Source organism: Delphinus delphis, chromosome 17 (assembly GCF_949987515.2).
Source record: "Delphinus delphis chromosome 17, mDelDel1.2, whole genome shotgun sequence".
Lineage (NCBI taxonomy): Eukaryota > Metazoa > Chordata > Mammalia > Artiodactyla > Delphinidae > Delphinus > Delphinus delphis.
In genome coordinates, this window is record NC_082699.1 from 18,100,025 (window position 1) to 18,388,382 (window position 288,358).

General features: G+C 42.8%; 2 protein-coding genes and 1 long non-coding RNA gene across 5 annotated transcripts; 2 read left to right on the forward strand and 1 right to left on the reverse strand.

Moving 5' to 3' along the window:
• The first annotated feature begins 23,315 nt into the window (after positions 1 to 23,315).
• Positions 23,316 to 159,251, forward strand: LOC132413072 (uncharacterized). Its single transcript, XR_009516591.1, has 3 exons — positions 23,316 to 23,434; positions 157,860 to 158,011; positions 158,810 to 159,251. It is a non-coding gene; the product is annotated as an uncharacterized lncRNA (long non-coding RNA).
• Positions 159,252 to 159,981: 730 nt separating this feature from the next.
• Positions 159,982 to 237,722, reverse strand: JPH1 (junctophilin 1). Of its 2 annotated transcripts, none has more exons than XM_059994786.1 (6): positions 237,337 to 237,722; positions 231,995 to 232,754; positions 177,954 to 178,072; positions 167,473 to 168,113; positions 160,612 to 160,708; positions 159,982 to 160,169 (listed from the first exon to the last, which is right to left on the reverse strand). In XM_059994786.1, exons 1-5 carry the CDS (start codon positions 237,713 to 237,715, stop codon positions 160,628 to 160,630), a joined length of 1,980 nt encoding a protein of 659 aa, XP_059850769.1. In that variant the 5' UTR covers positions 237,716 to 237,722; the 3' UTR covers positions 159,982 to 160,169; positions 160,612 to 160,627. The 2 variants fall into 2 exon arrangements, with proteins under 2 accessions (XP_059850769.1, XP_059850770.1); XM_059994787.1 differs by having other exon boundaries at positions 159,982 to 160,172.
• A 29,479-nt stretch (positions 237,723 to 267,201) lies between these two features.
• On the forward strand, positions 267,202 to 283,379 carry GDAP1 (ganglioside induced differentiation associated protein 1). Of its 2 annotated transcripts, XM_060035180.1 has the most exons (6): positions 267,202 to 267,353; positions 268,032 to 268,224; positions 276,962 to 277,135; positions 279,091 to 279,185; positions 281,430 to 281,544; positions 282,519 to 283,379. In XM_060035180.1, exons 1-6 carry the CDS (start codon positions 267,237 to 267,239, stop codon positions 282,899 to 282,901), a joined length of 1,077 nt encoding a protein of 358 aa, XP_059891163.1. In that variant the 5' UTR covers positions 267,202 to 267,236; the 3' UTR covers positions 282,902 to 283,379. The 2 variants fall into 2 exon arrangements, with proteins under 2 accessions (XP_059891163.1, XP_059891164.1); XM_060035181.1 differs by lacking the exons at positions 279,091 to 279,185; positions 281,430 to 281,544.
• The last annotated feature ends 4,979 nt before the right edge of the window (positions 283,380 to 288,358 follow it).

Sequence of the window (288,358 nt, forward strand, 5' to 3'; positions counted from 1 at the left end):
AGGAACCCAGATGATTTCCATCATTCCATTCCACCTTCCTCAGCATGTTAGTTTTCATCTTCATGCTTGTTCCCAGATGATCCCTGGATATAGGTCAGTTGTTCCCATAATGTCCCTTGATTTGGGCTTTTGCAATGTTCTTCATGATGGAATTCCGGCAGGAACATATCTTTGTCCCCACCCCCCCTCCCACAAGAGGAAGGAAATACTTCTCAGAAGCTCCTCATGAGACTTGGCCTTATGTCTCCTTGGCAGAACTTGGTCACACATCCACTGCCAGGCCAGTCCTGACAAAGGGGAATGAAATCACTGTGACCTGCTTGCCACAGGTGTGCAGCCACATCTTCCCCTGGTGCTAAGCTCTCAGAGTCATCTCCACATTATGAATCAGATTCTCGTGCTCCTACCTTCAAGCCCTGCAATGCTTTTCCGTTCACCTAAGCCATTAATTTTGATCTGACATTTGCTGTTCCTGTAATCTCTTCCACCACTACTCTTCGTTCTCAGTGTTTAGTCATAATGAGCCTTTGAATGGTCTTCTGAAGAACCATCTCTCTCTACCTTCTGGTTCATACATGGCATTCCTATTGTCTATTGTCCTACTTGGACAATTCCTATTCCTATTGTCTGAAACATTTTTACCTCCTCTTTGCTTCTCTTTGTCTTTTCTCAGCCTTCAGGTCTTGGCTTAAAATTCACTACCTCTGGACATCCTGACCCTCAATTTGGTTGTTATATCACAACACTTTTCACTGTTAAACCATCTTTGCTGTTGAACACCTAGGGAGTAAGCTCTTTGAGAGGAGGAAACAGTGTTTCTTTTTGTTTTTATTTTGTTTGTTTGTTTTTTCTTCCCACTTTTGAATCACTGTTTCTTGCACTGAGGTGCTCCAAATAGTTGTTGCAAGACTGACCAAACTGGGGCTTCCCTGGTGGCGCAGTGGTTGAGAATCTGCCTGCTAATGCAGGGGACACGGGTTTGAGCCCTGGTCTGGGAGGATCCCATATGCCGCGGAGCAACTAGGCCAGTGAGCCACAACTACTGAGCCTGCGCGTCTGGAGCCTGTGCTCCGCAACAAGAGAGGCCGTGACAGTGAGAGGCCCGCGCACCGCGATGAAGAGTGGCCCCCGCTTGCTACAACTAGAGAAAGCCCTCGCACAGAAACGAAAACCCAACACAGCAAAAATAAGTAAATAAATTACTAAAACTCCTACCCCCAGCATCTTCTTTAAAAAAATAAAAGACCAAACTGAATGAATAAATCCGAATCCCTTGAGCACCTTCCAGGCTCACATCTGTCTTTACTTTGCGAACTTAGGGGTGGATGTTGGAACTTACAGCCAACTTTACTTCAGGTGACTCAAACAGATACTTGTACACCAATGTCGACGGCAGCATTATTCATGATAGCTAAAAGGTGGAAACAACTCAAGTGTCCACCAATAGATTAGTGGATAAACAAAATGTGGTATACACATACAATGAAATGTTATTCACCCACAAAGAGGGATGAAGTTCTGAGTGTGCCTTTGAGCACATGGATGAACCTTAGAAATAAAGTACTAAATGAAATAAGCTGGACCTAGAAAGACGAATATTGTATGATTCTACTTATATGAGGTACTTAGAGTAAGTAAATTCATAGAAACAGAAAGTAGAACAGAGGTTACTAGAGGGGAGTAAGGAGGAAGAGTTATTATTTAATGGCTATTGTTTTAGAGTTTCTGTTTGGAGTGATGAAAAATTTTGGAAACAGATAGTAGTGACGGTTGCACGACATTGCGAGTATACTTAATGCCACTGAACTGTATACTTAAAAAATGGTTAGAATGGCAAATTTTGTATTATATATATTTTACCACAATAGAAAAATTTTTTTTTAAGTACTGGATTACTTGTAAGACAATCCCCTCTCCCACTCTCTTTCCTACTCCTAATACAACTCATTCTTAATTCCTTTTCAGGTTTTGAGTCCTTCTGCTTTTTTTAAAAAAAAACCCTGATTACTGTTTATCTAGGAATTCTCCTTTTCAGAGGCACATAACAGAGTGCTCAGCATGCCAGGCATGTTTTACATGCTGTCCCTGAGGCTGGAAGCAGAGTGATCATTTCTCTCTGTTACGTTAGACTTCTTAAAAATATAAATGGGTCCAGGGTCACAGAATTTTATGACTGGGTTGAATGCTTCCCTTCTCCCCCACTTCGACATCTTAACAGGAACGAAAGTTTAAAGAAGATACAAAAAAATGGATAGTGAAAGTCTGTGTCCTATTACTCAGGTAAAACCTTACTTGTGAATTTTCAACTTTGCTAGTATTGCCAAATTGCTCTCTAAAATAGCTGTAACAAGTTATACTCTCACCAGCAAGATATGAGAGCTCTTGTGTTCCACATCTTTGCCGATATTTGATATTAACAGAGCATTTTCTGGGGGTAAGGGTAGAGTGAGGGTGAGGATTGGCTTTTTGTGGGTATTGTGTTATTTATTTATTTAAAGTTTTGAATTGAAGTATAACATGTTTGCAAAAAATGTCTCATATCAGAGACAGACATGTTGGTAAATTATCATGCAGTGAGGATGCCCATTTTAGCATCACTCAAGCTAAGAGTTTATGCTTTTTGCTGATTTTATGGGGAACAAATAAGTCTCATTGTGGTTTTATTTTGTTTCACTAATTTCTGGTGAGGTTGATCATCCAATTTACGTTCAGATTTACTCTTTTGTAAATTGATACCAGCAGCTAACACTTCCCGAATGCTTCCTGTGTGCCAGATATTCTTCTAAGTGCTTTACTGTATCAACTCACTTAATCCTCACAGTGCTCCTATGAGGAATGCTGTTACTATCTCCACTTTATAGATGAGTAAACTGAGGTCGTTACATGGCTAGTCACTTCCCATAGTCACATAGTTAGTTAATGGTGAAGCCAGAATTGGAATCTAGACAGTCAGACTTGGCAATTGGGTTTGTAGTCACTATGCTATTACTGTATAACTTCATGTACTAGTTATCTATTATTGCATAATTACTAGTTATCTATTATTGCATAATAATAGATAATTCCTAGACACAGCAGCTTAAAACAGGAAACATTTATTAACTCATAATCTCTGAGTGTCAGAAATCTGGGAGTGGCTTAGCTAGGTTGTTCTGTCAGGATCTCTCATGAAGTTGCAGTCAGGAAGTCAGCTGGGACTTTGGTCGTCTGAAGATTTGACTGGGGCTGGAGAATTTGCTTCCAAGATGGGTCATCCATATGGCTATTGGATGGAGACCTCCATTCCTTGCCACAAGGACCATTCCCTAGGGCTGCTTGAGTGTCCTCATAACATGGTGGTTAGCATCTTCCAGATCAAGTAATCCAAGAAAGAGCAAAGAGAAAGTCATGATGCCTTTTAGGACGTAAAAGTCACACATAGTCATGGAAATCACACACATGCTTCCCATCATTCCATCTTATTCTGTTTGTTGGAAGTGAGTTAGCAAACTCAACTCACACTCAAGGAGAAAGAAATTAGCTCTATCTTTTGAAGGGAGTATGGACAGAATTTGTGGACTTTTTTTTTTTTTTTGGCTGCTTTGGGTCTTCATTGCTGCGCATGGGCTCTCTCTTGTTGCAGAGAGTGGGAGCTACTCTTCATTGCAGTGTGCGGGCTTCTCACTGAGGTGGCTTCTCTTGTTGTGGAGCACGGGCTCTAGGCACGTGGGCTTCAGTAGTTGTGGCATGTGGGCTTCAGTAGTTGTGGCTCGTGGGCTCTAGAGCGCAGGCTCAGTAGTTGTGGCGCTTGGGCTTAGTTGCTCCACGGCATGTGGGATGTTCCCGGACCAGGGCTCGAACCCGTGTCCCCTGCATTGGCAGGCAGATTCTTAACCACTGTGCCACCAGAGAAGTGTGGACATATTTTTAAACCACCAAATATATTGCCTATATTCTTACGGTTTTATTTGTTTTTTTTTTTACTTTGTCTTTTGTGATTCTTTTTTTAATTAAAATTTCCCCCAATTTTATTGAGATATAATTGACATATAGCACTTTATAATACGTTCAGCATAATGATTTGACTCACATACATCATGAAATGATGACCACAAGAAGTTTAGTGAACATCCATCATTTCAAATAGATACAAATATTTCTTTGCTTGTGATGAGAACTCTACTCTCTTAACAACTTTCATATATAATATACAGCAGTGTTATATTTATCATGTTGTACATTACATCCCTAGCACTTATTTACCTTATACCTGGAAGTTTGTACCTTTTGATTGCCTTCATTCAATTCCCTCTCTTCCTGTCCCCTCACCTCTGATAACCACAAATCTGATCTCTTTTTCCTTGTTTATTTGATTTTAAAGTATAATTTACCTACAACACTATGTCCATCTTATATGATCCTTTATATATTCCAGATACACATTCTTTGTCGGATAAATGCATTGCAAATATTTTCTCCGAGATCTGTTGGGATTATGATTGGAATTGCAATGAATGTACACATTACTTTGAGGGAAACTAACATCCTTATATTACTGAGTCTTTCCATTCATGAATATAGTATATCTCTTTATTTGGGTCTATAATGCATCATATAATTTTTTATGATTTTCTTCACTAAAGGCCCTACACATCTTTTGTAAAATTTATTCCAAATTATTTTTAAAATTTATATTTCTAATTATTTTTGTCTATAGTATAAGAATATAACAGACTTGAAAACACTGAGTTAATATCTAGCCACTTTTGTTGAACTCTCTTATTACATTTTGGATTTTCTCCATAGTCAACTAGATTGACTGTACATACTGGCAGTTTAGTTTCTTCCTTTCTAACTCTTGTGCCTTTTCTTTTTCTTGTTTCACTCTGTTAGCTAGACTTCCAATATAATAATGCACATACTCACTCTTAAGAGAAATCCCTTTCTTAAGTTCTTACTGAAGAGAAATTCTTGCCTGAGGAGCCATCTATAACAAGTAGCTTTTGCTTCTAGCCAATAAAAAACAAAGCAAACAGAACCAACCAAACAAAAATAAATAAAAATAAAACATAAAATGAAAGCCAAAACAAGAGAAAAAATCCAGAATTGTCAACAATATCCATTAACAAGGAAATGAAGGAATAAGCTGTGACATAGTCATTCAATGAAGAGTTATACAGCAGTGAAAATGAATAAATAAGACTACATGTATCAACATAGATAAGTCTCAAAAATACAATAGGAGGGGAAAATGCAAATTGTTGATGAATACATACCATGTGATAATATGTTAAAAATATGGAATAATATTATACCTTGTATGCCACATATACACAAATTGGAAGGATCGGGACCAACTAAACATGGTGTTTACTAGGTGAAGGGAATGCTACTGGGGGTTTCAGCTTTATTTGTGTTGTATTTCTTGTGGATGGTGGTACATGAGTCTTGGTCATATTATCTTTTTCTAAGACATCACATGAGGGAAAGAAAAGAGAATTGCAAAGTACTATGCAGACAGAAGTAGCTGTCAAAATGCAAAGCTTAATCATGTGGGCTCTGCTGTGAGACTATTTAGCTTCAAATTCTGGTGCTCCCCCACTTATTATATTACCTTGGCCAAATTCTGTAACTTCTCTGTGCCTTAGTTTCCTTGTCTATAAAAATGAAATTTAATAACATTACCTAATTTTTTTCTTCTCTATTTTTAAAAAATTGAAGTATAGTTGATTTACAATGTTGTGCCCATCTCTGCTATATGGCAAAGTGACTCAGTTATACACATACATACATTTTTTTTTTATTCTTTTCCATTATGGTTTATCCCAGGAGATTGGGTATAGTTCCCTGTGCTATACAGTAGGACTTTGTTGTTTATCCATTCTATATGTAGTAGTTAGCCCCAAACTCCCAATCCATCCCTCCCCCCCTCCCCCTTGGCAACCACAAATCTGTTCTCTACATCTGTGAGTCTGTTTCTGTTTTGTAAGTAGGTTCATTTATGTCATATTTTAGATTCCACATATAAGTGATATCACATGGTATTTGTCTTTCTCTTTCTGACTTGCTTCACTTAGAATGACAATCTCTATTTGCATTCATGTGGCTGCAAATGGCATTATTTCATTCCTTTCTATGGCTGAGTAATATTCCATTGTATATATGTACAACATCTTCTTTATCCACTCATCTGTCAGTGGACATTTAGGTTGTTTCCATGTTTTGGCTATTGTCAACAGTGCTGTTATGAACATAGAGGTGCATGTATCTTTTTGAGTTATAGTTTTGTCCGGGTATATGCCCAGGAGTGGAATTGCCTGATCGTACGATAGCTCTATTTTTAGTTTTCTGAGTAACCTCCATACTATTTTCCATAGTGGCTGCACCAACTTACATTCCCACCAACAGTGTAGGAGGGTTGTCTTTTCTCCACACCCTCTCTAGCATTTGCTATTTGTAGACTTTTTTTTTTTAATTTATCTATTTATTTTTGGCTGCGTTGGGTCTTTGTTGCTGCATGTGGGCTTTCTCTAGTTGTAGCGAGCCGGGGCCACTCTTTGTTGTGGTGTGCGGGCTTCTCATTGCGGTGGCCTCTCTTGTTGTGGAGCATGGGCTCTAGGCATGCGGGCTTCAGCAGTTGTGGAGCATGGGCCTAGCTGCTCTGCGGCACGTGGGATCTTCCCTGATCAGGGCTTGAACCCGTGTCCCCTGCATTGGCAGGTGGATTCTTAACCACTGTGCCACCAGGGACATCCCTGTAGGCTTTTTAATGATGGCCATTCTGACCGGTGTGAGGTGGATAACATTACCTGTCTTATAGGAGAATTGAGATGATAAACAAGGCCATACGAACCACTTATGAAGCATTGAATAACAGTAGCTATTAAAACAATCTTCATAGCTGAGAGTGCATTTCTGCATTTCTTTGACATGCATTTCTGTGACGTTTAAAGCAAGAGGCCACATTCTGTGCTCTGGTGATGGAGAGATGCTCTTGAAGTTGAATGCCAGCCCTGAATTTTATTTGTGAGTACCAAGGTGAAATTGTTAACATGGTATACTTAGAAATATAGGACAATTCAAATCTATCCGGGCCGCCTATGTTTTTATTTGGTAAATCTGGCAAACCTGGATGTGAGGGAAGGGCGCCTGAGGCATGAAAGAGAAAGGTGACTATGGGAAGTATCACAGAGTTCAGTATGGCCTTGGCATAATATGGGCATGGGGAAAGTGGATGTGCATTTGTATTTCGTGTGCGGGTGCAGTGCGGAGAAAAGAAGCATGAAGCAAAGCTGAAAAATAGGGAGAATCCAGGGTTTTTTAAGCCTCATACCTTTTTTCAAAAATTAATTAATTTATTTTGGCTGCGCCGGATCTTACCTGCAGCACGCAGGATCTTCGTTGTGGCATGCATGTGGGATCTAGTTCCCCGAGCAGGGATCTAACCTGGGCCCCCTGCACTGGGAGCACGGAGCCCCACCCACTGGACCACCAGGGAAGTCCCAAAGCCTCATATCTTATACTATGGAATTCATACTTTAACCTGTTACCATTGGAGAAGCATTGAGAGATTCAAGGAAAGCAGGGAAGTAACATGAACAGATTATTGTGTTAAAAGATCCCCTGGAGTCAGAATGGGGTGAAGGTGAGAAACTGGGGGCGAGTGGGCCAGCAGCTACAGTTTAGGCAAGCTGTCTAGGTAACAGTCTGGGTAGGAGGTTGGAGGCTTAATGGAAACTGTGGGAGGTGAGGAGTGCCCAGATTTAGCTGATGCTCAGGGGCAGACTTGGCAGAATTTGACACCATTTGGATCTAGTGGTGGTGAGGGAGGTGGAGGCACTGGGTGGATTCTGAGGCCGGTGCCTTGGCACGCAGGTGAGCGATGATGACTTTTTTAACAAATAAATTTATTTATTTATTTTTGGCTGCGTTGGGTCTTCGTTGCTGCGTGCAGGCTTTCTCTGGTTACAGCGAGCCGGGGGCCACTCTTCCTTGCAGTACATGGCTTCTTATTGCGGTGACTTCTCTTGTTCGGAGCATGGGCTCTGGCATGCGGGCTTCAGTAGTTGTGGCGCACGGACTTTGCTCCGCGGCATGTGGAATCTTCCCGGACCAGGGCTCAAACCCGTGTCCCATGCATTGGCAGGCGGATTCCTAACCACTGCGCCACGAGGGAAGTTCCGAGCTATGATATTAACAATGGCGAGGCACAGGCTGAGGAAGGCGTTTGGTGAAAGAGGGACAGTACCTTCAGTTCTGGGCACGCTCAGGTGGCATTTCCTGGAGCAGAAGCAGGAGAAAGGTGGGGTTTGCGGGGGGGGCGGGGGGGAGCTATCATTGTCTAATGTGGCTGCAGCCATGGGGTCCCTGAGATCTCCTCTGGGAGAGAGGAGCCTGAGACGGGTATTTGAAGAAGCAGAGGGAGACCTGGGAAGATAAGTATCCCTAAGTGAGGTGAGGGGTAACAAAAGGGGTGTCAGCTATGAAATCAGCCAGAGGTTAAGCTGAAAAGAGGCCACGGGCTAGCTAGGGTGTCGCTGGTGACCTTACAGAGAGCAGTTTCCCCCAAGCGCTTCAGGGCAGAAGTCAGAAGGAAAGATGAATGCAAAATGCTCGGGGCCCAGTGTTCTTCTTTTTTTTAATTTAGATTTTATTTTATTTATTTACTTTTTAACTTTTTTTTAAAAACATCTTTATTGGAGTATAATTGCGTTACAATGGTGTGTTAGTTTCTGCTTTGTAACAAAGTGAATCAACAGAGAAGAGACTCAAAGCACAGAGACGCTGAGTGATTAACAATGTGATTATTCACAATGCACGGCAGCTGAAAATTTCCTTTAACTTGTTTTAGGTTGTGCTCTGGCATGAGAGGCTGACTCATGTTTAGCCCGTCTCCCCCCATTTTGTTGCAAAATCAACTTTGTTTCCCCCTTCCCAATATTTTTCTGAGAAAACAATTTTATGTGTCTGTATTAATAATGTATTTTATACCCTAAATCAGAAATTTTGCCCAGCCCTTAATGAACTGCTGAATTTTTCATGACACTGTGCATTGGGGAAAACCTATTCAATAATACAATTCTTGAATGATAAACATAAAATGTAGAGAATAAAAAATAATTAAGGAGACAATTTTACCTCTCCTGTATGACAAATTAAATCCCTAGACATGATTTCATTAAAAAAAAAAAAAGTCTCCTAACTCTCTCGTTCATTGTTGTATCTCAGATCCAATTTTGTGCCTTGCACTCAATAAATATTTGTCAATGAATTAAAGATATCACCCATTTGGTATTAATCATATGTTGCTTTGCATTTAAAATGAATATGTTTAGTAAGTCATGGGGATGTAATTGTGCAGCACAGGGAATATAGTCAATAATGTAATAACTGTGTGGTGACGGATGGTAACTAGACTTATCGTGGTGTCATTTTTAATGTATAAAAATATCAAATCACTATGTTGTACAATTAAACATATAATATTGTAAGTCAATATTACTTCAATTAAAAAAATCAAATGAATATGTTTAAATCTCACTCCAAATGAGGATGTTTCTTCAATGACTATGTTTAAAACTTTATCACCGGATTTTTTGTATCCCTGAAGTCAGGATCTATAACTTATATCTCCTTGCATCCCACATCTGGAATTTGGTAGGTTGAACAATGCTTCTTGAATTGTAGAGCAAATCACATTAGCTATAAAATGGTAGCACCTATATGTATATTTATAGCTAATACTAACTAAAAACTTCCTGCTGGCTTTTGTGGATTCCCTTTTGTCCTAGAGCACCAAACTTAAAAAAATTATGAATGATTGTTGGGAATTCCTTGGCATCCCAGTGGTTAGGACTCAGCGCTTTCACTGCCGGAGCCTGGGTTTGATCCCTGGTGGGGAAACCAAGATCCCAGAAGCTGTGCAGCGTGGCCAAAAAGAAAAAGAAATTATGAATGACTGTTGAATTTTACCAAATGACCAATCAGTAGATAATCATATATTTTTCTCTTTTAATTTGTTCATATGGTAAATGACATTAATTGTTCAATTAATGCTAAACTGATTTTTATTCACATACTACAACTAACTTGGCCATGAGAGTCTTTTTGTTTTGTTTTCAATGAGTTTTTGTTTTTTGCAGCGCTGGATTCAGTTTGCTAATATTTTTAAACCAACTTTATTGAAAAATAATTTGCATAAAATACACCCATTTTAAGTATATAGTTTGAGGAGTTTTAATTAAATCTATACATTTGTGTAACCAATACTGCAATCAAGATATAAAATATTTCCATTACCCCCCAGAAGTTTCCTTGTTTTCCTTCTGGTCAGTGTCCTGCAGCCTTGGGTCTGGCAATCCAGTGGTCTGAGATTTTCCTTTTCTAGATCTCATATAAATGGAATTATGTAGACTCTGCTCTTTTACTCAGTATAATTCTTTTAAGAGTCATCCATGTTGAGTGTATCAAGAGTTTGTTTCTTTTTTTGATGAGTAGTATTCCATCGTAAAGATATACAGGCATACCTCGTTCTATTGTACTTCACTTTATTGCACTTTGCAGATATTGCATTTTTCACAAATTGAAGCTTTGTAGCAACCTTGCATAAGGCAAGTCTATTTTCCCAACAGCATTTGCTCACTTTGTGTCTCTGTGACACATTTTGGTAATTCTTGCAGTATTTCTATCTTTTTTATTATGATTTATATTTGTTATGGTGATCTGTGATCAGTGGTCTTTGATGTTACCCTTGAATTGCTTGGAATGCCATGAACTGTGCGATATAAGACAGTGAACTTAACTGATAAATGTTGTATGTGTTCTGACTGCTCCACTGACCAGCTGTTCCCTCATCCCTCTCCCTCTCCTCAGGCCTCCCTATTCTTTGTGACATGGCAACATTGAAATGAGGCCAATTAATAACCCTACAGTGGCCTCTAAGTGTTCAAGTGAAAGGAATCGTTGCACGTCTCTCACTTTAAATCAAAAGCTAGAAGTGATTAAGCTTTAGTGAGGAAGGCATATTGCAAACCAAGATAGGCCCAAAGCTATGTTTCTTGCACCAAACAGTCAAGTTGTGAATGCAAAGGGAAAGTTCTTGAAGGAAATTAAAAGCGCTACTCCAGTGAACACACGAATGATAGGAAAGTGAAACAGCCTTATTGCTGATATGGAGAAAGTCTTAGCGGTCTGGAAAGAAGGCCAAGTCAGCTACAACATTCCCCTAAGCCAAAGCCTAATCCAGAGCAAGACCCTAACTCTCTTCATTTCTATGAAGGCTGAGAGAAGAGAGCAGGCTTCAGAAGAAGTTTGAAACTAGCAGAAGTTGGTTCATGAAGTTTAAGGAAGGAAGCCATCTCCATGACCTAAAAGTGCACGGTGAAGCAGCAGGTTATCCAGAAGATCTAGCTAAGATAACTAATGAAGGTGGCTAAATTAAACAACAGATTTTCAGTGTAGATGAAACAGCCTTATATTGGAAGAAGATGTCATTTAGGACTTTCATAGCTAGAGAGGAGAAGTCAGTGCCTGCCTTCAAAGCTTCAAAGGACAGGCTGACTCTCTTGTTAGGGGCTAACGCAGCTGGTGACTTTAAGGTGAAACCAATGCTCATTATCATTACGAAAATCCATAATCCTTAAGAATTATGCTCAATCTACTCTGCCTCTCTATATAAATGGAATAACAAAGCCTGGATGACAGCACACCTGTTTACAACATGGTTTACTTGAATATTTTAAGCTCAGAAAAGAAGATTCCTTTTAAAATATTACTGCTCATTGACAACGTACCTGGTCACCCAAGAGCTCTAATAGAAAAGTACAAGGTTCATGTTGTTTTCATGCCTGCTAACACAACATCCATTCTTCAGCCCATGGATCAAGGAGTAATTTTGACTTTCAACTCTTATTTAAGAAATCCATTTTGTAAATCTACAGCTGCTATATATACATAGTGACTCCTCTGGTGGATCTGGGCAAAGTAAATTGAAAACCTTCTGGAAAGAATTTGCCATTTTAGATACCATTAAGAATATTAGTGATTCATGGGAGGAGGCCAAAATATCAACACCAACAGGAGTTTGGAAGGAACTGGTTCTCACCTTCATGGATGACTTTGAGGGGCTCAAGACTTCAGCGGAGGAAGTAATTGCAGCTATCATAGAAATAGCAAGAGAACTAGAATTAGAGATGGAGTCTGAAGATGTGACTGAGTTGCTGCCATCTCATGATAAAAGTTTAACAGATGAGGAGTTGCTTCTTGTGGATGAGAAAGAAAATGGTTTCTTGATATGGAATCTACTCCTGGTAAAGACGCTGTGACAATTGTTGAAATGAAAACAAAAGGTTTAGAATATGACATAAACTTAGTTGATAAAGCAGTGGCAGGGTTTAAGAGAATTGACTGCAATTTTTAAAGAAGTTCTACTGTGGGTTAAATGCTTATCAAACAGCATTGCATGCTACAGAAAAGTTGTTAGTGAAAGGAACAGTCAATCTGTGAGATGTCAAGATGTGGCAAACTTCATTGTTGTCTTATTTTAAGAGATTGCCCCCGCTACCCTGCCAACCTTTAGCAACCACCATTCTAATCAGTCAGTAGCTGTCAACATTGAGGCCAGACACTTCCCCCACCAAAAGATTATGACTTGCTAAAGACTCAGAGGATGGTTAGCTCTTTTTAGCAATAAATCATTTTTAAATTAAGATGTACATTTCTTTTTTAGACATAATGCTATTGAATACTTACTAGACTACTTCTACTGTAGTGTAAACATAACTTTTATATAAGCTAGGAAACCAAAGAATTTGTGTGACTTGTTTTGTTGTGGTGGTCTGGAACTGAACCCATGATATCTCTGAGGCATGCCTGTACTACAAGTTTTTATTCATTGAAGGGGATCAGATTATGCCACTTCAGAATATGCCACTTTGGCATAAAGATTATTTTGATCTGAAGGCAATTGAGAAACAGCAGATGTGGAAAGAGTTTTCTGCCCTCCTATCTGCCTAAAAAGCAGGGCATAAATTTCCCTTTGTGAAGGTGTCTTCCCTGCTCTCTCCCGTATCAGGAAGGGAAAAACAACCCTTATTACTGGAGACAGAAAGTTGACATCAAGATGGGTCTTCACAATAAATATTACTAAAATAACTTTTCTGTTAGTTTCCCGTATGTTTACCTTCTCATAATTTACCTCCCCTAGAAGCCCAAAGCCCCTTTCCTATGTCTTGCCATTTCTTCACAATTTATCACTGTTTCTTAAGATGGTATATATAAACCTCAAATTCTAACCACCCCTTTGAGTTAGTCATCACTGAATTCTCCTGCACGTATATGCATTACACACATAAATAAACTGTTTTTTTCCCTCCTGCTAATCTGTTGTTTGTTAGTTTAATTTGCATGTCCCAGCCACCGAATCTAAGAAGATAGAGGAAAAGTGTGTTTCCTCCCCTATACCATTTACCTTTTGACAGACATTTGCATTGTTTTAGGCTTATGCTATTATGAATAAAGTTGCTATGAATATTCATGTACATGTCTTTATGTGAACAAATCATTTCTCTTGAGTAAATGTCCAGGAGTAGAGTTACTGGGTCATATGATTAGTATACGTTTAACTTAAAAAAAGAAAAAACTGTCAAAATGTTTTCTGAATTAGTTGTGCCTTACGTTCTCACCAGCAGTGTGTAAGAAGTCCAGTTACTTCACATCCTCTCTTTAATACTTGATATTGCCAGGCTTTGGTTTTAGCCATTACTGGGTGTGCAGTGGTTTCTCATTGTGGTTTTTTTGTTTTATTTTTTTGCGGTACGCGGGCCTCTCACTGTTGTGGCCTCTCCCGTTGCGGAGCACAGGCTCCGGACGCGCAGGCTCAGCGGCCATGGCTCATGGGCCCAGCCGCTCTGCGGCATGTGGGATCTTCCCACACCGGGGCACGAACCCGTGTCCCTTGCATCGGCAGGTGGACTCTCAACCCCTGCGCCACCAGGGAAGCCCTCTCATTGTGGTTTTAATTTGCAATGATGTTGAGCATCTTTTCATGTGCTCCTTGGTCATTCATATATCTTCTTTAATGCACAGTCTGTTCAAATCTTTTGCCTGTTTAAAAAATTGGGTGGTTTATTTTCTTGTTACTGATTTTTAAGAATTCTTTAGATATTCTGGATAGAAGTTCTTTGTCACCGAAGTATATTGTGAATATTTTTGCTATGTGATTTCTCTTTTCTTTCTTTTAATGATCTCCTCTGAAGAGCATAAAGTTTTAATTTTCATGAAGTCCAATTTATTATTTTAAAAACTAGTTTGTGGCTTTTGTCTTTCCCAAGGTCATGAAAATATTCTCCACTGTTTTCTTCTAGAAGTCTTATCATTTTAGGTTTTGGACTGGGATTTATCTCAGACTAAAGGTATGAAGTGGACATTTTTTGGCTCGCATGTGTCAGAAGTGTTGTTGTGAACTGCGTATCCATATCATCAGGGATTTGGCTGTTGGGGGGACAGCAACCTGATCAGCAGGGAGCATTGACATTCCTTGCTTGTGACCAAGAAGAGTCTATGTGGTGTTCCTTTAGCATCATATGAAGGTCCATTTCCTTATCAACCATTCTCCTAATGCTTTTAACGTCTGTCAGTCAACAGTCAATTCATTCATTTATTGAAAAACAAATCAATAATTTCATTAGGGGCTGTGAAATGAAAATTTTTAATTAATCCTGTTATTCCTTCTATATTTACTAGCTGGCATTCTTCTGTAAAATAGAGCCATTTGGCTCTCCTAAAATACATTTTATACTAGAAAGCCAAGGTAAATGCTTAATTTCTTCCCTTTACCAATTTTCTCAGTAAGAATTTGGTTTAACAGCTTCCTTAGAGAGCGACAAATGAGTTCCTCCTCCCCCACAGCTTTATTTTTTTCAATACAATGGAATTTTTGGTTTTAATATAGTCAATGTGTGTCATTCAACTATAATCATTCTTTTTGATGCTTATAAGCCCTTAAGATCCTCTTCAACTTACTCCTATGTCTTTTTATTTTAAAAAAAGAATTGGCTTTTTATTATTTTTTATTTTATTTATTTACTTTTGGCTGTGTCGGGTCTTCGTTGCTGCACATGGGCTTTCTCTAGCTGTGGTGAGCAGCGGCTACTCTTCATTGTGGTGCGAGTGCTTCTGATTGTGGTGGCTTCTCTTGTTGCAGACCACGGGCTGTAGGCGCACGGGCTTCAGTAGTTGCGGCACATGGGTTTAGTTGCTCCGCAGCATGTGGGATCTTCCTGGACCAGGGCTCGAACCTGTGTCCCCTGCATTGGCAGGCGGATTCTTAACCACTGTGCCACCAGGGAAGTTCCACTCCTGTGTCTTTTTGTTATGATCCCATTAATCTTTGCAAGTTTCCCTGGTTTCAAGAACTACAAAAATGTCACAGGCTCCCTTTGTATCCTTCCCGTCCTCCCTCTGAATCAATTCTTTCTCTAAGGAGTCCTCATTTCTCTTCATGGGAAATGGTACTAGAGACCAAAATCAGGATACAAGTTGTTTTTATTTTCTTGCCAGTTTATGGATGCATTTTAAAAAGTAAAAAATATTTTATATAAAATATTGTATATTGTTTTTGAGTTTGTTTTTGGCAGGAGTGTTGTTCTGGGTACTAGTGTACCATATTGCCAGAAATGAAAATTTTCTTACTGAATATCCAGTGTCAAGCATTTTACTACACAAACTATTCTCACATCAGTGAAATGTGGTGGAACTCTTATTATCATGCTCATTTTAAAGATGACAAAATGAGACTGAGAGACTAAGTGGCTTACCTCAGGTTAAGTGGCAGGGTGGTCTTTGGAGCCGGGCAGTTGGACTTGGGAACATGGGCTTGTTACCACCATGCTATGATGCTGTCCAGCTGCTCAGAAGTGTTACTCACAGGAGGCTTGGCAGGAAGTAATTTACATGGCATCGATTGACTTGCAAGAATTTTTTTTTTTTGAGAAACAAAGCTTACGAAATATGCAGAAACAGGGTTAGAGCAAACAGATAAAGATGTTTCTGTAGAATCGGAAAATCGTCCTAAATAGTCCTCCTTCTTTCAGTATTTTATACTGCCAACAGAGTTAACCCTTCTGTTGTGACACTCCAACCAATCCTCCTCTGGTCACTCTCAAAACTGAACACACCTGACTCCAGAATGTCATTATTTTTTAAAAATTGATATATACAGAAGATTACATGTAATTTGATGTTAGTTCTTAAGCATAACAATACAATGAATACTGTGTACCCACCACCCAATCCAAGAACTAGGATATTACCAGACACTTATATCAATGTTTCTCTATCCTAATCCCCTACCTCTCATCCCCAGGCCCACTTTTTTTTTTTTTACTGTTATTTATTTATTTTTTATTGAAGTATAGTTGATTTACAGCGTTGTGCCTATCTCTGCTGTACAGCAAAGTGACTCAGTTATACACATATAGACATTCTTTTTTATATTTTTCATTATGGTTTATCACAGGGTATTGAATCTAGTTCCCTGTGCTATACAATAGGGTCTTGTTGTTTATCCATTCTATATATAATAGTTTGCATCTGCTAACCTCAACCTGCTACTCCATCCCCACCCCCACCCCCTCTGCCTTGGCAACCACAAGTCTGTTCTCCAGGTCTGTGAGACTGTGTTTCACAGATAGGTTGATTGGTGTCATATTTTAGATTCCACATATAAGTGATATCATATGGTATTTGTCTTTCTCTTTCTGAGTTACTTCGCTTAGTATGATAATCTCTAGCTGCATGCATGTTGCTGCAAATGCCCAGGCCCACCTTTGAAAGTAAAATATGGTCTTAGCTGTCATGTATGCCTGTTTAAGAACCCTGTTGCTCACCTTTGCTTGTTTGGTGCACTGTATAAATGATACATAGTCTTCTGTCACTTGTCTTTCCCTCCTCAGCATTGTGTTTCTAATATTTATCCATATTGTGTAGCAGTGGTTCATTTTCTCTGCTATATCTATCATGTTGCATCGTGTGGATATACAATTTATTGATCTATTTTTCTGTTGGTGACCGGTTGGGTTGTTGCCAGTTTTTTTGCTATTGCAGACACTGCTCTGATCTTATATACGTCTCTGGTACACAAGTGCCGAGTGCAAGCATTTCTCTGGGATGTACAGCCGGGAATGCAATTACTGGGTTGGAAGGTATGTGAGTGTTCAGGTTGGCAAGATAATGCCAAACAATTTTCTGAATTGATTGTACCAGTTTACACCTTACCACCCATTGATCCACAATATCTCTAATAGGTGATCTTGTCAAACTTCTAAATTTTGCTAAACTCATAGGTATAAAATTGCATCTGATTGAAATCCTGGTTTGCTTTTCCATAAATCCTAATGAAATGAGCATTTTTTCATATTTTTATAGGCCGTATATGTTTCCTCTTCTGTGAAAAGCCTGCTTCTTGCAATTTTTTTGGACTATTTTTAATGGATACGTTATAATCCACCATATGGTTAAAATATAATTCAATCAGTCCTCTGATTGATATTTTCCCAATATTTTGCCATTATAAATTAAACTGACATGATGATCCTTTGTGTACATCCAAGATTATGTCTTCCAAATAAATCTTAAAAGTGGAGCAGGCTGTGGTGGCAGATATGCTCATTTTGAAAAGGTTTTGGTATACACTGACAAATTACCTTCTGAAATGGTGGCCCTCTACCTGGAGAGATTTGTCTTTTAAACCTGTGATAGAATTCACCTGTGAAGCCATCTGGTCCTGGACTTTGTTTATTGGAAGATTTTTAATCCCAGTTTCAATTTCATTACTTGTGATGGGTCTGTTCATATTTTCTATTTCTTCCTGGTTCAGTCTTGGAAGGTTGTACCTTTCTAAGAATTTGTCCATTTCTTCCAGGTTGTCCATTTTATTGGCATAGAGTTGCTTGTAGTAATCTCTCATGATCCTTTGTATTTCTGTGGTGTCAGTTGTAACTTCTTTTTCATTTCTAATTTTATAGATTTGAGTCCTCTCGCTTTTTTTCTTGATGAGTCTGGCTAAACGTTTATCAATTTTGTTTATCTTCTCAAGGAACCAGCTTTTAGTTTTATCGATCTTTGCTATTGTTTTTCTCATTTCTATTTCATTTATTTCTGCTCTGATCTTTATGATTTCTTTCCTTCTACTGACTTTGGGTTTTGTTTGTTCTTCTTCCTCTAGTAGCTTTAGGTATGAGGTTAGGTTGTTTCAGTTTTTTCTTGTTTCTTGAGGTAGGATTGAAAAATCTAAGCAGTTTTATGGCTTTTGACAAAGTTGCTGTCAGCTTAAAGATATAGGGAGGTCCTGGGAGAAGCTGAAAGGGAGTGAAGCCATTCTCTCAACGGCTCTTCTGAGGAAGGTGAGGAGTGAGCATGAGTTTGGAGGTGAGTGTGTGGGTGCATCAGACCCGATCCAGCCGGAGGAGAAGAACCAGTGGCAGACGTAGACAAAGAGACTTGGCCTTATGCAATCATGGGAGCTGATTACACGGTCTCTGTAAGGCTGTTGTCACTTGTCTCTCTGATGTAGGAGCTTGCAGTCCATGGGGCAGGTGGTCAGGAATTGAAGATGGATGGAAAGATGGGGAGAGTGAGGGAAGTGTGGGCCCCACAAGCATGAGTGAGAACTGAACCCACGTTAGTTCTTGTTGCCGCTCACCTCGATGGTGTGGGCATCCCTTGGAAGCCCAGGATCTTTGTCAAGGACCTAAACACGCACACCTGGCTCAGGCGTCAGAGACCCTGAAGGTGGGAAGGGGAAGGTGGAGTATTTGCAGGGCCAGCTGCTGTTCCCAACAACAAGGTGAGTCAGCAGATTAGCAACGTGTGTGCGTCTGTGCGTGTATGTGTGCGTGCGCAGGCAAGGATTTACAGCTGCAGGCATGTAACAGCATAAAAGACACTCTCATTCCTTACCCCATTCAGCCCTCACAACAGTCCTGTGAAGTTGGAAGTGTAATTGTTTCCAATTTACAGGTGAGTCAAATGAGATTCTGGAAGGAAGGTGGCTTGCTCATTTATCCAGGGAGAGACGGAGTTGAGGCTGCTTTAGGTCAGCCAGTTTTCCTTCATATGAACCCTGCAGTGGAAGTGCCGAGTCTTAACCGCAGGACTGCCAGGGAATTCCCTAGGACAGGTTTTGAATTCTAATTCCTGCAGTTTCCCTACAATCTGTGGTTGCTCAAGTTGGCTCTTGCTCTACTAGGGATAAGAAAGAGATCGATGAACATATAATTTACACATGACAATAGTTTTTAATAGAAATCTTGGCCTTTTCTTCTTTGTGGCTTATTTTGGTAACATCAGCAGTTCAGTAGACATGTATATGAAATAGGTTAGCTTTTTAAGAAAATGGAGTGGAAGTGTTAGGGTATATTGTATTTATCTTTGATTTCTTTTTTTAGTTGATCAGAAATTTCTTTTAGTGAAAATGAGAATCTTTGGCTTATTTCAACTCTTGAAAAATGAATGTGGGGATGCTGAAAAGAGTATTTTATTTATTTATGTAATTGACATAACATTAGTTTCAGGTGTACAACATACTGTTTCAATATTTGTATATGTTGCAAAATGATCACCACAGTAAGTCTAGTGAACAGTATTTTTAAATATAAGGTCAGTCCTAGTTTCTTCCAACTAGTCAGTGATATGGAAAAGGAAAAGAGCTATGCAAACTGCTTTCTCTAGAAGCACGTACTGGGACACAGTTTGTGTGCAAGGTGATTAATAAGGGTCGACACCTGTAAAGGAAGGGGCTGGGACGCAGCGGGCAGAGGGAGAGGGCCCACGTAGCAGGCCTAGCAAAGCCTTGGTCAATCCAGTGGGTCTCTCTGGAGCAAATGTTGTCCATCAGAGTTGTCTGTCCTGTGTCAGGCCAGGAAGTTGGGCCTTTCTACCCTGCCTTGACTGTGGGCTACTTGGGGAAGGTGTTTACCATGGGTGAAGAGGCTTTTGGAATCGACCTCATGCTCTGCAGCTGGGCTGCAGGTTCTCCTCGAGGGGATCTGGGTGGTGCACCTCCATGGCTGCTGCAAGACCTGTTACAGATTAAAAAAGACTTAAGGGGGCTTCCCTGGTGGCGCAGTGGTTGAGAGTGCGCCTGCCGATGCAGGGGACGCGGCTTCGTGCCCTGGTCTGGGAAGATCCCACATGCCGCGGAGCAGCTGGGCCCGTGAGCCATGGCCGCTGAGCCTGCGCTCTGGAGCCTGTGCTCCGCAACGGGAGAGGCCACAACAGTGAGAGGCCCGCGTACCGCAAAAAAAAAAAAAAAAAAAAAAAAAAAAAAAAAAAGACTTAAGGAACATTAACCAAAGGCAGGGGATTCCTGATTCCAAGAAGCAACCATAAGAAGACATTTTTGAGACAATTGGGGAATATCGACTGGGTATCAAATGATAGTTAGGATCTATTATTTTATTGGTTGTGATAATGATATTGTGGTTATGATAGAAAATGTCCTTATCTGTTAATGACATCTTGAAGTATTAATGGTGGTATAATAAGATGTCTAGAAAAACAGTACCAGCAACACAAGTGGAAGGGTTACTGGTGAAACAAGAATGCTAAATTGTTGATAACCATTAAAGCTAGAGATGGGCTCACACGGGTATTTTATAGCATTCTATGTATATATTTGAAATTTTAAGCATAATAAAATTCTTTTTCTCTTGGTAAAAGAATTATAATAAATAGAGTGGGCATATGTTATTGGGTGTCTCATATTCTAGAGCTAGACATGAATCCAGAAAGAAGTCAAATTGAGTACCATGTTCATCTACCCTGTTCAGGAAACAAAGCATCCTGCAATGTCAGCCCATAGCTTTCAGTGGAATTTGAGGATTTCCCTGAGTGAGGCCAAATGAATAACTGGGAAAGGAAAGATTGAAATAATAGGATGGCAGTAAGACAGGGAGAAAGAAAACTACTTAATTCTGAGAGCATCCAGCCACAGTACTAGGGGCGTTCCACACTTCATCTTATTTAATTCTCACAGTAATCACCCCATGCTATTGTTCAAGATTTCCCAGGATATGATTCTCATTTTGCAAATTAGAATATTAAGACTCAGAAATGTGGGAGCTCATCCAAGGGCTGGAGTTGGGATTCCTAGTCGGGTGGTGTCTGGTTTCTAGGCCCTTGCACTGGGCCACTGGGGCTCGGAATGGGTGACTTCTCAGGCTCCTGAGGCGTCTGGCAGATGCCACAGGAGTGCAAGCGAGAGAACCGTCATGTCTCAGGTCTCGCGTGAGCTCCCGTGATGGGCCGCCAGGTGAGGGGCCTTGGCTTTGCGCAGGAAAGAATTCAAGAGCCATAATGAAGTGGAAGCGAATTTATTTAGAGAGATACACAGGCCTGGGGTATGGGGGCGGTTAGTGTTTACGGGCGGGGTAATTTCATAGGCTAACGAGTGGGAGGATTATTCCGACAATTTGAGGGAAGGGGCAGGGGTTTCCAGGAATTGGACCATCACCCACTTTTTGGCCTTTTACCGGTCGGCCTCGGAACTGTTTTGGCGCTGGTGGGCGTGTAACTTAGCATATGCTAATATATTACAATGCGCATATAATGAGGCTCAAGGTCTACAGGAAGTCGAATCTTCTGCCATCTTGGGCCGAGTTGGTTCTAACTAGGTTTTGTTGTATCCTCAACAGCTGCGTCATTTGTTTAATGCTTGTGCCCTGCCCCCTTCCTTCCTGTCTCAGCAGGACCCCTGGGGCAGCAGATTCTCCCTTCTGGAAAATGCAGGAAGTACACAGCCTCCCTTGGCTACCAGGCACTTGCCCAGACCTTCCAAAGGCCGGGCATCACCCTCTCTGCTCATGACATTCCTCCTGCCTTATTTCCCGAAACTAGAAAAATTAGATGAGAAGAGAGATACTACTCTGAATCCTAATCAGAAGAAGTTGTGAGGTTTCCCTCTTCCCCCGGAGCTTTTTCTGTTTCTTGTTCTCTCATCTGCCCACCTTCAGGTAACGCCCTTTGTGATTTGTTGTCTGCCTGAAACCAATATCCTTTGGTCTTCCATGAAGATTGTCTTAACAACTCTGGGAGAGGGTCATGGGAGAGTTATTTTAGAGCTGGCAGTGGATTCTTAGGACAGAGCCTGGAAACTGTGTTACAGGTCAGGAGGAGGAGACGATCCTTCCCTACATCCAGGTGTGGGATATGCAGTAGGGCCAACGAGAAAGAAAACTCAAGGAGGGCAAAATCCTTCAAGTCCACGCCAACGCCATTTGCAATGAGAAGGGAGAAGGGATGGAGGCTGTGCAACTGAAATGAGGGGGAAAGTGCATTTCTCCAGATCACAGCGGAAGTGTGCAAACTGCCCGGGGTCTGTGTAAAAATAGGCTCTTCCCGAGTGGGCGAGGGGGCGGGGTGCCGGCTCTGGGTCGACCTCGGGCGCCAGGACTCTGAAGCAAGTTGGGAGCTCTGTGCCTAAGTGGCTCCGTGTTTAACCTGATCAAATCAACACGGTTTATTACCAAGGCCTCAGTGTCGTATCAGAAGTTTTTTTTTTTTTTTTTGCTTATGGCCTTGGTTGGAGAAAGCATCAAGGAATCCAGGGAGGAGACCTTCAGTAATAAACTGACACTTAAAAGTGCTTTCAGATGATTTTGCTGAGTCACTGTGGTGCTGGGCATTAGGCTTTGAAATGCTGTTACATGGTCATGCGCATGCGCTGAGAGGGAACCTGCAGAACGATTTGCAACTGAGGTTTCGCTAAGGGTCAGTTTTCAGGATGTTTATATGAAAAACTTTCTACGCGATACTCTACCTGATCTGCTCTCACTTGGTCACAGCAATGTTTATCCCTCCCACACTGCTACCGATTTTCTGCTTCCCAACATTCCTCCAAAAAAGCTCCTTTTTCTTGCCCAGGGAGAGAGGTAGGCACTGATGCCAAAGCTGGAAGTTCCCAGCAGGAAGTGCTGACGCCCCACCTTGCTGATGCGGTTTCCGCTTCTCTTAAGACATTAGCTCTTTGCTGCCCCCTGTGGGTGGAGGTTTCTTTCCCCTCCAGGCTCTTTAGTTCCCAGTCTCACCTGGGGATGCCGGACTCAACGGAGCAGAAGAGAGACCGAACCAGTTTAAAGTCACAAACCACGTCCTCTGGTTACTGACTTTCGTCCGTTTTTGGTCTGTGGTTTTCTTCAGGTAGATTGAGTAGAGTCTTGTCCCTTCGCTGTTCCCTGGGGCAAGTCCAAGCAGACTGGCCTCAGGTTCTTTCTCCCAGCTTTAGATGTCAGAATCCCTCTCTTACTCTGTGTTTCCACGTTTTCCTTTCCTCCTCATTTAGTGACGCTGCACGGGCCAGGCTTGGTAAGTGGACCCGGCAAGAGGAAGATGAATAAAACGTGGTTCCCTGGTTTCAGCAGCTCACAGTGAGCTGGGGGAGACAGAAATGCAACTCATGGTGAGTGACTCTTCTTTCTGTCGTTTGTTTGTTTGTTTGTTTTCAGGGCGATGGCATCAGTTTTCTGGCTGAGTATGTTCCTGGACTGGGTCTAGTCAAATTGTATAGGTTATCAAGAAATGTTAGTGGTCGTTATTATTATTATCGTGCCACATGTCAAAAGCTTTTAAATGCCTCTAACTCGCAGAGTCCTTGGTTACCAGTAAAATGTGTGTAGGGAACGGGAACCTTAAGGAAAATTGTAAAGTTATTTTTAGATATTTCTGATTTTATTTTAGTTTTTGTTATTTTTGTGTTATTAAAAAACAACCCCCCTCCTGGATTAATTTGAAGCAAATCTCAGATATTATATATATTTCACATGAAAATATATATTTATAAATATTTATAAATGTAGGTATATTTAAATATATATAAATATTTCAGTATGTATTTCTAAAAGCTAAGGACTTTTTTTTTTACATCTTTATTGGTGTATAATTGCTTTACAATGGTGTGTTAGTTTCTGCTTTATAACAAAATGAATCAGTTATACATATGTTCCCATATCTCTTCCCTCTGGCGTCTCTCTCCCTCCCACCCTCCCTATCCCACCCATCTAGGTGGTCCCAAAGCGCCGAGCTGATCTCCCTGATCTCCCTGTGCTATGCGGCTGTTTCCCACTAGCTATCTATTTTACGTTTGGTAGTGTATATATGTCCATGCCACTCTCTCGCTTTGTCACAAGCTAAGGACTCTTTAAAAAGTAACCACAATACCATTATTACACCGAAAACTGTAGCAGCAATTCCTTAATGTTGTCAAATATCCGGTCAGGTTTCACTGATTTTATCATCAGCTTTTAATTTCATGGTTGGTGTGTTTGACTCGGGATCTTTTGGTAAGTCCATATGTTGAGGTTCCTCTTAAATCTTTTTTTATCTACAGGTTTCCCCTCATGTTATTTTTCCCTGCAATTTACTTGTTGAAGAAACTGAGTAATTTATCCAAGAGGGTTTTTCATAGCCTGGATTTTGCCAGTTGCTTCCCCTTGATTTTTAATATGTTCCTCTGTTATGTGTAGTTACATAAAACCGATCGTTAGAGCTAAAGGTTTAGGCTTGAGTTTAGAGTAGAAATGCCTCATAAGTGGTGGTGTGTACGCTTCTATCTGGAGACACGGAATGCTCGCTTCTTTCTGTTTGTGATGTGAGTGGCCCTTCATGGTTATTACCTTGACCCAATTTAGCTTGTTAGAGGTCGCTAAATGGTAATATTTTAATTCTATCATCGTTTCTTATGGCTAAGCTGGAATACTTTTCATAAAGAGAAGCTTCTGTCATTTGGTTACCCTGAAATGCACTTTGTATGGGAAAGGAAAGTAAAGGCTTGATTCTTTTCCTTTATTAATAGGTTTTAATGAATTTAACTACTGTGAAGATTTCAGAGGCTATAGTCTTCCTCACCCCTCTCGTTTTTCCTTTCCTTTGGTTACTCTGAAATCTAGAATTTCTCTCATTCATATTCTCTCTCTCTCTTTCACCCAACTTTGTGGAGCTTTGGAGAAAGAATTGCAGACTCAGTCACACTAAAGTACAAATGACTAATAACAACTTATAGTATGACTATTTCAGAGAGATTTTCTGTTGAACTTGCATCAATGTCTTAAATTAGAGAAATGAAAAGAAACTTCCTGGATAAGAATAGCATTTGTATGCACTTACTGTTCTGTGTCAGCTGCTCTAGTAAATGACTTACAAATGTTGTAAGGTGTTCATGTTACCCCCGTTTTACAGATGTGAAGAACAAGGCTCAGGTTGTTTAGGCTCAGCTAAAAAGTGGCAGAGGTGAAACTAAAACCTGGGTTGTCTGGCTACAGAGCCGGAGTATTGAATCTGCCTTTTCGATACAATTTCAGGCATCTTGAACAGGAGGAGAAGGGGATGAGGGAGAGAAGGGCTTCCCAAGCTTGAAATCATCAACCTGACAGACCCAAGTTATTCGTTGTGTCAATGTGTAAGGCAGAGCCTGGCAGTCACCCACAAAACCGAAGATTTGCCCCCAGGAGTGTTAACTGTGGAATGGTTCTCTGCCTCTGCAGCAGTAGTGATGATACCTCTGCCCCGTCAGGATCCTGTCTTCTTTTCCAGCTTCTCCTCCATCTTGTTCACTTGGGCCAGCCCCAGTGGCCTTTCTCCTGTTCCTCAAACACGCCAACCTCCTTTCAGTCTCAGGGATTTGCATCTGCTGCTCTTTCCCTGGATCTTTACATGCCCGGCTTCTCCTTGACATTTAGGTCTCAGCTTAAATGTCAGTCTTGCAGAGACACTTTCCCTGACCATCCTCTCTAAAGAAGCCACTCCCTACCCCCCAATCACCCTCTCTTTCCCAGTTCTCAGTGTCTTTTCTAGCTCTTATTACCACTTGAAAGTATCTTCCATCTTTGGCTACCAGAATGTAGGGGGAACGTGGCCAGTTTTGTCCACGGCTGGGACTCTGGAGCCTGGCACATGGTAAGCACTCAGAAAGCCTTTGTTGAATACATGAATCGGTTCAGGCATCCTTTGCTCGTTGCCTTCTACGTGGAGGCCTCACCAGCCCAAATCCATCACCACTGGTTCCAATTAATCACCAGAACTGCCACAGCTGTTACGATCTACGCTTCCACCTAGAAAGTCAAAGGTTTCTGCCTTTTGTGTTTATACCCAAAGCTTAACAAAAATGGTCAGATTTAGTTCCAGTTATGAATTAGGCTGAGGTCCAAGATGATTCATATTTTAACTGAAACCTGTTTGCTCAAGCTAGTCTGTTTCCTCTGACATAGATTGTGCTGGGAAGAGGAAAGAGGTAGGGGAGCATGTTTTTAGGCCATGTTTCATAGCAGATCCATCTCACTCCTCAGTTTTGAAACGTGGCATCTGTCTTATTCGGCCTGGGTTGCTCTAACAAAATACCTAGACTGGTGGCTTAAATAACAGACATTTACTTCTCATAGTTCTGGAGGCTAGAAGTCCAAGATCAAGGTTCTGGCAGATTCAGTTCCTGGTGGGAGCTGTCTTCTTGAGGTGTCCTCACAAGGCAGAGAGTGAGAGAAGGAGCTCTGGACTCTCTTCCTCTTCTTACAAGGCAGGTAACCCCATCATGCGGGTCCCACCCTCATGACCTCATCTAAGCCTGATTACCCCTCAAAGACCTCACTTCCAAATACTATCACGTTCAACGTATGAATGTTGGGGGATACAAGCATTCAGCTCATGGTAGCATCTCTCGAATTCTCCCTTCTTGATGTGAACCTTGAATGCCTCTAGGCGAAAGAAAATGATGACAGAAATGGAAGCATCTCAGACATTCTTCCAAAGTTGGATGGCAAAAGCTCTTGATGGCCCATGAAAATAAATTGGAAGCTGATGGGTTTGCTCAGTTAACCGGTGGCTTAGGAGACAGTTCACAGGGCAGTGCAGATACACCTGTATCAGAATCACCTGGCGGGGGAGGGGGTGTTTAAATGCAAATTAGTAAACCACAGAGCTGCTGAATCAACATCTTGGGGGATGGGGCTTGCGGGCCCCATTTTGACAGGTACTCAGGTGTGTCTTATGTTCCCTAAAGTTTGAGAACCACTGTCGTTAGAAGTGAGATTGTACTTTATCACAACTTACTTATCCCGAGGAGCCTGAGGTAAGTCGCCTCGATCACGATGTCATTTCATGCTAGGGTTTTTGCTTCTGACCCGCTTACTTTCTATGTCACAGGGGTGTGAAAAGTGAGACTTCCTGACCAACAAAAGATGTCTCCAAACATTGCTAGAAGCCTCCCCTGTCAAGAACCTCCTTTGCTTTTTTAGATGCGGCCTTTATTTATTTATTATTATTATTATTATTATTATGTTGGCCATGCTGAGCCACTTGCAGGATCTTAGTTCCCTGACCAGGGATCGAACCCAGGCCCCCTGCAGTGGAAGCACAGAGTCCTAACCACTGGACCGCCAGGGAAGTCCCAAAATGCTGCCTTTCTCTTTCTTACCGGAGGAAAGGCATAGTTTATCCTCACCTAGATGTAAACATTGTTTAATATTCAAAGTAATAATTGGACTCAGACATCTCTCTCCTGTTTCTTCTTGTCTGTATGGGTCTTTCTCTGAAAGATTCTCCCCTGACCACTAATTTCTCTTTATTATTTTCCCCCTGCTGCTCTGAACCGTCTTGATCCTTCAAGAGCAAATTCAAGTCTGTCTTCGTCCACTAAACTCCCGTCTAAGTCAGGCTTTTTTCCTCCCTTGAATTCCCGAAGTTGTTGTACCATATTGCTTAGGACTTAATTGTGTTCTCCTGTGGTATAAATTTGAAGACAAAGAGCTTGAAGGTACCTTTGTTGAGTACTTGGTAAACACCTGATAAGGGCAGGTTGATTGGTTGGTTGATTGGATCCTTAGGTGAACATTGCAGAACAATGGGGTGGGACGCAGCTGAGTTGAGCTCATGAAGGAGGGAAATTCAAAAGGAAACATTACGAAGTTTCTGGTACATATTTATACTACTGATGGGAGGACTGATTTTTTGGCAGCTGTAGACTTATTAGTCTACCTAATATGTTTAAAAACAGGTCTTACCTAGAAACATAAATCTTTATGCCTTTATTTCCTCAAGTTTAGTAGTGAGGCAATACCAATGTGTATTTATAAAAGTATGTTTTTTAGGCATAAATGAAGCAGGGCTTTTTAGAAAACTTTAGAAAGGAACTGAAAATTAATTCCTGTTTCAGAAATAAGGTTATATACATTTTCTTGTTCCATCCTAAAAAGGTTTAAACAGTTCTCTGCAAAATTCTGTCCAGATATATTTCTTTGGATCTAATGAAAATGAGATCTAATTTTCACCTTATGTTTAATGTTGCTGAGGGCTGACTAGAGAAGTTACTGGTAACTACTTTTTTATAAATTAATTTTTATTGGAGTATAGTTGATTTACAATGTTGTATTGCTGGGAACTACTTTGAATGTAAGACGTGCCTTTTTGTCTGGCAATTTCTCATGACTGCCTTCAGTCAGGGAGGGAGGAGAGAAGGAGACTGAGAAACAAAGTAAGCATCTTAAAAGTTTGATGTTTTTCTGTTCTATGTTGCGGACTGCAGCCTTCCAGTCCGTACTTAAGTGTCTCAAAGAGATGACGCTATGATACCATTCTAGCCCCTCTCTAAAAACATGAGCTGCTCTCTTCCCCTTTCTGTTTCTACATGGATCACCAAGTAATTATCCTGTTAAGAGAACTAGGTTTGAAAGTGTTCCTTAGCCTTATCTTATCACCTCCCCCACTCCCAGGCATCTGGCTTGTTGTGTGGGCATCCATCACTCTGGAAAAACCCTTTGAGGCCTTGCCAGCCCTGCGCACAGACATTTTCTTCGAGAGCCAGCAGGGGTCAGCTGGAACATCGGCTGCTCTGGCCGCTGGTCTTGCCAACACCAGGACAGCACAAGGAGCCATTTGTTGGTTCCCTGAGCTGAGACAGAGCAGTTGCTGAGTCTTCAGAGATGTTTTGCGTGCCTTCCCTACCTTTTCGCACTGCCCCCTGCTTTGCACCACATCATACCCCTAAGCGTTCACTCCTTCCTGGGCTCAGTACCCTTTCTTCCCTCCCATCAACATCTAAGCAAACGCCACAAACCATCTCTTTTCCCCACTGGAGTGGAGCTTTTCTGTCTCTTTTAAATTTAAGCTCTGCAGTAGTTAATTTTACAGTTTTATCCATGTGAACGTGCTATGGCCTCTCTCTTGCCATTCGCTGACCTTGACCCCGGTGTGGGGGAATTCCAGCTTGTGGCCTAGAGGGAGGGAGACCTGGGGGAGAGAAAGGTGCAGAGGAGAGATCTGCTAGGAACCATCCCATGACCCACCAAAGGGTTTTGGTGTCCTAGTCTGAAGAGAGCGAAAATCCCATATGCCTCAGGGACCAAGCTCCCATCCTTGAATTAGTAGTGACAGAAAAGCTGGTGGCCGTGAACTGCCCAAAGGGTCATGCATTGTGAGAACTGTTCCTTGCAATATTTTTTTCAGTGGGCTATTTTACTGAGACATCTCTTACCTGAAATCCTCAAAACTGGGCCAGCTACATAATTTGTGGGATCCAGTGTAAGATGAAAATGTAGGTCCACTTGTTCAAAAACTATTAAGAACTTCAAGTCGTTGACTATAGAGGATTAAACCAAGCACAAGGCCCCTCTGAGGAGCCCGGAACCCGGTGTGACTGCAGGTCGTACACCTACGATTCCAGCTCTGCTCCAAACATACGTAGGAAAGCCCTTCCTTGTCCTGGACCAGGGGCTCAGTGTGAGGGCTCCACATCTGATTTCTCCCCTGTCCTTAGGAGCCAGTGTCCTGGAGAGGGAGAGAGATACACAGGGAGAGTATGTGAGACTTTACTCGACACATACAGGACATACACTGTTTTAAGCTCGAGATTCTGCAGTAAACAGAACAAAATCCTTGCCCTCATGGGGTCTGAAATCTAACTGGGAAGACAACAGCTAACAAACAGGCAAATTACCTGCAGGTAGTGTGTCAGATAGTGACAAGTACCACGGAGGGGTGCCAACGTGGAGGGGTGGCGTCTTGCGATTTTATGAGAGGTGGTCGAGAGGGGCTATTTGAGTAAAGGCCTGGAGGGAGTAAGGGAGTGAGTCATGCAGGTATCTGAGGGGTGAGCATTCAGGCAGAGGGTCTAGCAAGTGCAAAGGCCCTGGGGCCTCTCAAGTTTGAGGGAGAGTAGAACAGTGTGGCTGGCATGGTCGATGGGGGTTTGGAAGGGGTAGAAGTGGAGAGGGGAGGCGAGATCTCACGCAGCGAGGACTTTGGATTTTACTCCGGATCAGATGGAAGCTTTGGGTGTTTAGAGCAGAGCAGGGTCGTCATCTGACTTAGGTTAAAGGGCTCCCTCTGTACTCTGTTGAGAAGAGATTGTGGGTGCAGAAGAGTGAAAACTGGGTGACCAGTGAAGAGGCTCTTGCAGTAATCCAAATGGCTTTGACCAAGCTGCTCCTGGTGGAGGTGATGAGAAGTGGTCAGATTCTAGAAGTATTGTAATCTTAAAAGGACAAGGGTCCCAGTCTGTCTTGTTTATCATTGTAATACTGTTGCCAGACACATGGTCTGGCACATGTAGGTGCCCAATAAATATGTATTAATGAGCCAGGAGTGAATACAAATTAACACGATTTCTTATAAGATGTGAGAAATAACGTTAGAAGAATGAAATGAGGCAGAATACCTTGCCAGCGTTTTAGAATTTTTTATCCCCATTTTGCTTCAATGAAATCTGCAAAAATGTTAAAGGTCAGTTCAGCTGAAATAAATTACTCCTCTCAAGGCCATACAGCCCGTCAGCCTAAATACGCTAAAATGGACAGTAAGACTGTATTTTTAGTGTGTGATCCATAGGTGGCGCTGTCTCTCGTTAGGGCTTCCTCTCCACTAGGTCACGTGCATGAGGCCACTTACACAGTGTTAAATGCAGTTTTTCTTCCTTTTTTTTGAAAGAGTGTTTTATCGCTTTTTTTTTTCATTTACATTTTTTGGCTGCGTTGGGTCTTCGTTGCTGTGCGCAGGCTTTCTCTAGTTTTGGCGAGCGGGGGCTACTCTTCGTTGCAGTGGGCGGGCTTCTCACTGTGGTGTCTTCTCTTGTTGTGGAGCACGGGCTCTAGGCGTGCGGGCTTCAGTAGTTGTGGCTCACGGGCTCTAGAGCGCAGGCTTGGTAGTTGTGCCAGGGCTTAGTTGCTCCGCGGCACGTAGGATCTTCCCAGACCAGGGCTCAAACCCGTGTCCCCTGCATTGACAGGCGGATTCTTAACCACTGCGCCACCAGAAAAGTCCCTAAACGCAGCTTTAGCTGGAGTTTATACTTGGTCTGTAGAAAATTAGATTAGCTTCTTCAATGATATGGTAAGTCTCTCTCGGAATTATATGTACAAAACTAACATTTGAAAATGTCATTCTTCCTTAATGGAACACTTAGATTATTATTTAAATGATAGAAAATTCGTCTCAATATTGGAAATACAGCAGTGCCTACATGTTGTAGAGACCTTCACTGATCGATGACTGTTTAATTTTATTTCCTTCTCTGTGTGATTCTGGTATATGTATGTATGTATATATATGTGTGTATATATATATTTTTGAGGGATTTTTGTAAAAAGACTATTTGTGAAAAGACCACATAAGGTATGATAAGACTTATTTTCCTTACTGAATTTGTGCAGGGAGGTGGAAGTACGGGAAGGGGTGGCGTAGGGAGGGGGTATCAGGAGGAGATGAAGCTGCAGTAAAATTCAGGAGGCTGTGAGGTTTTGTGGGACAGCCTGTGCGCACTCTTCAGATGGTAAGCTTCCTCCAGCTGTGGCCCTTCTCCAGCCGCTAGGCCATCTTTCTCCACCCAGAAAGCTTGCTGAAGCTGCACCACCTGGCAAGGTTGCTTCCCCTGGAGCCGTGAAGCTGGCTAGTTCTGTCTTGTCCAATACCTACCTCCTTGCCATTGGAGTTGGTCATCCCAGATGAAACCTGGCCGAAGTCAGGCGTTCTGAGATTCCTGTCTTTTCAGTCTTGAAGAATCGGACGATGAAAGATTCCAGTGAATCCATGGCTTTTCTCTGCGCCAGGAGGAGTAAACATCCCCCTACAAGATGACTCGTGTCCCCTAGAGAGTCCCCAGGTGGTTGTAGAGCTGTGGGCCTCTGAGGATGAGACTCTGTTCTTCACAGGATTAGGATGCAGAGCTCCCAAAATGTAAGGCCTTCAGGACTGCCTCTGCCAGGACCTGTAAAAAGTGCTCAGGCCAAGAGAGTGGCTCAGGTTGCTTTCTCTCCCAGCAGTAGATTCAGCAGATGTGTGCTGTGAGCCTACCACATGCCAAGCATTGTGCTGGGGAAACAGCAGGACACAATTTCTATCCTTGACCTTCCCTTAGAATACATCTCCCTCCTCTTGGACTCATTTGTAGCCAGATTTTCCTTTCATAATACTGCTTGTCTTTGGTTCTTGCTGAAAAGTTTCCTGTAGTCCAGGGCTGGACAGTGTTGTATCTTTTCACCTCCCCATCATTAATGTTTTGTCTTTGTGCCATCTCCTGGGTGACAAGCTGGCTCCCAGAACCTCTAGGCATCATGTCCTCGTTCAAGGCAGATAGAAGGGGCTGCACCAGCTACGTCTGTTTCTTTGATCAGAGAAGTGTGTCTTCCCATAGGCGCTCAGCAGACTTCCTGTATCATTGCATCGCCATCTCTAGCTAAAAGCAACACCAGGGGGATGGGTACCTGGCTTTGGGAAGAAGAATTTTGGGAACGGCTCCTGATGTAGCCAGCTGCGAACATCTGCCCCAAAGGCCATTCTCTCCAGTCAGATCATGCTGTTCCGTACAAGTTGCCGTAACATGTCGACATCCGGGTCATTCTGTCACATCCATTTGCTCTTGGGCCACCGTTTCCTTCCTGTCTCTGTTGCCTGTTTTCATCCTGGCTGCCTCTCTCTGCCGCATCAGTGACTCCTGGCCTTAGAGTGGCTTGACCTTGACCACCTGTTCATCCCTCCCCCACCTCCAGCTCTCAGGCGGCCACTGGACACAGTGCTGAGCAGACGTCTTCCCCCAAGCTTGCTCTCCTCCTCCTGGCCTCCCGTGAGCGGGTCATGAAAGTCTGTCTCCTCTGTCGCTATCATTGCAATCACTGGATTCAGCCTGCATTCCTCCCTCTCTTTCGCCTCTGACACCCAGAGGTCCCTGAGTCCCGTGCATCTCATCTCGGGAATAGCTCTTGCCGCCTCCACTCCCTTTGCCTGGCCCCAGTTTCCCTTCAAGTCCTGATTGCCTCATCCTGCTTCAAGCCATCCTCCAGACTGCCATGATTATCTTTATGTAACTTGATTTGATCGTTCTCTCTTGACTAAAAGGCATTCACGGTTCCTTATTGTTTGAGTATGACATAGAAGCATAGCATTCAGATCCCATCCTGCCCAGCCCGTCACTCCAGCCCCACCTCCTCCGTGCTCTTTCCCTTGTCACTCGTCACTCAAGGTCTTCAGTTTCCCAGATCAGTCTCAGGGCTTTGCTGTCGGGAACACTTGTTCTGCCCTCCCCGCTCAGTGACCTCCTTCTCGGCCTTATGGACCCGGCTCAAATACAACCTCTCTAGGGTGGTTTCTCTCAAACCGAATCATGTAGCCTTCTTGTCTCCTATTGTACTGTTGGTATCACATTTGCGACGTGGTTTTTCACATCCATATCCATCTCCTTTGAGAGAATCAGTCTCTCTCTCTCTTTTTTTTGGGGGGCGGGTTGGCGTGCAGCATGCGGGATCTTAGTTTCCTGACCAGGGATCGGACCCATGCCCCCTGCAGTGGAAGCACGGAGTCTTAACCACTGGACCGCCAGGGAAGTCCCAAGAGAGAACCCATCTCTGATGCAGCTTCACATCTTCAATAACTGCCGCAGGGCCTGGTATCATAGCAGGTGCCCTGAAGATGTTTGTTGAACAGACATTTTTGAACTACTGTGGAGAGCAGTGGAGGAGATTTTCTGAATGTTGTGTGTTTGGTACATTCTTCACATGCGGTCGGTATGAATCCTGAAAGTTTAGTGAAGAAAACTTCAGAGAACAAATGTTTACTGCAGTGGAGAGCTCTTCAGTTTCCAGGATCGGAGGTGGTGTGTGTGGTTGGTGTTTTTAGAACAAGGCAGTGGCTCAGCCCCGTGGGAGCAGATTGCATGAGACAAGCACCCAGAATGGGGGAGATGATGCCAGCCAATCTGTCAGATTTCATCATCTGCTGGTCTTGGGCTGGGAAGATTCCTAATACACGCCTCTCAGACTTAACGTCTTGTGAGGGACCGCCTTCAGTTTTCATCTTCTGCAGGATACGTATACAACCCATCTAAAAATAATATTTTAAGAAAGTATATTATTTATTTCAGGTCTAGTAAATGAATCTTGGTGTATTGGATTTATTAAACATGGATTCGGATCATTTCTGCCCTGTGAGGAAATCTACAGGCATGGGGAAGAGGCAGATCTCTTTTATGGTTATAGACTTCTTAGTCAGCCAAGAAATAACATTTGTTTTCTTTTAATTTTACACTGCTAAAATTGCAATTATATAATTGTGAAAAAGCAGTTTGGGTAGTAGTCCATTTAAGACTCAGTGGTAGAGGGAGCTGTTACTGTGGACCAAAAAAAAAAGATCAGTGATTTTATTTATTTTTTTAATCTGGGAAACCTACTTGCTGGTGGGTGTGGGCATTGGCAGATAAAGTGTGTGGGTTGGTAAGTTGTTTGTATATACTTGCATGACTGTAGGTGAGTGTGAGTGTGTGTGTGTGTGTGTGTGTAGATCAGTAGTTACAATAAAACCTCTTAAGTTTAGAAAAACGGTGAGAATGACGTCGTGAACTCATGGACACGCATCCATCATGTGTAAACATATATACTGCCTTTCTGTACTAAAAGTACAGTGATTGCACTTGCCTTGTAACTGATCTCCAGGCTTCTGTCCACGTTCTCCTTAATCAGCTCAGAGAGCCTGTTAGGTTTTTCAATACACCAGTCAGGTGATGTCAATTCTCTGCTCCAAACCCTGAGCGACTCCCTATTTCCCTCAGAGTAAAAGGTCTCCTTTAACAAATAGATAATATTTGAAACATATTATAAATGGGTTAGATATCTTTCCTGCACAGTTTATGTTATTAATTTTCTTTTCAGTGCTCCCTTTCAAACATGCTACAAAAGTAACCTTCAATCAAGGTTTAATTACTGTTATTTTCAAAGCAATTGTGTCTGAAATAATGGGGTTTTACTGAAAGTTTTCTAATTTTTTAGTCATCGAAGTTGATGATAGTTCTTTCCATCAAGTCGAAACAAAGAAGAGGACAAAGCAGTATAAATATAATCTCTTAGGTACTTTCCTAGAAAAATATATCATCTTCTGGTTCAACTGGAAAAATAAGCAATTGGTAGTTGCTAATGAGCTGGTACTATTCAGGATTTTTTGAGGTGAACTTCCATTTTTAAAATAGAAAAGAAATTATTCTGATGGGTTTAAGTATATCATCTCTTCTGCATTCCACACATGGCTTTGTATGAAAAAGAAAGACACAGTTCTAAATGGGTGACTTGGCAGGAATACTGGTGATAGATGATTTTATGGGAGACGGAGTGTGTGTGATAGGAAGAGCAAGCTTGGCCTTGAATGTAGAACTCTGGCCCCTTTGGACCAAATACCGAGAAAGAACAGTGTGCGTTTCCCAGTATTGTTGCTCCAAAGGTGTGGCCACATATCAAAAGCAAAAATCCATTGCTGGAACAATGAACTTGAAGTTGAAGAAGAATGTTGTAAGGCTCCCTTTTATGTAATGAACTGAGTCCAGGTTTCATATGTGTGATGGCTTAATAGCTGGTAGGTGACCTTTTATTATTTTTTCTTCCATTTAAAAGATTAAGCTGTATTCAGAACAGAGTTGAAGAGAGAACAAAGAGTCAGTAAGCTAGTAGCATAATCTGTTGAGTCATGAGAACATAAAGGCTTCCACACACACAGAAGAGCTCTGCTTGGCTTACGCACAAGTCTGTCCCTTAAATGCCAAAGGCAGTGTCACGTCTTCTTCCCTCCCTAAAGGCTTAGTGCCAGGCACTTGAGCCCCTTTCCTCTTTTTATCATTGAGGTTTTCCTATCCTTTCTGTAGATAAAAAAAAAATTCTTCTCACTCCCCTGAAACTGCCCGTGAAGGTCGCCGTGGCCTCCACTTTGCTAAGTCTAAAGCTCAGCTCTCCGCCTTTGTCTAAATTGGCCTCTCAGCAGAGTTGACACCCTTGATGACTCTCTTCTGGCAAACACTTTCTTCTCTTGACTTCCAAGACCTCATACCTCCCCGGTTTTCCACTGACGACTCCTTCCCAGACACTTGCTGCTTCGTTCTCTCTCTGTGGACGTGGCCAGGGCTCAGACCCTACAGCGCTTGTTCTTCTCGACTTGACTCCCTCCCTTGGGAACCTCGTCTGGTCTCCTGGCTTTACAGGCTCACGACCACGCGGCCATCTCTGGCCCACATCCCTGAATTCCAGACTCATGCAGCCAACCATCTCTTCTGTGTCTCTACACTTCCATCGTCATGTGTCTAGACCCGAACCCTAGATCTGTCCTTCAAGTCAACGTCCCTTGGAGTCTGTTGCATATCAATGAAGGACAACTTCATTCTTCCAAGTGCAGGAAACATCCCTGACTCCTCTCTTTCCCTCACATTCTACATCTAAGCCTTCGAGAAATCATGAGATCCAGATCTTATTACACGTCTCACCACCTCATTGTTACCCCTTTTAGTCTGACCCACCAGAGCCCCTTGCGTGGGTGATTGCACTTGCCTTGTAACTGATCTCCAGGCTTCTGTCCACGTTCTCCTTAATCCGCTCAGAGAGCCTGTTAGGTTTTTCAATACACCAGTCAGGTGATGTCACTTCTCTGCTCCAAACCCTGAGCGACCCCCTATTTCTCTCAGAGTAAAGGCCACAGTCCTTCTCAAGGCCTGTAGGGCTCTCCTAGATCTGCCCTTTTCCCTACCCATTGCCTCTCTGGCTTCCTCTCCTAATAAATCATTCACTGCAGGTACAATGGCCTCTGATTTTCCTTGACTATTCCAGATGTGATCTGTTTCCATTTTAGGGCCTTTGCACCTGTGTTCCATCTGCCTGGAACGTCCTTCCCCAGACATGTGTGTACTTAACTCCTTCATTTCAAGCCCTTTCTCCAATGTCACCTTCCTGATGACCCTAAGGGCCACTGCAGTCTGCAACCCCCCAGCACTCCTCATCCCCCTTTTCTATCTTTTTCCATAACACTTATCCTCTATTAACATACTGTATAACATGCTTATTTATTACGCTTATTATTTTTCACTGTTAGCTTCTCCAACTAGAATGTAATCTTCACGAGAGCAGGGAATTTTGTCAATTGTATGTCCTAACATCTAGTATGGTACGTGGCACAAGTTCTCAGTAGATACGTGGTGAATGAATAAAAGAAAGTTGTGGATGCTGGGAGCCACGGGCTGGCTTTCTCCCAGGTACTATGACTTGTTCTCTCTCAAGCCTTTTTTTTCCCTCAAGACCCCACTTTCTGAAGTGTTTGTTGTACGGGCTGGGGCAGGAGTGAAGTCTCCCTTGGGATGGTTTCTGGGAGAGGGAGGAAAAAGAGAGAAGGGAGCGCCTCTTCTGCTCGTGCCGTAATGAGTTGGCTTGTATCAACTTGAGTGATGGAGCCAGGTGGTCAGAGGGCCTGGCCTGGTCTGATGTAGTTTGTATTCTGATGTTTTTACTTAACGTTATGTCATGAGCACTTCCCCACTTTTTTCTCTTCTGTTTTTTTACGAATGTTATTCGGATGGCTACATATTTAAAATACAGTCCTGATGACTCAGCCCCGAAAGCTGACATATGTAAGCATGGAGATGATCTTGGATTGCTTTTAAGAACCAACGGGTAAGGTAACAGTTAAGAGCACTGGTTCGAGTTTGGCTCTCTGGGTGGAATCCTGCCTCCGGCCCCTCCCAGCTGTGTGACATTAGGCGATTCACTGAACTCAGCCTTAGTTTCCTCCTCTGTCAGACGGCAATAGTAACAGTGCCTGTACAGTACCTGGATCTGTCACGGTAGCAGGATTGTTCTGGAGAATGAGAGTTCATGGTTATAAAGCACTTGGAACCTTGCTGCCCCGTGTCTTCTTCAGACCAGCATGATTAGCAAGCCCTGGGGTGGGGTGGGGGGGCTGGTCAGTAATGCAGACTCCTAGGCCCCAGCCCAGACCTGCCGAATCTGAATCTGTATTCTCACAAGCTCCCCAGGTCTTCCTGTATACACTAATGTCTGAGAAACAGTGACTTCAAATGGTGACTGGGACATATTGAAAACTACATGACGTTGGTTCAGTTTTGGAGCAGTTCCAATTTTGGACCAGTCAGACCTCTGAAACTTCTTTCTTGTCTGTGTCAAGCAAGCTTTTCTAATAAGTACCTGTGGGATCCCAGGCCCCTCACTGTACATCTCTGGCCTTCAGCTTTCTCATCTGTGATGTGAAAGTCAGAAATGAGTAATTTCAGAAGCATCCTGCCAGCTCTGGCCTTCTGGGATTCAGTACTCCTTATCAGTTCACATTTTACCGACCAGAGAGTTTAAAAAGACCAGGATTTCTTTTGGAAACTGGATAAGAGTAAGGCCTTGGAAAAATGTTCACAAATATTCTTGTGGTGCAAGCTAACCATGCCAGAGTTATTGGTCTTTTTTTTTTTTTTAATCTCCAAGTACATCTTATTCTGTCGTAATGTCTGTTTGACATCACTCTCTAAGAACCAGCAGGATCTTGGTGCTTTTGGTGGAAGCTACTCCATCATTAACCTTTTTAGAACAAAAAACAGTGCCTTTAAAAATTATCTATCTTTTGGTGACATAATTGCTTCATAGGCTATATATTAGAGAGAGCAACAAATTCTAAGAGATTAATCTTCTAAAATGTAGTCAGTAATCATGGTCTGTTAGTCTGGAAAGGCTCCTAGAAAATAGCTCTTATTTTATAGACCAGGAAAATGAAAAGGATGGTGCCTCTCTTGAAAACATTTCCATAACCACTTTCAAGATTTCCAGCATCTTTCCACCATCACCATTGACAGAATGGAGGTCAAACTCCTTGGGCTAGTTGGTAGTCTTGACTCATCTTGATTTGGCCTCAGATCATCTGTTGTGGACTGAATCGTGTTCTCCCAAATTCATATATTAAAGCCCTAGCCCTCAATGCATCTGTTTTTGGAGATAGGGCCTTTAGGGAGGTAATTAAGGTTAAATGAAGTCATAGGGGGTGGAGCCCTAATCCAATAGGACTCATGTCCTTATAAGAAGAGGAAGAGACACCGGAGAGCTCTCTCTCTGTGTACACACAGAAGATAGGCCACATCTGATACACAGTGAGGGGGTGGTGGTCTATAAACCAGGAAGAGAAATCTCACCAGAAACCAACCCTGATGACAGCTAATCTTCAGAACTATGAGAAAACAAATGTCTGTTTTTTGGTTTTTTTTTTTTTTTACAATTTAAAAGTTTTTTTTGTTTTATTATTTATTTTGGTTGTGCCAGGTCTTAGTTGTGACAGGCAGGCTCCTTAGTTGTGGCTCACAGGCTCCTTAGTTGTGACACATGTGCTCCTTAGTTGTGACTCACAGCCTCCTTAGTTGTGGCATGCGAACTCTTAGTTGTGGCATGCATGTGGGATCTAGTTCCCTGACCAGGGATTGATCCCGTGTCCCCTGCATTGGAAGGTGGATTCTTAACCACTGCACCACCAGGGAAGTCCCAAATGTCTGTTGTTTAAACCACTAGTTCATGGCAGTTTATTACAGCAGCCTGAGCAGACTGACACATCATCCTTTCAACTTTGTTATAGCTCCCCTTGGGTCCTCCTCTCCTCCTAGGTGTCCAGGACTTGCCTTCTTCCATGTCTTTGCTCCTGGATCCTCTTAGGGTAGCTTTCCTCTCTATTGATGGTGTCAAAATCTTAGTAGGGTCTTGGCAGATGTAATTCGTTAAATAGGGTCTCTGCAGATGTTATTACTTCAGGGTTTTGAAAGGAAATCACATAGGGGAAAAGGCCATGAAGATAGAGGCAGAGATTGGAGTGATGCTGCCACAAACCAAGGAATGCCAGGAGCCACCAGGAATTGGAACAGGCAAGGAAGGATACTCCTCTAGAGCCTTCAGAGGGGAACACAGCCCTGCTGATACCAATGTTAGCCTTTTGGCTTCCAGAACTGTGAGAGAGTAAATTTCGGTCCCCAAGTTTGTGGTAATTTGTTATGGCAGCCCAGGAAGCTAATATGCCTTTTTTTCTTTTATTCTTTTAATTTTGTTGAAGTATAGTTGATTTACAACGTTGTATTAATTTCTGCTGTACAGCAAAGTGACTCAATTATACATATATATTCTTTTTCATAGTCTTTTTCATGTTTTTTCCATTATGGTTTATCACAGGATATTGAATATAGTTTTCCCTGTGCTATACAGTAGGACCTTGTTGTTTATCCATCCTGTATATAATAGTTTGCATCTGCTAATCCCAAACTCCCAATCCTTCCCTCCTCCACTCCCCTCCCCCTTGGCAACCACAAGTCTGTTCTCTATATCTGTGAGTCTGTTTTTTTTTTTGTAGACATGTTGATTTGTGTCATATTTTAGATTCTACATATAAGTGATATCATATGGTATTTGTTTTTCTCTTTCTGACTTACGTCACTTAGTATTACTAACTTCACTTAATATTCCATGTTACTGCAAATGGAATTATTTCATTCTCTTTTTATGGCTGAGTAATATTCCATTGTATATATGTACCACATCTTCTTTATCCATTCATCTGTTGATGGACATTTAGGTTGTTTCATGTCTTGGCTATTGTAAATAGTGCTGCTGTGAACATAGGGGTGCATGTATCTTTTTGAATTATGGTTTTGTCTGGGTATAGGCCCAGGAGTGGGATGGTTGGATCTAATATGCCTTTTCTGACACTCCCAGGGTGAAGTTCCCAGAAACCCTGTACTTTTTCCCTAGACTTTCCACCTTCTGGAATAGGATATTTAAGTGCATCCTATTGTTTCACCAAGACTGGGTTCTGGAGGGGAGGATCTTTGAGCCAAGAAAATGCTCATCACAGAGTTTTGGATATTGCAGCCTTCATGGTCCACAAAAATGTCAGTGCTGGACTGTTATATTTCCTAAGGGAAGTACTATAATGTTAATTGCCGAGGACAAAAATCTCAGAATGATGAAACCTGCACGTGTTACTATCCAGATTAATTTACATGGAAGTATGTAGTAGAGAATGAGAGTTTTCTGTACAACTGATTTAGTGGTGGTTTATAGAAACTTTATGAGGAACATTATTATAGAGTAGAAAGGGCACCAGACTGGGAATTTAAAACTTTGGGTTGGGGTTTGAGTCAAGATCCTGCTTATTCATGGCCATGATGCATTGGACAAGTCACTCTCTGAGGCTCAGGGTCAGTATCAGCAAAATGAGGAAAAAATTGCCAATGCTGCCTGCCACATGGGGGTGTTATGAAAATTCTATGAGGTAGGTTATGAGAGAAGGCTCTGGAAGGTGCAAAGCCTCTAAGAGTGTGAGCTGGTTGACTGTTATCAAGGTGTCCCTGTGGAGTCATAGTCACAGAGATGCAGGATTTAGACCCATAAGGGAGTTAAAGGATCATGTAGTGAACTCCCTAATTTTATATGAAGAAATGATGCCTGAAGAAACTGTGACTTATCCATCTGGTTTGAATCAAGGGAACCCACAGTGGGAGCCTGTGCCCCTCCTCACTGAGCTGAGGTGCTATGTGTGCAGAACAAAGGGCCACAGTGAGCAGGAAACCTGCAAAGCTTCTGCTTTTGCACAAACTAAGCAAACTGAGTTCACCTGACAGAATGGACAATTAGAACAAGTACACAGTTTCCAGAAACACAATAAGAACTTCGTAGATAATGTTAAACTCATTTCATAAAATGATTCTTTGGAAGTCATTTTGAAGAATGTGATAAAAAATCTTAGCAATCACAGTCTGTTAAGGGCACAATTTACAATGGCATTTGTTCAGCGCTTAGGTTGCAGGGTAATATTATATCCTAGATTATCTGACGGGGGTGTGGGTTTTGAAGGCAAGTGGATTAGATGGAGATGCCCAGAGAAGACACTGACAAGTCAGCAGCTCTCAACGAAAGAGGAAGATGAATGATTGTGTCAATGATGTGATGTAGAGATTGACAGCCTAGTTCTTGGATCTGAAACTATTAAAATGCTAATTCTGGTAATCCCACATGCTTGCTGAGGAAGGAAGGATAGAAACATGTTATAAGGCACTGTAGTTGCAAGTGATCTGTTAACTTTATAATATCTTTTACTGTGGGAAGGAAATAACAAAGATCAGAGCAAAAATCAATGAAACAGGCTAAAAAGACAGTAGAAAAGATTAATAAAACTAAGAGCTGATCCTTTGAAAAGGTAAAATTAGCAAACCTTCAGCTAGACTCATCAAGAAAAAAAGAGAACACGCATAAAGTCAGAAATGAAAGAGGAAATGTTACACGAGATACTACAGAAATATAAGCAATCATAAGAGAATGCTGTGAACAATCACACACCAACAAACTTGACAACGTAGAAGAAATGGATACATTTCTAAAAACATACAACCTACTATGACCGAATCGTGAAGAAGTAGAAAATCAGAATAGACTGATGACTAGTAAGGAGATTGAATCAGTAGTCAAAATGTCTCATCAAACAAAAGTCCAGAACCAGATGGTTTCGCTGGTGAATTCTACCAAACATTCAAAATATATAAAATATAAAAGAGGAGGGAATGCTTCAAAACCAATTTTATGAGGGCAGCATCACCCTGATACCAAGAACAGACAAAGCTGCCATAAGAAAAGACTACTACAGTCTAATGTCCTGATGAACATAGCTTCAAAAATCTTCAACACAAAATTTGCGAACTGAATTCAACAATACATTAAAAGGATCATATACCACCATTAAGTGGGACTTATCCCAGGGATACAAGGATGGTTCAACATCTGCAAATCAGTCGATGTGATACACCACTTTAACAAAATGAAAGATAGAAATCATATTATCATCTCTATAGATGCAGAAAAAGCTTTTGACAAAATTCAACATCCATTTATGATAAAAACTCTCAACAAAGTGAGTATAGAGGGAAGGTACCCCAACATAATAAAGGCTGTATATGACAAGCCCACAGCTAACATCATACTCAATGGTGAAAACCTGAAACTTTTCCCTCTAAGGAACAAGACAAGGATGCCCACTCTCACCACTTTTATTCAATATTGTATTAGAAGCCCTAGCCAGAGCAGTCAGGCAAGAAAAAGAAATAAAAGGAATCCAAATTCAAAAGGAAGAAATAAAACTGTTATTATTTGCATATGACATGATATTATATATAAAAAACTCAAAAGATTCCACCAAAAAAACTGTTAGAACTAATAAACAAATTGAGTAAATTTTCAGGATAAAAGGCCAACATGCAAAAGTCTGTTGGGTTTCTATATGCTAATAATAAACTGTCAGAGAAATTCAGAACACAATCCAATTTACAACTGCATCAAAAAGAATAAGATATCCAGGAATAAATTTAACCAAGGAGGTGAAAGATCTGTTCACTGAACACTATGACATTGGTGAAAGAAATTGAAGGAGATACACATCAATGGAAACATATTCCATTCTTATGGATTGGAAAAATAAATATTGTTAAAATGTCCATACTACCCAAAGCAATCTACAGATTCAATGCAATCTCTATCAAACTTACAAAGGTGTTTTTCACAGAAATAGAAAAAGTAATCCTAAAAGTTGTACGGAGCCACAAAGACCCCAAATAGCCAAAACAGTCTTGAGAAAGAGCAAAGCTGGAGTCGTCATGCTTCCTGATTTCAAGCTATATTACATGGTATTGGCAAAAAAAACACAACAAAAAATCAGACACACAGATCAATGGAACAGAATAGGGAACCCAGAAATATACCCACGCATATATGGTCAGTTAGTTTACAAGAAAGGAGCCAAGAAAATACTGTGGGGAAAGGATAGTCTCTTCAATAAATGGTGTTAGAAAAATTGGACAGTAACATGCAAAAGAATGAAACTGGACCACTGTCTTATACCATACACAAAAATAAACTCAAAACGGATTAAAGACTTGGACATGAAACCTTAAATCATAAAATTCCTAGAATAAAACATAAGTGGTTGGCATGGACATATATACACTACCAAATGTAAAATAGATAGCTAGTGGGAAGCAGCTGCATGGCACAGGGAGATCAGCTCAGTGCTTTGTGACCACCTAGAGGGGTGGGATAGGGAGGGTGGGAGGGAGGGAGATGCAAGAGGGAAGAGGTATGGGAACATATGTCTATGTATAACTGATTCACTTTGTTATAAAGCAGAAACTAACACACCATTGTAAAGCAATTATACTCCAATAAAGATGTTAAAAAACAAACAAAAAAAACCCGTAAGTGGGAAGCTCCTTGACATTGGTTTCGGTGATGACTTTTTGGATTTCACACCAAAAGCAAAGGCAACAAAAACAAAAATAAGCGGGACTGCATCAAACTAAAAAAACTTCTGCACGTCAACGGAAACCATCAACAAAAGAAAAGGCAACGTAGGGAATGGGAGAAAACATTTGCAAATCATACATTAGATAAAGGGTTAATAATCAACATATATAAAGAACTCATGCAACCTAATTGCAAAAAACAAACAATTTGATTAAAAAATGGGCATCTTTTCCCCCCAAAAGACATACAGATGGCCAACAGGTACATGAAAAGATGCTCAACATCCCTAAGCATCAGGAAAATGCAAATCGAAATCACAATGAGATGTCACCTCACACCTGTTAGAATGGCTGTTATCAAAAAGACAAGAAATTACAAGTGTTGGTGAGAATGTGGAGAAAAGGGAACCCTTGTGCACTGCTGGTAGGAATGTAAATTGGTGCAGCCATTATGGAAAATATTGGAAGTTAATTAAAAAAATTAAAAATAGAACTACTATATTGATAGCAATACCACTTCTGGGTATTCACCCAAAGAAAATGAAAACACTCATTTGAAAAGATATATGCACCCCTATGTTCATTGCAGCGTTATTTACAATAGCCAAGATATAGAAATGACCTACAGGGAATTCCCTGGTGGCCTAGTGTTTAGGATTCCAGGCTTTTCAGCCCGGAAAAAAAGAGTGAAATCTCATTATTTGCAACAACATGGATGGACCTTAAGGGCATTATGCTGAGTTACATAAGGCAGACAGAAAAAGAGAATACCTTATGATCTCACTGTATGTGGAATCTAAAAAGACAATTAAAAAAACCCAACATAAACCTCGTCTCATGGATATAGAGAACAAATTGGTGGTTGCCTGAGGTGGTTTGTAGGTGGGGCTGTGGGCAAAAGGGGTGAAAGGTGCAAACTTCCAGTTATAAAATATATTAAGTCACAGGGATATAATGTACAACATGATGACTGTAGTTGATAACACTGTACTGCATGTTTGAGATTAGTTAGGAGAGTGAAGCTTGAAAATCCTCATCTCAAGAAAACAATTTTGTAACTATGGTGATGGATGTTAACTGGACTTAACTGTGGTGCTCTTTTTGTAGTATATACAAATACTGAATCGTTATGTTGTACAACTGAAACTAGATAACGTTATGCCAATTATTCCTCAAAAAACATCCTTTACCATTATTTTAAAAAAATTTATTTTTTACTTTATTTTTTGGCTGTGTTGGGTCTTTGCTGCTGTGCACAGGCTTTATCTAGTTGCGGCGAGCGGAGGGCTACTCTTTGTTGTGGTGGGTGGGCTTCTCATTGCAGTGCGTGGGCTCTAGGGTGCACGGGCTTCAGTAGCTGTGGCACGCAGGCTCAGTAGTTGTGGCTTGCGGGCTTTAGAGCGCAGGCTAAGTAGTTGTGGCCCACAGGCTCAGTTGCTCTGCGGCATGTGGGATCTTCCTGGACCAGGGCTTAAACCTGTGTCCCCTGCATCCGCAGGTGGAGTCTTAACCATTGTGCCACCAGGGAAGTCCCAACATCCTTTACTGTTGAGGAAGATTTCATGGTTCATTAGGTGAAAGAATGCTTTATCTTGCTAAGGAAATAAGAAATATGAAGATGAAACATGGCTAATAACGTTTTCGGATGGGAGCTTGTTTTATTTTCTAAAGAAAACATTTGGTGGAAAGGTTCTGTGATTGTGGCAAGGTGTATGTCTCAAATTAAGGTTCTGCTTTGCTAGATCTATGAAGAGCTATGTCTTTAAATGACTTAACAGGACATTTTCAAGCAACTCAGCACTTGGCAGATTTCATTTTGACAAGCAGGAGCAGGTGGGTGGCTCAGGCTTCTCAACCTTGAAGAGATGACCCCGAATGACTTTGTTTTTTCCTGATAGTTGCAAGATAAAATAAGATTTAATTAAGGAACTTGGGAAAGGTACCTCCATTGTTCAGGTGAAAGGGAGAGGAATTTGTGAGGAATAGAAACAGATGTAAGGAAAGCACAAGAAGACGTAAGCCCTGGGAAGCACACTGGCAAGGCGTCCCTGGGGGTGGTGGTAACTTGCAAGAACAGCTTCTTTAGACAAAGAAATGAAACCCAACCAGCAATAGCGCTCATACAAGCATGCGTACTTTTCTAATTTCTGAGTTTGAGATCTGTTTTTCTACAGTTGGGTGAGAGACCTCAGGGCTGGGGGAAAACATCTTCCTGCGGGCTTGTGCCTTTTCAGAGCTCTGAGAGGCTTTCAGTGCTTTGAAAAAGTATGTAACTTTTCTGAAATTGTTTCAGATTGTAACCATCTTGACCTCATTTTTCATTTTTTCCCTAATGATTCTATTTTCTTTCTTCATCCCCCTCCCTCTTCTGCTTCCTCTCCTTTCTTTCCCTCCCAGTCTGGGTAAAATTTCTGGCACCTGGCTTGTTTGCCAGGAAAAAGACAACTGCTTGCGCAGGAGAAAAGCCTTTTCTGCGTGCTGGGCTGCGCTGGGATCCGACCCTCTGGGCTGGGATGGATAGCTGGGCTGTGTAATGGCTCCTGGGCTCCTGCAGAGGGAAATGCCCCTCCTCGGACCCCTCTTCCCAGGATGTGGGCAAGTTCAGGGGTTTCCTGAAAGATTTTGAAATCCTTGAAGTCTGCCTATGTTTCCAAAAAATGCTTTGGTCGGTTAATCATTTACTTAACATTTTGTACTTGGGAGCCTATGATGATGGTGACAGAACATCCTCTGTTGTTTGGCTTCTCGGAGAAATCTCTGCGCCCTGCAGTCTGGGGACATACGCAAAGCTGCGGTCAGCGACTGCTGGGAGAATCCGTATGTTGGACTGAACAGGGTTAGAGTGAGGTGTTTGATTTGCTTTTGTTTGGTATAAAAATTCTATCAGTTTCTCTTGTATTCAGATCTCACACTGCATTCATAAAAGCTTTGTAAACCAGGATAAAGTTACATTAAACTTTAAAAATTATGACTCCTATTTGTACTGTTTCTTCTTTCACATCACTTTCTCTCACTGTTCTCTTCTTAGATGTTTCCATGAGTCTATCTACACCTATGAAATAGAAAATTAACACGAATTGTTTATAAAACGTGAATTCCCAGAAGACTTACACATGAAGCAGTCAGATAATGATTTAAAAATTGTTCCTTCAGTTCTTACATTTCATTTTGCTTCCTCCTCTCACTTTCCTCTCCCTCCTCCTCTTTTTTTTTTTTTTTTTTTTTTTTTTTTTTTTTTTTTGCGGTACGCGGGCCTCTATCTGTTGTGGTCTCTCCCGTTGCGGAGCACAGGCTCCGGACGCGCAGGCTCAGCGGCCATGGCTCACGGGCCCAGCCACTCCGCGGCACGTGGGATCTTCCCGGACCGGGGCACGAACCCGCGTCCCCTGCATCGGCAGGCGGACTCTCAACCACTGCGCCACCAGGGAAGCCCATATGTTTATTTATTTATTTATTAAATTTTTTTTTTTTTATTTTTTGGCTATGTTGGTTCTTCGTTGCTGCGCGTGAGCTTTTCTTTAGCTGCGGTGAGCGGGGGCTACTCTTTTTTTTTTTTTTTTTTTGCGGTACGCGGGCCTCTCACAGCTGTGGCCTCTCCCGTTGCGGAGCGCAGGCTCAGCGACCATGCCTCACGGGCCCAGCCGCTCCTCGGCATGTGGGATCTTCGCGGACCGGGTCACGAACCCGTGTTCCCTGCATCGGCAGGTGGACTCTCAACCACTGCGCCACCACGGAAGCCCCTGTGGTAATTTTCTTATTCCTCACCTGTTTGCTTTAGACTTCTCCTTTGTGTCTTACAGGTCTTGGACACATGAGACTTTTCTGTTTCCACAGATGCATAATGTGTTGATATGAGGGTTTGGAGAAGAACATCAAATAGCATGATCTACCCAACTGACCACTTTTTGGGGATGAATACAAAGGTTAATATTCCCTTCAGTAAGACCAGAAAGACAAGAGACATTTCCTGGAACTCAAACCACGGCTCTAAACATTCCACACACTTCTCCCTGTCAAATTTTGCAGGTGTCTTTAACTTCACTTTAAAAGTTTTTGCCCCTCAGTGTTCCTAAATGTAGATGAAAATCTGGAACAAGAATGTGATTAGACAACGGGGAAGGTCTGGTTTGGGAAGGCTGTCTTGCCACATTGAAACAAGAAGCATTATAAACAAGTGCTTGAGTGACCAGCAGTCCAATCATGGAGAACCAGCCTGTTGCTAATCTTCTAAGTAATCAAGGATGTTTTGACAAAAGAGGGCCTGCACCACCTGATTAATGAATCTGTTATAAACAATAATAATGTAAACTAGTGAAAGGAATCTTAAGGGGAATTCTGTTTGAGGGGTTTTTGTTGACCAAGTCTGGACAGACATATTAACAAGGACCTGCCGTGTCACTATTTGTCATCATTGGTGTAGTTGTTGAGTCAGTTTTCTCTATCTCTGTCTGCATCTTCCTCTTTTGCTTCTTCAGACCTCCCATAATTTGCTTTCTCTACTGCTTTCATGTTCCAACCTTTCAGACTTGATGAGTCTGATGTCTGCCTGAGCTGACCAAACGGTTTCATGACCTTCCTGCTCTAATGTCACATTTACACATTTTCATAGGTCAGCAGCAGGGAGAGACTGGCAGTGTCCACCAAGTGAAGATGGGGTACGTTAATTTTGTGGTCTTTTCGCTCTGTAGGGTTTTTTTCCCTTTGTTCTTTCAGATTGTTTTATGCAACCTTCCCTTATCGAGAATCTTTTTCCCCTAGGAGTGTCCTGGGTGCGTTGATCCAGGTCGTTACTGCTTGGGATTGCGGTAACATAAACTGGCGTGACAGGACACAAATGAGTTGATTATTTCAGCTGTGTTTGCTGGGAGTTTCATTCACAATAGGAGAGAGGCCGCGTGTGTAGAAAATGGGAACGCATAGCTCCTCGGTAACCTTTGTTGTATGATCCATTCAGCGAATGTTTACAGAAGTCCCTTTATGCTTCCTAGTAGGAGACCATGAATATGGTATAGGAGGCGGGGAGGTGCAAAGAATTCGGGGAGGCGTTGGATGGCTCGCCCTGCTGGTGCCCCCTCTTACCAGCTAACATGTCTGAACCTGAGGATCCTTAAAAAATTACCTGATTTGTCTACAGTCCAGTGTGATCGTGAAGGTCAAATGAAAGAAGAAAATTTCAAGTATGATTTAAAACATTTTTTTACAACAAGACACAAGGCAGCTTTTTGAGACTTGGGAGCTTGGGGAGTCTGGGGTACAAGGGTGCCAGCCAACCAGATGGTAGCTCTGCACCTCTCAGCGCTGCTGAGAGGACCACGCATGACAGAGGCACCCCTTTGAACGCGGGTGGAGTGGGCGAGGCAATGAGCTAGCTGTCCTGTTGTCTCTTCAGCCTCAAGATGTCAGCATTGAACTCATCACAACTCAACCTTGGCTTGAGGCCACTACCTGCCCTTCCCGGTCCTCTCTGGCCCTAATACCCCAGCCTTTTAAAGTTGATGGCCCGGAAGGCAGCCATGTCCTCCCCCAGTGTGATCCTTGGCTGCCCCAGCAGGGCCAGAGTGGACATGGCTTGGACAGCTTGTGATGGTCCCCACTGTAGGCTCACAATTCTGTTTACTGCATCTGCCAAGAATGGAGACCGTGGAGAGCAGGTTTTCACTGAATAATTCAGAGTGTGTTGAGCAAAATCAAACAGCAAATGATAAAACTGGAGAAAAAGAACTGAATTTAGGGTTAGACGATCCACGGTCGAGTCTGGGCTCTCTGCTTACCTCTTGTAAGGCTTTGGTAAAATGGCTTCACCTTTCTGCACCCCCGTTTCCCAATCTGCAGGAAGAGGCTAACGATGGGCGCCCCAATCCTGTTACAGAGCTATCGTTGAGAGTCAGGTGGAAGGGTGTATGGGGATGTTATCAGCTGAACTGTTCCCTGTGGCACAGTGAACACAAAGCAGATTTGGGTTGTTTCACTGTTATTAAAAAAAAAAAAAAAAAAAAGCAACTGGATTTTATTGAGCATTTATGATGAACCCGACAATGTTAGACATTTTATGTGTATAATCACATTAATCGTCATAACTGTCCTCTGAGGTAGGTACCGTTATCTCCATTTTTGTCAGAGAGGTTAAGTAACTTGCCGAAGATGACACATTGCCAAGTGTGTAATTCAAATCCAGGTTAGGCTGACTCTCACATGACACCCGCTTCCTCGTGGAACTAATATATACTTTGACCCTAGGCACTAAATTAGTGATTTCTGTGCTTGGATATACAGAGATAAACGAACAAACAACAAACCCTCATATCTAATCTTTGTATCTTAATCCAAAAAGGACTTCTGTATCTGAGAAAGGCCAGGCTAACCAAATGAATCAGGGAGATTAAAAACCGTGGGTTCTTCAAACACCACACCTAAATGGGCGTTTAATCTGGGAGTATTAGGAGGAGATGCCCATTGACGGGACTGCTGTGAGAGTCCATAGTGTGATTGCTTGGAGCCAAGACACATGCCGTCAGCAGGTGGTTGGATCCACAAATCCAGCTGAATCTGGCTGCTGGGAAGCATTTCACATCATCCTTTCTGGCCAGAGCGAAAACTTGCTAGATTTAAATGAAAACTACTGACAGGAAGTGCAGAGATTTCATGGAGAAATGTGTGAAGTGGAAACTCAAGTGTAAACCTCTAAATGGTTTGTTTCTAGGGATCTAGGGGAAGGTTTAAGAAGCTGGGTATTTTAGATTCATGGTCTTATCTTTAGAGTCACATTTTAAAACTTGTCCCTGGATTGCAGGGAGACAGAAAAAAAACAATACAGCCATTTGGTACGACTTGTTATAAAACTTAGCTGTGCTTTTTAAAAATAGTTGCAAACCAAATTAGCTCTGGGCACCTGCTGGAGCTTAGCGTGTTTTCAGATAGACTTGTTTGCTGTCAGCCAAAAAAAAAAAAAAAATCAACCCAACAAAACCCTCCACCCACATGGTTTCTTATAAAAGCTGACACTCCTAATGCTTTTCCAAGCCACTTCTCTTTGATCAAATCATTCAAATAAAGAAAAAAGACATTTGACATTTTGAAAGAATGGGGCAAATTATTTGTTGTTAGGTGTGTTCTCAGAAAGGGTCAGGGAAGAAGAAAGGTAGATATTAAACAATGTGATGTATTAATCACGTGGTAGAAGTTTTTCTAATTCCTTATGTGAAAAATTTCAACACCGATATTATATTATGGCTGGAATTTGGGGGTTTACGGTTTTACTGGGCAGGCCCCTTAAAGCACCTCTGTTATCATACTATTTATCCAAGATGTGTACGGACAGCTGTTTCAAGCGATTTGGACATTTTATTTATTTATTGGACTGAAGAGATATAGATGATGTCTAAATGAACAATGGCATCAATTATAGCAAACAAAAACGGCAAAAATCATTTCATGGAGATTTGATATTCTAGGCAATAGCACAAGCTGTTAATTGCTCACAGAGGATACTGAAATCTGGACCAACATTGACAAATGAGAAACTCATGAATTCTGAGTGCTCTGGGAGTGACCTAGGCTTTGCAGACCTTACCTAAATTTTCACCTCCACTGGTTCTCTGACTGCAGTTCAAAAACAATTCTATTTTGTGATACATATGTTTTATGTGGTAGAAATGCTCGGAGAAGCCTATCTTACCATCATTAGGTGCATGTCATTGAATAATACAACTGACTGACTAGTGATTCACCCTGCTTTCCTGAATAATTTTGAATAATTTCTTTCCTAAGCACTGCAGGCTCTTGAAATCAAATTGGTATCACAGAAGTCCTGATGGTGGAATTGTAATAATAATAATATGGTTAATGATACAGCTCCCGCTTATTGAATACCTGGTACTGAAATACTTTCTGTGCATTTTTGATGTACTTGATAACAACCCTGTAAGACAGTTATTCTTAGTCCAATTTTATAATGGGGGAAACAGCATCTTAGCATCCGGACAGTTAAAAACAAGGGAATGTTAGAATTTGAATCAAACAGCCTGACTTAAAACAATGTTGTTTCCATTATACAAGGGGCAAAAAACGGTCAAAGAGAAGGGAAAATGAGACATTTATTCCACAAAATGACACACAAAATGGCAAACTTGCTTTACTCCCTGCCGAGGGTTTTGAAACCCGAGACATAAATGTGATATAGAAGCACATTCTCGTTAACTCTAAATGAGGAGATGCGGGTCAAAACTTGTAGAAATTCCCTAGACACCCTTCTAAACAGGTGTGGTTTAAATTAACCCAGGGTAGCAGAGTAACAAAAGCTGTCTTATTTGTTTGCCAGTAGGACTGGTCAGATATAACCATTAAAATGTGTGCGTTCTCTGTTGAGAAATCCACTTTTGCCATGGAAATCTTAAAATAACTTCTTTTTCATGAAGGTGAAGGCTCGCCAATTCTCCTTTCACTGAACCCCAAACCCTGTAATTTTTACTAAGTACCCGAGAGGCTCACAAATGCTAATACTAGAGCATTTTAGTCTATCACATTTTGTTTAAATTATCATTGCAAAGTCGGATTCAGTATTTTCTACAACTATTTGAATTGAATCTAGATATACCAAATAAAGCAAAGTGTTTCAGTGGAGTTAGTCCCTGATCTGCCTTATGGGTAGCAATTGAGTTAAGCCTTTGGCTTTATTTCTCTGCACTGTTATTTAAGGTTATCGGATAGGGTTGAAGCATAGCATTGTTATTGATGTATTCAGTTATTCATCTCACAGTATTTAGATAATCGGCTTCGCAACCTGAAAAAAAATATTTATAGGTCTTGGACTCAGTTTCTTTTTTCTTCTTTGCGGAGAGAATTCAAGCTCTGTGTACATCCTTGTCTGTACACCTGTGACCAAATCAGAATGTATGAGAAATTTGTTCAGCCTCATTTGTCACCACTGTTTATACAGGTGAATCAGGGGTTAAGTATTTGGAAGCATCTCCCACTACCAAATTAGCCCTCAACTAATTGGACTAGACTTAAAAAAAAATCCTATCATGATTTGTCTGAGGTTATGTAGCCTTGGCTAAAAATACCCTGTCTCATCCTTATAGTCCATTAAAACATTGGAAATGTCATATAAACAAACAACTGAATGGCAATGCATTTATCTCATGGTAAATGTAATCATGAGATGTCCCCTAGTTGAAATCTTTCTTTACTGTCCCCAAGCTGTTACAAACCTTTTCTCTTACTACCCAAATTGCTTAGGTCAAATCTTTTTCTTATGCAAGACTACCTGCTGGGACATACCACTTCTTTGTGCATATTATCAAAAGGTACCTCCCTGGGTGGACTAATTCCATAAAGATAGCCCTTCCTGTGGATCAGGCTGAGGCAGCTGTGTGCCAGCTCTGTGTAGACTGGATCTCAGCCCCGCTTGTCTTTCTTTGCTGTGTATGGTGGCCTGTTCTTATGCTATGTATAGTCTGTCTTGTATTCCAGATATTTGCATTTTATCATTCATTCAGTCAACAGATGTTTAGTGAGCACCTCTTATAAACCAGGCACTGGTTAAGCTCTGGAGAATACAATAGTGAACAAGACCCTGCCCTCAAGGAACTCATAATTTAGTGGGTGAGAAAGATGCTTGTGTCAGTGTTACAGCAGCAAGCAGAGAGCATATCTATAGACTAAATTGAAGAGGATCTAATAAAGTGGTAAACCCAGGTCCAGGTGTAGGGCCCTCAGAAGGGACAGTGCAGGGTCTAGAAGCTAATTATGCAGGGCTTCAGAAGGGCCGATGGAAGGAAGCAGTTACTGGAAACTACAGAGAGAGAGAGCACGCGTGCTAGTGATTGCCAGGGTCCCTGGCTGGAGCTGAAATCTTAGATGGAGGGATATAGGTTGGGACTGGGGGGCTCTGCAGTTAGGGAAATGGGTGGAGGGAATAAACACCCCACCTCACTCTCCTTCTGTCCTCTGATCTTCTGATATTCCTCAATCAGAGGTCAGGAGGCAAGGAAGTTCACAGACATAGTCCTTAGTGGTCAGCTTTCTGGGAGCAGAGAACAGGGTGGAAGAGAGGGGAGAGTAGATCTGGAGGGGCACAGTTCACTCCTCTCCCCTTTCTAGATCCACTCTTGTCCTTCCCTCAGGTAAGTGTTTGTGTCCCAACACAGTGTCCCACCGATAATCCCGTCAGTTAATCATTGATAATGATGTCATCAATCTAGTTGTACTCCCAGCTGAAAATGTTAGCAATTACCAGCGTTCTTCACATAAAATCATGAGGATATGGGGGAGGAAGGGGAAAAAGAATATGAAGTATTGTTGCCGGTAACCACTGTAACCAGACTTAACTGGTAACACTTGTTGCCTTTGTTCAGCAGCCAATCCATGCTTCCTCTGCTAGCTTCTCACCGGATAGAGTGCTTTACTTAGTGAGGTGGTCCAAACCTTCATTCCCATGGGATATGCATCCTTGGATATCTGTCTTAATTGAGTCGCTGCAATTTTCCATTGACCAGGGCTATTGGGCAAGAGAGTACTAGGAGATGCTCTAGTGGGTCTCTGTGTTTCAAACACAGTCCTTCATACCTCCATTATGTAGCAGCAATTCAGTTGCCTCCTGGTAATTGGGATCAACCACCCTGGCCACTAGAGCAAACTTATTCCTCTATCTGTTGACTCAGCAGCATGAGAATTTCAAAAAGCTCAGAATTCATCAGAACAGTGACTGTGTTTCCCTTGGGCACTAAGATGTCTAAATCCACTGAGCTCAAAGTCACGTTGACAGGACCCAAAATTTCTTTGAGTTGCAGGGAAGATGAAAAAATTCACTAGATATAATAGCGAGAGGCAGGGCTTTTGCCTTCTCCCTTTGGTTCCTGGACCCATGAATTCTGGCTCCGGAGGACATAGAACCACCTAATGGAAACTGGTTTGGGGCATATACTGCGTCCTGTAGGATAGCGCACCAGCCTCACAGTGTCTGCCAGTGGTCTCCCAGCTGGTGCCGTAGATGATCTTTAAACAGGCCATTCTATCATTTTATCAAGCCAGTTACCTTTGGATGAAAAGCCCAATCAATTACATATATGCAAGGTCATTGCTATTCTTCCTTTGCCTTGAAATATTTCCTCTGGATGGAGCATGTGTGTGGAACACTAATGGCAATGATTAAAGCATTCTGTAAGTCCATATGGAGGTGCTGGAAAAAGCACTTCAGGCAGCGAAGACAAATCTGTACCCAGAATATGAGTCTAACATGTGAGGACAAATTTTCACTCCTTCCATCATGGAAGAAAACCAGCGTAACTCCAGGTGACTGGTTGGACGTCTGGGAAAATCATTTTATATCAGGGGTTTGGTGTCGGCTTCTACTGTTGGCAAGTTGGACACTCAGGAGAGGTGGTAGCTGGATGAGCTTTGGTGAGCCCATGCCTAGCCTTTATCCCTGTTACCGTGGCCTTTTTTTTTTTTTTGCAGTACGCGGGCCTCTCCCGTTGCGGAGCGCAGGCTCCTGACACGCAGGCCCAGTGGCCATGGCTCATGGGCCCAGCCGCTCCGTGGCATGTGGGATCTTCCCGGACCGGGGCACGAACATGTGTCCCCTGCATCGGCAGGTGGACTCTCAACCACTGCGCCACCAGGGAAGCCCACTGTGGCCATTTTTTACATGGGCCCATTGAACAAACACTGAAGATGCTAAGGAAAGAGTCTACTGTTAGAAATTGAATAGGTCATTTTGTCTACCTGATTGAGCAGACAGGATCACTCCTTCAAAGTGATCCTTCTGGTGAATATCTTCATACTTCATGTCCATTCTAAGAGTCCATCCACATATCTCTCCCCGACTCACCCTCACCACCAATTTCCCAATTTTATTTTCGAGTCTGACCAGCCAGCCACACTATTAGCCCCTGCCCATGAGTCAGTGTAGATCTAGATCTCAGTGGCTTTTCCCTTCTCGTGAAGCAGATAACCCAAAGTTCTGCTTGTGGGGAGGGCTTATACTAACCACTATCTTTCAGGGATGGCCTGAAAGGCATACAGTGCCGATGTGTCTGTTACCAGGACCAAGCATTTTCTTCCTCTTTTAACTAATTAAAAGAAACTCCCAATGACCCCCTAGGTGGATTGGGGGAGAGATGTCCCTTCCAAACATGCTGAGTCTGATCTGTATTGTACACTCTCTAGTGTATAATGGAATGCTGCTTTGAACAGTCAGTTTTGTGATTTGGTGGATCAGATAAACACCCAATTCATGATAGTTCAAATTGCAATGTCATTTGATGCCCCATGGTCTGGCTTTCACTCTCTACCAGGGATTGGGAGTAAGCCAGAAGTTGCCTTTCAAATGGAGAATCATTGTTAGCAAAAGAGGGCATGGCTTGTTGAAGGCACATTTGTGGCACCAACGGGTGGTATCTCTTGCAAATTCTCTTACAGAAGAGGAGCTGAGTCAGATTTTGAAGGATGACTAATACTTACTGGGTGGGTAGACAGGCTGTTGAACAGCATGTACATAGATAAGAAAAAGTGAAATAACAGAATACTAAGGTAGTTTAGTATTCCTGGATTATGGGGTGTAAGGAGGCATGCTTAGGGTCCTGGTCACAGAGGCCCATTGAACCCTGGCAGAGGAAACTATTGAATTCTTTTAAGCAGAGGAGTTATCTCTTTAAGGAAATGGACTATTCTTTGTACCTCTTCTGGTGTCTTGTACAGTTCCTTTCAATAATTGATTATACAAATTATTTTGTTAATTGGAGATATGGTTAGTTACATATCGTGTCACTTATTACCATTCACAACTTTTACTACTAGACCTCTCTCTCTCTTTCTCCCTCCCCGCCCCGCCCCCCCCCCCCCGCCACGCCCCATGTAAATGAGACTGCATGGGGACACTTAAATGAGAATTGCCTCCTATTCTGCTATTGGATTCTCATCATTATAATTTCTAAATCTATTTGCCAAGTTCTTTGACAGGTAACTTCCTAAGAACAAAAGGTTTCACCTCCTCACTCCTATGAGTAAGATTCTAATGCAAATATATCCCATCTGTTAACCTTTTTGTATTGCCTTACTGCATGTAAAAGTATTTTGCCTAAGCTACATGAAATATTCTATGGATAATGAGCCTTGTGTTTTTGTAAGTGCATAGTGTTTTTAAAACATGAGTGAATCCATTGCTAAAATATTTATGGTCTAGTCAACATACACAAACTTGAAGAGTGATCAGTTGTGGTAACAGACATCCAAATCTTAAAAATATTTCGAGAAGTATATTACCTTACATAGTAGAATGGCATCAACCCTGAAACATTGCTTCCATATTTGGAAATTAAACTTTTGTTGTTCTGTGACAGGAGTGGGGCATAGCATCAATGAAAAGTACCATCTGGACCAGGATCCTAGGAGAGAGGGAATAGAAAACAAATGGCGGATCAGAAGTTTGGATCAGAAACTCACGCAGCGTTTAGAGTAGATTTGAGTGTGGCATGCCTTTGATTTCAGAGATGGCTCCATGCATGGATAAGTTTTGTAGACCATGGAACACGACCATAACTGGCCCTAAGGAAACACACACAACACTGGGTGATAAAAGTGAAGGCAAAGATCAAGTTTGCAAAGGAAGCATTAACCAGTATACCAGGAGTTGAATTCCCTTCAGCAAACATTCTGAAAACATGCAGATGTCACTCAGCCATTGAGCAGGGCTTCCAATTTTGTGGCATTGGAGTTGAGTCTTTGGAGAGCTGGGGGTTGGTAATATTGTCTATCAATAAGAGGTGGAGAAGCTTTTTATTTATTCATTTGTTTTTATTGAGGCATAGTTGATTTACAATATTATATGAGTTTCAGGTGTATAATACAGTGCTTTACAATGTTTAAAGATTATACTCCGTTTATAGTTACTGTAAAGTATTGGCTATATTTCATGAGTTGTACAACAGGGGTCCCCAACCCCTGGGCCACAAACCAGTACTGGTCCGTGGCCTGTTAGGAACCAGGCCACACAGCAGGAGGTGAGCGGCTGGCAAGCAAGCGACGCTTCATCTGTATTTACAGCCGCTCCCCATTGCTCGCATTACCACCTGAGCTCCGCCTCTTGTCAGATCAGTGGCCATTAGATTCTCATAGGAGCGCGAACCCTACTGTGAACTGCGCATGTGAGGGATCTAGGTTGCAAGCTCCTTATGAGAATCTAATGCCTGATGATCTGAGGTGGAGCTGAGGCGGTGATGCTAATTCTGGGGAGCGGCTGCAAATACAGATTATCATTAGCAGAGAGGTCTGACTGCACAGAGACCATAATAAATCAATTGCTTGCAGACTCATATCAAAACCCTAACAGTGAGTGGCAAGTGAAAACAAGCTCAGGGTTCCCACTGATTCTGCATTATGGTGAGTTGTATAATTATTTCATTATATATTACAATGAAATAATTATAGAAATAAAGTGCACAATAAATGTAATGTACTTGAATCATCCCCAAACCATCCCCCTGCCCAGTCTGTGGAAAAATTGTCTTTCATGAAACCGGTCCCTGGTGCCAAAAAGGTTGGGGACTGCTGTTGTACAATATATCCTTGTAGCTTATTTTATACCTAATAGTTTGTGCCTCTTAATCCCATACCCCTCTATTGCCCCTCCCCCCTTCCCTGTCCCCACTGGTAACCACTAATTCTCTATATCTGTGAGCTGCTGGATGTTTGTTGAGGATTTTTATCTTTCCTGGAAATCTTTTTTTATGTTATTTCTATCAGTATTTCTTCTCTGTGTTCTCTCTTTTTGGAATTCCTATTAGGTGGATGTTGAAACTTTTGAATCTTTTTTTTTTTTTCCCCATATTCACCTTTTTGTTGTTGTTCTTTTTTTTTGGGCCGTGTTTCATGGCTTGTGGGATCTTAGTTCCCTGACCAGGGATCGAACCTGGGCCCCCAGCAGTGGAAGTGCAGAGTCCTAACCACTGGCCCGCCAGGGAAGTCCCTCCATATTCACCTTTTATTTGACCTTTTTGAGCTGTGTTCTAGGATCCTTAGTTGTATATTCTAGCTAAGTGTTCATCCTTCAGTTATGTCTTTTGTGTTACTCAGCACATTTATTGAGTTTTAATTTTTTTTAATAAATTTATTTATTAACTTTTTGGCTGTGGTGGGTCTTCGTTGCCGTGTGCGGGCTTTCTCTAGTTGCGGGAGTGGGGGCTACTCTTGGTTGCAGTGCGTGGGCTTCTTATTGTGATGGCTTCTCGTTGCGGAGCACGGGCTTCAGTAGTTGCAGCACGTGGGCTCAGTAGTTGTGGCACACGGGTTTAGTTGCTCCGTGGCATGTGGGATCTTCCCGGATCAGGGCTCGAACCCATGTCTCCTGCATTAGCAGGCGGATTCTTAACCACTGTGCCACCAGGGAAGTCCAAAATTTGTTTCAATAGTTACAGTCTTCCTTTTGAAGGTCCCTAGTTGTTGTTTATAATGTGTTTCTGCTAAAAGAAGAATTCTTCCTATTCCTCTGAGGATGTTAACTATATGTTCCATACATACTTCTTTTAAAGTCTCATTTGTTATCTTTGTTTCTTTGGATATTAGTTTATCCATATGATGACTGCGGTCCCTTTCATTCAGAGGATTACTTTCCCTTAAGTATTTGCTAGATTTGCATTCTCATAGGGGATCTGAGCTCCTAGGTCTGTCTGTCTCTGCTGTATCTGATTACCTGGCCTGTTTCCAGGATTCCAGGCGAGATGTAGCCTATGGCCTCCTCCTTCCTTCTGGGGGGCAGTGAATCCTGTACCAAGTCCTGACTACCAGGAGGGACATCTTCCTGGCTGTGCATTGCTCCTTTCTGGGGACAGAAGCCTCTACTGAACCTGCATGGCACAAGGAGAAAGGTCAAAGGGTTCGAACTTCCTGGATGACTCTGCCTCAAGCAGTCACCCTTCTGGTTGACTCTGGATCCTCTTTTGTTCTTTTTTATTATTATTTTATTGAGGTATAGTTGTTTTACAGTGTTGTGTTAGTTTCTACTGTAAAGCGAAGTGAATGAGCTATATGTATACATATATCCCCTCTTTTTTGTATTCTTCCCATTTAGGTCACCAGAGAGCATTGAGTAGAGTTCCTTGTGCTATACAGCAGGTTCTCATTAGTTATCTGTTTTATACGTATTGGTGTATATATGTCAATCCCAGTCTCCCGATTCATCCCACCCCCGCTTCCCCTTGGTGTCCGTATGTTTGTTCTGTACGTCTGTGTGTCTATTTCTGCCTTGCAAACAGGTTCATCTGTACCATTTTTCTAGATTCCACGTATATGTGTTAATATACAATTTTTTTTCCTCTTTCCGACCTACATCACTCTGTATGACAGTCTCTAGGTCCATCCACGTCTCTACAAATGACCCAATTTCATTCCTTTTTATGGCTGAGTAATATTCCATTGTGTATATGTACCACATCTTCTTTATCCATTCATTTGTCAATGGGCATTTAGGTTGCTTCCATGAAATAGAATTACCATATGACCCAGCCATCCCACTACTGGGCGTATACCCTGAGAAAACCATAATTCAAAAAGACATATGCACCCCAGTGTTCATTGCAGCACTGTTTACAATGGCCAGGACGTGGAAGCAACCCTCTTGTTCTTTTCATCTGTAGTCTCTCAGCTTGGAGCCCAAAGATACTCTCACACTCTTCATCAGTTCTGTCTTTTGGCTATTTATTCTTCCTTCAATATAAACTCATCTGCCTTTAATTTTTTAGGAACTTTTATAATTTCTGGTCATTGAGGACACCAGGTCTTCTTTTCTAGTGCTGTTTTCAATTAAAATTCTTTTCAATTCCCATTTATGGGAATTGAGATGAGAGAAAGGTTTTAACATGTTCTTAGTTTGCAATCTTGATCTGATCTCCTCCTTGTCTATTATAAAGCATGTGAGCCCAGTTAAAAGGAAGTACATCAGTGTATCAGGCAAGTAGTATTAATTCTACCACTGAATTCTACTGGAAATTTTTGTTAAATATATTAACATTTATTAATTTCCTGCTTGTTAATGCCTTTAGTTCGGCCTTCTCAAAAAATCCTTAGATATATCAGTTCTAAGATAGGAAAATAGAGGCTTATAAGGAGAGGTGAAATAATTTACCCAAAGTCTAATAGATAGAAAGAGACAGAGCTAGGATTCATACCTGTGTCTTGCCATGACAACAGCTTCCTTCCTTTAAAGACAAAAGGTAACAATTATGAACCATGTCCTCGCTGTGGGATATCAATAAAATAAAGTTAGCACTCACTAGAGTGGGTTCTGTTAGAAATCCTGAAATCAGCAGTTACTGATTATCAAGGATAATTTGTCAATAAACCACTGAGCTGACAGCATTTTTCAGTTTCATTTTGTTGCCTTGTCAATAAGATTTATTCTTAGAGAAATCTGTGAACTGTTAGTGCTATTTCAGTGGGCAGTGCACATAAATGGTGTGTACATATTGGTAAACATCTCTGCGGTGTTGGCAAGTTAGAGGTGTTATTTTGCGCTGATTTTTCTCATTGCTTTCAGCTGAGGTTTATTTTCATATAAGCAGTAATTACAGAAAACGAGTGCCTGTGAGGGTAAATGTAGTTATGCTGGTTAAAGAGCATTATAATGTATTATGTGGCATGCTATAATTATTGAAGTTATTTCACAGGAAGCAAAAAAGCTTTCTCAGCAATTGTGATACATAGGGTTCAGGTCAATAAAGGCAGAGATTGTAGATGATTTAAACATTTGTAAAGTCTATGCTGTGTTCAAGAAGCATTTTTGGAGAATCTGCCGTAGTAAACATTTGGGAAATGATGGATGCAGAAATAAAAATACTTCTGTATTTTAGCTGAGAAGTTTTAAATACACAAGTGCAAGAAGACTTGAAAATGTTGTTAGAGTGCAATGGGGTCCATCAGACAAGGTGGGTGGCATGGAGCTGGGTTGGCAGTGGTATTGAATCCCAGTTGAACAGCCTTCTTTGCTGTTCTATTTCCTTGATGTGGAGTGAAGTAAAATACAACCTACCTCCCAAGGTTGTGAGTTAATGGATGGGAATTCCACAGCATTCACTTTCGACCAATCATTTGAGACAAGTTTCGTAAACCAAATTCACACACCTTTCTCAGTCCCTTTCTGGTTTCCTCCCTGCCCCAGGGTCAGCCTAGGGGCTGATGTCAGAGCAGACACCAGAGGAGACCGCCTGAAGAGCCACCTCTGAGGGACCTGGAATCAGTGGTTGCCTCCTTAGGGGCTTTGGTCCAGATGATATAGGTGGGACTCATGCAGATGACTTTGTGCCTAAAATTCTAAGTCCGAAGTAGTGAGCGTGTGTTACATTCATGACTGTTCATCATCTTCTGTGTGGTCTTTCTATATTTAGGGAAACCTCTCTTATAGTGAATTTTTACCTCCTTAATATTAGAAGTAGATGCAAATTTCAAATCTTTTTGCCATGAGGATGCAAGTATGGGACCCAGACTGCAACCAGATACATCTGCGTGAGTCTGCAGTTCACACGTGAAGAACACGAGAAAACATGCTGGGATTGGAGCCTCCATTTTTGGTGGAACTGGTGACCACGGCAGCATTTCTGCCAGTGCTTAGTACGGTGCTGGTTTCCTCATCTGGCCAGTTCTGTGGGTTGAGATTGGGCTTTGTTTTTAAAAGGTAAGCCTTGCATCTGGTTCTCCAGACTGCCTAGCAATTTATGTGCTACCCAATATCTTTTTTTTTTTTTTTTTTTTTTTGCTGTACGCGGGCCTCTCACTGTTGTGGCCTCTCCCGTTGCGGAGCGCAGGCTCAGCGCCCATGGCTCACGGGCCCAGCCGCTCCGCGGCATGTGGGATCTTCCCAGACCGGGGCACGAACCCGTGTCCCCTGCATCGGCAGGCGGACGCTCATCCACTGCGCCACCAGGGAAGCCCTACCCAATATCTTTTAAATAAACTTCTTTTCTGATTAATCAGCCAGAGTTTTCTTCTGCTTCTTGCAACTAAGAGCCGCTCCTGCTAGTTAAATAATCTGGTGTATTTGGATTCCCTGGCATGGCTCGTCTTTAAAGAACACACCTGCTTTCTCATATAAATTAAGGCAGACTTTGAGGTGGAATTCAGTCACCTATTCAATCAGCAAACATTATTAGATGCCTTCAGTGTATAAGATACTGCATTAGGTACCAAGTGTTCAACGAAGAAGACTCTTCCCAGTCTTGTGGGACTTGAGATCTTGTAGAGCAGACAAACATTAGTATATAAACCAAATGTGCTGTGACAGAGGACTGAACCAGATGTGACCTGTGAAAGTGATATAATTGATAAAATGCTGGGACCCACAGCCAGTTGGCAGTTGAGGATGAAACAGCTGGGGATAATTTATAGTAAAATGACCTAATACATGAAAAGAACTTTCTTTAGAGTAGAAAGGGAAGGAAGGAAATGTCCTATAAATTGACCACCTTGCTTCCTTTTTCTTCTAACTTGCTTTGGGGGCTGGTATGGGTGCTTGGATAGGTCTTATTTCAAGCTTATTGGGACATTTGAGATTAGGGAGGTGGAGGAAGTTGGAGAGTATTGGCATTTATTTAATGTTATTCTTGATGATGATGATTTGACTGAAGGGTAAAAGAGGTACAGAAAGCATAGATTTAGGTTCCACCGTTGTTATTGAGTGCCTACTGTGTGCCAGACACTCTGCTAGGGATTTTCCATGTTATCTCAGTTTTTTTTTCTCCCTTCCTACCTGTGTGTGTGTAGTGTTCTTTAAATTGCAAGTGGAGGAGATGCCACTCAAACTAGGAAGAGTGGAAAAGGAAGTGTTGTGGTTCACATAACTGAAAAATTTGGAGGTGACTTCATGGAAAACTGGATCTAGATGCTCAAATAATATCATCGGGAATTTTTGTCTGTCGCTAGGCCATGCTTCTCTCTCTGTTGACTTTATTTTCTATTTATTTATTTATTTATTTATTTGGCTGCATTGGGTCTTAGTTGCGGCACACGGGATCTTTCATTGAGGTGCATGCGCTCTTTGTTGCGGTGCATGGGCTTCTCTAGTGGTGGTGCACAGGCTCTTCTCTGTAGTTGTGGTGCATGGGCTCCAGAGCGCGTGGGCTCAGTAATTGCGGCACGTGGGCTCTCTAGTTGTGGTGCGTGGGCTCTAGAGTGTGAGGTCTCAGTAGTTGCGATACATGGGCTTAGTTGCCCCGCGGCATGTGGGATCTTAGTTCCCCGACCACAGATCGAACCCGCGCCCCCTGCGGATTCTTAGCCACTGGACCACCAGGGAAGTCCCAGTTTTAGGTTTATCAACATTTATACCCTGGGGCTAGGTATGAGCTCTTGGATATTGCTAAGGTTACACAATAACTAAAAAAAAAAATTAGAATTTAATTTGCAAGAAAGAAGGGGTGGGCTGTGTCAGTCCTCAGCGGTATCTGCCAGGGTCTCATTGGATTAACTCAGGTTGTGTATCCATTCCTGAACCAATCACAGGGACCATCCCTAGTCATACACCCACCTGTGGCACTGTGGAGGTGGTGGGCATGGTGGTGGGTGGAGGTATTCTGCCAGTCTGCTCAGCTCACATGAACTGAGTGGAAGAAGTTGGGTCCTTATTATTCAAACTATGACTCCTAAGCTAACTCTCCTGCCCAGAGGAGCAGGAAAACCCTTTGTTAGGTTCTTGACCCAACTGTTCATTAGGAAAAAAGGAATCCCTGTTCCCGTCATTCGTTCATAACCCAAGATTTGGGGGTGGCTCATGAATATTTCAGAGTCACCGCAGAAAGTGACCCTGGTGGTCAAAGATGAAGGAAAGCCTGTGTTAGACAGGATTTCTCAGACAGAAGGCATGTTATAAGCTGCCCAGCAGAACACTGTTACTGTGGACCATCTGCAGAATATTGAAATGTTTGTTAGGCAGAGTAATTTATTGTCATGCTACTTGGCATTGTGAAATTTCACTGTTCGTCTGCTTCTTCACCTTCTATATATAACTTTGTATTGGGCACCAACATGAATACCCATGGGATGAATCTTATAGACCACATTTGGATTTAGTGGTTAAACATTTCCATCGTGATGTTCTCTTCAAAAATGTGTAACAGCTTCTTGTTCTCTATTGTGATAAGGCTTCATTCTTCTTCCTGATTTCTGGACCCCTAGTAATCTGCTCCTCCCTTGCTTTTCAGTCATCAGGCCTGTACTCTTTAACCTAAGCTTCCACTTCCACCTTCTGACTTGGCGTGTGCATGTTCTGACCATTGAAATGCCCTTCCTCTGCTTGTCCAAATTCCACTTATCCCTCAAGGCCAAGCTTCCTTTCTCCTACTCTGCTAGCTGGCATGATTCTCCCTCCTCTTTGAACTCTGAACCCGTGATTACCCCCTTTAAGGAATTTAGCATCTAAAACACTCTACATTTCTTTGTTCATTAATTGTTTCCATGTATACATCCTCTCTTGTCTCCTTAGTTACATCTCTTGAAGATAGAACAGGTACCTCTGGCTCAGCTATTTCTCTGCTCCAAATGGCTACTAGAGATCTGAACTTGGATGTCTCAGAGACATCTTAACTTTAACGAGACTGAAGCGAAACCTGTTACCTGCCCCTTCTTCCAGCTCCAACTCACTCCTGTTGTTGTAATCAATTTCTATAAAAAGCTCCTATGCCGCTGCCCAAGCCACTCTTGATTTTGCCCTTTCTTTCAGGAACTCGTCATCCAGCCCCTGAGTTCTGTCAGTTCTATTCCTAAACATGTCTTGGGATCCTTTTCTCCATCCCTGGCACCACTGGCTTAGTTCAAGCCTTTGTCATCATACACTGGGACCATTATACTTCCAACAGATCTCCCTGGCTCCAGACTCACCGCTTTAGTTATTTATTTTTATGAAGTATAGTACATTTACAGTGTTGTGTTAGTTTCTGATGTGCAGCAAAGTGATCTGTGTGTGTGTGTATATATATACCTTTTCACATTCTTTTCCATTATAGTCTATTACAGATATTAAAAATAGTTCCCTGTGCCATACAGTAGGACCTTGTTGTTTATCTCTTTTATATATAGTAGTTTGTATATGCTAATCCCAAACTCCTAATTTATCCCTTCCCCTGCCCCTTTCCCCTTTGGTAACCATAAGTTTGTTTTCTGTGTCTGTGAGTCTGTTTCTGTTTTGTAAATAAGTTCATTTGTATCATTTTTTTAAGATTCCACATGTAAGTGATATCATAGGGTATTTGTCCTTCTCTGACTTACTTCACTTACTATGATAATCTGTAGGTCCACCCATGTTGCTGCAAATGGCATTATTTCATTCTTTTTATGGCTGAGTAATATTTCATTATATATGTAATGGAATATATATACACACCGCATCTTCTTTAACCGTTCATCTTTCAGTGGACATTTAAGTTGCTTCAATGTCTTGGCTATTGTAAATAGTGCTGCTATTAACTTTGGGGTGCATGTATCTTTTTGAATTAGAGTTTTCTTCAGATATATGCTGAGGAATGGCACTGCTGGATCATATGGTAACTCTATTTTTAGTTTTTTAAAGAACCTCCTCCGTATTATTTTCTATAGTGCCTGCACCCATTTACCTTCCCACCAGCAGTGTAGGAGAGTTGCCTTTTCTCTACACCTTCTCCAGCATTTACTGTTTGTAAACTTTTTGATCATGGCCATTCTCACTAGTGTGAGGTGATACCTCATTGTATTTTTGATTTGCATTTCTCTAATAGTGATGTTGAACATCTTTTCATGCACCTATTGGCCATGTGTATCAGACTCACCTCTTTTAATCAGTCATCTTCACCGTTGCCCACAGAGCGTAGATTATGCCACTCCTCTACTTAAAACCCTTCGGTCGTTCCCACTGCCAGAAAAAAATTCAGACCTCTCGACATAGCTTATTACAAAGCCATTCATAATTTAGTTCCCTGCCTAGCTTTCCAGCTTCGTGTTCTGTATTTCCTGATGATGAGTCCTTTGCTCCAGCCAAATTGAGCTTCTAGTGGCCACGTGAACACTTGTGCACCTTCAGGTCAGCAAACATGGATTTGGCATATGGAATTACCAGGTGCTGTGCTAAATTCCTCATAGTACCAATTATATGTTTTTGTGTTTCTTTCCTACACTGGACTGTGAGATTTTGTCTGTTAATACCTGGTATAAAGTAGCATCTCAATAAATGATAGATGAATATATATCATCATTATCTCATTCATAATTTAAGTGTCTCACAGGTGAACCACAGTATTAGGCCCAACACAGGCATTCGATACATGCTCTTCATTTGATGGAATGTTCGCCAGTGCTCAAGTCAAAGAGTCTGGAATGTTTGCTAATTTAACCTCACGATCCATCTATATTTTTACTCCTATTAAATGCATTATTGACTACGTTTTTTTTTTTTTTTTTTGGCGGTACGCGGGCCTCTCACTGTTGTGGCCTCTCCCGTTGCGGAGCACAGGCTGTGGATGCGCAGGTTCAGCGACCATGGCTCACGAGCCCAGCTGCTCCGCGGCATGTGGGATCTTCCTGGACCGGGGCACGAACCCGTGTCCCCTGCATCGGCAGGCGGACTCTCAACCACTGCGCCACCAGGGAAGCCCTGACTACGTTTTTGAAACTGGTACTGGGTTTGCATATCCTCGGGTTCCTTTACGGGTAGAATTCTGAGTATTTCAGGAAGTCGTTTGCTGACGTGCTCTGAGTGTGGTAGGGAGTTCCCTTGGGCTGAGCCTATGCTAGATCATCTACAGACTAGTTTATTCAAAGGAATAAGAGATACCTGAATTAGAACATGATTTAGAGATGGAAACCTACTGTGAACTCTCTGTTGGATTAATCATTAATATATTTTAAACTCCATACTTTGGGTGGAGGAAGGGTGTAAGTGTGTTAAGTGTAAATATGTAAGGCAAACGCAGTAAAATGTTTCCGGGTAAAGTCTAAGGGGGGAGTTCTATTTTCTAGTGATGACTAACATCACAGGAGAGATTACATCTATCTAGAAACAAAGCTGTCACATTGACACAAGCATAGTAAAGCCTGCTCTACTGGTTTTATCAACAGTTCCTCAAAGGGGAAATCTTCTGTATGACTCAATCTTAACCCTGTAAGCCTCAAAGCTTTTTTTTTTTTTAAAGAAGATGTTGGGGGTAGGAGTTTATTAATTTATTTATTTTTGCTGTGTTGGGTCTTCGTTTCTGTGCGAGGGCTTTCGCTAGTTGTGGCAAGCGGGGGCCACTCTTCATCGCGGTGCGCGGGCCTCTCACTATCGCGGCCTCTCTTGTTGCGGAGCACAGGCTCCAGACGCGCAGGCTCAGTAGTTGTGGCTCACGGGCCTAGTTGCTCCGTGGCATGTGGAATCCTCCCAGACCAGGGCTCGAACCCGTGTCCCCTGCATTAGCAGGCAGATTCTCAACCCCTGCGCCACCAGGGAAGCCCCTCCACTGTCACTTTTTGCTGCTGGTAATTTTTGTGGTCTTGGCTGCTTCTAAGCTCTAATGTCATGTCTTCCATCCACCACCTCTGCAGCTTGCCATCCTTTTTCTTCTGTGTTTCACTTTTTATTTTAGTTTTGTGATATCTCTGTCTTCTCCCTGACTCTGCTGCCAATGGTGCTTAGCTTTTCAGCTATTTCTAGCCAAGTGCACGTCTCCTTCCGTGTGTTTATTACTTCTAAAAGTCCAGTTGCTTCTTAGCTGGAAACAGCAATATTTTCCGTGGGTTTCTGAGGTATGAGGTCTGGTGTATGGAGAGGTGAGGCTCTAGAGTATAACAAAAGTGAGGCCCCTCATCCGTTAGAAAGTTTGCATGTTCTCTCCCTATTCTATTAGGAATAGAGCCATTTTATTTAAGGAAAAGTTATTGCATCCATGGTCTAGTGAGGGAGACAGAAATTGTAATCACTAATCACTAATTTACCTACCTCTTCTGTACTAGAGTGTAAGCTCCTTGAGGGTAGGAAACATGCCATATTAATGTCTACTATGTATCACACACACACACACACACATGCACACACACACACACATTATACAGCATCTACAGTTCATTAAGTGTTCAAAACATGCTTCTTGAACAAATGAAAGAATGGCTGAATAATAAGATATATGGCAAAGGTATCAGAGCACTGGTTCTTATTAGACTCACTTAAGTCTCACTTAAAACACACGGATGCCTAGGTCCGCAGACTAGGCCAACTACTGTTCTTAGCTGATTCTTAGATGAAAATTTCCCCCACATTCCACATTTCAGAATTCAACACTTCCTACAGATGCTTCTTATAATTGATGTGATGGAAAGGAATTGTGCTATCATTTTATTTGAGGCATTTTTCTTTCTTAGTTGTACATAAAATACACTTCGGATAGCCAGTGACATCTTAGATTTGATGAAACACAGTAAATCAGAATTTCTACAGAGTGTAGCCTGGGCAGAAATATAAAGTGCTCCAAGTGAGGCTGCTACATGCTGAGAGTTCTAAGGCTCTGGATGGTTCTAAGGCTCTAAGGCTTATAGGAGGGTATCAGGGTATCACAAGGTATTAACAAGGTATCACTTTTACATCTACCTTTGAAGCCCGAGCACAGCATCTGGTCCGTTGTAAATAACCAGTCCCCGTTAGCTGAACCAAATGGAATTATTCAGGGCATTGGAGAAGCCATTGAAACTATATGTCTCTATAGTCTATACTATATACACCACATTTGCTCTCTATATGCCTGTATCTATATTTATGCCTATATCAATACTATAGATGATATAGTAACTGTCCTAAAAGACAATCAGGCATTTCCCACGTGAGTAAGGAGACGTCTAAGAGAACTCAGCAAAGGTAGACAAGTCTGACAACCTACGGTGTGTCTGGGTGGGTGTTATTGGAGGGGAGGCATGTTGGGGATATCTATGGAGGAGGCTGGGAAGGGAGTCATTTCACTCTTTAACCCAAAGTAAATCCTGTTGGGATTGATTTGAGAGGAGGTCAGTGAAATTCAGGGCGGTTAGAAATTCAAAACACATCTGAGTGCTAATCCAATCTGTGGGAGTTCTGAGCAGCCCCAAAATTTCTTCAGTCATCTCCCAGCTCCCTTTTTTTTTTTTTTTTTTTTTGCGGTACGCGGGCCTCTCACCGTTGTGGCCTCTCCCGCTGCAGAGCACAGGCTCCGGACGCGCAGGCCCAGCGGCCATGGCTCACTGGCCCAGCTGCTCCGCGGCATGTGGGATCCTCCCGGACCGGGGCACGAACCCGTGTCCCCTGCATCGGCAGGCGGACTCTCAACCACTGCGCCACCAGGGAAGCCCCCCCAGCTCCCATTTTGTTGAGGTTTTTCCTTTGTATCAAGTGTCAGCAGCCTTCACGCCACTGGATGGCTGGCCTAGAAGTCCCCCCAGGCTTCCCTCCTTTTCTCTCCACCTTACTCTCATCCAAAACATCTCCAGTGCTTCACTGACTCCATCACTTTGCTTCTGCTTCAGGTTTGCCCACCTCAAAGGGCGCCGCTCGCACTGTCGTCTCTGGGAGTGGTGCCCATCCGTACAGCTCAGCGGTGCTAGGGTCACTGGGCACTAGGTGTTGCCTTTCTCTCCTCTGCATGTTCACAGAGGCCTTCTGAGGCCCTGGCCTTTCCATGGAATTAGTCCTCGGAAGGAAGTTTAGGTTTCCTGGTTGATTGTGGAGGAGGTTTTTTTGTTTTTGTTTTTTTTTGATCAGACCAGGCTTCTGTCAGAGGCAGCCTGACTTCATAGTTGGTAAGAGTAGAGACTTTGGAGTCAAACTGTGAGTTTGAATCCTGACCTCTACTTAAAACTGTGTAACAAGGACAAATGGGCTGCCCTTTGTGCCTTCATTTTCTCTTCTGGGAAATGGGGAAAATAATAGTACTTATCTTGCTGAGTTGCTGTGAGGATTAAATTGTTTAATGTGATAAAGCTTCTAAAAGAGTGTCTGTGGGCTCCCCTGGTGGCGCAGTGGTTGAGTCCGCCTGCCGATGCAGGGGACATGGGTTCGTGCCCCGGTCTGGGAAGATCCCACATGCCGCGGAGCAGCTGGCCCCGTGAGCCATGGCCGCTGAGCCTGCGCATCCGGAGCCTGTGCTCCGCAACGGGAGAGGCCACAACAGTGAGAGGCCCGCGTACTGCACAAAAAAAAAAAAAAAAAAAAAGAGTGTCTGTTACATGATAAGCACTCAAAAAGCTTAGCTAATATTATTTGCTCAGCCCTTTCTGTACCATGTGTAATCTTCTTTCCACACCACATGTAATTTCCTGCTTTCCAAGAGTTGTTTGCCGTTTCTGGTCCAGGTATTACTCATTTGGCGACGAAGAGGAGAATAACAGTAGAAATGTGCTAGTAATTTAGTAGCAATGCTTGTCTCAGATTTAATTGTGGTCCTGAATTTCAAAATGACCCACAACTTTGGTAATAGTTCTTTGCTTTACTATGTTCTGTTTGGTAGAAGATGATGAAATTCACAAGAGGATGAAAATTAATTTGATGGAATCTCTTTCATGATCTCATTAAGTGCCACCATTCTTTGGAACATCTTCACTTAGAGGCTTTGAAATGATCTACCTAAAGTCAGTCTAGAGTATTGGTAGAAAGACAAGCATCAATCCTCCCCGCCCCCCCCCCCCCCCCCCCCGGCAAACCTGGGACTCTAGATTTCTAGACTGACATTATGGCTAATCTTTTATTTTATGGTAAATGATTTAACTTATTCTTGGCTTTGCGATACCATGGCGCTTCCTAATGCACCGTGTAAGCAGCATTGATTTGAAGAAGAAATTAGCCCAGTATCAGGAGCTTCTTTTATCATAGTAAACTTTAAAACCAATCGGAAGCAAACCTACTCAGGTCTCTGCAGACCACATTTGATTGACAGTTTGTTGCAAAGAGGGCTGACTCCGATTTTTTAAGTTAATGTTAATTATGGAACAATGTCAGATGTCAGGGGGAGCACACACAACGTCTTTAACCCATTTTCAAAAAGCAGGTCAAATACAGCATCTGGAGGATAACTTGCAATTTGGTTGAAAATAATTGAACAGGTTTAACGTGAAATTCAATAAAGGGGTCAGGGGTATTCTAAGTTTCAAATTCTGAGATAAATGGCCCAAGGCTCTTGTCAGCCATCTATTATTGCCAAGTCCAAGAGGGTTCCTGGGTTCCCAGTTTTTCCAGAGTGTATCTGTCTTGTTAAAAGAAAATTGTGCTGAATCACTCTTGTTGGTATTTCTTTAGAAAAACATTAAAAAAAAAAGTCAGTGGTCTCTCTTTATAAGAAGTGAGATTTGCTAAACTGTGGTAGAACGAATGTAGACTACAGAAGGGGTTTGAGCTCACCGCTTCTAGGAAGAAGAAAGAAGAGAGGGGGAGAGACTTAGTAATATACCCCTGAAGCAGACCCGAAGAGAAGGTTCACATACAAGTGATGTGTTCAAGACAGTAGCCAGGGAGACCGGGGAGGAAGTGGGGCCTCAGTGCATGGAAGGAGAGCCCGGAGAATAGCTCCCTGCCCCACTACCCTGCCAGGGAACTCTAGGGTACATCCCACCCCACATCAAGACTGCTGAGGCTCATATGTTCCTGCCCCATTAGCTGTTGGTCAAGGACCACGGGGGGGGGAAGGGGGTTGGGAATGGGGGACATATATTCGCAGACACGTCCAGTTTCCAGGCTTGCAGGTGAAGTGGGCTCTGGGAGCTCTTTCAGAAAAGACCCTTAGGTGCTGGCTGTTGAAGGTAAAATCCAGGGACCTGGTTTATGCACAAAGTGATAGAAAGGGACGCCAGGGGACCCGAGCAAAGTGCTGAGCCTGTCCACTACAGAGAAGAAAAGGAATGAAGCCGGGGCGTGTCGATTTTCTCCCTGCCTCCCTACTCCCCCGGCCAAGCTTTAATCTGGGTGGCTCTGGTAACATCTAGATACGAGGGAACCACGCAGGGCAGAGCCAGGTCAGGGTTCAGCCCTGAGTCTCCTTTGTCTTCCACAGGGCTGGGAGGACATCTGCACATTCCCACACGCAGGCGGATGGCACTGGGTTGAGGGCAGTGGGGAGGCGGCAGACCCCAGGGGACAGCAAGACCCCAGGGAGAACTGCGGTGAACGCGAGCCAGCGGGGAGGGCTGTAAGGTCACAAGACCAGGGGCGTGGAGGTGCAGGTGAAGTCGGGCTTTGCTGGAAGCCATCCACGGGGCATAGAGAAGGCCAGCTGGACGGGTCAGTGCCCTTTCTTCCTGGCGTTCTTGTTTGGGCTCCTGTTTGGACAGCTCCTCTCCGTCCTGGACAGTGAAAAGCGCCAGGGCAGGGCCTGGAGAAGGCGAGACAAGGCATCGAGTGCTTTGGCCTAGTTCTAGACTCGAAATTCAAGGGTGAAAGATAGGGGATTTCCCTGGTGGTCCAGTGGTTAAGACTCTGCGCTTCCACTGCAGGGGGCGGTCGGGGGTGGGGGCATGGGTTTGATCCCTGGTTGGGGAACTAAGATCCCACATGCTGTGCGGCCAAAAAAAAAGGAGTGAAAGATAAAGGGGACTTCATTCAGAAATCATCAGAGGAGGAAGGTAGGCAAGCAGACGCCCCCCCTCCCCGCATGAAGAGTGAAAGCGCGTCTAGCTGTAGGCTCCCTCTCCTGTGTGCCTTGGGGGCTGCCAGAGAGGGATGGATGACAGGAGGGTGAGGAATGAGATTAATGTAATATTTCCTGTGTCCATTTTTGCAAAACTTTCCTCCTCTGGTTGATCTTGGATGCCTTAATCATAAAACTGTGGCCCCTCACTGTGGCCAGCTTCATCTAACACAGAACTATTCCAGCATCTCATTTTCCTCAGTGCCCTGAGATCAGCAGGCTGGCTTTCCAACTTATTAACCGCGAGGTATTAACACCTTCCTCTCACGCTCATCGCTTAATGGGCTTCCTTTCCCAAAGTTATCCTTAGGGGAGAAGGGTACAGTCCTTTCATCTTTGAAAAATCATTTAAACATTTTCTTCCTTATTATCAAAACACCCCAGGCTGATTTTAGAAAATATGCATGTAGAAAAGGAACAGAAAGAAATGCCAACAATTCTACAACCCAGAGAAAAACGATTGTTTACGTTTTGGCTAAGTCCTTCTCATCTTTTTATCAATACGTAAATACTGAAGACATATGCATATATATACTAAGTTTATTTGCATTTTAACAGAGGATACTGAGGGAGGCAAGCAAAGTTCTCAGTCAAAGGAATGAATGTGTGCCAGTGAGATATGTGTTAACCCCTCTGCTTACATCTACTTGGTCGATGAATGGGGCAGGAGTGAGACTGGTCAACAGCCTGAGACTTTATGCCCTGTTGAACTCGCCTGGGGCTGGGCCTTAGACAGTTAGGTTGTAGGCTTGGAGACTTGGAAAGCAGGCATTCAAAAATAAAGATGTAGGGAAGGCAGATGGGAGCCAGGGTTGGAGCAACCCCAGACTGAGCTCCTAGTGGATTTTCTTGCCTGGAAAGTAATCCGAGTCAACTTTTGTTCAACTGACAGCTGAGGCCCTCTGCACTTGCTTTTGTTCATACACAAAGGCGTCTAAGTTTTAAAGATTCAGAAACTCTTAAGACAGTGCTTGAGCCTTTTGTAGGTGTCAGAATTCACTGTGTTCAAGGAATAGGCGGGTTTCTCCAGGAAGCAGACTCTGGGCTGGAGTTTAGTGAGCAAAATGTTGATTGGGAAGTGCCCTGGGGAATAACACCCATGGGAGGGAGGGAAAGGAAGCAGGATTGGGAAGATGGTGAGTTGTGATGCGTGCTGACAGCCTCATCCAGACTCACCAGGGCTCTGAAGTTGGAATGGCCCATCAGAGTCATCCTGTGTTGGGCCAAGATGGCCTGGCCTTTATCTCACCTCCATCAGTCATTGGATGTGGGCCGCCCTGGAAAAGATGTGATCTTGGGAGAGGCAGCTCTCTACAGCTGAGGCAAACCCTGAAGGAGCTGCCAGTTGCTTGTGACAAGTCCTTCCATGAAAGGGGAGCTGGGCAGTTCATCTCAGTGTCAATCAAGTTATGTAGGTGGGATTAGGACAAAATGGTATGCTCGGGAGGGTGGTGTACTTGTGGAGTGGGGTGCAGGCTATGGCCAAAGTCATTCAAATTTAACTTATGAAAGTGCTGTGCTAACCAAACAAAACGCATTTTGGGGTGGATTCTGGATGTGTCCTCTTGTTTAGAACTTCCCTGCTCCAGAGAGAAGGCAGTATCTCAGCTCCAGCCCTGGCTGGCTGTGAGACCTAGGACAAGACAATCTCTGTAGGTTTCAGTTGACCCATCTGAAAAAAATGGAGATAATAATTATATTTACTTCAAAGAGTTGTTCTGAGAATTCCATGTAATCCATATAAAACACTAGGCAGGGCATATTGTTATCAGTAACAATAAATGTTACTTGCTTTTATAGTAATTATGATACTGGTTATTCCCTTCAGATTATCCAAGAGCTGCTGGTGTTGATGACTCTGTGGCCCTCAAGTGTTAATCTTATCAGCCATGTCTCCTGGCCTCACAGCCTACTCTCTTTGCTTATTGGATTTTCCCTTCTGATTCCAACTAACCTGAAAAGTCAAAGTCCCCAAATAGAACTTATGACCTGTATCTCCTTCCTAACCCCAGGCTCATGCGCCATCTCTCCAGTCAGACTCTCCATGTATTTCAGAGTCACCCAAGCTGGAATCTTTAGAGCTATCCTTCTTGTTGTCTTCTCCTTTTCTTCCCAGATTCCACCAAGGTCTCCCTCCCACTTCCATATTCTCCTGAAGAGTGTCTGAAACCCTCCTCTTTTCCATGCCTGATTTTCGCTTTCATCCTTCTATCCACTCTTGATGAACTTGATTTCATTTTCCAGATGGCTGCCTAGGAGATGATTTCAATATACAAGTACAGTGACCTTCTCATTGCTTCCAGCAGAAGCGCTAAACTTCTCAGACTGCTTTTCGTGATCTAGATTTGACCTACACTCCAAACCTTGTCTTTTACCTCCTCCCCATATAAGTCCTTGCTGCAGTGCTGATCTATCTGCAGGTCCATGAATGTGCCTTTGCCTGGAAGGCTGCCTCCATCCTTGCCCATTCCTCCTGGAGAATTTTAATTTATCTGTGAATTCTTAGCTCATGTGTTGCCTCATCTGTGATGTCTCCCTTGAACCAGTTCAGGCTTAGGCATTGTCTTTTTTTACAACTCTCTATCATTCATCTATCTAAGATTTGTTTTTCAACAAGTACTCGTTGAGTTCCCATCAGATGTCAAGCACTCTGATCGCTGAAGCTCTTATATAGAGTTACTCGTTACATGTCTAGATAGTAAACTTTTGAGGTCTGGGGTCGTGACGTTCTTAATGTTGTATTCCTAGCATCTAACTTAGTTCCCTGCATGTAGTAGGTGCTCGATAAATGCTGTTTGTATAAATCAAGATCATATGGTAGTATTTCCAAAATAGAAAATCAGGGCAGGTGGTGGTCTGGCAAAGCATTTTTTTTCCTTATTAGTGGATGTATTTATATAGATTCTTATTAAAATTTTAATTTTTTCTGTCGGTCATGTTGAAAACAACAAAATGACATAGAATAGGACAAGTCCCCTAAGCAGGTATACTCTGATTATAGAGTCACTTTCTTTGGGCTGAATTGGGGTTTCCCTGGGACCTTGGTTTTCTATAGTTCGTGCGAATTAGACTCCTTCCTCATTAGCGCTGCCCTGTTCCATTAAGGACTCATGGTTCATCCTGGTCCAGAAGCAGAGGAGGTGCTGATTTCTCCTACGGCTTTCTAAGAATCCACGTTTATGTGACACCATTTTATTGTGGGCCATAACAAGAAAGCATTTCCTTCCCTCCTACTTCACCCTTTATTCCTTCTGTCCTTGAACTTGTCTTTAAATGTGCAGGCTATTTCGAGATCTACTTTCATCCTAGGTTTGCTGTGGTACCTGCAAACTGGGCAGCCCTTTGAGGCAGAATGGCTGGAAAGGAGCAGTGATGAGCCCTATTTATATTCAGAACCTCTCCCGCTCCAGCCTTAGGACACAGAGCCAGAGCAAAGTGGATCCGAGCTGTGATCACTTTCAAGACGCTGCCTCATTCTTCCTGGTGGTCACAGTCCCAAACTGAGGCATTGGGGCGGTTTATTTCAACTGTGAGCTCTTGCGTTTCTGGAATGGAGATATGGCGTGGAGCCATCACGTGGGGTAGAGGGTGGTGTTCAAGGGCCCGGAAATATCTGGTCTTTTATTTTTTTTCCAACAGAACTATGAGTATGGAAAGATACAGAATTTGGAAGTTGCTATTAATGTGGCATAACTAATCAGTGATCTAAGGAACTTTGAAAGCACAGCGAGTTCCGTAACAAGATGACATTTATATTAAAAATGATCTTGGGCTGGGGAAATGTACCAGACATGCAGTTTTATAAGGAAAGAACATCCTTCTGTCCCTGATACAGGCCCCTGCTGCTTTTAAAAAGTAGTTGGGCTTTCTTTGATGGACAGATGACCAGTTCATACCTTATCCATAATGCTGTAATCAAGAATCAGTTTCCCTCTAGTTGATTGTTATCAAATCATAATGTGGACTCGTCAGGGAGTTCACTCCTCACAAACTAATGCATTTATGATTCAGTTCTGGCTGAAAATGGGTAGCTGCATCGTGTGGGGATCTGGTCATCTTTTTCATAGACATTGATCACTATCAATTCATTTCAGAACAAGATCTGTTGACTCTGTTTCTGAGTTGAAAACGTGTCCCCCATTTGGAAATTTTATTTATAAGCCATGGTTACTAAGTCGTTATTAATTTAAGTAATTTAAAAAAGTCTCTTCTGGACTCACACATTCCTTCTGGGAAACGCTTACATCATTTTATTCAAAGGGATGCAAATCCACATAAATTTCTTATATTGCCCTTTATGTTTTAGGGTCAAAGGGCATGTCTTTTACTTTAGCTTGTTTTTAAATTCGTGTTTTTAGTAGATAATACATGTATCTGGTATAAAATGCATAAAATGCAAAATCATGTATAGTGAAAATTAAGCCTTCAAGAAAATTAAACCACCCAGTCTTTATATGCCTACCTAGAGCTATCTCCTTATTTTCAACATGGATTTCCAGAAATACTCAGTGCATATCAAGAATATACAGTATATGTAATATGTTTTTTTTTTTTTGCTGTACGCGGGCCTCTCACTGTTGTGGCCTCTCCTGTTGCAGAGCACAGGCTCCGGACGCGCAGGCTCAGCGGCCATGGCTCACGGGCCCAGCCGCTCTGCGGCATGTGGGATCTTCCCGGACCGGGGCACGAACCCGTGTCCCCTGCATCGGCAGGCGGACTCTCAACCACTGTGCCACCAGGGAAGCCCGTAATATGTTTTTTTTAACATGAAGAATAAAGCATGCTTTTTCCTTTCACTTAATAATGTCTCTAGGAGATGATAGTAAACATTGCTGCTCATTAATTGTTTCCAGTTCTCCTTTTGGCTCATCAGCAGGAATGCACTTCTCTGACCCTTTGCAGTTAGATGATCACATGACTTGCTTTAACCAATGAAACGTAATCAGAAGTGACAGGTGTCACTTCTGGGTAGAAGGGCTTTAGAGCAGGTTCATAATTCTCTTTTTCCCTCTTCCTTCTGCTGCTATGATTATGATGTTCTAGGTGATGAACCCAGGTCCTTGAGTACGGGTTATATGCAGCAGAACCTCCCGCCTGCTTCAAGGACACATGTTGTATACTGCAAAATAAAGTTTTGTTGTGTTTGTTATTGCATTATGACGTAGGCCATCCTGGCTGACGTAGAGTACTTCATTAGTATGTACAAGCTACTTCAATCTCTTCAACAGATGCACAGTAATCTATTGTTTGGAGATACTATATTTTATTTCACTAGTTGCCTGTGATGGACATTGGATGTGTTTCCAATATTTTGCCATTACAAACAATGTGGCAGTGAATACCTTTTCAGATTATGTCGTCTTAGGGCTGGATCCCTTTGGATTGTTATTTTTCCTTGAATGAGGTGAGATCTTGAAGCAGCTATTTGAGTCAGGTCATATTCAGGCTAGGAAGAATTTATCCTGTTTCATAGTAACATTTTTCATGAGATGGGTTATGTAGGCTAATATAGGCTTTACTTACTTTTAGCCAACAAGACTGAGCGACGGTATCTAACCTGCCTCATAGACAGATTGCTTCCTGCAACTATGGCATGATTATTGATTTCTCACTTAGCTCTGCCTCCCACTCTTCCCTTTGGTGCCATTCCTGATTCACAGAGCTTTGCAAAATCAGGAATTATGGGTTTTGCCCACCTGTATGTGTCACTCCCTTTACAGGGTCTGTGCTTTGCTACTTTTGCTGAGATTAGCAATCATGGGCATTCTCTTGCAGCATTTTCCTACTCCCCTGTTTGATGTTCCCTCATTTTGTATTCCGGGGCTACTTATATCTTCTAGTATCATCAAGGATGTAGTTTGATTTATATTTCCTGTTGTCTTTGTTTTGTGGTGATTTCCAGAAGAAGGGGCAGTGTCAGCTTTCTCACATCACTTTAAAACGAGAAGTATCCTCCAATTTTTAGAAATATTAATTTGACAGTTGTCGCTCATTCCTTTAAACCCATGCTGAATCCAGGAAAGCTCACTGTAGTGTAAGCACCTGACAATTAGCTTTTTTGATTGTAATGTAAGCGCCTGACATTAAGCTTCTGATTGGCCTGGCATCCACTTCAAATATACATTCATCGGAAATAACCACATTGCCAGCTATACAACCAGATGAAGATCCGGGCCGCCCCACCTATAAAGTTCCCTTTCTCTTAGAAAGCTCTGGTTGACTTAGATCACTGACCATTTGACCTCTTACTGAGCTTTAATTTCCACTCTTATGTTTTAAATTCACCAGTAAAGAGTGAGCCCGAGAAACCCCCTTCGCATTCTTCCCTGGACCCCGATAAATGCAGAACGCTGGTCCTCTCTCTGTCTCTCTCCAACCCTCAACCCCCAGCTGTGTGGCCCCAGGGGTGCCTTGTCCCTCCAGGACCTGTGAGTAATAAACTTGTTTTTTGTCAGAGTCCTCTGATGTTGCTGAGGTGCATCTTGCAATCATAATAAGAGCCACAGGGGCCGGTCCAGCCACAGCACTGGCTCTGAAAAGGGAAATCTCGATTGGTGGCTGACAGTGGCACAGAATATTCCTGCAACTCGGTTGGAGGGTTATACAGTATGAACTTGGCAGTCTTTGTAGTCAGAAAATCATAGAAGGGCTTTCCTGGTGGCGCAGGGGTTGAGAATCTGCCTGCCAATGCCGGGGACACGGGTTCGAGCCCTGGTCCGGGAAGATCCCACGTGCCGCAGAGCAACTAAGCCCGTGCGCCACAACTACTGAGCCTGTGCTCTAGAGCCCACGAGCCACAACTATTGAGACCGTGTGCCACAACTACTGAGCCCGTGCACCACAATGAAGAGTAGCTGCCGCTCGCCACAACTAGAGAAAGCCTGCGTGCAGCAATGAAGACCCCATGCAGCCAAAAATAAATAAATTAAAAAAACAATCATAGATGATCAGCAATCTTGTATAGCCTAACCTACCATATTGAGTTTATTCACTGCAAAAACCATAATGCTTTCTCTGCTAAACCCAAGGCAGGGTAAGTCCTGAGAGTCACTGGTGATCACTATACCCTCTGTCTGGCCACCAGGCGGACTGGCATGGTCATCCCTTATTTGTAATCCCAGCCTGGCTCTGTTTGGCACAATAGTTTATATTTTCTTTAGTTTCTTTCAAGACCAACAGTAACATTTTATAGAGAGCATGTAGATTATTTCTTTCCAAATGACAGCATTCCCTAAATTAGAGTGTAATTCTCACTAGAAATAGTTAAATAGCAAATGCTAGAAATCCCGCATTTGATCGTGGGGCTGATAGGTAGACTTTTTTCACGGTGTGACCCAAGCAATGACAATAGAGTAAATGACTTCCCTGTGCCATGTTTTGTTTGTGCTGGCTGGCATCCTGTCTAGAAGGTATCTTTCCCTAGGTCACGTCAAAGGAAAATTCTTTTAGTATTGTGGCAGTAGCAAGAAGACATTCTTGAGCCACTACAGCAAATAACTTCAGAGTCAGCACTGAACTCACGTAAGAAAAGCTCGCCTCCCTGTGTTCCAGCTTAGACTGTATATTCTGTCCAGCAGCTAGAAAAGGCTGGAATAACTTTAGTTGAATAAATAGTTCATGATTCTGTAGTTGAGCAAATGGCCTCTTAGCGTTCTTGGCCCTGAGTACTTAAGAATAGAAAAAAGGTTTACTTGTTAGGGGCGGTGACTAAGGAAAAGTGGCATCAGCTTTCTTCCTCCCCTCCCATTGCAGAGTTCGCCTCACCTCTGCCCCAACTCAAGTCCGCAAGGGCCGGGATGTGCTGTTCCACTGTCCCTGAGCGTGTTATGTTGGGAGTGTAGCAGTGTGGCCTGTATTCTGCCTCTATCCCCTCAGCATCAGTGTTCTTAAAAGGCAACTGCTGTTTCCAAGAGACCCGTAACTCTGTGTGAGCCTTTCTCTGGCCGCAGGAGCCTGCTTGGCCCATACATGGGGCAGACCAGAAGTGCTGGAAAGTTAACGCTCCCGGGAGCAGGTGGGAGCTGGTGTGTAGATACCCAGGCGTCCTTGCCCCTCCCTCAGGTGGGACACCCTGGGGTGAGATCTGTGCAGTTCCCAGACTCTCCAGTGGGGTTGAGCTCCACTTGCCCATTGTGATGACCGGCTCATAACATACCTGTCTCGGCTTCCTCCCCTTCTCTGTCTCATTTTTCTACACCCTTTTGGTACTTCCTGGGGTCACTTCCCAAACAAACTCCTTGTAATCAATCCTTATCTCAGGCTCTTCTTCTAGGAGATTCCAATCTAAGGCAGTTGATATAGGGAGGGGTCCTTAGGGAGCAGATTCTTAGGAGGAGATCCTGAAGTTGGATAATTCTCTGGCCAGATGACAACAGGGCCCCAATGCTGGGGTTTACGTGGTGGTGATAACTCCTGGTGTCCTGTAGCGTCACACTTACTCAAACTCTTACCAGGATTGGCTTGGGGTGGGGTGTAGGGGGAAGGAGGTGCATGGCTTGCATAATGGTCCTAGTGCTTGAAAAATTGGGGCAGTGGTTATTAGTTGACTGGTGTTCATGGCAAAGAAACCCTGAGGGAAGAAAATGACATATTCAAACCAGCCAACCATCAACTAAAGGCACAGTATGAAAGGTTGAAGGCCTTTATGGCAGCATTTAAACAGGCCCTGATCTTCTGGAGCTGGAAGGCAGCTTGTGCTGAGCCAGGCACAAGATTGGATTGTAAATGTGATAGAGTTACAACCCTAAAAAGTCTCCTGTCCTAAAATAGGGCTCTGGTAGGGAAGAAGTGGGACCCTGAGGCCTGGGATGAGGATATTAGGGTGTCAACTCCAGATCCCCTTGACTGCCATAGCTGGCTGGCCGAAGTGGGAAAGAGTGGCCTCTACTGACTGGTGCATTCGTTTCTCAGGGCTGCCAAGACAAGTTGCCACAAAGCGGGTGACTTAAGAAAACAGAAATGTGTTCTCTCACAGTTCTGGAGGCTAGAAGTCTGAAATCAAGTGTTGGTTCCTTCTCGCAGGCTCAAAGAAGTCGTTGCATGGCTCTCTCCTAAGCTTTTGATGGTTGCTGGCAATCCTGGGCATTCCTTGGCCCTTAGATGTATCATGCCGTTCTTCGTTTCCATCTTCACATGGCATTCTCCCGTCTGTGTCTGTGTGTCTTCTCTTCTTATAAAGACACCATTCATAGTGGATTCGGGCCCATCCGAATCCAGGAGGAGCTCGTCTTAACTTGATTACCTCTGCAAAGACCCTATTTCCAAATAAGATCACATTCTCAGGTAGTGGATGTTAGGACTTCTACATAGTTTTGAGGGGGCACGATTCAATCTGCACCATCTGGAGACCATATACAAGATTCACCTGAGATGGACGGTCCACAAGATCATCCTTGTCCTTCTCAAGATCTGCCCCTCCTTGTTGTTTCTAGACCAGCAACTAGGATGACATTTCAGCATTGACCAAGTAGGGGCACACTTCCTCTGTTATGAGAAGCAGAGGAGTATTCACCGAAAAATCTGGAGGACGGGCCTCATATGTACCAGCAAGAACAGGAAGACGAAGTCTGGGAATTGGTCTTGAGAGTTTGGACCGGGGAGGGCAGAATATAAGAGAGAGTGTTTGACATGGGGGCAACATTTAATATATTGGCAAGGGCACCGTGGAGCTGGTTGTCACATGCTGATGGGATGACCCCTCGAAGCTTGAAAACAACATTAGTGTCCAGTAAATGAGGTAGATATTCTCGACTGCCTTGGCATGTACTGAAGAAAGGAGTCAGAGGTTCATAAAGCTCGGTCTGTTAGCATGGAACTACAATGTGGATGTGGAACCAGGTAATTAAAGAATAAGACAGTCTGGGCAGAAGTGATCCAAGACATTTCTCTTGATTTCACTGACGTTTTCCTCAATTCATTATTGTGAAGGATGGGAATCAATACTCAAGGCACATTGTAATTAGACCTGTATATTACTGAAAACTCTATCTATGGAAGCTGGAAAACTGCCCGCATGCCCTTGCTGGCGGGGGGGGGGGGGGGGTCTATGTCACGACAGAGATCCTCCAACTCTTTTTAGAGGGTTTGGAGTCAGAGGCATTTTACAGAGTTCTTTAGCCGCTTACTTAAAGGAAATGGGAGGCGTTCTCTGTGAGCTACACTTGAAGTCAGGAGAGGTGTATTCATGCCTTCCCAGCGGATGCATCACGAATCCCAGCAGAGACTCGCAGGCAGGAACTGCCAGGTCAAGGAAGTGTCTAGCAACTTGGACTTATAACTGCAAAATCCACTTTGCATGCACGCATTTCCTAGCGTTTTCAAATGCCTTTCAGCTTTCCACCAAGCCCTGAGTTGAGAGCAGCAGCTTAGCTTTCACCACATATGCAGATGCATTTATTAAGAACTTCGTTCTATCTGACCTCTATTAAGTGTTGGATTTGGGATTTGCTGCAGAGTCCTGTTCTGCAGAAGACATGAACTGGAAGTCATATTCTTCCACGGTGACAGGGAGGCTTCAGTTACATCATGTGAGGGAGTGAAAATAAGCCCCTCCTGTGAGAGCAAGAAGGATGCTGCCTGTAACCCAGTGGAACCCCACCTGCCTGGGAAATGCAGCGACCACTTAATTGAACAACTGGTTCAGCAACTGGTGGAGTTTTACGTTTTCTGAACAAGACCATTCAATTACCATAAAAACAGAACACGTTGTGTTTCTCACATTTGAAGCAATACATAGCAATTAGGGGATGGGATCTGTGATGTGCAGAGCTCAAAGAAAAGATGAAACCTGAATTCTGATGGACTTTACGGGAATTCAGCCCATTTTCTTGCAAGTATCCTCTTTGAGGAAATTGATCACTGCTTACCTTGCTGCTTTTCTAGGCCTTTAGAGGATTTGAGGGACGCCTTTGACCCTGATACTCTCTTGCCCAGTTCCCTTTATTCCACTTGCCGCACTTATTTTTGGCTAGCCTATGTGATATCATCCCACGTGGACGGAGACTGCTACCCAATGCTGCTCCGGGCACGATGTTGCCTGCAGAGCTGGTATGACGGCTCAGCAGATTACACAGCGGGCGATGCTCTGAGACCAGTGATAACAGAAACCCCAGTGCTTTCTAGTTGCCTGGGGCAGCCAGCGCTCTCACACCTGTAGCTGGCAGCTCAGCTCTCGTTCACCGATCAACTAAAATGTATGTTAAATGTGCATAATTAATAAGATTAAAATGAAGGAGGCTGAGCACATAACTAACCTCAAAGAGTCCCGTTGAACTTTTTATGATGGGTGGAGCCACATTAGGCTGTTACGAGACAACTAGATGTTTCGCTGTTACCACCGATGACAAAATTGAATCTTACCCAATGCTTAAGCTTGTACGTACCATCATGTTCGAACTCAAATAATGATAGCCAATGTTTAGTGAATGTTAATTACACACTTGGCACTGTCTGAATGTTTTACAAGTGTTAATTTGTTTACTCCTGTATCAAACCTGAGAGATAGATGCTATTATTTTTTATTTTATTTTACTGGCCGCGCCACATGGCTTCGTAGGATTTTAGTTCCCCCAACCAGAGGTTGAACCCGTGCCCTCGGCGGTGAAATGGTGGAGTCATAGCCGGTGGAGTCCTAACCACTGCCAGGGAATTCCCAGTGGATGCTATTATATCCTCATTTCACAAATGAGAAGCAGAGTCAGAAAGGTAAAATTGCATACCTGAAACCAAGCAGCTAGTAAGTAGAGAAGCTGGGATCTGAACCTGAGCTGCCAGCTCCAGGGGTTTACGAACTCCACCACCACACCAGAGCTACCTCCTAGCTGATAGCCGTCTCTTTTGCTAACTGTTTTGCCTGAAATGATTTGCTCACGTTCTAGCACCAAGCTCGAGGCACCAGGGTTGTGAGGGTAAATCCTTCTGTGTGTTGGTCATGCTTTTCCGCAGCCTTTGTGTGCGCCGTTAGGGCTGGATCTCTGCTCACCACGAGAGCCAAAGGGGGAGGGTGAGAATGGTTCGTAGGACCCCATTTCCATTACCGGAAAAACAGCTCACATTGTTTGCTCAATGAGAGTAGGGAGGGTCAACTTTGTATAGATCTCCTAATTCCCAGACTGAACAGTCAAATGATAACCATTCAGCTCAGTTCCCTCCATTTAATGGGAAGAGGCTGAAATCATAAAGGGTACGGTGTGAGATAAGACAGGCATGTGAGCCAAATGACGACTTCTAATGGGCTCGGGTGGAGAAAAGAGTGAGAGTGGGTGAGAGTGACTGGGGGCTAATAAAATTCTAGGAATTTTTAAGAGATTACCATTTAAGATGGATGGATGCAAGAGAAAGGCAGAGCCCAAGAGCCACCCTTGCATTAGACAGGCATCCTCACCAGTCACTGGACCAGCAGGGCTATAGCTGGCCTCATCTGAATGTATAGGCTCCTTACCGTGCTCCCAGGAGAGCAGCCCCAGGTACCCTTGGCCAGGTTGGCTCCGCCTGAGAACCCCGAACGGGCTGAGTGGAGCACGCCTAGTTCATTTCTCCAAAGTCATCAGTGACACAGTTCACTTCTCCAGGGGGTGGGGTGGAGTGGGGTGGGTGAGGATGAGGGTGAAGGGCCAGCACTGTTAGTGTAGTTGATGTTCTTCTCATTGGGCACAAAAGGAGGTCTTTGCTAACCCCAGGCCAAGTTTTGTATATATGGTGACACAAACAGTCACATAGGGACTTGACCGCAGATACAATAAGACTGTAGCCGATGAATGAATGAATGACCGAGGAACAAACACTGACAGAACAGCCAGGCCTTTTGATGTCCTCCCCAGGGAGACCCAGCAGTGACCCTCAGTGTTAACATAAGAAGTTAGGAGAATAGATGGGAAGGTGCAATGGTCCAAAACTATTGCTTTGCTAGAGGAAAGTAATATCACATTTTTTTCTCCTTTCCAATTGTCAAAAACTGTGGAGGTACATGTGGAAGATTTAAAAGTAAGATCACATACCAAATATCGAGTGGAGGATAAGCTATAAAAAGAAGTTCCTGTGGGTTCCTAGATGGACTGTCCTGGCGATGAGGATCCAACTTAGATCCTGAGGAAGAGGCCCCAAGAAGATATTTGAATTCTTCTGCCTTGTACGTGAGGTAGAGGACAGACATGATTGGTTACCCGGAGTATTTGGGGTTCCTTGTAAAAATATTGACTGAGCTTTGTAATTGTTATTTCTAAATTCTTACTGCATTTATTTTCCAAAAACTCTATAGTTAGGTTGTCTGTAGATATTTTAGCTATTCCCAGAGGTGCTACAGAAGAGCTAGTGATGAGAATTGACATATTCCACAATGCCAGTTGTCTGGAAGATGCAGGTAAACTGAAATTGACAACATTCTGTACAGTTATGCTATTCACATGCTATTTTGTTGATTACACAGAGAAGGGCTTAGAACTACTGTGGTGACACTGCTAGGTGAAGAGAGGACTGTCATTGCCTAACCTCCCTGTGCTGAAGTTTCCCGTTAGCAAAATAAATGCTACATTTTTTTTTCCCCCCCAAAGAGAGACAAAAGCAATTATCTACAGATGTCTGATGTTGCTTGGAAGAAGGGAAATACTTTAACGGGAGGTTTTCATAAGGTAGCATATGAAAGACTTCGTAAATTCTTTTTATTTTTTTTGTACTTAAAAAAAATAAATTTATTTATTTTATTTTATTTTTGGCTGCGTTGGGCCTTCAGTTGCGGTGCGCGGGCTTCTCATCGCGCTGGCTGCTCTTGTTTCGGAGCATGGGCTCTAGGCACGTGGGCTTCAGTAGTTGTGGTGCACAGGCTTAGTTGCTCCGTGGCATGTGGGATCTTCCCGGACCAGGGCTCGAACCCGTGTCCCCTGCATTGGCAGGCGGATTCTTAACCACTGCGTCACCAGGGAAGTCCCAAGACTTTGTACTTCATCCCCCTGCCCCCAAAAGCACGGGGGCAGGGGGGTGAAGTCATTGTTTGAAAATGTCAAAGTGGTTAGCAGTTCCCCGGTGAGCTATGCTCACTATGCACTGTCAAGAGTGTTTCTTAGGGACTTTCCTGGTGGTCCAGTGGCTAAGACTCCACGCTTCCAATGCAGGGGGCCGGGGTTCGAGCCCTGGTCAGGGAACTAGATCACACACGCCGCAACTAAAAGATCCTGCATGCTGCAACTAAGACCCAGTGCAGCCAAATAAATAAATATTTTTAAAAAAACCAAAAAGAGTGTTTCTTAGAGGGAGATTGTCTACAATTTCATCTCTCGCTTCTGGCTTGGATTTGTGGGCATAGAAATGCATGTCACCCTCCACCCGCCTCCTACTCACCCTTTTCCATCTAGGGGAGTTGGCAGGAATACCGTGTATCATGAGAAGGGAACTCCCATGTTCAATGTCCACCGCAGCCATCCAGCCTGGTCCTGAGATGTGGAGCTCTCCAGCTAAGAACCTGGGCATTTTAGTTATGTTAGCCCCCAGTTTTGTGCAGATGATATGTTCTGAGTCTCATTTTGATTATTAATAATAATACTAATAAAGAATATTTGTTGGGTTTACAAAACATTTTTCCTTATTTTATTGGAGCATTTATTTAATGACTCTAGGATATTTTTATCATTGTTTTAGGGGTGGGAGAAAATAATTGAGATTCAAAGAAATTGAACAGTTCAGAACCATATAAGCCAATGAGTGAATCAGATTTTCGGATTCCAAACTCTGCTTTCTTTCTCTGAAAATCCCCCTCTCCCTTACCATGATAATTTTACGTGCACTGAAGTTTTAGGTCATGTTCAATTTCTGAGAATGGATAATGGATATGTTTTGAGCACATACTGTGTACCCGGCACTTTGTGGTTTACCTGAATTATTTCATGGAGTCCCCACACCAACCCCGTGAGTTATGCACCGTCGCCATCCCCGTTTTACAGACAGGACGTAAATAACTTGACCATAGTCACAAGGCTCGTACATGGCAGAGTTGGGATTTGGACCTGGGGCTTGTACTCCAAAGCTCAAGCTCTTAACTCCAGCATTATGTTGCCTCCCTGAGATCTGGTTTAATCTTGATGACATTGAGAGTGGCCTTTGAAACCAGTAAGTGAGAAATTGGGGGGCGGAGTCCCATAGGTGCCTGGAAAACACAGTAATGGATCCTTGAAGGGCCGGCAGGGCTCTTAGGCACGTGTAACCCGATCTGCTGATGCAGGAAAGTAAGCGATGTGCTGTCCTGGGGTGCAGCCCAGGGGCTTGGAAAGACTTCTGGCTTTTACTGTTGGTCCTTTTAAAGGGAATTAGAAGACAGAAAGGCTGCATAGGAAACTATAAACTTATGCGCTGATTTTGAAACGTCCAAGGACGAGCTGCCATGTCTGAAAGTAGACAAAATGTGATTCAACTGCTCTGATCAGCTTGTTTGTCTCATGTAGTTGTAATGCTAGAGAAAATGACACTTAGTATTTTTTCTTATTTTTTTTTTTTTTAGGATTTAAAAATTTTAAGTATTCTCTTGGATTATATTTTGTGTATGTGTGATTCTTAAAAAGTGAATGCTTCTTTTACTCCAAATTTAGTCTCATTATTATAGCAGCAGAGCTCCAGCAGCAAGATATTTTTTGCTGTCTCCTAGCAATGACATTGCTTTGAGAACATTTCTAGGGAGCTTTGACTACAGTGCACCTGGGAAAAAATATGATTTGCCGTTTTGTTCACCAACTTGAAAAGTATTGAGAAAGTGCAAATTCCACACGCAGTCTGGCCTCTGCCCTCGTGGGTTCCTGACGTTCATGTATCGTGATATACCTGTTTGATTAAAATCGGTGCTGCAGTTATGTTTTGGAGTGTCAAAGAGGGCGGGAGAAGCGTTTGGCTTTAGAACATTATGAAGTACAAATTTCTGTATGTAGGATGACTGTATGATTTATTGTGCAAGCCAGGATGCTTTTGAGAATAAAAGAGGGCACCATGCCTAGCTCTTCCAGGACAACAGCCTAGATTGCGACTGTCCCAGAGAAATGGGACACATGTTCACCCGGATTTCCTGAATCATGCTTTGCATGTAAGAGGTTTCTACAAGTCGAATGCCACGTGTTGTCAATTATTCTCCTCCCACCCCAGCTCCCTTCACCTCCCGCAAGATGAGCCGCTCAGTTATCTAGGGATCATCTAGATATAGAGATCTCACTCACTCACTGTTTTACTGCTCTGATATCCTCACCAGGCTGTCCTTGCTTTTCCTTCCTTGACAACACAATGCAGAAGAGTCATTCCCCTGAGCGTGCTGACTGTGGAGTCAGAGCCAGGGGGCAGCACAGCTGTTACCAGCTCAAGGAAGTCAGGTCACGAGCTCAGCCTTTCCAGATGTGCCAGCTTAGAGAATTTATTTTTCTTCTCTGAACCTCAGTTTTCCAGTCTGTGGTATGGGAATATGATAATACCCATTCAGTCTATCTTTGGGGTTTGTGGTGAGGCTCAGTGAGCAGAAGGGCATGATAAATAGTTCACGTTATACAAATGCTGGTTATTCATTACGTATTGCTTTGACTACTACCTAGCTGGGGAATTGGGCATGTTATTTCACCTCTCCGAGCCTCCCTTTTCCTGACCACGGAAAGAGGAGAATTTTATCTGCTTCTCCAAGGACCAAAGAAATATATAGAGCGTGAATTAGCTTCTCTTTAAGTTGGGCTGTTCCTGGAGCTTTGTAACTGTTGATAAACGGATTCTTTTTTCTCAGCACGGTTGTCAAGGGAATGAGGTCTTGCCGTCTTAAATGTCCCCGCTTCAGGCAAAGGAACCCCAGTAAGCTGCGCGGATGGCTTCATGGGCTCCAAGGCAGGAGTGCAGATGCTGACTGGTGCAGAAGACAGAGTGACAGGAGGATTCAGGGGACAGGCTCAGGAGTGGCAGACTGCAAGCCTGCCAAGAAGCGGCACAGGGAGTGCCTTCCCTCCCACTGCTAAAAATACTGCCGGGAAAGTCATTTCTCTGGTCCTATTTTAGAAATCAGAGACAGATCCACCATATTCATGTTTGGATCCTGGTCAGACTTCTCATTTGAGTTTTAAATTTCAAGAGAGATTTTTTTTTTCTGGGGAGAGTGAAAATAATCTGTATAGAGTTTGAACATCAAAATTGGAAAATCCTGTTAAATCCAAAATACGTGTTGGGCATTATTTATGTCATTACTAATGATTTTTAAGAAAGGCTTTATTAGAGATAATCAAGATGTCTTAGTGACAGAATACTTTCAGGTGTGTGCTTGCCCATGTATGTCAATGATTATACAGATATATATATATATATATATATATATATGCATTTTTTTTTACTTAAGTTAGATTTATGAAAGGATATTTTCCTTTCTCTTCCTTTTCTTCCTAATCTTCCCTTCCCTTCTTCTTTTCCTTCCTTTCTCTTCTTCTGAAACCTTCCTTCTATCCCTTTCCTGCCCCCTCCCCTTCCTTTCTCTCTCAGCGACTGTTTCACAGGCAGATAGAAACACTCTCTGTCCGTGTGTAACGGTTTGTATATCTCTGACGGATTCTGTCTGTCTTTGCTTCAGTATTTCACTGAATCTTCTTTCTTTTCATTCATTTTCTTTCACAAACATTTACGGAGTAGCTATTTGTGCAAAACACTGTATTGGGTCCTAGGAGAGGGCTGGGAAAAACACAAAGACGGGTAGCACATGATTCTCCTTCTGGGAGGATCCTACAGTGTAGTGGGAGAGACATTAAGTTTAAACCAAAACAGCAAGGAGTTGCACATGGGAGGCGCAGGCGTATTGAGTGTGGAAGTAAGTCACTATACCAAAAACCAACTTGCCAAAATCATCTTCAATATGCTGAAAGGCCAACTCTTTGAAAGTCAATTTGCCATTAGCTCTGAGCTGCCGGCTGTTGCTTGGCAGAAATAATTCACTCTGAGGTTCCACAAGAACAATGTTGGTATTAGGAGAGGGGCCCCTTTGAAGTTCAGGCCTAGGGATATAGCTGTGGTTGGTCCTCTTGAATCTGGCCGGCCATGGGAGAGTGTTTTGTATACGAAGTTGCAGTAATCAGAAGCTTGGTTTGCTTAAATAACCGAGACTGTTTTCTTCTCTTACTCCTGATATATCAGTCCCGGTTCCAGCAGGAAACAGATGGCACCTGCAGACTTGGAAATGTGAAGATAGTCTAGCAAAGGGACGTTTTTCAAGGCATGGGCAGGATTAGGGAAAACAACAGGGCCTAGTGTGGTGCTCTGGGGGTTAGCAAGAGCCGGAAGCCATGGCACCAGAAGCTGAGAAGGAGCTACATGGATGGGGCCACCCAACTGCAGAAGGGGTCTGTGGCAGTCACTTCTTACCTGTGACAGGTGCCCCTCCTTGGCCAAGCCCAACTGTGAACTGAGGAAAAGAATTTCCAGGCACAAAGAAGGGGGAGGGTGTATCTGGAGGGCACTTGGCATATCAGGTCACAATTCAAAAACATGGCACCAAACTACCATTTTGTTCAGTCAAGGAAGAATATGATCGTCACTTCAGACTTAAAGCTCAGTCTCCCTCCAGAAGTTCCCCAGTGGTACCAACTTTATTAATCAAGAGTTGAAATGCAAAACAGGGTGTCTGGTAAAATTAGTTTTAGCAAGAGAAATTCTCAGTAATTCACTCTGTAGGTGGCGACAGCAAACAATTTAGGAGTAGATCTTTGCTCAGAAAAGAGTCATTTGAGTGAAGCTCTCTGTTATGCTTAATGCAAGACCTTTTTGAAGAGTGTAACAGAATCTTTTGTTTGGCTTAACAAGGCAACTCTGTTGGTAGAGCTCTCGGGAGTCTGGTGGACCAGTTTGCATTAGGTGCCCTGGACTCATCACAGAGGCCCACAGGATTTTGGGAGAAGGCTGGGGCATGTGTGGGTGAGGCTGGAAGCCCACTGGCTTGACTCTGGCTCTGGAGGACAGTGCCTTAGCATGTGAGTCTGAAGTAAGAGAGCAGTCATAAAGTAAGGTTATAGGGAGCCCGTTCAGTCGGAGCATCGCTGCAGTGGGAAAGCGTTGTGGGCACCGGACTGTGCAGGACCAGTGTTCAACAGTGACACCTTGTGGTGGGCAGGAGCATGGGCCCAGCGGGGACTGCATTTCTCACTTTCTTTCTAGACTCACTCCCTTCCCGGTAAGTAAATTCCTGGATTCTTGGGAATCTCAGAGAAGAGGGAGTTCCTGGGGGGGTAAGATAGATGGGGCTTTGGGGGGTTAATTACAGTAATAAATGTGATGCGATTTCATTTGTATCTTAAGTTGATCAAGCAGATCATGCTGCAAGAGAATATTCCAATGAATAGAGGTCTATTCATTGCTGACTGGATATTCCAAGTGTCTTTTTTGTTTATTTTTAAAATTTTCTTACGATGGAGAACCCTATGGCTTTTATTGTGGTGATGGTTGCATGGGTGTATACTTACCTCCAAACTCATCAAACTGTACACATTAAATATAGACAGCTTTTGTATATCAATTATACCTCAATATAAAGTGATTTTAAAAAGGTGATAAATGCCATGGGAAAAAAAGAAGAGTAAGGAGTTCTGACTTAAGTCTTTGTAACTTTTTTTTTTTTTTTTTTTGGCGGTACGCGGGCCTCTCAGTGTTGCGGCCTCTCCTGGCCCCAGTCTTTGTAACTTTTACACATAAGTACATCATTAAATAAAAATCCTTTATTTAAAAAAATTCTGTGGCAGGGCTTCCCTGGTGGCGTAGTGGTTGAGAGTCCGCCTGCCGATGCAGGGGACATGGGTTTGTGTGCCAGTCTGGGAAGATCCCACATGCCACGGAGCGGCTGGGCCCGTGAGCCATGACAGCTGGGCCTGCGCGTCCGGAGCCTGTGCTCCGCAACGGGAGAGGCCACAACAGTGTGAGGCCCGCGTACCGCAAAAAAAAAAAAAAAATTCTGTGGCAAATGCTCTTTTATGTACAAATTTAGACTCAGAATCTCCCTAGATAGTAACCTAGGAAGATTGATGTGGTCACTGGTGATTATCAGGGTAACACTTTTTCCTTATGTCTAGGTAATCTTAGTAACTGGAAGGCTTTCTTCTTTCCAAGTGTGTTTTTGAGGCAGAGGCAGGAGCAGTGGTTAAAGTGGGAGGACGAAGGAACAAGAATACTTTGCACTATTTATATTTTCTCCATATGCATAGTTTTTATCCCAACACAGCCACAGCTTCTACGTAGAAGGTACAGAGATGATGGCAAGGGTGAAATACCATCTTGGGGGTAATTTGTGGATATAAAAGGTAGCCAAATCAATTTGAGACTTTTTGTTTGTTTTTGTTTTTATTTTTGGCTGTGTTGGGTCTTCGTTGCCGCGCGCAGGCTTTCTCTAGTTGCGGCGAGCGGGGGCTACTCTTCGTTGCGGTGCGCGGGCTTCTCATTGCGGTGGCTTCTCTTGTTGCGGAGCACGGGCTCTAGGCGCGGGGGCTTCAGTAGTTGTGGTGCATGGGCTTAGTTGCTCCACGGCATGTGGGATCCTCCCGGACCAGGGCTCGAACCCGTGTCCCCTGTATTGGCAGGTGGATTCTTAACCACTTCGTCACCAGGGAAGCCCCAAGTCGAGACTTTTTAAAAAATTCCTGAAAATTTTACTGTATTTCCTTCTAATCTCAGCCTTGTGCAACAACTTTAAGCCCTGGAAGGAAGATTCGAAGAAAGGTGTTAGATTTGAGGTGTGTTTAAGAGAGGGTATCGCACGTGTAGCTTGTTTATTGAGCACTGTGAACTGGGCGGGATGCAGTTGTCTTTTCTTCCAGTTACTGCCCCCACTGTGCAAGGTTGGATCTCTGCTTCTCCCTGGTACAGAACCCATAAATACGCCTTGGGCAGATTTGATAGCTTCCCAGTCATTTTCAGTTATTTAAACTCAGGACAGCCTAATCTAATTTAAAGCTGCATCTTATCAACAATGTGAATCTCTGCCCACCTCATCCAGGCTTTGGTTCAGGGGACTTGGAGAAGGGGGAGGGGTGGGTCTACCTTTCCATCTTTCCTCTGAATCCCGTACGTTGCAGGGGTATGTGTGCATGTATGTGTGTGTACACATGTGTGTGAGTGAGCCACGGGTCTGTTTCCAGGGCCTCCCCCTGCCCTTGCTGTTCCAGGCTCTAGCTACTCCCATATAGTGGGGAGGGGGCGTAGAGTGATGGCTGGGCTCACCTTCCACAGGAAGAGGCTGTGTGAGGAGGGAGGCAGCCCTGGTCTTGCTCTGGCTCAGCTGCCTTCCTGTGCTGCTGGTGCCTTCGGTCAACTAGGGTTGTCGCTGCCAAGTTCAGTTGCATCCCAACCCCCTCCGGTGCTGAGGGGCCAGCGGTGCCTCTCTTTGGTCCCTGACAGTGGTCCACAAACCTAAGCATCTTTCCAGATGGGACATCCCTTCATCCATGGCCTCGGGCACATTCCACGGCTTCTGTTCTCCCTCTTCCTCACCCTTTGAAGGCTGCAGGGATCCGGGGTGGGCTGGAGGGCCCTCCGTCCTTTTTCCAGGCTCACTAACTTCTCACGGTGATTCCATCTCATCCTATTGTCGCAGGTAACACCTCCAACCCTGTCAACTTCAGAAATTTCTGGATGGAAGCCAACTTGGCTGAGTTCGGGTGCGTTTCCAAATGCTGAGGACCTCATATGAAGCTCTTCCCCCAGTTTATCAGGTTCTGTTTCTCTCTGTGGGAAGAAGTAAGTGGTCCTGCTGCTAGTTCAGCTCAGCCAATGCCCACCCAGAGAATGAAAAATCACTTTCCCTTCTTATACGCACCTGCAAATTTGCACGTCATTTCCCTGGACCCCCTTCCCTTGTCTTGTGAATAAAGAAGGTTGGGAGGTACGGAGAGCAGCTTGAGATGAGCAGAATCTCTCCTCAGGTTTCAGAGATGTCAGGGAACGTGTCAGCCTGCGGAGCTGAACCTCTTTGGAAATAAATCATCTAGGGGAGGAGAGATTCAGGCAGGCCGCAGGCTGTGGTCAATTAGTTACACCTCAGGTGCCCCAAGAGAAGGGAAGCCCTTAATTCCTGGGTAGGGGGTGGGGAGAGATATTTGAATAACAAAGGAAGAGCTGTTTCTGCACAAACTCTCTTTGAAACATTGGGAGTTTGTACAAGGCAGCATTGTTTTGAGAGGCTGGCAGAATAGAGGCAACAGAATAACAAAGCCGGAGAGAGGCATCCGCACCTGCAGAGTGACTGGGGTGTCAGAGCTTTGGCATTTTGGGGGCTCCTGCATGCCCGTGGGTTCTCCAGTACCGATTTCTTCCACAGAGGCAGCAGGAGCAGGGAGAGGAGGAGAAGGCTTCGCCAGTGGCCAAGAGGGGCATCAAAAGCTTTGGAAGCAATGGGGAAAGGATGCCCTTGGTTCAGGTACCAGTGCCCTTGCCCTCAGATGGGGGCGGAAGTAGCATCCAGTGTCAGCTACGTTGGTTTCTGTCATAACACCGTGGCTTTGGTACGTGGGGAGGAAAGCTAATTTTCCCTCTATCCTTCTGAGTGCGTAGCTGAGACCCCTGTAATAAAAGATTAACAAGAGAAAACTACACAGAAGTTTGTTGACCTGTAAACCTCATGTATGCAAGGGAGTTACTTGGGAAAAAAATGAGTAATTTGTGAGGTGCCTTAGAATTCAGGATTCAACACCATCTTGAAAACTTAAAAAATTTTATTTTTTTTTAATTATTTTTTTCTTCCAGTTTTATTGGGATATAATTGATGTACAACACAGTACAAGTTTAAGGGGTGCAGTAATGATTTGACATACACATATTGTGAAATGATTACCGTAATATCAACACCATCTTAATGGGGGAAAGGGAGGAGGGATGTAGGTCTCTTAGGGGAGAGTAAATAAATTTTAGGAAAGGTGAATGGGCCCTTAGAAGGATACACGTGATGTATGACAGTGTGTGACAAAGTTTGAGTGTGGTGTCAACGTCTAGTCTCCTCCCCTGTGGTAAAGGTCAGTGCTCCCTGGTTGGTGAAACTCCTGTGAAGAGGATTTATGACATTCGAGTTCCTCTTAGAGGATCTGTCTTTAGGCAGATAAAGGGAATTCAGAGAAAGCTTTCCCCTGCATTTGCTGGTTTTCAAATGCCTACAGCACAAAATAATAGATATACAAAGGCAGTATATTTTGGGGGAGGCATGTCCTGAACTCCTACAGCCATACTTTGGGTGGCATATTCTGCTGTCCTTCAGGTCTGTCCCTTTGGCATTGATGCCAGGCCAGTGGGCACAACATGGAGGGACTCTCTTGAGTTTGAGTGGGACGCACACCTCAGAAGCAGAGGGCACCAGTGCTTCCTGAGCAGGGGAGGGGGCGATGGCTGTGAAGAGCTGTTCTTGGTCACTCCAAGACGCAAACTGTTACAGGGAAGAGGAAAACTTCGCAGGGAACTGGAGTTTCCAAAATGCAGAGTGGGGTTAAGAGGGTCATGTCTACAGGTAACAGTGATTGACAGCGGAGCTACCTGCACATAGGAAGACAGTAGTTATTCGTGTATACATCTATGCCTGTAATTTATCAGGAGAAGAGGAGAGGGGATAAGATAGACAAAAAAGAGTTTCTGAAAGGAGAAGTCCTGGGGATTTATCACCAGTAAATAGCCCAGTGGGCAAGGAAGTAACGGGGTGACAACTACTGGTAGAAAGTCAACAGCCAAAACATTTTCTGAGGTTATAGCAGCTGCTCCTAGATGAACCCATGGACAATGTGTCAGTGAGGCTTGCTTTCTTTAGGCAGGAAATCCATAAACGAACCTCTCTTTTCACTTGGCTTTGTGTATTTGGCTTGGTAAATGTTAACAACCAAAACAAAGCAACAAGTCCAGAATTCATAGCTTCTCTTAATTGCTACAGAGATACCAGCTGCCAGAGTTCTTAGCCTGGAGTTTCTTTTGGCCCTTAGTGAAAAAACAGGATTGATATGCATGAAAGCAAAAAAGAACAAGAAGTATTGAAGACTCTTATAAACATCACATAGTATCTGAGGAATTTGGGAGGAATAATGTGAGGCCAATGAAGAGGAAGAAGGCCCTCACCCACTTGGTGAGGGGAGCGAAAAGCATGCACATTTCAAATAGCTTGTAAACCTGAGGGGAGGAACAGACACCTGGAGATGATGAAAACTTCCCTCCCAAATACATTTTCTTTAGAAATACTGGGAAAACGTGGTAGATATTTTAAAAAGAAAGTTTAAACTTTAATAAGTGAAATAAGAAGGAAACACTGGTTTCGTCCTGTTGATTGAAAAAAAATGCACGACTTAAAAATTGAGAATTATATTTTATTTGGAGGACGTCCTGAGGACATAAGCCCGGAAGAGTCTCTCAGATAGCTCTTCCCTCCAAAGAGGGAAGTGGGGAGCCAGGATATATAGGAGTTTTTGCAACTGGGTAGTTGGAACATCAAAAGATTGTTGTTAATTAAAGAAAAGCCAGGGCTTCCCTGGTGGTGCAGTGGTTAAGAATCCGCCTGCCAATGGAGGGGACACGGGTTCGAGCCCTGGTCCGGGAAGGTCCCACATGCTGCAAAGGAACTAAGCCCGTGCGCCACAACTACTGAGCCTGCGCTCTAGAGTCCGCAAGCCACAGTGACTGAGCCCACGCTCCTAGAGCCCGTGCTCTGCAACAAAACCCATTGCAATGAGAAGCTCGCTCGCTGCAACTAGAGAAAGCCTGTGCGCAGCAGTGAGGACCCAACACAGCCAGAAATGAAATAAATAAAAGAAAAAAAGAAAAACCAGACATCTCAAGGAATTTAGCGTTTTTCTGTATATGGGAACATGCAAGAGTCTGGGCTCATTGAAATCATTCCTTTGATGTGCACCCCAGCTATCTTGGCCCAGTATCCTGTTTTGTTTTTTTTTTCCTATCCTGAATCCCCTCAGGGTGCACACTTGGGGGCGCTGCAGTGGCTGATGGCTTGATGGCCCATATCCTTTGTTTTCTGACATGGCAGGTGACTTTTCTTCATCCACAGACCTGTCCTGAAAACACATGGGAGTTGTCCATTGGTTTGGGCTGACAGGATGATAGAAAGAAAGGAGATCTGAAGATTAGTTTCAAATTTAAAGTTCCTCTCCCTTGGCAATAATATCAAAAAGGATGGTAACAGGCAAACTAGAAGTATACTTGGGTTAAGAAAAAATATTTTATTAAAAAAATACATGTTTTCTATATCCTTTCCTGGTTATAAGGGTCTTAGAAATATTTTAGAAAAGCCCGGAGTTGGTACTGTTCACTATACTCTCTTGAAATTATATTTCTGCTTGTCTCAGTGCAGTATCTGCTTCTCTGTTCCCTGATTTCCACTTGTGTTCAGTCTTGAAGTCAAGACACTACCCTAACTCCTGCATCCCAGCTCGGAGCCCCAGGGTGCTGTTTCTTCTTCCCCACCTTCAAGCAGAGCCAGACCTGGGGTTGCCATTCCTGCACACACTCCCTCATCCCACCACCAGTAGCATCTTAGCTATGTTCTGTGTCGACATTTTCCTCAAGCTGGTCCTTTCTGTTTCTTGCTGCTGGATTAATCTCTTCAGGATAAGTTCACGCCTCTGCTTATAAACCTAGAATGCCTCCTCCTTTCCCTGGAGGAAACCCACATTCCTTGATCAAGAATATAAGGTCCCCTGGGCTTCCCTGGTGGCGCAGTGGTTGAGGGTCTGCCTGCCGATGCAGGGGATGTGGGTTCATGCCCCGGTCTGGGAAGATCCCACATGCCGCGGAGCGGCTGGGCCCGTGAGCCATGGCCGCTGAGCCTGTGCGTCTGGAGCCTGTGCTCCGCAATGGGAGAGGCCACGACAGTGAGAGGCCCGCGTAGCGCAAAAAAAAAAAAAAAGAATGTAAGGTCCCCTAAGGCCCCTTTAGTAATTTAAAGTCCCATAAGGTGCCTTTTCAACCCCATCTCTCACTAATTCCCCTCACACCTGTCTAGCCCTGGCCCAGACCCAACTACGTCTGCGCTGTGCTGGCTTGAAACTTGTCCTGATTGTTGTGCCCATAGAAGAAAATTTCACCTCTTTAGAATTCTCACAGCACTCTCCTTGTGTCTCTCTTCTACGGCATTTACCACATTTTAGGTTGTTTTATAATTTGTCAGGAATGTATTTTGTCTCTCCACTAGACAGTATACTGAGTGTGTCTGTGCACCTGTCTCATCTTTGTATATACCTCCTTCATGTCTTGGACAGTGTAGCTCCTGAGTAAATATTTTAAATTGATTAATTCTGAGTTCAGCTGGGACTATTAGACCAAACTAAGTTCACTGGTCCAGCTCTGTTGGAATTAAATCTAGGGTTGGTCTTGAAACTAAGGTGTTCTTCAGATCTTTTATAAATCAGGCCAAATATGGGACCAGCCTTTAGCTTTTAGGACATTAACGATTCTGCACCTAAGTCCAACGTGGTGGTGATGGGTAGGGGGGTTCCTCGTACATCCAAGCAATTCTCTGATACCAGCTGGGTGTCTTACAATTCAGCTCAATCCTGACACTATCTACCTGGAAATAGCATCAGATCCCACAGGTTAAGGGCTCCATCCCAAAAGAGACGGCACCCCGCCGCCCCGCCTGCCCCTTCAGACAGAGATACCAGCTGCCAGAGTTCTTAGCCTGGAGTCACAAGTCCAGGTTGCCAACTGTGCTTCTGACCTACAGGCTATCGATCGGAGGTTTCCATGACCCCATCCTTAGGTTCAATTAATTTTCTAGAGTGGCTCAAAGAACTCGGAGAAACACCTTACTAGATTAATGGTGTATTATGAAGTGATATAACTCAGGAATAGCCAGATGGAAGAGTTGCATAGGGCAAGGCATAGAGAAAGGGCATGGAGCTTACATGCCCTCTGAGCCCACCACTCTTCTTCAAATCTCCACATGTTCACTAACCCAGAAGAACCCCATCCTTTTTTTTTTTTTTTTTTTTTTTTTGCGGTACGCGGGCCTCTCACTGTTGTGGCCTCTCCCGTTGCGGAGCACAGGCTCCGGACGCGCAGGCTCAGCGGCCATGGCTCACGGGCCCAGCCGCTCCACGGCATGTGGGATCCTCCCGGACCGGGGCACGAACCCGTGTCCCCTGCATCGGCAGGCGGACTCTCAACCACTGCGTCACCAGGGAAGCCCCCGTTTTTTTATGGAGGCTTCATTACATAGGCATGGTTGATTAAATCACTGGCCATTGGTGATTAAGCTCAATCTTTAGCCTCTTTCCTCTCCCTGGAGGTCAGTGGGATGGGATTGAAAGTTCCAACCTACGAATCATGTGGTTGGCTCCCCTGTCAATGCCCCCAACCTTAGGAGCTTTCCAAAAGTCACCTCATTGACATAACAAAAGACCAGTTTCAAGGGTTTCAGGAGTTCTGTGCCAGAAATGGGGATGAAGACCAAATATACATTTCTTATTATGAATCACAATCAGAGATATCCTTGAAGGACTGGACTCAGGTTTTTCTTGTCCAAGCCCCAGTTCAGAAAGGAGCATCAATGACTTGGGTCTCTACAGTGTGTACCCCTTTGGACTTGGCATGCATTTTCTGAGAGTGATGCCGGTTGCACACATGACAACCGTATTTGCGTATTTCCTTTTAGTGACTTTGCTATCCTGTTAGTCCGGGAGTGGGACAGAGAAGAGTCAGGAGGAGGAGTGAGTAGAGCAAATAGTAGAGTGGCCGATCAGATTTCTCAGATGAAATTAGAAGGGGTGGGAGACAAGCCCCAAACAGGAAAGACCAAGTCATTCTCTTCAAATGAGGAGCGGGTGTCATCCTCTCTGGGGTGACTGATGACTTGTGGCCAGTGTCACTGGAAACCTCTGGGTGCTGGGCTCGCGGCTCTGCTCACCTCTTCCATTGCTTGTCATCTCCACATTTCCGGGTTCTGCTGGTTCAATCAATGGTCAGATATTTATCAAGCACCCACTTAATGCAAGGTACTGGACCAGGTATTTTAGAGAAATAAAAAGAAGTTTATAAGCTCTGCCTATAATTGGGAGAAGATGCATGTTTCAGGTTAAAATAGGCCTGGGAAATGTCAGTAGTATAAAATAACGTCAAGCCCATAACAATCATAAGGGGAACCTGGCTAGAAAATATTGGTGATTCAGAGGATCAAATTCACACTGTAAAGAAACACTGTAAACATTGATTTAAGCTGCTTCTCTTCAAGACATGATTCAATTCCCAGAAGTTTTTTTTTTTTTTTTTTTTTTTGCGGTACACGGGCCTCTCACTGTTGTGGCCTCTCCCGTTGCGGAGCACAGACTCTGGACGCGCAGGCTCAGCGGCCATGGCTCACGGGCCCAGCCGCTCCGCGGCATGTGGGATCTTCCTGGACCGGGTCACGAACCCGTGTCCCCTGCATCAGCAGGCGGACTCTCAACCACTGCGCCACCAGGGAAGCCCATATGTTTGTTTATTTATTAAAAAATTTTTTTTTATTGTTTGGCTATGTTGGTTCTTCGTTGCTGCGCGTGAGCTTTTCTCTAGCTGCGGTGAGTGGGGGCAACTCTTTTTTTTTTTTTTTTTTGCGGTACGCGGGCCTCTCACTGTTGTGGCCTCTCCTGTTGTGGAGCCCAGGCTCCGGACGCGCAGGCTCAGCGGCCATGGCTCACGGGCCCAGCCGTTCCGCGGCATGTGGGATCTTCCCGGACCGGGGCAGGAACCCGTGTCCCCTGCATCGGCAGGCGGACTCTCAACCACTGCGCCACCAGGGAAGCCCTCCCAGAAGTTTTTAAGCTTCCCCCGAAGCACGACAAATAGCAAATCCTACTGCAAGTCAAAATATCTTTCATGTTAACTCATACTCTGATATCTCTAGCCATCTGGCAAATTTAGGGCCTCTTTTCTAGAGTCAGTAAAATTGTAATGAAACCTAAAGGCTAAGAAGTAGCAGGTCACTGGTGTTATTCAAAATTGTCTTATTTGGGTGAAAGTTTGAGACATAAAAAACTTAAAATATTTTAGTTTCCAGATGAACGGGTACCCATCTCTGCATATTGCAAATTAAACTTGGAACGTTTACTTGCTTTTGGCCAGAGACAGATCCAAAATGACTATTAATAGAGGTAATAGTCTGGTGTGAAGGCCATCCACGAAGGGATACTAACTTTCCAGCAAGAACGTCCAAGGCATCCAGCGGATGACCGAAATTAGAAAGGTTCTTTGAATTTAAAATGACTGGTACTTACGAAGGAATCATAACATCTATAAAAAGCTATCATTCATGTATGTTCGTCAACAAACCAGGAAGCAGTGGCCTCAGCCTGAGTTCTAAACTTGGAAGCCCTAAGGGTTTGCAGTGTGACTCTGGCCAGGCCACCTTCTCAGTATCCCACATCCCTGTCTCTGAAATAACTGGACACATATTTTCTACCTCATAGGAACATACAGAACCGAGAGGAGGTGAGACAAAGGAAATGTTCCAATTATTAGTGAGACTAATTCTGACATATCTAAAAGGAACCATAAATGTTTAAGCACACGGGGGTAGTTTGCAGACATCTGTCCTTTAGGAGTTAGGCATCCCAATTGTGGATTGTCTAATCCTACAGTTTCACTATGCTGTCCATTTTTTTGTCTGTTTCCCACAGTACAGTTTAGAACATGACCTTCAACTGAGGCACATTTCTTTCTCTTGGAGATGGCTGTCCTGGCGTCTGTCCCGCCAGTTCATCTCCAACTGTGACCACCACTTTCTCCATCCCCACTGACTTCACTTTCTTGCCTCTCTCCCTGGATCTTTTTCCTCTTCCTTCCAACACCCCAACCCCGCCCCGCCCCGGGTGAGTGATCCCAAGGGAAAAAGAATCATCTGGGCTCCCTGTCAACCCTCATTGACCTCCTAGTCCTTCTAGCTCAGCTAGCCCTTCTTGAGATGTCCACGGAGCCACTCAGCTTCACCGATCCCTCAGGGAGCCTCACTCTGGTAGCTACACTAGCCTAGACCCCTTTTGGTGCAGTTGAAAAAAGTGCAGTAATTCAGAGGGAATTTTTATTTAAAAAATAATACAGGATAAGATTTTAAAAAGTAGTTGAATTTCTAGGTTCTAGACTTTGATCCTGACTTAACCACAGATTTGCTTAACGACAATTTCTCGGCACCTCTTCTTGCATCCTTTTCCTTTGTGCAGCCCAACCTGGGGTGGACCCAGTCTTAGCTACCTGGCTTTTTGTCCCTTATGGATTCCGTGTAACCCTGCTGCTGGGTCTAGGGAGATTTAACTCTTCTTGATCTTGTTTTTGTTTGTGTTAGTTTAGTATGTCAGCTTCACTCTGGTTGTCAAGAGCTCTACAAGTTCTCTTATTCAAGAGAAAACAAAGACAATAACCGAACACTTTGCTTGATCACCTACTTTATTTATTTTTAATTAAAAAAAATTCCGTTAACTCTTTTTAAAAAAAAAATATTTGGTTGCACTGGGTCTTGGTTGTGGCAGGCATGCTCCTTAGTTGTGGCTCATGGGCTCCTTAATTGTGGCATGTGAACTCTTAGTTGCGGCATGCATGTGGGATCTAGTTCCCTGACCAGGGATCGAACCCAGGCCCTCTGCACTGGGAGTGCAGAGTCTCAACCACTGCGCCACCAGGGAAGTCCCTTGAATCACCTACTTTATTCCAGGCACTGTGCTACATAGTGTGTGGCATACAAAGGAAAGCAAGATAATTTCTAGAGTAGCTCATAGCTTAGTATGAAAGAGGGACAAAAACCTATAGAGTTGCAGAAGAGTGAGGCAAAAGCTTGGGCAGACGTTTGACATTTTTTGATATCCTACATCCAGACCTCCTCTATGTTCTTGAGGATTGGCCAAAGATTGCATCTTCACGCTGGGCAGGGTCTTCCTTCACCTCTTGTAAACCACAGGAATTCTTTCGTGTCCCCAAAAGATGCAGCCGTGTGACCATGCTCAGCCAATCTAATGCTCCTGCCTAGGATTTCGGATTCTAATGGAAAGAGATGAAGATATAGAGACTATTGAAAAGTGTTTTTAAGGGGGTAACCTTGGCACGGAATCCAGAAACTGCATTTAATTTCAGCCCATTTACCACTATTCTCTAGCATTGCAGGCACTCAATATTTTCCAGGGTATATTTATTTTCCTCTTAAGTTATTCAGAGTTTTGTTTTTTTGTGTTTTTGGTTTTTTCATTTTTGCTTGAAATCAATTGAAAGAGAAATTAGTAATGAGGCGTGTGATGCAGACAACAGATCCTCAGATGAGAAAAACTAAAGTTGGGAGTAGTTGGCAGTGAAAATTCCATCCATATTAGTCACGGGATTCTCACAACCCTTGATGTGAAGTGGCAAATACCCATTGAATTATTGTCCATTGTCACCTGAAATGAAACAGTCACTGAAGGCAAGATTTGGGGAATCCCATTACTACGGACACAGTACAGTATGATGTCATGAGAACTCAAGAGTAGTGGGTGGAATGGTTTCTTCTAACAGCACTAGAAGACCTAAAGAAAGAGAACAAACAATAAGCCCAAATATATAAACCCTTAGCCGAAGATTGCACCCCCTTAACTTGAAAGGACCTCACTAAAAAATCTCTTACCACCTGAAACTAAATGGTTGAGGTCGCCCAAAACCAAATTCAAAGTTTAAGTTGCTGAATTACATTAGTTGAAGCTACAACTTTGTCAAGTCTCTTCCACAAGTGGCTTTCAAATGTTTTTGGCCATAGCCCTTATAAAAAATATATTTTATATCATGATCCAGCACGGGCGCGCGTGCGCGCGCGCACACACACCCCCCTCTCAATACAACTGAAACAAAGGTGTCATGAAGCAGTATTTACCTTTATTGTATGCAAAGTGTTCTGTTTTTGTTCTATTCTGTTTAAAAAATTCTACTTGCAACCAACAAAACTGGGAAAACATTGTGTTACAGGAAGAATTAGAATGAGGAAGTGGAAGAGGATCTCATGGACTCAGGAGGTAGCTGGAATCCCAGACCCCCAGTGAGACTTCCTTATCAGTAAAAGCAGCCCAGTACCTGTGTTGTGGAGGAAGGGGACAGACCCTTGTTGAAATCTGCAATTCCCTCCCAATGCGAAGCCAATTCTTGTCAGCTCTCAGCCATTTACCATCCTTCACCCTACCTATCTTTGTCTCTAAATCTGTAACCAGAGTCAGACCCAAGCATGCTCCAGGAGGCTGACAAGAGAATTAAGCCAGGAAGGGGAGACATCCATAACAAAGAATTAGAGGACTTTGTTAACTTCTGTCATCAAAATCCTGGAGAATATATGTAGAAATGAATTCTGATGAGATGCTTCCCAACCAAAGGGGGAGAAATCCAATGCAAAATCCAATAAGCTTATTGATAAGGCTGGGTTTTCCGGAGATCCTGGAGTCAGCATACTAGTTTCAGCAACTGAGAATCATTTCAATTTTTAGCTTGAGTAGTTGACCAACAAAAGCTGGTTTCAATAGCAGCTCCCATCAAATGAAACTGATGAGCTACGACTCTTTTGTAAGCAGGTAGAGGAAGGAATTCAAAGAGTGAGGAACCCTGGAGTGAACTTATCCTGTGTAATCTGTCAGCCACCAGGAAGGCACAGGGGACCTTCCCTTTGCAGTACCTTGAGAAATAAAACAGCTGACAGGGGGCCCTGGATCTTTGAAGAGCTCTTTAGTGACTGTTCTCTGAAGGACAGAATTGCTTATGGAGATGTTGTCGCTGAAATGGGATTACTGATTTCAATGGCAAGATGAGGGGGGTTGAAGAGGTCCCTTCCAAATGCAAACTGAGCATTTGGAGTTTACCTGCTAAACGATGGGCGGGGGCAGGGCCCATAATGAAAGATAAGTTGCTGCCTTTACACCCCTGTCCTTAAAAAGAGAGACAATAGCTGATATCTGTTGAATACTTAATGCAACGATCACTGAATCCTCCTAACACTATGACGTAGGACTCTCATGTTCTCCATTTTACAGGGGAGCAAAGTGAATCATGAAGGTTAAGAACTTTGCCCAGGATCTTACAGATACTAAGTTGTGGAGCTAGGATGCTCTCCCAGGGCAGTGTGGCTCCGGAGGCCATGCTGTACCACAGGAATGTTTGATTTTGGAGGCAACCTTTGCCCAGAGGTGGATTTGCCATGAGGCTATTGAAGCTTAAGCTTCGAGACCCTCTTCTGCATGGACCCCCTCCGAGGCCCTGGGAGGGCCCTGGAGATGTACTTACATGGGCATATGTTGTAAAATTTGCAAAAACGAATATTTTAACTGCAGTTCGTTATGACTGCTGTCTTTTTACTCTGGCTTCCGGATCTCATGTACCCTCGAGTCAGGTGACTTTGGAGGGGCTGTGTGCATGGCTGGGATCTGGCTAAGGGGAAGTTGAGTTGGGGATTCACGTGGATTAGTTTAATGGGATACATTTGTGTGGTTTACAGCCGCTCTGCCGACTGACCTATGTCGACTGAGAAAAATTGCGCAACCTAAAAGTTGAGAGTTATGTTTTATTCGGCAGACGTTCTGAGGACTTCAAGCCCAGGAGACAGGACTCTCAGATCACTCTGAGGAACTGCTCCAAAGGGGCAAGGAGGGGGGAGCCAGGATCTATGGAGTTTTTGCAACAAAGACCAGGTAGTCGGAACATCAAAAGATTACTGTTAATTAAAGAAAGCCAGATATCTCAAGTTAAGGAGTTTAGCACTTTTCTATGGGAAGATGCAAGAGTCCGGGCTCACTGAAATCGTTCCTTTGATGTGCACCTCAGCTCTCTGGGGCCAGTATCCTGTGTTTTCTCATCCTGAGTCTCCTCAGGGTGCACTGTCGGGGATGGCTGCAGCGGCTGACTGCTAGATGGGCTTGGCAGTGGACAGCCCGTTTGTCTCCATCCTGAGTTCCCTCAGGGCTCACTGTCCGGGCGGCTGTAATGTGATGGCTTGACGGCTGCAACATCCTTTGTTTACTGATATGGAAGGCAATATTTTTCACTCACACCTAGTATGGTGAAACTGACACTACTATCCTGGTTTTAAGCCATAGATAGGGCCAGAGGTTCTACCAGCCTATGAACATACATGATGGACCCCGGTCCAGGAAGTACATGGGATGTAGAGGGAACCAGGGTTTAAAGTGGAGCCAGATCTCCATAGGGAGGTAGAAGCTCGTCTATGGAAAATTCTTCAGTCATCAGATGTGTAATAATTAGAAGTAGAGGATTCAGTTTTCATAGAGGTTTGGTCAAAAATGGAAAGTTCACTTTTGTTAGGCATATACTTAATAACTCAATATATATAATCAGAAATGTACCCTAAACAACGTATAGTTTATCAGAATTCCTATGCTTGTCGGGTATAACTTGGGAAGTCTGTGTGTGAAGACGTTATGTTTAATGCAGCATCGTCTGCCTGAGACAAACAGGTGAAGAAGATTTATCTACCAGCCTGCATCCCCCTCGCCATCCTCCCTGGTCAAGGGTTGCCCCACAGGCTGGAACTTCCTCAGACGTTCCAGGGCTGGGTGTGAGGCAGGTCGTTGAACAAGTCCCTGCAGGAGACCCAACAGAGGCAGAGAAGCCCAGACAGAAAGTAGGCGATACACAATGGCCCTGCCTTCAGGTGACTCACAGCAACAGCGGGAAGAAACAAGTGGACTCACGTGGAGTCCAGCAGATGCCCCACATACCGGCCCACAAACTTCAAAGCTTATATTATACAAAATCAATCCCCGCATAAGGAAATTGAAAGGCCCCCAAATCTTAATTCCCCATGGAATTAAGAAAGAAACTTGATAAAAGTTTTCCTAAATTTGACAACAATCCTGAAAATTAAACCAAAAAGTTTTTTCTAAATTACCAATAGTAAAAAAAAAAAAATTGATCAACCATGCAGAAGAAAACAATGAATTCTTTCCTTCTTTTTTGTTTAGAAAATATTAGTCATAAAAGTGTGTGTAGCCAAAAACCTTGGGAAAAATATTATAGAGGTGGATTAGGCATTAACTAATAAAATATGTTTTTTTGAATTTTCTGATATTTGTGATGTTTACCAGCTTTCTAAAAACTGCAATTTGTATAATGTTCGTACCTAATATATTCGTAATTTTTTTTTTTTTTTTTTTCTTTTTTTTTTTGCGGTATGCGGGCCTCTCACTGCTGTGGCCTCTCCCGTTGCAGAGCACAGGCTCCGGACGCACAGGTTCAGCAGCCATGGCTCACGGGCCCAGCCGCTCCGCGGCATGTGGGATCCTCCCAGACCGGGACACGAACCCATGTCCCCTGCATCGGCAGGCGGACTCTCAACCACTGCGCCACCAGGGAAGCCCTATATTCGTAATTTTGTACTATTTTTCATAAAGAGGTTTCTTCCAAGGTTTTTAAGTGCAGGTCCCACAAAATCTGGATCTGCTTCTGTGTAGGTCACATCTGGGGGCTCTGAAAGCCTGCCAGCTTTGGGTGCCCAGGACAAGAGAGGGCTTTCCGGCTGAACCAGACCAGAGCACAAACATGGGAACACACAGTAGTGCTCACGGGTCAGCGTATCCAGGGCTGTATCTTAGAGGAAGTTGCGCCATTGTTTTATTAAGAATTTCTAACGCAGCACCTGAGATTCTACCAACAGCACAAAATCTATCTTTTGTGGACCAGCTGAGAACCTACCTAGCATTTTCAATATTGTTTTTTATGAACAAATGTACTCTAAGTCTTCCCTAAATCGCTTACAAACCCAGCTTTGAACCATAGGCTGTTTGTCTATGACTGTGTGTAGGTACACACACACACTCACACACACTTCCATATGTTAACTCATCTCGCTTTGCTCTTTTTTAAATATATTTATTTACTTATTTAATTTTTGGCTGCTTTGGGTCTTTGTTGCTGCGCGCAGGCTTTTATCTAGTTGTGGTGAGCAGGGACTATCTTCCTTGCAGCGTGCAGGCTTCTCATTGCAGTGACTTCTCTTGCTGCAGAGCACGGGCTCTAGGTGCGCGGGCTCAGTAGTTGTGGTGCACGGTTAGTTGCTCTGCGCCATGTGGGATCTTCCCAGACTAGGGCTCGAACCCGTGTCCCCTGCATCGGCAGGCAGACTCTCAACCACTGCGCCACCAGGGAAGCCCAATACGTTTCATTTTTCAAGGCATTTCTTGTAGAGAGGTATAACTGATATGCATTTGTAATCACTGGAAACCTCATAAAGTCTAGCTCCTTTCTGAATAGATTTCAGCAATAAAGGGAGCGCCGTGGGTTTAGGGGCTCTTTTGCCAGGGTCTATGTGATAACAGGAACTTCTTTTAGGACTGCAGTTATGTACATATAACTTTTGTTGAATAGGATTGTCTGTAGGGTGTAGATCAGGAATCAGCACAATTTTTCTCTAAGGGGCTACATAGTAGATATTTTAGGCTTTTTGGGCCACCCACGGTCTCTGTTCCTCTCCCTCCCCCTGCCTTCCAGAGGCAACCCCCCTTCCTTCTCCTCCTCTTTATCCCATTAAAAATGTACAAATCATTCTTAGCAACAAGGCCAGACAAAAAATAATCTGCAGAATGAATTTGACCAGTGGGTCATCATTTCCGACCCCTGATATAGATTATTATATTTATTTAGGGTAGGTTGAGCTGTGCTCCAGTAACATCTTGAAAATATCAATGGCTTAACACATTTAATATTTATTTCATTTAAATATTTATTTCATTTATTTATTTACCTGGTCATGTGGCCCTCCTCCATTTTATAGCTGTTAGATCTGCACCAGCCATCCTCGAAGGTTGCCTCAGAACAAGGCTGGCATTGGAAGGCAAGTGAAGTCCCCAGGGGACAAAAGTTAAGCGACCCTTACTCTCAGGTTCATGCGGATCTGTCTTGGAAGGGAAAGGGAGATCTGGGGATTTTACAAAGCCTTTATTTTTTAGAACAGTTTTAGATTTACAGAAAAATTGAGAAGATGGTACAGAGAGGTCCCAAAAACCTTATACCCAGTTTCCCCTGTTATCAACATCTTACATGAGTATGGTTTTATTTATTATTACAACATTTATTACAATGAATGAATGAATATTGATACATTATCATCAACTAAAGTCTATATTCACATTTCCTTATTTTTTTTACCTAATATCCTGTTTAAAAAATTCCAGGATCCCACATGACATTTCATTTTCATGTTTGCTTAGGCTTCTCTGGGTTGCAACAATTTCTTAGGCTTTCCTTGTTTTTGATGACCTTGATAGTTTTGAGGAGTACTGGCCATGTATTTTGTAAAATGCCCCTATGTCGGAATTTGGTGTTTTTCTTAGGGTTGGACTGGGTTTATATGTTTTGCAGAGGAAGACCACAGAGGTAAAATGCCATTTTTATCACATCGTATCAAGGGTGCACGCACTCAACATGATTTATCACTATTGATGTTGACCTTGATCACTTAGCTGAGGTAGTGTTTGTCAGGTGTCTCCGCTATAAAATTACTCTTTTTCCCCCTTTTCATGCTATACCCTGGAATGAGTTATGCGCAGCCCACACCTAAGTAGTGGGGAGTTATGCTTCTCCTCCTTGGGGGCGGGGTATATACATAAATTATTTGGAATTCTTCTGCACAGGAGGCTTCGCTCTTCTCTCCCATTTATTAATTTATTCAATACTTCATTTATATAAGTATGGACTCTTTTTTAAATTAATTAATTAATTTTTGGCTGCGTTGGGTCTTTGTTGCTGCCCACGGGCTTTCTCTGGTTGCGGTGAGCGGGGGGCTACTCCTCGTTGCGGTGCGCGGGCTTCTCACTGCGATGGCTTCTTTTGTTGCGGAGCACGGGCTCTAGGCGCACGGGCTTCAGTAGTTGTGGCTCACGGGCTGTAGAGTGCAGGCTCAGTAGTTGTGGCGCGCAGCCTTAGTTGCTCTGTGGCATGTGGGATCTTCCCGGACCAGGGATCAAACCCGTGTCCCCTGCATTGGCAGGTGTATTCTTAACCACTGCGCCACCAGGGAAGTCCTATAAGTATGGACTCTTGATGTTTGCTTTATGTTTTGGGTTATAATTCAGTACTTCCTTATTTATTTTGTGACTCAAATTATTCCAGCTTTGGCCATTGGGACTATTTCAGTTGGCTTTTGTGTCCCTTTGACATAAGTAAGCACTTCCTTACTTTTTGGTACAACAATATTCTTCAGGTTCATATTTTCTGCCCCAATCCTAGAATCAGCCATTTCTCCAAGGAGCCCTGGTTCCTTTTATTGGAGAAACCAAGATTTGGGTGTTAGGTGTACGCATTGCTAATGGGGTGTCCTTGTTTCTACAACACACAAGTTTTAAGGGCTTGGTGTAGCAGAGGCTTCAGAGCATGGTCCAGAGAGTAGAAGCATATCCTCATTTGAGAGCTTGTTAGAAATGCACAGTTGCAGGCCCCAGACCTACTGAATTCATATCTACAGCTTAACAAGAATGCCAGATGGTTCGTATGGACATTTGAGGTTGAGGAGCGCTGGCCAGAGCTCAGTCCCACAGACCCAACTGCAAGGGAAGGTGGAAATGGGAGCCCAGGGAGAGAAAATAATGTGGTAAACATATTGCGTTGTCTCTATGACAACCAAGCACTTGAGTATTTGCTCAATATTGGTGAGTTGCTTGGATAACTTATGCTTAAAGCACCTGGTTTATTTTTGTTTTTGTTCTTCCACTATATTATTTTCTTACATAAAACATTTGTTCTCTTATTCAAATATTTATTTATCAAGTACCTACTACTTTTCTGGCACTGTTCTGAGTACTAGGGTTGCGGTGTGAACAAAAAGGTAAACATCCCCACCTCCGTACAGCTTACAATTCATGTGATGGTGAACCGCGCAGCCAAAAATGTATATGGTAGATGTGGGAACTGTTATAAAGAAACATAAGGCAAGTTAAGGGGTGGCGGGGAATGGAGGAGATGGGGAAGGCTGCTGATTTAGGTAGGATGGCTTGGTCACCTAAGCAGAGATTGGAATGAAGTGAACAAGTGAGGCCTGTGACTGCTGGAGACATTCCAGGCAGAGGGAACACTAGGCAGTTGTTCTCTTAAAAACCAAATGACACATTTAGATTCAAATTTTAAATCTCAGCTCCAGAGTCAGGTATCAGAATATTCAGACGTTGAAAACTTTTCGACCTTAGGTTGATTTTTGTTTTTTTTTGTTGTTGTTGTTTTTCCATCAAGATTTTTGACAACATATAGATCCTGCTGTGTTATCACAAGCTCTTTTGTCATCAGTGTATTTGATTTTTAATGTATGTGAAATCTTGATACTCATTTTATAGGCTGTGAAAGACCGTACTTCAGTTACTCTCAAGCTTTTTGATCTTGGGACTCTTTTATATTCTTATAAATTAGTGAGGACCCCAAAGACCTTTTGTTCATATGGGTTACGTCTATAGATATCTACTACAGTATAAATTAAATCCAAGGAAATGTAAACATTTATTATTAATTCATTTAAAAATAAGAACAAAAAAAAATAAAAAATAAAAATAAGAACAGTAAGCCCATTACATATTAACACAAACAACATAATTTTTATGAACATAAGTGTATTTTTCAAAACAAAACCAGAATTTAGTGAGAAGGGTAGCATTGTTCCATGTTTGCGAATCCCTTGGAAGTCTGGCTTAATAGAAGCCAGCTGGATTCTCATGTTAGGAGAGAATGAGAATTCTGTTGCAGTGTCACACTGTTGCAGTGTCACACATCGTGTAGCATCTGGAAAAGTTCATTGTATACCTGTAAGAGATTGAGAGTAAAAAAGGCAAATAACAGTTTAGCCTTATTGCAAAATAGTTTTGACCTCATGGACCCCTTCAAAGAGTCACAGGTACCTCCAGGGGTCCCCAAATCACAGTTTGAGAACCTTTCCCTTATCATATTCTAGCCTCATCCCTCTGCCTTGGGAGAGTCATTTCGCTTTTTTGGCTTGAATTTCTTCATCTTTAAAGTGGACAGAATAACAGTACTTATCTCCCTGGGCGGCTGTGAGGATCGAATGACAGTTCATGGGATGCATTTACAGCCAGGCCTGTACAGAGAAAACCTGAGAGTCATTAGTATGATTTTTAAATATAGAGGTTGATTATGACTATTTTTTTTTTTTACGGTACGCGGGCCTCTCACTGTTGTGGCCTCTCCCGTTGCGGAGCACAGGCTCCGGACGCGCAGGCTCAGCGCCCATGGCTCACGGGCCCAGCTCCTCCGCGGCATGTGGGATCTTCCCAGACCGGGGCACGAACCCGTGTCCCCTGCATTGGCAGGTGGACTCTCAACCACTGCGCCACCAGGGAGGCCCTGATTATGACTATTTTTAATCTGTGATATTGTTCATATAGAGGATTTAATTTCATGCTCTTTCCTTGGTCAGGAATTCACCCCCTACTTAAAATCTTCTTGTAAAAAAATAAGGCACAGAGGTGAAAAGTATTAAACACACACATCTGTTTTCTTTTTTGAAAAAACTTTCTCTTTCAACATATTTTAAGTTCCATTACATATTTTTTTCATATTGATAATCCCTTTGTGATCAGGACCGGGGAAAACACGTGCTCCCACCCCCCAGATGAAACATACTCATACGTGACAATTCCCCACATAGATCTCATTTGCTGTTTACTCTCATCATTGAGCTGAATTCCTTTGAAGTCCAAGAAGAAAACTGCCTTCAACCACTGTAATAATTCCTTAGGGACCATTGACCTTCAACGCTTCTTTCATTTATAACCATTTTGCATGTTGATCTAATTGTCATAAAAGTAGTGTGCATTAAAACTGCCAGCCAGTGGGCTTCCCTGGTGGCGCAGTGGTTGAGATTCCGCCTGCCGATGCAGGGGACACGGGTTCGTGCCCCGGTCCGGGAGGATCCCAAATGCCGCGGAGCGGCTGGGCCCGTGAGCCGTGGCCGCTGAGCCTGCGTGTCCAGAGCCTGTGCTCCGCAACGGGAGAGGCCACAACAGTGAGAGGCCCGCGTACCGCAAAAAAAAAAAACAAAAAAAAACTGTCAGCCAAGAACACGGAACGTTGATTTTTTTCCATGTTCAAATTGCAATGATTCTCTCTTAATTCAGGATGTATGGCATGCATATTCTGTTGTTGTATTTCACTCACAGGAGTTTAAATAAAAAAGCTTCACCTCACTTAAGCAACAGATGTACTATGCATTGCAAAGTTGGACAGTCTTGTAATAACGCTCTTAAATGTAAAAAAACTTCAAATGACAATAATACTAGGTCAATCCAATAAGCATTCACAGCCTCCCCCACACCCACCCTGAAAAGGGGAAGCATTTATGCAACTAATTAGTTTACCATAGTAAGTAATCCACTGACATTTCAAAGAAGCATTCCTAGTGGAACCTGGAGTAAATATTATGTGGCATGTTAAACTATAAATAGGGTGAATAATGGTTCCCCGCCCAGTTTTAAAATGCTATGGAAAATAAGTGAGCTCCATCTGGGTAGAATGGGTGTTACCAGCCCTCTCTACACAAGTGTCCAGTTGCCAGGCTCAGGTTCCCTATGGCTGCCGTGGAAACTTGATGATTCATCTCACTTTCCAGCCTGACTCTACCAGGTAGCTGAAAAAGAGAGTGAGTGTTTCTCTTGGAAAAAAAAAAATGTAGAAGACGAAACAAAACAAAATTTGTAACCGACTCAGAGAGGTGGATTCCATCTCATTTTGAGTGAGTGGAGAAAACAGGGCTTTCTACATAAGCGAATTTTGCGGCCACTTGCAACTTGAATGATTTGAGGAATTTTGATAAGAAAATCATGTAAGGCTCCACATCATTGTATTACGGATGATCTTAGCCTCAGAGTTCTGTGCACTTAGTGATTTTCTTCCAAACTGCACATCACTTGTAGCAAGCATGAAGCCCAGAATAGAAAAGTGAATGATGAAACAGAATCTCTACGTGGAGAAACTTCTCAAGCACACTGGTTTGGGTAAAGCAGAAACATGGGGCTCAATTGAAGGCCTCATTAAGGAGGGAGTGAGGAGAGGGCTAGAAAGGAGAACCAGTATTTTCAGGGCTCACCCAGCAGAGCCAACGAAGCAGCTGCGTGCCAGGATATAAGAGGGGCCCAGAGTTTCTCACTTGTCTCATTCCTGAAATTCCAGCCGTAAGAGCCACACATTCAAATTAAGTCTCTCTGTGGAAAGACCCCATTCCTGTGTGTGACACATATTCATCCGTTAAGTGCATTGATTCAACATTTCCCATGACCTGTGGATTGTTCTAGAAATGTAATGATGCCAGAAACACAAAAAAGTTTTTTATCTCAAGAAGTTCATAGTCTCGTGGAGTAGAGAGAGAGATAACAACAAATGATGCTCTAGGCTGCTATAACGAAATACCAGAGACTGGGTGGCTTAAACAACAGACATTGATTTCTCACAGTTCCGGAGGCTGGAAGTCCCAGTTCAAGGGGCCAGCAGTTTCAGTTCCTGGTGAGGCCTCTCTTCTTGGCTTGCAAATGGACTCCTTCCTTCTGTGTCCTCACATGGCAAAGAAAGAGAGCTCTGGTGTCTCTTCCTCTTCTGACAAGGGCACTGATCCCATCATGAAGGTGTTCAATTAAAAAAAAAAAACAATCAGACGTTCAATTCAAGACATAATTAAGGATGGGAGGAGGGGCATGCCAGTGTATGCTAATAGCCTGGGTGCTATGGTCTGATTGTTTCTCCCCAAACTCATATGTTGAAATCTAAACCTCTAAATACGGTGGTATTAGGAGATGGGGCCTTTGGTAGGAGCTTAGGTCATGAGGGTGGGGCCTTCATGAATGGGGTTTGTGCCCTTATTAAAGTGGCTCCAGAGAGCTCCCTTACCCTTCTGTCATGTGAGGGCACATGAAAATGATCCAGGAAGAGGGCCCTCCCCAGAATGTGACCATGCCTTGATCTTGGACTTCCAGCCTCCAGAACTGTGAGAAATAAATTTCTGTGTTTATAAGCCCCTGGTTGGTGCCTTTTTTTTTTTTTTTTTTTTTTAATAGCAGCCCAAACAGACTAAGAGTCACACCAGTTACAAGGGCCTCCACTGCCCCTCGTGCCTGGGAGGTCCTCAGTGTTTGCCAAAGCCCTTCTCTGAGAGTCAGTCCACGAAATCCCCCAGAATGAGTTTCTTCCTTTGCAATCTGGCCTCTGTTACCCCTAAAGAGATGGCAGGGAGGCTGTAACTAGTATATGACCTCAATTGATGCTCCCAACTTCCAATAGACTCGGAAGAAAAAATATAAAGGGTGACAGCAAAATCATGATAAATGGTCTTCTGCTGGAAGACTACCTCCAAAACTCTTTTCCAGGGCTAACATGCCCCCTGGGCCAAGGCTGCCCCCAAGTCTGTTGCTTCCCTCACATGAAACCTTCCTGGGGTGTGGAGAAGGCTGAGTGTGGTCAGATTCAGGGCCCTGTTGCAGGATGCCCTTGGTAATCCCTGTGCCGGGGAGTTCGTGTCTTCTGCACAGTTACGATTTAACTCCTTGCCTTAGGAGCTGATGGGGCAGGGCTGAAACTCACACGCCCAGTGAACCCTCTGATCAGAGGATCAGGCTTTAATTCTCTGAAGGTGCCTTGGGACGGAGCATCTCCCTGAGGTTGTTCAAGGTGGTGGCTTTAAATCGTTCCGTTTCTGTTTTCTAAGTACATCTGCTTGGGAGAGAGTTCTGGGTGGCAGGGGTGGGCTCAGATACAGACTTCACCCAGGGTTACTCTACACATGGTGTTGTTTTCTTTTTTTAAATAAACTTATTTATTTATTTTTTGGCTGTGTTGGGTCTTTGTTGCTGCGTGCGAGCTTTCTCTAGTTGCGGCGAGCGGGGGCTACTTTTCGTTGCGGTGGCTTCTCTTGTTGCGGAGCACAGGCTCTAGGCGCACGGGCTTCAGTAGTTGTGGCACGCGGGCTCAGTAGTTGTGGCTCACGGGCTCTAGAGTGCAGAGCTCAGTAGTTGTGGCGCACGGGATTAGTTGCTACACGGCATGTGGGATCTTCCCGGACCAGAGCTTGAACCTGTGTCCCCTGCATTGGCAGGCAGATTCTTTTTCTTTTTTTTTTTAATGAATTTATTTGTATTTTATTTATTTTATTTTTGTCTGTGTTCTTTGTTGCTGCTCACGGGCTTTCTTTGGCTGCGGCAAGCAGGGGCTACTCTTCGTTGTGGTGTGCAGGCTTCTCATTGCAGTGGCTTCTCTTGTTGCGGAGCACAGGTTCTAGGTGCGCAGGCTTCAGTAGTTGTGGCACACGGGCTTAGTAGTTGTGGCTCATGGGCTCTAGAGCTCAGGCTCAGTAGTTGTGGTGCACGGGCTTAGTTGCTACACGGCATGTGGGATCTTCCCAGGCCAGGGATCGAACCCGTGTCCCCTGCATTTGGCGGGCAGATTCTTAACTACTGTGCCAACAGGGAAGTCCCCATGTAGTGGTTTTGATAAATACTGCACTCTACCAAGGGCAGGGGCCTTGACGACTGAGGCTGGGGCTGGGGAGCCCTTTTGGTGTCCGGCTCTGGGCTTGTCCCTGCTCCACCAGCCGTTTCGCTCATCACTGCTGTGCTTCCACTCTAGATCCTCTTCCTGCCACTCCAGCCAGGAAGGAGGTGAGGACGGGGGCACCATTTTTCTGGGAATCCTGACCCATAACCTCTCCCTTTGGGATGGATGATGAAGGACAGCCCCTCTTGCCTCCAGAGGATTCCCATCTCAGAATAAAACCCAGATCTCTTGCCATGGCCTCCCAGGTCCTGTGCGCTGTAGCCCTGTGAGTTTCCCCTCCATCACTCCCTCTGTTGCTTAATCCGTGACAGCCCAGCTGGCTTCTTTGTCAGTCGTGGATCCTGGATGGAGTCAGGAGTCATCCTGCCTCAAGGCATTTGTGTTTGGCAAATACCTTGGCGTCCTGGGCAAGCCTTGCTTGTTCAAGTGTTTTATTCAAGGGTCTGCTCCAAGGTCTTATCAGAGACCACCTTACCTGACATAGCACCTTCCCTCCTCCCTGCCTTGCCTCTTACTTGGTACCCTCTTCCTGGCTGTGTTTCCTTTCCTAGCTCTTCCTGCTGTCTGACATATGTTGTGTGTTTGATATGATAGCTAAGTGTGTCTCTCCCATCACCCTACTGCAAGCTCCTTGAGAACAGTTACGTGATCTCCCCAGCGCCTAGAACAGCGTGTGGCATGTTAGGAGGGACGGCCCAAAATATTCTGGAATGTTTGTTGAATAGGCGAGGGCAATTTTCTCAAAAAAGTACTGTCGCTTCCCTGTATGCTCACCTCACCTATGCTCACCTCACCTCTGTTCACAGCCACTCACTGCAGTGAAGCCGCACCCTTGGCTGGATGATGACGTCTTACATTCATGCAGCCCTTTTCAGCTCTATTTGACTTTCTGAAGCAGTTTATGCTACGAAGAGAGTATTACGGACTTCGGAGCCAGATAGGTTTGGCTTTGACCCTATTTCACCGCTTAGCAGCTATGCGCCGCTTAGTAGCTGTGTAATCCTGAGGAGGTTCTTTCACTTCTCTGGGCCACGGTTTCCATTTTAGTTAAGTTAGGATGCTAATACCTCACTCATGGGATTTTTTCCAGGAGGGTTAAGTGAGAGAATATATGTGAGACTCCTGGTCCAGGCTGGGGACCTCATCAGAGCGCAGTAAATGTTGGCTGCATTGCTTGCTTCCCTCCCTCTTCACACTTCCATGACTCCACTGTGCCCTCTGCTCATGTCTAGTCACTTCTTTGTGTCCCTTGCACACTTAACTTTATCCTTTTCTCCACCTCTGGAATGACCGTTGCTCCCCAAGACTGTCCTTAGCCTTGTTCTCTTTTTCTGCTACTGTGTGTCCCCCGGGTTATCTCATCCACACCTAGGACCCCAGCTGCCATCGGTATATTGATGATTTAAAACCCCTCAGGCCCCTCTCAGTCCTCTTTCCTGGGCTCCAGACTCCTAGTTCCACTGTCTTCCGACCTCTCCACCTAGATGGCCTTCTGGCATCTCCAACTTCATACGTTTCAACTCAGCTAATGAACTTCTCTGCTCCCCCAACCACTCTTCCTCAGTCTTAGACAATGGTACCTTCTCGGACGCTCATTGGAAATTGGTGAGTCGATTTTCACTTCTCTCTCTCCTATGTTCTGTATGACTAAGCCCAATCATTTCTTAGGTATTTATTTTTTATTGAAGTATTGTTGATTTACAATATTGTGTTCATTTCTGGTGCACAGCAAAGTGATTCAGTTATACATATATACACACATTCTTTTCCAGTCTTTTCCATTCTGGTTTAATACAGGGTATTGAATATAATTCCCTGTGCTATACAGTAGTACCTTGTTGTTTATCTCTTTTATATATTGTAGTGTGTATCTACTAATCCCAAACTCCTAATTTATCCCCCCCCCTCCGCCACTCCTTTCCTCCTTGTTAACCATAAGTTTGTTTTCTATGTCTGGGAATCTGTTTCTGTTTTGTAAACAAGTTCATTTCTATCATTTTTTTAGATTCCGCATATAAGTGATATCACATGATATTTGTCTTTCTCTTCCTGACTTACTTCACTTAGTATGATAATCTCTGGGTGCATCCAATGCTGCAGATGGCATTATTTCATTCTTTCTTACGGCTGAGTAATATTCCATTGTAAACATGTACCACATCTTCTGTATCCATTCACCTGTAGATATTTAGGTTGCTTCCGTATCTTGGCTATTGTGAGTAGTGCTGCTATGAACATTAGGCTGCACGTATCTTTTCAAATGATAGTTTTCTCCACATATATGCCCAGGAGTGGGATTGTTGGATCATATGTAAGCCCAATAATTTCTAATTTCTAAATATCCTTTAAAACATTTTTACCCTCCCTGCTGCTCCCTTAATTCCAACTCTAATCATTTCTCACCTCCTTTTGACTGCCTGTATTTTCAACTGGTCTCCCCTTCAGAGTACTCTCTTTTCTAAATAATCCTCCAGTGTGAACTTTCTAAAATGGGAATGTGGTCATATTATGTCCAATTAAAAACAAAATCCTTGGATGGTTACCTGGTATCTTCAGGTTCAAGTTCAAACTCTTTGGCATGATAGATGACTTTCCATGAATTGGCCCATTCTCAGCTACACTTGCAGCTGCCCCACCCTGCTGGGTTACGACAAGCCCCCCTGCCCTTGCCCAAGCTCTTCCCTTTGCCGGGAACACCCTCATTTTCCCTTGTCCATTTGGTAAACTCCGCTTAGCCTTGCAGCGCCCAGTATGAACATTACCTCCTCTTTGAAGCTTTGTTGACCTTTCCAAGCTGTGGAAAGTACCAGCCTCCGGAGTCCCTTCCCACCTGCACATACCCTTCTTGTAAGACTTACCACTCTCCACCATAACCCATTGACTTTCCTGTTTCTCGTGCCATCTTACAGACTGGAATGTTGCTGAGGCATTCACCTCTGATTCTGCAGCATTTACCTCAGTAAATAATGGTTGGGTGAGTACAGTACACTGGCTCATCCTTTATCTATCTATCTACCTACCTACCTACCTACCTATCTAAGTTTATTTACTTAAGACATTGAAATATAGTTGATGTACAATATTATGTTAGTTTCAGGTATGCTACATGAAGATCTGACATTTACATGTGCTCGCTCATCCTTTAGCACATTGAAGCTGCTGATAGATTTGGTTTTGCCTTATTCCATTCTGGTCTCCCTATTGCATGTGAACTGGTTCTAGACTTGTTTCAGGCTTCAGTTTTTTTTTTTTTAGAACTAGCTTGGTTTTTCTCCTGAATCACATTGGAGGGCATACATTGGACTAATTCATCTGTAAGTTCCTCTCAGACTCTGATGTTATAATCACATCTAGTGGGAATAGAAACTAGGAACCCCAGAGTCCTGTCCCAGCTCTGCCACTAAGCAGCTCGGACAAGTCAGTTAGCCTTGAGCTTTGATTGTCTCTTTTGTAAAATGGAAGAATATTCTTCTACATGTTTTTGAAGATGAACCAAGTACTGAAAGTCTCAAATGCAAGGCAACCTCTTTAGGGTGTTATGCCACATATTCCTACATTTTATACCATCTCGAAATAAAGAGGGACACGTGTCGCGTGGCTGCCTGGTCTTGCTATTTTGAACCAGGAGAGGCCGTATCAAAAATTGTGGGTGAAGTCGTGAGGAAATAACGCAGAGTCCTTAAATAACCCAGAGCATTCAGAACATACCAAAAGACTCTCTCGGAGAAGTGGTCTAAGAATCCCTCTTTTGAACCTGGACAGGCTGACATGGAATTTTCCGGGGTGGAGTTGTGATGACTGGGATGTGTCTGCCTCATTGGGTCTCTGTGAGCTCTGTGCTGGATGAGTTCAGGGTGTTGCCCTGGAATATTCTGCTGACGTCCTCTTCTGAGGCCATTGATGATCACAGATGAAGATGTCTCTGTTGTGATTTAGAAATCCTGGAAGCCCCCAAAGAATGCTCCAAACACAGAAGCTGTCTTGTGTAACAGCTACAGAAATGAACAGAGGGGGCAGGAGACAAGAGCAGGGATGGAGCCTGTATGTGGATAAACCAGTCTGTTTGCATACAGATGGCCAAGAGGCACATGAGGAGCTGCTCAACATCACTAATTATTAGAGAAATGCACGTCAAAACTACAGTGAGGTATCACCTCACACCAGTTAGAATGGGCATCATCAGAACATCTACAAACAACAAATGCTGGAGACGGTGTGGAGAAAAGGGAACCCTCTTGCACTGTTGGTGGGAATGTAAACTGATACAGCCACTATGGAGAACAGTATGGAGAACACTATGGAGAACAGCCTTAAAAAACTAAAAATAGAACTACCATATGACCCAGCAATCCCACTACTGGGCATATACCCTGAGAAAACCATAATTCAAAAAGACACGTGAACTCCAATGTTCACTGCAGCACTATTTACAATAGCCAAGTCATGGAAGCAATATAAATGCCCATTGATAGATGAATGGATAAAGAAGATGTGTTATATATATACAATGGAGTATTACTCAGCCATAAAAAGGAATAAAATTGGGTTATTTGTAGAGATGGGGATGGACCTAGAGACTGTCATACAGCATGAAGTAAGTCAGAAAGAGAAAAACAAATATTGTATATTAACGCATATGTGTGGAACCTAGAAAAATGATACAGATGAACCGGTTTGCAGGGCAGAAATTGAGACACAGATGTAGAGAACAAACGTATGGATGCCAAGGGGGAAAAGCGGCGGGGGGCGGTGGTGGTGGTGGTATGAACTGGGCGATTGGGATTGACATGTGTACACTGAAGTGTATAAAATAGATAACTAATAAAAAAAAAGGGCAATAAAAAAAAACCAGTCTGTTTGAAAAGACTTACTGAGCAACTGTTATGTGTCAGGCTCTCTGTCAAGTTCTGGGAATGCAAAGGTGCATGAGAAATGGCTTGTGCTTGTAGTGGAGGAGCTGGGAGAACCGGTTTGGCATCAGCAGGGTCTGTAGGAGGGGAATGCCCCGAGGCAATGTGGTCCTTTCCTTAGTAGATGAACACCACTGAGCACTGCAGAGATCAGGGACCAGGCTGCCTGGTGTAGGGTGTACAGGAAGCCCGGCCTGGTCCCCGCTCCATGCAGCCCCTTCCCCATAAGTGCGTGACTGACAGGACATCTGTTCTCCTGTCTCTACACCGTGGTGGCCTAGCTGCATCCCAGAGGCTCAGAAGCAGAACCACTTGTGTGGTTTGAGCTTCGAGCCCCCGAGAGAATGGTTGCTCACACATGTGGTCCTCTTTGATCGACACCAAAGACCTTCCCACTTACTACAAATAACTTCCCCTGAAGCCCATATCATTTGACCTTTCACTATTATAGATTCATTCCTTTAGATGATCAATGGAGGATCATTTGAAAAGTGAATAATTCTGCAAATACGAATAATAGCTAACACCTACTGATATTTCCTCCTTGAGACTCTGGTTTAAGTGCTTTACAACTATTAACTCATGTAATTCTCACAACAACCTGATGAGGTAGGTGTTTCTATTTTCCCCATTTTACGTATGAGGAAACGGAAGCACAGAGCTATTCAGTAACTTGTCCAAAGCTGGTCCCACGACTAGAAAGTGGTAGATAGGAGTTTTGAATCCAGGTAGACTGGCTCCAAATTCATGCTATTAATACTGTGCTCTTTTAGAAAGAGCAACATTGAGCCTTATTAGCAATTACTTCTTTAAATGACATTAGCTTATATTTAATAAGTATTTATGGTGTTGCAGACACCACACTAAGTGATTTTTATTATTTATTGTTAATAAAACCCAATAGTGTAGGTACCATTATTATTACCATTTATAGGTGAGGAAAATAAAGATGTAACTTGAGGTCACATAAGCAGGAAATATGGAGCCAGGACTTGAAATCAGGTAGTTGAATTCCAAAGCCCATGTGTCCAACAGGACACTAGACTGTGACGTACAGGTGGGTGGGAGCATGACATGGAACGCCCAGGAGGAAAGTTTCCTCAGGGAGAGAGCGGGCTCTGCAGCATTCCCGGGGAGAAGGGGATGTGGGACAGGATGGAAAACACTGCTTTCCCTCCTCGGTTGTACCTGAGGCTGACTCTGCCCTCTGTTCAGCTGAGAATTTGTGGGAATCATTTTGTCTACTAGAACCTTACTTAATAGACCAAATATTCTATCACTAAACTTTAAAATCAGGAAGGTTAAAGGTCTTCTATCCCAACATCCCACCTAATGCCATACGTAAGTTCCCTGATAGATGCCAACTCTCCCTCTGCTTGTACATCGTCATTCACAGAAGCTCACTGCTCCTCCAGACAACCATTCCTTTATGAATGATGTGAGGAAATAATGAAGAGCCCTTGAACAACCCAGAGCACTCAGAACATTCCAGAAGACCCTCTCAGAGAAGTGGTCTAAGAATCCCTCTTTTGAAACCTACCTCTCGTTGCCAAATTACTGGGCTGAAAATCTGCAGCTCTGTAACATCTATTTCTACCCCTTGGAGCTAGACAAATGGAACTCCTCTGTTCCTGAGCCCATCTCCTCTTCGTTTCATAACAGGTCCCTTCACTCTGTGGGCTCTTGACACACCAACTTTCTTTCAGGCAATCAAAAAGATCTCGCTCTCTGCTGCCGCAGGTCCTTTGCTCATGCAAAGGACCAGCCTTTCCTCTGTCTGGAAGGCTTTCGCCTCTCTTCCGATTCATTTTGTTGATTTAGACTCTTCCTTTCCCTTCAGCTCAGTCATTTTCTCAGGGAAGCCCTCCCTAGTTCCTCTGACTCGGTCAAATCTCCCAGTCATAGACTTTCAGAATATCACTGTCTTAGATGAGGTTCTTCAAAAGCAGAGCCTGAGGCAGGGATGTGTGTACTCATGATTTACTGAGAGCGGGAAGGGAGGGAGGGAGGGAAGGAAGCAAGATAGGGATGGAGAAGTTGCTGCATGTACTGGCTTCAGCCTGACCTGGAGGGGAGCTCTGGAGGGTAGACTGAACTGTAGAGTCTGTCCTACCTTTGGGAAGATGCTGCGGGCTGCTATACTCCCCACGCGTGTACTGGTCGTGGGCTGTAGGGGTGGGTTAACTTCAAGCGCTTCCTGCAGATGTTGTTGGGCATCCTCTTGAGAAGGTTGCACGTTGAGGCTTTAGAGGAAGACTTTGGGGATGGGCTCAGCAGCCCAACAAGTAAAAGGCATCTCAGAGGGCTGGGTGGGGCACCAGCCAGAACCTCGTCTTCGTAGAATTTGCCCAAGTAAAACTTTTACATTTACATGTGTGATGGTTTGATCAAAATCTGTCTCTTCCTTTGGAGCGTAATCTCTTTTTAGAGATTGCATCTTTGTTTGTTCATAAGGTTTCCGTGTGCCAAGCTCAGGGCTTGTAGGTAGATAGTATTCAGTAGGTCCTAGGTGAGTAAATAAATCGACCAACAAAGGAATGGATGAAGCCTGCTTCCTCTCTTGGATGATAACCATCTCTTTTACTTCCTTTTCTATTTATCAGCTTTTGGATGCTTTCGATTCGATTCTGTCCTACGGACTATCTTCCTTTCTGGCTTCCTTGAATTACACTTTCCATCCTAAGAATCCTACATCCTGGTGGTTAACAAGCGAGGGTTTATGGAGACAGTTCCTCGATTGCTTGTTCTCAAGAGTGGGGACCAGCCTGCCTTTGTAACAATGTATAATTGTCAAGAGCCTCAAGGAAAGAGAAGAACACAGCAGATACCATTTAGATCAAGATTCTCTTAATGTTGCTTTCTGGGTATCAGGGGAAACAGTGGTGACATAGTCTTGTTTTTATTCTCTTGGAAAGTTCCATAGCCAACTTCCCATTGACCTTTTGCTATATCTCACTACCTTGCCTTATAGTACTATTTAGATGAATGAAGATTTTTATGAATTCTTGCTAATTTGTCCATGGGCTTATTTAATTAGCCAGATCCCCCTTGTTGCCATATAGCTTGTTGAAGGGTCAGGCCCAGAAGCAATGTGATGAGAGAAGGCTAAGCTTTGGTGGTGGAGAAACTGTTTGGAGCCTGAAAGCTTTTAGAAAGTTGAAGGCACTGATCACTGGGCAAAGGGGCTTCTATCAGATGATAGGAAGTTCAAAGGCACGAGGAGTCTGGCTTAAATCTAGAACTGACTCTGTCTGTTGGACGAGGCATTAGAGTTCTAATGAGTCCTCTGCTTTGCAGAAGTGTGCGTGTGCGTTTCAGTTAGTCAGAAATATTGGCTGGGGTCTACTATCATCGAAGCATTGTTCTGGGCCCTGGGAATATAACAATGAATGAGATGACAAAGTCCCTGCCCTCAAGGAGAATGCGGGTGTGTGTGTGTGTGTGTGTGTGTGTGTGTGCGCGCGCGTGTGCGCGCGCGTGCACGCGCACATATCCAACCCTGAGATTTGCAGCTCTCTAAGTCTGCACCCGAAACACGCATGCTCATCTGACTTTCCACAACCTCTCCTTCCACATGTCAGAGCAGCATGGTGTCTGGGACACAGCACGAGGCCAGGCGTGAAAAGAGCTGGTATCCGTCCTTGGGTCTGTATGGCCCAGCTGGGTCACCTTGGGAACTGTACTTCACCTCCCCGAGCCTCAGCTTCTTCATTTATGAACAGAAGGCTTGGAACAAATGGCCTGCAGCTGTAGAATTCTATGGATATATTTACTGTGGGTCTAACTATGTGTTGGGTACCTTTGTGGTATCATTGGAGTTCATTTTCTCATTGAATTCTCTGCGGAGCTGGAATCCATTCCTTTGATTTATAGATGAGGAAACTGAAGCCAGAGAAGTTGAGTTACTTGCCCAAAGTCACTCAGCAAATTAGTGTTAGAGCCAGGATTAGACCCATTAGACCCAACTCCACATTCAGTGGTATTTAACGTCGGCACGGCTGACCCTGCTCCATTGCTCAGCCCTCACCTCATCCTTACATCTGCTTCTCACCCCACTCGTGTGCCTGCTGTCATCAGGGACTGCAAGGTGGGTGGCTTTGGTGGGGAACCAGGAGACAGAAATCCCATCAGGACTGGCTCCGACACTCCCACTGTCATCCTGTTTTCCATGCCTGTCTCTGCGGCTTATTCCATGCTTGTACCAGCGGATCAGAGCATCAGCGGGGAAGGGAGAGCCCCAGGTAGGGACACTGAGCACATGGGAACAGGATTTAGTGTTGTAAGCGAATCTGACACATGCTCAGTGATGTGCACAATAGTTATATTCTATAGTAATGAAGAATAAATATTACATCGTAACATAAATCTGATTAGCGTTAAATTTTAAAGGTCAAGCTAAGCACTGGTCATTTTAGAAAAAGACTTGGCCACAACAGGAAAGTCTTCACATTCAACTTTCCCCCCAGATTACTCTTGTCCCAGCTCTCACCTTTCCTGATTGTGTGTCCTTGGGCAGTGGTTCATTCAGCTCACTGACCAGCAGTTTCATGACCTATCAAAGGGGCACAATAATACTATTTCCTAGGGTTTTGGTAAAGATTAGATAATGTCTGTGGAAGCACTTTGTAAACGGCAAAGTGCCAAACAAATGTTAATTATTGTGGTGGACGTTGTGCCATCCTGGTGGCTGGGAATGTAAGAAAGAAGGTACAGGCCTGGCCTGTGAAATGCTGTCCTCTGGAAGCCCTGTGCCTGCATCCCAGCTGCCTTTGACTTGAGTGTTCCCGTTGCCTCACGTTACATATTTTCCTATTTCTATCACTTCCCTTGGTTAATGGTACCCAAAGAGCAGATTGAGTTGATTTAAGGGAATACCTTTCCTCCCGCGCAAAACTTCAATCTCCTAATGTAGATTTTCCTAACAGCAGCATTCGTTTGTCAGCGACCAAGGGCACAGCACCGAAGCACAAGCAGAGTAGATGCTGGTGTGGGCTGCTGACAGGGAGGAGAAGCCCCCAGGGTGGCCTGGCCCAGGAGATTAGGAGCGAGGGACCTTGCCGGCCTTTGCCCAGATGTAAGGAGTGAGTGTAGCAGAGACTGGCCACTGGCCACTCATAGCAACCTTCCTTCTTCCATTATGCAGACAGCGCTCAGTCTGAGCTGAGCACATGACTGCCAAGCTCTGTTAGATGTGGCTTTGCGAATAAGTTCTGTGATGTGAGCAGAAGTGATGCTGTGTGCAACTTCTGGGCTGTGCCCTTAAAGGGATGAAGTCTTTTTTTTAATTTTTATTTTATTGGAGTATAGTTGATTTACAATGTTGTGTTAGTTTCAGGTGTACAGCAGTGATTCAGTTATACATATATTCATTCTTTTTCATATTCTTTTCTCATATACGTTATCACAGAATATTGAGTAGAGTTCCCTGTGCTCTCCAGTAGGTCCTTGTTGGTTATCGATCTATATAGTAGTGTGTGTATGTTAATCCCAAACTCCTGATTTATCTCCTCCCCGCCACAGACGTTTCCCCTTTGGTAACCATAAGTTTGTTTTTGATATCTGTAAGTCTGTTTCTGTTTTGTAAATAAGTTCTTTTATAGCAGTCCTACTCCTGGGCATATATCCAGATAAAACCATAATTCGAAAAGATATGTGTGCCCCAATGTTCATTGCAGCACTATTTGCAATAGCCAGGACATGGAAGCAACCTAAATGTCCATTGACAGAGGAATAGATAAAGAAGATGTGGTCCATATATACAGTGGAATATTACTCAGCCGTAAAAAATGATATGATGCCATTTGCAGCAACATGGATGGACCTAGAGATTATCATACTAAGTCAGTCAGACAAAGACAAATATCATACGATATTACTCATGTGTGGAATCTAATTTAAAAAGGACACAAAGGGACGAGGTCTTTACTCAGTCTCCTCCCCTTTCTGTAGGCTGGAATGTTGGCATCATGGCTGGAGCTGTAACAGTGAACTTGGACTATACAATGGAAACTGCCTGCTGAGAATGGCAGAACAACAAGATCAAAAGAGCCAGTGTTGCCAACACCATAGAGACATCGTGACTAGTAATGGATTGCTTACACTTGGCCCATCACATGAGGGAGAAATATATCCTATTTTGTTTAAGCCTCTGTTATTTTAGCATTTGTTATAGCGACTGTCTCTTAGGCAGTCCAGTGAGAAAGGGTATTTTGTGCCCTGGTAAGGACAGACATCTCCATGCATCATGGGAACCATTGGATGAGGTCGTTGTAATTTAGCGGAATGAGCTTGGGTGTTGATACTGAAAGGCTATTTTGGTGTTGCCGCATAATAATTGTTGGGGGGCTTCCCTGGTGGTGCAGTGGTTGAGAGTCCGCCTGCCGATGCAGGGGTCGCGGGTTCGTGCCCCGGTCCAGGAGGATCCCACGTGCCGTGGAGCGGCTGGGCCCGTGAGCCATGGGCGCTGAGCCTGCGCGTCCGGAGCCTGTGCTCTGCAACGGGAAAGGCCACAACAGTGAGAGGCCCGCGTACCACAAAAAAAAAAAAAAAAAATTGTTGGGGACGTTATTAACCTCTCTGTGTCTGTTTCCTCATCTGTAAAATAATAATAATAATAGACATCATGGTACCAGCTTCTCACATTTTATTGAGCACATAGCTTGGTTCAGGTGCCACACGTTGTTTGGCTTAAGTGAAATAAGAGAGTCTTAAGTAAACAGAATACAAATGTTAGTTATTTTAAACTTTGTTATATGTCTATAAGCATTATTATTTAATTTTTCCCATGCTGATTTCTTGTTTATTTCAACAGCTTATGGGCATTGACCATTTCTGAGACTTTGAATCCCCCAAAAGACCTAGTTCAAAATTGAGCACATAATAGATACTTAGTGAATATGTGTTGAACGCATAGCTTTTTGTTTTAATTATTTTTTTTGCAGTATAGTTGCTTTATGATGTGTTAGTTTCTACTGTACAGCAAAGTGAATCAGCTGTATGTATACATAGATCCCCCCTGTTTTTGGACTTCCTTCCCATTTAGGTCACCACAGAGCACTGAGTAGTGTTCCCTGAGCTATACAGTAGGTTCTCATTAGTTATCTATTTTATATATAGTATCAATAGTGTATATACGGCATAGCTTATTTTTAAGTGGGATACTTCTATTCACGGTGACATTTTATCTTGATTAAAAACATTTAATTGTTATATACATAACATAAAATTTACTGTTTTAATCATTTTTAAGTGTACAATTCAGTGGCATTAAGTACATTCACCATTGCTGCTATCTATTTCCAGAATTTTTCCATCATTCTAAATAGAAACTTCGTACCCACTAAACAATAACTCCTCATTTCTCCCCTCCTCCAAGTCCCTGGTGAACTACTCTACTTTCTGTCGCTATGATATTGCCTATTCTGGGTACCCCATATAAGTGGGATCGTACAGCATTTGTCCATTTGTGTCTGGTTTATTTCACTCAGCATAAGTTATCTCAAAGTTCATCCTGTTATAGCACATGTCAGAATTTCATTCCTTTTTAAAGCTGAGTAATATTCTATTGCCTGTATATACCACATTTTGCTTATCCATTCTTACATTGACGGACACTTGGGTTGTTTCCACCATTTGGCTGTTGTGAATAATACTGCTGTGAACATGGGTGTGCAAGTCTTAATTTGATGTTAAAGCAGCAACTTGGGCCTCACATCTGGAATGGACACCCGTGTTTCTGTGGGGCAGTGCAGCAGTGGGACGCAGCTCCAGTGTTTCTGTCGGAGGCGTGCTTGGGATATCGGAAGGGTCTTGTGTATGCCTAGTTACGACATCTAGTCCCTGGCAGAGCTATGAGAATGTCCACAGTTTGTGGCCATCTCCTTACTGGGCACGGAAGGCCTCTAAGGGACAGGGAGAACACAGGGAGGGTGATATCGGCGTGGATGGGCACAACATGTGTTTGTGCAGGTGGATCTCTTCCTGTCCATTCCTGGATATGACATGTCCAACCTGCTCTGGGCCGACTGGCTGAAGGTGCGCATCGATTTGCTGAAGAATCAGAGGTTGGTGTCTCGGAGCCAGAGGTCAGGCTTCCATATCCTGGGGCTGTAAGTGCTGTATGTGTTTGGCTGATAAGCCTTTGGTTGTTGGCCGTCTGCTGTACAAGCAGAAGCTGATGACTCTGAAGGCATGTTACGGCAGAAGAATGCGCGGGGAATGTGGCCATTACTCCCACTCCAGAGAAATGCAATCAGGAGGATTCTTACTTAGGTCATGTAGCTCCGAAGACACAGCTCCCCAGGCCTGCAGGTTTTATACCAGCTGCCAATGAATTCTCCAATCTGTGTCAACAGAGAACGCACTGCACGGCCCTGAAGGCTCTCCCATTGATCCTGCCGTCTGTGAGATCAGATTCCAGGATGATGGGCTGTTGAACGTCTTTGAGTCTCAGACGAAGTCAGATGAGGACAGTACAGGCAGGTGTTCTCATATGACCTTGGTTTTGGGATCTGTCCCTTTGGGTTTCAATCATTCGGTAAAAATTCAGATCCTTTCATGCGCTGTGGTTGTAAACGGTTTGTGTTTACTGCTTGCTAGACGGTGTAAAAGACCTTCATCAGATGCACTAAGAAAAATAAGGATGTTGGGTTGTTAGGAAACAAAGGACTTAAATTTCATTTTTTGGTTAACTGTAGAAATGAAAGAGTTTATGGAACACTATAGCTCTAAACCCAGTGCCTGAGCTGCAGTGCCCTCATTTTTGTTGCTTGCTGGGTTTCTAAAGATTTAACTAGTTCCCTCTCTTTCTCTCTCTCTCTTTTAAAAATTAAACTGTAGTTGATGTACATTATTATATAAGTTACAGGGGTACAATATGGTGATTCACAAATTTTAAAGGTTCTACTCCATTTATAGTTATTATAAAATATTGGCTATATTCCCCACATTATACAATATATCCTTGTAGCTTTCTTTTTGTGGTACGCGGGCCTCTCACTGTTGTGGCCTCTCCCGTTGCAGAGCACAGGCTCCGGACGCGCAGGCTCAGCGGCCAAGGCTCACGGGCCTAGCCGCTCCGCGGCATGTGGGATCCTCCCGGACTGGGGCACGAACCCGCATCCCCTGCATTGGCAGGCGGACTCTCAACCACTGCGCCACCAGGGAAGCCCCTTGTAGCTTATTTTATACCTAACAGTTTGTGCCCCTTAATCCCCTACTCCTACGTTGCCCGCCCCCCACCCCCACCCCGCCTATCTCATGTTTCCCTCTCTCTTTTCTAATTGCAAAAGAAATATCTGCATATTGCCTTAGCCTAGGAAACAAGAGCTTGAATGAAAGTGCTGTTGCGTCATTGGGAGGTACAATGCCAAGGTGGCCAGAGTGAGGGAATTGGAATTGCGAGGCTGGGAGGAATGGGAGGCAGATATAAGGTGGGGCGTTACTTCACGTAGACACAGAAGGTGGCTGCTGCTTCACGGATGCATCTAGCCAGTTTCTCAGCCCCGTGTGCTGGCTCTGGACGAGATGTGCAGAAGTGCCATACCCTGGAGCAGTGTCTCGGGGGGTGAGTGAGGAATAAATGTATTTGTTGGCTGCCTCCCATCTCCTGTGTTTCCATACGGTGAAGTTCACCTGCAGGACATTATTTCCCCTGCACTCCCAGGTTGCCCCCCCGCCCCCTTAGCGGCTGCAGAGAAGTCAGACCCCAGGGTGTGGTACTTCATCTGAAGCAGTGGGAGGAGCCAGAGATGCTGGCCATTTACTTCACCTGGTGGAACCAGTGTGTTACAAGGGCAGCAGGTGAGTGGGGCAAGCATCAGAGGTCTAGGAGAGAGCTGAAGCTAGAGAATCCAAGGCAGCCCCTAAGATGTGTCGATACAGACATGGCAAACATTGAAGCAATACTAAAGAGTATTAATAAGTTTCCCTTCCATTGCAGACCTTCAAGTCACTGTCTGTAGTTTGCCACAATATCCCACGTGTACCAAACTCTCATGTATGTTGATAAGATTGTATTTTGATGCTCGTAGCAAACCCCCCACATATGTGGCTTAAACAAGATGGAGGTTTATTTATAAAAGAGGAAGCCGGGAAGGCAGACCAATGGCAGCTTCCTGGTTATCATTCTGTTCCATTGTGTGTAGCATGGCTTCTATCCTCAAAGTTGCTTTATGTTTTCAAAATAGTTACTGGAGCTCCTCCAGCCAGTTCCAGGCCAAAAGGAAAAAGAAAGAACAAAAAGGTGTGCTCTCCTAGCTGAGTGAACCGCATTTAAGGAGCTTTCTCAGAGGCCTAGCCTAATAACGTCCACTTATGTCTCATTGGCCATCCCTAACTGCAAAGGAGCTGGGAAATAAGGCCTCTTGGCAGGTACCCTGCAGCCCGGAATAAAATCAGGGTTCATTTAGTAAGAATAAAGGAAAGAATGAGTACTGGGTAGACAGCTAGCAGCTTCATTTTACACAAATCCAACACCTTGCTTATAAAAATTTAATGCATCTTGGGTATTGCTCCGAAGTAATGCATGTAAACTCACTTCATTAATTTGAATACCTGCATTGTATTCTGTTGTGTTGAAATACTCAAATTGACTTAACATGTCCTCTGTGGGTAGATATTTAAATTATTTCCAATATTTTGGCTATTATAAACTGTGCTGCAGTTAACATCCTTCTACATATGTATTTACTCATTATTTGAGTATATGTCTCCAGGATAGATTTACAAATGAGGAATGGCTGGGTTAAAAGGGTAACCGTATTTTACATTTTACCATATATTGTCAAATAGCTTTCCAAGGTGTTGGCATTAATTTATATTCTACCCCACAGCCTATTGCCTTTCAGATAAGCACTGTGAAAATAATACAGATAACACTGTGTATTATTAACCTTTATGACTTCCTCCAACTTGATAGGTAAAAATGGTATCCCATCAATTTGAGTTTTACTCATTGTGACATTAACTTTTTAATTGATCTTGGATGTTGTCAATTTTACCTGTTTCCTTGTCCTAAAGCAGTTTAGGTCAATGGGTATTCATGTTACTCTTAAGATTCAGAAGGAAAGATTAAAATGTTCAATTTGCAGTCCATTCTAGTGGATTAAAAATTTGTTATACATGTTAAAAAATAACAGTTTTATTGATATATAATTCACATAGCATTAAATTCACCCTTTTAAAGTGTACAATTCAATGGTTTTTAGTATAGTCACAGAGTCGTGACTCTATTATCTAGTATCAGAATATTTTCTTCATCCCCAAAAGAAACCCTGGACCCATTAACAGTCAGCCCCATTCCTTACCTCTCACAGTCACTCATCTACTTTCTGTTTCTGTAGATTTGCCCATTTATCTATTCTGGACATTTCATATTAGTGGAATCATACGGCAAGTGGGCTTTTGTGACTGGATACTATCACCCGGCATAATGTTTTCAAAGTTCATCCACGATGGAGTACGGATCAGTGCTTCATGCTTTATTTTATTTTGGTAAAATATACATAACATAATATTTATCATTTTAATCACTTGTAAGTGTACAATTAAGTGGCATTAAATAATGCATAGTGTTGGTTACCCATCACCACTCTCTATACCCCCAAACTTTTTCATCATCCTCAGGGTCAATTCTGTAACCATTAAACAGTAACTCCCCTTTCTACCTCCCCCAGTCACTGGTAACGTGTCTCTGTCTCTGTGAATGGCTTATTTTGGGTACCCCATATAAATGGAATCACGCAGTAGTTGTCCTTCTGTGTCTAGTTTATTTCACTAGACCATGATTTTGCAAGGTTCATCCATTTTGAGGCATGTATCAAAATTCTGTTCCTTTCTGTGGCTGACTAGTATCCCTTGTGTGTGTATAACACATTTTGTTTATCCATGAATCTGTTGCTAGACAGATTGTTTCTACCTTTTGGCTATTGTGAATAATACTGTTAAGGACGTTGGTTTATAGACGTCTCTTTGAGTTCCTGCTTTCAACCCTTTGGGATATAGACCTAGGAGTGGAGTTGCTAGGTCATAAGGTAGCTCTATGCTTTACTTTCTTAGAAACTACAAACTTTTCCACAGTGGCCACACCATTTTATATTCTCCTCAGCAATGCATGAAGTTTCTAACTTCTCACGTTCTCACCAACACTTGTTATTTTCCATTAAAAAAAAAATTATAGCCATCCTAGTAGGCGCAGGTGTGAAGTGAGGTGTGCATTTTCCTAATGAGTTAATGATGTTGAGTATTTTTTCATGTTCTTATTGATCACTTATATATCTTCTTTGGAGAAGTGTGTATTCGGATCTGTTGCACATTTTTAAATTGGGTTATTTGTCTTTTAATTGTTGAGTTGTAAGAGTTCTTTATCTTTCTGGATAGAAGTCACTTGCAAAATGTATAAAAAAATGTATGATTTGCAAATATTTTCTCCCATCCTGTGGTTTTTTTCCACTTTCTTGATGGTGTCCTTGACGCACAAAAATTTTAAATTTTGATGAAGTCCAAGTTATTTAATTTTTCTTTTGTTGCTTGTGGTTTTGGTATCATATTTAAGAAACCATTGCTTAATCCAAGATCATTAACATTTATTCTCATGTTTTATTCTAAAAGATTAGAGTTTTAGCTCTTATATTAAGTCTCTAATTCATTTTGAGTTAATTTTTATATATGATGTGAGGTTGGGGTGAAACATTTTAAAAATCATCTTTATAAAACAAGAAGTTCTTCATTACATTTAAATGGTGTACATCCTCCCTTAGCTTTAGCTCATTTTCCTTCAGTAGAGAGTTCTTCATTCATTCACGTAGTCAACTAATATTTATTGAGCAACTGCTTTGTGCCAGGCTCCAGTATAGAAGAATGCAAAGGGGAATAAGAACTAGTCTCTATTTTCAATGAGCTGACAGTGGAGAAGGGACACAGACAAGGCAACCAACAATTATTGGATGCTATGGCAATAGGAGGGGCACTTAATTCATCTTGAGAAGGTCGGGGGAATGTTTCTCTGGAGAAATTATGATTGACTTGAGCATTGAAGAATGAGGTCAAGCTTGTCAGGGGGAGAAGTGCAGGGGGAGAGAGATGACGTTCCAGGTAGAGTGAAAGCACATGTGAAGAAAGCCATGGAGCCCATGAGGAACTGTGGTACGTGTGTAGACAGGAGCATGAGGTTGTTATTACCATATTAGGGGTCTGTATTACAATTCTGGCAGCAAAACACAAAGGTGAGTAGACGTTGTTCCTGGAGGCCTTTGTTATTATCCAGATAAGAAGTTATGAGAGGCTCAACTCTCATAATAAGAGGCAGTGGAAGTGAAGCAAGAGGTAGATTCAAGGAATATTTCAGAATATTGAACTGATGAGAGTTGTTGATGGATGAGATTTGTCAGTGAAAAGGAAGAGAGGCTGAGCATTATAGCTCTGGGAAACTGGGGAGACAGGGGTGCAGTTAATTCACTGAAATGATGAATTTACTTAGGGACCTAAGTATGGATTGTAAACATCGACTACATTTTAAGTAAACTTGGGCCAGGTCCAAAGCTTTCAGAAGGCTTCAAAGATGCTTCAGTGTTCTACTCTTCCTTCTAAGCCCAATTCACTTTCTTCAATTTGAGCTCTCGAATAAGGAGTTTCTTATACCATTGCTAACACGTTACTGGATCAGGCTCATGTTCCTTTCCCTCCCTCCCTCCCTCCCTCTTCCCCTAATTCCCTTCCTTTTCCAGTACTCTTTTGCAAGTTTGTATCGAGCTAGCCTATTGCAGGCAGGGGAAAGAAAGAACCCAGGACTTTCCAGCACTGCTTTTTTGCTCCCTCTGCGTGTTGGGGAGCGCATCAGATCCCAGTGGGTACAAAGGAATTTGCTTTCCTGATGGTTCCCTTGGTAAGAGCACTGCATGGAACAAGCAGATGCCTCATAAGGAGGAAAAGCTGTTGTTGGAATAGGAAATGTGGATAATTGGCGTGCTTCCTTCATCTGCCAATGCTGCCCTGAAAACGAGCCTCCACGGAGCACAGCTTTTCCGCAGTGCAGCTGTGGCTCCCAGCACGCAGAGTCTGTTCTTTGGGAATTAGAAACACATTGATCGGAGCTGTAAAAGCTGATGGCTAAAAACAGTCCGATTGCATATGTCATCTGAGAGTTCAGTCGATGGGGCCGTCAGGGTGGTGAGCGAGCCAGCTTTTTGCCGCTGCTTTTGCTTTGCTGTGAACCCACTTTTCAATGGCAAGATTATGGGCACCTGCGCTTCATCCTCAGGCCCGAGAAACCCAGGGGAGCGGGAAGTCAGTGCAGGTTGGTCTCCTTTGCTAGGGTGCAAGCTGTTGGAAGTCAGGGGAGTGGAATTTAATTTTGTATTTCCCGTAGCACCTAGCAGTATTCTTCCAGGAGAAAAGGTAGGTCACGTCATTCCCCCAAGTGCCTTCTGGGAAGGCTGCAGCTTGGCTACATCCTTTGACCCTCTCTTTCCCGGCTCACCCTCAGGTGAGCTTGCGGGACTTGGAGCAGGCCTTTGGGCCACCACTTTTCCGGGATCTCTAGAGACAGCGGACAAAGGACTGCCTTCTCCCTGGTATCTGGGGAGGGCTGAGGGACTAGTTGAAGAGGGGAGAACCTGCTTCGCCTTGGGGTCTGGGACAGACACTGACATTTTATAGCTGCCCAGGAGTGTCAAGTTGGAGAACTCCTGCCTACAGGAGTTCTCTCACCTGGAGGTCCTGATGACCCCGTTGGGAACACCCCCTCCACGAGCCTCAGGTGAGTGGTACTGATTGGCCGGCTTGTTTACCGAAGGCCCACCTTCAGCCCTTACTTGGTTTGCTCGTGTACCAGAGCCCACAACGGCCTGACTCGTCTGCTTGCAGGGCTGGGGTCGGGGTATGGGACACAAAATCAGGAACAGGCCGAGAAAGAACCGCAGCCACTGGATACAAAAGCCAAGGTGGCTCTGTCCAAAGCGAAGCTCTTTCCACAGACAAGGTAAGAAAGAACTTTAACCAAAAAGAATCATGAAAGTTCTTAAGGAGATAAAATTAGACCTTTAAAAAGGCTTTCTGGAACTAAAGGACTCTGGTTTTTGAAGACATTTAATTCAATAGGTGTATTTCGAGCTCTTATTACTGTCTTACAAACCTTATGCCGAGTGCTACGAGGAATACCGTGATGACCGAGATTATCCCTTTGCTCAGGGAGTTTACAGTCTACTGAAGAAAAAGTTATATGTAACTAGACATGGTGCAAAGGAGGGTGACGTGAGAGCTTATATGAAGTAGGAATGAAGTGTTTTTGCACATAGGAGGAGCCGTTAGTTCTAAATGGTAGGTGAGAGAAGCTTCGCGGAGGAAGCACTTTTCCAGCTGGGCGGTGGGAGATGGAAGGGTCGCAGCCTGGGGGAAGGGCGGGCAGGCAGCTCAGTGAATGCAGGGCTCTGGGAGCACCGAGGCCGAGGGGTGTCATGGAGATGAGGTTGGAAGATGGTGAGGAGTCCCATCAGAGGGTCTTGGACGCCATATTAAGAAATTTGAGGGCCATGGTGGTGGACGAACCAAGCAAGACTTGGGCCACCCCTGAGGGGTTTCGCAGGGGTAGAAACAGCGTGAAGGACCCGGACTTGGGCTCAGGCCGCACTCAGGATTCAAGGCCTGTTGTCTCCCTCTCAGCTGGTGGCCCTTCTGTTCTGCCATTGCTGATGTAAAAAGAGACATGTCCTGAGAACTAAGAATCGTATATATAAAGTGTGTTTGGTACATCGTGGCCTCTCGGTGTAGGTCTGCTGCCTTAATAAACAACCCAGGGAGAGGCTTGGGTAGGATAGAGCCAGGTTATAGTCGGTGTATTTGAGGCTGAAAGTAGCTTGTCTGAGTTGCCTGAGCCAGTCAGAAGTCCAGTCCAGATCTGAGCCCAGAGCTCACATTCTGCCCCTTGAATAGCACTGCTCCGTGCAGACAGATGGCCGGCGCAGAGGGGTTTATAACCCGTGTGTGTTGCTGTCTTCGAGGAGTTTACCATCTGGCCTCTTTTAACACGGGAAGTTGGCCCTCGAAGCAGAAGCTGCCTCAGGGCTGTGGTGATGGGGGGGGCTTTCCTGGAGGCAGCCGACCTCCCCGCGGACTTGGCCGAAGAGAGGGAGTTCCAGGGTGGTGGGTGCGCTGAGGTGCTGCCCGGAACCCGCTTTAGGAAGGAGGGACTTACTCCTTCAGCTGTTGCACGTGCTACAGGAAGATGGCCCTCAGCTGTCACCCTCTGGGGATTGCTTCAGCTGAAGAAACTGCCTCACTCACTCAGGGTCCCATCTCCTTCCAGAGGAAGTTCCTGCCCAGTGACTGACCAAGGCCGGGTGATAGACCTGTCCTCTTCCCCAACCTGGGGCAACTTGGAAGGTTAGCTCAGCCCCCGAGCTCTCTGTAGGGTCAGCCCACTGACGTCCTCCTTGGGGCTGCATCACAGCTCAGCCTCTCCCGCTCCTGCTTCTCCTTTCCTGGTCCTTCCACAGGTGCTGACCCTAGAGCATCCCTAGCAGACATCTGCCTGCTAATCCTTGTCTCCGCTGGCTTCTTGGAGAACCCCATCTGTGACATCTGGGTTCAGATGATAACTTGTAGCTTTGGGCTGTAGCTGAGTCTACATGATTCAGATGTTCCCTGGGTGCTGTGTGGTGAGAGGGCAGAGATCAACGTAGAAGGTTGATGGGTCCCAAGAGCCCACCGGTGTGTGCTCTTCTAGGACCTGGGGCCTGTCCCTGACCCCCACCTTCTATCTACCCCCTTAAAGTTCTTGTCTGGGATGGACATATTCCTTAATGCCTGGTGGGACAGAGCTGAGTGTGTGTGGGTGGTAGACAGTGGCTGGTGGGGATGCTCAGGGGCATGGGAGGAGCGTCCAGTGGGGGAGGTACCATCTTCTAAATGCCTTTGCAGCTGCTCTGTCGCATGGAGAGAGGAGCAGAGCGTGGAGAGGATAGTTAGCAGGGACTGGCTGAGAATGGGGTTCCGTGTTGAGTGGGAGGGGAAATTCAAGCCTGGGGAGGATACCTAAGTGGTCTCAGTCTTTCTAACCTGTGCCCACTTTTTGATGGATGTGAAAAAATACCTGCTCGAAAAGATCACTAATATGCAGAATAGAGAACCCAGCACCTGCAAATCTCCAACCAGGAGAGTTCCATTGGGATTGATTTTCTGTCGTTCGAATGATGAAAGAAGCTTTATGCATACAAAATTCTAAGTTGTAAAACTGAGACTCCGCCTCGGAAGCGCTGTCTTAGTAGAGCACAGCAGCCTGAGGTTGTGTTGATATGAAGCTGGAACGTCTGATGGGCTGGGGCTGGGGGTGCCCCATTGATGCTGAGCAGCTCCTGGAACTCAGGGACCCCAGGAATCCTCTTGCACACTAGTGACAGGAGGGCACATGCCTGACAAAATCTCTCCAGGCTGCCTGTCTTGCCTGTGGCTGTACACACACACACACACACACACACACACACACACACACACACACACACTTTCCAGTGAGTTTTCTGAGTGGCTCTCTGCTCCTTCTCTGGCCAAGTTCTCACGGCCAAGTGTTGGCCAGTTGGAAAGTCAAGACCCAGCAGGGGACTGGCTCCCATATACCATCCACTGACAATTCTTCTTCAGATGCCGAGAACCTTGTATTGAAAGGGTCTGGCCTGGTTCCATGAATGCACAGGGGCTTGTTTCCCCGTCTCCTCTCATTTTCAGGGCAGTGAAGGAGCTGGTGTACATTCTCTAATAAGGAGGTCACAGGCTCAGAGCTAAGTTGGAGAAAGCTTTGGCTTTTGTACCTCTGGCGAGTCCTAGCAGCAGCGATAGAAAGGGCAGACTGGGGGCAGAGAGGCCGGTTCGGATGCTCTTGTCATCCATCCGACCAGCCAGTGGTCATGAAGAGCCGAGCTGGAAGGGTGGCAATGAGACTGGGAGAGAGGATCATTGAGACGAGCCGGAGGCAGAGTGGGGGGAGCTCACAGCAGCTCCAACAGAGAGAAGTCCGGTTTCAGCCCCGAGGGAATGGTGGCTGATAAAGCTGTGAAAAGAAACTAGGAAGTTAGTTCTCACAAACCGATGAGACAGTCTTCAAAAATAGACCTGGTTTCAAATTCTAGCTCTGTTCCTACTAGCTGTGTGCAAACCATTGCATAGACAAGTCTGATTTGTTGTTGGTTTTTAATTTGTAAAATCTAGGACGACAATGACCACTTCATAGAGTTTTTTGTTGCAAAGAATAAATGGAGTGAGAAAATACCACGAAGCCTTTACAGTAGGCCAGCACACATCACACTCCGATGGTAGCGACTGGATAGAGTCTGATTAGCACAACTTACGAGGCTGTAGCAGGGAGGTCATCCTGTAGAGGAGAGAGGACAGTTCTAGCTGAGCTGGTTGGGGAAGGGAAGACCCATGGAGGACTCGAGAATTTACACTGGTGTTTCTTGAGGCCTTTGATATTAAAGGGGTTCGACTTTCCCAAGCACAGAAATGAATTGATTTAGAAAACAGTCTCTTATTTTTCAGAGTAGATACAAATGACAAGCATGAATACTGTTGATAATCTCTTTCATACTTTCGTAAGATTGAAATTATTTTCTTTTACTTTCATTATAAGAAAAGCTGAGATTTTTTTTTTTTTTTTTTGCGGTACGCGGGCCTCACTGCTGTGGCCTCTCCCGTTGTGGAGCACAGGCTCCGGACGCGCAGACTCACCGGCCATGGCTCACGGGCCCAGCCGCTCCACAGCATGTGGGATCTTCCCGGACTGGGGCACGAACCCTTGTCCCCTGCATCGGCAGGCTGACTCTCAACCACTGCGCCACCAGGGAAGCCCCTGAGATTTTTTTAAACATATTTATTGGAGTATAATTGCTTTACAGTGGTGTGTTAGTTTCTGCTTTATAACAAAGTGAATCCGTTATACATATACATATGTCCCCATATTTCTTCCCTCTTGCATCTCCCTCCCTCCCACCCTCCCTATCCCACCCCTCTAGGTGGTCACAAAGCACCGAGCTGATCTCCCTGTGCCATGCGGCTGCTTCCCACTAGCTATCTATTTTACATTTGCTAGTGTATATATGTTCATGCCACTCTCTCGCTTTGTCCCAGCTTACCCTTCCCCCACCCCCGTGTCCTCTAGTTTTTCTAGTAGGTCTCTGTCTTTTTTCCCGTCTTGCCCCTAGGTTCCTCATGACCATTTTCTTTTTTTTTTAGATTCCATATATATGTGTTAGCATACGGTATTTGTTTTTCTCTTTCTGACTTCCTTCATTCTGTAAGACAGTCTCTAGGTCCATCCACCTCACTACAAATACCTCAGTTTCGTTCCTTTTTATGGCTGAGTAATATTCCATTGTATATATGTGCCACATCTTCTTCATCCATTCATCTGTTGATGGACACTTAGGTTGCTTCCATGTCCTGGCTATTGTAAATAGAGCTGCAGTGAACATTTTGGTACATGACTCTTTTTGAATTACGGTTTTCTCAGGGTATATGCCCAGTAGTGGGATTGCTGGGTCGTATAGTTCTATTTTTAGTTTTTTAAGGAACCTCCATACTGTTCTCCATAGTGGCTGTATCAATTTGCATTCCTACCAACAGTGCAAGAGGGTTCCCTTTTCTCCACACCCTCTCCACCATTTATTGTTTGTAGATTTTTTGATGATGGCCATTCTGACTGCATTGAGATGATATCTCATTGTAGTTTTGCTTTGCATTTCTCTAATGATTAATGATGTTGAGCATTCTTTCATGTGTCTGTTGGCAATCTGTATATCTTCTTTGGAGAAATGTCTATTTAGGTCTTCTGCCCATTTTTGGATTGGGTTGTTTGTGTTTTTAATATTGAGCTGCATGAGCTGCTTGTAAATTTTGGGGATTAATCCTTTGTCAGTTGCTTCATTTGCAAATATTTTCTCCCATTCTGAGAGTTGTCTTTTCGTCTTGTTTATGGTTTCCTTTGCTGTGCAAAAGCTTTTAAGTTTCATTAGGTCCCATTTGTTTAATTTTGTTTTTATTTCCATTTCTCTAGGAGGTGGGTCTAAAAGGATCTTGCTGTGATTTATGTCATAGAGTGTTCTGCCTATGTTTTCCTCTAAGAGTTTAATGGTGTCTGGCCTTACATTTAGGTCTTTGATCCATTTTGAGTATATTTTTGTGTATGGTGTTAGGGAGGGTTCTAATTTCATTCTTTTACATGTAGCTGTCCAGTTTTCCCAGCACCACTTATTGAAGAGGTTGTCTTTTCTCCATTGTATATTCCTGCCTCCTTTATCAGAGATAAAGTGACCATATGTGTGTGGGTTTGTCTCTGGATTTTCTATCCTGTTCCATTGATCTATATTTCTTTTTGTATGCCAGTACCATACTGTCTTGATTACTGTAGCTTTGTAGTATAGTCTGAAGTCAGGGAGCCTGATTCCTCCGGCTCTGTTTTTCTTTCTCAAGATTGCTTTGGCTGTTCGGGGTCTTTTGTATTTCCATACAAATTGTGAAATTTTTGTTCTAGTTCTGTGAAAAATGCCAGTGGTAGTTTGATAGGGATTGCATTGAATCTGTAGATTGCTTTGGGTAGTAGAGTCATTTTCACAATGTTGATTCTTCCAATCCAAGAACATGGTATATCTCTCCATCTCTTTGTATCATCTTTGATTTCTTTCATCAGTGTCTTATAATTTTCTGCATATAGGTCTTTTGTCTCCTTAGGTAGGTTTATTCCTAGATATTTTATTCTTTTTGTTGCAGTGGTACATGGGAGTGTTTTCTTAATTTCACTTTCAGATTTTTCATCATTAGTATATAGGAATGCAAGAGATTTCTGTGCATTAATTTTGTATCCTGCTACTTTACCAAATTCATTGATTAGCTCTAGTAGTTTTCTGGTAGCACCTTTAGGATTCTCTATTTATAGTATCATGTCATCTGCAAACAGTGACAGCTTTACTTCTTCTTTTCCAATTTGGATTCCTTTTATTTCTTTTTCTTCTCTGATTGCTGTGGCTAAAACTTCCAAAACTATGTTGAATAATGGTGGTGAGAGTGGGCAACCTTGTCTTGTTCCTGATCTTAGTGGAAATGGTTTCAGTTTTTCACCATTGAGGACGATGTTGGCTGTGGGTTTGTCATATATGGCCTTTATTAGGTTGAGGAAAGTTCCCTCTGTGCTTACTTTCTGGAGGGTTTTTATCATAAATGGGTGTTGAATTTTGTCGAAAGCTTTCTCTGCATCTATTGAGATCATCATATGGTTTTTCTCCTTCAGTTTGTTGATATGGTGTATCATGCTGATTGATTTGCATATATTGAAGAATCCTTGCATTCCTGGGATAAACCCCACTTGATCATAGTGTATGATCCTTTAATGTGTTGGATTCTGTTTGCCAGTATTTTGTTGAGGATTTTTGCATCTATGTTCATCAGTGATATTGGCCTGTAGTTTTCTTTCTTTGTAACATCTTTGTCTGGTTTTGGTATCAGAGTGATGGTGGCCTCGTAGAATGAGTTTGGGAGTGTTCCTCCCTCTGTTATATTTTGGAAGAGTTTGAGAAGGATAGGTGTTAGTTTTTCTCTAAATGTTTGATAGAATTCTCCTGTGAAGCCATCTGGTCCTGGGCTTTTGTTTGCTGGAAGATTTTAAATCACAGTTTCAATTTCAGTGCTTCTGATTGGTCTGTTCATATTTTCCATTTCTTCCTGGTTCAGTCTCAGAAGTTTTACATTTCTAAGAATTTGCCCATTTCTTCCAGGTTGTCCATTTTATTGGCATATAGTTGCTTGTAGTAATCTCTCATGATCCTTTGTATTTCTGCAGTGTCAGTTGTTACTTCTCCTTTTCATTTCTAATTCTATTGATTTGAGTCTTCTCCCTTTTTTTCTTGATAAGTCTGGCTAATGGTTTATGAATTTTCTTTATCTTCTCAAAGAACCAGCTTTTAGTTTTATTGATCTTTGCTATCGTTTCCTTCATTTATTTCTGATCTGATCTTTATTATTTCTTTCCTTCTGCTAACTTTGGGGCTTTTTTGCAGCTGAGATTTTTATTTAGCTATTTATTGATTTATAATTGACGTATAACTTTAGTTTCAGGTATACAATATCATGATTTGATGTTTATATGTATTGTGAAATGATCACCACAATATGTCTGGTTAACGTTCATCACCATTAATAGGTACAATTTTTTTTTTCTTCTGAGAACTTTTAAGATTTGTTCTTTGCAACTTTCAAATGTACTATAAGATAGTATTCTTAACTATAGTCACCATGCTGGACATAATATTCCCCATGACTTATTTACTTTATAACTGGAAATTTGTGCTTTTTGACCCTGTTCATTCGTTTTATCCACCTCCACCCCCACCTCTGGTAACCAGAAATCTGGTCTGTTTCTATGAGGCTTTTGTTTTTGTCTTTAAGATTCCACATATAAGTGAGAGCATAAGGTATTTGTCTTTGTCTGGCTTATTTCACTGAGCATAATGCCCTCAAGGTCCATCCGTGATGGTTGCAAATAGTGAGATTTCATTCTTTTTTTACGGCTGAATAATATTCCACTGTATGTATACGTGTATGTATATAGATACCACATCTCTTTATCCATTCATCTGTTGGCAGACAGTTTATTTCCATGTCTTGGCTATTGTAAACAATGCTGCACTTAACATAGGGATGCATATATCTTTGAATTAGTGTTTTTGTTTTCTTTGAATAAATACCCAGATGTGGAATTGGTAGTTTTATTTTTAATTTTTTGAGAAACCTCCATATTTTTTTTCCATAGTGGCTGCACCAATTTACATTCCCCACAATACTTCCCAAGGATTCCCTTTTCTCTACATCCTTGTCGACACTTGTTATTTCTTATCTTTTTGGTAATAGCCATTCTAACAAGTGTGAGGTGATATATCACTGTGGTTTTGATTTGCTTTTCCCTGGTAATTAGTGATATAGAGCATCTTTTCATATACCTGTTGACCATCTGTATGTCATCTTTGGAAAAATGTTGAGATCCTATGCCCATGTTTTAATCAGATTTTTTTTTGCTATTGTGTTGAACTGATATATCTATATATTTTGCATATTAGCCCCTGATCAGATATATGATTTGCACATATTTTTTCTTATCCAGTAGGTTGCCTTTCACTTTGTTGATGGTCTCTTTTGCTGTGCAGAAGCTTTTTAATTGTATGTAGTCCCACTTGTTTATTTTTGCTTTAGGTTTAATTTTTGCCTTTGCTTTTGGTGCCAAAATCAAAAGACCATTGCCAAGACTGATGTCAAGGAGATTACCACCTATGTTTTCTCCCAAGAGTTTTATGATTTCAGGTCTTACATTCAAGTCTTTAATCCATTTTGAGTTAATTTTTGTGGATGGTGTAAGATAGTGGTCCAGTTTCATGCATTTGCCTGTGGCTGTCCAGTTTTCCAAACATCATTTATTGAAGAAACTGCTCTTTCCTCATTGTATATTCTTGGCTTCTTTGTCTCAAATTAATTGACCATATATGCATGGGTTTATTTCTGGGCTCTCTATTCTGTTGCATTTATCTATGTTGCTGATTTTGTGCCATAAAATGCTATTTTGATTACTATAGCTTTATAATATACTTTGAAATCAAGGGGTGTGATGCCTCCAGCTTTGTTTTTCTTTCTCAACATTGCTTTGGCTATTTGGGGTCTTTTGTGGTTCCATACAAATTTGGGGATTGTTTATTTCTGTGAAAAATGCCATAAGAATTTTGATAGGGATTGCATTGAACCTTTAGATCGCTTTGGGTACTGTGGACATTTTAACATTAATTCTTCCAATCCATAAAGACAGAATATCTTTCCATTTATTTGCATCTTCTTCAGTTTCTTTCATCAATGTCTTAGAGTTTTCAGTGTACAGCTCTTTCACCTCCTTGCTTAAATTTATTCCTAGGAATTTTGTTCTTTTTCATGTAATTGTAAATGAGATTGTTTTCTTAATTTCTCTTTCTGAGAGTGTATAGAAGTGCAACCAATTTTTGTATATTGATTTTTGTACCTTGCAACTTTACTGAATTAATTTATTCTAACATTTTTTTGGTGGAATCTTTAGGGTTTTCCATATATAATATGTCATCTGCAAACAGTGATAATTTTACTTATTCCTTTCCAGTTTGGGTGCCTTTTATTCCTTTCCCTTGCCTAATTGCTATGGCTGGGACTTCCAATACTATGTTGATTAAAAGTGGCAAGAAGTGGGCATTCTTGCCTTGTTCCTGATCTTAGAGGAAAGGCTTTCAGCTTTTCACCATTGAGTATGATGTTAGCTGTGGGCCTCTCATATATAGCCTTGTATTATATTATGGTGAGGTACATTCTTGCTATATCCACTTTGTTAAGAGTTTTACCAAAATGGATGTTGAATTTTGTCATAAGCTTTTTCTGTATCTATTGTGATGATCATATGATTTTTATCCTTTATTTTGTTAATGTGGTGTATCACAATGATTGATTTGTGGATGTTGAATCATCCTTGCATCTCTGGAATAAATCCCACTTGCTCATGGCATATGATCCTTTAAATGTATCATTGAATTCTGTTTGCTAATATTTTGTTGAGGATTTTTGTGCCTATGTTCATCAGAGATATTGGCCTATAAATTTCTTTTCTTCTGGTGTCCTTGTCTGGTTTTGGTATCAGGGTAATCCTGGCCTCTTAAAATGAATTTGGAAGTGTTCCCTCATCTCCTATTTTTTGGAAGAGTTTGAGAAGGATTGGTATTAATGCTTCTTTGAATGTTTGATAGAATTCCCCTGTGAAGCTATTTGACCCTGGGCTTCTGTTTGTTGAAGTTTTTCATTACTGATTCAATCTTGTTACTAATAATCAGTCTATTCAAGTTTTCTAATTTGACATGATTCAGCCTTGGTAGGTTGTATATTTCTAGGAATTTATCCATTTCTTCTAGGATGTCAAATTTGTTGGCGTGTAATTTTCATGGTTGGCATATAAATTTCATCTTTTATGATCCTTTGTATTTCTGTGGTATCAGTGGTTTCCTCCTTCACTTCTGATTTTGAGTCCTCTTTCTTGGTGAGTGTAGCTAAACCTTTGTCAACTTTATCTTTTCCTATATGTAAGGTTGAAATTATTTTTTGCTACCATTTTAATAGTAGCTGAGATTTTTTAATGGGGATTAAATGATAATAAAAATTTACTGTTTACTTAACAAGAAAAGTTCAACCGTGTTATTAAGGATCCAAGCTCTTTCCAGCTTTCTGCTCCCCTGTTCTTGTTGAGTTTTTGTTCTTATGCTTGTTCCCTCATGATCGCAATATGGTGGCCATAGCAAATAACATCACATCTACACCCAAGACAGAACAAAAGTGCATGTTGCAGCACCATTGAGTTCTCTGCTATGTATCTTTTTTTATCAGGAAAGCAAAAAGTTTTCCAGAAGATTCAGCAGAGTTTCACTGGCCAGAATTAGATCACATGGCCACCTCCAAGGATTAAAAAAGCCCAAGAAAGCAAAAATTTGGCAAGGAGGAACAAGATTGCCTGATAATCATTCCCTACCCTAGTGGGAGATTTTTTAATTTTTTATTTATTTATTTTTTTTGTGTTACACGGGCCTCTCACTGTTGTGGCCTCTCCCGTTGCGGAGCACAGGCTCCGGACGCGCAGGCCCAGTGGCCATGGCTCATGGGCCCAGCCGCTCCACGGCATGTGGGATCTTCCCAGACTGGGGCACGAACCCGTGTTCCCTGCATCGGCAGGCGGACTCTCAACCACTGCGCCACCAGGGAAGCCTGGTAGATTTTTTAAGCAGCTGAGTTTTTGGAATAAGGTTTTTGGCAACTTAGAATTCTGGTTTATCCAGTGATTTATTATTTAACTGTAGATCAGTAGATATGTTCATGGGTAAGTAGGTAGTCTCTCTGTTTTCTAGGGGATAAGAGAAATGAAAGACCATTTTAGAAGAAGAGATGTTTTTGCCTTTTTGGTATCCTAGGTCCTGCAGAAGCCTAATTCCCTTTCTTTTCATTCCTTTTTTTCTCTTTTTAAATTTCAGTAAATAAATAGTAGCGCTGTCTATATAATGATTAAAAATGACTGGTGGATTTAAATTTAAATTGCTTTTTGTTGTTGCTTTTTAAATTTATCTGTGAGTGCAGCAGTGGGCTCAATTGCTCAGGAAGCTGAAACAACAGGAAGGTGGACAAAGCAGCCAATTCCACCTCGTGCAGGAAGGGGCTTGTGCAGTAGTGATTAGCAGCTGCCCCTTTACTGCCCTTGGACTCGGTGGCAAAGCCTAGGCTCCTCCTTATAAAGAAAAACTGTCTTGACCCTTCATGGAAGATAGCTTAAGCATTCACAGATATTTATAGTAGTTTAGTCACCAAATTCCTTGTTATAGAATCGATTTAAAAATTGTGCATTTGATGTTATATTCAGGGACCTCAGACTCAGTGATAAAACAAGTTATTATGGTAACTTGAAACACCTTTGTATTAAACCTCAAATTAGTGAAATTAATGACAAAGTAGTTATTGTTTTGAAGGGAGGCAAATTTTAAATATCTCAATTAAAAAATCTTCTGAAGATGGATCGTGGCAATGGACGTACAATGATGTGAATATACATAATGGCACTAAATTGTATACTTAAAATGGTAAACTTAGGTATATTTTGCCACAATAAAAAAAAATTCTGAACGTAGTCTTGTTGAGGAACCTACTGTAATGAATAGGTAGAATAATTTGTAAAGAGAAGAGCAAATAATTGCATATCAGTGGATGTTTTCCCTTTACGCTCAGTACGTATCTTGAGTATCTTGATCGCAAAGCGTTCTCTTGCACTTTGGACCTGTACACCCAATGGCGTTCTCTCCATTTGGCCTGTCTCACCAAACGCCTCCGATCTCAAACTGAATTCAGTGTCTTCAGTTTACCTGTGCACACTTGTTCCTCCTCCCACCTTCCCTGTCTTAGTTAAGGGGCCTAAGAAGCACCCAACTGCGCCAGCTTGAAACCTGGGTGTCGTTCTTGAATCCACATTTTCCCTCAACCTCCACACCCAATCAGACACCACTTCGAGTTAATTCTATCTCCTCAGTGTTGCTGTAATCTGTCCATTTCTTTTCACCTCCACAGTTGCCACTCTAAGGTAAATAAGGAATCAGGAACTCTTCTCTCCAAATGAGCTCCCAGCATCCATTCTGCCATCCGCTTATCTTAATGTCTGAAAAACGTTCAAGGTGTTAAGAAACACTCAAAAAAATCATTTTATTGTGGTAAGACCACTTAACATAAGATCTGCTCTCTTAATAGATTTTAAGTGTAAAACAGAGTATCGTTATCTACAGATAGAATGTTGTACAGCAGATCTCTAGAATGTCTTGCTTTACTGAAACTTCATACCTGTTGATTAGAAATCATTTTCTTAACCAATAGATGATCTGTTGGTTTTCTTGGAAACATCATCAAATTGCTTAGCAAACTTTACAAAGGCACTCAGCCATAGTTTTTGCCAAATGGAAATGAGTGACATCTCAACTTCTAAAACTATGTAAAACTTCTTACTCTTCCACAAAATATTCACCCTCCCCCCCATTTAGCATAGTAATATTAACACTGTAAGACAAAAAAAAAGGGGGGGAGTGATATCTTCAGGGCAAGTTGTGGAAGATGGCTCTCTTACACTAGTCTGTGAGTTGCCCAAGTGGGCAAGGTGATTTCAGTTTTACTAATTCACTTATCAGTCTTATTGGACATATATGTGTACCAGGCACTGTTGGGGCAGAGACATGGGACAAATTCCCCACCCATGAGGAGCGCACAGCCTAGTAGTAGAGACAGATTTGAAAACCAGATGATTTATGCAATGAAGTGCTAAGAGTCAAGCAAGGTGGTCTGGAGTTATTGAGGAGGGACATTCCATGGAACCCGGGAAAGCTTCCTAGAGCTGGAAAGTAAAGAAGATCTGGACTTGAGATCCAGTGCTGCCTCCAAATCCAGCCCTTTTTCCATTTCAGCTAAGAATGTAATCGATGTGGCAGGCACGGGATTTAAAAAATCTCGTTATTTTCATTTGCATTTCCCTGGCTGTCCGTCAGGTTGAGCATCTTTTTATGTTTATTGACAGCGTATATTCTCCCTTCTGCGTATTGTCTATTTTTGCCATTTGTGGAAAATCCTAATGTTGAAAATAAACTCAGAGGCAGATAGGGGGCTTGTCTGACGCTGATTGTAGGACTGATTTCTTAAGTCCTACACACATCTCCTGACAAAAAATAAGGATCAGGATGTTTTCCTAACCCCACCCCCACCCCCCGCTTCCTGCCAATATCTGTCTTCTCTCTGATAACTCAGCTTCCTCTTCTAGCCTGGTGGTCTCTGAGGAAGGTCGGATGGACATGACGGAATCTGTAAGTGCAGACACTGTCATCATCTTTAACTGCGTAGTTTTATTCTTCTGTTAAGACGAGGGGAGAAAGTCTACACAGATGGACAGAGGGAGTTATGTGTAGGTTTGCAAATGTGAGCACTGTCTGATAAAACGGAAGTTTCTGAGTGTGCAAATCTTAGAGAATGAGGTCCAATTTCATATCTGGCTTGAGAGATATATCTATAGACAAACTACTACATGGATCTGAGAATGACTCTCATTCATGTAACAGAAAATGCCTGAGACGTCAGTGTTTCATCCCAACTAATCCTGATGACTCAACCTCCAATGTCGTCTTGCCTGATGGCAGCCAGAAGGGCTCTCCACCTGCGCCCTGTGTTCTAATCTCTCGGTGGCCAGAGGAGAGAGCCGCTGAGATGTAGGGGAAGGGATATCCAGGACTTGGAGCCGGAGGCACCTGGCTGGGAGTCTTGGCTCTGCTCTCTATCAGCTGTGTTTTGTTAAACAATTCTCTCCACCCCTCTGGGCCTTGGTTTTCTCGTATGCAAAATGGGGAGAGCGCTTCGTAGTTCCCAGAGTTGTTTTACGGATCAAATAACATGATTGCTATACACACATGAGGTACGCATGTATTCTTTTTCACTCTTCTGTCTTCTCTTTGCCACAAGCCAAGGGCCTTGGCTGTAGTCGGTGCTTGACACATGTGTAGTGCTTGATTCCATACAGCAGTGGTTCTCAAAGTATGGTCCCCTGGCCAGCAGCATCTGCATCACTTGGGAACACGTTAGAAATGCAGAAACCCTGACCTACTCAATCAGAAACTGCTGTGGGACTCAGCAGCGTTTGACATCCAGGTGATTCTAATGCTCGTTCAAGTTTAAGAACCACTGCAAGTCTCCTTCCTGCTGTGGTAAATATAGAATGAGATTTGGTGAGAGGGGAAAAAAAGTGTTTAATGATATAAAAGCTATTTAAAGTCCCAGAAGGTGACTTTCATCTAATGTGAGGTTTTCCTTAAAATAGTGAATACAGTGTTTCAAGAAGGAGAACTGTTTCCTGCTACCCTTTGGAGAAAAGCAACCACCTTTAGCTTAATGCAGGGTTTGAGATAAGCTATCTGGACGTGGCTATCCACCGGCTTAGAGCAGATACCTTCTTACCCTCTTTTCCGTTCTTTTTCTATAAATATTAATGACAGAACTTATAAACTAATGGATGCTACACTAACTACTGAGCTCTGGGAGATCTGACATGATGCTGTTTTTGCCATGCTATTATTTCTGATTAAATATATTTTAATTTAAAGGCACAGCCACTTGCCTATGTTCATAACCACAGAGATTAAACATAATAGCGGGGCCCATTAACACACTTCTGGGTATCAGTGAAAATCTTGACGCTCTACATGGATCAGGAAGCTGGCTCCTACAGCTAAGAGTGTCATCACTCCGGCAAGCCTTTGTCAAGCTTGTTTCCAGTACGCCTTAACTGTATCTTTTATTATAAAGTTTCTGTGATTAATAGACACTAATGAATAGTTGTACCTAGTGTATATAACGAGTGTTCCGTATTATTAAATATTCCTAAGCTTCTTAGGAGAAACGCATCAATACTCACCAGTAAACCTTCTGATGATCATTATAAGCTTTGATTTTTAACTGTCTGCCCTTTGCTTTTCATAAGGAACTCATTTAAATGATTTAAAGTACAACTGATTCTCTATGCAGATACATTCCTTTGGGCAGGACCTGATACTTAATAGCCAAAGAATTTCATTTCAGTGAATGTAAACAAACATGAATTGAGTAATCATGAACAATAAAGAAAATAATTTAGGTGATACACACAAACTTTATTTTACACTTGATGAAGCATAGTTTTCTTTTGGAGAATTGCAAAATGGGGCAGAAGGTAGGAAGCTTTTATTGGATAAAGAATAAAGAACAAGGAAAAGAGAAATTGAACATATCTAATTGGCTGGAGCCGCAGAGTCAACTTTGGGGTGAGAAGGTCTAGGTTGGCTTGGTGTTTGGGGGTTGATTGGCTGACTGTATATATTGAGTTTCTGGTTAGGCGGAGCAGGGACTAGAAAGTTATCTACGTTTTGGTTTGCTGAACTGGTACCCTTGGCAAGAAAAGAGTCCATCTTGGGCCTAGGAGTTTATTAATGAAGGAAGAAGTAAACATTGCTAAGAAAGGTGAAAGTGTTAAGTGTAATCGTACCTGCTATATGTTGAGAGTCTACCAGGTGCCTCTCCTAACCTCCTAACCTCTTCTAACCTCTCCTGACTGAAGTTACCTATTTTGATTCTTACAAAAACACTATGAGGCAGATATTATTGTTCCCATTTTACAGACACCAAAACTATCCTTAGAGGGTCCCAAAATGGACATGAGATGTTTGGTGTTGGCATATCCTATGAATATGGGGATGACTCAAAACGAAGTGTCGCTGGTTTCATAAAACTGCATCTGAGAAAGTGATGTGCCTGCTTTTGAGGCCTTCTTGTGCTTCTCTATTTGAATTAACATCCTCAGTTAAGTTGACCTGTTTGTCAAACTGCACTGGTGCGTTGTGTGTGTCTAAGCTTGCCCCTGGTGTGGGGAGCCTGATAAGGAGCCAGGCTACGATTAGGTGAGATGGAGAGCTGGGGACTCCCGGGGCACAGGGCATTGGGCAATGTACTGAACACACAGGTAGCGTGAAAACTCCTGAGGGCCTGAAGCAGGGCAGCAAATAGGTTTCGAGTACTTCCTTTATAATTTACTCAGGTAGTCTTTGGAAGTCAACACAAATACAGGTAAATTTATAGAGTAAACCAATAAAAACTTAAACATATAGTCTTCTAGGATCTATTCTGGTTAGTAATACTCTTTTGTGAAGGAAGAAATGGACATGATTATTAGAAAAAAATGGAAAGGTAACTCAATGCACAAAAATTCTAATAAAAGAAAGCCAAATTGCAAAGTAAGGAAATATTCTTAGTGCACAAGAGAAATTAAAAAAAAGTTAAGAATTCCTCACATTACTTGTTGTATCCTGACAAAACCAGCTGGATGTAGTTAACACCAAACTTTTATTTGAAGCACAAATATGTTTCATTCTTTAGTGCTTTCTCGTGTTGAGATTATTTCCCAAATTCTTGCTTGGTTTCAGTGGATTGATGAGTAACGACAGACTTAAGTGATACTTGTTTATCCTTTTGAATATTGTATGGATTTGTAGGTTTCTAACCTCTCCTAACTTTTATTTGGCTCAATTATCCAATTTAAAACTGCTTTTCAAATGCCACGTCTAGTTCTTAGGTGATGGGGTCCACCACCCCTTAGCTCCACAATGATGCTACATTTGAGCATCTTCTTGGCCTTTATCACCTTCAGAAACAGCTACCTGATTTCTAGGTATTTGCTCTAGCGGTCAGAGCGATTGTTAAAACATGCCTAGAACATGAGAAGATTAGATGACTTTGTGGCTTCTCACTTTTGCCTCCACTTTTACTGAATTAGGGACGTGATACTTAATCAGATTCTTTTCTTTCAAATATGTGCAGTAAGTGGCAGGAATGTGATACATATAGTCTTAAACTAAAGCCCTCTTCCACTGCTTTCCCTGAAGCAAATATCGTCATGAATTCCACTGAATGTTCAGTATTGTTCTTGATAATTTCCTGAATGAGTTTGCTTGGGACAAGGATGCAGACAAGGAAAGACTTGTACCTCAACGTTGTAGTCATCTTCCACTGATTTTATCTCTGCCTACACACCCTCTCTCCAAAATTCTTTTCAAAGATGGATAATACTCTTCACCACAGTAAGCAAACAGCCTTATCAATCACTAGCTGACCAAATCTCTGGCCCTCACTTTCTGTGTTAATTCTACTAATAGTTTACCTAAATGAGACTTGGGATTCCGAGAGAATACCAAGGCAATTCTATGGGACACTAAGATAAAGTATTCAAAAGAACGTCATGATATACATCTAAATCTTTTAGGCCTTCTCTGTGCGGTTTCTGGGTTAATCCTAGAGATCAGGTTCAAACACAACCCATCCCAAGTTCATTTGTAAAATGCCTCTTACTCCAAAATACCAAGCAAGATAGCACTTAAGAACTAAACATTTATTAATAATGTTTAGTATTTTTTAAGGTTCAAAAATCAACATCTTATTTAAATACCTAACTAAAAGTTATGAAACTTAAATATACTTAACATTTAGGATTTTAAGTACCTTATTCAGAACTTTCGATAGTCTCTGTTATAGTTACATCAACTGAGTAGCATTCAGGAACTTACGGAAATGGGCTCATTCAACCCATACTGTTACCTTGAATTTCATCGTATTTTCTGCCTTTTCATGGCTGATCAGTGTGACAGTCTGGAATAATGCTAGTCAATATATGAAATGAAAAAGCACAGCATTTAGAGTCATAGCTGGGACTCTGATACAAATATTCGTAACTTTTTGGCTACATGACCTTGGGCAAGTCATTTACCTGCAGGAAATCGTTCACAGGGACCTTGTAAGACTCTAATGAGACGAGAAAGTTCTTTGTGTAAAGCAAATGTCTCGCATCCTACTATATTAAAAATCACATTTTAGTGTAGAGACGGAGCTCTGTAAGTGTGGCCTTCGATTTTCCCAGTGAGAGACTCAATGACTACCACTAAAGAACATCATATGACCTATGGCATAATTAACCTTTACAAAGAGGCCTTTAGTGGGATCTTACTATATATTTTTTAATGTGTTCGAGACACAGGAATTAAAATTTCCCCTAGTTCTTCCAATTAGTAAAGGCTAACATGTACGAAGCAGTTCCTATGTGCCAGGTACTGTACTAAGCACTTAAGGTAAATAAGCTCATCTCCTCCTCCGATGAGGTCAGTGCTGTGGTTCTACCCATTTTACAGATGAGGAAACCAGGGACACAGATTAGAGAAGAATTCCTCCATCAATCATGACCACAGCCAAAACTTCACCCATATTCACTGCATTCTATATACGCTGATATTTTCTCCTACTCCCATATGTCAGACCCCTGTAGAGGCTATGACAGAATCCTAAGTCCTTTCTGGTACTTTGGGGGTAAGAAGGACATGCTGGACATAGATAATTGATACACCTGGGATCATCGAACACAGCCTGATGGATCCTTACACTGTCCTGGCAGAATATGCCACGTCCACGGCTGCCTATGAAGTTGGAGAGAAGAGTCTACACCGCTTTGCAGAGCCTGGGGGAGGGCTGCGAGTGCACAGGTTGAGCCTAGGGAGCTGCTCACCACGACTCTTGGAATAGCTGTTGTACGAAAAGGGCACGCAGAGTATTTTCCAGATCTCCCAACCACACGGTCTTCACCCTAGCTTTGGCTCCAGCCACCGAAACACGTGGTTTGGACACGAATCTGGAGTCGATAATCTTTCTAGCACCCTGTGCTTCTCCCGCCTGCTCCAAAGTAGTCTGTCCTGTGTTCTGTTCCCTTAGGATTTGCTAGGAGATGAATCACGTGAGTTGATAAATCCGTTAACACCTAGAGGCGGTAACTGGGCATTGCTTACGTGGGGGTCTTCGATACCTCAGCCCTCAACAAGAGTGGCTCACTTGGGAATTTAAAAGCGCTGTGGCAGCTCCGTGGGAGGCTGTTCTGGAGAAGGTCCGTTTATTGTACTTCACAGGCTGCCTGCTGATGCGTGGAGCCAGCCGAGGCCAGCACCGAGGATGGCTTCAAAGGCTGCAGGTTCTAGTGGCAGCAAGTTTATTCAGCTGCACTTTGGACCTAAGCAGCAGAGGCCAGAGCAACATAGTAATTTCTTTGGGCCACAATGGTCAGAAAACTGTAACTGAAAAGTGCCCACGCAGGAGAGACTTACTTCATCTTTAAGTTTTCCTTAAAAACAGGAGCAGATTCAAAACCCGGGATAAGGCACTAACACAATTAACGAAGGCAGTAAAGCAGAGCGATGAATCTTACTTTGCAAAATGATTCCAAAGGCCTAAGATGAAAGAGACGAAGAAAAAACTTAATGGTGCAGCGTAAGACCTTCTGCCAGGTGGGTTCTTTGAGCACTGCGCCCCCCCCATTTCTATTATTAATTTCTCAGCAGATCTTTCTTTCACCACCATCACCTGCCAAAAATTCCACATAACTCAAGACAGTAATTTACTCATAAAGGAAACACACCTGCAACTTTATTAATAACCAACGTTTTTTTTTTATTAGAGCAGATACAGTTGTGAAAACTGTACATTATACATTTTGGTTTCAAGGATTATAAATAACGGAACTCGCAGGTAGGGAGTTCTTTTTCACAGCAAGAAACTTTAAATAAACAAAGTCATGTTTTATTAAGTACATTGGCAGACTTCATGTGCTGTCCAAAATGTAGAGTACAGTATAACAACCCATTAGAAAGAGCCTTTCATGTAAAATACAGCTGTGCACATTTTAGAAAAATACCAACAATTTGAGCTTTGTTTTTAAAAAAGCTTATAAATCATACATACATTTATAAATGGAACCAACATGCTCACTTTATAAACATATCCTTTATTATCTGTTACCCATTATTTTCCAAAGCATTACACATTCGAAATAAACACTTAAGATTAAATATTTTATTTAATTTTTTTAAAAAATCAGCTTTCCCAGCATCAAGAGCGATGGGGTGAGGAAGGAGCAGTGAGAATATTGAGACTGACACAGGAACTGAAACGTTTCTTGGGGGAAAACGTATACTTCCTAAATTTAAAAGTCAAAGCAAAATGTAAAAAATAAATAAATATACAAGTTGTAATTTTCATTTGCTCTCTTTCTGCTTTCTTCTTTATTCCATATTGGTCACACCCAGGATTCTCAACATATTGTACTTCTGCAAAAAACACCACTGCGTTACTGCCCTGCAGGTGACAAAGCATTCAGTCCACACCTGTGCTAATACGGGAATTGTCTCTCCTGCGTCGGAACAGTAGCAGATAAGGTAAAAAGAATTTGATTAAACCATGCAGATCGTGAAAATGTTTAGGAAGAGCTCCCTCTCCTCAGTAACGTCTTACCAAGATTGGACAGATAACTTACCTCCCCTGATTTTCTTTTTAAATAAGTATTTTTATAAAGACCACGTAGTTTCTCTAAATAAGCATGCTTCTGAGTAATAAAGAATAAATTATAAAACAGCAAAAAAATCAGATTATGTCAGAATAACAAAGGACTGCAAAAGACAGATACTTAAAAATTGTCTAAGCCTTTAAAATGTGAAATACAGTTACAAAAGGACTTTGAAAAACATGAAAGGCGTAAAATTGAGAAGCACTGATTTTAACAAAGCTTTATGCTCTACCTGAACGTATTCAACAAAAACTTAAGTTTGGGGGAGAAAAAAAAAAGAGCAGTTATTAATAGCATCTTGCTTAACTTTCATGGGAATTAACATAGCTACTGACAAGATTTTATTTGGTTGGCAAAGTACGTCAGCAATGAAACTGAATCCTTTAAACACCGATTACTGCAATCCATGCAACATTTTGACTCTACTTCTTAGAATTCTCTCGTGTTTCAGCTTTTAAAATTTAGCACCTCCTAAGTGCGTAAATAATTCATCTCAGTAGTGTTAAAAATGTTTAAAGTTAAATTATTTTTAGGTAGGTGTAATGCCTTTCAAATTGCTAACTTTTAAATAGCCTTTTACAGGTTTAGGAAGACTAAACGACACGAAGAATGATGTATTGCTATCAAAATAAACACATTTTCTCTAGCAGTCTGTTGTTTCTTTTCCTTGAGATGCGACACATGTGCTTCAGCCAGCCGGGACCGCATGTTGAAGATGACTATACATCGGATTTAAATAAACAGCAGAAATGAACATCATCGTGCACAAGCCAACGAAACCTTCTCTCCCGGGACGTTCCAGGAGATGAGAAAGCAGCAGGTCATGGCATAAGACTGGTGAGTGATGCGGCTACCTACTTCTTCTAATGAGACAGGAGTGAATGCTGGAACCACGGCCACAGCAACACAATCCTCCGACCGCATTCCTCGGGCAGTCGTTTGTTTCCCCAGCTCCCTACTAGAATCGTCAGATGGTAAAATAGTAAGGCAGCTGTTGACTTCCATCAAAAAAAAAAAAAAATGCAGCTCCATACATTTCCAGTTTAGTCACACTCTGCTAGGACAGATGGAGTAGCCAATGCCAGGAACTTCGCCGGATGGGGCTGCTTCAGCAGATTTTAAAAAAGAATGATTATTAAGTTTTGCTCTCCAACATGGCTGCTTGCTTCAGCTCCCAGAGGACCCCAAAGCATTCCCAGGGGGACCGAACGGGTCCTCCGGCTGAATTTCCCCAGTTTCATCTCTCTCTCTGGTGATCCCATCCTAATTCCAAGCCTCCTTCCCTGTGTCTGAGTCTGACTGCGGTGTGCCATTTAAAGGGCTGATGACACCACCGCAGAGAACTGTGGGCTAACACCACTAGTTGTCATGACTTCACTGAAGGGTCAAAACAGTTACATCATTGAGTAACTATGTTGAATCGCATTCAGACACAGCCACAATTAAAGTGAAGGACAATACGTAGTTGTTAAAAAAAAAAAAATTGAATACGGGGAAAAAATGTTATATATTGTGATTTTATAGAGAAATGAAGGCTGTTCTTACCTTTTCCTAATTCCAATCAAGTTAGAAAGTGAACAAAAAGAATGGCCAACCCGATATTCAACAGCATGACGAGGACAATCATGATTGAATTAGGGCCCTGGAAACGAAATAGAACAAAACAAGTGTCACTTTTCCATGTTAACGGCAGTAAATTAGCTCACAAAACCAATTACCAAAAATATTTAAAAAGACCCAACACAGCTGCAGTAAATAAGGTATGAAGAATGACGGCAGTTCCAAAAGGTATAAACTAAAAATAGCTAGGCTGTATTTAAATGGAGCCGTCTCTCAACTTTCACTTAAAGATGAATCCAGTCTTGATTAAAGCTGAAAAACGACTTAAAAAGTAGTCGACTTCACCTCGAAACACTGGGCAACACTCTGGGTGAGACACAGCTCACCGTAAAGGGTTTAAAAACTGATGGGAATTAGATACGCATTTTTGTTAAGGTGTATGTAAGTCGTCGGATAAAGAAGAATCATTTCCTCATAAAGGCAGTTAGAAGGGGAGAGTGAAATCCGCAGACAATGAGGCTGCTCTGGAAAAGTTTAGCAAAAACTCAAAATGAGGTTCTTTGACTCTTGCTTTTCTTGCTTTTCCTGGGTTTCTTTTTGGATACTATCCCTTCCTTAAGGTAAAAGCTGCAAGTGGGAAATTGAGCCCTCTCAGAAGTTACTGTGCAGCTCTAATTTTTAATTCCTCTGCTTAAAGCCACAACGTTTCAGAAATCAGGTTACATTTTAACAAATCAGAGTCCTATTTTGCCAAATACTGCTATAAATAAATACCACATAGCCCAAGGTACCCAAAATTCACTTTTTTTTTTTTTTTAAAAAAAAACAAAGAAACCTTTTATGACCCATCTTTTTAGATCTGCCTGTGCTTGGCCATCTTTATTACAAAGATGCGATCTTGGTATTTACTATTAAAATAGTGTCTAATTCTTAAGTGGCATTAAAAGTGTTCTAAAAAGTGTTCTAAAACTTGCCATATAAGAGAGGTTGGGTAGGTAGTTTTATTCTCATTCTACAGATGAGGAAACAGTTGTACTATATTTGACTATCCAATGAGACTACAGTGAAACTGGGTCAGAGTCCTCATATGTCGTATTGATGTGATTTTTTTTGCGGGGAGGGGGTGGGTAAGTGAGCAAGGGAGACCGGAACGGCCACTGGTCCAGTGCTTATCTCGCAGGACCTAGGGCTTGAGTCTCATATCCTTCAAGGACATCTCCTTTCTGGATGAGGTCACAACCTCCTTGGTAGAGGTCAGAGTACCCTGTTCTTTACCCTAATGCTTCACACTTTACTGTCGTTTCTTGTTAACTGTCATCTTTCCCCCTAGACTGAGTTCCACAGGGGCACTGCCTTGTTTACCACTCTATACCCACACATAAGGGCTGCCCAGTTCATCCAGGCAACCAATATTTAATGAAAACCAATCCTTTGGTACTTTTCCAAGTACTATGGAGGTGGTGGTTGAACTGATATATTCACTGTATTAAATGAGGAACAGGGTGATTAATAAAATCAGGGTGAGAGAGAGGAGGAATAAAAATGGGTGCCCTTGATGTAGGGACTGTTAGGAAGAAGAAAAAGCCTAGTTCCTAAACCCCAAGTAAATGGGAGGAAAACAAACAATTCTTCACGGTGACTATTAGTTCCATTTTACAAAGCTCCGAGAGGGTAAATGTCTTGCCCAAGGTTACTCGAGCCAGTTTGAACAAATTAGAACTGGGATTAAACTTTAGTCTGTTCACTTCAGAGCTACATGTTCTTTTTATCTCTATTAAACCCACAGGCCTTAGTTTAAAAATAATTTCCCATCAACTTCTTTAAAATGGCATTTTCATCTACATCCTATGATACTGTAGTATCAGAAAAACATCAAATCTTGATAATGACCAATGGTTCTTTTAGTAGAGTTGTGTTCTCAACCTATGTAACTCCTCAGTCAATCATGGTTAACTTAGAACATATCAATAATGTAGGAAACTCTTATAACTCAGAAAATAATTGAGATGATCGTTCAACGTCATTACTCAGCATGGAGATTAAGGAAATGCTGTTACTACACAAACTGATTAGATCTTGCCATGAATGTGTTAAGAATTTTGGGATCGTCTCAACTCTTTTGGGTTAGTGGATTTCTTTTCATAATTCCTAAAGACAGTGATATGAAAGAAGTTGAGGAAAAGTAACAGGGTCAGAGCAATACAATGTGGAGTTCAGTGACTTACACGGACGCTAGGAAAGCGGAATAATAGAGTACCTTCGGTAAAGCTACTTTCAAAGACTTAAGGTGTGCCTGGACCTTTAACTCCCATTTCATAAATCCTTATAAGGTTCTATGAATTTCTAACCTTTTTGAATTGGTTAGTATTTTGGGCTTGTGTGTGTATATATATTTATATACCTAACACTACTGAACATGTATTTCTCGTATATATTCTAATATACAAATATATGTATATTTCTCCTACTAGTATAGCTCCATTATATAAAGCTATTTTTAAAGATGACTCAGTGAAGATGAGGGTAAACCAGCAATAAAAGACTCAAACAGCAACCAGGTAAAAAATAAGTTCTGGGATGCTATGTTTAATAGGCAGATACCAAGACGTCAGTGACCTCTGTGCTCTTCAGATACCTGGGCTGGGTACAGGGTGGAAAGCTTTAAGGTGAAGTCTCATAAATATGACTGTGGTGGCCAGTTGTAGCTTAAAATAGCAAAATGAAAAAAAAAAATCAGTCTTGATTTTCAAGACGGACTGGGACAGGTGTAATAAAAGAAGCTGTGGCAGGGCAAAGTGCGAGTCTTGTTTGGAAGAAACTTTCAGGCAGTTAGAAAATAAAGTGCACGAAGTCAAAATATGGAAAGACGTTCTAACTCAAAATTTTTTTCTTCAAGATACTATCGCTCATTTAAAATTGTGAAGAATTTTCTGAAGAGTTAGTATAGTTTATGTTAAACCTCAAACTTCTCCAAAAACATGGAAAAAGCCAAGTTTAATTATATGTATTTATGGAATGTGTGTGTGTGTTTCAAACCTGATCTAACAGGGATAGGGATGCCTTAGGTTTTACGACAATTCAGAAGAAAGGTCGGGTAAATCTCAGACTCTGAGGCTGATCGGTGTAATTGCTAAGAGAAAAGTGCAGGTAGTTTTCAGGAGTTGAGATTCCTAAAGAGAAGACTCCTCACTAGTCTATTTGACGATAAGGTTCTAAAGATACCTCTACTGCCTCCTAGCCAAGCTGCCACACTGCAAAAATCCTACAAAAAATTCTGGCATCCCATAGCATTGAGTCCATAGGAGTCACAGACTGAAGGGATGGTGCACAGTGAGCCTTGCCAGGGCTTCCCTTCCCCTAAGTGTCAGCCTGTGTCCCAGAAGAGTCTCTGGATTTCTAGGAGATCAATATCTAGGGTGATCCTGAGGGTGGGTCAAAACCTACTGGAATATTTATGAACTATTTATGCTCCAACTAGTGTTAAGGCGAACTCAGTAACAGTCAACGCTCTTTGAATACTTACTTTGTGCTAGGCACTGTGCTGAGAACTTTATAAAGTATCAACTCATTTAATCTTTACCACAACCCTTGATACAGGTACAGATGAAAAAATCAAGTCACGGAGCAGTCAAGAAACTTGCCTAAGGTCATCGAGCTGGTAAGTAACACAGCTAGGATGTGAACCTGTGAAGTCTGGCGCCAGAGGCCCTACCGCTAGCCACTAGCCTACCCTGTCTCAGTAAGCTGGCTAAAATTGTGCAGATGGTTTGGTCAGCCACCCTACACGTGGCGATGCTGACTCAAGGTGGATCTCTCACAAAGATGGATTCAGTCTGCTTCCCCTCAGATGTCTGCTTTAGTGTGAACTCTGCCATGAATTTCCACGTTGTTATTTGTAAACTTCTAACTTACACAGTGTCTTTTTACCTCGAAATTGTATGCAGTGCTCTTTTGTTTTAAAGGCCATTCACTGCCTACCTTTAGGATTTTGTCACTTCCTAACTCTCTGTGAAGAAAACAGTTATAAGGGGTGCGAGAGGCAGCTTTATGTTATTAAGGAAGAGAAGGTTAATTGTGAAAGTCTCCGCACGAAGGTGCCAACTCAGTCCTGCCTTCCAGCTCCCGGCAGAGGTGCAGAGCTGCTGGCCTCCCTTCTCTCTTGGGGTGTTTAGGGGAACCCTAGAGACCGGCCTGCAGAGCTGCACGATGCTTGGCCAACTCCCAGAATCTGACTGTTTCGCACATTCGTTAAGACAGATGCTGTTTCTGAACAAGAAGGCTGTGAATTTACCAAATATACCTATTAGTAACGTTTTACAGAAAGACAACTAGGTAACTCATCTAATATGAGGAACACTGGGGCACACGCTTCCCCTTGGGGAGTTCTGGAAATCAACTGAACCCCACTACTGGGGTACCCGAAGGTATAAACGATAATAGCCTTGCATTGCCTGAATCTCCCCTTTGTAAATCAGGCAAACCAATACTAATACGTAGGTGAGGCTTTACTAACCTATGGCTATAAATGCTGAAAGCCAAATAAGAAGTGAGTTATCACATTTAACAAATTCAGTAGTGATGCTGTTAGCACAGACAGTTATAATATCAGGATACTGACATACCAGTGTTAAAATATTTTAAAAGATGAATGCTCACTGAACAGTCTCAAAGTTATTGTTTTGAAAACCATTTATCTACATGGAGGTTGACTCTCAGAAAGTTAACCTGATTTATTCATATTTAGATAATTAAAATGGTGAGAATTTTAAAAAGGTGGGAACCTGTGTTGATAGATATTAGCAAAATAAACCTAAGAAATTTCAAATATAAGTTAATTAAAAAATGAATTTCAATGTCTAACCCTATGAGTAGATAGAACAGTAAGAATTTTTTCTTAAAGGTAAGAAACTGATGGATGTATTGTTGGCCAAAATATTAATCCACACCTTTATGCAAATGTTTCTGAAATTACTAGTAAATACTGGGTCAGCTATGGCTTCCTCCCTAAATGACAATCTTTTCCAAAGGCATATGACTAGGTCAACAGATCAGTCAGCTTTTTATCAAAAATTACTTAGCTTCAGATTTTATAAATGCTACAGAATTTGATAAAATACTAATTCCTTTTATCATTAACAAATCTCATGGAATGAGGATGTAATAACAAAAACCTTAAATGCTCCAGACTCATAATAAAACTAGCATCTACCAGAAAACTGAAATTTTAGGAGAACTGACACTCAGAGGAGTTAGAAGACCAAAGTGATTTTCTTAAACAGTTGAAAAATTTCACTTCTCATATGGGAAACAAAAAGTTCTAGCTGCAAAGCCTGGCCATTAAATAAAATCCACACTATTTATGAGAATAATTCATAATAGCTAGAAAAGATGTTCTTTTGTCTAAAGATGCTGACCATTGTGGGTGCAGAGTCAAAAGGCAGGTTAAGGACTTAGCAAATGGCAGTGGAGCCCTCCTCCTGGTTAGAGCACAGGCGCAGGGGGCAGGTGGGCCGTGATTCCTTCCCAGCCCTCAGAATTAGCTATTGTTATGGACTGCATATTTGGATCTATCCCCTGCCCCCAAATTCATCCACTGAAGCCCTAACCCCCAATGTGATGGTATTTGGAGGTGGAACCTTTGGGAGAGAATCAGCTCATGAGGGTGGAGCCCTCAGGATGGGATTAGTGCCCTTCCAAGAAGAGACGCCAGAGAGCTTGTTTCCTCTCAGTCCCGTGAGGACACAGGGAGAAAGACGGCCTGTGTTCTATCGACCAGGAAGTAAGTAAGTGGCTTCTCACCAGACACTGAATCTGCTGGTGCCTTGATCTTGGGACTCCTGAGCCTTCAGAACTGTGAGAAATAAATGTTTGCTGTTTAGACTACCCAGTCTAGGGTAGTTTTGTTATAGCAGCCAGAGCTAATAAGACAGCTACCATGTAGTCCTTTTTTTTTTTGGTGGTGCCTCACAGCTTGTGGGATCTTAGTTCCCTGACCAGGGATCGAACCCCGGCCCTCGGCAATGAAAGTGAAACAGGACAGAAGGGGGCAGGGCACAACCTTTAAAAGAATGATATAGCCATAGTACATGACAAAGACTGGTTAGAACCAACTAGGTCCAAGATGGCAGAAGATCTGACTTCCAGAAGACCTTAAGCCTCATTGCATGCTCATTGTAATGTATCACCTTATGCTAAATGACACATCCACCAGCGCCACGACAGTTCCGAGGCCAACCATAAAAGGTCACAAAGTGGGCGGTGACCCAATTCCTGGAAATCCCCGGCCCTTCCCCAAAAGTTGGAATAATCCACTCATTAGCCTATGAAATTACCAGCCCATAAAAATGAACCACCCCATATTTCGAAGCCTCTTGCCTTCCAAGATGGCCCACACTCTGTCTGTGGAGTGTGTTTTTCTCTAAATAAATCTATCAATCACTTTGTCTCCGAATTCTTTCACAACGAAGAAAGAACCTTAAATCCACCGGGAACAAAAGTGCAGAGTCCTAACCACTGGACCGCCAGGGAATTCAACAGCTACCATGAAGCTCACCAAGAAGTGCAGTAAAGGCTTGTAAAAGTGGAGCTGCAACAAGCTAGTCACGTCAGCCTACCTGCATGAAGCCTGAGGGTTGGCCGAGTGAGCACAGAGGAATTTCTGCCCGAGAGCCCACTGTGGCTCAAGCTACCAGGGCTAGGCTCTACTCTGCACAGCCCGGTGCTCCCAGGGACTTTTGCTAAGCGTAGGTGCAAATCGTCATCATCAAGGTGCAGATGCCCCACGCTGCCACCCGAAAGAACCAAAAGGAGCAGAAGTGAGAGAAAAACACGTCTCGCACGACTTACCGAATTGGCTTCTTTTTCCAAAGCAGGGCACGAATCGTTGCTTGCTGGGTTCTTTGGTATAGCAAGTTCAGACTTCTTAGCTTTTGGCTCAGCTTTGCTTTCTTTGGCAACTGGTTTTGTCACAGATTTAGGGGGACTCCACCTGTTGGGCGATGGCTTGTGCACCAGCGCCGAGGAAGACGGGCTTGGCCCTTCCTCTTCTTCCACGTCCTCCGGGGGGTACTGGGGGGCGTTCAGTTTCACGTAGTAGCCGTGATACTGAGAGTGCAGCTCCCCGTTACTAGGGTTAGGGACGTGGTGACGGCCAGAGTACCTGGAGTGGGGCACAGCCGCTCCCACCTCCTTCGTGGGAGCCTTGGAGGTCAAGGGCTTATTGACGGTGGCCGTCACCTGTTCCTCGGCTGCACTCCTTTTGTCTTGGTTGAGTCTGGCCCCTGAGCTGGGATTCTGCTTCTTCACGGGCTTTGGGGAGGGAGAGCCGCCTTGTTTGGGACTTGCCTCGGGAGACGCTGGGGGTGTCGTGCCTTTGCGATAAAAATGAGGAGATTCCTTTGGTGTAGGTGGCTTTTCCGGGACCTTTTCTTCTGGATTTTCTTTAGCATCTACACCTTCCTGAAATCTCTGTTTGACATAATCTGGACCTGGGGAGAAAGGGGACAACACGAGGGAAGGCGATAAAAAATAATAAGGCATAAAGGCTTGTTCCTCATGGCTCTACTCATATATTATTTTGCTAAATCAGCTTAGCCTTTTCTCTTTTTGTTTTAAACATATTTATGAGGCTTTGACTAAGCATAAGGACGTTTCATTCCCTGGGAGAAAAGATTATTTCCTGATTAAAAGTTTTTAAGTTAATATATACCATTATGTACACTACTGTGATAGCCGCAAAAGTGAAACAGTCCTGCTTTTCGCTGCTGGTAGAATACAGAGGCAGAATTCATATGGACAGAGCACTGGAGACAGCACCATAATTAATCTGAACGTTCCAATTTACATGGTATAACTAAAATACAGAGTATACACTCATATACAGAAATAAACTGACTCGTATGTTTAATATGTAATATATTAGAACACAAGTATATTAATGTTTAATAAAGTATCTATACTGTCGGTGGAGAACATGCAGATAACATAGTTTTAATGACCCTTCATCAAAGGAGCATTTAAACTGCCTAGTTAGGAACAACTTCTGAGCTTTAGGTTACACTTTATAAGATGACTTACTCGGAGTCCCTTCACAGCCTGGGTTTGCATCAGCAGCGTTTCTGCAGGCATCAAAGTCAAGACAAGGCAGTTGTCTTTGGCTCTGTAGTCTCAGGATTTTTTTTTTCTTTTTCTGAGTACTTTAGAATTGTGTAACAATCATATGTTATTTTCATAAATAGAAGAAAATTTCACTTAAAAAAAGGGACCCTGGTGCCATTGTTATTTTATGGGTAGATGTTGGGGGGAGTGGGGATGTAAGGAGAATGTGCATCACAAGATGGTACTGGCAGTGAGCGCTTATTTAAGGAGGCCAGTGGTCCAGAGAAGGGCCTTTCTGGGGCCCTCAGAGACATGCTCCAAGGCAGTGCCCTTCTTTCTAGGCACTTTGCCCCTCAGCCCCTCCCCAGTAACCGGGTCCTGTGCATCCTTTGGCCACCACTTCACCCATCAGCCATTTTTCATCACAGCAAGTCAAGGTCACACAGTCCAGCTGGCCCTCTTCTCCGCAAAGGGGCAGGAGCTGACAATGTCATCTCTGGAGTACCCAAGGAAGAAATCACCCACCAACTTGCTTACAGGAGCTGACCAGCTCTTGTCAACTCCAGAGCACTGCATCTGTTCGCTTCCCTTCCTGTCTCTACTCCCACCTCTCAGCCCAGAGGGGCTGAAGAACAATTATCCTTAAAATTGTTAAAAGTACATACTGCCTCCACCAACAGATGAATGGATAAAGAAGAGGTTTTATATACACACACGTGGAATACTACTCAGACATAAAAGAGAACGAAAGTTTCCCATGTGCAGCAACATGGACGGACTTGGAGGGCATTATGCTAAGTGAAATAAGTCAGAGAAAAACAAATACTGTATGGTGTCACTTATGGAATCTAAAAGATACAACCAACTGGGAAATATAACAGAAAAGCAGCAGACTCACAGATATACAGAGAACAAACTACTGGGTACCAGTGGGGGGGGGGGGGAGGGAGGGAGGGAGGGGCACTATAAGGTGGGGGAGTAGAAGAACTACTGGGTGTAGGATAGGCTCAAGGATGTATTGTACAACAACGGGGGTATAGCCAATATCTTGTAATAACTGTAAATAGAAAATAACCTTTAAAAATTGTGTAAAAATAGGGCTTCCCTGGTGGCGCAGTGGTTGAGAGTCTGCCTGCCGATGCAGGGGACGCGGGTTCGTGCCCCGGTCCGGAAAGATCCCACATGCCGCGGAGCAGCTGGGCCCGTGAGCCATGGCCGCTGAGCCTGCGCGTCTGGAGCCTGTGCTCCGCAACGGGAGAGGCCACAGCAGTGAGAGGCTCGCGTACCGCAAAAAAAAAAAAAAAAAGAAAGAAAATTGTGTAAAAATAAAAAATTTCAAAAAGGTAAACAAAAAAATTACATTACTACCGACTTGTAATTGCTCTTCCCATGTTGTGAGACTACCATTTATTATACAAGGCACTTTCCAAAATGTAAAAGCCTCAGCAAAATCTTAGGAAGCAGGCAATATTCCGATTTCACTGATACGGAAACAGCTGTAGCAGCTGAAAAACCCAAAGTCACACAGCTCCTGTGTATCCTTAAGATAAAATATAATGCAACATGGAATACACTAAGCCCAGAAATGAGAATCCCCAAGGACCCACATTTATAGCTTGTACTCAGGGCCAAAAGCATAAGAGCATTATCTCATATTCCATCCTCCAGAAGACAAAGCCAAACAGGGTTCAAATTTCCCAAACAGGTCAACACCGCCAACAACTGCGATTTCCTTTCCTAAACTTGGTTAAGTACCCCCTTTAAAAAAGTTGGCAATTTTCTTTTACATCCTCCATTAAAAACGGCAGTATGATTTCTTGGCACAGAGATGTATCTCACTTGAGTGAAGAAAAAGAGGCAACTGCAATTATTCAAAAGGTGCTTTGTTTCTGGATTCTTCCTTGGTGTTGTGACTGGGACATACCACCAAGAGGAAGAAGCATCGGCAGCACCAGAAAGCGACATTCTTCATCAACAGGCTTGCCCCTACTTTCAAAAACCCATGAAGAACATTTATACTGGCCTTTCATGGAGAAACCCCTCCTCTGCAGTGTACCATTTACATATTTTCCTCCCACCCCTCTACCCCAGATTTCATCAGAACTTGGTTTCATTTGTGCTTCTCTGTTATCCAATTTTAGAGCATTACTGAAATACCCATCTAGGCATGGTAGTAAGTGTTCCGTGCAAAGGTAATTAATAGTCAAGGCTCTTGGAGCCAATCATTTTTCATTTAAGCCGCCTAACTCTGAAACACAAATTACGAAGTACTTTTAATGTCTTCAGTCTAAGGGGTCAGTGCAAAAGTTAATTTTGCAAATCCTTCTCTCTCGAGATTAAGTCATATTAAAAGCTAATGTTTAAATACACACAACAGAAAAGAACGGGAAAAAATAATCTCTGGCAAACATGACTAGTTATGCACTCTTGATGTTGGAAGGAGAATACAGTCACTGAACCACGAGAAATAAAGCTGTCACAAAGCCTATGTGCTCCATTTTGAAAAGGTGAGACCCTAACAGTGACGCTTACAAGTTCAGGATTTATCTGGGTAACCACTGGTCTCACCTGCGTTTACTGCAGAAAGCAGACGAGAAGCTGAAATGGGAGCTGCTCTGACAGATCCCAGCAAGCGCCAGCTGCCAGCGAGGGATGAGACTCTGCTGAAACGCTAACAGCGACAAGAGATCGTTTATTTGGGAGGAAACTCAGGCAATTCAGTAAGAGCGGGTCCAAGAAAAATAATTTTTTAAAAAGTGATATGCTTTAGTTATCTGGAAAAAGAACAAAGACTTACAAATACCTGAAGACAAAGCACAGTTTCAAATGCTCTTTGTAAAGAGTAAGTAGAACTCTGCCTACCTCTTAATTTATGCTATCATTAATAGGCCAAGCAGAGAATGATTTGGCCACTGGAGGATTTTGTAGTAACCGACTTACGAAGCTTTATTTTGGATTCCATTGAATGTATTTATTATGTTTATGAACTCTCAAATACTGGTCTAACCACTCCTTTAGATCTTTAGAAATCTCATGCATTGCTCCTTTGCACAGTTTTCCTGTCTTAAATGTCTTAGGAAAGGCATTTCTTGTGCCCTATCTCCTAAGACGTGGTTTTCAGGCGTATTCAACTCAGTTTTATTTACAGGGCTTCTGATGATATTCAAAACCTGTTGAGCTCAAAGAATTTACCAGCACCACCTTTCAGATGAAAAAATCCCCCCCAGCTTTACTATGCGTTAAAAATTGGCTGGATAAGGGAATAAAGGCACTCCAAAGCAGTCAATCCACATTTGCTGCCCATCAGAGGTACCTGGGGTGCGATTCCCAGAGAATTTAATAAGTATGAATCGAAGCCTAGAAATCTTGATGTTTAACAAATGCTCCAGGTAACTCTCATGTACCCAGTATTGGCATTTAAAAGCATGGCAAATTTGGGATTGACATGTAAACACTGCTATATTTAAAACAGAAAACCAGGGACTTCCCTGGTGGTGCAGTGGTCAAGAATCCACCTGCCAATGCAGGGGACATGGGTTCAATCCCTGGTCCAGGAAGATCCCACATGATGCAGAGCAACTAAGCCCATGCGCTCTACTACTGAGCCTTCGCTCTAGAGCCCACACGCCACAACTACTGAAGCCCGTGTGCTCCAGGACCCGAGTGCTGCAACTACTGAGCTCGCGTGCTGCAACTACTGAAGCCTGCATGCCTAGAGCCTGTGCTCCGCAACAAGAGAAGCCACTGCAATGAGATGCCTGTGCACCGCAACAAAGAGTAGCCCCCGCTCACCACAACGAGAGAAAGCCTGCGCACAGCAACGAAGACCCAAAGCAGCCAAAGATAAATAATAAAAAAAAAAAAAAAATTAAAATAAATAAAATAAAATAGATAACCAACAAGAACCTACTGTATAGCACAAGGAACTCCCCTCAGTATTCTGTAATAACCTAAATGGGTAAAGAATCTGAAAAAGAATAGATCCGTGTATATGTATAACTGAATCACTCTGCTGTACACCTGAAACTAATATTGTTAATCAACTATACTCCAATATAAAATAAAAATTTAAATAAATGAAAAAAAAGCACCTGGGCGAGACCTTGAAATAAAGACTTCTGACTCAAAAAAAAAATTAATTAAAAAAAAAATTAAAGTGTGGCAAAAAGTATGTTGACTAGCAGTAGACCCACCTCCAGCCTCCCTTACCTGCATCCAGCTGGAAGTGGTTCCAGCATGGCGTAGTCAACTGGGGACTGGCCAGCTACCTGAGGATACACACTTAGATTTTACAGAGTAAGATTAAGTGCTTTTAAAACAAGATATTTAGTATAACGCAGAGGGCAAAAGTTTTTCCTGGACAAGTTTCTTGGAAGGCACACGGTGTGACTACTACTTGTCTGTGTAGTAATGTGCGTCAGTGTTGCAATGCCAAGCAGCATAAAGTTGATGAGATGCAGCAGTTCATTAAAAAGACTAGTCAGAATATCACCGAGGAGGGAAATTATGAGAAGTGTTGATAGCTGTCGCAGTCAGCATTTTTGTCTGTTTTTACAGACAGTATTTCTAAATCCTAAGGGATTTTTTTTCTCCCCTGGGGATTTAGTATTGGGACGATGTCAGAGACGGGTCACCTGCTCACTGACATGCCACACAACACGAAACAACAACACTGAGCACGTGTCATGCCCACACACAGAAAGGTTACACGTCACAGCTGGCATGAACGGCGGATGGAAACAGCAGGGCGTTCAGCTAGTTCTTCATAGGTGAGCCTCAGGGAAACGGCTGTGGGCAGAGGAAGCACCACGGAGACTCCTCCAAACAAATGTCTACCAGGGCAGTGCTGATGCCAAATGCTTTGTAGCAACATCAGAAGTCATTAAATAGATAGCAGGATTTTTCTGCGGAGACTGCCAATCAGTAAAAGAAGACCAGACTGAAAGATTTTTTAAAAAATTATATAACCGATAGCAGGATCCCTTTTATATTCCATGTGGAAAGAATGCTACATTCCCACAGGACTTTAGAGTCCCATCGGTAACAATACCGCAACTTCTGAGAACACAGCCACAGCCCTGTTGTCCGCAATCCGTGGGACACCCAGCCCAGGGCCCCTTGCACATGGTGGGCTTTCAATACACACGTGTGTGGAACGGGATACACTGGAATGCCTAAGTGGTAAGAATAACCAGCAAACCCATGAATTATTAATTTCACGTCAACTAGTGGATTATTCAGTTTTCCTTTTTCTATGAAAAAAATTTATTCAGAATTTTGGGTCTGGAAAGTGAGTTTAGAAGGCATCTATTCCAGGATGCTTCTTTCTTCTTAACCAAAAGTATTACATATTAATGATAGGCACGGACAATTCTTAAGACTTCCAATCCATACCAGAGCTTAGTTATCACTGTCTCAAAATAATCTAGACTAAAAGACTTCACTTTAAGTAATCAACACGCTGTGTGTGTGTGTGTGTGTGTGTGTGTGTGTGTGTGTGTGTGTGTGTGTTACACCCTGTTTGTCTCCCTGCCCCTCACAAATTCATATGTTGAAGCCCTAACCCCCAATGTGATGTTATTGGAGGTGTGGCCTTTGGGAGATAGATTAGTTCACGAGGGTGAGACTCTCACGATGGGCTTAATGCTCTTATGAAAAGAGGAAGAGACACCAGAGTTCTCTCTCTCCAGGTGCATGCACTGGGGAAAGGCCATCTGTGAGCCAGGAAGGTGGGCATCACCAGGACCCAGCCATGCTGGCACCCTGATCTTGGACTTCCAGCCTCCAGAACCACGAAAAATAAATGTCTATTGTGTAAGCCACCCCGTCCATGGTACTTTGTTTTAGCAGCCCAAGCTGACTAATACACACACTTAAACACAGAAAGACAAAGCTCGTTGAGGGTGCTGCCTAGGCCACCTGGCAAGAGGGCCCTACGTAATACATTTGCCACATTCTCTTTTTTAACCCATGACCAGTGACCCCCACAACGGACAAACATCACTGGAAATTAAAACCAAAATAAGCACCTTGATGGAAAGGAAATTGAAACAGTGGGGAAATGAGCCATACATAGAGTTTCCCAATCATTCTCCACCATGTCCAACTCCCCACTACCTGCTCAGTGATCCTCCAAAGTCTCACCTCAGCTTTCCGGGCTTAAAAACCTGATTTCATCAGCACTTTGAAGTAGAGCCATCCCCTGGGGCAGACTCACATCACCAAAGCTCACAAGACTGATGGTTGACACCAGAAGACCAATTCGTCAGTTCACAATGAGCAAGGTAAATGTCACGGAGGCCTGAGACCTGCACTGATTACCACCAGTGCGTGCTCTCCCTGTTGGCAGACCTCCACGAGAAGCTCAACGAAAATCAGAAGGTTAGTGGTGGATGTGGAATCAAGACGGAGGCATGAGATGAATCAAGTAGCTAATGGCATCATGCTGAGCTAACCTGATGCACCCATTTCTTCACTCGGATGATCTCGCCAGGAAGGCCACACACAGCTGGCAACGGCTCCCTACATCCCTCCCTATCGCAGAAACGCCCTTGCCAATGCAACTGTGGTACTCCAAGGTTTTGGGCCATGGGTTTGCTCTCCTCTAGACAGCATTTGGATGGGCACTGCCTAGTTTTGCCTCTGTGACTCTTTCTTCTATACTACTTTGGGGGGTGACCGAGTCTTTAGAGGTTTCAATACACTCAATCAGGTTACAAGGAAATCTTGCTATGCTACAGCCGTGCTGTCACTTACGATCACTTTATACACTTCTGTGCAGTCTCATGGGCTCACTTTAACGCCCGGAGGGCAACCTCATTTCTAAGTTCCTGGGGGACAACTCACTGTGTCACTCATACTCATGGCAATTTAGGTTCCTGGGTACTATGCGATCATGGACATACACATTCATACACATCCATTGGTACGCTTTGTCTTATGTTACGACTTGGCCCTTTGAGTGATAAAGCCATTCTACATGGCTACGTTTTTTCTGTAGTTTTAAACTAAACTATAGAATAATACAGTTTTGAACTAAAAGTAGAAGACTGAACTAAGATGGGAAATATCTGAAAATACCGCCAGCTCCTGAAAAGAGGTAACTTACTATGAAAGTGTTCGAAATATAAGCTATGACAGACATCCTTCTTTCCCCAGAGTTAACAACTTCTATATAAGACACATCCATTCCAAACAAAGGGAACATTTGTATCTGTGATATGTAAATTAAACAAGCAGCCTGACTCAGAGAAAGTACTTGAAAGCCCTTTCAGAAATGTCTATCTGATCTGATCACCCTGTAAATGCAGAGTGGAAAGCATGAGTTATGCTCCCGTGAGAAGATCAATAATACTCAGTACAGAAAAGGCTTTCTATACAGTTGTCGAAGGAAGTGTTGGCTGCGGGTCAAAGGGGATTGCAGCCGCTGCCCTTAGCTCCTGTCTCAAACAGACCCCTTGTCATCTCGTGCCGCTGTGATATATTCATTACTGACAGCTTGCTTATATGAAGCTGTTTTAGCTAAGAAAGGGTGGAATTACATTTTCCCACAATATGTTTTCCCCCCTCAAATGCTTTCACATCATAAAAAGCTTTTAAAACCATTTAGCCTGGAAAACTGAGATGACCTCCCGTATCATTTACCTCTTGTTAACACCTAATAGCAAGCTACAGCGACCCTATTCCCCAACAGAATTAACAACAGAATCAAGAAATGACCATCTGCAGACAACAGCAAGTTTGTTTGCTTCCAAAGCAGCTCGAGCCCAGGGCTGCTATGTGAACCTGCACCGTCTCCTGACTGCTGAGCTGCTCCCAAAAGCTTCACTGCTGGGAAGGAAAAAGATGATCCCTCCTGGGTGGCTGAATCCCCTCCCCAGCTCTCACACCCTAGGACAGGTAGCTGCTAACGTGTGTGAGTTTCCAGAAGAGTGTTTATTCCTACTGCAAAAAATGGAAAATTTCCCTTTCCTAATAAAATACACGTACATATTATTCAATGATTTAAATCCCACCCAGAGGTTTAGAAAGGATGCACACAAAAGAGACCCATTATCACTGGCCACCTCCCCTGGAGCTGAACTAGTACAGAAGTCGCTCTGTGGTAACTCAATCAACTCAGCAACCGGACTGGGCCCTTCCCTAAGCTCTCCTCCTAAAAACTGAGTCTTGTTAACATGGCCTTTTACTGTCTTCATTCTTTGCAGAAAAAAAAAAAAAAAGAAAAATCCTGTCATTTCTTTCTCATTCTCCCATCCTTTATTATAGCCCCGTTCCTAGCTTTTAGAATACAGGGACACTTGGTCTTCTATTCACTGTGACTTACCTTGTTCATGTAGTCACACTAATGCCCTGTGGGTTCCAATATTATGTCACCTTCACTGGAACCAAACAGGTATTGGACACGTGTGTTGTGCAGGGTGCTACTTATCCAGCTTGATTAACAGAAACCAATATGAAAAAACTCTTTACCAAGACAATATAAATTTCGAAACTTAGAACATTTCTTTTAGTCTCTCTTGCCCAGAAATCTGTTAATCCTGCAAATCAACAGGAAGATGCTGTTTCTAAAACAATGGAGAAACATATATAAAAAGGTGGCGACTGCCATTTTGTTAACACCAGTATATTAAAGGGATGCAAGCAGTCTACTAGGAGACCACTAAGAAGTGAGGTTAACTATTGAAACCCACTGTAAATATTTGTTTACTGCTATTCTATAATATCAGAGCCAGATGATCTGGAATGATTTTCTCCTCTTAATCTGTGCAGATTCATCTGTCTTTAAGTGGTATATTTCTTTACGTCCTAACCAAATTCCTTTGAGGTGTATTAAAAAAAAAAAAAAGCCGCAGTACTTACTGGCTCTTCTCTTATTGCTAATGTGACGGTTCCAGGTGCTTCTGATTTTGAGGTATCTGTTTTAGCACCTGAGATGGTCCCCAACACACTAACACAATTTCTTAACTACTTCTCTTTTAGATTCCTGTCTTGTTTACTGCTATCAGCTCAAAGTCTGTTGCTGGGGGGTGGGCAGAGGCACCGGGGAAGAAGCCAGATCTCCAGCGCTAACACCCAGGCTCCAGGCACGTGTTACTCTAAGCTCCCACTTGTTTTGTAGTATTGCTGAAATTCATGGGGCACAGACCTTTGGATTAAAAGGAAAAGAAGGAAAAAAGGAAACCAGAGGCAATGCTCCTACCCCTCCCATCACAGGTCACCTGTCCTACCTGGCTGGTAGAAGTCAGGTGACAGCTCTCTGGCCACAGCTCTCGCGATGTCACACTCCTGGCGGGCGGCCAGAGCAGCCTGGTCGGCGGCGTCAGCTTTGGCTCTTGCGTGCGCGGTCCTACAGGAGCACAAAGGGCGCGTCAGCAGGGGCGGCACCTAGTTAATTACACAGGACGGGCAAACGGTCTACGGGGCAGGCAGGGCCTGGAAAGAAATGCTAACCGTGATCCTCGCCCCACATCTGCAACAGAAAGTTGTGAGACATCATACTGTTGTGAGACATCAATGAAAATCAAGCAGATGAAATCACCTGTGAATTGCCTCCATCTTTCTTTCAAGGTTAATGGAAGTATAACCAGTTGTATGAAAGTATAACAAGTTCTGCGCAGCTTAAGGCAAAGCCTGGTGTTCAAGACTTAGAGGATGAAAGCCCCCGTTGACTTTGGTTGGCGTTCCCCCTCCCCGCCCCCCGACCATGGAGAGTAGAATTAGAGCATGTGAATTAATACAGGGCTCATGGATTTAATGTCTATGGTAGAATCAATACAAGGATTTGATTAAGAAAGATCTGCCCAGTGGTGTGCTGGTAAAGTAGCTCTCTGGGGGAAAAAACAGTAAAACTGATTTGTAGCACTGACTGATTTCCGTGGTGGCCACGCTCCCAACGTCGCCAAGTCACACTAGCAGCGCGACTCTGCTGAATGTGTAGTTGGGAACAGACGCACACCACGGGCTCCCCGCAGCCTGCAGGAGCAGGCCCAGTGGTCTGCGGGAAGAATGTGCTCAGGAGGCTTCCAAGGAGTCCATCTAGTTGTTCTTTAAGCATGTTTCTTGTGTGAAACCGAAAGCAGGCGGAGAGGTGGAGCGGGAAAGAGGAAAGGGATCTCCTTCTGTCTTCCACCTTCTCCCCGGCCCGTCCTCACCCACTGAAACCGCTTATCTTTCTAGAGGACAAGGGCTAGGGAGAGGGCAGCAGGGATAAGAATGGGGCTCCTTACGGCAAGGCAGAGGGACTGATGTCTGCCTGCCCAGGAAGAGGACATTTGGAGGCTGAGACTTTGGGTCATCCTCTTCCAAAGGAGGAGATCTTATCCAAGCTAGTATTTAGACAATTTTCATGGGCACCTGCTTCTTATAATTTTGTGAACTATTTTCTTTTATTAGCGCTAGGCAGGGCTATAGATAACTAGTGGTAAAAGCTTAAGGGGAGTCTAAAAGAGGTGTGCCTGCAGGCCTTTCAGAGACAGCAGGAGAGGAAGTTGGGAAATGGCATCATGCCCTAGCTGGTCTTAGGAGAGAAAACCCAGGCGGCACCTGGAGGAGGCCGGCAGACGGGATTCCTGGAACTAGACCGCAGGCAGAAAAGACGGGGAAAAAGGGGTCTGACCTGAGACTGTGGGGCTAACTGGGGGAGATCCTATTTCACTCCTACTTAGGACCCAGCTGAGCCTGGAGGACTGATGTACTAGAATATAAGTGTAAGGGAGATTTTTTATTTTGGGCATTTTTTAATTTTTAATTTTTGGTTCTCTACTATACTCCCAAGGCACAGAACAATGCCTGGCACATAGTATTTACTGAGGGCCCACTTTATAAATAAAGGAATGTCCTTCGGAACCTTAAAAATAAATGGATTGACAAAACCACAGAGACAGTAAAAAGACCAGTGATTGCCAAGGGTTCAAGGTGAAAGTGGGTGAGGGATGAACAGGTAGATCTAAAGGGATATTTAGGGGTGTGAAACTATGCTGGATAATCCTCTACTGGGGGATACATGACATCATGCTTTTGTCAAAACCCACTGAACTGTACAACACAAAGAGTGAACCCTACTGTCAAGTATGGACTTTATAGTTAATACTAACGTTTCACATTGGTTCATCAGTTGTACCAAATGTACCCACTAATGCAAGATGTTAATAACAAGGATTAACTGGGTGTGGGCAAAGGATGTATATGGACACTGTACTTTCTCCTCAATTTTTCTGTAAACTTAAAACCGCTCTAAAAAAATAAAGTCTATTAAAAATGAATGAATCAAATTCTGATCATCAAAATGGTCACTTACGAATCTTGGAGGATGTTGAGGATGTTTTAGATGATCTCTGTCTACAGGGCAGGGAGTACAGAGGCAAAATCAAGGGGATACGGGCTTCCCTGGTGGTGCAGTGGTTGAGAGTCCGCCTGCCGATGCAGGGGACACGGGTTCGTGCCCCGGTCCGGGAAGATCCCACATGCCGCGGAGCGGCTGGGCCCGTGAGCCATGGCCGCTGAGCCTGCGCGTCTGGAGCCTGTGCTCCGCAGCGGGAGACGCCACAGCAGTGAGAGGCCCGCGTACAGCAAAAAAAAAAAAAAAAAAAAAAAAAAAAAAAAAAAAAAAAAAATCAAGGGTATAAGAACATATTCCTAAAAAACCCGGCTGTGGTAACCCCTGCAAGGGAGCCATCACTGATGACACTTTAGTCCCACGTGTTGTGCTGAGACTCAGAGGCTGCCCTCTCTTACGTCCTTTCAGTTTCTCAGAACCTCAGCTCTTTTTTTTCCCAGAATTATTTTCCATTTTATCTGCTATTCTTAGCTAGAGCCTAATTATGTCTAGGTACCATAATTAATGAAGCCACAAGAGTACAGTTATCCTACCCTATAATAAAACCTGATAGCCCTTCGATGATAAACTTACAAAACTCAAGCACCATTTATTCCGAAACAATCACAACCCACCACCACGGAGTGGAATAAAATGGCAGTAGTACTTCCACCACTTTGACAACGCGCTAAACTGGAGAACAGACAAATGGAGATGAACCTTTCTGCAAATATATTTTGGAAGCACAGCATCAGTGAAGCCTTAACCCTTTACTTTTTTCCTTGTTCTTTCCTGTAAGACCAGACGAGGAGGGGGGACTTTTCCATCTAGCACCCCTCCCCATGTCAGTGCTCCCGCATGGCTGGCACGATGGTCAAAACCACATTCAAGCCTGAAACTAGGTATCTGCTCAGGAGATTTTGGTAGCCCTGGACCTGATAACAAGAAGTAGAAGAGAACAGGAAGCCATCTGAGTTTGCTGTCATCAAAAGTGTTGTGCAGGGCTTCCCTGGTGGCGCAGTGGTTGGGAGTCCGCCTGCCGATGCAGGGGACGCGGGTTTGTGCCCCGGTCCGGGAAGATCCCACATGCCGCGGAGCAGCTGGGCCCGTGAGCCATGGCTGCTGAGCCTGCGCGTCCGGAGCCTGTGCTCCGCAACGGGAGAGGCCACGACAGTGAGAGGCCCGCGTACAGCCAAAAAAAAAAAAAAAGTGTTGTGCGGCCAGCCCATTAAAACATCTTGATTTTGCCCAGGGAAAAATCTGGGCTTGACCCTGGTCCACGTTATTCATGTGCTCCAATCCCAGGCTCAGTTCTGGAGCAACACACGACCCCGTTACTCACCCAACGGGTAAGACGTGCCATTGTTCATGGCTTAGGGGGAGGGAGGTTTGGGCTAGTCATTCTGGGGAGACCAGTGGAAAAAACTCCAAGTGGATGCCTGGCTGCTACATGTAGCTGGTCACATGGAAAACATACATGCCAACAAGGAGCATGCCTGCGTGCCCAAGAAGCCTTTCATTTGTTCCAAAGACTGCTGACATCCATAAATCTTCAGACCCTCAGGAATCTCCAAATACCATTATCATCTTCTATACTTTCTCACATAAAAGGCAGAAAAAAGTAAGTGAAAAGCAACATCTTTCAGTTAGGCATCAGTGGTAGACTTTCTTTTAGGTTCCTATTACAAATAAACCAAAATTTTGTAGAGAGTTACTATTTTGGGGTAAAGAGATACAGAGAGGCCTGGGCAACTGGCTAAGCTGGTACAGCAGGTAGGTGACCCCCTCCTGGACATCAGCCCTGCAAAGGTCACTCGGCAACAGCTGAAACAGTAAATGTGGAATTTCTTTTTTTTTTTAATTTATTTAATTTATTTATTTTTGGCTGCGTTGGGTCTTCGTTGCTGTGCATGGGCTTTCTCTAGTTGCAGCAAGCGGGGGCTACTCTTCGTTGAGGTGCGTGGGCAGTGACTTCTCTTATTGCAGAGCACGGGCTCTAGGTGCGTGGGCTTCAGTAGTTGTGGCACGCGGGTTCAGTAGTTATGGCTCGTGGGCTCTAGAGCACAGGCTCTGTACTTGTGGCACACGGGCTTAGTTGCTCCGCGGCATGTGGGATCTTCCCGGACCAGGGCTCGAACCCGTGTCCCCTGCATTGGCAGGCAGATTCTTAACCACTGCACCACCAGGGAAGCCCAATGTGGAATTTCTGAATGGCAGGCATCACCTGTACTTAAGAACTTAACTACAACTTGTTTCTTTCCGATCAGTAATTTGATGAGAATCTGAGTTTCTTTTTTCTTTAGTGACTAAAATGGTGTTTCACGAACTCTCAAGTCACCTTACTCAGAACAAAATGGTCTGGCTTTCCCAGTTTTTCTTAAACATAACAGTGCTTTTAAAAAAAAGAAGCATATAAACAATACACTGCACACGCCCAGCACATAGGCCTACTACTAGTAAGGTAGATGCAAGTCCCTTAGACGTCTGTCCCAACTTCTTTCAATCTTTTATATACCTGTTCACTGACATAGCTGATAAAGATTTTCATCTAGAATGGACAAGGATTTTGCTAAAGGTAAAACTGTATACAATACTTATACTTTTCTATTTCTACTTCTTACATATTTTCTTCCCAACAAAAAACTGCTTCAAAAAATACGCTGATTTTTGATGTCTTCTAAAATGTGTTACTTACTAAGTCAAAGTTAAGTTTCCTGACCTGACTCTGAAAATTTGATGGCAGAGGCTGTCATCTAGTTGGTTCAGGAGCTGTACATGTGATTTGCTTTGATACCCATATATGTAAAGAAAATTCTTAGCAACATTTAAAAACGAGCAATTGGACTTCCCGGGTGGTGCAGTGGTTAAGAATCCGCCTGCCAATGCAGGGGACATGGGTTTGAGCCCTGGTCCAGGAAGATCCCACATACCGCGGAGCAACTAAGCCCATGTGCCACAACTATTGAGCCTGCGCTCTAGAACCCACGAGCCAAAACTACTGAGCCCGAGAACCACAACTACTGAGCCCGCGAGCCACAATTACAGAGCCTGCGTGCCACAACTACTGAAGCCCACGCACCTAGAGCCTGTGCTCCGCAACAAGAGAAGCCACAGAAATGAGAAGCCCGCGCACCACAACGAAGAGTAGGCCCCGCTCGCCGCAACTAGAGGAAGCCTGCACGCAGCAATGAAGACTCAATGCAGGCAAAAAAAAAACAAAAAGAGAGCAATTGTACGTAAGACTCCAAACATCAGTGAACGGCAACCCCATTCGTCCAGTTGCTCAAGCCCAGATCCTGTGAGTCATCCTGGTTGCCTCCCTTGCTCTCACACACCACATCCACGGTCAGCAAGGCAGCCGGCAGGACCTTCAAAATACACACCCGACCCCGCGTGTCTCCTTCTCATCACCGCTCCTGCCCAGGTCACATCTCACCGGGTTCCTGCAAAGGCTGAACTGATCTCCCTGCTTCTGTCCTTGCAGCCTGCCATTCTATTTCCGTTCTGGTTTTCTTGAAATTGCCTGACACTAACCAAAATCCTTTCCTGGGTTACGGCATCATGTGCAAGAAAATGCCCAAAAATGACCTTAGTTAGCCTTCCTTTTGGACTGTGACATTATTCACTTATGAGAGACCTAGACTGGCAAAAACCAATCATCTTGTGTATACAGTGGGAGCCCTTTTAAAGAAGAAATCAGTCTGTTAAGCAAGGAATACTCTCGATATGAACAAGAACTAGGTGTCTCCACAGCTCTCAGCTAAAAAGCAAAGGCATAATGTCTGAGTTCCTGTACCGGAAAGAAACTGGTCTCTCACTATCGATCTGCTTGCTTCTCTGGTCAGACCAACCCCACGAGACTCAGCATACACTCCTCCTGCTAAGGCACAAACGGCCCCCTTAGCTGCTTCTCCGGACTTCCAACTGTCCATCTCTCACACACATACCTATTCATTGGCACAGCTGAAGATGATTTTAATCTGCAATGGACAGTGATTCAGCTAAAGCTCAGTAAATGTGGTTTAGGAAGACTACTTCTTGTGGGTCCAATCTTTACGTTTATTAGTTCTTGAATGTTAATTTTCTTCCTACGTTGCTTTTTTGTTTTGTAAAAGACAGGACCTGGAATAATAACTTCAAGACTGTGTTCTTAGGTCCTGGTTAAAAACAAGTTACAGCTTCAGCAAATAGTTGTCTTTTTTTGCCAGGGTGGTCCATTGCTTCCTTTTCTAAAAGCATTATCAAGTTATTTAGATATAAAATGTAAATTTAGGGGCATGGTATCCCTACTGAAATCTGGTATTTGACCTTTCAAGGGCCCAAACTCTTGCAGAGGTATGACGACACAGGCTTTGAAAGTGTGGGTAGCCAGAGACCAGGCTGAGGCCAGTCTAGTCACAGATGATTCTTGTCTATGAGATCAGAAGTTAAACCACATTACTTTAGCAATCTTAGAGATGCCTTCTTAGAATCATAATTCATACCATGCCCTTGGCCTTTTTTCAAGGGGAGATAGGAGGACGAACCATGATATCCAAGATAGGATATGAACCAAGATTCATGAGAAGAATGTGAAATGCTGTCCATTATGTGTATCACTGTCATGTTCATAAAGATGTGGGCAATACATTCCTCAAAGTTTAGTGTCAGGAAAAATCTGGTCTATGATGATATACTGGCGTGCTTCCTTGCACAATAAGAACTACGTTATCTATTGTTTCTCTTTTTGTTACAGCTACCGGGATACCTGGAGTATAATTATCCTCAATCGTATGTGCATGGTTATCTTCTCTAAAGACATGGCTTTAACATTCCCTGGTCAGAGATGCTACTATGTATGTGACTTATAATGCCCTGAAAATCCTTTTTGGAGACTGGCAGGATATTGAAAAAAATTACTTGTTATACTAAGTTTTCTGAACTTCAGCCCCTCATAGTGTGTGAATGCTTAGGGACATACGTGATAACTTGGGGACATCAGAGCCTACTATGCAGCTTCCTTTACAGAATTTTTTTCTATATTCAGAACATTTTCAAGCTTGGAAAATAAGTCCTCATTCTTAAGTACTTTACAGGCTTTATTCCCTAACATTTTATCAAACTTAATAAGCTTAAAGGCTATATTCTCTGGATAGGCCGGGTCAAAGGCACATTTCTAATCCTCGGCTGGAATAGGCCAAATAATTGGCTATCTTCTACTTTATCCTGAGTTTTATAAAACTTATCTAAAATTTACCTTGCCATATAATTTACGTATTTAGAAAAACCTGATGTAAAAACAAATTTAAGGGATGTTTTATTCTTGAAATAATTTTTAGAGAAAAGTCCTTTTAATGAGGGTTATTCTACAGGTCAAAAACATTACCACTAAATAAGACTAAAATTTCATTTTATGGGAGAAAATATTTGCTGATCATATATCTGATAATGGGTTAGTATTCAGATTATATAAAGAACTCTTACAACTTAATAAGAAGAACAACAACAATTAAAAAATAGGCAAAGGGGGCTTCCCGGGTGGCGCAGTGGTTGAGAGTCCGCCTGCTGATGCTGGGGACACGGGTTCGTGCCTGGGTCCAGGAAGATCCCACATGCCGCAGAGTGGCTGGGCCCGTAAGCCATGGCCGCTGGGCCTGCGCGTCCAGAGCCTGTGCTCCACAACGAGAGAGGCCACAACAGTGAGAGGTCCGCATAACCGCAAAAAAAAAAAAAAAAAAAAAAAAGGCAAAGAACCTGAATAGACATTTCTACAAAGGAGATATAAATGGCCAATAAGCACATGAAAAGGTGTTCAACATCACTAACCATAAGGGAAATACAAATCAAAACCATAATGAGATGCTACCTCACACCCACTAGGATGGCTACCATGAAAAAAAGCACCCAGAGAAGCAGCCGCATAGCACAGGGAGATCAGCTCAGCGCTTTGTGACCACCTAGAAGGGTGGGATAGGGAGGGTGGGAGGGAGACGCAAGAGGGAGGAGATATGGGGATATATGTATAGCTGATTCACTTTGTTGTACAGCAGAAGCTAACGCACCATTGTAAAGAAATTATGCTCAAATAAAGATGTTAGAAAAAAAAGAAACCACCCAGAAAGTAATAAGTGTTGGCAAGGATGTGGACAACTTGTAAACCTTGTGCACTGCTGGTGGGGATGCAAAATGGTACAGCTGCTGTAGAAAACAGTATGGTGATCCCCGCAAAATTAAAAACAGAATTACCATATGATCCACCAATTCAACCCCTAGGTATATACCCCCTAAAATTGAAAGCAGGGTCTCAGAGAGATATCTGTACCATCATGTTCATAGTGGCATTATTCACAATAGCCCCAAAGCAGAAACAACCCAAGCATCCATCAATGAAAGAATGGATAAACAAAATGTGGCATAAACATACATGGAATGTTATTGAGCCTTGAAAAGGAAGGAAATTCTGATGCGTGCTACATCATAGACGAACCTTATGCTAAGTGAAGTAAGCCTGTCACAAAAGGACAAACATTGTATGATTCCATTCACAGGAGGAACCTAGAACAGTCAAATTCCTAGAGTCAGAAAGTAGAAGGGTGGTTGTCAGAGGCTGGGAGGAGGGAGAACAGAGAGTTGTTATTTAATGGATATAGAGTTTTAGTTCTGCAAGATGAAAAAGTTCTGGAGACTGGCTGCACAACTATGTGAATGCACTTAACACGACGGAACTGTACACTTAAAAATGGTTTAGGATGGCAAATTTTGTTATGTCTATTTTACAATTAAAAATTAAAAAAAAAATCACCCATGAACAAGTATTTCTAGAACATTCTGTGTGTCCAGAGGAAGTGAGGAGAAAAGACCAAAGGTTGGGCTCTCAGACGAGAAATTGCTTCACTAATCCCAGCCAGGGTAAGCTAAGTCTAGTGAGGGGAATGGCGGTAAGAAAAGGAAGAGCCGAAGGACACGTTAAGGAAAAAAGTGTCAGAACTTTGAAACACGAGGGCAGCCTCCACATCTGTTTTTCCAGCTCTTAACATAAAGCCTGGCCCAGAGGCTGTCCTCAACAAATATTGGTGGAATAAATACATAGGTAAGAAGGAGAGAAACATAAAAGCTAACCCCAAGGTTGCTAACTTGGTGTCCAGGTGAATGGCTTTACTACAGAGAGAAATTGTACAGGTGGGAAGGAGAGACAGTTTGAAGGTGATGACAAGCTCAGTTTTAGACAAGTAGGATTTTACACGACACAAGCATTGCGATTTGGAAATACAGGGCTGCAGTGCGAAGTTAAGGGTCAAGGTTAGCAACAGGAATGTGGGCACCGTGATCACAGACGATGAGCTCACAGAAGATCGATGAGCCCATCAAATACATAAGTTCTTGGATACATTGTTCTTGGATAAATCCTGTGCTCCTCTTAGGAGTTAAGTGGGCCAGATCTGAATTTGTCTCTTCTCTAGGGGAGCTGCACTGATCGGCTGATTTTGGGGCAGTTAGAATTAACAAGTGCAGTTAAGAGTCTGAGAGAGGGATCGTTTGTCAATCCTGTGATGTGCTGGAGAAAGTGAGGGCTGAGAAGAGAGGCTGCTGAATTTGATGAGAACCTCCGGGAGGGCAGTTCTAACAAGAAGGCCACTGTAGAAGCCAGACTGAAGGGGGTCAGTGAGGAAGGAACAGAGGAAATACAGGAAGCAGGTGTGGGCCACATGCTGGTGATTTCTGACCCAGAAAGGAAGGAGGAAATTTGGACAGTAACTGGGAGGATTAGCTGGGCCAAGGGAAAAAGACACTTTACTTGTATCGGTGAGAGCTGATCCTGTTGGAAGGTGGGAAGAAAGATGCTCAGAGAACAGAAGAAAATGAAGGAGCTTTGAGAAGGGAACCACCATTGGAGTCGGGTCCTAGATGAAGCAAAAGAAAGGAAACAGGAAAAAAACATAAGGACAGTGATGGGTTGATCCAATGTTTTAAAATTATTTAAAAGATTCTAAGCTTGAAAGAGACAGAGAGTACTTTGGGCTTTGGAAACCAGACAGACCTGGGTTTACACCCCAGTTTATCACATCCTGGCTGGGTCACTTTTGCCTCAGTTTCCTTACCTGTAAAATGGGGATGGTATTACCTTGTATAGATGCTCTGGATCAGAAGTGATTTATATGAAGTACTGAGTACTAATGAGAGAGTATTTAGTTGACAAATGGCCATTATTAGTCCTTGGCTGAAATTTAGGGCTGGTAGGGAAAATCTGGGTGCTTAAAGAGGTGAGGATTTGGAATCAGCACTGCACAAAAGTTCTAAGGGATGGAAGAAAGGGAAACTGGAATTGCTGAACAGCACTGGGAAGACCTGATCTCAGGGCAACATGATTCAGCATCTTCCTCTGGCAGGGGTCTCTTTTCTGAGAGAAGCAAAGAAGGAAGAAGGGGCCATTGATGCAGGGTAGAGATCTGAGCAAGGAGGATGGAAATGTACCCATCACAGAGCTTTGGGTAGGAGGAAGGGCACATAGCCAGTGATAGACGCTGGACCAGATGAAATACAAAGGGTTAAGTTAGGATCCAGTGAACAATGTGAAGTGGATCTGATGACTGTAAAGTCATATAAACGCAGACTATCATTACAGTTATTACAGTTTTAGGTGCTTTTTAATTGCTTGAAATATGGCTTCTTTCCTATGGCAAATTTCACAGAAATGGCCTACTCTGACTAAATCTGGCTTACTACTAAAGGGTGTATCTTTAGTTCAAGTTATCAGCCAGCAGCCTTTTGGTAACAAAAGGCAGGTCAAATTATTTCAAAATGGATGCATATACGATAAAACGAAATGAGATGTAATCATGGCTACATTTCTTTTTAGTGCTGTAACAGAAACATCTGGATGTGCCTAAAAAGAACTTTACAACCTTCGGGATCTGGGTTGTGACGAGAATTGACGAGAATTGTCAGGTCAAGGCTGTTTTTATTTCCATGTCAGTGCTGTTATGCTTTCTGTCCTTTACCAATGGTCACTGTGGTGAAAGATTAAAGTATGACTAAGAGCAATATAAGACTACCTCGTGGTCGAAACACATGATGGCAACCAGCAGTGATCAGCTGAGGGACTGATGGACTCCAGTGACTGGGTCACGGACAGACCTAACTTCCGCTTTACTGCAGCAAATGCCCAGTGGATGTGCACTTGGTGGTGCTCAAACAATCCCATTTCATAAATGCTTAAACATTAAAACAAAGAAGCAGACATCCTTCATGCCTTTAAAATGACATAAACCACGGAGAACTCCTAGTTGAAACAGTCTCTTAGGCAGTAAAATATCCACTTTGTAAATTACCTAAAATGGCTCTCCTAAGATCCCAAATCCACCAGTAACCACTTCGCTTTCATCTGTCTAGACCTGCCAAGACAGTGAACAACAAAGGCATCCATTCCTCTCCTGGGCATGCGATGCTGAATGGTATGAACGTGAACTTGCTTGGGACTGGCTTCCGCAAAGCCATTGTGCATCTGAAGCTTTATCATATTCAACATACGTTGAGTTGTTGGGTTTATAACAGGACTGCTTTGCGAGGAAAGCCAAGATAGTAGGGGTACAGTTATTCTCTCAGCAAACCAGTTTTATTCACTTCATGTTTCCTTGTAGGAACTGTGATTCAGTGACTCCACTCATTTCACACCTGGTCCGTGACAATGACTCGTTCCATAGTTCAATTAAGAAGTCCTTGACTGCTTTCACTTTAAATCTTTAGTCTTTTGCTGCAACAGATATTGGGGACACCGATATAACGAGCACAAAGGATTTGCTCTGATTTACGTTAACCTTCTGGATTTGAGGAAGGGACTCTTGAAAGTTCTGCTTTACCAGACAAATTAAAAAGCACAATTAGAGCTAGACAAGCCTCAGAGAGTCTACGAGGCCCCTCCCCTGGGGTCAGAGAAGTACTACCCCTTCTGTAGGGATTTAAGACTCAGAGAAACCAAGGAACATATTCAGTCACACAGCAATTCAGTGGGATGAACGGGCAGAAGCCAGGTCTCCTAACCTTTAGGGCAAAGCTGGCTAACGATGCTGTCTACCGTCTGCAGATTTTGTTTTAGCAAATGTTCTGTGATTTATTTCATCTTCTAGTTATAAACTTTTCTTTCTGCTATAAATATTCCTTCATAACCATAGTTCTGTCTTCTTATATTCATGCTTTCACCTTATTGAGTCTGCTGCCCTCCTTATTTCTCTATTCAGTTATCTTTAATATTAATAGACTTTTAACTTCCACTGAAAAATGCAAATGTTGGGCTTTCTTTTCCTACATATTTTTAAAACCAGTTTTGGCTGACTTTCAAATGAAATACAGCTTAGAAAACATCTTACTAAAGACTATAGGGAAGATGTGGTTTTCATCAAGGTTATTCTTTCGCGGGAACATTTTAGGTGGTGTTAAAAATACTGCAGATTCATCTAAATCATAGTTGCCTTCCCCAAATCACCAAATTAGTAATTAACGCCTCCAAGTTTAAAAGGAAATATCAGAAGATCATCCAGTTCTTCCTGAATTCTTAAAAAGTTGTCTTCTTTTTCCTCATGAGAATCTTAAAAAATTTCTTGTGATTTTTATCTGTTTTTACGCATTTGCTGTGTTAAACTGAGAACAGAAAATGTTCACCCCATACTCAATGTGTAAGATAATAGCTTACCCAAGGACGCTGAGAAAAATGGAGGCTGAGACAAATATATAAGCCAGGATGACTGGTTTTCTGTTTAGTACGTTTAAATAATACTTGGTACAATTTGGAGGGGGGGGGTAAAGGCAGTTTTGAAGATGAACACACGTATGTTGAGATAAAAATGTGTGCTTCTCCTTCGTTAGAGATGGTGCTGGAAATGCAAGGCAGAATTCAAATAAAATAAGTAAAAGAATCATGTTAAATTCCTGCGCAAATAATAGGAGTCTTCTCTTTCAGTTCTGATAGACTGCTAATGACCTGCTTCAATACTATTATACATCCTTATAGCACCTATAATATTCCAATACTTGGAATATTCTTGACCAGGAGTCTGTTGCTGGCTTGAGTTTCTATTCTAGAAACACTCTGATGAACTTTTAACCTTTATTTTTTTTCAGAGTGGAATTAATTGCCTCGGGGACCTGGGATGCAATGCCACGCCCGTCGCTGGGATGGATAAACTCCTGCTGCAGCCACTGGGGAATGTGGGGTGTGCCTTCCTGGACTCCATTCCTTAGTGACAAATGCATTGACCCAAACGGAACTACCCCTTACCAGTCTGAGATTCAGACCAACTCCAAAGAATGTCAAGAAGAATTCCAGGCACAGAGGGAATGCTGCACATCCCAAGAACAAGGCAGAAATTCAGGCTCTGATTGGCGCTTAGGAAGGGGTTTCCTTTGAGGCCCAAGAATTCAAAATCTACTGACTACCATCTTGTAATGGGGAAAGCAGACTGAACTCTGGAGGGACAGGAAGAGTTACCTGCCGAACCCCAAAGTCTGCCCACCGCCTGGTTGAAAGTTGCCCAGTGTTAGCATAAAGGTCCAGGGCCTTCCCTGCTGCTTTGCTGGTCTCTGACAGCTGCTCTAAAGGTCTCCAGGTTTACCTTGCAGCATGGGCTATACTTCCCAAGTTAGATTACCTGCATGTGCTAAGTTTCAGGCAATGGCAGGAATACTGGAGGTAGTTCTTTTTTCCCTTTCAACAGAATCACAGTATCTACTGGAATGACAACAGACTTGATAACAAAAGGATGTGCCCTTGTCGTATGGCGGCTTGGGAGTAGCAATGTTAAAAATCCACTTGTATTGAAGGCAGAGAACCTCAGAGCCATGAGAAGCTCTGGAGGATTCTGGTGGAAACGTGTAACATATATTTATAATTGGACCAATTATATACATAATTATAGATATATAATTGCACTATTATAATTGCAGTCCCAAAGGGACTGCAATGGACACAGTGGAGGATGATACTTCCCATTCTTCACTCTGCTCTGGAATGAATGAGATGGGGCACAGAAAGCCCTCTTTATAGCTTCATATGGAGTCCCTTTGGGTTGACCAGTTACCCTGAAAACGTACAGGCCATCAGAGAGAGGAGAAGCCTATGAGAGCCAATCATCAAGTCCAAAACAAGCCCATTCTGAAGAGGCCTCCATTCCTTTTGGAGGATGTGGGAACCCCTCCGCCCTGCAGACAGGGCTTCTCCCAAGGAAGAACTGGAATGCCCTGGAAAATGGCATTTGTTCCACAGAGTGGGAGGTTAAGGAGCCTCTTTCCATGCAAGACAAGGAAGTTGGAAGCTGGTGAGTGGCTTGCTGCTCCACATCTCTGCTGTTAGGAGATTTTACTGATATTATTAACGTCCTGCTGTCCCTTGTCTTTCTACTGACATGTCCCTGTGGGTTTCAGATCACTTGTGAATTTGTGTTCTCTGAAATAACCACCCCTGGCCTATCTCCTTTCAGTGCTGTCCAAATTGTCATTTCATGATCAACTCCTAATGTCTGCTACCTCAAAAAAAACCTCAATGTACTTAGTGATTGACAAACGTCCAGAAATACTTTCAAATTATTTGCTACTCCGGGCAGCACACATAAGTCTACTTAATTCTAAGTCCCATGGTCATTTTTCTTCCCCTACTTACTATATTTATATTGCCCACTTCACCATCCTGCTCTGACCTCTCTGTAATTCTGGGGGTGAAATTCAAGCTTTTTTCCCCTTAAATTTCTCTCTGGCAGATGATCACTGTTGGCATCAGTTAATTGTAAATACGGAACTTCTCCGCAATGTTTTTCTGAGACATCACAGCCACAGCCACTCAAATGACTAAGCCTGCATGGAAAAGTGAAATTAAAAAGGTTCTCACGCTGGTCTGAGAGAGGCCTCTGTCACACCCTGAGCTCTGAGACACTACAGTAAATCACTGTAAGTAACACATTTTAATATGATAAATAACTTCTTGCGATTTAATTGTTAAACTACCTTTTCCAGGAATCCAAATCGGAAAAGAAGAAGTAAAACTGTCACTGTTTGCAGATGACATGATACTATACATAGAGAATCCTAACGATGCTACCAGGAAACAACTAGAGCTAATCAATGAATTTGGTAAAGTAGCAGGATACAAAATTAATGCACAGAAATCTCTTGCATTCCCATACATTGATGATAAAAATTCTGAAAGAGAAATTAAGGAAACACTACAATTTACCATTGCAACAAAAAAGAATAAAATATCTAGGAATAAACCTACCTAAGGAGACAAAAGACCTGTATGCAGAAAATTATAAGACACTGATGAAAGAAATCAAAGATGATACAAATAGATGGAGAGATATACCATGTTCTTGGATTGGAAGAATCAATATTGTGAAAATGACTCTACTACCCAAAGCAATCTACAGACGTAATGCAATCCCTATCAAACTACCAATGGCATTTTTCACAGAACTAGAACAAAAAACTGCACAATTTGTATGGAAACACAAAAGACCCTGAATAGCCAAAGCAATCTTGAGAAAGAAAAACAGAGCCAGAGGAATCAGGCTCCCTGACTTCAGACTATACTACAAAGCTACAGTCATCAAGACAATATGGTACTGGCACAAAAACAGAAATTTGGCTCAATGGAACAGGACAGAAAGCCCAGAAATAAAACCATGCACATATGGTCACCTTAGCTTTGATAAAGGAGGCAAGAACATACAATAGAGAAAAGACAGTCTCTTCAATAAGTGGTGCTGGGAAAACTGGACAGCTACATGTAAAAGAATGAAATTAGAACACTTCCTAACACCATACACAAAAATAAGCTCAGAATGGATTAAAGACCTAAATGTAAGGCCAGACACTATCAAACTCTTAAAGGAAAACATAGGCAGAACACTCTTTGACATAAATCACAGCAAGATCCTTTTTGACCCACCTCCTACAGAAATGGAAATAAAAACGAAAATAAACAAATGGGACCTAATGAAACTTAAAAGCTTTTGCACAGCAAAGGAAACCATAAACAAGACAAAAAGACAACCCTCAGAATGGGAGAAAATATTTGCAAACGAAGCAACTGACAAAGGATTAATCTCCAAAATATACAAGCAGCTCATGCAGCTCAATATCCAAAAAAACCCCAGACAACCCAATCCAAAAATGGGCAGAAGACCTAAATAGATATTTCTCTAAAGAAGATATACAGATTGCCAACAAACACATGAAAGGATGCTCAACACCACTAATCATTAAAGAAATGCAAATCAAAACTGCAATGAGGTATCACCTCACACCGGTCAGAACAGCCATCATCAAAAAATCTAGAAACAATAAATGCTGGAGAGGGTATGGAGAAAAGGGAACCCTTCTGCACTGTTGGTGGGAATGTAAATTGATACAGCCACTATGGAGAACAGTATGGAGGTTCATTAAAAGACTAAAAATAGAACTACCATACAACTCAGCAATATATATCCTGAGAAAACCATAATTCAAAAAGAGACATGTACCACAATGTTTATTACAGCACTATTTACAATAGCCAGGACATGGGAGCAGCCTAAGTGTCCATCGGCAGATGAATGGATAAAGAAGATGTGGTACATACATACAATGGAATATTAGTCAGCCATAAAAAGAAATGAAATTGAGTTATTTGTAGTGAGGTGGATGGACCTAGAGTCTGTCATACAGAGTGAAGTAAGTCAGAAAGAGAAAAACAAATATTGTATGCTAACACATATACATGGAATCTAAAAAAAAAAAGGTTCTGATGAACATAGGGGCAGGACAGGATAAAGATGCAGACGTAGAGAATGGACTTGAGGACACGGGGAGGGCGAAGGGTAAGCTGGGACAAAGTGAGAGAGTGGCATGGACATATATACACTACCAAATGTAAAATAGATAGCTAGTGGGAAGCAGCCGCATAGCACAGGGAGATCAGCTGGACACTTTGTGACCACCTAGAGGGGTGGGATAGGGAGGGTGGGAGGGAGATGCAAGAGGGAGGAGATATGGGGGTATATGTATACGTATAGCTGACTCACTTTGTTATACAGCAGGTACTAACACACCACTGTAAAGCAATTATACTCCAACAAAGATGTTAAAAAAATAAATAAAATAAAATACCTTTTCCATGGCGCCAGCATGATTTCAGAAACCAGCTCATAGACCTTGGTTCTCAAAGTCTGAAATTTAAATGCTATCAGATGACGAATCCCTCACATCATTAAAATTTTCTAAAGTAGCACTAAATGTCTGCTTGGTAGGTTTAATATGACAGTGAATTTTGGGGGAAGAATACATTAATATACATAAATACATAATATACACACATTTTAGTATGTGTATATTACATGTGATTTGAAATATATATCTGCACCAACAAACGTTAACCACTGTTGAGTGTGTTTTTTTTGCTTGTTCTCATTTGGGGCCAATACTTAACTATCCTATAATAAAATGTTTTTTTTGGTTTTGTTGAATCCCAGGGAACATGACAGCTGAAATCAAGAAAATCTAAAAATCAACGAACCAAGCAAAAAATTTCAGGAATGAATAATTTAACTGAAATGGTAGCTAAAACTCTTGTACCGACTACTGTCACTGTTCTGGCAACTAGTAAAGTCAGGGCTGTTCATATTTTTAAATGATAATTTCATCATGTGCAGCGCCAGGCTCAAATAAGGCTTTGTTATAGGGTTATTATGTAATTCAATTCATGGGTTCAAAATGTCTCCTATGCCTGGAAAGCCTAATTGCAATGGTACTGTCCTTGACTTCTGACGAGAAATCACTGAAGGGGAATTCAGGGACCAGATTTAATTTTAAAATAATAATAATATAGCACATTTGAAGTAGCCTTCTAAGTGGCTGAGCGTTTTAACCCGTCTTCTCTTTTGCACTCTGGGCATTTACGCTGACCTGAAATTTAAGTTATGAAGTAGGATCCCAGAGTGTCCTATCCGCCGTTGTTATCTGAGCCTGTACAGTCCATCTCAAAAGCCCGTTTTCCCATCCCTTAGCCATCTCTTGGCAAACAGCCCTGCTCCCTGCCATTTGCCACTTGTGCTGGGCTATTTTAATTCTGGACAAGCTGCGGTAGTAGGCTATATTTAAATTGGCCTGCTCTGTGAAGAAACACGGCAAATTCACATGGCATCTCTTCCCTTTTTGACATAATCCAATTGTGCTTTGGCTTTGCACAAGCTGCGTGAGCTTCTGTGTCATACATGCTGGCTTAGCTCCCATTCCCGGCCTCCCGGGTGTTTACCACCCAAAAGGTGCAGTGGGGGAGGGCTTCTGGCAGGGAGGAGACATGGCAGGGACCCAGGGAGCAGTCACCAAAAACTCTGAGACACACGAACAACAATGAAAGGAAAAGGAAAGATGCCCCCAGCTCCTCTGGCTGCGTGTGACTGGAATATCTGCAGAGTAATTTCTCAAAGGCCGATCTGCAGATATGAATTTTTCTAAAACAAAATGCATCTACTGAGAGCGTTAAGAGAAACGGCACGCCCATAAAAAGCCAGCTTTCTCAGGTTTCTGAGCTTTTAGATAAAGTGGACGTTCTTAGAAACACCTGGATTCTAACCGGTCCCTCTGACTGGCCTCACCTCTGTCCCCTGCCACTGGTTTATACCCTTCTGTGCCAGACAGAAGGTGTACGTCCTTACTGGAGTCATGCTCGTGCTTCAGAGAAGACGAATAGGCCGGAAATATCCCCTTAAAATCATTAAAAGTTAAATAAAATGTAAAATGCCGTTTTCTAGAGAACTGCACCTGAGGTCTTGTAAACTTTCAGAGTTCAAAGCTAGCCGAAAGCCAAAATCTATTATGAAGAATCTGAAGACAGTTAACTTTCAAGGGAATATTTTACAAGTCCGAGACTTTTGCCTTGAGACCTTAACGTACCAATGCTGTACGGACATACTCCTTTTGCTGGCAGTGGAATTAAAATCCAGACTAATTATAAGATCCTCTTCATCTAGCCGATCCAGGGAGCTGAAGTACAGAAACCAGGATTTCTGCCTATTTACTTTTGTGATATTTTCTTTGACTACTTGGGCCATTAGACTTCACCTGCAGTCAGCCAGGATTCTACTTGAATTTTTGCTGAATAAACTTGACTACCCAAGCAAGTGGTAAATAAGAGACTTCTGTTTTCTGGAGTGAGCAAGAAACCGTCTGAGAAATGTCATGTTAAAAAAGCATTCACCCACACAGACTTATGAATTAATACAAAACCATTTTTAAATGTCCCTAACAAAGGAGGGGCCCTAGTAGACTATTTGGTTACACGTAGTCAGGGCTACAAGCTTTCAAATTTATCTACATAGTAGCAAAACAGAGATGAAGAAAATGGATCAAAACAGAGATGCCTGTTTTTACTAGAAGGCACACAAGTGTTACTATCATTATGCTCTGAATATCATGGAAACACAACTCAAAATAAATCCCATATTACCCTTACTGCTCTAAGCTTTAGGAGAGCTAATCCCAATTTCGACAGAATGCCATTTTCTTTCCCAAAGGCATTCCCCCAGGCTCCCTGGTATTCTTTCAGGTAATAAAATAACCTAAGGTCTTCTTAGTGTTTTTTTCTTTTCCTAAAATATTGTCCAAGCTCATTCTTAAAGGCAACATGACAATGAAAAAAAATGTGAGGGACTCTTCCACCACAACTACACACAACTATTTAGAATAAATCATGCAGTTATGAGACTGGATCAAGGACCTGCTATGGAAACGCTGCCAACGGGAGTATAATTTTGGCTACATCACAACAGAGAACGGGCGTATAATGTCCCTAAAGGACCCTCGAATCCTTTAATGTCGCTGCTCCAACAGTCATTAGGACTTTCCTCCCATAACCAGCATCCCCTGCCCTGAGAACAGAGGGAAGGAAAGGTCTTGATAAGACATCTTCTTAGGTCAGGATCAAGGTAGGAGAGACCAATTCTGGCCTTAAAAAATTAGTTTAAATGATTATTAGCACTTTCGAAGACCTATTTTTAATAACTTCCTAATTATTAGTTCAACTTTTATTATATTATGTGCTTCTGTGATAATTACCAACTAAAAGACACACATATAGATCACACATACTCCAAGATTACAATACCAGTACATTATTTCTAGGAACGACAGAGTAGAGGGGAAGTTAAGGGAAATTCTATCACATTTCTTAAGGAACCTGGGAGAGGAACGACCATTAGGGAGACAAATAAAACCACAGGTGGTAGGAGCTGAAAATAAAGGGGCACAGGCCAACGTCTGGGTTTCGGAGGACAAGGACGGGTGAATAAAAGGGACAGGCCCCAGAAGTTTATACCGGCGGTGGGCATGCTTCACACAGCCTGAACAACAGGCTAAAAAACTGAGGCTGGGAAGGTGTGAGCAGGGTGGTGACCTGTGAACTCTGCCCTCTGTGGCCTGGAGGTCAGCCCCTGCCTTTGGTCATTACACAATATGACAGGACAACAAAGGAGAGGTGCAGGTTCCTCTTAGTCAATTCAATGACTTGTAATCCACAGAGTGTCACCACTGGGAAAATCCAAATGTCTGGGATATATTTATTGCATTAAGCCAGCAAGTACTGATGATGATGATAATTACTGTTGACATTTACTGAGTGATTTTTTTATACGCCAGGTTCAACTTGCATTATCTGTTCTAAAAACTTTATGTGCAATAGGTCCTGCAACCTACCCTGGGTTACCAGCTGGTGAATGGTGGGAGCTAATCTGAACTGAAGGCAAGAACTGTGCACACACCCCTCGTCCCAATCCTAGTCAGGCTGTAGACCTTCCGTATGGTGGTCTTTTCATTCTCTCCATGAACGCCTAGTTTTTCTCATCATCTGAATTACTAAAAGATGAACATTCTCTTCCAGATATGACTAAATTACCATATACATTTCTCTTTTGCATGAGTTGATCGTTGTATATAATAACCTTTTAGCGATAAACAATTCTCGGTTTAAACAAAAGTATAATCAACACTGTCAAGCAACAAGTTGATTACGAGCTGCACTAGCTCTCCCCGTGATTTTGCTCCAAGACAAGGGATTTTTTGTCCTATCAACATCTCCCTCAGACCTTGGTAAGACGCTGAGGTGTTGCTGTCTTTCACTGGGGTTTCAGTGGGTGACACACCCCAAACCCTCATGGTGGTGGCATATGAAGCCCTCTGCCTGCTGGGCCACCCTGAGGCCACCATGCCATCCATCCTGGTCTCTGTTGTCTCCCTTCATCTGGAGGCTCTGACTGTTCCCTCCCCACTACTGCCCTCGATGTGTCCTTAGGTGTCACAGCATTTTTGACTTTTGTTGGCCTTGAAAGCCCGATACCTCAATCCACGGCATATTGTTACAACTACAGCATAAATGTAATCCTTGGATTAGATTAGCATAATGGAAACTGCACGGTCTCCCTGGACTTGCTCTATAAATGTAGACACATTATTTAGGATTCACAGACTTCGAAAGTGCCAAACTAAAAATATCTCTTACATCATGCTGGAACGCACTCAAAGTTGAGTTTCTTGCTGTTTGTCTAATCCCTTCCTATAGTGGTTACAAGCATGAGGTTTAGGATCAGACTGCGTGGATGTGAATTAGCTCTTCGCACTCGCCGGCCTGTAACTCAGGGCAAGTGACCTAGCCTTGTGACACCTTTGTTTCTTCATATGTTAATTGGGAATCGTGGTAGAACCAACCTTGCAGAGTTATCATGACGATTACAGATGATACATGTAAAGCCCTAGAAACAGATGATACAGATGCAGCTGGGCATAGAATACTCAACATCTTTATAGACACTATCTATCCATTTAGTTAACTGAATAACTTGAACAGATATGAGGTTTCTAAATAAGCAACATCTTCAAATGTTCAATAAAATATAAAAAACAGCAAGGAAAGTCTCCCTCTTCCCTTGTTCCTTACTCACTCTGGTACTAACCCAGCACAGCTAACCAGTGTTGCTGCTTTTTATAAAGATTTTTTCAGGGTTTCTTTAAGGAATACAAGTTCCTGTTTTCTCCACAACAGGAAGCAATATATACGACATTTCTGTACCTTCATGAAATGCAGCCAGAAAACCATGACCAAACCAAGCATTAGGTATCATACTGTGCCAAGTTACTGCACCCTTGACCTTCGAGAGGGACGACAGTGAGTGTAGCTACCCAGGGGAAGCAGGGGTGCTGGGGGGTTCCAGTCAGAAGACCTGTATCTGTGTCCTGGTCCCAGCATTTGCAAGCTGTGCAAACCTGAGCAGCTAGTGTACTTAAAAGTCCTGGAGGCACAGAATTGGTTGTCAACGCGTGTGCTGTGGGACTATGAGATATGAAAACTTGAAGACTCACACAGACACACACACACAGCATTACCACCAGTTAGAAGCTACCAAAGCCCATAAGGCCACTCTTTCCACTCTAGAAACACCAGCGGGTGAACGTGGAGAATGTGACATCTCTACTCCTGACCCGGTAACCTGGCTGGCCAGGTGATGTTCCTTGTCTAGGGTCACACAGGTCTACATTTCCTTGAGGAACAAAGAGCTGGCATGGCCTGCGCTCTGTGCCTCAGATCTGCCTTGTCCAACTTTTTCAGTGTGGATCCGGTTTCTCTGAGAGCTGTTCTAAAATTGCGTCAACAATAGTTTTTACTTGACACTAGGCGTAAGGTCTGGAGATGAACGAGAGGTAAATTGGGAAGGAGAAGAGAAGACCCCGAAGACTCTAGTGGTTTTCATGTCCTTAGAAGCAGCTAAACGTGTTCGGTCCTCTGAAAGCATGGCTGACGGGCCCAAGCCCTGAGATCCAGGTTCTATGCTGATTCCTTACTACTTATGACCAGAGGCCTCTCACCTCCCTGTGATATTTTAGTTTCCTCATCAATAAAACGAAGGGGTTAGAATGAGAATTCTAATTCATTCTCATAACAAAATGTTACATATTTTCCCCACCCATATGAAATCAGATAAGTGTGCCTATGATCTGGTTTGCAACGGCCCATTTCCACCTCCTCGGCTTCCCCCTGCTTCCTATGGACAGCCCTTCCATAAAACCTGAGAACTCCAAGGTCTGAAGCTACAGCCTGAAGACCCCTGGGAAAGTAAGAGTTCTAAAGTTCCTTTCAACTTGAATATTCAATAACTGTGGCAGCTACACGTTTATTTCTAGGGAAATTTGCTTATTATATATAAGTAAAATCTAGGCCTCTCTTTTTTGGTTTTTAAATTTTTTTTTTAGAGTGATAATAGTCTTCCTACTAAATCTAAATTATTTTTCTTTGGTAAATAAAGTTAGAGGTATCAGATTAAATAAGACTGGCGAATGTACCTTCTAACTAAAACTTTCCTATAACGTGAATGATAACGTGCCCTAAACAATGGCCTGCATACAGCAATCATGTGGACAGTGAGAAATGAAGTTGTATGTCTTTGACAACAACGCAGATCCGAAACCCTAGCAACAGAGGTTTATACCTATGATCATAAAGCCTAAACGTCCTCAAGGATTCATGGCTGATTATTTTTGTAAGTGAATCTCTAATGCTAGCCACAGTCTTCAAACATCCTGTAATCTTCTAACTAAACCTGGAATTATTAATCATGATATCAACATACGTTGCAAAATCTGGAAACTAAGAAAGACCTCAGAGATCATTCAGCTCTAACTAATTTGTGCAGACCGGGCAGCTCAGGCCTAGAGCAGTCAGCTGACATCACACTCACATGAGCACGCACACACACACACACACACACTCTCAGGTCCACAACAGAGATGTCTGCATTATATGACCCCAGCCTCCCCAGGGCCAGCACCCATGGTGACAGCATGGCAGGAGGCATGAGAACAGCACCATACAGGAAGCAAAGTACTAATATTCCTAATGAGCTGGGCAGAAGGTATCACTCCACCAGCCATTAGCTGGAGAAACTTGGGGGACGTGCCATCGTCCTGGGACTCAGGATGCATTGTGGGCCGGGACGGCTCCTTTAAATGTGATTGCCAAGAACTGGGCTACTCTTCAGCAAAGCAGAATGTTAGATGCTGCCTAAATATTTTTTTTTAGTTAATTATACTATTACTGCATTCACTTTTCTTACTAGTGATGAAATGGATGGGAGGAAGGAGAGGGAGGGAAGCAACAGCCCAGAGAAAGGAGGGTGGACAGGGAAAGCGAGGAGAGGAAGAGAGAGATGGCGGTGCCCTGACTGCTGTGGGTTCAACACAGCAAAGGGCGACGAAGCAGCAAATATTCCAGAGTTATGCTTTACGCTGACAAACTACCTTAAGTCCCCGAGAGAAACATGAAAATTAAAATTTTATTATTTATAGACTACCGTATTGTGTGTGTTGACGCGCACACACACACACACACAAATAATGATAATAAACGTACAGTACTGCCCTGCAACCACTAAACATCCATATTCCAGGAACTTTATGAAACACTTTATGAACAAAATGATTGTGCTGGGCTCTCCCTACAATCCTTCAAGGTTATTATTCTGTTATGTACAAGGAATCGTGCTCCGATAGGTGGTGGTCTATTCAAAGTAGACAGAAAACAGCAGAATCAGAACTGAACCCAGGTATGTTTAATGAAAAAGCCCGTCTTCTTTCCTCAAGAAAATAATTAAAATGTTGTGTGTGTGTGTGTGGGGGAAATGCCAGTGTGTGATAACTGTTTGCTTATTATACTGGTTTTTGTATTTAAGTCACACATAATCCTGATAAAATGAACTTTCAGTAAGTTGATCATTCAGATAAAGATTCTTGTCAATTCTGCGAGCTACAGACAAAACTAAAACGGGAAATTAAACAGCATCCCTAAACCAACTCTCCTTACCATTGTCCTCCCAGGATCAGAATGTTACCAGTGGTCACTTGGGCGTGTAAGGCTTGCCTTAATATAGTAAGAGCAAAACCCCTACCAATCCTTCAGTGAGCCAATCTGGTCAAGAGAGCCGAAAATACTAAGTGGACAGATGTGTTTATCCAATTATTTCAGGCGAACAGACCCAGCCTTAGTACCCAACACGCTGACATAGCCCCATTCTTCTTTGGAAGCAAGTGTTCATGGACGACCATTCTGTTTTTATGACTTTCTTTGTAAAAGGTGCTCAGTGTTCTTCTGATTACCGGAATTCAAGTGTCTAGGCCCGGCTCCCCACACCAGATCCACTCCTATGTGTCCTGTGTGGTTAGTAGGACCTACCCCAACTCTGACCTAACTCAGCCCACAATTATCCCCTCATATTCCTACTTCGATGCTCTTAGGTCTTCCTAAACACTGTTGGATTTCGCGCTCCTACACCCTGTCCTTTTCTTTTTTTTTTTTTTTGTGGTACGGGGCCTCTCACTGTTGTGGCCCCTCCCGTTGCGGAGCACAGGCTCCGGACGCGCAGGCTCAGCGGCCATGGCTCACGGGCCCAGCCGCTCCGCGTCATGTGGGATCTTCCCGGACCGGGGCACGAACCCGCGTCCCCTACATCGGCAGGCGGACTCTCAACCACTGCGCCACCAGGGAAGCCCTGTCCTTTTCTTATAACCCCTGATGCTGCCACTGCCAGCCTCAGCCTTCCCAGGGGTGCCCGGCAATAGCCATCTTTGACCTCGTGACGGACTGGAAGACGGGGAGAGGCGACACAGAGATGACCAAGCTAGCTCTTAGAAACCCTCTGAAACACGCCTGTGAAGCTGTCTAACCCGAGCGGAGGTGAGGACACTTTCCTGAAGTTCCACAATTACCCCTTATGGAAGGCTCACTATGCGTCAGGTGTTAACACAAGATTCATCTCACACATTAGCTCATTTAATCCTTTTGATGTCCCTCTGGGAGAGCTCCACAATGAATCCTATTTCTACTGATGAAGAAACCAGGGCTGAGAGAAGTTAACTAACTCGCCCAAGGCGGAGTCAAGACTTTGCCTGGTTCCAAAGCACGTGTTCTTCCCACATTGCAGGACCTTATATTACAGCGTGGATAAGACCAGTCCTTCTTACTAGGCTGGAATCTTCCTCCAAGTTTTGCCTGTCAAAGACCCAAACTATTATTAGGGAGGATGTGTGAATATTTTAGTCTAAAACAGAAGACCCAGAGGCTGTCTGCCCGGCCACGCAAGGCATTCCACTCTCTATCAGGAAGTTTTAATTTTTTCTGTGTCATTAGGCCAGAGATGCCAAGAATATTCATGCTGTGGTGGGTACCAGCAGTACTCTAAACTGTAGAAAAAGATTTTAAATGAAAACCTTTAGAATGGATACATGTGAATTTAAACAGGTAGCACAACATTTTACTGGAGGCACGTTACTGAACTGTATCTTGGTTTTTTAAAAAGATAGTTGAACGCAATGTTGATTATAGCACTGCTAGTGATATGGGGCATTTGAGGCAACCTAAGAGTCCACCACTAAGCGAATGGTCAGTGAACCGCGGTACATGCACACTTTGGAATACCGTGCAGCTGAGAACCCACAGTCCAGGTGTACATATGGCCACAAGGATAAATCTTAACACGCTGTCTTGAGGGGCAAAAAATATAAACAAAACTAAAAAATTTATACAGGAATGTTATTAATCTATTAATAATTATAAAGAAAAGGAGCTGTGTGACTTGGTGCCATTCATATAAACTACAAAAATATAGAAAATTTTATACAGAATCAATGACACATAATAAACATCTATTACTGAGTGCTTCTAGAGTGGAAGGGGACAGGCCTGGGTAAACAGACAAAGGGGACGAGGGAGGCCTTGCATACAGAAGGCCAGGACCTGAGGAATGGGACTACTTCAACCTTCTACACTAAGGGGTTCAGCAAAGGTGAGGGGGGGGGACAGGGAGGGGTGGGAGGAGGGGAAGGTAGGAGAGGCAAGAGGGAAGACAGAGAAGGAGACAGTCAGAGGGTGGACACAAGTTATGAACCCAGCTCAGAGCTTTGCTTCCACAGGGTCATTGTAATCTCGTAGTTCTATTTCGTGGTGGTATAATACTCCGTCCTCAGTTCTGGGAACGTTCCCCGCGCTCACGTGCACGCGGTCACCCCCACCCCCCAACCCCAACCCTGTACAACCAAGCCTGGCCTGGACCCAGTCTGCAGGCTGGGATACTAACGTAAACTGAAAATGGCAATTGTTGGCATGAGAACTGAACCCTTGGACCGATGCCTATAAAAAATGCTCCGTTTTCTTTTTATAAATACACAGACTGGCAGAGTATAAACACCGCAATGCGCAGAGAGCCAGGAAATGAAGAGAGGGGTGGGCTCACAACTGGATGTGACTGAAAGTTCCCTTCCCTGCCCTCCCCCTGCACGCACTGAATCCAGCCGTGGCCGTGACCACACCTCTCCTTCCCTGGGACCCCAGCCTTGGAGAGTCCGCCTTTCTCTTAACCTCAGGCCGGGTGGGGAGGCGCTGGGGGTGGTGGTGGGGAAAAGCCGTCAGGAGCCAGGAATGGTGAATGAACTCCTAAACAAACTCTCCACTGACACATCACTAAAAATAAGTATGCTTACATGCGTGACACATTTTTGGAACGGTACACCGAACTCTCTCTTTTCTCCTCTCTAGGGACTTAATGTTTCATACTCATCTTTATAGAAGTAAAACGCAGGTACAAGAACTCTGAGCGTGGTAAGTAGGAGCTGCTGATGTCTGTGATCAATGCACATTTGCCAGAGCTGCAGGGAACGGCTGGGCACGTGTATCAGCTGCTAGCCTGCATCCCGGTCAAACGCTGATAAGGCTCACTTGGGCATTGCCTTATTTAGTCAGGCTTCTGTGCCCAAACACTGGTGCACAGTGACAAGTGCACATGCTATTACCAGTCTTTCTCCTCTTGGTCACTGGTGCTGACACACCAATTACAAAAAGTGTCTCCATTACTTAGACAGCCTCTTGCCTTTCCCAGCAGGTAACGGTATCACAAATAAGCCTGAACACGTCTACCGGGCAAAGAATTCCCATAAGCAACACCGAAAATTAAACTCTAATTCTTAAGGCTTTCCACCCCCTTTACCCCAACACTGAACAAATTATAATGTTATACATTAATACTCTATTGGCTAAACTGCTTATTTTTTGTAGTGTTGTAATATGATTACTCTATTTGGCTAAACTGCCTTTTTTCATAAACTAGTATTATTACTATTTCTGACTATATTATTTTTAAAAAGAAGTATAGTGTTGTAAACAGCCTAATATTAGAAGTCAATAATTTGACCTAGACCTTATTGTGCTCTTAACTGCACCAATATATATGAATCTTGTATGTCTATGTACACATATATGTGTATGTACATAAACCACTATATGTATTTAAATTATCTTCTGCAAGAAATCTAGCATATGAGCAGTTTTAATTAGAGAATGAGGAAGCTCTTTATGTATTGATAAGGAATGAATTCCAATACGTGCTGTTAATTTAAAAAAGCACAGAGTACAAAATAGTGTGGATTCCAGTTATAATCCTATATATACAATTCCAAGACCTAAAAACCTTTAAAAACCGTAATTTTCTTTTTGTAAGTTTAGTGCCAAAACTTATTTGACAGTAACACCTGAATGCACCTGACATGAGTTGCATTTATGGTTCTTACGGCTATTTACGGTTCTTATTTATCCCACCTGGTATGAATATTCAGTTTCCCTGGAGAATTCATTTCTTTTATTATTCAGCGCTGCTCAGACCCCCTGGGGGGGGTGTTACGTAATTTATGCTATATGCACCATATTGCTTTTCTAAAATCCAATAAACTGAATTCTAAAATGAATCTGCACCCAAAAGGCTTTGGAGAGCAGTTATGGACTTGGGGTATGTAACCATCTGCGTCAAAGGGAATAAAGTGTGTATCTGGATGTACGAATACCAGAAAAATTTTATGAAGTCCTAATAACACTGGTTGTCTTTCGGGAGAGAGATTTACTACTCAGCCTATTCCACTTTGTAACTTTAGAAGTTTGAACCATGAGCGTGTATCACGCATTCACAAAATAAAGAAAAATTAAAAAAATTGTAAACCACAAATGATAAGCATACCACGAGAGCCCGATCTACTTAAAATCCATCCTGTTAACAAGTCTGACAGGCAACGCTTCACACCCACTGTCAGTGGGTCCCTTTGACGAAACTCCCTCAGTCACCGTGAAGTCTGGTTTCTTTCGACTCTCGTCTTGAGCACATCCAGGTCTTTCCAATGCATTCCCCTCTTCCTCTAAATACTGTTTGCCTTTTGCTTCTTAAATGAAACCTTTGTCTCCCTAACCCGCCTGTGGTTACTTCAATTATGTTTGTAACTCTCTAAAACTCATGTAGTTGGCCAGATATATGCTTACTTATTGGTCCTATTTTTTCTATTACACTGGAATCTCATGACAGTAGGGATAAAATATCTGGCTTTAAAAACTCTACTTGCGGGGCTTCCCTGGTGGTGCAGTGGTTAAGAATCTGCCTGCCAATGCAGGGGACACGGGTTCGAGCCATGGTCCAGGAAGATTCCACATGCTGCGGAGCAACTAAGCCCGTGTGCCACAACTACTGAGCTCACGTGCTGCAACTACTGAAGCCCGCGCACCTAGAGCCCGTGCTCTGCAGCAAGAGAAGCCACCGCAATGAGAAGCCCGCGCACCACAACGAAGAGTAGCCCCCGCTCGCCGCAAATAGAGAAAACCTGCAAAGACCCAAAACAGGCAAAAATAAATAAATGAATCAATCTAAAAAAACCGAAAAACAAAAAAACTTTACTTGGCACAGTTTTTCTTACATGGATGGTCAATTATACTGTGTGTATATCTGGTCTTCGTAATGAGCCTTCTAGGGCCTGCTCATATAGTGATAAATATTAGCTAAACTGAATTAAGCCTAGAAAAGAAAAATTACTTCCCAGGAAAGCTTTAAAATGAAAATAAAATGGAAAAAACAATCAAGGCAGGCTTTAAGACTCAAATACCACTTGTAATGACAATTAGAGGTAGAACCCTGGGCTGACAGGGAACCATTCTCAATTTACAATTTCCAAATGCTGACACATGCCCTGAGGGTGGAGAAAACTCAGTTACCTTTTGGTGCTCTTGCATACAGAAGAAATGATCTAACAAGAAATGCTCTAAGTTAAAGAAGCAAGTTATCTACTAATCGTGATGAGTCCTGAAGACCTAAACTAAGAGTCAGAATCTTTAAAAATCATTGACTTCTAAATTTAGAAAAAACCCAAATCCTTATCTTAGAATCCCTGAAATCACTTCAAAATCATTTTTGAAAAGGTCACTAAATTGCATTAGTACACATATTCACTTTAACAATTAGTCCAGTTTCTCCTTTTTTAAGCCTTAGCAGAGACTTTTGAAGAAGAGTAAAATTCCATCTCGTGAAGTGAAACTTGCCTCTATACAGTTCATCCAAGTCTAGTGCTTTGGCACTGGTAACAAACCTTTGCATTCAAAACCATTCGAGGGACTTCCCTGGTGACGCAGTGGTTAAGAATCCGCCTGCCAACGCAGGGGACACGGGTTCGAGCCCTGGTCCGGGAGGATCCCACATGCCACAGAGCAACTAAGCCCGTGCTCCACAGCTACTGAGACTGAGCTCTAGAGCCCGCGAGCCACAACTACTGAGCCCATGTGCCACAACTACTGAAGCCCGCGTGCCTAGAGCCTGTGCTCCGCAACAAGAGAAGCCACCGCAATGAGAAGCCCGTGCACTACAACGAAGAGTAGCCCCCGCTCGCCGCAACTAGAGAAAACCTGTGCACAGCAACGAAGACCCAACGCAGCCAAAAATAAATAACTAAATTTATTTCAAAAAAAAAAAAACATTTGAAACCCCCACTCCAAATAGAAACCATATTTTCTCTCCTTTTTATTCTCGTAAATTATTCCTACTACAGAAATTCACTTTTTTTTTTGGCCATGCCCCACGGCTTATGGGATCATAGTTCCCCGACCAGGGATTGAACCTGGGCCCGTGGCAGTGAAGGCTCCGAGTCCTAAGCACTGGACTGCCAGGGAATTCCCAAGAAATTCACTTTTAAACCATGTCTGTGTAATCACAAAATAAAGACAGAATGCCTAAACAGTTCTCAATACAAATGTGGACTTGTTGTGACTAATAATCACTGAACTTTTTTCTTTAAGCCAGAAAAAACTTGGTCAGAATTCTAAGTCACCATTCTCACTTTACAGATGAAAAAACCAAGTCCAGAGAAGTCCCAGTTTATTGGATGTTTTCGATCTGCTGTGCACTCTGAGCTATGCAATTATCAAGAAGAACTGGCTGGACATTTTTAAAGAAACAAGTACGTACCTATAGCCTGTTAAGTACTGAAACAGAGGTCTGCACCCAATGCCAAGGGCGGAGAGAGGAAGATGGAGGGAGCTAAAGAAGGCAGGCCCGGGGGGCATGGGGGGGGGAGGGGAGGCACTTCCGCAGGGACAGGTTTCATCGTCCCCCCTCCTCCGTGGGTCCGCTAAGCCTCCTGCCACCCTCCCTGGCAGAATTTCAGCTGCACCAGCACTTCTGCCCGCTAATCGGCTGTTTACTTGTCTGGCTTGCCCAGAGGGCAAGGGCCGCCTCTGAAAACCCGTTTCTTGACCATACGTAAGGTCAGCACGGAGTAGGCTCTTGGTCAGCATCTATCAAATGAACTGGATCTACACATGACCTTGCGGTAAAAATGGGCCAATCCAGAAGGACGGTGGATGCTGACTTTGAGTGGAGAAGCAGGAAAAGTGGGAAACAGGAGAAGGCAGATGTGAACAGAAGGCAAGAAAAAGCAAGAGCTAGAAGGCCAGAGATAGTTAAAGGAACATGTGAGCGCTCAAGGAAATGCTTTATGAGGAAGGCAAGACAAAAAGAAAGTTAAGCCCGTGGACGATTTCTCAACAGAGATGAATGTGTGCTTCATTCTTAGTTAACACTAAATAAACAGGTCAGGAAACGAGACACTCCTTCGGTTATTTGAACAATCTTTTTCCCCCACATTTCCGATAAGACCTAGTAAATATTTCAGCTGTGCAGAGCTGACCTGGCCTTAAAAAATGACTTTCAAACTATGCACTTCTTTTGTGCACGGAGTGAAAATGTTACCTAAGAGTTTGCTGCTTGGCAAACACAGACTCACTCAGTGAAGGGAGTGTTATGAGACACCGGAAAGGAGGCTGCTGTGTAAACTGTGAAAGACACCAACCAACCAACCCAAAGAAATCCATCTATTCTAAAACCACAGGATCCATTAAACCCAGCTACCTTCAATAAGGAGGAAGTAGATTTTCTATAGAAACCTTATTAGAGAAGATGGTGTATTTGTTTAGTTAGATCCGACTGTCATGTCTTTCCAGGTTTAAAATGATAAATGACCACCAGGGCCTAACATAACCGGAGTCATGGCAATGGGCGTGTGTATCTATCACAAGTATGCCACTAGCTAGAGCACGGTCCTCTTTAAAGCAAGATGCTAACACACAGTTGCTTAGCAAGAATAAGATGGTCTAGCAGATTTATAATGGTAATTAAAGCTTTGATTTTTAAAAGAGGTGATAACCCCAAAGGTATTTCATTGAAAAGTGCACAGTAATCACAAACCTTCAGTAGCACACCAGGAATCAGGTACATTACAAGATGTTCCCCATTGGGCTACTGTTGCCCTCACACCTGCTTTTGTGCCCTTTTCTCATGCTCTTTGCTCTGCTTAGAACACATTCCCCCCCACCAGCCATTTCTGCTGCCCAAATCCTTCTAGTAGTTCAAGACCAAACTCTAACCCTCTCCCCATAGAGCCTTTCCTGATGCTCAAAAAGGATGAATCACTTTGCTCTTTTAAACTTTACCCAGAACTGAAGATTCTGAAAACCTGATTCTATCCGGGCACTTACTCTTCACCTTGGATCACGGTGACCTGTCACGTTCCACCACGAGGCTCTAAGCAGCTGGAGATCCAGCATTATCTCGGGCTCACTTGCAAACTCCTAGCAGCGCTCCCTCACAGAAGCACCAACAGTATTCACTGAGATAAAGGGGGGCGGGGTCTGGGTCTTCCACGAATTTTCACAATACGAGTGGCATGTGGGTCTGTACTAACGTCTCCCTATTTTTTACTTTATTCTTCTGATGTCATTTTGCAAATGGCAAATTTACCCAACTTCATGTGGAGAGAAGCACGGTTTCAGTTGTTTCCCTAAAGCCTAAGCAGACACACTTGGAGAATACAGTGAAGACGTTTTAATAATCTTACAATAGACACCGCACACTCTTTTTTCTTTGATTAAATGGAGAAGTAGTATAGGAGAATTTTCTATCCAACTTCAATGTTATTTTCTCATACTTTCAAGTCTGGCTGTTTCTTCTAAACAAGCTGATTGAAGCAATATGAGGTGGGAATACAGAAATGCAGGGAAGTAGGTGGGCCACTGTGTTGAAAAGAGAAGTCCAATCAAATCCTGTTTATTAGCAAGGCTCTGAGACCAGGACAAAGACACAGGTGTTTAGCTTAAGGCTGTTTAAACTTCCATGGCAGACAAAACACAATGGTGAATCGGGCTGGTCTCAAAACAGAAACCTGCATCACAAAAATCTGTCTTTATGGCCACAGTTTGCACATACCCTGGGGCAGCCTTCAGGCCCCTCACCCAGAGGCCTGGCCCTGTACACAACAGGCTGGGGTCTTTCTTCACATTTGTGTGTGATGTATTAGGAGAAAATCATTCGTCCTATTCTAGAACTGAGTGAGAATCTCCACAGCCCTCCTTCTCAGAGACCTATGACTGCCAACGCACTCCTACTCACCCAGTAACTGAACGCGTCTGTAATACTTGAACTTCTTCAAGACCCTGGATAGTGCCTCAAAAGGCATCACATCCTCGATGGATATGCCCGACGAGGCAGCAAGAGAACAACTTTACCAAAAACCTCTCTCTGCGCCCCATGATAAGAGCCCACACCTGCACAGCACTTGCTGGTGCCAGACACTGTTCCAAACGCTTAATACATAACAACTCATGGGAGCACTCACTCCAACCCCATGAGGAGGCATCATTAATCATCACACCCACTTCACAGATGAGGAAACTAAGGCCTGGAGAGGTGAAATTGTTCGCTTGAGGCCACTCAGCTGAAAAGTGACAAAGCCAAACTTGTAGTTGCTCTGGGCTCTTCACTGCTATACCAGGTTACAGAAAGATTTCAAAAGAATTCCCTAAACTTCTCTGGGCAAAAATCAGGCTGTCATGTCAAAGATTTATGTGAACTGCTTCCCCCTGTCTCCTGTCTGAAGTTCTCTGCGACACAGCCAGATCACATTCACCTCTTCCTCCATCTTCTGACAATGATAATTAAGAATTGACCCACGAGCCTCTCTTCCCAGGACCGGACTGACCAAAAAGAGGGGATGGCATTTTCTCAGAGCTCAGAGCCGGGCACACACGACCATCCCCGACATATTTCTGCCAGAAATAGGATAGTTGGGACCCAACCGTTGGAAGACAGTGGGCGGTGGGGTGTGGCAGTAGACGCCCGCCCCCCAGCAGTGGCTGGCAGCCCCTGGGAGACACGGGGACTCTCTTGCAGAGCACAGAAGGGTGGTCCCCCACTGCAGGCAGGGGTTGCGCTCGCCTCTCTGCTTTTTCAAATCAGGCTTCCCAGGCACAATGCAGGCCTCACTCTGGTCTGTCCTGGGGGAGGGATGGGGACGGCAACCTGCCGATCTGAGGGAGATTCTCTGACTCTGGGAGTTGGTGGAGCCACTGGAACCAACAGCAACGAAACAGGCACAGCCGAATGGCTGGAAGGGAAATCTGGGGACGGGCTCCAGAGCCCAGGGCCTCACCCGTGAGATGACCTCTTAGCACTGGAGAGAAAGTCCTCAGCACTGGCTCTTTCTGTACCTCTCTCAGGCCGATCATAGAAGCCTACCTTACTCACCTCTCCAGCTTCAGTTCTAAGGGAAGCATCTGAACGCCGTCCAGGTAGACAGGAGAAGAGCCAAGGTGAAGTCGGCCACAGGGAATGAAACAGGGCCAGGAGCGGGCCTGGGTGGACCTGCCCTGATTTGCACACCACCGAGCCCAAGTAAGCCAAAGTGAACAGCAGGCAAAGACTCTACACCAACCTCCCTTTTCCCAAGAATTCCTCCTCTTCCTTGGAACAAACCTCCTACCTGGTGATGCTCCCACACATTGCCTCAACCTCCACGTAGCTCTTATTTAATTTCCAGCCGCCTTGCTAGTTGCTTACATGCCCATCTCTCTGTCACTTGGTTATAAATTTCCGGGAGGATGGGTCCCTATCGTTCTCATTTTGATTTCTCCCAGGGCACCAACCTTCCTCCCTTGCTCTACACAGAGCATACATTCGGAAGAGGGTGGAAATGATTACAAAATTGACTCTAGGCACTTCCCTGGTGGTGCAGTGGTTAAAAATCCACCTGCCAATGCAGGGGACGCGGGCTCGAGCCCTGGTCTGGGAAGATTCCACATGCCGTGGAGCAACTAAGCCTGTGTGCCACAACTACTGAGCCTCCGCTCACAACTACTGAGCCCACATGCCACAACTACTGAGCCCGCGTGCCACAACTACTGAAGACTTCGCGCCTAGAGCCCATGCTCCGCAACAAGAGAAGCCACCGCAATGAGAGGCCCGCGCACCGCAACGAAGAGTAGCCCCTGCTCGCCGCAACTAGAGAAAGCCCGCGTGCAGCAACGAAGACCCGACGCCGCCAAAATAAATAAATTAAAAAAAATTGACTCTAACATGAGAAAGTTATCGTCCACTTTCCACTTCAATTGATTACCTTGTTTAACCCTCATGACAATCTCCTGAGGAGCTATCACATTCCCGACGTGCAGCTGAAGCGGCATGAGGCCTGGACAGCTCGAACCACTTGCTTAGGACACGTCATTGGCAGCTCCAGAACCTGAATCCAGACTGGGGCTGCAGTGTCTGTTCTTAGCCACTAACAGTTTAGATGGCCTCTCTGTGCCCTGGAACCACGTGGATATAAAGGACAATAGAGGTTTTTTGCAGGGAAGAAACAAAAGAGAGCTCTTCAGCCTCCACGCTTTCACCCTTGTGGTTCCCTCTGCTTGGAAAGCCCTTCTTCCCCTTTCTCTTCCTGGAAAAGCCAACTTGTCTTCTCTAGAGCTGTCCGTCGAAGTCCCTTTTGGTTCCCCCGGGTGTTTAAAGACCCTCTGTTGGGCTCTTACGCATACTGTCCTTTGCTATATCGCACCAGGTAATACTTGCTGGTTTTCTCCTCAACCTCCTGCCCTAGTATATGAGCTCTCTGAGGGCAAGGGCTGTCTTTTCACAACACTCCACGTCGAAGTATTCAACAACTATTGGTTGTATCAGTTTATGTAGCTGAGCCCTAGGAAATCAGCCTCATGAACCATAAAGACCTTTTAGGAATGAATGATCATTTCTATTAAACTGAACAATTTTTATGCAGTAATCTCAGTACAGAGATTTTAAAGATACATATATGGAGTACTGAGCTGATACAGGAACTGTCAGAAACCTGATTAGATTTTAGCCTTGTACTGTGGATTCTAAATCTCTAAGGAAGAATACCGACCTAAAGACGACAAATCAATCAAAACCAAGTATTTAGAGTGCCAGCATCATCTTGACTGACACCTGTGCTTGGTTCCATGCAAGGTATAAAAACTGAATTGTTCTTATTGGCTATCCAGTATATATTAATGAGCATCAAAGAGGCCTCTGAAGTCTAAAAAAGACCTACTCATGATGATCATTTTCTTTCCAGGTGTGCAGTATAAGTAAACATTTCATTCATTTCACTTGTGCTGAATTATTAGGAAAAACTTCCAGTAATTCTGTATGGCTTTAGAGCTCATGAGTTCAGTGTTTACTAATTCAGACTTCTAAAGATTATTTAGAATTTAAGTGAGCAGAATTTCATACTAATCAGAGATGAAATGGATGGGCGAAAGGAGGAAAAGAAAAACTAGGAGAAAAAAACCCTGAAAATGTCATGAGAGAATCCAGTTCTGCACAGACTCTCTTCAGTTCCTAAAGGTCCTTACACCTATTTAGTGCAGGACCTGTAAATATACCAATTTGCCTAAAAACTTCATTTTTTTTTTTTTCTGCAAAGATATCCCTTCTTAATCTCCATGACTTGAAAGCTTAAACTTTTACATCTCTGGTTAATTCACAGTCCTCATAGAGACAAAAATTATAAAGCATGATTCAATGTAATCCATGGTGTTGAAAGAGCAACTTACATGCGAAGAGTTAATGATATAAACAGCTTTACATTTTGATTCACTTAAGAAGCAGTCATCATGTAGTTAAAAATACTTTTTCTTTTCATATTTTCCTGTTTTAAAGGCAAGAAAAACCTTGACAGACTAGAAGCAGTAACCAGCTTTTTCTTTTTTTTTTTTTTTGCGGTACGCGGGCCTCTCACTGTTGTGGCCTCTCCCGTTGAGGAGCACAGGCTCCGACGCGCAGTCTCAGCGGCCATGGCTCACGGGCCCAGCTGCTCTGTGGCATGTGGGATCCTCCCGGACCGGGGCACGAACCTGTGTCCCCTGCATCAGCAGGCGGACTCTCAACCACTGCGCCACCAGGGAAGCCTCCAGCTTCTTCTTAATGGAAAAATTAGACTGCTCGACAGAGACCCCTGCACCTGATCAAGCACTCCCACACCTGCCCGTTTTCCAGCAGGAGTGGTGTTTTCTCAGGTGGTTGGTCAGATCCTGCTAAGAAGGCCCTTAGCCAGCAGAAGCTGGCTAAGGATTTGCACGAAGCCTGGACTGGGCTCCTGGACATGCTAGCCCTTGGAGACCAGGTGGATTTTCTATTACAAGCCAGAGAGGAGATCAAACAGAACAAACCTGCAATGAGTTAGAGTGGGGAGGGCAGAGAAAGAAAAGACGTAGATGGTATCACGGAACATCATAAGCACAAAATAGACCCCTAGCACCCCCACTGGTTTTGATCCTAAGCTGAACCCAAGTGTTCTTCCTGGGACTCCTAACTCACTCACTGTCCTACCTACTCCATGTAGGGAAAATGTCTACTAATGTCCTTCTAGAGGTACACAGTGGATGATACGGTTTGGGGCCTGCAATCAGCCACTGCAGAGTTTTCACACTCTTTAACTAGTAAGGCATGTTATCTTCATGCAAGTCATGTCCTTATTCCCTTCATTTTGTACACTTTTTTTCTGTAATGCAGGTCACATTTTAATATAGTTTTAGAAACACTTCTGAATATAACTATCACTTTAATCAGGAAAAATACCTGAAACATGTATGTTAATTAGCCATTAGTACATTGTTTAAAAGAATTCTTTTTTTTGAATCCTTGGTTTACTTCATCGGGTTTATAAAGGTATAAACCTACTGATTTTTCCATTTGAGTATTTTGTACTAAATGTAGTTTTCCCAGTAAACCTGTTGACAAAAATCATGTTTTAAATAGGGAAAAAATGAAAGGTACCTTTTCTAAGCATCTTAGGCGAAGAAAGTCATGGATGTTAATTTCATTCTCTTATGTGGACTTAGCTGAAGACACTAGGCAGCATGAAGAGTTAATGAAAGCTATGACTAGAGTATGGCTAATAAACTAGATAGGGGGATGGCTTGTCTCTTAATAGAGTAAAAAAAACGGATTTGCTAATTTGATTTCAGACAGTGGAATTATGCAAATAGAGATGTTAGCTATAACCACAACCAAACCTTGTTCAGCATCTTGTCTTAGTTTATCTTACCTTAGTATAAAATAATTCCCTGCTTCTTTCCACATACAGGCCACTATCTCTAACTCTCCTTTATCAATTTCTCTACCCCAGCCCTCTCTACTCATTTTCCTAACAACTCCTTATTATAAGTGACAATGCATATCTTTCTTTGATGTTTCCATTTCCTTTGGAAGCTCTTAAATGCACAAGGCTTCAAAGTACCATTCTTACAGGAATCTCATCTCTCCGCTTTTCTTCCTCCTTGAGGGGCCATAAACTGAAAGCTCCTCCCCAAAGCGTCTCCATCACCATTCACGGTCTGCTTGTGCTCTTAGCTACCTATGCTCAGACCCTCAGAGCCTGAACTCCCTTGTACACAACTACCTGTACACGAGATGAGTTCCCCTTTATAAAGTTCAAGAATCCAGTCCTTTATGCCTGGATTGACTTATTCACGTCCTGACGGTGCTGTCCTAACTTCTGCTGCTTGAAATCCACCTTGCGCACAGGGCAGCTAAAATCATTCTCCTCACATGTTGTTTTGCTCATGTCACTCACTTCCTCAGAACTCTGAAACAGCTTCCACTTGTGTGTTGCGTAACACCTGATTAGTGCTTTTAGGATCCTTTACTAGTCAGCACCCCTTATCTAATTGTCCTCCTCTCCCGACATGACTCAGCTGTGCTCTACACCACTGCAAAGCACAACATTGCGAAGCTTAGATTACACACGCCAGTGGGTGGTGCAAAATCCAGAAGGGGTTTGAGTACATTTTTGTACACATTTGTAAGATTCCTCAAAAGGGGATGGAGCTCCGGAGCCTGAATCTGACAGCAGGGGGTCTGTCCAGCGTCTCCAGCCTCCTACTTTCCTAGTATTTTTATTCTTTTCTACAAACCAACAGCATTAATTTTCAGGGATTTCAGAGCAGCTTCAAGACTGCCCTCCCCAGCTTTACCAGTTTTCTGGGTCATTGTTCCTGGCGGTAGGATGAGGGTGAGAGGGAAGCGCTTGCCCATGAAAGAGCCTTGTTTTCAGGTTTTACTAGCAATGGGAGTCATTAGGGAACATCAACACAGAACATCAGATGATTAACAAGGCTATGAAACTAAAAGAAAGATCTACTCCAGCAAGCCACAAGGACAATATTGTCCACAGATAATGAGCACTGGCGATACTCACTGCCTTTAAGCGGTTTTTCTTTCTCTTCAGGCTGTGAGTCATCAGATATGCTATTCTTCCCCCCACCTAGCAAAATCTCCGTTTGCCTCTGTGACAAATCATGCCTTTGCTTCCCTTTAAAATGTTGCCGAAGACTCAAATTCCTTATGAAATCACTCCAGACCAATTCCACCTGGCATCAGACACGCCCGTTACACCAAGAACCCCTCTTTATTCACGCCCTCTAATTTTCCTCCCTTTTCTCATTCCTGGGCATTTCTTTAGGGCCAGTATCGCTATACATACATGTTCACGCAGACACCATTTATGGGAGGGATGGTTGGGACTTGTTTTGTTTTCTTTCTTTTGTTGGCTTATGCCTTCTACTTCCCTTTATCTTTAAGGTCTTATTACTGGGCACCGAACAAGTGTAACGATTACAAATATAGCAACCGTAATTTAAAGAAAACTTTTAAACAATAAAGTTTAGTGACTGAACTCTAACGCCGCACCGTTAATGCATTACTGAAGACTCCAAAGCAAAAAAAAGGGAAAAACCTTTCAATAAGCTCTTCTTCCCCTTGTTTTCATTTATGGAATTATTGACTGCTCACTCTAGTACCGCATTTTAATCATTCCAACAACGAGTGGAAAGTTATTCTGATTTAGCGAGGAGTAAGAAGAATAGCATAATTTTGAAAAGAGCTTTCACTATCAAGTTTATCCACTAACATTTAAAAAAAAAAAAAACCAAAACCCAAAATATTACTACGATATGTGGCCACGTAAAAAGTCTTTGGACCTGTTTTATGAACAATTTATTTCTTTTTAATACCTATAAGACTGACCATTTAGACATTTTAATCTTCTTCAAAACTTGTATGGAACGGGGGCAGAGGGCTAACAGTTGACTGAATGTATTACTCTGTGCTATTATTTAACCACTTCTATGAGTACAAGTTACCTCCCACCAGCTCAAAGCTTGTGTGTCCGTGGGCAGAGGGGCACGGGGTCAGGCTCACGCTTCCTCTCCCCCTTCAGGGCTAGTGCAGGTCTAAGTATGTGAGCATCTAACAATGCCTCTGACTTGATCAACACTGACTGGTCTGTCAGGGGTCATTCAAAACCGTTTTGATTTTGGTTCGATGTTCCTCGCTACAAGCCTGCTTCTAACAGTTTACACGGTAGGTCATTTCCCCTTTCGGCCCACCATCTTCTGATTGCAGACAAGTCTAGAGTTGGAAGAGTAAAACGTCAGTGGTGTTTCACTGAGTGATTTACTCACAGAGTAGTTTCTGTACGAGGCATCGTTGGTAGAGCTACGTGAAGTCAAGGTTCAAAAACAGGCAAAGGAGGTGAATTCACAGGATGGCAGAGACCCAGACCGGGGCTTTCTGTGACTGCCTGGTCCAGTTTTTCCCACTTCCTCACTCCCATTGCATCGGTAAGAAAAAGAGACCTGGAACGATTACTTGTTCAATATGTCAGAAATAAATCACCCATATTCTGGGAATGAACGAAACGTTTTGCTAACCTGATTTAGGGGCATTAGAGTATCAGACACACAACGTCCTAGATCTGCCTCTGCTCCTTACCTTACCCACCACTTCCAATCCATCAATTTCTGCTCGTTTTACCCCTTGCTTCTCTACCACCCCAGCCTTCGATTGGGTCTCTGTCATCTCCACAGACCAGGCCTCCAGTCTTGGCCCCATTTAAATCCACCTCAAAGGCAGATGGTTTCCTGATCAAATTCCTTCAAAGACTCCCCAAGGCCAGCAGTGGAAAACCCAGCTCCCAAACCTTCACCACCTCGTTTCCCATCGTATCTCAATGTAGCAAACTTCAGCGCGCCTGAGAGTAACCTGGGAAGTTTGCGAAATGCAGACCTCCGGGCCTCAGCCAAAGAAAAGTTAATTCAGCCCCAGGTGGAGGACCAGGAAATTTTCAGCAGGCCGCCCGGGATCTGCCCTCGGGGTGGATGGGGCACGCCTGGGGAGTGCTGCCCTCCAGTCCCGCTGCTTGCAGGAACTCAGCCCATGCACGTTCACTCCACTCTGGCCTCCCAGGATGTTCCTTTGGTCTGGAGCATGCTTGCCACCGTCTGCTTGCTGCCTAACCTCCACAGCACAGGCTCAGCCCCACTCCCGTAAGCCCCACGTGCATTTGGTGTTCCTCTTCCTCTAGGCACGCTCACAGCTTTACCTCAGCATTTACGATACTATATGGACAGTATCGGTTTATGTTTGTCTCCTGCACAAGGTTTGTGGCTGTTGAATGAATAATGTCTGTTAAAGGAAACAGTGGCAAATGAAGTATATGACTAAATAATTCTGCTTCCAGACAGATCTTCCTTTAGGAACCGAGACAGGATACGGGTCAAAGAAAAAAAAAAATCCTACCCCAATTCTCAAAATCCTGTGGAGGTTAAAGCCTTGGGCTCCAATGGTTATGCTGTCTGGGATCCTCCCTTGATAGGTCATTTACTTGTTTTGTGACCTTTCTATACCTCAGTTTCCTACCTACTCACAGAGTTGCCATGGGGATTAGGTGAAATGACAGATGACAAGCTCACAGCACAGGTTCAGGCACCAGGTAACCACTCAAGACATGTCTGTCTGCACGTGGCTAAAAGGCAGTGCCCCAATTGCTCTCCTCAGAGCAAAAGGGGAAGGGCGCTTGCACTGATGCGTGCTATACACGGGGGAACCGTTTAGAGTGTCTACACTGCTTCCATATCTGGAAACACTGCCAAAAAATTCACTACCTGCTAAACAGCTTCCTTTGGCGTTTCTGTATCCAAAGGCTGCTAGTGAGATTCCTGCTACCGTCAAAAATCATCTTACAGACTCTATGCAGAAATCTTAATTTAAATTAAAAAATGTGATTTAAATGAAAATAATTTAAGTATTTTAACAGGTTAATATTTTTTAAAGAGAGCACAGTTATCTTCCCTTCCCCATTATAAAATTCTTCTGTACTTTACATTCTTCCGTTACTTTACATTCCTATTGTTAGGGGTGACATTACATATCTGAAGAGACATTTTATTAAGTTTTCTTAATTTAGTCCGGGCCCGCTGTGCATCTTGAGAGTGGTCACAAGAGACTAACGGGTTAGGCAAAGGAAAGGGGCCTGGCAGGGAGGGCCATTCCAGGCAGAGGGAGCTGCCTGTGCAAAGAGCACGGGAAGCGGTCTGCAACAAACCACCCAGGCTGGGTTACGTGCTTCCAGGTGGGCCCCTCCAGCCTGCAGCCCTGCCTCGCTCCCAGCTCCTGTCCTGCTGCACAGGAACCCGCCAGCCTATCTGGTCTTACCAACACGTTTTGTTTCTTATTCATCTCTGTATTCCTAGGGCCTAGTGCCATGTTTGGACACAGCTGGCACTAAATAAACGTTTGCCAAATGATGTTTCTTTAGCATAATAATTTCTGATAGTGATATTTTGTTCCCGTGCGTTGCCAAGAAAGAAACAGGCCAACAGATCTATCTTGCTCGCTGGGTATGTCCCTTGAGCACAAATCTTAGAAAGTATAATTTCACAAATTCAAGAAGGGACGTTCTGATACCTGAATTGCATTGTCATAAGGCAACAGATTCCCAAGCACTTGACGTGAGAACTGCTTTATTGGTAATTCTTAAAAAACAGCTGTGTCTAGTATCATGTACAGGAATTCCTCTTTCGTGGCAGGGCTCCTAAATGCCACTGTTCCTCAGGGTTACCGTCTGAGCTCTTTACATAAAGTACACATCTTTCTGAGTTCCAGGCCCACGGCCCCTTTTGTCTTTTGGGCATCTCAAAATTTAAGAAGTCAAAACTCCGGGCTCCCCTGGTGGCGCAGTGGTTGAGAGTCCTCCTGCCGATGCAGGGGACACGGGTTCGTGCCCCGGTCCGGGAAGATCCCACATGCCGCGGAGCGGCTGGGCCCGTGAGCCATGGCCGCTGAGCCTGCGCTCCGCAGCAGGAGAGGCCACAACAGTGAGAGGCCCGCGTACCGCAAAAAAACAAAACAAACAAACAAACAAAAATCCAAACTCATCTTCCTCTTTAAACCTGTACCTTCCTCCCTGGTCCCTTGTTTCAATAAACAGGACCAGCATCCTTCTAGCTGTCCAGGCCAGAAACCCGAGTCACTGACTCTTCTGGTTCACCACACCATCAACTAAGTCCTACTGAGTCTGCCTGGGAGGCTCTCGCCCATACATTCACTTCTTTCCCACCTCCACTGCCACTGCTTAGCTCACTCCATGGGCTCTTACCTAGATTACTGGTCAGCCGATTACTACTTAACCTGTCTCCAGTTTTATTGCCTGCCCCCTTCTACTTGCCAATCTCTATACCACCTGCAAACAGAGTGATCTTTCTAATACTTGATCATGTAATTCTGCTGCCTGGAACTATCAACAGGTCTCCTCTGTCTTCGGGATAACGCCTGAATTCCTTATAGGTCCGTGAGCCCCCTGCTTACTTCTCCACTTCATCTCTCAACAACTGCCACCTAGCGCCCTCTTTTCCAGCCAAATACACGAGTGCCACTGTCCTCTGCACCATCCTCCACCTTCTTCTGGAAAACATCCACCCATCCTTTGGTTCCCAGCTTGCTACCACTTGCGGAATCTCGCCTCCAGCCCCGGCCTATGATTAAGCTCCTCCTGTGTGCTACCTAAACTCACAGCAAGGTGCCTATCATCCAATAGGTAACTGCTTTTTCAATCTGTACCAACCAGATGCTGTGACAGAAAGGACTAGGTCCTAATCATAATTTTACATTTACATAGTATGTAATCGGTGAGTGACTGGAATTAATATTTCACTGAGATAAGAAGCAAACCTTATAAAATGGGCTGTCTTTTCTGGGAATCCAGGCCAGACTGTTAACGAACTTGTTAACAGACGACAGATAAGGGCTAAAGGTACCGCACTGTCAGGGCATTTGCATCTTTGCAAGGGAGCCTGTCAGTCCATAGCTCAACTGATTCTGAAATCACTGGGATGAGCCGGAGGGGGCGTGAACAAGTGACTAGGGCTGGTGGAGGGTGGGTGGAGCCCCATCACCTGACACCCCACCATCCTCGCTCTCGAACCCTAAACTTTAACTTCTCAACAAGTTTTGATGAAGAGGCTCCCCCTATGAATCTCAGACCTTTCCCCCATAGATGGAAGTATACGTATGAAATCTTGAAATCCTACTTCCAAAAAGCTCCCTCACCAATGTAAAGAAAAAGAAACTGAGATGGACACTTGGACCAAGCGAAACTGAGAGGGACACTTGGACCAAGCAACTGAGCTCAAAATTTGATTGACTTGATAACTGTAAAATTTAGCAAAACATTTTACCTCATTTAAAAGTTTTTAGACGCTAACGAAAAAATATCACAAAATGATTTGTTAATCTCTGGCACAACGGATCATTTTTAAAATACTAGAAAGTGAATTAAAAATTAATTGTATTGTACTTGGCTTGAATAAGTTTCTTTGGGCGCACAGGGAAATCCTAAGAAGATTTGACTTCAAAGAGCTGTACTATTTTCGAGGCAATCTTGATTCCTTACACATTAATTAAATTTCTGATAAAGCAGCTTATTCTGAATTGAGCATATTATACAAATACATGTGAAACACCCACTGAAGCAGAAGGGCAAAATGATTAAAAGCTGATTTGGTTGTACTCCCAAGAGGCCGTTGGACTAAGGCTGAGTGACTTACATAAATACCTTTGGCATTTGTTGGATCCTGTTCCTAAACACAATGTTCATATTTCATCTATAATAAGAAAAGCATCTCAAAGATTTGCAAGGCACTAGTCTTGCAAGCGTCCAGTTTGGTGTCTTGAGTAAAGTGAGATTGGTAGAGTCAGCTTAATCCATGATGGAAAGTTGTGAGCAGGGTGCCTGACAGCTGCTGCTCGCAGGCGCCTCCCCGCTAGGTTAGCATGCGCACGGAACCCTGCCACTGGCCCCAAAGCAGAGCTTCTCCAGGACAAAGCCAGCGTTCCTATGGAGCACGCGGGATGGGGCCTGAACCCAATCACACCTCCGCCTTTCCGGAAAACAGTTTTAGCAGGGTGGTTTCCACTTCATCGAAGCTGTAGTGAAAAGTAGCTGCTGCCTTAATGCCCCACATTGACGACATCAGGAAGGTGTCCTATTTCACAGCTAAATGAGATGGAATCTGCCGAAATTTGGACTGTCTGGAGCAAACTCAGATTTCTGCAGTTAAAACCCGGGCCAACGTGTGTCCCCCAAGCCTAGGTTATCATCGCCCTGGACTGTTTTTTTCCCTCCAGTCTTCACAGCCGGTTTCCACCAAGCAGGTCTCTGCAGAATTGACTATGACCTCACGTGCCACCCGTGCCACTCCTACCACGTACGGCATATTCTCCTCGCCCTCCCTGTTCCAAGCGGAGAGCCACGTCTACACGGTTCAGGGTTTAAAAAGGAATGCTTCTAATGGCCCTAGAGCCTGGATAACTGTGTGGTTCTCCCATATCATGGTGGCCCAAGACTGAGTTTCATTAAATCTGTATTGCTTGGACCTATCTGTTAATCACTAAAACTCAGGCTCACCTCAATGCCTCAGGGTTTCTGAATGGGCCTGGCCCTGGGAGGGCTGGCTGAAGAATTTTTTTAAAGAAATATATTTAGAAACGAGATGGCCTAAGAATGTTTTATAAGGTGCTCGTGATACAATGTGTTCCCATTTCATGTGTTAATGACCTGTTAAGCCACCAGGTGATATAACATCAGAGCTGAAGGAGAAGGAAGAGCAGAGCAAGGGCTTTCTCCGTCTTCCCAGTTCGGCCTCTGGACGAGCATTGTAGCCAAGCTCTGCCCCCTGCTTAGGGGCAGGACAGGGCTGACGCCTAGGTTATCTTTGTGGTTTCAGCTGTTCTCTCCACACACCCACAGAATTCTCAGTGACTGCTCGGCCCCTTAAGAAGTCCTGGGCCCCGGGATAGGAAGAAGCATGTCTTTCTTTCAACAGCCTGGAGAAGAAGGTGAGGAAATTAGAGCGGGTGCCTCACTTGCTCCCATGGGAAATGGGCAATCTTTGGTAAAAACGACAAACATGTACTTCAAACTTTGATGTGCAATACAGAAACCACAACACACGTAAAGGGTGATGGTGACCGACACTAATATATCCAAACAATATGAAGATGAAGTCTTTGTTATCCTCCACTGTCTTCAGGATCAGGACCCCAGCCTAGCTTGACAGAAACACACGGGGCCATTTCCTTACTCATTTTCTCTTCAGTCTTAAAAAATGTAATTGCCTGTTGACAATATACTGACTCCACACCGACTGCGGCTGGGCAAGGGGTGAGTCTGGACACACACGTCTGCACACAGGTGGTCAAGCCTGGTGGACTCAACTCCGTTCCTTTGGCTTAGCCCTATTTCCGCTTCCCAAGCCTTCCTTCCCTTCCTGCTTCCATCTTTACCTCCATCTCAGGCTGGCTTCTTGGTCTTCTATCAACCTTCACTTTGGGGAATGGTACTTGTAGGATCGACACGTTTTCTAAAACATTAACTAGATGTAGGGATTTACAGGTTAAAGTCCCATGACACTCACTCTTTCATTCAACCCTTAAAACAACCCTCCTGTGAAGAAAAAGGCAAACGTCAGCCCCCACACACAGAAGCTTTTCCGCACCTCAAGGCCTGAGCGCTTTAACCAAGACTCTGGAATCTGCTCATGGGCTGGTGAGAGCAGGTGGAAAAGGGCGACAGGCAGCAAAGGCAGATATGGAAGAACACGGGAGACGCAACTGAAAAAAAATAACTGATGCTCTTCTCAGCCATACATTCCCACATTTTAGGTGATGTGCCCCTCAAATTTCTTTACTTATTCAACAGTCTCTTCATTAAAGTGACTTATGAGGCATTACAAGGAGTCCGCCTTCCTATGAAAAATCACTTAACGCTAATAGTTGAAAATTAACCAGAGGCCCAGTAGAAGAAACAAAAACATTCATGGAAAAGGTAACCTAAAATTGTTTTTAAAGATGTGATACAGCCTCTGATATTACAGAAAAGAAATAAAGATAAAATATAAACTATAATAATATCGATTTTCAAAAGAGAAAGAGAAACCTTTTATCCAACAGAATTTAAGGACCTCAACTTCCCTGCCCTTTACAATAACTCGGCAGATTGAGCTTCTACCTAAAATTGGTGGTAATACGTTTAATTTGGATCCACAAAGTGCACTGGCTCATGGCTGACTCTGGGCTTTAATAGGTGTGAATGTAGTCAAGTAATCTTGTGAGGGACTGTTCCACTGAATGTTATTATTTGAGCTAAAGAAAAATGACCAAAAAAAAAAAAATGGCTGGACAAGAAAACCTTTCAAAAGGAAACAGACAGCTGAATATTCAGCAAACAGATTTTTAAAAAGACAATAAGCTCTTATGTTCTGCCTTATCACAAATTTTGGTGATGTCAACTAAGTAGGATAGGCCAGTGTTATTGTAGTTAGTAAAAGATGACTTCCTGGAAATTTCTTCTCGGACACTCACAGGTATCACTGGACCAGCTCATGACGAATGGAATTAACATTCTGGCTTAACTAGAAGCTGTTATTCCCTGGCTATGCTTTAGTTCTGACACTTTAATGATGTTGACCTAATTAGGGAAAAGGGCACGTCTAACACATACTTTTGCATTTTCTGCACTTCCTTGACTACTGCCAGGTTACAGGGTGATGAACTGTGAGAGCTAGGTTTCCTGTCCGAGAACGGCGGTTTAAAAATGTCTGGCAAAATGGAATTAGAAACACTGGCAGTGTACGTACCCAAAGTAGTGAGGATGTGATTCACTCATTCATCAAATATTTACTAGAGCTCTTATAAAAGTGCCCTGATCTCAACTAGCTGCTGGTAATACAAAAGTGAGCCCAGCTGCCTTCGGGGCCTGGCTCTCCAATCTAAGCTGGAGAAAGAGATATTATACAAACATACTGAAATACAATGACGATTTAGACCAACGGGGGGATTTGGACTGAGGGGGTGGGGTGGGAGGGGCAGGGGTGGGGAAACCCTCAGTGAAGAAGAGGCTCTATGTCTAAAGCAGAGTGGGGAGCAGCCCCAGGGGCTGGCCAGGGGAGCCGGGCCTGGGTACCAGCCAGAGGGAGGGATGAGCAAAGACTCCCCTGAAGGAAAGCTGTAGTGGCTGAGTCATTCTGGGCATGGAGGAAAGGGGGAGAGTGGCATGAAATTGTAATGTACCTTTTTAAAAGAGAAGTATGGGAAATATATTTTTCCTGTAGGGTTAAAAAAAAAAACCCTGTCATTTTAATATGTAAGTCCAAAACTGGCAAACAGGGAATCCAGTCTCTGGTTCTGCAAACGGACAGAGCAAGCTCACCAGACTCCTTGATGCTGAACTTCTCCACGTGCTATCTGGCTGCTTCCATTCCCCAAGCACAGCAGGGCTGGGCAGGGGACAGCACATTCCCTGTCTAGTGCTGCCATTACCACCTGAAGTGGCACTAATGGTGGGGGAGAGGTTGGGAGCAGACAGCTCCACCCCACTCGTCAGCCTGACCCACCACTGGCACTTCACAGTGGTCCTGGGGGATTCCCAGCCCATCACCCGACTAGCTGCAGTGAGGCTGGCCAGAGTTAGTGAGTAAGGGTCACTATCCCACTCCGCTCTATCCTTCCTTCTTAGTTTTCTTTCTTCTAATCTGATAACAACGAAGCAAGTATAAACAAATACCTGTGGTTCTCTGATGCTTTAGGCCAGAGCTCTCCCATCCTTTTCAACACTCCTCTTCCACCCTTTGGCATAACTACTCCTTCTAAGGCCCAGATTCTACAAAGCTCTTCCTCTGTCTACACCCCTCCCTAAATTATCTATTCGTTTCCATGGAAGTGTGGTTCTCAAAGGGTCACTTAAATGCCTCAACCAAATGCCTCACCTTAAAATCCCTCCTTAAAATATTTTTCTCAAGGAACAGTCATTTGAACATCTGTCTTAAGGAATTATTGGAGACAAGAGTTAGCAGAGTAAAAAATGACCAAATGAGAAAAATGACTGAAATGACAGGGACAGTGGGGTGACCTTGGGCAGAGCCTCGGTCTCTGCCTCTGAAAATGAGGAGCTTGAAATGTTCAGAGCTGCTCCCCTTTCTCTTGCACATTTCTTAAACAAGGTGGAGACATTTTCTCAATCCCATGTGATGACTTTTACTCTCTGGGCCAAGACAAGAGGAGAACAAACCATTTTTAAAAAATCTTATTAACATAAAATCATATAAACGTTTGGAATTAGAACAGACACCTAAAGAAAGGTTATAGGCGTTGGCAAATTATTAGCATCCCTTAAAGTTTTAACTCTTTTTTTAAAATTTTTGTAAAGTTTTAACTCTTTGAGTGCTAGCCAAACTAGCTAGGAAACTTTCAGTAACTACTGATTCTACTGCATTATTTCTACCATCTGCTACCTCTTCTCTCTCATCCTCATATTCCCTGATCTATAAGAATTAAACAGGGGTCCATAATAAGCCTTCAGAAATAAGCCTCCTGTGTTTACTGGGAAGATACACCACTCCGTCTGCAATGAAGGAAAGATCCACAGATCTACCATGTTTTCCTGAATCTTTGGGCCGAAGATGGCTGGTTCCATGTCTCCTGATTTCCTTGAGGAGCCCTTTTCACAGAAGGTGATTATTTTCCCTCAAAGCTAGGCTTTGTTTCCAGATAAAATAAGGTGATGGTGCAAAAGCGGATCCAGGGCTTCCCTGGTGGTGCAGTGGTTGAGAGTCCGCCTGCCGATGCAGGGGACGCGGGTTCGTGCCCCGGTCCGGGAAGATCCCACATGCCGTGGAGCGGCTGGGCCCGTGAGCCATGGCCGCTGAGCCTGCGCGTCCGGAGCCTGTGCTCCGCAATGGGACAGGCCATAACAGCGAGAGGCCCGCGTACAGCAAAAAAAAAGAAAAAAAAAAAAAAAAAAAAAAAGTGGATCCATTTCCCTGGGATTTCAGAAACAAACAAAGATCTCTGTAGCATAAAAAATAACAGTGATACAACAATAACACTATCAGGGAGGCAATCTGAAGTGGTCAATAACCATTAACAGATCATCTCCCTTTGTTGCTAATGTTGAACTAGTGATTTCAACAGTGGCCGCTGCCAGGAGTCTTACTTTCTAGTTCTTATTCTGCCATCACTGGGGCAGGGGAAGGGGAAGAGTGTCTTTATTTCTTAAACTTTTGATATTTCTAAAAGCAAAAACCATTAATAACAACTGCTAGAAGGGTCAGGAAGGACTGAGCAAGTTGCAAAACTCTGTATCTGAAGTAGTCATTAAAGCAAGGAATCTGGAAAGACACTAAACCAGTGAAAGTGAAATATAAAAGGTTAATCGGGCGTTAAAATTTTTTTTTGCCTATCATGTCATCAAAACAGTTTTTTCCTTGTGGTAAGAACACTTAACATGAGATCTACCCCGTTAAAACGTTAAGCACACACTACAGCATCGTTAACTACAGGAACAATGTTGTAGAGAGCTCTAGAACGATTCAACTTGTTTAACTGCAGCTTTATACCTTGGAACAGCAACTTCCAATTTCTCCCTCCCTTCAGCCCCTGGCAACCACCATTTTACTGTTTCTATGCGTTTGACCATTACAGATCTCGCCTATAAGTGCAATCATGCAATATATTTGTCCTCTGACTGGCTTACATCACTAAGCATAATGAACTGAGCATTCTGTAAACAGCTAAGTGAAATCTTTATGAAGGCGTTAACTAGCTAGAAGTACAAGCTCTTAAGCTAAATGTCTGTTAATTATAAACTATTATAACACACTACTCCCAAACTACATAATACCACCCCAAAAGACTTTCGACAGAGAGACTGTGCCTAGAACTTGGATAAGAGTTTTACGATACCGGTAAAATCAGAGATCTCTGCATCACAGCTTTTTGTTATGTAGGTTCGTCCAATTTAATCATAAAAGTCAATAATTAAAGCAAGCATAAGAAAGGTCTTTGCTAGAATGTCCCGCACAGGTTTATCTTCCACCTGCCAAGACTGAATTACCTCTAGTATTATCACTAGGTGAAAACAAAAGGGAAGAATCCAAGAGCACATTTCAAATTAGAGACTAGGGCCTAACGAAAAGTATATCAATTCGCTCTAAAAGTTATCAGAGGGCCATGGAAGCTGGCAAGGTTAGATGTGCCAAGTATCCTATCTACAAGCAAAGTAAAAAGCAAGTAGATGCAATGCCTGGTGATCAGAGAAAACCATGATCTACAATAAAAGATGCTCAGCAGATAGGAGAGACCGTTCTTGAAAGTTTGCGCCAATTAACGAGCAATATTAACTTTAAAATTGGGTTTGGGATAAACACGGAAATCTTGAACACTTTAATATCATATATATCTAAAAATAATACAAAAACCAAGACCGCCTCCACTTTCCAATTAGCGTTTCAGACACTCAGAAGTAAACAGCAGCCATAAAATAGGGGCATTTAAAAAAAAAAGAATTTCAGGGCTTCCCTGGTGGCGCAGTGGTTGGGAACCTGCCTGCCAATGCAGGGGACACAGGTTCGAGCCCTGGTCTGGGAAGATCCCACATGCCGCGGAGCAACTAGGCCCGTGAGCCACAACTACTGTGCCTGCGCATCTGGAGCCTGTGCTCCGCAACAAGAGAGGCAGCGATAGTGGGAGGCCTGCGCACCGCGATGAAGAGTGGCCCCCGCTTGCCACAACTGGAGAAAGCCCTCGCACAGAAACGAAGACCCAGCACAGCCATAAATAAATAAATTAATTTTAAAAAAAAAAGAATTTCAGAAGTCTAGAAGTATTAAGTTGAACAATATGAAATCGCCATTTTTTGTACATCGAAAAGTTTGAACATCAGAATTTTCACATGGTTCCACCAAAGAAAAGGGAGGGCTCATTAATTTAATGGTAAGAATAAAAGCCTGAAGACATGCTAAGAGTTCGCGGTTTCACAAGAAGGTTTACTTCAATGCGAGGATAGTACTGAAGCAGGACAAGGGTTTTTAATATTCTACGATAAACGTTATGTCTCAAATCACACGAAACTAGGGCCAGTCAGTACCTGCTCAAATGAGCCTAAGAATAAAATTTTCCACGTATAACCGTCCCACTTTCTTTTTTGACTAACATATGACATCCAACCCTAGTAAAATTCTATTCCCAGTCGGTTTCTCCATGCCCTGGTTGGATGCCTGAACCTGGCTATCATGGGTAGAACTTCAGGGGCATGCCCACATACACCTCACTTCTCAATCTACTATTCACCACTGTGTCCTACTCACTCCAGCCCTCCTCTGCCGCTCTTTCTTTTAACCTTGGCACACTGACAGTCCCATCTGTCTTTGTCAGGCTCTCCCCACCCCCTTCCTTTCAATATACCAGTGATCTAGTCTTTCTTGCATAGAATGGGGGGATTCTGCCGAGCCTCGGTCACTCTGCCTTTCCCATGTAGGTAAGCTTTGCTGTTCAAAGAATGTCTGCTGGATTCTGTCACGTAGCTTTACATTTCTGCCTTATCTGAATCCTGGTGAGTTTCTCAAAACCAATCTCACCTATAAGGCATCCATAAACAGAATTTGAATATTATAAATTAGGATAATTTTCTAAGGCAGAGTTGTACACACCTCCAACTTTAATATTAGAATAAAGGGACTCACCTACACTAGGTGGGTTTCCATGTGAATGGTATTTTCTTTCCAGCACACAAAAGCACTGTGCACTCTCTGGAAGTATTTCAGGGGTACTTTTCTTTCTTAAAAAAAGTAACTTTCTGGACTCTGGGAAATGTACACAGGCTCTGAGTCAACTCCATCACGTTCAGTATTAGGGAAGTAATTTATATGAGGAAGGGAACCGCAATGTGCCTTCGACATTTTTTGAGGGCGGAAAGTTTCAGAAGAGTGCAGGTACGTTTCTGACTCATTCTATTGGGCTTAATCATTTTCCACCTTTGATTCCGGCAGTTGTAGAACCTATTTGGTGATGTCACCAAATGACTGACAAACATATTATCTGATATTCCACTCTTGCGAAGGACCCGGGCAGAACCACCCATCCTGTGCGTACATACCTTGAATTTGCTATTTCCACTTTGGTTCTCGCCATGGCGGCTGCCCTTTGCGCGCCTTCGATCGCTCTGTCCACCTTCTCCCTAGTTTTTGTATTTCTTATTGGTATAAGCTGCTTCCTTATTCCACGGACCAGAATATTATTTTTGTATTTTCCCTCTTCCTTAGAGCCGTCGGGAAACACGGTGCAGCCATACCCGTGCCTCTTGTTATTTGCCCACTCGCCTTCATACTTCATGCCGTTGGAGCGCTCGCTGATGCCGAAGCCGGTGCGCTTGTCATTCTTCCACTCGCCCATGTAGGTTTCCGTGGTGGTGGCGTCCACGTGGTCTTCCACCGGGCAGAAATCACAATCTACGTCGCCGAAGCTGATGGTGGAGTTGGCGTCGCTGGAGCTGATTCGGCTCATGGCCGCGTCGCTGCGAACCGAGCTGCGCTTGCTGGAGATGGAGGACTTGGATTCGGACTTGCGCAGTTTCATGCTTCCCAAGAGGGAGCCGCGGCGGAAGAGGCCGCCCTTCTTCTTGCCCGCGAGCTCGGCGTCTGCATGGAAGTTGAGCACGAAGCCCCCGCGGCTGCCGGCCGGGCTGTCGGCGGCTGCCGCGGCGTCGTGGAGCACGCTGCCGTTGCTCTGCTCGCTGCGCAGCGAGGCCAGCGACGTGCGCAGCGGCGAGCGGATCACCGTGGCCATGCCGTAGGGCACGCTCTGGCGCACGCCGTAGCCGTGTCGCATGCCGCCGGCCCACTGGCCCTGGTAGGTACCTTCGAGAGACCGCAAGAGAGCACAGCGTAAGTCTGGGGCAGAGGAGGCGCTGGCGCCTGCGAGCGCGGGGCGCGCACGGCTAGAGCCCTGCGCGCAGGCCCGGCGGCCCAAGGTTTAATCCCGCACATTGCCCAGTCAACTCTTAGGGATGCTTTTAAAATTCCATTTGTGAATCCCGTCCCTGAGATGTTGTGCCTAGACCTTTTCTGTAATTGTATGTAGGCTTTTTGTATACAGCTGTGGTGGCTAAAAAGCGTGCACTGTTTACCTTTGGGAAAACTGAGATAAGGCCAGAGGAAAACTTCCACACTTAGCATTACGGAATTCATCTCAGGGCAAAGGCGTGCTTGACAGTGTCCACTAAAACTTTGTTGACACCAGATCACTTTTTCAATGAATATTATGCCTTCTCAGGAAAAGGATAATCTCTAATCGAAAGCATTTGTTTTCAGTACGTTCTTCTATTAAATAAATTAGCAGAGACGTTTAAAAATTAATCTGGAGCAGCTTTTTAAATACCTTAGGAGGAACTGAATGTTAAGATTAGGGAACTTAGAATTTTCTCTTCTACATCAAGTTCATTTCCTTTTAATTAAAGGAAAATTTTAAATTAAAATATCCCCCAAAAGAAGCTATGTAGAAATTTTAAGATGTAATTACTTATTATTCCTAACTCACAATATCACAGAACACCAATCATGATAACAGTCTGTCTTGACTTCTTTCAGTTTCTGATTATACCGAGCTACCTTGCCATTTTATATTGCCGTGAAAAGATTTCTATTGCATGGCATAGTTATTTTTAAAATACCGAGAAGTGCTGCTTATAGTTTTATATCATTGTGTTAACAAGGGCTGATTACTGCACTTAAAAGATAAAGCCATAATGGCTCCAAAGTCAAAAGTTTTGACTAATTTCAAGACTACCGTCGCTTTCTGTTCATTCTGATATATTTTTGGTATATAAATAGACAGTAGCAGGGAGACAATGAAATATGAAGTGGGTCTGGTACTGTGAATGTCATATTCTGGGTAGGTCTTAACATCTTAACCTGACACCTAAGAACTTCTGAGGAGGTGGGCATAAACCCCAAAGGATAAGATAGTCAAATAGAACATTTCAGATCAAGAAGCTTTCTACTGAATATTAGCCATCTCCAAACAGGGAAGGAAACTGAATTATTTCCTTAATATTTATTTCTTTAACAGGGAAGGAAATTGAATTATTAGGAAATTGCAACTTACTTTCCCTTTTCCTGATAAAATTTTAAGTTCTAAGATAAAAGTTATACAACCTGACTTACATGCACTAAAACTACCTTATTTTTAAATACGTTGTTTAAATAAGCAAGGAATGCTATAATTGTATCCTTCTACATAATGACAAGTTAATTTTGCTAGAACAACTTCCAACATACTGTTTGATATCAAGAAGTATTTACACTTTTAAAATGCAACCATACTGTCTTAGGAATTCCTAACACTGAAGGGAAATTAACAGCTAGTTTCCTTAAACTGCTATCTCCAAAAGGTATTTAGAATTTCCAACGACGTATTGCTTGAAAACTCTAAGTGGTTTAAGGCAACAGCAATAATTAGAAAGTTTAGGGTGTTGCTTAACTGTCCAGTTGAGAAGCAGAACAATGGCATTGGCTATATTCCCATCCTATTCTGTTGAGGAACAGTATATGGAAGAATTCCTCCACAGAATTGCTAGAAACCAATTTACAGTCAAAGTGTTAGTGGCTCATCTGAAATTTAAAACAGGTTTAGTTTAGTCAATGAACCTAGCAAAAAAAGGGCCTCTAGTTCTTTATGAAGCAGGTGGTTTCCACCTGCTCCCTGCTGCTCAAATAAAGTTCTAATTAGTTCCTCGCAATCCCTTAAATATAGATGCATAGTTCACACGTTTAAAAATTATTTTCATGGGTTTGAAGTTATGTTCTATGATTCTGTGTCTGGGAGCTGATTTTCTAGATATGGCCATTTTCACTAAATAAGCTTGTAGTGGAAGGCATCCAGTTCAGAAAGAATACCAGTCAAATTTAGACTTTATTATGCCAAACTTAAATCTACATGCTGTGAATGGGTATGTGCATGTGCAAGTATGCATATAATTAACAAAACAATGTGTCTTCCTAGATATTTTCAATAGCTTCATGACAGGTGAAAAAAGGAACCACAGCAGGCTCAGAATTTGCACCAAATATTCTGGGCACCTAGACTTGGATTTCATGAGCATGGTACTAATTTATTCTTAATATTCAGGGGCTTTCTATTTCAGTAACACTTCACACACAAATCACTAATAAAATAAACCGAGTGATACTTGTCAATGGAATTATGGCTTCCTTCCTCTAGTTCAATGCCACCACAAAATACATGGAATCAGATTTTCCCTAGGTCTGAAAGGGTAGCTAGGGATGGACTTGTGGTGCAGAGGCAAAAAGTAAAAATAGGGGAAGTGATATGTCCTGTTTTGGCCAAAATCTTTGTATGAAATAAGTTGTAGCAATACACTTCAATTTAGACCCCCATTTTATGATTCAGGACTTTCTAATTAACTGATTGGCATACGAAAGAAAAACAGAGTAGGAATTCAATAGTGATTTTTAAGAGTTTTTTCTCCCCTTCCTAATTGGTAGCATATTAGATTTGTTTTTGGTAGAAAAAGAGAACCACAGTCCTACAGTGATGCCAAATTTTGAGGTTTTTAAAAAATTCTTTTAAAAGTTAGTTTTAAAACAAGATGCTGATTATCTACACTCATCCTAGACACTTATTTGAGCTTCCACAACACATACATAGAGGACCTTTACTGTGCTACATATATATATATATAGATTGCTAGGTATAGTGAATACTCTAAACCAAGAGATTTTGTTTAATGAGTAGTAACTTTGAAAGAAGACATTTATTTTTAGCGTTCCAAATACTGTGGTAAAAGAACTATCCATGGCCTTCTTGAAAGGTTATAAAATAATGCACACATTTGAAAGATAAGTTTTGTATTCCAACTTTCGAGCATGGAATTTAGTTATATTGTAGACCCGGGGTCTCCAATAAAATCCAATCACAAGCTAACATGTTTGTAAGGCTGTCAACCTAAGGCACTCTATGCCCATTCAGAACATTTAAGGGCCCTAATTACTGTGGAACTTGAAACTCATGCAGCCCATATACAAGTATTTAAGTCCCCCCGCCTTTAATCCATGAGAACCATATCCTTCATTTATACTGTAGGATGAAAAGATGTCCTTTTTAGCAAATCCTACCATTCTGCCGTTTTGCATTTGAAACATGGCCCAACTGTTCTGAGTAAGTGAAGTGTACAAATTGTATAAGCTTTTATATAAGCAGTGGCCTGACTGGGGTTGCCGTGGGCTGGAGAAACTTTTAACTGGATCCCTTTAATATCCTCCAACTCTGAGCTGCAGAATTCTGAAATGTGACCTTGCTTCCTACAACCCTCTTCAACTAACTGATTGTTTAATATAAGAAAATTTATTTTGCCAAAGCATAAGACATGCATGCTTCTCAATTTATTACAAAAGGAAATTCATCAGATTTTGATACCTGTTTCAATAATATGTTTCCTGGTTGAAAAAAAAAAAGGGAACTCTGCCCTCTTATATACAAAATTTCTTTTGCAAATATTGTTTAAATATTAAAACAAGGTGAATTTTGCTCACAGCCAGCATACCATTTCGGTCATACACCTTAGTGCAAACCGGCGATTTCGTACTGCCATTCTCAGGAGGAAAGTAGCTGTTAACTTAGCAACTATACCTTTCAATTGTATTTTTTAAAACGTAGACTCCATTGTTCATTTCTAAAGTGTTTTCCTCATAATTTGTCCAGCTATCTGCAGCTCAACAATGAGTACCTTCTTTTGATGGAAAACCAATACTTCAAGAAACCGAATGAAAAACAGAAAGAAAACCCCACATCCTCCGAATCCCACCTGCATCAGGTGGCCTCTCCACTCCCATAACTAGGATGTTTCCAAAAGCACCTCAGATAAGGAACAATTCCCCAACATCCTAGTTAATGGGGTTCTGGCTTCTATCTTTAGGCTACTAGAGGACCAGAAGCGAAATACGATTCCACGTGAAACCAATCCCAGGAGCGGTCCGCAGCGACCGCCAGCCTCACAAGCCCAGGGCGTTCGCTCTAACTCCACGGGAGTGGTGATTTCAAACCCGCCCGGGAGAGGGAGGGATCAGGAACGTAATGTGACGGGCTCAAGTGACAGCGTCCCCTCTCCAGCCCAACCCTCCCGGGCGCGCTCCCTCCCGGTGGCAGCGCGGCGCCGGCCAGGTATATTCACGCCTTGCTCCCCAGGGTGTGCACACACCGCCCGCTCCAAGAACCGGGTCAGATCCAACCCTTGCGCACCAGTCGCGTCCCACTGCACCCTCCCGGGAAGAGCGGGCGCGGGAAGAGGGTGGGAGGCTTCCCCAGGTGTTTTGGCGGGTTTCCGGACACGTGCGCCTCGCGTCCTCCCCGCTTCCCCGCAGTCTGGGCAAAGCCCACCGCACTAGCTCGCGGAGCAGCCGAGCCGCCAGCGACGCCGCTCACCTCCGTCCCCGTAGGTCTCCACGCCGTACCCGTCCTGCAGCCCGTTACTCCAGGTACCCTCGTAGCGAGCGGGGGTGCACAGGCTCTGCCGAACCCCGTAGCGCCCCTTGAAGCCATGTGACCACTCCCCCCGGTACATCCACTTGCCCTTCGTCTCCACCCCCAGCCCGTGCCGCTTGCCCTGCGCCCAGTAGCCCTGGTAGGTGTTGCCGCTGGGCCAGGTGTAGCCTCCGACCACCTCGAAGCCGTGCGACCAGGAGCCCGAGTACTCGCCCTGGCCCTTGGGCCCCGTGCAGATGCCATGCCCGTGCGCCTTGCCCTCCTCCCAGCCGCCGCAGTAGGTGCCGCCATCGTCGAAGTCGAACCTTCCGCCCGTCATTCGGGGGGCAGCCCCGGCGCGCTCCCCGCGGGGGCACGGACGCGGGCAGAGCTGGGCACGGCAGGGTGTAGCTCGGGGGTGGAGGCCCGGCGGGCGAGCTCACGACAGCGCCCCGGGCAGCTCGCGCCGCCGCTCGGCTCCAGTCCGACGCCGCCCCCGTCCTCCCCTCTTCTCTCGCCGCTGCCGCCGCCGCCGCCGCCGCCACAGCCGCCTTCCTCCTCCTCCTCCTCCGCCGCCGCCGCCGCCGCCCTGGCCAGCGCCGCGCGCGAGAGGACAGCCCGGGCTCCGGAGCGGACCTTCAGCTGCTCCCACCCGCCCACGTGAGCCGGGCGCCGCCCCGCGCCCGCCCCTCTTCCCCTCCCCGGGCGCCGAGGCCCGGCCCCGCGGCGCTCCCGCACCGCCCCCCCCCCCGGGCCCTGCCCCCAGCCTCGGGAGCCGCCGCTTCCCCGGCGGGCGGGCTGGCTCGGGACCGGCCGGCGCGCTTGTGTTCTCGCAGCGGGATGCGGGTGGGAGGGCGATTGTGCCCAGGGCCGCGCGCGAGTCCCCGCCTGCCTGGAGGAGGAGGCGAGGCCGCGTGTGTGGAGGCAGCTCGCGGGCGGCGGAGGCCCAGGTGTTTGTGTTTGGGGTTTATCAATGTGGTGACGCGCCCATAAGTGCGGCCACGTGTGTGTTGAGGGAAAACTCATATGCGTGTTTGTCTGCATGGGGTTCGTAGTTGCATTTTTTCGGCCTTCCAATTTGTGTACTGTTGCGTTTGTCATGCTCAGCTGTCACCGTGAATTAACATCCCCCAGATACATGTATGCATGTGAGATAAGTCTGCCACAGCCTAGATCTAATTGTGCAGAATGTTCTTTTACACCTACCCATTTCAAAGCACATGTGTTTGCATTTATTTAATGAATATACAGGGGGAGAGCAATGCAGTTTGAAAAAGCACAGAATAAACTGGTGAGTTTTTTTGTTTGTAATAATGAAGAGGGTGTTTTTAACCTGTCTTTGCAGGGATATAGGGTATTTGCTTCTACCTCAGAGCCTGCTCCCTCTAATGCCTCATTTATTCTTCTAACAACCCTAGAAATTCTTCAGCCCGGAGCTGTGTACCTAAAGGGCAGACGGCTCAGTCTGTGTATGTTGTATAAGTGTCTGGAATGCACACCTGGTACCTCTCCACTGGCATCCACAGTTTAAGAAAGTAAATAGAAGCTTTCAAGGAGGAATATGGTAAGTAAAACACTGCTCTAAACTTACAAAGAGTCCCTGACCTACAAAACTGGAGACAGGTGTCAGCTGATCTACTTTCCAGCTGCAACACTGCTTTGTTGAATTCACTTTAGACAACTCTTTTAAACTTTTAAACCTCTATTTCACCATCTTCCCAATGGGAATGACAAGATTTACCTTTCACTTTCAATGTTAGATAATAACTGAATATACTGTGGGTGCAGTGTAAAGCCAAACATCAGAGATTTGTTAATAGGCAAGTTGCTAAGTCAGTATTGCCTCCGGGGAAAGCAGGCACTGGTTTCAACCTTACCCTCAAAATACCCATGGGAGACACTTCTCTGTGGTTCATAGCCAGGGGTCTTGGGTTAGCCTCTCAAGGACACTGCTTTGCAGAGCATTCCTGGTATTCCTTAGGCTGAGAGGCTTTTGGATGACACAGTAAGCACCAGAGGCTGCCAAAAGTTCTCTCACTAGGTTTTGATAATCAGATAAAAATATAAGGACAGGTGTCAGGGAAGGCAGCGGGGAAAACGGAGACTAAACTGCACAGAAAAGGAACTGAAACTGACCTTGATTGTCTCCAGCTCAGGACTGGAGCTGGCCTTTCCTGCTTATCTGGCTGAAATACTGAAAGAAAAATCTCAGTTTACACAGAACCAAATCACCAAAGAGAATTAGAAACCCTTATCCATGGCGCTGCCTGCGGAGCTGCCAGGAATAGTGCTTACCCTAGTGGCCTGAAATAATTATGCACCTTGCTCAGCATCTTGTCCTGGGCTGGGGATTGATTTAGGCCACTGGGAAAACGAAGGCCCAGGATTTTGCAGCTGAGCCATAATTCCATTTTTCTGGATCAGGAGCTAGTGTAGACGGTCCCATTTCCATCTGTTTTGGGGTTCTTTTTGATACGCGAAACTGTGGGATCGCTCAGGCCAACATATTTTTTTCTCATTTTGAACTGGATTTCTTCATAGAGTAACTTTTGTTTTTTTGCCTTTTTATTTTCGACCCACCCATGTGTGTTAGGATCTACATATATGAACATTTAAGGGCTAAACTTGTGTTTGCAGGCATGGTGGAAACATTTAACGCTTTTTTACTTTTCCTAATTAGCTGTCAGGCAAATGATGGACTTTCTGAAATACACAGCACAGAGTAAGTAAGTTTCTGGATCTATAATGGATGTGTAGTCCATCCATGGTAGATGGACAAAGGGCGTTGGTGCAAACACATCTGGGAAGAATATGGAGATCTGGGGACAGTAAAAGATATGCTCATTTATCCCTTAATCTTTTACTCTTGCTATCCCTCATAGATGTCTTCCTTGGAAGGACCCTTCATTAAAAGAAAGAATCCACCACCAGGTGTCTGCTATTACATTTCAACTCATCAGTCCTAACTCGACTCTGCCACTGACTCTCTTCACAGGGGAAAATTAGTATTGAATTTTTGGTAGTTCACTGAGAGATTTTTGGCAAAAAATCATACATACAGAGCATACGACCCATGCTTCCATTTACCTGCTGTCATCCCGGTGCAGTGTTTCCCCAGTCTGACTGATATGTTCATTAACGTCAGTGTTCAGGTTCAATGGCAACGGTTGGAGAAGACAAGGGAACGAGAACCAGGAAGAGGAAGAGGTGCTGAGGACGGTGGCACAGCACGTAGGAGGTAGTGGAATAACGCTGCAGTTTACTAGTTGGGGTTAGTAATGTCCTCATTGAGTTGAATTTAGCTTTAAGAGGAGATTAGTAAGAAGAGAATATGAATGTTGGTTTGACAGGTGGGGTGCGGGAGGCCATTAAAGCCCAGGGGCCAGCAGCCACGCTAGCGCTTGGTTTTTCTCCACTGTTTAAAATGCGGCCTTGTAGATTTCCATTCTAGAAAATTTTGTAACAAAAAGTAAGCCATTTGAGTGTGAATGTCTAGTAACAACATGTTGGTGAGGATGTTTTGCTTAGAATTTTATCTTTTTTTAATAGAAGATGTGTTTAAAATTTTATTGGTGATTTCATTTATTTACATATTAGAATTAGTTACTGAGAATTTTTAATAAAACTACAAATGACAGAAAGCTAATCTGGAGGTGTATGTTGTCCGAAGTGTGCTTATTGATTCAAAGTGTGTACAAAAGCAAGTAGAATTTAAATTACTTGATTTATTATATAAGTCAAAATGAGTTTTACTACTATTATATATAGGACGGATAAACAACAAAGTCCTACTGTATAGCACAGGGAACTATATCAATATCCCATGATAAACCATAATGGAAAAGAATATGAAAAAGAATATATATGTATAACTGAATCACTTTGCTGTACAGCAGAAATTGACACAAATTGTAAATCAACTATACTTCAGTAAAATTTCAAAAAGAGTATTATTAGCATATTGTGATAAAAGATTCATAAAAATTTTAAAAACTTGCCCACAATAAATAAAAAGTTAAGAAATACGGCCATAAGCTTTGCAGATACCATGAAGTCAGAAGAGGAAGCGACTTACGAAATTAATGAGCTTCACAACTTTGAAGGAAATTACGGTATGCCAGATATGTGTCAAGTTCTTTACATGCATTAATTCATTCAGATCTCATGATAACCCATGCTAGTATTACTAGTGTTATAACCATTTTACAGAAGAAGAAAATAAGCTTTAAAACAGTTAAGTGTCCAAGATCATTCGAGGTAGAAATGGTTGAGCTGGAATTTAAACCAAGTCTGTCTGATTCTCTTAATTACCACTCTTTATTAGAGTGAGGGTGAGAACTTCCAAATGGAGGAAGGAAGCAGGCTGGGTGGAGAGCAAGAAGGGGTGGTGAAGATGACTTTTATTTATTTTTTAGAATAGCTGTCCAGGTGACAGTGATGCTACTGGCTAGAATTAAAGAAATGGAGGAAGAAGAGTAAATTATAGAGGTTGGGAAGATAGGTTCATATAGGAAAAGATGATCCAGAAATATATCTCAGAGATGTTCAATAGGCAGTTGGGGACTTCCCTGGTGGCGCAGTGGTGGAGAGTCCGCCTGCCAATGCAGGGGACATGGGTTTGTGCCCCGGTCCGGGAGGATCCCACGTGCCGCGGAGCGGCTGGGCCCGTGAGCCATGGCCGCTGAGCCTGCACGTCCGGAGCCTGTGCTCCGCAACGGGAGAGGCCACAGCAGTGAGAGGCCCGCGTACCGCAAAAAAAAAAAAAAAAAAAAAAAAAAAAGGCAGTTGGTAATACAGGTCAAGGACTAAAAATAAATTAGTTGATAAGTAAATATAGTTGTCCTCAGTATCTGTGGAAGATTGGTTCCAGGATTGCCCCTCCCAATACCAAAACGCACGATGTTCAAGTCCCTTACAGAAAATGGCACAGTATTTGTACATAACATATGTACATCCTCCCATATTCTTGCAATCCTATCTAGATTCACCTATAATAACTAATACAATGCAAATGCTATGTAAACAGTTGCCAGCACGTGGCAAGTTCAAGCTTTGCTTTTTGAAACTTTCTGGAATTCTTTTTTTTTTCAAATATTTTCAATCTGCGGTTGGTTGAATCTGTGGATGTTGAATCTGATGCAGCATAAGGAAGGCCAACTGTAATCCCTGAGTTTCTCTTCTGACAGGTCTCTTTCAGGAGCCCTTCCCTTTGAGACTTGTACCATTCATGCTGGCCCACTCTGTAGGAAGCCAGCAACTGGCTCCGTGCTGTATTTTTCAGAAAATCCATCTTCTCTAGGTCACTCCCCTTGTGTATCTAGGACCAAAGGCTTAGCTGCTCTCCCCCTACCTGCTGTTGCCTGCCATTGTCCCAAGCAGCCTCATCCTGGCCTCACCATCCGTCATGTTTCTCAGCATCATGGCCTTTATCTTAAAGTCCTCAGACATAGCGTGGCCCTTACTTTGACCCATACGTAGGCCAACACTGAAAACTAGAACTTGACAATCTCCCTCTTTGACAACACTCGCTGGTCTTTCCCATTCACTGAACAAGCCATGGACTCTTAGCCAAGTCTCCACTCCTTTGATGCCCTTCGTGTCCTCCTGGCCCTTCCCTATCCTGCCTGAAGGCCCTAATGCATCCTTTCCTCAGCATTGTCCTTTCTATAGTGACCTCCTAGTTCATCTGCCTGCCCAGCCCCCAAGCCACAGTTTCTCATCCCCTGCTCCCAGGAAGCCCCTTCTGGAGAGAATCACATTTACCAGTTGTCATTGCAAATCATGGGTGTCAAGCCTCAGGCAACCCCTCCAACACTGCGTGGCCAATCTCTTCCCAGGCAACTTCCAGAAGCCCATCACCATCCCTGAGCCCCTCTTTCTTTCCTACTTGTCTTCTCTCTCATGGAGGAAAAGAGCTAACCCCTGGGAACACCTTCCTTCTCTTCAGATTGGTTCTCATTTTCTTCCTTTCTTCACGACCTCATCCCAGAGGAAAAGATGTCCCTTTTCCTCTCCACGTTCTGGGTCAATTCCTTCTCTCTTGGATATACTTTAATTTCTTTTCTTCCCTCCAACAGAGGTGCTCGTGTGTCCTCTATGTTAAAACAGCCCTCATTTCCTGGTCCCGCTTTCACCTCAAGTCTCCTGTCTGTTCTGGAAACTGCAAACTTCCCTGAATGAGTAGGTTACGTTCACGTTTTTCCTCCCCACCTCTCATTCTCATGCCACTCGATTTGGGTTCTATCCTCACCAGTCCAGTGAAGCTTGTTTAGCCATTAGGGACCTCCTAGTTGACAGATACAATGGCATCTCTTCAATTCCTATCCTGCTAGGAGTGGCAGCTGCCAGTCTGATATTTGTGAACACTTAACCTCCCTCAGCTTCTGTAAAACCCATCTCTCTCAGCTTATCTCTCCTCTCCCTCTTCCTCTCCTACCACTTTAGCTGTCTCATTCCCTGTGTATTTTTCCTCTTATCCCTTTCTAATCTCCTTAGGCTCTCTTTTGTTTCCAAAACATTAGCTTCATCGTAGCCAAATTTCCTGTAATTACTGGATACTTGTTGGCTTATTTTATACAACTAGGCAATCCTGCCCTAGGGCCCAAGAGTCTAATTTAGAAATAGTCTAATTCTGATATAAAAACACCAGCTGAGCCTTATTTAAGTCTCAAGGGCAGGTCTTTGGTTTCTTCCCATGACTTGTCCCTTGTGGCTCTCTGCCTGCTCTTTTTAATGAGCAGTGGTCCCCTAGACTTAGCATATGTGTCCAATGATGAGGCTCACGGGGGCTTTCAGAAAAGTTCTAACAATGAAAAAGGTGAATGACAGGTTAAAGGGAGACTTAAAAGAGATAGTAAGCTTGAAGACACAGAGTAGACTGTTTCAGGTACTAGGTCTGTGCATTGAAGATCTAGTACCTGAAGCAAACCGTAAAATGTATTTCTATGTGTGTGTATATGTGTGTGTGTACGTATATCTATGCACTTGTATATACGATGACTCGGTTAGGTTTGGAGACAGAGAAGTAGCTCAGACCTTGCTCTTAAGGGTATAAAACATACCTAAAGAGGCAGGAGATAAAAACGAAAAATAATAAAAGTGCAAGGGAGACAACTATAAGTAGTAAACAAGCACCAAGTGTGATAAGGGTTCAGAGGATAGAGTAGTTTTGTGGGCTGCTATAGTTGAAACGATTCTCAGGAATCATGGGCGTACTGTCTAGCTTTGTGGATAATGTAGAAGGTGCATCCTTCCAGATATCTCTAAAGGGATGGTCTTCTTAAGAGACACTGTACAGAGGGAAGGAATGAGGGGAATTCATGACTGTGATTGGGAGAATAGAGGAGACCTCCTGGAAAAGACGTCCCTGGAATTGAAGGAGAAAAGAGGATGAGTTCATCTCTCTCATGCAACAGTGAAAATCATAATGCTTTATTCTGAAAATATGGATGAAAGGCAACTCAGAATTTTAAATAACACAAATTGGGGGTAGGGGCAAGGGACTATAAAAACATACTTGGGAGTGTTGCTATTAAGATGGTAAAAGTTGTGAAAATTGATGGGATAACCATTTCCTAGACAGGTTGAATAGAGAAGGGCAGTACATCAACATCCATTCATGATAAAGACTCGACTCTTTCCAAAGTGGGTATAGAGGGAACGTATCTCAACGTAATAAAAGCTATTTATAGCAAACCCACAGCCAACATAATACTCAATGGTGAAAAGTTAAAAACCTTCCCACTAAAATCTGGAACAAGATGAGGATGCCCACTCTCACCACCTCTATTCGACATAGTATTAAAAGTCCTAGCCACAGCAATCAGATGATAAAAAGAAATTAAGTGTACGTGAATTGGAAGGGAAGGAGTAAAATTGTCATATGCAGAATACATGACACTATACATAGAAAACCCTGAAGACTCCACACAAAAACTACTAGAAGTAATAAATGAATTCAGCAAGGTAGCAGGATACAAGATAAACATACAGAAATTGGTTGCATTTCTTTACACTAACAATGAAATATCAGGAAGGGAAAGTAAAAAAAAAGAAATCTCTTTTAGAATTGCATCAAAAAAATAAAATACTCAGGAATAAACCTGACCAAGGAGGTGAAAGACATATATGCTGAGAACTAGAAAACATTGATAAAAGACATTGAAGATGATTTAAAGAAATGGAAGGAGATCGCATGCTCTTGGATTGGAAGAATTAATATTGTTAAAATGGCCTTACTACCCAAAGCAATCTACAGATTTAATGTGATCCCAATCAAATTACCCATGACATTTCTCACAGAACTAGAACAAATAATCCTAAAATTTGTATGGAATCACAAAAGACCCAGCCAAATTGCCAAAGCAGTCCTGAGGAAAAAGTACAAAGCTGGAGGCATTACACTCTGAGACATCAGACAATAATACCACAAAGCTACAGTAATCAAAACAGCATGGTATTGGCACAAAAACAGACATATGGATCAATGGACCAGAATAAAGCGCCCAGAAATAAACCCCCACACCTAAGGTCAATTAATCTTCGACAAAGGAAGCAAGAATATACAATGGAGAAAAGACAGTCTCTTCAGCAACTGGTACTGGGAAAACTGGAGAGCTACATGTAAATCAATGAAGTTAAAACACTCCCTCACACCATGCACAAAAATAAACTCAAAACGGCTTAAAGACTTAAATATAAGACAAGGACACTATAAAACTTCTAGAAGAGAACATAGGCAAAAGATTCTCTGACATAAGTTGTAGCAATGTTTTCTTAGGTCAGTTTCCTGAGACAGCACTAGAAATAAAAGCAAAAATAAACAAATGGGACCTAATCAAACTTAAAAGCTTTTGCACAGCAAAGGAAACCATAAAGTGAAGAGACAACCTATGGACTGGGAGAAAGTCTTTGCAAATGATACGACCAACAAGGGCTTAGTTTCCAAAATATACAAATAGTTCATATAACTCAATAACAAAAACCCAAACAGCCCAATCAAAATATGGGCAGAAGATCTAAATAGACATTTCTTGAAAGAGGGCACACAGGTGGCCGATAGACACATGAAAAGATGCTCCACATTGCTAATTATTAGAGAAATGCAAATCAAAAACATAATGAGGTATCACCTCACACTGGTCAGAATGGCCGTCATTAAAAAAGTCCACAAATGATAAAAATGCTGGAGAGGGTGTAGAGAAAAAGGAACCCTCCTACACTGTTGGTGGGAATGTAAATTGGTGCAGCCGCGATGGAGAACAGTATGGAGGTTCCTTAAAAAACTAAAAATGGAGTTACCATGTGATCCAGCAATCCGACTCCTGGGCATATATCCAGACAAAACTAATTTGAAAAGATACATGCACCCCAATGTTCATAGCAGCACTATTTACAATAGACAAGACATGGAAGCAACCTAAATGTCCATCAACAGGTGAATGGATAAGGAAGATGTGGCACATATATACAATGGAATATTACTCAGCCATAAAAAAGAATGAAATAATGCCATTTGCAGCAACATGGATGGACCTAGGGATTATCATACTCAATGAAGTAAGTCAGACAGAGAAAGACAAATATCATATATCACTTATATGTGGAATCTAAAATATGATGCAAATGGACTTATTTACAAAACGGAAACACAGACATAGAAACAAACTTCCCTAAGGGGAAAGGGGGGGAGGGGTAAGTTAGGAGATTGGATTAACATATACACACTACTATATATAAAATAAACAAGAAGGTCCTACTGCAAAGCACAGGAAAATATATTCAAGATCTTGAAATAACATAATTAAAAAGAATATGAAAAAGAATACATATATATGTATAACGGAATCACTTTGCTGTACACCAGAATCTAGCACAACATTATAAATCAACTATAGCTCAATAAAAAATGTTTTTTTAACCAAGAAGGGAGGTGCACAATATTGCTGAAAGCACAACTAAGGAGTTGCCAAGTGACTGAAGGAGAGAAAAAAACAAATCCATTATTAGGCAGTAAAGAAACGCAAATTATAATTGGGGAATGAATGGTACCAAGAGACCTGGAATGGGATTTGAAACAATGGCCAATAATAGGAAAGGCTTCCCTCTAACTGAGCGACATTGGGGACTGTTGTATCCTTGCCAAGCGCTGCAGTCCCAGTCCACATATCACCTCAGCACACACACCTTAGAGCCCTGGAGGATTCTTCAGATACTGACTGCATTCCAAATACAGCTTAAATTCTTCTTCCTTTCCTTAAACACACTCTAGAATGTTTGTTATCGCTTGCATCTCATTTACTACTTTCACATAGCAAGCGCTTTTTAAAGCTTACTGAGAAGGAGAAACACCCCATGGAGAGGCTGCAGGGGTGCACTGCTGAGATCTCCCTCCAAGAGAACCTGCGGCGAGGAGGGTACTTGGCGGATAGCCTCCAGCTGCGGCGACTTCAGATCTGTGGTGGTGTTTGCAGTCAAGGCCATGCTCTACCCTGGGACATCCCCTCCAAAGTAAAAGGCAAATCGCTGCATCTCGTGGCCTCTGATATACAACAACAACAAAAAGCAGAGGACCCAGTAGGCCTCTTGGATTCTGGAAGCAACACCACACTTAGAAACTGCTCCAGCCTACATGCTGAGCGACATGGATGGAAGGCTGGCAGCTTTGAGAGGGCTCAGAGCTGGAAAGAGTTTTGCAGGAGGCCCAGGCAAGCAGCCCTGCCTCTTGGGCCATATGATCAGGCAGATCTTTTGGTGCTGGCGTCTGGTGTCAGTGGTGAGAAAAGATATGATAGGAAGATTGTGGCAGGCCCCAGTGGAAGAATCACAGTGCAGGTCTGTGGAGATCTGAAGCAAGGCCATAGCGTCTGCAGAAGAGAATATAGAGCTTCCGAGAATCAGTTCCTTGACTTTGGCAAAAAAAAAAAAAAACACGACTGCTTGACCATGGGACCCCAAATGACTGTTACTTTAGAATTTCCTATGATGAGCTGGGTCCTGTAGAACCTGCCAAAACAAAGTTGTACAGACCCAGAAGCAGTCTATTGTAAGATGAACATGGTATATCCAGGGTCAAGCCGAGCAGAACCAGAGGACACAAGTAAGCTGCAAGAACAGGTGGTCCAGAGCCCCATGTCCCCTAGAATTGCACTAGCACCCCTTCCCCAGCTCTCACCTATGGGAAGATTACCAGCTAAAGAGGAAGAAAAGCCTGCACTTGGTTTATGGATGGACAGGCTGTTATGTGGATGAAGCTGAAAATGAGTGGAGGCTGCATTACAGCCACACTCAGCAGTGGTCTTGAAAGTATGCAGAGAGGGAAAATCTTTCCAAGGGGCAGAGCTGTGAGTGGTGAACCTGGTCATCTATTTTACGTGAAAGGTGGGAAAATACGTAGATTTCTGGGCAATGGCCAACAGCCTGGCCATGGTCAGAGGCCTGGAAGGGAAAGGACTGGAAGATGGGAGACATGGAGGTTCAGAGTAGACGCATGTGGACGAACCTATGGGAACGTGTAAAGGGTTTTGTGCTACATGTCAATGACGTCCATGGAAGGGGCACCGAAAACCCAGGACTCTACCTAGACTGTCTCCAGCCAACAGCTGAGCACAGTGGGATTGCTGGAGCTGACCCATGCCTTCTCAACACAGGCCTCCTCTGACAGGTTATGTTTTCTGTGCTCCCCATTGACCTGGCTGGAACTTTCTTAGAGCTATTCTGCAGTCTGTGTTTCCTCTACCCAACCCTCCTTCCTTCCCTCCTTCCTTTCACAGGTCTCAGACCTGCATTGTGACCCAAAGGCCACCGCGATGAAAAGCCCGCGCACGGCAACGAGGAGTGGCCCTCGCTCGCTGCAACTAGAGAAAGCCCACACACAGCAATGAAGACCCAGTGCAGCCGAAAAAGAAAAAAAAAAAAGGAAAAAGAAATACATTAGGATCTCCGGGGAACGTATGTGATGGGGCCTCTCTCAGAGATTTTGCCAGACGAGGGTTAAACCTGGACAAGCATCTTTTGAAAATGCTCGACAAGGGATCCTTACCTGCACTCTGATGAAATATTTGTACTAAAGGAATATTTAGTATGGATCTGAGGTGTGGAAACGAGGCATAATTTAGCCTAGGCTGTAACATTCAGGAAGGAAATGGTGGTGTGTCAAACATGGCGGGACTGACAACAGTATATAGCTGGCAGTTTCTAAATGTCCACTCTGTCACACTCAGGTAGAGAGGTTATGAATTATTCAATCAGTTGGTGAGTTAGAAATCACTCAGGCCATCTAGATCACCCAGACTGTCTTTTTCCAACTGCGAGACTAAGTTTTAGGGGGTCCTTAAGTTTATCAGGTCCACTCACTGCTGTACATAAGTTACCAGGGAAGTGCCCCTAATATATTTCTGATGAAGAATCATTTCTGTAGGGTGATTTCCAAAAATCCCCTGATGACAAACACTAGGGAGCACTTGTTATATATATGCATGCCCAGGTTACTCCCATGGTGAATTCTGATTCAGTGGGTTTGAGTTGGGGCTCAGGAATCTGTGATTTTAATAAATACTCTGAGTCTTCAGGGAAACATTACTGTAGGGCTGTGTAGCCTCATGTAGGCTAACTTAGATTCCATAAACTGAGAAAATAATTTCAAAGTTGCCTGATACTAGTGATCCTAATATTTCTTTCTCACATGAATTCTCTCTCAAAGTGCTTTAATAATTATAAACTGTATCCTTCTCATCCTTTAAAAGTCAAAATTCAGGGCTTCCCTGGTGGCACAGTGGTTGAGAGTCCGCCTGCCGATGCAGGGGACACGGGTTCGTGCCCCGGTCTGGGAGGATCCCACGTGCCGTGGAGCGGCTGGGCCCGTGAGCCATGGCCGCTGAGCCTGTGCGTCTGGAGGCTGTGTTCCGCAACGGGAAAGGCCACAGCAGTGAGAGGCCCGCGCACCGCAAAAAAAAAAAAAAAAAGTCAAAATTCAAAAGTGCTGTGTAAGAGCATGCTTGCTAAGGATAAGTGTACAATAGATAGTGAATACTTATGCAATAAAAGAAGCTGTTAATGAGGTGACCTTGAAATCCAGAACTTAATAGAAATCTGATAACTCTAGACCAAATCAGTTGGTGGACTTGTTAAGTCTCCATTCCTTCCTCAGTGTCTCTGGAGTGTGAACTCAGGGAGTTGTGCTGTCTTTAGAGATCACTGGCCTTGAGAGGTCTATCTCTTTCACCCATCTTGGATAAGTGACAGGGCATAGGGCCTGAGTTTAGGGTTACCACACAGCAAAGTACCACTAGCCCCAGCTCCTGAGGTTTTCAGTAGTTTAGAATTGTAGCCTTGATCCTGCTGGCAAATTAGTCCAGTGCCCTGGACTAGCTGGGCACTATGGCGGCCAGGCACACAGGCCTGCCCCCTGCTCCCGATTAGGGGCACCTGGATTAGCTGCTTTTCTTGTCCATCACTCCTGGGGGTTTAGAGCAGTATTGAGATAGGAGGGGCTTAGAGTTGAATACATAGCAGGAGAATGTATCCATGATCCTGTATCCATGATTAGCTGCTTTTCTTGTCCATCACTCCTGGGGGTTCAGAGCAGTATTGAGATAGGAGGGGCTTAGAGTTGAATACATAGCAGGAGAATGTATCCATGATCCTGGGACGACTACTTCTAGATTTTTAAAAATAATGTCAGATAAATGACATTAACGCTCTACTGTTCTGAGTAAATGCTTGTTGACTGCTGAATTATATACATCTTAAGAGCTATTCCGTCCAAGAAGTAACTAAAATAATCTGTAGCCTTTAGAGTCACTTTCGTATTGATAATGGCATATGTCTTGTCTTTGACTGGGGTCTGAGGAAACTATATGCAAGTGCTTTTTCAGTTTGTGATTCTCTTTCATCTCAAAGGCCACGTTATTTTTCCTAAAATTTATCATTTCTTTGGAATGCACCAGGTGAATGTAATCCAATAATTAAAAGACTTTAAAATGTTAGGAAAGGTCTATTCTCCCTCTTTATAGCTATTTTAGTGATAAGAATGTGGTCTTCAGGATTTCCTTTTGTCCATTGACTCAACATATATATAGCGAGTGTCTTCTAAATGGAATGCCCTATAATGAGTATGAAGTCATTAATGACCTGCCCTCATGGAATTTACAGATTACTACAGGGGATAGATAATAAATCAATATATCATTGCAAATTGCTGTGCTATAGAAGAAAAATTAGTGCTATAAAAAAGGATGTCAAGGGACACTTTTGTTTAGATTGCAAGGTCAGGAAAGGCCTCCCCATCCATCCAGCCAGCCAGCCAACTACCCATGCATCCATCCATTTATCCATCCATCCATCCATCCATCATTCTAAGAGTTATGTCTTTCTCTGTCTGACTTATTTCATTAAGAATAATACTCTCTAGGTCCATCCATGTTGTGCAAATGGCAGAATTTCATTCTTTTGATTTGCATTTCCTTGATGATTAGCGACGTTGAGCATCTTTTCATGTGCCTGTTAACTATGTGCATTTCCTCTTTGGAAAAATGTCTATTCAGTCCTTCTCCCCATGTTTTAACTGGGTTGTTTGATTTTTTGATGTTGAGTTGTATGGGCTGTTTATATGTATTTGATAGTAATCCCTTATTGGTCATATTATTTGCAAACATTTTCTCCTATTCAGTAGATTGTCTTTTTGTTTTGTCAATGATTTTCTTTGTTGTGCAAAAGCTTTTAAGCAAATTAGGACCCATTTGTTTACTTTTGCTTTTATTTCCTTTACTTGAGGAGACAGATCCCTCCAAAATATTGCTGTGATTTACATCAAAGAGTGTTCTGCCTATGTTTTCCTCAGGGAGTTTTATAGTGTTCGGTCTTATATTCAGGTCTTTAATCCATTTTGAGTTTATTTTTGTATATAGTGTTAGAGAATGTTCTAATTGCATTCTTTTACATGTAGCTGTCCAGTTTTCTCCACACCACTTATTTAAGAGAGTGTCTTTTCTACATTGTATACTCTTGCCTCCTTTGTCATAGAATAACTGACCATAGGTGTGTGGGTTTATTTCTGGGCTCTCTATTCTGTTGCATTGACCTATGTGTCTGTTTTTGTGCCAGTACCATGCTGTTTTGATTACTGTAGCTTTGTAGTATAGTCTGAAGTCAGGGAGTGTGATATCTCAAGCTCTGTTCTTTTTTCTAAAGATTGCTTTGGCAATTCGGGGTCTTTTGTGGTTCCATATGAACTTTAGGATTATTTACAATAAAGTGACAGGTAAGCTAAGCTCTGAAGGATGAGTAGGAGATGGCCTGGAAAGTAAGGAGGAGATCAGCTGGAGAAGAGGAAACAACTCTGAGGTAGAAACAGCTTGGCACATAGAAGTAACTGAAAACAGGACAGTGTGTTTGGATTTATTGAGCAAGGGAGAGGATCTTGGTAAGAGGTGATGGTGGGGAGGGAGGCAGGCACTAGGATGTGGTTGTGATCTTATTCTAAGAGCTCATAAGAAATGATGACTGTCTAGGCACTTCCCCCATAGCTGGGGGTAGGGCAGAGAAATGAAATGAGGAAGAAGTGTAGTATTGGAAAGAAAATATAAAAAGGGTGTTAAATACCAGCCCCTCCTGATTGATTCTGATACACACCCTGAAGCAAGATATGACCCCCTCTGCTACAGAATAGTGTTTTTCAAACTTGAAAAATGCACAGATAGCTTTTGAAGAAAAACAAAAATTTATCCAGACTTCTTGCCCATGGTGGGTTCAATCATTTTATAAATATTTAAGTATACATTCTTTGTGTATATGCACTTAAATATATAAACCATCAGATAAGGTATATCTCTGTATGCTTATAATTTACTTACAACATAAAACCAACATAAATTGAAAGCCGGTAATTTTGAAATTAACAATCTGAATTTCATGTGACATGATGTTTTGATGAAATAAAATTGCTGCTTGCATTTAAAAAAGTTACGGCACTGCCCACGGAGGCATAGCTTCTCCTGATTCAGCAAATGCAACCTGCTGGATGCCACTGAGGACTCCTCTATAGGATTTCTTAGGAAGTCTTCCTTTGTACAGAGTGCTGGTATAACATTTGGCTATTGCTTGGTGGATATACATCATTTACGTATTAGATCTGCCTCTCTTCTCATTAGTCAGAAACAATTAAAGTAGAAAGACTCAATGGCAAAGTCTGCTTGAACATAAACACAAGATTAGCCACCAAAATCAAGTGACACTCCACAGAGATGAAAAATCTAGAGAAAATTACCAGACCCCTTAGAATACATAGGTGAACTCCTGTAAGTGTGTGGACTTTTGTTTGGAAAATAGTTCTACATATGAGAGCAGATTATTCCCAGAGACTTCCTAGAGGAGAAAAAAGGGCACTATTCCTTCTCCCATAGAGCCATGGAGACAGGATAAATTGTTCCTTCTAACATTCTAAAAAGGGATCACTGGAATCTAAGGTTTGGTAGGGTCAAGAGGGATCATTAAGATTTGAGTGAAAGGAGAGACCAGCTTGGGTGTGGTCACAAGTCCCTGTGGTTCCTGCTATGGTACTCAGGACAGACAAGATTAGAAAGAGATGACTGAGATGCCTCTGCCTCCCAGATGTTTCTGGTCAATTGGCTGAAAAAGGCTTATAGCACTAGCCTCCCAAGTCAGGTGCACAGACCTATGGGGTGTGGGAAGAAAATATTAAGAGCACTGGGAGACCTGAGCCCTGACCTCAGGCATATAAAGAGCAGCTCTCAAAGAAGTGTGAGTGGGGGCTCGTAAAACTGAGAGCTCTCAACAGTTTGTATAATTTACCAAACACGAAGAGCAGCCAGGAAAAGAAGTGTGCATTTTCTGATAAGGTAGACTATCATGTCGTCTATCATTGTAAGTTGATCAGGTTAATCTATATGAAATGTCAACTAAAGTTAAGTTTTACTGTTCCAAGGTGTCACTAGTCTTCCATCCATCAATAATATCCATTACTTCAGGGAGAGGGGTGGGCAAGGTACAGAGGACTAAACTGGAAACTTCCAGCTTGAAAACAAATTTTACGTAAGAAAAGGTATACGAGATGCCAAGGCAAATATTTGTAAGATTCAGGCTTTGCAAAGAAAAAGAAATGATTTGTTGGGTTCCCCAAAGCCATCAGTTGGAGACTTAACACGGGGTTTTTACGGTGGAACATGGATTAGAGAGGATGTAGGCTATGACATCAGAGCAGTTTAGAGGGGTCTGGGAGAGGATGAGTGGGAATAAAAATTCCCAGACATATTCCCAGATACACAGAGAATCTGAGGGCAGAAGGACTGCATATTCTACTTCCCTCTTGGACATCTGGGGAGAAGGGTGGCAACACCTCATCAAACAGTTGGAAGCAACACAGGACAGCCACGTTAGGATAGAGGGGATGGAGTGGATATTTGGGCAGGCGGCCTGAGATGGCCGTGCAGTGGACATTGACGTGCTGCCCAGATACCCCTCCTGGGTCAGGTACTCGTCTGCTGTGAGTCCTGGCGGCCGACGCCTTGCAGCTGAGTCCATCTCCAAGCATCGCCCTTTGCCAAAGAAGCCCTCCTAGCCCAAGGTCAAAAGAACTCCCTAAGGCAGCATATATCCAATGACTGGTCCATTGTTGGGGATAGAAAGTCTAGACCCCTTGCCTTTATTGGAACAACTCTGAAATGCCCTCCCACTTCCAGAGCTCCCAGTACTATCAGCTTCTTTGCAAATGCATGGCAGTAGTAACTTCTCTCTCTGCTCACCCAGCTTCCCTCATTCCCTTACAAGTGTTGTTCTGGAGAACATTTGCCAATAAACCTTTTATAGGCGCATCTCAAAGGCGGTTTCCTGGGGAACATTAGCTACAACAGGCCTCCTAGGTCTCACTAGCTCTGGGGCTTGGGGGTTGAAATACGGAGGAAGCGAGAGATGAGTTCTCCTGACTTGACATTGTTGAGGATTTTGAGCAGGTGGACTGCTCGTGGGTTTCCTTGGTGTGGTGAGAGGTAAGGCTTTGGATGGGTGTTACAAAGGCAGGGACTGGTTGGGAAGGTGTGGTTGAATTTCAGAGGATCAGTCAGAGCAAAGACAGAGTCAGCATAGCGGGGGAGGGTTGGATGGCCACATGCTGCCCATGCCTGATGCTGGAAGGACTGGCCAGCTCTGAAACCTTCAGCACATGCAGAAAGGCCAGGGGTCAAGTTTCGAAGATCCAGCTGGACAAGACATCTCAGGGGAGACCGTTGAGGACCAGGGGATTGTTTTCAAACGCCCTCTCTTGAGGTCAGGTGAATTGTAAACCACCAGAAAATTAGATCCATTCCCCACCCTCCCTACCACCACCAGAGGGAAAGAGAAGAGTGACTGAATATTTCCCCCAAAGAGATCTGTATTATATTAGAGTGGCTGAGTTACCCTGAAAGGGACGAAATTAAGAGTTTTTCCACTATCAGTGGAAATGAGTCTCTAGAGCTGTTAATTTTGGTCCTAGAGAAATAAAACAGTTCCATTGTTACACATCTGAGGTGTGATGGTACAGAAATATGCAACCGAAAAGAGGGAAGAAAGACCAAAACCATACCAGGGCAAAAAAGCCATCGTTGTGATATGTACTTATATATATATCACTTTCTTAACAGGAAGAACTAGGCCTTGTTGTAAGGCCCTTTACTGAAATACTTCTATAGTTTACGGACATTTCAGGTGAAAATCAGCTGAGCTGCCAGCTGAGAGTGCACTTTAAATATCCCCCTGGATACTGGAAACGTATTTCCCAGGCAGACAGCCAGAAACCTCTGAGTCTGCAGCACAATTGCCTATAGTGATTTTGAGAGTGAACAGTTTGAAGACCAACTACAGTTGAGGCAAAGGAAGCATGCTGGAGGGAGGTTAGATGTCCCTGCTCGAAGATGGCAGCAAGCCTCCTGTTCTCAACCTTTTCGTTTCTCTAACTGTGTTTACATATATTTTTTCCCCAGTTAATTCTCACAATACCCTGGGAGGAGGTTCCTGTTATCGTCCTAATTTTGCAGAGGAAGGGGAGGCTTATAGAAGTCCCACAGCTGGCTAGCCGGGACAAACCCCGGCAGTGGGCTCCAGAGCCCATGCGCCCACCTCTGCAACCCACTGCCTCCTCTAGAATGTTCTGCTGCCTTGTATGTTACAGAGTGGAATTGCAGCAGGGCTCATGGAATCTAAGTCACTTTTGCAAAGCTAGAGACATACTGCTGCCAAGCGCAGACGATCCGCCAGGTGAGCGCGAACGCGGAGTGATTACAAGCTACGGCGAAGATCTGACCACTCGGTAACGCACAGGGGTCCGTGGTAGAGTCAGAATCCCTCTCACGTGGTGCAGCGTGTAACGCATGCGGTAATTAGTTATTTATGTATCTAAGTTCTTCATTTAGAAAGTCTGTATACAGTTACTTTCTAGGAGCCGTGTCACCTGTGCCCTGCACCATTGTATCCTTAATAGGAGTTTCTGTGGCTTGTCATTTAGTCCCTTTCGCGTCACAAAAGAGGAGTGTCTTAGTAAGGAAGAGTATGAAGCAAGAGAAAAGCTTCAAGTGTTCTGGTAACATTTGGACACTCCCAACACTCAACAGTGGAAAACTCAACATTTGCCAAATTTCCAAGCCGTGTTTATCAGCCAGATTGTCACCGCCGCCCTGCCCCCCGCCCGTCCATGTTTTCTTTCCTTAGCAAAGATACCACCAGTAGCAGTTTATGATAATAGTGGGGTGCTAACAGTACACATTTAAAATACAGGACCACAGAACGTATAGCTTTTCAAGCCATAAACGAATAGATTTGGGAATACTGCAGAACTTCTCGTTTTAACTTTCCTCCTGATAGAATCTATTTGTATCACTGGTTTTAGCCTTGCAGACTTGGAGGGCGTGGTGAAAGATGAACGGGCAGTGCTCAGCCACAAGGGGAGAAAAACGTCACCCAGCCCCCAGAATAGCAACAGCAATAAATATGGTCATGTCGCTCTTCTGCTGAGGACGAAACGACAGACAGGATCACATTTGCGGCACCCAACGCCTGCTGGCTAGGGGAGGCTGGCTCAGGGGTTTGGAGGAAACCTGCACAAAAGTTGATGCTGACGGAGCGGCTTCATTTTGGAGCTGTGACTTAGCACGCAAAGAAGGGGGGCACAAATCCCACCGCAGAGCGAAGGCACCCTTCTGGCCACAGGGGGGTCCATTCTAAATCGGCTTTCCTGACAGCTGGCTCAGGGCTCTGCAGAGCTGAGCCCAGAACTTCCCTGCATGTCTGCCTGAGAACTTGCTGTTATCTGCAGCTGCCACAGACAGCCATCAAGGCACATGCGTAAGGAGGAAGGTGAAAAAGAGGGCTCTCGTTGGTCATCAGTTTAAAGCGGGGCCCATAGGATTTCAGCCCCTTCATTGTACAGAATCAGCACCTCTGCTCCGGGAGGTCTTGGAGGAAGTGGCATTTCCCTCCCTTCAAACCTCCTCAAGTCTCCCTTTGCAGACGAGCCCCCCTGGGCTCTCACCATTTCTGTGATTCCGAGTGCTTCATCTTCCTGTGTCCCTTTTCAGACACATTTCAATTTCATATAATTTACGGCCATGTCTCTGGGTGGTTGTGGATTTACCATCTTTACATTCTTTTGCCACGTGGAATTGGCCAAATTGGGCTTTTACATTTTCATACCTTGCATACAGCAGTCGTCTTTTAGGCTGAAATCAGTTTAAGCTAATATACGTGTACCTGATTTTTTTCCATGTTTCGAAAACCAAAGCATCACCTGAATTTGACCAGTTTTCCTTTTTCTGCTAAAGTTCCCTGCTCTAAAAGGATATAATTTCTTATAAAGCCCAGCTCCTTCTCTCTAGATCTCTGTGGTTCACTTGGTCTCTCCAGCAAGTTCCCAATGTCACACAGGGGGTCACTGGAAACAGGTTCACTGTGGCCACGTGTCACCTGTCTTCCTCATGTAGTTTTAACAGGCACAGATTCGATTCCACGCTTTCAGTTACATGCTTAGGATTTAAATGAATCTTTTCTCCATGGAGCACAGTATTGCTTTCCTTCGGAAAATACAGCACATAAAAAAGGAAAGGAAATGTTGCTTTGGACTTTCGTATCTGAATATAAACTTCAGCACTGTGTTTTACTGTCACTATTATGCTTCTTTAGGATCTTATTAAGACCAACACGATAAATGAAGTAGTTTTTATAGCACTAGCTCTCGTGTTTGTTCTCTCGACATCCCTGGTGGCGTTGGGTGGTTAAGAAGAAAATCATGCCAGAGTGTTGAAGTTGGTGCCAAAGGAACAGAGATGACTGTTTGGTGCCTGGTATCTGCTGCTGCCCAGAACCTTATCTTGTCCTATTTATACATTCACAAAGCAAAATCTGACTTAGAACAATCCTTGAAACATTAGCATTTTCTTTCTTTAAAGCTTATGATTCTGAGTTTTAATGCCATTTTTCTCATGTGGCCAGGGACAATGCAGGCATAAATTAACTTCTCTGCTTATTATGTAGTGACTAAAAGAACACAAAAGCAAGGACATTGGAAGAAGAAATTCCAATGCATTATTAAATATTCTAATTTGAATTACCAGGCTAAATGCCAAATGATCTTAAATCCCTGGAAAGATTCCTTTAAACATAAAAAGAAAGTGATAAAAGAAGGTGTCCTGGAGAACTACTTGGATCATTTATTGGGAAACAGGAAGAAAAAGTTATCCTCCACCGAGAGAATGGCAATTCTGTGGTTACGATGAAAGGGTGATTGGTACATAAGCATACTGTAAATTAGTAGGAAAACATTAACTTTAGGAGACATAACTAATCAAAAGCTGCAGTTTCAGACATAAGCAATAAGTATTCTCTGTGGAATACACTTTTTTCACATCTAAATATCCTAGAGGCTTTCATCAAACATTTATGAATAGATCTCTTTATTATTGTAACATGAATGAAAGAAATGTTAGGCTATTATTCATATACCAGTAGAGCATACTGAGAGGCGACTCCTTTTTTTCCTCCTTAATTTCTTTTGTCCCCATAAGTGATATTCGCATAATATTAATGTAATCACCAAAGTATTCTTTTAGTGATGTACTCCAGGGAGCACAGCCTGAAGTCCAGAAATGAACATGTGGGGCTAAGCCCCCGTTTTGACACTTACTTATTAGTGTGAGTTTGGGAAATTTCCTGACCTCTCTGTGCCTCAATATCCTCATCTATAAGACAGGGATGATATATCTCCCTGCCTTAAGGGATTTTGCAAGCGTTAAAACAGAATCCACATATCAAGTCTTCAAAATAGTTCCTGGTACACAGTAAACACTTCAAAAAATATTAGCAACCGTGTAGTGCAAATGCGTCTTTGTTTTAACTGTATACTGGTCCATATTCATGAATTTATTCTAAAATGTCTACCATTCATGTATTTATTCTGAAATGTACACCAGTCGAGATGGGTAAGAGTGGGTGGACAGATATGTCAAATCCTTTCCACCAGAAATACGGCTCAAAGAGAATTCTCTACTAAAAAATAAAGAGTTTAGTGCACCGTCAACATTAGTAGTGATTCTTCGAGAAACTAGGAAATTAATAAAATTACTATAAGTTTACAGCAACCTCACAGTGAGAGCTCCTGAATTAGTAAGTTGCACTTGGTATTAAATATGACTCTTTGCTCTGGGATGCATTTTGGAGTTTCAAAAGCAAGTCTGGGCCATTCTAAGGTTATTGAGGCTTTTGCCTAGAAGCCTGCAGAGAGTAATCTACATTTTCTGAGGGGAAAGCGGAGTCTTGGCATCTTGCGCCTGTAAACTCTAACTGGTGGCTTGGCACCATGGGGTTTTACCTGGCTATTTTGTGGAAGTGGTTCCAAATTATTTAACCTTTTCTTCCAGATACCATAAGTCAGCCTTTGGCTTTCATGCACTATTCTGCTCTACCAATTTTACAGATGTGGCAAACTAGGGACTGAGAGTTGAGATGGTTCATCAGTTATACACTAAGTGGATAGCTCTCAGACTTAACGTGCATCAGAAAGACCTGGAGGGCTTTTAAAAACACCACGGCTGGGCTCCACCTTCAGAGTAGAATGTGCAGTTCTAACAAGTTCCCAGGTGATATTGATCTGCTTGTCAGGGGACCACACTTTGAGAAGCACAGTGATAAGTATAGAAGGCAAGTTGATTACAGCCCTGGTAAACTAGTTGAAACCATCGCAATTGTTTTAAACAAATCAGTGTATTGATATTTGAGGAGCTATCTTTTGTCTTATTCAATTGGATAATTCGTTTTGTAGATGCTTGAGAATATCAGATCACAGGAATTGTTCACATTGGAGGTAAAAATTCTCAAAAGTAATTTCTAAATAAGGACCTCTCCCCTTTTTTCTTATGTATATACCAGTTACAAATCTTATGCAATTCACATGGGTCAGATAACTGGCCTGCGTCAGGCAGAGCAGGTCAAATAGCTTCTGGGTGCTTAGTATTAATGTTGCTGGAGAAGGAGAAGGAGAAGTGGAGATATTCTGTGTCGTTTTGTTTTGTTTTACATATGTATAAGATGTTTTTCCCTAATTTTGTAAAATTTGGTTTTGAACTAGATAGCTTAATTAGTTAAATATATTCTCTGGAGAATATCACCATTTCTGTTTTCTAATTTGTCAAGGGAAAAAAAAAAAAAGGCAGGGGATTGATTATTCTTAAAAAGATAGAGACCTCTTGTGGTCATTCATAAAAGTACTTAAAAAAACCAGAAACCTAGAGTATTTCAATTTGTCAAAAGGTTTCAAGATCTCTGGCTTAGTTGACATGCATTAAGAAAATACAAAAAAAAATGAATTACCAAATACCTGTCAAAATAGATAATATAAGTAATAGGACTTTATGTAATGATAACTCATAAACATATACATCATTCAGCTATAACAGATCTATATGATAAATTAAAAGTTGACAGAAGCATAAGACATAAAGGAAAGTGCACAAATCATAATTGTTTAGCTCGGAGAATTTTCCCAAACTAGCTATATCTGTGTATCCAGCATATCTGGTAGATTTTAACCATAATTATAGGTAAGTTGACTCAGGCTCAGAGAGCGTATGTGATCTGTTATTTCACAATATCAATCAAATCCATTTTAACTCCATTCACTCAGAAACACTTAAATGAATAAAGAATTTCAATAAAAATGAACATAAAAAACAGTCAAGTTAATGAGCCATGATCCACAGTCCAGGTTTGTAAGTATCACATTTTGTCAAATAAAATTACCTTTACACATAGAATTTCTAGAGCAGTGGGCTAAATAGGCTATAATTTATTATTACTATTGTTGTTGTTGTCATTGTTTGCTGTTGCTCTTGTTGTTGTTGGTGTTTATCTACTCTTTTTCTCAGTTAATAAGCAGTTTTGGAACATCTTTTATGTACCAAGCACTATTTTTTTTTAACATCTTTATTGGAGTATAAGTGCTTTACAATAGTGTGTTAGTTTCTGCTTTATAACAAAGTGAATCAGTTATACATATACATATGTTCCCATATCTCTTCCCTCTTGCGTCTCCCTCCCTCCCACCCTCCCTATCCCACCCCTCTAGGTGGTCACAGAGCACCGAGCTGATCTCCCTGCGCTATGTGGCTGTTTCCCACTAGCTATCTGTTTTACGTTTGGTAGTGTATATATGTCCATGCCTCTCTCTCACTTTGCCAAGCACTATTTTGGATTCTTGGGGATACTAAAATGAATAATATGGGGTCTTTGACCTCAAGAGGCTCAGAGTCTAATACACAAGAAAGACATATAAGCAGTAGTTTGATATGGTAGTTTGTGTTCCAATAGAAGTATCTATGTGGACTACTTTTTAAGAAAGTGGCTATATTTTCCCTAGGCTGTGTAAAGCTTGAAAGTCCACAACTTTGTCTCTTTGGTGTAAAGCTAGCAGTGTTGTAGAAAGTAATACTTGACTAGTAGTCAGAAAAGTCATATTTGGGGCTTTCCTGGTGGCGCAGTGGTTGGGAGTCCGCCTGCCGATGAAGGGGACACGGGTTCGCACCCCGGTCCGGGAAGATCCCACATGCCGCGGAGCGGCTGGGCCCGTGAGCCATGGCCGCTGAGCCTGCGCGTCTGGAGCCTGTGCTCCGCAACTGGAGAGAGGCCACAACAGTGAGAGGCCCGCGTACCGCAGGAAAAAAAAAAAAAAAGTCATGTTTGAATGTAGCTCTTTCACTTACTAGCTCTAGGATTTTGGACCAGTCACTCAGTCATGATGGACGGTAGTTACCTCACAGGCTATCATGAGGATCAGATGAGACCGTAAGAAAGTCGTCACTGAGTTTTAGATGTGAAAATTCTACATTATGCCTTTTGCTTATACGGTACTATTAATATTAAACACGAATGCAATAATCGATTCATTCAGTGTTTACTGGCTCATGGTTCTGCTGCTGGGAGGATGTGCTAGAGAAAATGCTCAGTGTTTAACAGTGGGCAGATAGATGTGTGCACATTTCTTTTCTTCCTAAAAAGAGTGAAGAGACTGAGAAGGAAATAAGGATAGTGGGGTCTGAGAAATGGGGAAGGAAAGAGAACTGAAGCTGGTTGGGACAGGAAAAGGTACCAAAAGGAGATGAACATACAAACTTAAGCACGAATTTACCCCCAGTTCTCCTGATCATCGTCACCGTCAAGACAATTTTTTGAATACTAAATAACATACATACATTCAATGGTGTGCTGGTAAATATTTAACAACCAACTCTCCAGAAAAAACCCAAAACACACGGTAGATAGCATTGGTCAATTTCCATAGCGTAAACACTCCTGCCACAGCCAATTTTAAGCTACTAACATGATATCACTGAACAGGGAGATAGGAAGAGATGCACCCACCCCTATATATGATTTCCATCCTACAAATATAATAGACATAAATAAACTCAAGAGTATAGATAATGGTAAACATAGCAAAATAATTTGAAAGTGATGGTTTGAGTATTTGCTAGCTTTATTTTAAAGATAACTTCTTAAATGCAATTTAATTTTATTTAATTTTTAATAATGGCTGTGTTGCAAAATTTCTGCAAATTTAACCATCAGCACTCTCGAGGCAGTATGAGCCAGTGGCAGCAGTGGGTAGATTAGTAATTGCTCTAGTACGGTACCAGTTAGGGTTACGATCACCACCTCTTCTGGGAAGCCTATCTATGTTAGGTGCCTTTCTCTATAATCCCGTCATAATCTCTTACATATCAAAGCAATTACCACACTGTGTTGAAATCTCATTTTTCTACCTCCACACTTGAGTTCCCAGTGACTGTGACTTTTAACTCCCTATGTTCTTCAGCTAGGAGTGTTCCTGGGACAGGTAGAGCTCAACAAAAGCATACTGAAGAAATAAATTGACATGGCTCTGGTTCCGGTTGTCCCGGAGCCTGCAATCTAATGTGACTGATGTACAAAGACACATCACTACAGAATACACACAAAATTTAGTAGAAGCTCTGAATAAACATGTGAATGGATAATAAGGCTTTTATATCACATAAGAGTGGCTTTTATGAGGGTGGAAAATAACAGAGATTGCGGATCAATCGAAGTAGGTGTAGCAGTTCTATTTTTATCCCTATTGTGATTTCAAAACAAAACACCAACGTGTTTCCTTATCTCATCTATTTAATAACATTCTAATGTTCAAATATTTAAGAAGTAAAAGTGGCACATATTCATTATAGAAAAATTACAGAATATAGAAGCATAAAGAAATAAAGGCCACCTATATTTTACAAGGTTGATGTATTAGGGAGGATAGGTTAAGATAATAGCACCCGAAAAGCACCAAATAACAGTGGCTTAAACAAGATGCTTTATCTCTTTTTCAGGTAGAAGTTTGCAGGTTTGCAGACTGAGGTTCATGTGGTGGTTCTGCTTCCCAACGTCCCAAGGACAGCTCAGGGCTCGCCATCCCTGGGGTGTGGCCCCATTCGTCAAAATGCAAGTCAGCATCCAGCCTCCTGGTAGCAGGATGGAGGATGGGATGAAGAAGAGGCACAAGGCCAACTGCCTCCTCCTTCAGGAAGATTCCCAGAATTTGCCCTTTGGCATGTCCATTACATCCCATTTGTTAGAAAATAGTCACATGCCACATTTATCTACAACGGAGCCTGGGAAATGCAGTTTTTCTTCTCAGCAGCCATGTGCTTGGCTAGAATTTCTATCACCACTGAAGAAGGGGAAAATAGATATTTAGGACCAGAACTTGCTGCAGTTATTTCCTTGGTTAAATTGCAAAGAGAGGAGTTAATAGAAGTTGTGCCCACTTTCAAGGTTATTGATGCATATTGATAATTTTCCTTTCAGAAGCTCTGTATGCATTTGTACTTCCAAGGACATATATGAATACTTAATGTTAAACACCAATTCAGTAATCAGTCAATTCATTGATTCCTCTATGGCTTGGCTGCTGGGAATATGTGATGGAGAAAGTGCTCAGTGTTTGATAGACCCGGGCTTTATTGTCAGGACTCTTTCAGCTGCAAGTGACAGAGGACCTAACAAGAATATTGGATTTATTCAGATATTGAGGTGATCGAGCACATTAAGGAAAGGGAATGGATAGTATACATTGGAATCTGAAGTTAGAGAATTAAAAATGAAGTTCTCGGGGGCTTCCCTGGTGGCGCAGTGGTTGAGAGTCCGCCTGCCGATGCAGGGGACGCGGGTTCGTGCCCCGGTCCGGGAAGATGCCACATGCCACGGAGCGGCTGGGCCCGTGAGCCATGGCCGCTGAGCCTGCGCGTCTGGAGCCTGTGCTCCGCAAAGGGAGAGGTCACAACAGTGAGAGGCCCGCGTACCACACACACACACACACACACACACACACACACACACACAAAAATGAAGTTCTTGTGAAGAGGAATGGGAGAGGAGGATTATACAGTAGTTGTAAACATTCTGAGGCCTAAAGAGAGAGCAGCAAGTGTGATATGATGCCCTGTTAAAGTCACGGAGGGGCTTTTCCACATATACTTTCATCAACTGCTGTTTTTCAGGCAATGTGCTAAGTGCTTTATACACAGTCCCTCACCGAATGCCCATGTCAATCATATATTTTTATATGCCTATATGTTGCACATGATGAAGTGAAGGCTCAGGAGAGGTCAGGTTAAGGGTGGAGCTAGAATTTAAACCCCACTCTGATTGATGTCACAATTTTGCTTTTTCCTCTTCTATTCGGAAGGGTGAACTGATAGAAAACAAATTTGGTAAGGATCACTTCTGCTGTAGCATTTGAATTAACTTAAGGGTATAAAGAGACACTATAAGAATCTTTAAAAATTATATAAGAATTAGAGAGAGCAACAAATAAAGTGTTGTAAAAGGCAGGAAGGACCTCATGAGAATTTTGTCTCTTCTAGGGGGCCTTTTTTGACCTGAGTTGGATGCCTACCTCTCTTTTCTCTTAGTACCTGTGTTTACTCTAAGACTGAGAGTTCTCATCTCCACTGTGGTTGTCTGTTTATTTTGTTGTCTCTGCCACCAGACATATCTTGGGTGCCAGGTATCAGGTCTTATACAACTTTGTATTACCAGGGCCCAGTACAATGCTTGGAACACAGTAGGTACTCAATAAACATTTGCTGGATGAATTATACAAGCATTCATTTCATGGTCATATTAATACATATTTACTGAAAGAGAAATTTTGCTAATTTACTATTACGTTAAATTTTGAGAGGTGAATAGTAACAACTAGATTAGCATAAAATTATGATTTTGGCCATGATTATAAAGAGAACGTTTATAAGGCAACTGAACTTGTACATAATATGGAGTGTCTACAACATGCTAGGCTGTTTTGAGTGCTTAACATTGCATTTAGTTATTTATTTCTCACAAAAACCTTATGGGGGGAAATAGAATTATCTCTACTTCAAAAATTGTGAAAATTGAAAAACTAGGAAATGAACCCAAGTCGTTCTGCTCTAAAAATTCTGTGTTTAATTAGCAGATGCAAACTATTATATATAGAATGGATAAACAGCAAGGTCCTACTGTATAGCACAGGGAACTATATTCAGTATCCTGTAATAAACCATAATGGAAAAGAATATGAAAAAGAATACATATATATATGTGTATATATGTATATATACACATATATATATGTATAACTGAATCACTTTGCTGTACACCTGAAACTAACACAACATTGTAAATCAACTATACTTGTTTAAATATTTATAAGTATTTTATTATATTGCAATAAGTTTAAAAAAATTTTTAAATGGGCAAAATATTTTCTGTGTTTAACTAGGCTATTTTAATTCGCCATTGTTTATGAGATTTATTATTATTTTTATTGTTGTTATTACATGACCGCATAATAGCATCTTCTAATGAGAACTCATAAATCTTTATCCTGTTGTTTTGTCTGTAAACCGGGAACTTCCCTTCCACCAAAGGCACAGACTCTTCAAGAGGACCCCTAAGTATCTTGGGAAATTGATGCTTTTATGCCTGAGCAACCTCTACTCCATCTACAAAACCGATGAATAATTTGCAATCAACATTTTCCATTACTCATCTTAAATAATCAGGGACTCATATTTGAGATCGTTTTCCCTAAAAAACGTCCAATTGCACCTCCCAGGTGACTTCTGTGCGCAGACTCTCCCCCGCAGCTTTCTCGCCCACGAAACTACACTTCCCAGCGGTCTGTTCGTTCATCTGCGCGAACTCTTCTTTCCCGGAGCATCGGGTGGCATCCTGGCAAAGCTAAGGGCGATTTGCAGGGCGCTGTGGCTGGGAGAAGTAAAGGGCGGACAGGCGAGGCCCTCCCGCGCTCGCGCGTCCCCGAAATGGCCCGGAGGCAGGACGAGCAGAGAGGGGGAGCGCCCTTGATGGCGGAAGGCAAGTCGGACGCGGAGGTTAAGCTCATTCTGTACCACTGGACGCATTCTTTCAGCTCTCAAAAGGTAAAGGCCTCCGCCGGGCGGGCGGTGCGGATCGGGTTTCAGCACCGGGACAGCTCCCTCTGGGTGTTGCCCGGGTAGGCCGGCCCACTTAGAAACAGGCCTCCGACGCCCTAACCCCGGCGGGCGCTCCCTGAGGGGCGGGGGTGCGCCTTGTAGGGGAGCAGGGAGCATCAGTCTGAGGTGCAATGCACTACCAGTCGTGAAATGCAACAAAAAAGCATCGCTTTCGGTATTTGGGCGGGAGGCCTTGTCTCCGGGGCCGTGGAGAGCGAGGCAGAGGGAAGCGCCTTCCTGCAACCACATCGTCTAGGGTTCCTTCTTTTACTCTTGGTCGCATTCACTCTCTTCAACAGGCCTAGCCTATCTGTTTCAGGTCCTTATTACGGGAAGGACACATCGTAAGGTTTAGGACACCGAGAAAGTAGTAGTGATGAAGAGGGTGACTGTGGACTGAATATAGCCAGAATCCTTTTCATTACTTAATTATCTTTTCTCACTTATAAGAGGAAGACGCTAGAATATATCTCACTTGTTAATTCCAGGAACAGGAATAGTTGAAAAGAATCTTGAAAATATTAATAACTCAGGGAAGCACAAAAGAACTGCTTGATGGTATCCAGGGATGTCATTTAATTAAAAGCCTCCACGCGTTGTGGTAACCAGTGTGAACTCTTCCAGGTGCGCTTGGTAATTGCTGAAAAGGCATTGAAGTGCGAGGAACATGATGTAAGTCTGCCCCTGAGTGAGCACAATGAGCCCTGGTTTATGCGTTTGAACTCAACTGGAGAAGTGCCCGTCCTTATCCACGGGGAAAACATTATTTGTGAGGCCACTCAGATCATTGATTATCTTGAACAGACTTTCCTGGATGGTAATGTTAAGGCTATTTGTGATTTCTTGGATTTACTTTCAACACAAATATATGTCTTTCTTCCTTCCCTCCCTTCCTTTCCCCCTTCCTTCCTTCCCTCCTTCCTATTTCCTCCCTTCCTCCCCTCTTTTTGGTTTCATGATGGTGGTTTAGTGCCAACAACCTTTTCCATTTCCATAAGCACACAAATATAAAATGGGTCAATAAAATAAATTTTGTATAAGCCATTGTAACTCCATGGAAAAGATTTCACGTAAACTACCAATTTTAATGTCGGAACTTTCCTTTTAAATTCACTTGCAAAAAACCCTGCAGGTGTATGGTTTGTGGTGGTGATTTATTAGCCTTGAAGTCAAATTCATAATATTGATTTTAAATGAACAGTATGAAAATCAGTTTCATTTAGTCTACTAAATGGTTCTACCTTAAAAATAATAAGAGGGAAAAAGAGGAATAAATCTTAGGCAAGGGAGATTAGAATGTTGGTATACTTGGAGATCTTTGCTCTTGTTACATCTGTATGGTTTGAATTTTTATATCTTTTGTGAGGAATTATAGGGCTCAAATTTGTACAGTGATTTTAAGTACTAATCATTTATTGACAGCCTGTTTTGTGTCAGACATTTTATAATTTCTGTTCTAGTCAGTCTTCAAAAAAAAGCAACCTGAGATAGGCATGGTAGACTAATTATTCCCCTTTTGTACATGAGGAAGGAGAAACAGAGTGGTTGCCTAAGGTAACATAGCTATTATGGCAGATTAGGGCTGGAACGCAGGCCTTTCAAATCCAAACCTTCCTATTACATGGACCATCTCTCATAGTCATTGCCACTTACATATTGTCTTGCTTCTTCCTAATAACAAGCCTTTGAGGTAAACTGTAGCTTCAATATTTGCCCAGGATTACACAGCTGATCACCGACAGAACTGAGAGCAGAACAGAGGGCTCTTAGCTATCAGCTAAGTACTCTTCTGAAAAAGAAGTTGCACGACGAGATCCAGTTACTCTTCATCTGCCACCAGTTATGTTGATGTTAATTGGGCAAGATAAAACCAGAATATAACCCCAAATTATTGGAAGCTGAGAAAGGAAATTATAAGGCCCCAAGAAGTCTGAGGTACTTAGAAGAAAGATAGGTTTAGGACCTAAATGGGGGCTGGGGGGAGTTTACCCCAGGGAATTAGATTAGCAGTGGGCTTCCCTTATTCTTAACCCAAGTGTTTAGTTCCCTAAGATTTTGATTGGAGGTGGCCACTGATCTAAACTGCTTTTCCATCCATCATTACTTGCTATTCCTTATAAGTCTAAATGCTGGGGACTGAACAGGAAATGGGGGCTAATTGATTTAAGACAATTTTTCTCAATCTTGAGCTTTTTGGAAATGGACAAGTCTGTTGAATAATAATTTGTATTTCTTGGGAGAAGTGATTATAATAATGTGAATAAGACAAAATAATTGCATAAGAATTCTACTTCAAATCATCAAAAACTTTCAAAGGATATAGCAAATGAAAATGTTTAAATCTTTTGTTAGCATCCCTTGAACTACTACCATTCTCCTCCTCTTTGTGACATTATCTCTCCTGTTAGATATTCAGTAATATACAGTATTACTTTACAGTATAGTAATGTTAATGATTATTAGGCTTCATCAAATTTTTTTTAGGCTTTTTCTTTTTCTTTGACTATATAATAGCAAAACTGAAATGCATTCGGAGTCCTACTCAAGGTGAATACTGACCTTTTCTTACTACTATTTATTGAATCAGAGGAGAAGGTACTGTGGGCTAAACATTAAGAGGAAAATATGGAAACTAAGGACTTTAATTCTGGTTGTACCAATAGAATAAGTAGACAATCGAGAATTCTAGCTCTTAATCTGAAGCTATCGCAAACTGGTTGCATATCCTTGGTGACTTGACGTTTCTGTTTGTCCTCTTGGATTAGGTGATATAATTTTATCAGTTGCAGAGATAAAGCAAGTCCAATCAACTCTTATTTCACTCTTTGCCATTTCCCAAGGAGAATAGTCATTCAACTGGAAAGAGTAAAGGAAGATTAAGATTAAGGGAACTAAAACCCATGGTAGCTATGAAGACAGTAAGAAAACAGTTATATAAATGCAGGCGTCTAGTCTCCAGATGAAGTTTGTGTCAAAGTGTTAAAATAAAAAACAAACATGTAAGCATTATCACAATGATCATTTAGATAATTTGTATTTATCATTAAGAACTCATGGAGATTAGGAAAAGGGCCAGACAAGAGAGAGACAAATGTTATCCCAATTGTTAACCAGAGGGGAGGCTGAATTCTAATCCCTGCTACTTAACACGTATTCCATGGGCCAGCAGCACTGGTATCACCTTGGAGCTTGTTAGAAATGCAGAATTCTAGACTCTACTGCAAGTCTCTTGAATCAGAATCTGCATTTTAACAAGATTCCCAGGTGATTCATATATACATAAAAGTTTGAGAAGCACTACTACAAATTACTGTGCATTAAATAATTGCTTAAGCTTTAAGCAGCGCTATAAATTACTGTCTTCAAGTGTGGCAGAGTTCTAGAATGTGTTGTCAAAAAATTGTAAAGTATATATTTTTTGAGTACCTCGATGAAAAGGAAACAGCTTAAGTTTTACATTACTGGAGAATGTCTTTAACACTTTAAAAAGTGAATCTATTAGGTGCTGGGCATAGTTCTACATACAGTGTATCTTGATTTAAGCAGAGCATTTGAGGTTAAGTCATATGATACCCCTGTGGAAAGAAGGAGCATATATGGCTAGATGAAAGTAATGCACATTTTCCGATGAATAAACCACCATAATGAAGAATATTCATTTATGAATTTCTTATACCGTGTTGCTTGTTTAGCTATATTCTCTCATTTCACTTATCCTATGATAATTTTATCACACTTTAATTATTTCAATTACTTGTAGACCACTGTAAGCACCGCGAGGTCAGAGACAGTGCCTGTTTCATTAACAGCTGTATTCCCAGTGCCTGGTATGGTGACTGTTCTTTAATGGGAGCTAATAAATACTTTTGAATGATTAAAATGAATGAGTTATTGAAAACAGATGTCAGCCTGGACAGGGATCCCTACTGGTGTTCTTTTAGGCTTCTATTCTCTGACTGAGTCTAACAATTCTATAAATGATTTGAATAAAGACATCAAAGAAACACTATTATACTTGCAGATGTGTGAGCTGTGATAGTTAAAATGATGACTAGCTTATGAAATGCTTCTCATGGACAATAAAGTGGAACAATAACTAAGATAAAGTTTAACAAGGCTAAAAGTAGTATATGAATTTTGTTTTAAAAAATCAGCTGCATTAATGACGGACGAGAGACCTGGCCTGCTAATAAGTTACCAACAAAAGCCAACAATGAAATAAAAGACTAGTGTGATTTCAAGTTGTTTCAAAAGTATAGATTCTGTCTAGAACATGGCAAATTGTGACCTGCTATATTTGAACTGGTTGGAACATGCAGCATGTTGACCAATTATGGATGGAACTTTGAGGAAAGGTGACAAATTAGAATGATAATGAGTGAATGGATTTCATGAGGTGTATAGTTGCCCATGGTTATATAAGAGACTTTAATTAAGTGTATCCATTCATCTAAAGAACAGAGTGTAGTCAACTGGCATCTCCTTTGCTCTTATTTGCTATCCTTTATTAGTCTATCAACTGGGGATTGTACTAAAAATGATGGCTTGCTGACCTGTACACCTTTCTCAACCTTTCTGTATAATCAGTATTTACTTATTTACATCCTTTTGGTATATCATAATCTCTTTTAGTGAACTGTAACTTGGCCACCAAATAATAAAAAAAAGTGAGCATGTAATCTCCGAATTATCTGGAAAATTAAAAATGTAAATTGCTAGGAATCTGGCATCCCAATTAAATTCAGATTTTTAGAAGTAAAAAAAAAAAAAGAGAGAGCATGAAATAACTACAAAATACTAGAATATATACTGTTTATTACTGCCAATCAGTGGTAACCTGGAATCAAGGATGTCATATGGTGAATATTGAATTTTGGTAATTTAATATGTTTTATAACAGTTCTCTGAAGACTATGCCCCATGTCTTATGTCTAGATATATCATTTTAAGTATTCTTAGGAAAAGAATTTGGTTTGGAAATAATCCAAGTATTCTGGTATATATTAAAGTATCACATACTACGTCTGATTAGGAAATATAAATTTATTTTATAAATATAGTTTTATCAATATATATTGAAAATCAACTCAGATTTTAAAGATAATATTCATTCTGAAATTACTGTTATATTAAAAATATAGTTATTTATGTAAGGAATTTTCAATTATTGTTAAGGTCATAGAATAAATAATTTTATATCTGTTACTAAAAGGGTCTCATATATAGTTGAGTAACATTATACACTTTTCCGCACATCTACTGAAATTGCAGGTTAGCACAAAGGATTGTAACTGAGTGCAGAGAAAATATGGTATATGGTAAGGAAAAGAAAATGAGTCTTTAAAACTCATGATTATGCCAATAAACGTGGTTTTAAAAAGTAATTAAAAAAAACTTTCTCTGATTTGTTCAATTTTAGTGAACAGGATGGGGTGTTAAAATTACAGAGGTCCTGGTTCTATATTATGTGTATACAATAATTGGAACAAACTATCTGATCAAGGAATTTTGCCCCCCAATTATGAATGTTCCTATAAAAGTTTTAAATATACTACCAATTAAAAAGTAGTTAAACATTTAAGGTATAAAATGTATTGACTATCTTGCTACAAATTTGGCTGTGTCTCAGAAAATTCTGGATGTGTGTAATGAACTTGTGTAATTTGACATCGTGTTTTTTCTCATCTGTGTTTAGATTTGATCTTCCTAGCTCTGAAGTTATGGCAGCCTTGAATTGTAGTCAGTTTGTAACCATATCTTTTGCTTCAGGTCATAATTTAATTGTTTACCATTATTATCTTTTTAATAGCCTGGTGTATGACTAGTTGAAGGGTACAATTTTGTTCAGCTACATGCTGCATATTATCTTACGTACCAATGTCATCACTAAGTGATCTAAGTAAAATAAAAAATCAGCAAAGGGATAGAGATAGAAATGAAGTCTAATCTATTCTCATTGAAGGAAGACCTGACAATTATTCAAATAGACCTAGGGGGTATCTTTCTAGAAAACAGTCATAATAATGCCTCCTTTATCTGCCATCACTGGGGAGTGTAGGAAATCAAAGCAGCCAATTTAGGAAAATAATTAAAATGTATGCCTTTAAGCCCCTAGATTCTTTTTAGTTTTTGCTCTTGGGGAAACTGAATGTAATTTTTTTAATGGCTCAGGGCCATTGTTATTCTACCCAACAGTACAGGGACTTGAGAATATATGGAGCTGTTGGTCCCCATTAAATGGTTACAGAATGCTTTTATTGTTTCTTTCTGATTTAGAATTTTGTTCTTTTATTTTCTCTCTTTGTTGTTTATCACATCTTTCTGCTTTATGTCCATCTGCCTGTTTCTAATTTGCTGCCTAAATTTAGGTGCAGTACAAGACCTACCTTTGTCCCTACTCAGTTCTACAACGTCAGGTCTTATGCCAATGTACTTATTTATTCTTCCAGCTTAGTCACTGATCCTGGCTTCCACTACTGCAACCTTCCACCCCAATGAAGAGTTCCCAGAATTATTCTTATTGCCTGTTTCTCAAACCCTGTAACCCTTCTATTGCTTTCTCACTCCTGATTGAGGTAGAATACCAAGAAAAGATTTTCTCTTTTTAGTATCGTAACAAAAATGCTTTATGGAAGGACTGGAAAATAAATGAGAATGAGAGGGAAGATTTTCTGTGTAATTCAAAGGAAATTCCCCGTTGTCTTTTGAAAAACTCTCTTTCCAGAGGCACTGGACACTTTTGTGTGCTGGTGGCACATTGGATGTGTGATACTGGACAGGGTGTCCTTGAAGAGAGAAAGTGAGCTTGGAAAAGAACATGGGTTCAGTGGGTATCTGATGCTCTGCCTGACAAAGTGTTTTAGGAGATAGTTATATAGTAATGGAGCACTGAGTAGAAGATTACTTTCGTGCATTCAAATCTTTGGATTCAGACTTGGCCAGATGGACCTTCGCCAGAAAGCAATTGGATGTTGTTTTTCCTGCTTTTATTCTCTTTCCCAGGAAGGAAGTCGTATGCTCTTCTGAAGACAAACCCCCGGCCTGGCACAAGAAAGCAGCCAGAGCCAGTAGCTATAGATTTACCCACTTGAGAGGCATTTTAAAATGTCGTATCATTTATGGTTATTAACCTGTGGTTCTTGGACCCCCCAGAACAGTGGTTCTTAAACATTTTGGTTTCAAGGCCCCTTTGTCTTAAAAGTTAAGAAAGACATTTGAGAGATTTTGTTTATGTGTTCTATCAATATCTATCAAACTAAAAATTAAAATTGAGAATAGTTTAAAATACAAGAATATACAACCCCACATTCCATTAATGCCAGAGTGATGGAGTTATCACATGTTGTATAGGCTCTGGAAAATACCGTCATACACTCAAGAGAGAATAAGAGTGAAAAAGCAATTAACATCTTAGTATTACTATAAAAATAGCTTTGACTTGTAGACCCCCTGAGAGTGTCTTCAGGAAGCCCAGGGGTTTTTAGACCATACTTTGAGAACTTTTACCGCTAGTGGTCTGTGAATAGAATTCAGGACATTTGATATCTTAGACGGGAAAAAATTACATCTTTATTTTTCACTAATTTCGAACAGAAATTTATCATTTGCTTTCATTTCCAATGTAGGCATAATCCAAAGCAATATCAGGAGTGCCTGTGACTTTGTTCGTATGTTCATGTGACTGTGAGGTGTTCGTGGCATATCAAGTTATTGTAGATATCTTAAAATATCACTTATGCCCATCACTACTTTGAAATTATGGTAGTTATTAGAACTGCTGCTAGCTTTTGTTAGTGTATTAATAAAAAGACACCCATATTAGTATCTTATAATTTAAAATTACTTTGATAGTTTAATATAATCAATTTCCTTTGCAATCCTATGTCTTGTATTTTATGCATTTAAGAACATTATTTTGAGAAGAGGTCAGTGGCACACAAAAGGTTGAGAACCCTTTAGAATTTCAAGGACCTTAGAAGCCCTCCAGTCTGTTATCCTCATGGGAATGTTTACCATGCATTGGTTGGGCAGCAAGGAAGTGTGCTCTAGTTGGGCAAGTTCACGGTTGACGAGCAGAATGTAGCTGACCCTTCATTCTTGGTCATTCTAATGCAGACTTCAGAATTGGACTCTCAGCAGGGAATTAGACATTTGCCCACTGGTTTGAGGAGTAATCCATGTTCTTTTTTCTTAGAGAGTCAGAAATAGCCTGTTGGCTTAAAATCTTGTACTACTTGGTCTGGCGTTATGAGATCTTGCCCAAAATCTTACTCTCCAACCAACTCTGAATTGTCAGTGCTTATGAATGAGTGTGCAATGCTCAAAAGGATTCCAAATTAAATAAATAACTCAAACTAAACGAATAAGTGAATAAGCAAAAAATAAATGAATAGAGTTGAGGTCATTCTTTTCTTAGATTAATAAGCTTGTTGGCATTTTTTTTTTAGGGGAAGTTTGAGAGTCAGAAGTGGGAATAGATTCTGTAGGGACTTAGCCCTGACCTTTGGATCACATGGTTCATTTTTATTCTTCTTGAATAGTCTCTGAGAAGTAAACCCTTTGAAGATGTTACAATGATGTAATAAAACAGAGCACTGCATTAGGAGTTAACGACTTTGGTTCTTGGTCTGCCTCTAATTAGCTGTGGGATCTTGGGAGAATGTCTCAGCCTATATATCTCAGTGTCCTCATTAATTGCTACAGAGCTTCTGCAGCTCAAATATTCTATAATAACTAGCAATTTGGGAATATATTAATTCATTAATTGAAATTTATTCAACACCTACTATGAGCCAAACATTATATTGGGCACTGGGATTCAACAAAGAACAATACATGGTCCCTGCCCTTAAGGAGTCTATAGTTTAGAGTTTAACCAGCAAATGAAGATTTATGTAGAGCCCACTTTCCAGAGATAAAATATGAGAAATTGCTGGTGAATTCCACGAAGATTGTCAATTCCCATTCACATAGCGTCAATGGGATCACTCTTGGTATTAACTGGAACCTGGGAAGGTGTGGTCCCTGATCATCTTTCCATAATGAGCCTTCATTCACTTAACCAACATTTACCAAGGGCCTAAAATGTATGAGACACTATGCTACACTCCGGATCATACGTTCCTTGCCCTGAAGGGGTTTATGGGGCAAAAAGATACAAACAACTAATTAAGGTGATAAGGGCTATAATGGAGTATGTACAGAGTATTTTGCATGTACAGAGGAAGGCACACTTGACTTAGTCAGATGTTGGTAGTTGTGGAAGTTTGGCGAAATTTCGGCAGGGGAGTTGGCATAAAAAACTAGACCTGGAGAGTAGTGATTTGCAAGGTGGAGAAGTGTGATCGTGGTTTGGGAATCTGGTCTGGTACCTCAGTCCAATTCAAATTTTGAATGTCTGGGCTGGAGAGATATCATCCTTTAAATCCCTTCATATAATACTGAAAATGTTAATGTGGAGGGGCTGGAGTTTTTTGTTTCTTGCTTTTGGATGTAACATCTTGTTTGTAACTTTTCCTTCAATGTTTGTGTATGTGTTTGTGTGTGTATTTTAGAAAAAACACCCAGGTTAATGCCTGATAAAGGAAGCATGTATTACCCACGGGTACAACATTATCGAGAACTGCTTGACTCCCTGCCCATGGATGCCTATACACACGGCTGCATTTTACATCCTGAGCTAACTGTGGACTCCATGATCCCAGCTTATGCAACAACAAGGATTCGCAGTATGTAAAGATCTTAAAGACCTGGAATTCTGTCTCAAGTTTCTTTTAATTCATTTCTGAGACCTAGCACACCTCAGGAAGACTTGGGGGCAGGGTTGTTGAGTTTGCTTCATGGACGTGCATGTTATATATCGATCCACGCACCAGTCAGATGAATCTGTGCTTCAGCTGTTCAGCTGGACATTTATTGTCTACAGGACCTGATTTTCCAGCTCTTGGCCTTGAGGGCCAAGCTTAAATAAAACTCAGAAGAGTGGCCTGTGGAAAAGTAGAGAACATAACATGTTCTCATGGACAAATGGACTAGGAAATAAGGAAAGCTGGGATCTGCTGGGAGTTATGGGTGACTGAGTTCACATTTCTGGTTCTTAATTTTTGTTTCATTATGTGAAGAGCTGGGCTACAGGCTGTGTAGCCATTACTCTTCCTCTGAGTTTAGTGATCGGAGATTCACTGAGGTTGAGCTGTGACCTCCAGCTCTCTCCTTCCTCCTGCCCTGAGGATAGGGAAGGGTCAGTGCCTGGGATACAAAGATACAAACAACTAATTAAGGTGAGGAGGTGTGCTCCATGGCCCAGGGGATTGGAAAGGGAAGGGGCTGTGATCAAACTGGGGGTTTTGACCAGGAACACTCACACCCAGAGCTTCAATTCCAGAAAGCGCGTTCTTTCTGTTGCATCATACCTCGCCTTTACAGTTCTCTTACTGAGCTACTTTACTTTCTTTTCCACCCCCTCCTCCTTACTCCTCTCCTCTTACCTTCCCTGCCCTGCTCTCCCTCCCTGCATTTTTCTCCTCCCTCTTCCAACTTCTCACCTTCCTCTTGTTCCTCCTCCTTCTCCTCAGAAATACTCATTATATGATTTGAAACAAGTATTCTGACTATATTTCCCTAGAGTAAATATTTCTCTAAATAAGGCTTTTCCCTTCCCTTTCCATAGAAATTTATTACAGAAAACTTGGAAGGTATTGAAAGGTAGAACTACCCTGCTCAAGCACTTATGATGTGCTGGGCTTTGCATTCAATGCCTTTCCACGGTGCCTCCCGTTTCATTCTCAGCCTGTGCGGCAGATACTCTGAGAGCTCCATTTTATTTTATTATTTATTTATTTACCCAGATTCTATTTTTATTTCCTGGGAATTGTTAATGGGCTTTGCCATGACAAGGTTCTACCGGTCTTTCACTTTAGCAGCTCCCACCTACTGAGATAAGCGGCAGGGTCCTTTGATGCAGAGGGACAATGTAGAGGTAGAAACCCCCTTTTAAGAGGATAATGAAAGGATCAAGATGGGTGTTTAGTTTTCTTCTTTTCCTGATTCATTCTTCTTAGTAATATAATAGCTGAAAGGTCACCCTTATAGTTCAGGAAAGTCAGAATGTTACAAGTGAGAGAGGATATTAAGAAAAAGAGTAGAGAGTCACTAGGAAGAATAGAACAACTGGTTGCTCCAGTGTGTGTGTGTTTGTGTGTGTGTGTGTGTGTGTGTGTGTGTGTGTGTGTGTGTGTGTGAGAGAGAGAGAGAAACAACGTGTGAGCATAGGGGGTCTCATGCATTGCACTTTTTTTTTTTTAACAGAGTGCAGTATTTATTTATGTAGACTTTGTCTGTAGTGTTTTTTTTTTTTAACAGCTTTATTGGAGTATAATTGCTTTACAATGGTGTGTTAGTTTCCGCTATATAACAAAGTGAATCAGCTATACATATACATATATCCCCATATCTCCTCCTTGCGTCTCCCTCCCACCCTTCCTATCCTACCCCTCTAGGTGGTCACAAAGCACCGGATAGCTCCATTTTAAAAGTGAGGAAACTGAGGCACACAGAGTCTGAGTCAGAGGAAGAGCATGACCCCAGGGCTTATGCTCTTACCATTGAGTTTCCCTGCTTTTCTTTGTTTCTTTTATGGAAGGGAGGAAATAATTTTCTGTTTCAAAAATGATTTTGTTATCAGGCCAAATTGGTAACACAGAGTCTGAACTGAAAAAACTTGCCGAAGAAAACCCAGATTTACAAGAGGCGTACATTGCAAAACAGAAGCGACTTCAGGTAAGTAAACCGGGCTGTCCTCAACTGACATCCGCCGTTCGTATTAAATGTTCTACTTTTTGTACAGTATCACTATATTTTAGAACATATTCTATGAACTGTCGCAAGTCACCAGAACACATGTTACCTTTGGCTTAGGCTCTGCTTTTAGAAAGAATTTTCCTTTATTAGATTTGATATTCAGACCTAACGACAATTGCTTAAAAAGCAGTCATTGCTCATGCTGGTTGCCAAGGAAACTTATAAAATGTAAAAGCAAGTTAATAAAATATTGTAGGAATCTGTCATTTCAGGTATTTTTCCACTTTGAGGCAGATAGACCTCTATCTATGACTTTTTTATACCAATAAAGTTACAGGCGAGTTTATTTATTTTTTTAATATATATACCCCACATGCCTTTCAGTTTTTTTCCTTTGTACCTTTTGATCCCCTTCACCCATTTCTCCAACCCCTCACCCCACTGCCTCTGGCAACCACCAGTCTGTTCTCTGCATCTATGAGCTTGGTTATTTGTTTGTTTGTTTTTAGATTCCACCAATAAGAGAGATCATATAGGATTTGTCTTTCTCTCCTTGACTTATTTCACTTAGCGTAATGCCCTCAAGGTCCATCCACATTGTTGCAAATGGCAAAATTTCAGTCTTTTAATAGCTGAAAAATATTCCATTCTATATACACCAATCACAATTTTTTAATCCCTTCATCTATTGATGAACACTTAGGTTGTTTCCATGTTTTGGCTATTGTAAATAATATTGCAATGAACGTAGGAGTGCAGATATCTTTTGAGTTAGTGTTTTTGTTTTTCTTTGGCTAAATACCCAGAAGTAGAATTGCTGGATTATATGTTAGTTCTATTTTTAATTTTTTGAGGAACCTCCATACTATTTTCCATGGTGGCTGCACCAATTTACATTCCTACCAGCAGAACACAAGTGTTCCCCATTCTCCACATCCTTGTCAACACTTGTGATTTCTTGACTTTTTGATAATAGCCATTCTAACAGGGGTGAGGTGATATCTTACTGTGGTTTTGATTTGTTTTCCCTGATGATTTACAATGTTGAGCATCTTTTCATGTACCTATTGGCCACTGTATGTCTTCTTTGGAAAAATGTCTATCCAGATCTTCTGCCCATTTTTAAATTGGATTGTTTGTTTGTTTGCTATTGAGTTATATGAGCTCTTTATAGATTTTGAATATTAGCCCAGATATATGATTTTTAAGTATTTGCTCCCACTTAGTAGGTTGCCTTTCCGTTTTGTCGATGGGTTCCTTTACTGTGCAGAAAGAAGCTTTTTAGTTTAATGTAGTCACACGTTTATTTTTGCTTTTGTTGCTTTTGCTTCTGGTGTCAGATTAAAAAAAATCATTGCCAAGACCAAGTCAGTGAGCTTACCGCCTGTGTTTTCTTCTAGGAGTTTTATGGTTTCGGGTCTTACTTTCAAGTCTTAAATCCATTTTGAGTTAATCCATTTTGATGTGTCTGCCTCCTGAGGAACAGGTCTTTGCTTCATCATTTAGAGTCAGCCTTTTTCTTTCTGCTGATTCTTTCCTCCAACAAACTGTGTAAAGCTTCTCCCATGTTGAAAATCTAGCAAACGTCAGCACTCCCAATCCTGCCTCTACTTCCCAGCCTCCTTTATCCTACATGAGCTAAATAAGTGAGCTTCTCAAGAGAAACGCCTGCACACACAACACTCCTTACTCTCTACATGCTCTTTTTTTTTTTTTTTTTTGTGGTACGCGGGCTCACGGGCCCAGCCGCTCCGCGGCATGTGGGATCTTCCCAGACCGGGGCACAAACCCGTGTCCCCTACATCGGCAGGTGGACTCTCAACCACTGCGCCACCAGGGAAGCCCTCTACCTGCTCTTTAACTCACTGCATTCAGATTCCTCTCGCATCTCTGAGCCCTCAGTTATTCATTTGTTGAAGGCTGCCAACGTTCCATTCTGGAGTTGGGCACGAGAGGAGTCTCTTTGTGCCCCTCACATTCTTTGCCCTCTCTGATCATTTGGTTCCACAGGAGTTGCCAGTGAACAGTGGGTCTGACCCCTGGGATATTTTCACAGCCAGGGCATTTTCTGTCAGGTTTGCTTTTGCTTTAACAAAGTTATTCTATTTCTTCTCATTGTCGAGAATAAACAGCCTTCAACTCTGTAAGAGTTTGTATCTGCTCTGCTCTACGCTGATTACTTTTACAGGCATAAATAACCTATAAGTTATTTTTGTTAATTAGTCGAAGCTCCTTGACCACGACAATGTCAAATATTTGAAGAAAATTCTTGATGAATTGGAGAAAGTCTTGGATCAGGTTGAAACTGAGTTGCAAAGAAGAAATGAAGAAACCCCAGGTAGGTTCTCATTTGTGTCCTTTTTCTCTTTTTCTGGACATCAGGAGTATTTATGGGAACGTTCTTAGGTTTCACCAAAAACATTCTGTAATCTGTTTTTAATTGTTAGTACTCGTGGGCAGTTTAAATTATGATAGCAACAATACTAGGTGTCAAATTCAGCAAAACCCAGGTGTCTAATGGTAACTCTGCGTCTATGTGAAATATGACTGGTGAAGAATTTTTCTGCACAATTGAAGTTATGCTTCGTAGATTCCTACCTGGCCTGTTTCACAAATTTTAATTAAAGTAGTTAGTTTGGTTGAATAACCTGAGTACCTGCTTGAACGCTCCCTCTAGTTTTTCCCTTAGGCAGGGAGAAAAACTGCAAATTGAAGTAAAGTATAACATGGAAGCAGCCTGTGCATATGTGCAGGCTGCCTGGTGAGCGTCCACTGGCTGCACCTGTAACCTGGCTTCACGATGAAGCCCAGGTGCAGACATACGGACCATTTGCACTATTCTGATTGACAACAAAGTTAAAGACCATTATACCTGAAACTTGCTTCACAATAGGGACTTTCTAAATAAGTCACTAAAAGCGGCAACTACTGAGTGACACATGGATTTTCCTTAAGTACACCTGTCATTTTCTTAACCCAGAAGGAAATATCTGTTAACTCCTTTGGCTTGGAAGCTCTCCACTCCTCAAAATGATAGACAGGCTTTGAGCTCAAGTGGCTCTAGTGGCACCTACGGACCCAGGTGCCTGACAGATGGCAAACAAGTCTCCCTTAGCTTGGGATACATTTGCATGGACTTTTTTTTTTTTTTAAAGCATAGAATTACTTGCTGAGTATTGTCAAGAAAATGTACCATGGCCTTCATCTTTTGCTACCCTCACCCTTGCCGTCAAGACTAAGACCAAAGATGCCAACCAAAGTCTATTTGTACCGTGCTTGCCCCTTATCCTCCATGTCCCTTTCTCTAATTAGAAGAGGGCCGCCAGCCATGGCTCTGCGGGGAATCCTTCACCTTGGCTGACATCTCGCTTGCTGTTACACTGCATCGACTGAAGTTCCTGGGGTTTGCAAGGAGAAACTGGGGAAATGGAAAGCGACCGAACTTGGAAACCTATTACGAGCGTGTCTTGAAGAGAAAAACATTTAACAAGGTTTTAGGACATGTCAACAATATATTAATCTCTGCGGTGTTGCCAACCGCATTCCGGGTGGCCAAGAAAAGGGCCCCAAAAGTTCTTGGCACCATCCTTGTGGTTGGTTTTCTTGCAGGAATGGGATATTTTGCTTTTATGCTTTTCAGAAAGAGACTTGGCAGCATGATATTAGTGCTCAGACCCAGACCAAATTATTTCTAGGCTTTTGGGGATCTGGTGGCGGCAACTCATCTAGCCATTCAACTAGACCCTTCTCCACTCTTCCAGGCCCAGTGAAGAATGACCCTGGGCAGCTAGTAAAACGCATAATTTCCTTTACTCTTTGGCTCGTTTATGCAGGGAGAGGAGGCAATGAAGATGGTTTTGTGGGCTGGTAACTTTGAGAGGACTTATTTGCAACCCTGAACTAATTCCTCCTTAAAACATGTGCAAAGTCAAGATATGTGAATGCTGACAGGTAGAGAATAGACCTTTCGCTCAAAATGTCAGTTCAAGTTCTGGGTGATTTTGGGGGAGAAGTTTATTATTATGAGAAGACAGTAATAATAACCTATGATTGCCCATAACTCTTCATCTGAGACTATCTGGGTGTGTTGAGTGTTGAATAGTTAGCAGTATTTTCTCCTGGAATTCAGAAATCATCTTTGTTACTCAACACAGGAGTTCAGATAGCAGCAGGGCACAGCAGTGCTTCCTACTCTCACTGTTAGCTTTAGGCAGAAATAAGGGAGGCAAAGGGACAAAGAAGGGGGAAAAGGGAGAATGAAGTCTATATAATGATGACAATAGAATGCAACTTCCAGGTGCCTCCGATGCCACTCATGGCTGCCTGTCCCCTTAGTAAACATTATATTTGACTACTTGTGGCTACAGCCCATGCCTCCTCCTGTAACTGAGGACCTTGGAAAAAGAGGACTGGGGAGTTACTGCAGAGAGTTGGCTGGAGAAAACCCTGGGCTTTACACTTATAGCACCTAATCTGACCTTAGTGTTAATTTTAAATGCACATAAATCACAGTCACTAATTTATTAAAATTAACTGATTACCTACTTGGGCATGAGATGCCTACTGGAACATGTCTGACTAGCATTTACATGAAACTCTGAAATTTCCTCATGGTTCCCCAATTCGAAGGTGCCTGTGAGATATCACTCCTGTGGACTGTTGTGAACAGTCACTGGGAGTCTTTGTCTCTCCAGCCCTTTTGTGCCCACAGGTGGCATTTAGGTGAATGTCCCAGGTAACTGCTAGCATGGCACATGGCTGGGGAGTGGGTATTTCGTTGATCTGGGAGTGTTAAATAGGCTCGTTCTGCATTTAGGGAGGCTGGTGTGTTAATGCAAAAACTGTTGTCTAAACCTTGCATCTATTTATCGTCATCAACAAAGCCTTAAAAGGTTACAGGGAAGGAGAAAATCTAGTCTTGATCCTTGGCAATTAATTTAGGGGAGATGAAATAAGTCGATAGATAGTGATTCCACCTATATTCCTTCATTTCCACCTATATTCACTTCATTCATTCCTTCATGGGCACATTAGGGGGTGCCTCAGTCCATCTGGAAGGGAAAAACCCTGTGTGTCCCATGAACAATAATGGAACTGCAAGATACAGTTTGTGCTCAGGAAGAATCTTTCCTGGTGACAGGAAGGTAGAGTTTCTCTGGAGTTGGCCAGAAAGGTGTGGGGAGCAGTGTTAGGTGTGACAGGAAGCATGTATGGGGAATGGTGAGCTAAGGTTCCAGCGAACAGCAGAAGCTTGCTTGGACTTGCTTGGACTGCCTCAGATGGGCTGTGCAGATGGCCAAAGAATGTACCTACCAACTTTTTCTTTACCAGGAAACAGTCATACCTACTAAACAATGACTTTTTGATGGTAAAATGATTCTATAATTCATGAATCAGTTGTGTTAGAAAATATTGTTGAACTGGATACTCTCTGTTTCCAAAAAATTAACAACATCTCCAGTGTAAACTCAATCCAATAATAATGAACAGAGTGGCAGCTTTTATAATGTCTTGATTTTGAACCTCAGTGCATTGTTGTATAGAGTGTCTGAATTTGTTTCTGGGACATTCCAAACCATGTATTCATAAAAGAGCCACAAAACTGATTATTCAGTAGGTCAGAGTGTTTCAGAGTTCTTTATGTCATCCTTTTATGAACAAGAACTCAGACATGAAGAAATTGAAATTGGATTTTTACAAAAATCTACAAAGGAGGATATTTACCTATATAAGGGTTGTTGATTAAGAATAAAGATTCGAAGTCCAATGCTGGCTTTTCATTAAATTTGTATTATTACTGATCAAGAGAAAATCTACTAAAAGTATTTATGATTTTCAGATACAGTTTCATTGGAAATAGGCTTTTGTCGCTATTAAAGGTGATGCATTTGTGGCAATTTCACTTGTTTCATGGATACCCTTGAGTTTATACTTTTAAGATATTTGTTTAGGGGTAAAATGACCACTAGGTGTCGCTGTTCATCCAGCACTCTGAGATTGGGCTTTCTTTAGGTTCAGCAAGTCTTCTGAAATGTTACAAGTGAAGATAAACATTAATGACCTTAGTTTCTGAAATGAGGGCATCTTCATCAGATCATTCATCTGTAAAAGAGCTTGAGGCATATGTAGTATTGACGTCTAATGCTTGGAAGGGATAACTGTACCACACAATGTCAAGCTAAAGTGCTGAACATACACTATTAGCAAAATAGGCACATTTATGTATTTTCTCTTTCATGATCATTCGTGGACTGGCCAATGTGCTCCTCAATTTCCAAAATTTGTATAAATTAGAAAAATGCCTGAGGTACTAAATTTATGTTGGCTATTTATGTCTAAACACAAATACTATTTTATTGTTATTGCTGTTACATGCCTTTTGGATCTAATTTCCTTAACTGCAGATAGTTGTAAATTGCTTGCTTGATTTTTAGTAATTATTGATATTGACACCAGAGTTGTAGACTTTTTGGTATTGTTGAATGTAATCGATCAAGATACTATTCTGCCTGTAAGATCAATGAAATTAATTGGAAAATAAATATGTGTCCTGAAAGTACTAATTTTGTAATCTTTTTTGATAAATCAGATTATGTTTTCCATTTAATGTCAAAGCATAATGTTGTAATTAAGGTAAAAGAAGCAGAAGTTAGGTGTTCAAAATATTTAGCTATAGGATGTCATATTTTCCTTGTAACATAAAAGTTACTGACTCTTGATTTATTTAAATACACATAATTTTATGGTTAAACTGAATGGTGGCTTAAAGAATACCATATCGATCCTGATCATTAAAGGGGTTCTTTTGCAGCCAGCCACTTAACAGGGTATATAGCATGAAAATGGTCAACACAAGAGTTTTTTTTTTTTTTTCAAAATAGTTTTGTTACATGTTCACTGGGTTTCAAATACTACTCTTTTTATGATATTTATGTATATTTTTGATATAGCTAATTCTTTTCCTTTTACCGAGTCATGGATTATGAATATTCAAATTACTATCCATATTTCTAGCCTTGGTGAGCTTAGCCATTATTCTAATCATCAAAGAGAAATTGAGTACTACTTCTGTTTTACATTGAACAAAGCCAACTAAATGAGAATCGAATTGATCTCATTTTCCCTAAGTCTGCAAACAAAAGGCAACAATTTTGAATACCATGGAACGTGATGTGCATGTACCACTCTATAGTCTGCTCAGAAAGAAAAAAGCACTATGGTAATGACAGAAGAGTCAAATTAATACTGTGAATAACAGTATTTAGACATAGTCTTCATATTGTTTATGCCAAATATTTGGCCCATTTATATTGTTGTTCTCTACTTAGTCATACCAGAATGTCTTGGTTTTCTAATTTTCCAGAACACCTGTGTTTTACTAAGTAGGGTAGTAGATTCCAAGCCAAGTGAAGAAGTATAATTTCTAGAGTGGAGATAATAGTTTTAATTGTGTATTACATTATGAAAATGAAGAGAGGAAAAGAGAAGGTGAACTCACGTTATGGGTTAGAAATGCAGTACATTGATGAAAACAATATACTTTATTACTTGTGCCTGAGTTGAGCCCTGGATTTTGTCCTAGGAAGAAGATTGACATGTGTGTCATGAGGCAGTGGGGTAGAGCAGGCTGTGAGGTGCAAGGCGACACCACCATGTGGAGTTGGAGACAACTCATGCTTATTATGGGCCTTAATATACTCTGATTCAAGTAGGGTGCATATCTCATCCATAGTACCTTGTCATAAAACTCCTTTGGGGAATAAAAATAAATGAAATTGAGTTATTTGTAGTGAGGCGGATGGATCGAGAGACTGTCATACAGAATGAAGTTAAGTCAGAGAAAAACAAATACCGTATGCTAACACATATATATGGAATCTAAAAAAAAATGGTTCTGAAGAACTAGGGGCAGGACAGGAATAAAGACGCAGACATAGAGAATGGACTTGAGGACACGGGGAGAGGGAAGGGTATGCTGGGACGAAGTGAGAGAGTGGCATGGACTTATATATACTACCAAATGTAAAATAGATAGCTAATGGGAAGCAGCCACAGCACAGGGAGATCAGCTCGGTGCTTTGTGACCACCTAGAGGGGTGGGATAGGGAGTGTGGAAGGGAGACGCAAGAGGGAGGGGATATGGGGATATATGTAGACGTATAGCTGATTCACTTTGTTATACAGCAGAAACTGCAGAAACTAACACACCATTGTAAAGCAATTATATTCCAATAAAGATGTTAAAAAAAAAAACTCCTTTGGGAAGGATAGAATTTTTTTTTTTGTCTTAAACCTTTATTCATTATTTATATATTGGCTACTTAATTACAATGTGCTGTCATTGAACTCCCTTACTAGGAAAAGCCAATAATATGGGTGAAAATGTAGAGATGCTAATGAAATGTAATTCAAAGTGTCAGGTAATTTTTGAGGCATATGGCCAGCGTGTATAACTTTTTGTTTTATCAGATTAAGCTATCTTTTGAATGTAAGGTTCTGATATTCAATAGTCACACATACATATCATCAACTATGCATTATATCAAAAATATAATGATATAATTTCAGAGATTCTATATTTATTAAGTTCAGTGCTCAAAAGAAAGTAAAGGTTTGCATTAAGAAACTTAGATGAGCTAAAAATTACTAGCACTAAAAGCAGAGGTGGCTATGTTGTAAAAATAGCCACAAATTCTTCTCATTTCTCCACTCATTTCCTTGCAGTCTTACCTTCAAGAAATAGCATCTGCAGAGCATGATATATTAGGCTTACCAGAGAGTAACCTACCAGAGATATTAGACACCATGTAGTGAAGAAAGTCACTGGAAGTCCATTCCAGGCAGACTGGAGGGCCTCCTGAGCACCTCGTTAACCCCCCAGGCAGAACCATGCCCTAATGAAAGCCCTAAGTTAGACCTGGGCTTTTCAATCTTGGCGCTATTGATATTACACGACAGGTGATTCTTATCTGGAAGGGTTTCATATGCTGTGGGATGTTTAGCGGCATCCCTGGTCTCTACCCACTAAACGCCAGTAGCTCCCCTTTGCTCCCCTGTTGTGGCAACAAAAAAATGTCTTCAGATTTGACAAATGTCACCTGGGGAGAAAATCACCTCCTTTCAAAGACCACTGCTCTACTCCCACCCTAACA

What these genes read in the sequence shown, in the direction of transcription:
- JPH1 (XM_059994786.1), bottom strand. Translation starts at nt 237,715, where the DNA reads ATGACGGGCGGAAGGTTCGACTTCGACGATGGCGGCACCTACTGCGGC. An exon ending in GTGGAAATAGCAAATTCAAG is followed by an intron (nt 178,073 to 231,994) that starts GTATGTACGCAC and finishes GTGCTCCTGTAG; the next exon opens with GACCGCGCACGCAAGAGCCA. An exon ending in ACCTGACTTCTACCAGCCAG is followed by an intron (nt 168,114 to 177,953) that starts GTAGGACAGGTG and finishes CTTTCTCCCCAG; the next exon opens with GTCCAGATTATGTCAAACAG.
- GDAP1 (XM_060035180.1), top strand. Translation starts at nt 267,237, where the DNA reads ATGGCCCGGAGGCAGGACGAGCAGAGAGGGGGAGCGCCCTTGATGGCG. An exon ending in TGAACAGACTTTCCTGGATG is followed by an intron (nt 268,225 to 276,961) that starts GTAATGTTAAGG and finishes TGTGTATTTTAG; the next exon opens with AAAAAACACCCAGGTTAATG. An exon ending in TGCAACAACAAGGATTCGCA is followed by an intron (nt 277,136 to 279,090) that starts GTATGTAAAGAT and finishes TTTTGTTATCAG; the next exon opens with GCCAAATTGGTAACACAGAG.